Raw genomic sequence first — 221,116 nt, forward strand, 5'->3', positions numbered from 1 at the left:
GGAGTGCAAGGGGTGCCTGCCCCAAAAGCCAGGAGCGAGACCCAGCACAGCAGGGGCCCAGCAAAGGTTAGGCTGAAAGGAAGGGATATCAACACCCCACAGCACCATCACAGGGTGCTCAGCACCCTTCCAGCCTCACAGACCCCCTGTGACTCACCTCCACAGCTCACCCCCATTCCTCACACCCCCCTCCAGCACCCAGGCCCCCCTGCTGCCCTCCTCTTTTAAGGCCCTTCCCTCCCTGCTCGCCCAGCGGTTCAGGTGTGCTGGGGCAGGGCTGGTTAACCCCTCCCCCCTGTGGCCCGGTGGGGCCCCAGGGAGCCCTGCTCAGCGCCAGGTTGGCTCCTTGCTTGGCTCACTCTGACCCTTCTGGATGAATCCGTTCAGATGTCCTGGCTCACACCCATCCCTTGGATATCATGCTGGGCCCATGGACACATTAACCTGGAAATTAATACACTGGGGACCCCAGTTGCTATTGCTAGTGCAGTGCTGTGATTTGTGGCTGGCTGACGGCCGGGAGGGGGTGGGAAAGCAGTGAAGGGGGTGGGACATGCTCTGCTGACCTTCTTCCACGGCCAGCTGCTCCGCAGGGACCAGCCCTGCCCAGGCTGTCACCTCCCTTTGGTTTCCCAGCCGCCGGCGCCGAGCGGCACCGAGTTTGTGGGTTCTGCGGGCTCCCAGCACTCGGCACCGCCGGCGGGAAGCTGGGGACCTGCCGCACCCCAAGGGCCCCCGGGGCGTCTCGTCGGCCCCTGAGGAGCCCCGGGGGTCAGCGGGCAGCGATCGTGCCTGCTATCAGCGCCTCAACCTTTCTCCTGGAAAGGGGAGCGATTGCGCTGTAGCTGCTTGGCAGGCTGAAGGTTACACCTGGTTTTACAGCCGGGCAAAAGGAGAAGAAAGAAGCAGTCGTGTTTACTTACAGGGTAATTAATATACATGCTCCCAGCCCGTACAAAGCAGCAAAGCCTCCCCCGCAGCGCAGGGCGCCGAGCGCAGCTCCGCAGCCCTTTATTATTCCATTATCGGCCAGGCGGGATTAGGAGGGTGGGTCGGGGAGCAGCGCTGGCTCTAAGCAGGTTTAGCTCCTTCGGAAAGGCTGTTCCGGGCTTAGCCCCACGCACTGCCCCGGATGTGGAGTTTTTTTGCTGATCAGAGGGGTTCAAGTTGTGTTGCAGGGGCTGGTTTTTGTAATGCGGGGCAGAGCCCGGAGGCAAAAACCCGGGTTACTTAATTGCAGCGAGCTGGGAGGACAGCTTTTCAGCTCCGCCAAATCCTGCATTGCTCGGTTGCTCGTCCACGTTACTCCCTGGAGAAAGCCAGGGCAGGGGCCGCGGTCCGGCTCGGCGCGCACCGGGCTGCCTCGGCAGGGCAGGCGAGGAGCCGGGCCTTCGGCACTGCCCCGCACGGGCAGGCGAGGGGCCGGACCGGCGTCCCGGGCTGCTTCCTGCAAGGCCGGGCAAAGTTTTGCCCTTTCTCCTTTTACAGGATTTTCCCCCATGGCAGGGTGGGGGTGGCTGAAGCGTGCGATTCCCGGCCCAGCAAAGAAAAAGAGCCGTGAGAATTGCAGCAGCAAGTCCCGCTTTATCTCATCCAGGCCAGAAATCGCGTGCTGCGGTGGGACGCTGCGTCCCTCGCCGGCAGCGCTGCCCGCACACGCCGAGCCTCACGGCCGGGATCCCACCCGCCCCGGGAAGGCTCCTCCAGCCCAGCCAGCAACAGCACGGCCAGGTGGTTCTTATTGCAGGACGCTGACTCAGCTCCCAAATATGCGTGTGTTCATACCATTGCAGGAAATTGCTATCAGGAAGTGGTGAGAACCCTGCAACAGCCTGAAATTTGGCTTCCCTGGAGAAAATAGCAAGATCAAATGGCAGCATGCATTGGCCCCCCCATCTCGCTGACGCCAGGGTTAGTCATCAGGGTGACTTTTAGGCTGAGTGAGTGGAGCATGTGGTTACTCCAGATGCAGCAGCTTCTCGCTGGGCATTCAGGAGCATTTTTCTGGTGGAGAACTGACCTCAGAAACATTTTTGAGTAAATCATCAGCTAGGAAAAATGAGCTCAGCTTGCTGGATTTGCTAAGAGTTTTGCGGCGAGCCCTGTGGTCCTGGCACGCACCGTCGAGGCCGGGAAGGCTGTGCCGGGAACATGCCGAGAGGCCGGCAGAGGTCCTGGTGGGGTCACAGAGCCCTTCTGAAATTCAGGACCTGCCCGTAGTCGCCAGCTCCTCAGAGACTCTTGGGTCAAGCCCGGTCCCCCTGTAAAGCCAGGATGGTCTTGCTGATTTATATACTGCCCGGGGGTCGCTTGGGCTTGGAGATGCTGTCGCTGTAAAGAGGCAGAGACTGGAGATGAAGAGACTTGCCAGAGCCCTGCAGCAAATCGGGGGCAGACCCAAACTCAGCAGCCCCCTGCCCTGGCTTTGTGCCTCGGGCAGCAGGCGATGCCCATCGCACCCCTCCAGGAGAGACCTCTGTCACTGCCGTGCCCTGGCTGCTCCGCGCTGCTCCCCTGCGTCACAGCAGCATCTCGCTGGGGCTGCGATGGGGGCTGCTCCCACGTCAGCCCCACGGCCAGGGGCCCGAGCGGGGCCGAGCGGCCGCCCCAGGACCGGGCCTGCCCCGAGAAGGCTTCGTCTCCGCGTCGGCCGCTCCTGCAGGCGCTGGCTGGAAAGTTCCCATTGCTGCAGTTGGCGCCTGTCCCCCTGCCAAGCCCTGCAGCCCTCCCAGCCCCAGCGCAGCGCAGCGCAGCGCTATTTCTGGCTCCACCTTGAGACATGTACCCTGAGCAATGAGAGCGAAGCTAGGAGAGCCTGATCCGGGGCGAATCGTCCCCTCCTTCCCCCGGCCCGGGCTGGCTCGCATTCGGAGCATGCGGGGCTGGGGCTGGGGAGGAGCTGCGTGCCCCAGGGGCGAAACGCTGTGGTTCGGCTTGCAGCAGAGCCGTGTCCCCGGCGCAGCGCCCGCGGAGCGCCGCAGGCCCGGCTCCCCGGCGCCGCTGCGTAAGTAGGTGGCGGCAGCCTGAAAGCTGGGTCTCCCCTGGCGCGGAGCCTCAGGCCAGAGCTGGAGCCGGGATTCATCAGCAGGGTTATGGCAGGCTCAGCAGCTGTGCAGAGCCCCCGGGGAAGCCGGGCCCCCCCTCTGCTTTCTTCTGGCAGAGAGCAGCCGGTGAGAGCCCATGTGTAACCCCGAGCCCCGGACACACTCCCTCGGGGAGGACCAGCTCGCTCTAGCAGCTGGACCCGGGGCAGGGAGGGGAGGAGGGGGCATTTAATTGCTGCATTTAACCCTTGGCTTCTTGCACGGCTCAGGGCAAGTGCTGCCTGCCGGTCCTGCCTTGGTTTCCCCATAGGCAGAGCATCTTTTCCTTTCTCCAGAGCCTGCAGCATGGAGGTTGCTGCACCGGGTCCGAGAGCAGAGCTGCGGACGTACAAGCCTTCTCCCAAATACACCCTCTCCGCTCCCTCTCCCTCCGTCTGCATCGCGGCCACATCCAGTCTCACAGGCCCCAGGGCCGTCATGGCCTGGGCCAAGGAGCTCGGCAGCGGGGATAAAACCACCCTCCTCGTGCGGCCACCTCGGCCTGGGCCGAGACCCCCGCTGTGCTCCCCCGCCCTGGGCACCGCACCGCTCATGTGACGGAGCAGGCGCTGGGCCGAGAGCCCCGGGCGAGGGCCCGAGCCCCTTCCCGAGGGTACTGGCCAGCATCCTTCCCGCTGCGGCTCGCTGAAGGAAATCCCACCAAACACTCAGCTGTGCCGGGCGCGATCCCACTTCTGCGTTAGACATTTGCCCCTCAGCGCCGACGAGCGGCGTCCGCGCGGGGCCGGGTTCAGCCAGCCCAGCGGCTGCGGAGCGCCGAGGGGCCAAGCGGTGGCCGGCAGATCCACTGCTTCACGGCGCTCGGATGCAACACGGACGGCGGCAGCGGCAGGGGCTTTGCAGAAGCCAAGGGAGCTGCGCAGAGCTGGCGGTGAGCCCGGGGCTGCTCGGGGGCCCACAGCGGGCACCCGCCAAGGGCGGCCCGGCATCGGGACGGGGGACGCAGCCAGCGCAGACCCCGTTTACGGCATTGCTGCCATGCCAGGCAGGCCAAAGGGGATCCCTGCGGCACGGGGACGGGGACGGATGTAGCAGCATCGAGGATGGAGACCAAAACAACCTGCCCCGTCCCTCCGCGGCACCTGCCGCGCGCGGTTTGACAGGTGATATCATTTCCTCGCCCCACGCCTCGTGCCTTCCTGAGCGGAAATAGAGAGCTGCTTCGTCACTTGGAAGGGGCAGGTCCGTGGAGCCGCGCTCCCAAGCCTGCAGCTATTTCCGCCCGTGGATACCTAGCTGAGGAGCTCGGGGCTGTTTGCAAATGCTGGGCCGTGTCACGGCAGCACTGGTCCTTCCTCAGCAGCCGGCCGGGGAAGCGGCGTACCCAAATCTCGCCAAAAATCAGCCACGGGGGTGGGGGTGGAGGGGAACGGACCAGAACCGGCTCCCCACTGCCGGTGCTTTGGCTCCCCAGCAGACAGCGGCAGGCAGCAAGTCGCTTTCCGTGGGTTTTCCCCCACCTCCAGCCTTAACCATCCCTTTCAAGCGACAGCACCCAGGAAGCCTTGTTGGGAAGTGAATCGCTGCAAACCGTGACACCATTTTTAGCCCGGTCATCCTAGGGAAAGAAGACTTCCACTCCAGCAGCATCTATCCAGCTGGTAGTCCCATTCCCTCCTGGAAACTCGCGGCCAATTTCCCTCGGATTACAGACGGACAGAGAGCTTAAAGATAATTAAGCTCCTCTAAGTGTGAAAACTGATGTCTTCCCCGAGGCGTGAGCTCAAGGTTATCGTCAGCAGCCTGCCAGCTGGCCCATCGTCGTGTGACACCAGCACAACAAGCATTGCAAAGAAGGGTCATGTGAGGGAGCTCAGGGGGGGAGGAAGGCTCAGGTGAGGCGAAGGGAGGGACTGGGGCACAGGCATTGCAACAGTGGGGCTGGAGAGGCCCCCACAGTAATGCAGGGCAGAGATTTAAGGATCTGGGGTCACGTTTATAGGAAACTCAACTTCTGCCATTCGTAGGTCCTCCGTGGCAGGACTGGTCCGGGAGGCCTTTAACCCTCCGGCTTTCCCAGGGAAACCATTCCTGAGCATTGCTCGGTGCTGGGCAGCCGTGTGGATGCCCCGTGGAGGCCCACAGATGGGTACGGGGCACAGGAGCAGGTCCCATGGAGAGTCACTCACGCTCTCCGGGGATTGTCTCGAGCAGGGTGCCCTGTGGCCACAGCAGGGCTGTGGGGTTGAGCAAGATCATTCCTGGGCCAGAGCCCTTGCAGACCAGCAGCCCCTCAGGAGTGTAACATCCATCCTGCCGCAGTTAAAAAAAAGTGTCAGCGATGAGCACCTGCGGCACGGGCAGCTGCAGAGCAACGCCGGCATCGGCAGGCAAGGACCCTCAGCATTTCCAGCCACGCTGGTGACCTCCTGCTGTCCAGGCAGGAGACCCCGGGCTCCACCTCCAGCGTGCTGTACCCAGGGTTGAGTCCACAACAACTCCCATCCCCTCCTTGGAGCTGACTCCATGCCCGGCACCCTCAAACCCTCTCTGACCCTCATGCATATGTGATGAAGAACCACCAAAGATGGCATGGACACAGATCCCGTGCCTGGAAGTCTTCCTGCCTGGCTGTACAAGTAGGGTGAGCTCTGCTGCATACCACAGGTGCCATCCAGGACACACCAAGGTCAGACTTGGGGCAGGTCTCCCCTCTCCTCTGGGGCTAATGACCGACCTGGATGAGGGTGATCCATTGGGAAGAGCTGGTCGCTGCTCCCCGCCTGGGGCAGGCTGTGACACAGCCGCACATTCCTCGTGTGCTCGGCCTTCTCCTCTGTCCACAGTCTTCCTCAGCTCCTGCTCTGTCTTGATTTCTCCAGGCAACCGCTCCGCTTCTCTCATCTTGTCTGGCTTGGAGAGGTGCTGAAGTGATGCAGAAGTGATGCTAAACGCTGTTCAGACCCCCCTGCCAGTTTGGATCTGTGCGTTACTGGGTGGGATGCACAAGAGCTGGGCCAGGCATGGCTGCGCAGCGCTTTGCTGCTGCCTTCGCAGCGCGAGTAAGGGTTTCGGTGCTGTGCCAGCCCCAGGACCGCAGCCAGCGCCTCGGCCAGCATAAAACCGCCCGGCCAGACAGCCCGCACGCCAGGGCAGCCCTGCCAGGCACAGCCAGAGCGCCTCAGGCAAGCGCAGGGTATTTCTCCGACCTCCTCAAGCGTCTGCAGAGCCTCTGGTCCAGCAGGCAAGTTCAGATGTCTCCCAGGTGTCAGCGCTTGGACCCTTCTCACCCCCCGGTGCAGGGTGCCGGCCGTGTTTCCCCAGGAGGGTCCATGCCATGCGGGCCGCACCGTGACGCCCGCGCGCCTGCCGGCGGCCTGAGCCCCGTCCCCGCTTCCCCCGTGCCCCGCGGCGGGGCGGCGCTGGGCGGCCGGGCGCTGCCGCAGCCCCGGGGGGGACCCTGGCCGCGGGCGGCCGCTGCGCGGGGAAACTGAGGCAGGCGGGAGCCGCCTCCCCGCCGCGCTCTCGCCGCTGCCCGCGGGGGCTGAGGCAGGCCCCGAGGGCGCGGGCGGGCCGGGAGGGGAGGGAAGGGGAGGGGAAGAGGGGGGTTAAATTTTTATGAATGGGGCAGCCCCGCCTGTCATTGCCGGGCGGCGCGGCGGGTGTCAGCAGCGAGCAGCGGCCGCAGCGCGGCGGCGGGCGGCGCTCCCCGGCGCGTCCCGTCCCCGGCGCCCGCTCCGCCGCCGCCGCCCATGTCCGCCCGGCGTCGCGGGGCCCCCGGCGCCGGCTCCGGCTCCGGCTCCGGCGCCGGCCCAGGCCCCGGCGCTGGCGCCGGCCCGGTGCTGCTGCGCGGCGACTTCACGGCGGGGCCGGGGCCCGGCGGCGCCGCCTGCGCCCTGGCCCTGACGCCGCGGGAGCTGCAGGTGCGCGGCCCCGGCGGCCCCGACGCCGCGCTGCGCCTGGCCGACTGCGTGGGCTGCGCCGCCGCGCCCGCCGCCGCCGCCGCCGCCGCCTTCTCCCTCGTCTGCTACCCGCTCCGCGGCGGCCGCTGGGGCTCGCCGCCCGCCCGCCACCGCCTCGAGAGGACCTTCCGCGTCGCCCTGGCCGCCGACGCCGAGAGCAACCTCCGCATCGCCCAGGCGTGGAGCGACAAGATCCGCGAGCTCGCGGCGCCCGCCGTGCCGCGGCAGCACGGTGAGTCCCGGCCCCGGCCCCGGCCCCGGCCCCGGCCGCCCCCCCCGCGCCGGCCGCTCGCTGCCCCCGGGGCAGAAGTCGCTCCCCCTCGGCCGCAGCGGGGCCCCCGCCGGGAGGCTCCGCCGAAGCCGCAGTGGGCCGAGCCGGGCCGAGCCGAGCCGAGCCGGGCCGCGCCCGCCCCGCCGCCCGGTGCCGCCGTCGGGGCCCGGCGCGGGCGGCGCGGGCAGGGCTGCCGGCGCGGCGCGGCGAGCTGGCGGCGAGGCACTTTCGGGGCCGATCCTGCCTCCCGCAGCCGCGCTCGGGACCTGCCTGGGCCCGGCTGCGGCCACCGCGCTGCCGCCCCCTCCCGGCGCTGCCGCCCCCTGCCCCGGCGCTGCCGCCGCCGTTAACCCCTGCGCTCTCGGCAGGGAGCTGCGTGGGGCCCCGGCTGCTCGCCCGTCCGCGGTGCCCCGCGGTGGGACGGCTCCGTGCGCGCCCGGCCGAAGCCTGCGGGGCGCTGGGGGAGGGCAGGGGGCGTCCGGCTTGGCGCCGTCCCCCGCTGCGGCCGCTCTGAGCTTCCTGGGAGCCTGGTGGGACATGGGGCACCGTGTCTGGGGGCTCGGGCTGCTTTGGCTTGGGGACGCGCCGGCCCCAGCGACCCGAACGACCAGGGCCCGAGGGCCAGCGGGCCTGGGCTGCCCCAAAACCCCAGCAGGCCCCACCGAGGGGGCTGCACGGGGGCGATTCGGCCCCCCAAGCAACAGAGCGAGGGCGGGTGACCGGCCATCCCGGAGGGGCCGCACGGCCGCCCCAGGCCTGGGTGCCGGGAGGATGTGTCCGCTCGCAGACGCTGAGCCCGGGTCCGGTTCCTCGCCGCCTTCGCCCTTAAATCAAAGCAGCAGCCGCAGGGCCGTTGTCCCGCCAGCCAGCTGGGGCCCTTTGCCTGGTTCCTCCCTCCCCTTCAATCACTGCAGTTTAATAAGTAGCAAAGCTTTAAAAAACAGCATGAGCAGCAAAAAAAAAAAATATTTCCTTGCTGACAAAAGGAGGACCAGGAACCAGGCACCGTCCCCAGCAGGTCGCATCCAGCACCTGGGGAGCAGGGAATCCCCTGGGCCTGGGGCCACCAGGAGCCTCCGGGGCCGGGCACGGGGACAGACGGGAAGGCCACGGCTTTGCCCCACGGCTTGGGGCTTCGGCTCCCTCCCGTAGCCCCGAGCTGCCTGCCAGAGGGGCTCCGGGTCGCAGCTGATGAGCGGGCGAAGCTGGTGCTGTGGACGCGTTCCCCTGTCATCCGCTGTGAGGGCAGGGCGGGCTGGCAGATATTTGAACATCTGAGCAGAGATTCAGTTATATGCACTACTTCATTTATTTAGCTGTCCAGTCACACTGATCAGACTTGGAAATTAAGAGGCATGAGGTTAGAGGGATCCTGTCAGATCATATTTAGCCCAGCTCTTGCTGCTTGGATTTTAAAATGCAGCTTTTTTACATGACCTGCAGCTACAAAACAACTTTCTTCTATTCTTAGTAAATAAATAAATTAAAAAAAAAAAAGGTAATCTGGCAAAAATGGGTGAGAGCAAAACCAGTTCCCCAGCTGTATTTCCACTATGAACTGTGCAGCTGTATGGCTCCCAGCGTTTTAAAATCCTCGTCCTTTTACCGGGTGTTCGGGCCTGCCGAGCTCATTGCATGATGGGGGCCTCCGGGGAGCCCGAGCAAGGAGGACGGCAGAAGGCAGCGAGGATTTTGCAGTTCTTTCGTAGATGCCGGCCAGCAGGATTTGCAAACCTCCTCCCCTGGTTTGGGACAGATAAAACCGCCTCCAGCCGCACCCCGCGCTCCCATCCACCGCCGCGTGCCGGCGCGGATGCCTATCGCGGCGCGCGCGCCTCCGTGCGCAGGGCAGATAAGGCCCCCTTATTCCCCCCCCTTATTTCTCTTTAAGGGAAAAAAAAAATAAATAAAGATTCCTGAGCAGTTAGTAAGAACCAGCCCTGCGGGCAGGAGGGAGAAGTGAAACAGGGAAGCGAACTTCGTCCCACCCCGCGGCGGCTGCCCGGGCGAGCAGCGAACCCGCCGCGCGCCCCGGCCACGCTGGTGCGGCGCCGCGTGGAAATCCGGCCCGCGGCCGCAGGAAGCCGCTCGCTGGCCTCCGGCCCGGCCCGGCCGCGGCGCCCTGCCGCCAGCCCCCGCGGCGGGGCACCCCGCGGGCGGCCCCCGGGTGCTCCCCGCCGCGGCGGGGGCTGCCCGCGGCCCGCTCTGCCGCCTCCTCCGCCGTCCTCGGCCGGCGGAGCGCGGGGGGAAGCGTGGGGCGAGCCGGCCCGGCCGGCGGCTCGGGGGCCCTCTCGGCCGCTGGCCGAAGACGCGGCCCGGCTACGCGCCGGGGGCTCGTTCTCCGCTCGCCCGGCTTTGCCGCGGCGCCCCGGCGTTCGATTGCAGCCCGGGCCGAGGCCTTTGCCTTAGCTCGTGCCGGGCGGCCGCGGGCAGGGCGCCGGGAGCGCCCGGGGAGCCGCGTGCGGCGACCCCGTCCGCTGGCGATCCTGGAAAACCCAGCGCGCCCGGCGGTGGCTCCGGGCACCGCGGCCGTGTCGGGGAGGGCGACGAGCGCGGGGCCGCAGTGGATGCGCGGTAGCTCGCCGGGCCCAGCGCCGTTAACGAGCGGGGAAGGCTCCCGGGCGGCTCGAGCGGCGCCTTGGCGAGCGACGCGGGGCCGGTGGCGGCGGCGGTCGCGCCAGCGCCGCCCCGGCCGAGTCCTCCCCTTTCCGCTGGGATTCGCTCAAAACCTTATCGCCGGCAGCCACGGGGCCCCGAGAGGCGCCGCGGGTCGGGATGAGCGCGGGGCCGGCGCTGCTCGCGGCGCGTCCGTGACCGCCGGGCCCGGGGGCGGGGGGAGGGAGGGGATTTGCCTGGAAAAACAACGTTTGTTTGTTCAAATCCAACGCGGCCAAAACGAGCCTGAGCGGGCGGCTGGGGCGCGGGCGGGCCGCGCTGAGCGAAGCCCTCTCGCCCCCGCGCCAGGCCTCAGCTACGGGCTCCTGCCCCGGCCCTGCCGCGCGCTGGTGCTGCTGAACCCGCTGAGCGGCCCCGGCCTGGCGCTCAAGGACTTCCAGGCGCTGGTGCAGCCCATGCTGGCCGAGGCCGATGTGGCGCCCACCGTCTTCGTCACCGGTAAGTGCCCGGAGAGGTCCCGCCGGCCTCCTGCCACCCCTCCCTCCCCTCCCCGGGGACCCGCGCGGCCCCGGCCCGGCCACGCTCGGCTCTCGGCGCTCTCCTCCCCAGAGAGACCCCACCACGCTCACGAGAAGGTGCGGGACGAGGACCTGTCGCAGTGGGACACCTTGGTGGTCATGTCTGGAGACGGCCTCCTCCACGAGGTGAGCGGGGCACTCGGATGCCCCCCGGCCACGGCCGGCACCGCGCCGGGGGCCGAGAGGAGGAGAAAAGTGCCGGAGGGGCGAACTGCCCCCCGAGGCGAGCCGAGCCGAGCCGTGCCGCGCCGTGCCGAGCCGAGCCGCGCCAGCTGCCTCCCTGCCTCCCTCGCGCAGGTAGTGAACGGGCTCATGGAGCGGCAGGACTGGGAGGCCGCCGTGAAGACGCCGCTGTGCATCCTGCCGGGAGGCTCCGGCAACGCCCTGGCCGCCTCCATCAACCACTACGCGGGGTGAGCGTGGCCGAAGGCGGCCTCCCCGCCGAAGGGCGCCGGCGTGGGGCCGCCCCCCCGCCCCTCGCCGCGTGCTCCCCCCGGTCCGGGTGTCCCCCCCCCCCCCCCCCCCCCCCCCCCCCCGGATTCGGCACGGTTTCACCCCGAAGCAGCTGAGCCGCCCGGGCAGCCCCGCTCCAGCAGCACCCAGCGGGATCCCTCTTTTTTTGGGGTGGTTCATCCCTCCCGCCCCCCCCCCGCCAAACCCGCCCCCCGCAGCAGGCCGGGCAGCGGTCCCCGAGGGAGGCTGCCGCCCTGCCGGGACGTCACCGCGGGCAGTTCTGGGGCGCGCGATGCCCGGGGGAGGGGGGCCCCCGCGGCGGCCGGCCGCGGCCCGGACTCACCCTCGCGCGTCCTTCGCAGCAACGACCACGCCGGCAAGCGGGAGCTGCTGACCAACTGCGCCTTCATCCTCTGCAAGGGGCTGCACACGCAGATGGACCTCGTCTCGCTGAGCACGGCCTCCGGCACGCGCCTCTTCTCCTTCCTCAGCTTCGGCTGGGGCTTCATCTCCGACGTGGACATCGCCAGCGAGAAGTACCGCAAGCTGGGCAATGCCCGCTTCACCCTGGGCACCCTGCAGCACCTGGTGCGGCTGCAGGTGTACCAGGGCCGCCTGTCCTACCTGCCCGCCGACGCCGCCCCCGGCGCCCGCGACGACCCGCCGGCGCCCGTCCCCAACGGCCACGCGGGCCGCATCCTGCCGCCGGCCGAGACGGGGGCGCCGGGCGCCCGGGCCGAGGCGGCTCTGCCCGAGGACTCGCTCCTGGTGCCGCTGCAGCAGCCGGTGCCCGCGCACTGGACCGTGGTCCCCGAGGAGGAGTTCGTCTTCGTCTACGCCATCTACCAGTCCCACCTGGGCTCCGACCTGCTCATGGCGCCGGCGGCGCGGCTCCACGACGGCCGCATCCACCTCTTCTTCCTGAAGGCCGGCGTGAGCCGCGTGACGATGCTGAAGCTCTTCCTGGCCATGGAGAAGGGGACGCACCTGGACCTGAACTGCCCCCACCTGCGCTACGTGCCCGTGCGCGCTTTCCGCCTGGAGCCGCGGGCCAGCGCGGGCGTCATGACGGTGGACGGCGAGGCGCTGGCCTGCGAGCCCGTGCAGGGCCAGATCCACGGCCGCCTCTGCCGCGTCCTCTGCGGCTCCTGAGCGCCGCGGGCCCGCCGCAGCCTTCCTCCCACTCAGGAACATCCTCCTCGTCCTCCTCCTCCTCCCCTAGGATAGACCTCAGGGGCCGCCGCGGCCGGCCGCTGCGCCGCTCTCTGCACTTTACGGAGACCAGGATAGCTTTACCCCGTGGGGCGGGAGCCGCGGCCGGGCCAGCGCCGCCCCGGGAACGAGCCGCAGGCCCCCCACCCCGTCAGGTACTCGGTGCCGGCGAGTCTCCGGCACGCTCTGTTTGTTGGTTTTTCTTTTTTGTTGTATTTTTTTTTTTTTTAATCCCAGTCAGCGGTACGATGTCCTGTCCCCCGGCCGGCTGCGCGCGGCCCCGGCGCCCTCCCCATCTCCGACGCACACGGTGGCACCGGCGGGTCCCCCCGCCGCAGAGCCCGGCTGCTCGCCGGGGATGCTCAGGACCAACATCTATGCCAGGAAAGCAAATTTTCTTTCTTTCTTTCTTTTCTTCTTTCTTTCTTTCTTTCTTTTTTTTTCTTTTTTTTTTTTTAAAGAAAAGAGAACATTTCTACCCAAAGCTTCCCCTAGAAGCAGAGTTTATTCTTGTGAGAAATCCAATAAAGATCTAGTGTTTGCAAAAAAAAAAAGAAAAAGGGGGGGGGTTCAATCCAGCCTTGACCCTCGCTGCGCGCCGGGGGCTCCCGGCCGTCCGCACGGGCTCGGCTCAGCGCCGCGGCCGCCTCCCGCCCGCGCGAGCGGCGTTTCCCACCGCCGGGGCCCGGGCGCCGCGGTCCCCTGCAGCCGCCGAAGGGCCGCCTGGAGCCCTGCAGCAGGTGGCTGCTGTGAGGGTTACTCAGCCTCTTTTGGTATAAAATTGCAGTAATTAAAGCTCATTTGCAGCGCTCAAGTACAAAGTAGAAGGGTAAACAGCAGCCGCTGTTTGCATTTATTCATCTACAAACTATGCAATTAGGCTGGCGAAGCCGGGGAAGAAGAGCCCGTTTGTTCTCCCCAAGCCCTGCTGGCAGGCGAGGCGACGGGTCCAGGCCAGCAAGGCGGGCGGCCGGCGGGAACCACGGCCCCAAATAAAGTTATTCCCCCAATAGCACCGAGTCAAGCGTAGGAACAGACTCTGCTGTGCTTTGCTAAGCTCCCCAAGTGCCTAACGCTGGCCTCCGTCCGAGGGGATTAGTCTGCTGGGGAAGAACCAGGAGCAGGGGACGCGCCCCGACCTTTCACACCGCCCGGGGAAGCCAAGCGCCTCCGGGTCGCAGCGGCCAGAAGGCTCCGAGGGCTCCTCCCCGCTCCTCTCTCGGGACTGCTGTGCCGTCCAAGGCTGGACACTGATTTCCCAGGCTTTGCTGCGCAAATATCTTCCTGTACCAGATTGCCTCCAAAAACACGCCTGGCACCGAGCTCCCCAAGAGCCGCGGGCTCTTCCGGAGGAGCCGCCCCACCGGTTTGCGAGGCAGCGGCTCCTCCCGTGCAGCCTCTCGCTCCCGGTACCCAAAGGAAGCGGCAGCGGCTGCTGCACAACCCCCCGAAAGGCAGAGGGAGGCTCGGTGGTTTTAGACCGATCCTCCAGCAAAGCCACAAGTCTCAACCCATTAACATGGCTGTACGTGCTCCTCGCTCCCCTGCCTCCGGTGCCCGCTGAGCCGCTCCGGAGGGCGGGCAGGGAAGGGCTGCCGTGGCCACGGGCTCGCACTGCAGCGAGTTTAAGGCACAGGAGCGCGGGGGGAAGCTCCGGGCCCTCCGCCTCGGGGCCCTGGGGGGAAGACGCCCACGTGGATGTTGGGGGCATCTCCGTGAGCACACTTACCTCTGCACGGCAGCCCGGGCTGGAACTGCAGCTGCTGGGCTTCCCGGGGCTGGAAGGGCTTCGCTGTGCCGACGGGGCAGCCCCCGTGCCGAGGCCGTGCCGCGATGCACGCCGAGCCGCGGGGCCTCGAGGGCGCTGGGCGCGGGCTAGCGAAGGGCTGGCTCCAGTCGCTGCACACTGCGGACTCCGGCAAAGCCGCTGTGCAAAACCAGAACAGCTCCTCCAGGGACAAACCACCCCCCCAAGCAGCAGCAGGCGAGCACTCGGCTCCAGCCGGGTCATCCGGCTGGGTACCAGGCCGTACCACCGAACTGGGTAAAAAGGCCGATGTTCATGCCATGTTGCATGAAGAGGTTTTTGGGGGCCCACTTCTAGCAGCATAAGTGAGGGGAAAAAGAAAAAAAGAAAAAAAAAAAAAGACAACAGTCAGAACTACTCACAGAGGCAAAATTTAATGGCAAGTCATCTTCCCTCCTTTATTACACCTTGGTTAGCCAAACAAAAAAAAAAATTCTGCAGGTAAAAAAAGTTTTAATCGTCACACAGCACTTTATACATATATTGTAAGCAACCAAGCATCCACATCTGCACGTGAACAACACACCTCTAAGCATGGCCTCAATAGTCAGGTCTTTTTTTTTTTTTCATTTAAATACTGTACAGAATCAAGGCTACAAACTGATTTTGTTATGCTTCTTCCCCAACCCCAGCACTTAAAACAGTTACAGGCTGTTCTTATTTATACATCACACAGTCATGTAGCCAGTTTTAAGGCTAACAATATGCATCATGCTTTGGCTTTTTTTTTTGTGTGTTTTTAATTTTTTTTTTTAAGGTTTTAGCCTTTTAAATTTTGTTATCCTTAAATATTACATACATACACAAAAAATTACATAGCTGCAGTGTGCTCACCACCAACCTCATCACCCAGGAGCTTCACATTATCAAAAGCTTAGAAAATTTGTAAACCTCTGTGCACGCTTCGGTTTGGGACAGCCAGCTACGGAGAGCGAGCGATGCTATAGGTAGCGGCAGCCAGGGAACAGCACGTCCCCTTCCAGAAGGCCAATAAACATCTCCTCAGTAGGAAGCCCCAGGAACCTGTGCAAAAGCTCTTGGTTACGATCAGAGGAAACAAAAACTTCACGGGTGAAGGGGAGGAACTGCCGGGCACAGCCGGCACGAGGGGCTCCCGGCGGCAGCAGCGCCGGGTCCCTGCCCTCCTCCCCGGCGGGTTGGCAGCCTGACCTTCCCCTGCTGCCTTGCTGCCAGCGCCAGCCCTTGCCCACCGCTTTCCTGTGAGATGAGAGAACTGCAGAGAGTAACGGGTGGGGGAAGCAGGAAACAGCACCACCTCCATCTCCCCACCCAGCCACGCACTGGCCCTAGCGGGATTTCTCCCCCCTCACGCCAAGAGCGGCCCGCGCCGTCTCCCTCCCCGCGCTTGGAGGGGGCGGAAGGACACGGCAGCCCGTCGGGGGAAACCCAGCGGGCAGAGGAATTCAGCGCCTACAGGTCACCCGCTGTGATGATGTCCAGTAAGAGGTTTAATCATTCGTGGAACAAGCCTCTCCGACTGCCTTTCCCTTCCCTTGCCCTGAAACAGCCACCACACACTCCTGCCCGCTCAGTCCTTTTTTTTTGGAGCCCCTTTCTCGCTCACAAAGCGATTCATTCACTGAGCATCAGCGACAGCCAGGGAGAAGCCATGAGCTACATGTTCAATTCATGCTGCCCGCGGCTCCAAGCATCTCTCAGCACCCCAGATTGGGGCTTGCCACGCGGCCCAGACCGCCTGCTTGCCAGACACAGAGGGCTCCCGGGGCGCTGGAGCAGGGCCCGAGCTGCTGTGCAGGCGATCCACCCGCAGGCCAACGCTTCAAGAGCTCTGCGGGCCCGGTCTTCGTTCACAGCCAAGTCCTGCTTCCTCCAGAGTGCTGGGAGCGGCATGAACCCTGTGAAATCCTGGCAGCAGTTGGTCACGCACTAGGGCTTGTGTGCAGGCAGGCTGGCTCTAGAGCACGGTAGGGGCAGCTGAAGATACCAGGCGCAGAGACCTGGGTGGAGGAGGAGGGATTTAGGCCAGTGAGTTCAGATCCTGGCCCTTCAAGTAGCAGAAAACACTTTGTAAACACAGTGGGATTAGACTGCTGCTGCTCTCAGTTTCATAATGAGGAGACCTGGGTGAAGGGAGGGGAACACAGGCACTGCTGAGCTAGAGTAAAGAGGAGTTTTGTCTCCATCCTTACTTCTGGTAGAGCTGAATTATCAGCCTGATTCCTCTCCAGCAAAGCCTGGCATCACCAGCTTCCCTGTGCCGGCTGGAAGGACAAACCAACTCTCCCTGTGACACAGACTGTGCTCCACATGGGTGCCGAGTGGGTGCTTCTCCAACGCCTAAGCACTGGGCAAATGCAGCAGTGCTGGAGTATGATCTCTCAGCTCCAGAAGTGACAGTAAGTGCATGCACACACAGAAAAAGAGGCTTCAGCAAGGTGTCCTGACTAGGAGACACTGGCTCTGATAAGTCACTGCTTCAAAGTGCTCAAGGTCACCAGCTCAGACAGCTTCCTTGCTGCTGAAACATGGGCTGATCTTGCCAGCCATTTCCTATAGTGGCATCACAGCACTGCAGTCGAGATTAAGGATGTTATGTGCTGTATCCACAGCGCTACCTGTCACAGGGGATTCGAGCCATCATAGGAAACGGCATGCAAGGGAAGGAATTGATAACAGTCCACACCAGCGTCTGATGTGCTCCAGTTACTAGCTGAGTAACAGCACAGAAATGGTCACAAAATGTTGCTGCTACAATAGGACTTAGTCACAACACAACAGATCCTTTCCCTTCAGCAACCCTGGCTCAAACAGCTCCAGAATATCCATCTACAGCCAAATCGTGGAGAAGCAGCAGCCATACCAAGTTCACCATCCAGACTAGCTGCTAGATCTATAACACACGCAAGATCACCCAGGTGAGACTGAGATCCAGGGGTACCTGCAGTGCTGTGTGACAGCCAGGATGGCTGGGAATGAAAGATTCAGATACCTAAGCAAATACCAAGGGCAGAACCCTGAATCCCATGTATTTCTAGAAGACAGGCATGCATGGCAAGGAAAGGGAAATTTGCCTTACTTTGGAGAATAAGAAGTGGGGATGCCTAGAATTGCTTCCAGAAGAAAGACCAGAAGACACAGAACTAGATGGAAACCCTGCAGCACTACCAGGGCTGAACAAGTACCAGCACAGAGCTCTGGTTCTGTGCATCAAATCCTGATCAAAGAACCTTGTAGCTATCGGTGAACAACTAAGACTACGGCAACTCTGTATGGTGAAGACAACTTCAATGCAAACACAATCCCATGTCTAAGTACATATTAGCTGGGGTAGACTTTATAAAACCCATGGTAATGCAGAAAAAAAAAAAAAAAAGAAATATCAGGAGGGCATTGCCCTTCATCTGCAGATACTACACCAATCACTTCTCCTGGCCTGAACCCCAACATAGCAAACTGTTGGGTGTAGCGCTGGGTGGGAAGAGTCTGTGTGTGGAAAGGTACCCCAAGATGAAAGTGCAGAGGGAATGTGGCTGCAAGACTGTTTCTGTGCAGGTCTCAAATCTTACCATTGCAGAATCAAACTCGCAAGAGGAGCACGTACATAGGACGGGGGGAGGGAAGAAGGGCTGGGGGCAAAGAGTTATTCATGCTTAGACAACCTTTCCTTGGAGGAGCAATCAGGCCTACCAACTTCTTTGGAACAAACCAAGCTGAGGAAGAAAAGCTGGAAGGAGAAGCCAGTTTACTGGTAACAGCATTTGCCAATTCCTTTCTGCTGCTTTCCCTTCTCCCCTGCACCTGCCTGTCCCTAATCTGATGGTTTATTTGTCCTCTGTCCACTCTGGGATATTGGCCCCTACTAAGGCAGCCCGGTACTGCTGCAAGACACCACGGATGCTTTTAATGAACCCCTTGGACAAAGGGAAGAGGGGGAACCCAATGTCAGGGTAACCACTCTTCTCTGGAAGGAAACTCCTGTAGCTCTTCCTCCTTTTCTTTGGTTTCACACTAGGCTGCAAGGCAGAGTCCTGGGCAGCCTTCCCCTCGTCCGTTCGGTCTCTGGCCAGGTCTACCTCCCTGGCTTGGCCTGTGCTCTCCGAGTCTGAGTACTGGTGGAGATCACTGGCGCCGGGTGTCGAGGTTGTGAACTCTGACTCATCCAGCTCCTCCTTCCCATCGAGCGCTGAGTCGGAAAACTCGGCTGCCGCCCCTTGCTCCGAAGAGCTGCCGTACTCCCCCAGTAACTCCGCATTGTCTCCTGGGCTCTCAGACAGGGTGCCGCAAGCTGAAAGGAGGGAGGTGGAATCTGCCCCGTTTGCCTGTTCGTGGCTCCGCTCTACCAGCTCGTTCGTCTCCAGCCAGGACTCAATGCGGGACACCAGGCGCCAACCGTTGCAGCGAAAATGCTCGCGGATTTCGTGCTCAAAGACTTCCACTGGCCTGCGCAGCAGCTGCATCATTGACTGCACCACCCGGATCAGGGTCATTTCATTGTAGCAGCGGCTGTTCTCATAGCCCTCCTGAAGGCCACGGTCACTGTCAAACCCCGCCTCGTTGTAATAAGGCTCGTTCACTAGGATAAGACCTGCCAGAAGAAAAGGAAAGCAACAGGTTAGAGGAGGAACTTTGCTGTGAATCACCATTCACAGTGGGAACTGCTGGGCCTTGATTTTTGCCAACATGTTTGAGGTTCAAAGGTCGTGGCACTGTCTCTGAGAGATCACACCAGCTTCACCTTCAACTATGTTGATGCAAATAGCCCAAGGCTGGCAGGAAGCAGCACAGGCAAGGCACTGCAGGAGATCATGTTGCAGGGAAGCTGTGCTTTGACTTCAAGCAGTTAGTAGAGGCCAGGCTGGACAAACGGGAATCTGTAAGATGCTCTAGACTGATATCACATGGAGAGCGCTTGTGTGAATGGGTCTGCTAGGGGCTGGGTTTCTTTTAAGCCCTGCTAAGGGCACTGGCATTCATGATCCTTGGCTGGCAAGCACAGGCTTCCACCAGCATGATGCAGAGCGCACACAGAGCACAGGAAGCTAAGAGGGAGGGAAGCAGAAAGGTTTTGTAGCAAGAGAAGTTTTGCAGCTTTCTTCCCTCCCCTTCTGGCAAAACAGCCATCAGAAAATGACAAATAGATATAAACTAAACATATCCAAAGCTTTCTCCTCCTTAAACATAACTTTTTTCCCCTCCCCTCTTAATCAGAAGGCCAAACACAAGGTAACTGGTTTGGATCTGATCCTACTGCTTTTCCCAGCACATACCCACAGACAGAGCAGTAACAAGACACAGTGAATCTGGTGACAAGTCACCCCTATCAAGCTTTCTCCTGCCAGCTTCTAGCTTCATGTAGTTACATGTATGTTGCAACAGCACCAATGCTGCTAGGCTGCTGGCAGCCTGCCATAAACTGCATTAGTGTTGGCAGAGATGAGATCATGAGTCTCAGGGGCCAGGCAGCAGGAGGGGGAGAGATTTGTCACTACCACCAAGGTGCTCCAGTAAAGCACTCAGTATTTCACCTTCTAAATTTGGATACTCAGCTTTGAAAATGAGAAAAGGCATTTATCATGGCTCTCAAAAGAACGATACAGGTAGGCTGTGAGACTTCAGAGCGCCAGGAGTGGTCTGATGACACCAGGCAGAAGCCCTTGGTCTGTGTCAAAAGTTTCCCAAGTCACATTCCCGGCCTGTCTGGATAGAAAGGTGGCCTTGGGGAAAATACTTAATTTAACTTGCCTGCTCTCAAACTAGATTGTGGCAGAACAAAACCCTGAGGTTTGAAGCCCTGGGGCAGGTCTAGACACACTCCTAATTATTCAGCTTTGGAAGCAGTGTAAGCACCAGCATTGGGTGCAAAAATTATACCCAATGTCAAATAGGGAGCTGACTCAGGATAAAAACAGCCCCATGAAGGAAGCCTGGTTTAGCAGCAACTTCAACTCCCTAACTCTGGAAACTGGCTGAGGATACAGTGGTTCACCTTTGTCAGCTCAGAATAACAAGCAAAACAGCTCTGTGGTTAACTGCTGCAGTGAGAAGAAGGGAAAGTATTGTGTCAGAGACCTGGGATGAAGCCAAGAATCAGGGCATGAGAAAAGCTTACACCTGCTTGGACTATTGACTTGGAGAGATAAGGAAAGGATGCTGCCTTATCCAGCAAGGTGAGAGCACCACCTTGTGCACAGGGGCTTGTAGATCCCAAACACCCCTGCCCCCCACCACACATTTAGGCCTGCATCCCCTCTTCTTTCCCCCAGCTCTTCCTGTCCTGCAGGCTCTGCAGGAGCATTTACCTTGGATGGAGATGAGTACTTGAAGGAGACTGGATTTACTAGTCCACCTTTCTGTCCCCTGAAACACATATACAAATGAGTCACAAAAGGCTGCAGCAGCACCAGTTTGCTCTGGGTGGGTCGGTGGCTGGGTGTGTTGAGTGCCGGACAAAGGCAGGCCCCGATCTCTAGGCTGAGCAGACACAGATGGGAGTCAGGTCCCTCTCTGCACCCCTATCACTAAGGTCTTGCAGTTCACAGAAGGAATATGACATGCTAGTGTACCTGTTGCACCAATCCAACTCTGTTGCCTTCTGCTAGTCCAGCCCAGTGCTCATCACCCGACTTGAGCCTTCAACACTGTAAACCTATTGCAGCAACACTGTAAACCTATTGCATCAGACATCAGCTCCAATTCCCCCAGAGCTACCCTAATCCGTCTACCTAAGACGGACACCATTTCACCAGCCACTGGGCTTTTTGCCACAATACAGGCCTCATCCAAAAGTCTGGGTGATGGGGACCTAAACTATGGCAGAACATCCCATATTTGTGTTGGCATCTCTGCTCCCTCTCAGCTCTGTCCAATCATGACACAGCCTGGCTGGTCTAACTACAGGCTTCTTCATCACGATAGGACAGGCAATGGCCAAACACAATCCCACAGGGAGCCAAAATATGCTAGTTATCTACTCCAGATATCTGAAACAGAGCCCAAAACCAAGGCCTCCTCCCAGTTCAAGCACAATCCGACACCAGAAGTCACCCTGGACTTTTGGCCTGGCAGCAAGTGCCTTGTTCTGAAAGCTGGCCAGGCATGACAACCATTTCCTGCAGAGGAATGAAGACAGCATTACCTTGCCTATCCACGTCCCCAGGAGGCTGACGCACACTTTGCCATTGTCGTATAGGTTGGGATTCAGTCTCCCACTGCACTGGGAGAGGTAGCGGAAGAGAGGTGGGACAGCAGGGTAGATGTTGGGGAGCTGGATATCGAAGAGAAAGAGGCCATCTTCATAGGGTGTGCGTGTGGGCCCTTTTATAAGTGCTGAGAAGAGATCCTGTAGAGAGAAGCAATATAAACTCCTAGGCACTATGAATGCCCTCTTATCACGGCAGAGTTGAATTTGCAGAGAAAGGACGGCGTGGGGGGTACGATTAACTCGGCCCTCACTGCAGACCTGCAACGAGTCAGCTCAGGCAACAAATCTTAAGACATTTTTGCTTAGAAGTTGCATTTCTACTGTGGCCCCATAGCAGACCCAGCCAGTGGGTCTGAAGGAAGGCTTCACAGGATGGTCAACCCCCACCACTCTGCCTCTTAGTTACACCGTATCTTGCTGGTTGCCCACCTGCCTTTTCTGCTCAGCAGGACATGCAGCCCAATGGGCCAAACCCCTGAAAGAGGCTCCTTGCCATGAGGAGATCTGTGTTGTTTGCTGCCCCAGTCTGAGGAATGCGAGAGCAGTCATTTATGATAATTAGAGCCTTATTTAACAGGCTGCACATGTTCATGCCGCTCCAGTGCGAGGGATACAGGCTAAGCAGGGAAATCTACAGCAAGCCACTAGTCTGCAGAGTCCAGCACCAGCACACAAGCACTTGAATACAGACACTTACCATTCGGTCCTCAAAGGTTTTGACCATGATGCCATCAGGCAGTGAGGTGGCCAAGAGAGCCATCTCTTTCCGCACAGTGCTAAAGAACTTCTTTGCTTCTGGGGGCTGGAACTCCATTTTCTTGAAGGCATGGGTATCTGCAAGGCAAGGAGCAGAAAGGGATTGAAGCCTGCCCTTGGCAACTGCCACAAGCTTTCAAAATGCAAATTTTTCCACAAGTTATTAAATGCATAATTGGGAAGAAAAGAAATGGGGAATACCAGCAAGAGAAGCTTCAGAAGTATCTTGAAGACCCCTGACTCTTGTAGCAACAGAAAGCACCACAGCTCCTCAAGCGATCCCAGCTCCTGCGTCAACCCACACCAATTAAACTTGCTCTGGTGCTAAGCCGGGAGACAGCCTAGGGACTGCTTTTCCTCCATGTTGTACAGCAGCCACAACCTGCATCTTCTGTTCTCATGGCTCCACACTACATTGCACCCTGTACCACACAAGGCGCTCTGTCCCACACCTGAGACAATGACGCATCACAGAGCGATGACCCTTTCTCTACAAAACCTGAGTGCAGCTCCTATTTCTATTTATACACACCTGCAGGTTCAGAACAGTTTGGCCACCTTTCCCTCTTGGGTCTGGCCTGGATGGCTGGCTTGCAAGCACCTTGGGCTCTGCTGTCACCAATGTTCCACACAAGCAGATGCTCCTTTTTTATTTTTGGCTGATTAACATTGGCACAAGTGAACAAGGACACTCACCTACCAAGGACATGCAGCACAAGAACGCCAGCTGTTCCTGTTTAGCTTCTCAACCAACTCATCCCTGCAGAAAAGCCTGAGCAAACCCTGTAGCTTTAAAGAAAGTATCTGCAATGGAGAGTGACTGATCTCAGAAGCCCTTCAAAGCTGTTTACAAAGTAGACAAAAGGGAAACCTGCTTCTATGGCTTGAGAAATAGTAGCTGTGTTTAGAAATGCCTCCTAAAAAGCCAGGTTTAGGTCCCAGAACAAACTATGCTATAGAAAAGTTGTCTTGAATTTCTTCTCCCCAGCTAATGACTGAGATAAGGACTGGAAAGATGACTGGACACCCAGTCCAAAAGGCTTACAAGTAAAGGCTTTGGAGAAGGAGAAACACTGCAGGACAGCTATGAAGGAGACAGTTTACCAGACTGGCCTGACCCAGACACTCACCTGGAGCATACTCCAGCACAGAGAAGACCTCTCCCTTGGCACTGGTAAAGGTGACCCCAGGCTTGCCCCCACTCTGCTGACAGAGCACTGGTGTCTCACTGGGCCACTCCGACCTCACTGGTGTCTGGGCCTCTGCTTTTTCTTCCTTCTTCTCCGTCTCCACCATGGCTTCCATCTTTTCCTCCTCTGCAATAGCCACATTATCCAATGTTTTCTTTAGATTTTCCTGTAGCTTTTTAATGTCATCCAAGAACTTCTTTTCCCGAGTGGGTTTTTCCAGCTCCACAGTTGGGGAGGTGGGAGAGCCAGTCAGCAGCTGCTCCACAGTCATATTTTTTAGGCTTTCCAGGATCTTGATGGCCTCTTTTAGCTCCCGGAAGCTCTTTGGGGCTCCGTCCTTACCAGCTTTCTCTGCAGCAAGATCTGCAACTGCCATAGCCACAGCTCCCTGGACTTGTTCTTCTACTTTTTTCACCTCTTCTGCTGCTGGCTCCTCTGGCTCCAAATCCTCAATTTTTGGGTGGTCATCTTCCATGAGGCCATTGTCTGTCTCCCAGCTGTCGCTTTCATCCTCCCACTCAGAGGATGCCCCACTGGTACTGCCATCGACAGAATCATAGTCTGACTCCTCAATCTCCGATTCAATGTTGTATAAGTGCTAAAGGAGACCAAAGACAGAAAAGACACCAATCTATTTATGACTGAAGCACAGACTTTTTATTGTTTGTAAATGCAGGCAAGTCAGTCCTTCCCATGAAAAGGGAGCTACCAGCTAAAATTTGTTGGGCTGTTTCAGTTCCCTTCTATCTCTACCCAATAGATTGTGTCTGATCCAAATAATGCACTTATGAAGCCCCATCCTCCACCTTTCAAAGTAGGGCACTGTGGGATAACTAGGGCAGTTCTAGGTGGGCTGTAGCATTCCCAGTGGCTGGAATCCAGCTGACCAAGGAAAGTATGCATGTGCCCTCAGCTACACAGATATCAGAGGGTTTTCTGAATGCAGAGCTAATTCAGAAGATATTACGTGTTATGTGTTGAGTTAGTATTTCTAGTCTCACTTCTGCACCAGCATTGGTGTGGAACCCCGATTTGGCTGTGTCCATGCTCTCCAATTCCATAGAAACAATGCTGGAGCAGAAAAACATTTATACACCAGCTCTCTTCATGTGGCACAGTAATTGCCAGAGCTCTGCTATGCTTTTTTAGCTGTTCTACATCACTGTTGCTTAAAATTCAGCTGGGACAATGAAACCTAACTCAAGCTGCTAAGCACACACTTACATAAAATGTTCTCCTCCCTTTCACTTCCTGAAAGTTGAACCTGCCCACATTCCATCTAGTCCCATCTTTTATAATCACACTCTTGCACATGGCATCATCTCTCCTGAGGTCCCCTTGCAGAGGTATACGAACGTACTCACTGCAACTATAAGCTCCATCACAGGAGCAGGGGAGCAAAAACAACTTCGCAAGGCTGCATTAGGAAAGTTACAAGATGGAGCATTTTATCCACAGGCTTCTAATGCTTGAATGATGACCCAAGAATCCTCATAATCTTGCAAGATATGATATTGACCCCAGAGGCTAAAGTACATGGGCACTCGGTTCTGTTGTCAAAGCCTTGAATTGAACCAGCACTGTTTAGCCAGTCCTGTGCCACCCAGAGACAGTCAGCCAGCAGGGGTTAGCTGGGTTCAACACAAGTGACTGCAGGCAGGAAAAGCCATCAAAACTCACTGTCCTCAAAGCTAATCCAAATCTGAATTGGAAAGTTAATTAGCCAGTTATACCATCTTTATTTTTAGAGCTGAGAAAAAGCACCCAGACAGCTCATCTCTGGGCACATGAGCAGGCATTGATAAATCACAGTTTTACCAACCGATAATTCGTGCTCCTGACATTTCCCCAACTCCCATAATTACGCAAACAAGCACAATCGAAGGGACTGGCGTGACACAGCAGGAGCTGCTGCAGAGCCCCAGCGCCGCAGTGTGAGAACAGCCCTTTGTGGAGCGCACATCAGACCTCTGATTGTGCCCGTGATCCAAGCACATGTGACAACAGGGGGAAGGGAGACAGCAGCCTGCTTTGTAACACCCCAGCCCATTGCCATAGTGCAAGCATTGACTATTCTACTGTAATTAATGCAGAGCTGCTTGGTTTAAAAAGAAATCTTGATCAAATACTTCCACACACAAATGCATTTCTGTAGCAGAGGCGATAGTGTTCTCTGCCACACTGATGGAGACGGGACCCTAGAGAAGGTTTTCTTTTGTCTTTGGGCCGTCTGCCTTAATTTGAGGCAACAGGGAGAAGAGACACAGGATTAAAGCATATGCAGAGCAGTGAGGAACATTAAAAGACAGTACAACAGACCCCCCTAAAAACTGAACAATACAGAAAGCAAAAGAATGGGACTAAGTGGACTAGCAGTGTGACTACACCTAAATTTTTAAGCTTATATTCAACTTCTTTCCCTCCCCACTTCAGCAAGAGATTATGGTCTGACTCCTAGGTTTGCCAAGGTCACATTTTGTGTCTCTGGTCCAGCTTTTGGGGGAGTTTCTTTAGCCAGGTAAAACATTGCAGTGTCATTTCGTAAGCGAGACTGAACAATCTGCTTTTTTTAGTGGTGACTTAGTTGTGCAATGCAGTGAGCCTGGGCTCAAGTCAGGATTGAGGATCACCGAGCTTTGCAAACCCTTCTGCAAAGCAGCAGGCTCTGGAGGCCAGGAACAGAGTTGTGATCTGAGCTGTATGCAACGCAGTAAGCAAAGGGAGCAATAGTCTGCCCATACCTTCCTGGCAGCAGTTATTTTTATTTATTTTTATTTTTTAAAAATTCAACAGCAGTGAAGACCAATTAGTTCCTCCTTACAAAAGCAAGGATTTTAATGTGCTAACAGAAGTGGAAGTCACCCTATCACATGGAAAGGCAGCTGTAAATACAGCAAGACTCCCTTACACAGTGAATCTCTATGCACTCAGGATTTAAAAACATGACTTGTCACTCAGAAATGAGAGACAGGGATACCATAAGCTAGAAACAGGACCTCACCTGAGGCAGAATGATGGTCTTGGAATTATCAGCCCACACCACTTCCACTTTACTGCTGACATCCACACGAGCCACCTGTCCAACTGAGGGCTGTAAAAACAACAACAACTTGTCAGGCCCCTTTCTTTTGCAGGCACTTGCAGAGCTGGAAGGTTTTGAGACACGTATCTTCCCCAAATTGGAGGCCTTCATACCTGGATTCTCCTTAATAATATTCTCATGCTTGCAATTTGGCCAGAGAGCCAGCTGCAGCAGAAATAACAGGAGTCCTGGGATCCCATGGGAGGGAAGACAACTCCTATACGTAGGGTTTTGCTGTTAATCTGAGCTCACAAAGGCAGACCACTGCTTCCTCAGCCAGTTAACCCAAGTTAGAGAGATGAAACTGCTGTCAAACTTCCTTTGCAGGACTGTTCTATCCCCACCGAGTCACTGCCATGGAGACAGGGAAAACTTACCCCCCACTCCCTCCACCAGGAGAGGACTGGGGGGGGGGGGGGGGGGGAGCATTCAACGGCTGTGGCCTCTCTGGTGACAGCTCCACCAGGGACTCTGCCAGAAGGGGGACAGAGACCTTCCTCGGAATCGGGCTGCCCTCTAGTGGGATGCCAGGAACAGGGCCTTGGCGCTCGGCCACCCAGCAGCAAGGGCTCTCGCCGCAGCTCTTCCCAGCAGAGAGCAAGCGCAGACGTGAACAAACATGCCACAGTTGGCACACAGCACGCAGGGTAAGAAGTGTCTTACACTGGAAGATGGTTATTTGGGTCAGCTGACCAAGCACAGATTCATTTCACACTGCTGCAACTAGAATCGCAACAAGAGCCACCCTAAACTTTTTTTTTTTTTTTTTTTTTTTTTTTTTTAGGGCAGCCGTCTCAAAAGCTGGAGGTCTTACAGACACAGCAGGGAAGCTTGTTTCCAAGCAGAGTGTATATTCTCTCCAAAATGAATTGTTCCCTCTTCCTCCCCCAGAAGATCAAGTCAATGATCCAAACTAAACATGTATATGGTATGTCAGATGAAAACAAGTGAAGACTGGGCTTCCAGTTAAGTAAAACAGGTTTCTCTAGCTCCAGACAAATCAACCTTTACTCTTGGCTCAGGAATCCATAGGAAAGCCTCACATTAGAATATACTCTGAAGTCTGAAGCAGGATTTAATTAAAAACATCAACCTTGTGTTTGATTCTTGTCTCAATTTTGTTTTTACTCTGTTATAGCCTCAGTCACCATAGTCAAAGGACTTCCACGTTGCACCTCCACTAAACTTCAAGATTTTGTGCGTTACTCAGGAGAACAGGGCACACTACAGTATAAAATCAGCAAGCTAGGGACTCCACGTGGGGCACAGGGCCATGCCTCCCATTGACTCTTTCATGTCCCAACACCAATTCCTAGTGACAACATGGTCACATAAGCATGCCCAGGACTCACCTCATCTTCCTTAGCTGCGGCTCCCTCCGAGTTGCCAATGCGAATCACAATGTCAGTAGTGCGGAAGCGGAAGTCTGGGTGATCAGCAATATCATACACACTCACGTCCTCCTCCTCCCCGATCAGCTACATCGGAGAGGGATGCAAACACGTCAATCCCAGGATGCTGCACTGATCTTCAAAGTCTGCCTTCAACACTTAAAAGTGCTTTTCGTGTTACATTTTGCCAATTTCCCTACACAGCAGGGCCAGGCATTAGGCACATCAAACAAGGAACAATAATGAAAGGGAAAAAGGCTATCCTGTCTCTTGTCTGTTTACCGTTACCTTTTGCTTCAGATTTTATGCTGCTACGATCACAAGACAGAAGTGGCTTTTACACCCTTCTGAACATCCAGATTTGTCAAAGAGTTCAGTAGGGCTAAAGGGTAGCATTTACTTTGGAAACAATCCAAGATAACAGGAAGCTTGACAAAAAGCTTGCCTATCGATAGGAAACATCTTCCATTTTATTTCTTTTGGAGGAAAAGCAGTAGGAGGACACAAATGTTAGAAATAACCAGTAAAGAGGAACATAATCGTAGGCCAGACTGGTATTCTGTTTCTAGGTGCAACGGGCCGTGCTCAGTTAAGATAATCTGATCTCTCGTGCTAAGGCAGAGGGCTGCGCACCAGATTTGACCACTCCAGTAAAACCCTTCATGCATACCAGAGCCTACTGCTGATCATTTGATGTGAACTCTACTTGCACCGGTCTTCAGTGTCTTGAGGGCAGCTACAAGCCTGAAGTTACACCACTTCTAGTCAGTCTCCGGGGCACACAGAACATTACTGTTTCCTTTCTCAAGCAAGAGGAGCTAACACTCTCAGGTTTAGCCATGTGAAGTTTGTGCAGTTTTGCAGCTGCTTCTCCTAGCTGGTCCCAGAGTATGAGGTACTGGCTGCTGCACTTACCTCCACATCATCTCCAGTGGGTTTCAACTTGAACCACTTCACCATGCAGGTTCGGCCAATATGATCACCAGACTGCACTACCCCATACACGCCAGGATCCTGGGAACTCTGAGCTTTTGGTCACAATAGTAGAAAAAAACAAGACAGGTTAAGTGGAGGAGCACAGACTTCACACAGCAACCGAGACTGCCAGTCCCAAGCTTCAGCTGAAACCCTCCCTTTGTGAATGCCATGAGTAAGAACAGTTCTTCCTACAAGTTTTGATTCTTCCTGAGTCAAAACTGTGCTCAGATGAGAAGTCACGTGATTAAATGAAGACATGGAGTGATGATAAAACAAACTGACTGGACAAGGTGATCACATTCACTTTGGGACCACTTTTGAGCACCATTATCAAGAGAAAATGAGGTGTCACTCATGCTTGCTCTCTAAACCAGCTCCACAGTGATTCAGAATGCAGAGTTTGTGGGCAGGATGGCAAGGAGCTCCCTGGGAGCTGCTGTGGCTGCCAAACTCTTCCTCTAGGACTGTGCCTCCCACAATAACTATGTTCCCCCGGAAGAATGCACTGGACAGACACAGAAGGCAGACAGGATGCAGGCATATGCACGCATATGTATGCACAGGAGATCCAGGAGCTCCATGGCTGGACCTGGATCACCTCTCTGGTTCTGCACTGTTGTGCAGCACAGCAGATCCACCTCCTGGCATCCTTAACTGAGGGACACAAGGAACTGTAGGCATCACAGACGAAGAAAGGAAAACAGATTTTTCAAAGGCCAAACTAGAGCCGACAGATGACTTTAGCTTCCGTAAACCACGTCCAAGCCTCAATACCACTAAGACTACAAGTCTCATTAGAAATGGTCAAACTAAACAACAGGTGCTATTTTTATTGTCAAGTCAGCTTTCTGTCTTCCCAATCTCTGACTCTAGCACGCTGTTCCCCACTGTTGAGGGTCTAGACCTGTTACAAGACACAGAGCTAAGAATCAGATGGTGTGCCATCAATATTTCATATCCCCAAACTCTAAATCTGCCTTTTCCTTCCTGGAACTAGTAGAGATTCACTAGCATCTCCAGTTAGTATGCTAAAGAAAACAGACGCAAGAAGGTGCTTTTTGATACCCATACCAATCCATGGAAAATAAAGGACTATGCTGGGCAACTCATACAGAAGAAACAGCTTGGGACAAGTTGTTAATTTCTTCTCCCATTCTAGGGCAGAGCTCAGACCTGTTTGCACTTCCAAGGAGAAGACAGGCTGCCTCTAGTTACAGAAAGGCTGAGAAACCTAGTTTTGCTCCTCAGTACTTACTCCTTTCACATTGTCTGTTACAATTCAACCTCAGTATTTACATGGATGTCAGCAAAGAACTATTATTTAAAGGCACCTGAATCACTGTCTGTCCCTTCTTAGGCTCTTGTACCTACCTTAAGTGAGTACTATTAACTGTAAAAAGAGCTACAAAGTACACCACAGATTCAAACTGAATACACCACATTTAAGTAATATTTGTTCCCTGAGGAAAACATGTTTTTCACACCCAATACCTCTTTTGTCCACCACAAAATCCCCAGGGCAGAACTCATTGTTGTCCAGATGATGTACTGGAATCAGCTCGTTGGAGCGAATGTTTGTCTCCACGGTGCCATCCTGCCACATCACATCAGCTGAAGTCATAGTGGTCACCACTTCAACAGCAACCCTGAGAACACAGAAAGGCAACAAGTTACCAGAGGAAAAACACACAAGCACAACCAGAACACAAAGCTGCCAACACCAGGAGTTGAGATGGATCTTAACATTTTACAACACCACACAGGTTAAGTCATCGGGCTGGGGAACAAGTCAGGAAACCCCACGTAGTCCCAGTGGAAAAAGCTACATAGCAGGCTCCATTTTTACAGGTTCTCAATCATCGTAGATGTTACACGGCTCCAAATGTTTATTGCAAGAGGATTTGCTTTCCAGTGAGCCAATGCTGTGATCACTTTACTCTCAGTGAAGCAAATTAACATGACCGCTAGCACCCACTTTCTACATCTGATGGACAGACATGATAGGAGCTTCAAATCTTTTTGAATCTTCTTCACTGAAGTACTCTCTAGCCTGGCAGTTCTAAGGAGTCTTTGAAGCTAGGAGCATGGCACTGGAAAGGAAAAACAAAGCAGCATTTTCTATCTCAGCCTTTCTCAGAAGAAAATGGAATAATCTGTTTAAAAAGGAATAATCTCCTTCCCAGCTGTTCATACACACACAGGTGTCTCTCTGCTGCTCAAAGATGAATCTTAAGTACACAACAATGGACCACACGCTGGTACTTTACCACGGAGCTCAGAGCTGTTTGAAGAGACTAGTTGCTTGGGGGCCAGACGGAACAGAGCTGTAGGCTAGCCGGACAGGCTGTTCTAATGAACCCTTAACATCTTCTACGCCTCCTGCAGCACAGAAGATATTCAGTTCCATGCTGACTTTAATACTGACTTTATTTTGCTGGCTAGGCATTCCAGACAAAATGCAAATGCCGCATTTATACTGTTTAAGTTAAATAAAGAGAATAGGCAAATTAACAGTTTTCCCCAGCTGTCTTTTTATGAATACCAACAGGGAAATGTTTTTACATGAAATTTATGTGAAGTTTTTAGTAGTGTCAGCAGTTAACGGAATAACTTATCAGAAAGTGAAATCTTCAACAGTTCATGGTGGCCAACACATCGAGAGATGGATTCCTTGGTGGGAAACAGTCAGCTGAGGATGACTGTGTGGAAAGGCAGGCTATCCAAGAAAGTGATGTGGCTCTGTCTGCGGAGCAGTTTATGCTGCTTTACCAACAGAACAAAAAAAGAATTCACAGCTTGGTATTAACAGAAATCACTACCTATCCTCATTAAAAAAAATAACCAAAGGTCCACATGCTGCCCAGAGAGCTGCAGCCAGTCACTAAATGAAGCTCAAGCCACATGCTGAGCTGGCTCCCTGCAGCTAGAGATGCCCATGAGCTGACACATCAGATCTGGTGACTAACTAGCAAGCCCATCCACTGCACTTCTCAGCAGTGTTTGTCAGCCTACCTACTGAAGGTCTCACTACCGGTTCCACCTGAATATTCAAACAGTGAAAGCCCTTCCATACTGAGCTGTGACCAGCTGCCACATAGGCCCTTTGAAGTGTCAGCTGCTTTGCATATTCTGCTTCTAAAAAAACTAGGTTTCTTACATCCTGTGACACAGTCATCTCTAAAGTGTCTCAAGAACAGAACTTTCTTCATTTTACTGGCTGCCCAGATGCAGCACAGGAATCGGTCTTCCTCCCACCTCTTTGGTGCTGAAAGCTTCAAGCTCTGTTAGCAAGGCTTTCCTTAACAAAACCTTTACTAAAAAGTACAGGTACTCAGCAGGACGATGCGAAGTGAAAAGTGATCTGAGAATCAATTCAACACACTTGAATACTGTTCTGCTGAGGTTTGTGACCTTCAAACCCAACTTCTCCAAAACTCACAAGGACTAAAGAACAGCTCTCTTGGTACATAGGCAAAACTGAAATTCCCAAGCAGACAGTGAAATAAGGTCACAGCATTCTCAAAATACTGGACTCCTCAAATCCTGATAATGTCACTTTTCTGGGAGGATTCTCATGTATTCTCTGCATTAGTGGCTTCTGAGGCTGGATCTATATACAACTAAGTAGTCCAAGGATGCCAGCAAGACAGGCTAGCCAGCTGCCAGGTATCTGTGCTTCTCCTGGAAACAGTTCAAACTTTCCCAAACTTGGAAAAAGGTAAAAGTTGCTGAGATCCAGTTATTTCCAGAATATTCTGCTATATCCAAAGCAGAGATGCGGAAAGCTCTGCACACCAAGCTACTGAAAGGACTTCCTCCAAAGCTCTCAAGGAGCGCATATTGTTCATTAATCAAAACACGCACGCCACCAAAAAGTCTACTGCTGGCAAAAGCTGCCCAAGATACCTCTACAGAGACAGGTAAGAATAGAGCATGGACCACTGCAGTAAAACTCTTGCCAGCATAGACCTCCATGCTGCTCTGGAGACAACCCTCTGAGAATAAACTGTCCATTCATGCTATCACGGTCTGTTCTGAGCCTCTCTGCAGAAGCTGCCAAACAAAGTAGCCAATTAGTGTCACGTTTAAGCTACATAGTCTTTATCCACCTGTCCCCTCCTGTGCATGCAGAGCCTAGCACAACATAGATATTCTGTTGCTGCCCTGAGGCGCAGCAGGGATGGAATAGCACCAGTGTCACATCACACAGCCCCACTTGCATCAGAAGCTGGACTGAGACCAAGCTTACTTCACACAGGCCACTTACTGCACAGTCATCACAACATAATCGCTGCTGGTTACTACCAAGCAGTGTCCATTCCCCACTCAAGCTGGGGAGGTGGGTTTTCACATTAGGAGGCTCTGGCAAGTACACCAGTGTTTGGAAATCCAGCTCACCTGTCTCCTGGCTTAAACTCTCGTGAAATCTTGGTCTTCTTCTTCTTGTGCTTCCGCTTCAAGTTTTTGATGGAAAGAGGAATGCTCTTCTTGCGCCCCGTGCCACTGCCGCTCTGGGATGAGGCAGTGGAGCTAGCAGAAGAGGTGACAGAGCTAGTGTCATCTGTGTCATCGGCTGCCTCGTCATCGGCATCTTGCTCCATGGACTGAAGTCGGTAGTCAGACGACCCATCATCTTTCAGCAGGAAGGGCGGCTGCTGTTGTCGCACTGCTGCTCCCCCCTTATCCTTCCCTGTTTCTTCAGGTTGCTCTTCCTTTTTCTCCCCGACACTCGCTGCACTGGTGGAAGTGTCCTCCTGCTCAGTCTTTGATCCAGGCTTAAGTTCCTCTGATTTTTGGTCAGCAGCTACAGCAGACTCTTTGTCAGGGGCTTCACTGGTAGCTTGAGACTCTGGAGAGCATGACATGATCTTCACTATCTGTTTCTTCAGCAGCCTCCTCACCTACAGAAAGCAGGCCTGGGTCAGAAAATAGGCCCCCACACTCAAACAGGCAGCCCACCTGGAAAATGGCTAGCTAGGTACATTGGGTACATGGTTCCCCATGGGCTTCTGCATGCTTAATCCACACAAGGGTATTCTGCAAACCAGTGAACGAGTCATGCTGGTAATGGTGGCATATTAGAGCCACCTCACTATTGCTCTGCCCAGGAGCAAATACCAGTCGGTTCTTGAGCACTGCTATACCGGTCAAAAAAAAGTTTTTGCTCTTCAAGGCTATTTTAAGCATGCTTTAAACCTTTTGTTATGGAGGGTCACAAGGAGCTTCTCAGGTTAATCTATAAAACAAACAGAGCTATGCAGGGAGGTCACCATCCACACTGCTAATTCCTGCTATTCTAGGAACATGGCTATGGTTTCTACACACTCATTTGGACCAGGAAGCAAAAATCTTTTCTTGTCTCATTGCAGAAAGGACTTAACAGAACAGAAATTCAACTCCACAAGGAATACGAGGTCACACTAATGGAAACGTCATCCATCTACTGGCCCTGACTATCAGGGCAGAGCTTCATCCCTGCAAAGCAACACGTCTGTGTTCAAGGGTCCTGTTCATGTTCCCTTGTGGCATTACCTGCATGCTTCACCCCGTACAATGAGATCACTGCACAAGGTGACTTGGTTGCTGGCAACAAGCCGCCACTACTCTCTACAACTACCACTTCAGGAGTCGCATTTCAGAGCCACGTGACTGCCAGCAAGACCTCTGCTTTAAAAGCCACAGCAACTAGAAATGCTTAGACAAGTCATATCTCCCTCTGCCCCCTCAACGTACCTTTTTGGCGACTGATCCCTCACCCAGGACACAGTTCCTCTCCGGGCATTCACAGGTGATTTTTGCAGGTTCCACTTTGTCAGGGAACACATAGAGGCACCTTTCCCCAAGCTGTCTTTGTGCATGGTCAAAGCACCCCAGCCGCTTTACCCTAGTAGAATGGGAGGACAGCTGTGAGTAAAGTACAAAAGCAGTAACAACTTGGCAGTGACCAGAGCCTTCACAAGACTGGCATGTCCTTACGTCAACTGTGCTTCTTCTGGGATGGCAAAAAACTAGCACAAAATACCAAATCTTCTCCATACAGACAGTGCTAAAGGAGAAACAGGGAAGCTCCCCAGGGACTGGGTGGGAATACAAAGGGTTTGGGTGGGACACTAAGCAGTCCTCTCCTAGTCCCCCCTCCCAGCAAGGGCTGCCAAGAGGCATTTGAAGTTAGCTTTTTTTTTTTTTTTTTTTTTGGTTTGTTTATTTTTCAACATCCGAGTGCTCTTCTCCAGCTTCCTTACGAGCTCCAGATAGGACTATGCTGCATTGTGCTATTGCTCATCTCGCTCCTTACTTTCTGAATTTTGTCCAGTTCATATTTGTAGCAGCAGCCTGCAGAGGGCACCAGATGCTCCCTCAGTACCAGCCTAGGTCCAGTGCAGCACACCTTGATTACCTCTTGTACACACACAGAGGGAGCAAGCCTCCTCCAGGCACATTCGGAAGGACACAAAGGGAGCTGTCTCCAGACACCACTCTCCTCCATATCAGCTGGAGAGCACTTGAAGAGAATAATGGAATGACAACTCTATAACAGTAACTCAAGTGTCTGCTAAGCTATTTTGGAAGCTATCCCTTCATGTTTTTTGGAAGCTCTGGAATATACAGGCACACAGGTAGGAGGAAAATCACTGCAGGCAGCAGCTTTGACCTAATCAGCTGGTAGGCATGTCACCCATAGTCCGTGCAGGCTCTGGAAGCCAGGCGTCAAGAAAAGGGTTTTTGAATCATCTCACCTGGACAGGTTCTCCTGACTGATTACTGAGGGTGGAGGGCTCACACTGTCAGTACCTCCAGGACAGAAACTTTTGGTGATCCAAGTAACCTTTAGCTCTACCACCTGTACCTACAATACAAAGAGAGAGAGAGAGAGCAGTTAAATTTTTCAGAAGCTTTCTTAGATCAGTGTTTAAGATCTACAGGTTTAATCATAGGAAAGAAACAAAACCACTTTTGTTTTTAAGATGGCAAAAAGCAGTTTTACCACTGCAACACTCTCATAGCATGGCACTGGGCAACACAGAGCTTCCACAGTTGCTTCTTCAAGAAAGAAGACATCTGACCCAGGAGGGAGGCTACAGTACATACACATAAGCAGCCCAATGTCACAAAGAGATATGTTAATGGACTTGGAGCTGCTCCCTCTTTTAGCAAAGAGTCAGCAAGATTTCTCCCTTTTTGGATAGTACGCAACATTAAGTTTCAGCAGAAGAGGTGCTTCTGCTACCCTAATGATCAGCAGTACAATATTCTAAGTGTATCTGCGTCTTCTCATATGGTGCCAGCAGGGACCCTTGGGAGGAAAAGCCAAACCACGCTCCAGAGTTCTGTCAGTCCACAATGAGAAATTTGTCACATCAGAAGAACAGAGCCACAGTGCATTTGCTCTTGGAAGGTTACCATGATAAGCTGACTTGGCTCCAAAACGCTAGGGAACCATTCTGGGCGGAAAGCAGCCATGTGTCAGCCTGTCAATCCTTACCTCTTCTACCACCACTCTGAACTTGCTTTTTGTGCTCAGAACAGGCTTCACACCCGAGAGCCACTGCACACTGGAAAAGACTTTAGAAGGCCCGATGAGGACTTGTCCAGGATAAAAGCCATATGAATCATCAAAGAAAAGACCCTGTGAGGGAGAGGGAGGGGGGGAAAAAAAAAGCAGTGTTAAAGGCTTTTGCTCTTAAAATCTGAGATTCCAGCATTTCTCTTCCCCATTCGCGATCAGTAAGATTAACTGTAAATGAGAAGTCTTGCCTGCCAGTTGCCCTTCTCTTAAGGCTCATTCCTTTCCTGAAGTCAACCTAACAGTTTCTATGGCAACCTACGCTGTCACACATTCATACAGGATTATGACTCGGTGGGGGAGAAGCAAAGGTATCCGCAAGAAACAAAGATAGGGATTTCATACAAATGTTCTCAGTAACAAGGTAGTCAAGGTGGGCTGAGTCCTGGGAAAACACACCCAGTTTTTTCCCTGCTCTAATTCAAGCACCTACAGCTCCCCAAACCAGAGAATTCCTGCCTTCTTTTCTCGTCCTGCCAAATTAAGTTTGAAAGTATTATTCTCATCTTAGGTAGGTTAGTTGATATGACAGTCCTTTGAAAATAAAGCAGGACTGTAAACAGAACAATTACTCTCCTAGAATTCTTTTCCATTAATATTTAGAGTGATTTGACGAGTCAAAGATTTAGAATGTGGGGGCAGACAGAGCAGTTTACGGTAGATAAAACAGAGTGCAAAAATACAAGTCTTGTAATTTGTCAGAAGGATAAGTGTGACAAAAATCCAAATCAGGTAAGCATCTAACACATACACAGCAATTCTGAGCAAAGGATCAAGAGTATCCAAGGAGACAACTCATGTTTAAAATCAAGTGCAAGCCTCTAGATTACTACACATGCTTTAAAAATGGCCTCTCTCTCAAAATTAGGTACACCCAAAAGCTGGATGCTGCTACAACCTGGATTTAGGATGGGGAAAACATGTTGCAAAACTCACAGTAGCAGAGACTAAAATACTGGAGAACACCTAGCAACAGACCACACCTTTTCTGTACAGAACAAGGGAAAAAAACAGCAGCACATCATATTAAACTGATATTCCATCTACTCCTCAAGCAATGGGCAAGTTTTAACAAAAATGCATTTTGAGATTGGAAGAACATTTGCTCTGAAGGTTGAGAAGGATGACGACTGACTGCATAGTTAGTTAAAGAATCGTATGCCATTCTCTCAGTCAACTCCCAGTAAAGCTGCTAAAAAAAAAAAAAAAAAAAAAAAAAAAAAAAACACACCATGCAGTGAGGCCCTGCTGATGCCATTTGGAAGAAGCAAGCAAGCTGTGGTCAGCTTTTAAAGGTGAGAAAGTTCACATCCCATCATTATACAGCAAACTCCAGTCTCGGGCCAAAGGCTATCAAAACTTGCCCTGCCACATGATTTGGAAAATGACAGTAAGGAGACAGCTCTCCATTCAGAGAATGCAATTGTCTAGAATAGCAAGAGTCACAGTCTATTTCACACGATCTAGAAATATGCTCCTAGCAGAACTTTTTAAACAATAAGTCCTTTTCCAAAAGGGGAGCCTGTTTGAAAGTGTTAAATTAAGTAAGAGCCTTTTCAAGCACTTACAGATGTACTGAGAAGGCAGTGAACTACCTTGACATCAGCCATCTGATCCGACTGCATGTTATGCAAGCTGTTTGCAAGGGAAGCAGCTGGATTATACTAATTGTAACATCTCCTCAAAACCTGCTCATTACTAACATTACCTTTAAGCTACATCCTGTTACACTACTGGATTTTCTTCTCTTGAAAGAAGTGTTTTTCAGCTGTGATGTATTATTTAATTTTTAGGATTAATAAAAGATAGTAGTTTTTGTCTTCCCCTTCCCTCCTGCACAAAAAGCCTACAAAATAAAGCTGATCAAAAAGACACTCAGGAGAACCAGAAGCTCACCGAGTCGCTGACATGAGGGCAAACATCATAGAGCTTGGATCCATCTTCTGTGCTCATAGAACACCTGGAAAACAGACAAGAGACACAGACACATTGCCAGAGCCATCCACCTCAAGAGCAAACAGCACTAGAATTACTGCCACTGCCTGAGCAGGTCTGTATATATATGCCCAGCAGTACATTGCTGGATCTTAACACACCAGAGTAGAACATAACTAGTTATAGACACAAGCTAGATAAACCCTGGCTCCATTAAAAGGCTCTATTCAGCATGCAAAAAGAAAAAAAAAATAATCCAAGTAATACGTGAGGCATTAAGCAAGATTTGTCTGCTGCAGAGCTTCCATTTGTGATTCATACCAACACTGTAACCTAAAGGCAACTTAGGTATACTTGCTTCAGCAAAAGCTTTATTTCCAGAGTGAGTTCTGGGGGGATCTGAAGTGATTTATTAGAAAGAGGTTTTGAAACAGTAACATCATTTTACATAACTATACATGGGTTGATAACAGAAACCAACCAAAGTTTGACATTGCACCAGTAACTGCAAGCAATACAGACAGAAGCGTAGTTATTTTTCACTTCCAATTTAACACATGCTTAAGAGTCTTCCAGCCCAAGTTAACCAGAAGTTAAAACAATCAGAATCAGATGCACCCACCAATCATCTGTTATAGCTCTGGCATTACTCAGTTCTCTCAGGAAGAGACTCAGAGCTGGCTGCAGGGTTCTTTTCTTTCTCTTTTCTTTCTTCCCCCTCCCGCCCCCCCCCCTTTTTTTTTTTTTTAAATCATCACTGTCAACACTCGCTTTACAAGACAGACAGATTATTCCCCAGCTGCCAGACCTAAGCTTCTTGGCCCTCCAGTGGTTCCTTCCTTCCCTTGCATCAATAATAGTTTGTTGGACAGAACAGGCCTCAGTAACAGAGTGAACTTACTGAGTTCAGAGAGTTTTTAGCTTTCCAAGCAACTGTTTGACCTGCACAAGGAACAGACCAGCTTTGTAGAAGATAAATTAATCAGATATTTCTTTAAATATCTCTGCTTAAATCTCTCTCTCTAGAAATATGACTTAGGATTATGTCTCCACTGAAAAAAAACATTCCTAATACAGTTACAAACAGTGAAAATAAAGCAATGCTGACCAACCCTGAGCAATGCTCAGGATCAACCCTGAGCTGCTTTTTGCTCTCCAAAAAACTGCTAGCCTGCTGAGTTTCCATGCTTCCACAGCTGTTTCAAGGTAAGAATCCTCCCTTCTTGCATCTCAGTGAAGGTATACTCTCCTACTGAGAAAATGCCTGGAGCAGACGTGATCCATCTTAAGCAGTCACTTTTCCAGAGTATTTTTAAAAATTGAAGTATCTTATCTCTGCAAAACTGATCTGCTGGTATTACATAAAAACAAAAAATATTGCCTTTCAAACACCTTTCCTAGGAAGAGAACAATGAACCCTGACGGTCTCAGAGAAAGATATGCATTCTTATTCCTCTACATTGAAAAAATAATATAAGCAGATGATTTGCCAGTATGTGAATGAGAAGCCAAGCTGGTTTTCAGCTCTCCTAAAATAGAACAGGATGATGAAACCCAAGAAAAAGGGGGACAGTCTTCAACAGAAAGGAGAGAAGTACCTGGCTCCATTGGAAAGCTTGAGGATAACCTGGTTCTTCAAGTCATAGACCTTGCCCAGCCAGCAGTCATAGGCTATGTAGTCACCATACATGAACGGCTACAAAAAAAAAAAAAAACCCAGAAAATAAGCCTTGTAAACAGCAACTCTTATCCTTTGTGTCATCAAATAGGTCTCCACACAATACAGCCTCGATAGCAGTCTCAGAAGCATTCAGTACAAACCGCAAGGCTGTGCTGCAAGCTGGAATTAAGTACATGGAAGTTCACAGTCAGAACATAGCCTGGATTCTCCAAACAGCTCTGGCTTTCTAAATTTTTGCACAGATCTGAAACTTTCCAGGTCAAGTGTCTTGTTCTGTTCAAAAGGTACTCTGCAAAGCAGGGGTGTGCTTGCACATGCCTTCAGTCAACACTGAAAAAATCTTTCAAAAAATTACTGAGCCTAGGTACAGGCCTATTTTTGGTGAAGGGTTTGCAGCATTCCACTCGCCCAGATCTTTTTCTCAGAGGAAGAATGACAGAAATCCTATCCCACTTGATGTCTGAAAAATCACACACTTGAGGGGGAGAATCAGGTATGTCTCAGACTGCTCCAGCTGGATAGAAATATGCTCAACTTTTATCAAATTTTTATAATCTGTTGCTACATTAACAATATTGCAGCTCAAAAGCACTGTGCTGTTACTACGGGGCTGCAACAGTCAAGTCAATAAGCTAGTCTCAGTGCAGAAGCTTTCTCACAAGATTTGATGTCAACCTAGCCCCCCAAGTCTAATTGGTTTCAGTGCAATCAGAAACATGGAACAGATGGGGAAAAGGTGAGATGTTGCATAGTCCTCTTCCAGCGAGAGGCTTTTGCTACGTTTAGAATAAAAACAAGTTCCAGATGCACCCTGCACAACCTGGATGTTTCCTTTGTACATGGTGCTTGGAATACAGCATCATCCCTCCAAATAACCAAGCCTTGGCTCCCACATGTATTTTGGCTCCATTCTCACCCATATGTGTTGCAGGTCTTTGCTGTTGACAGGGTAGAGGATACAGTTGGTTCCTACCAGCTTCACAGCACACTCTATGTTGACATCAATTACAGTCCCACATTGGCTGTCCTGGAAACAAACAAAAAGAGAGAACAAGGATTTATCAATTAGGGAAGCTTCTGCATACAAATACATGTTCTGGGTACAAAGGAGAGGCACAGGCACAAGCCTCAAGAGTAACACCCCCTCCTTATCATTTAGGGAAGTCTTACACAAGTAGACAACATTACAAAATTTTCCTAATCTCCTTGCACTGAAGGGCCATTTCACATAATGTAACACAGCTCAAAGCCTAAGATCACTATTAAAGGCCTGGAGTACTTTCTTTCCACCTAACCTTGCAATGGTTGTTGATGCTGCAGTCCAGAGACTCCTGCATTTGTTCAAGTAAGATGATGCTGTATCAGATGATTAGCATGAGCAAATCTCTGCAGCTCCATAGAACTGTCTTGCAGGTACTGCCATGAATTGGCAAGGGCAGGGAGAGATCATTAGCTCCAGAACACAAAGGAAATCCATGAAAGCTACCTGGGGCTTTTCATTTAAAACTTGATTCTGTAGGACATTATACATGGTCTTCATTTGCTGCCAGGCTAAGAATAAAAATCTGGCACTTTCCATCAGATTTCAAGGTTTCAAGCCAGATAATTTATAGTCGATCCAATTAAAATATGGTTGTTATTATCTTCTTCACTTTTTAGCACAGTTTTATCTTTTTTTGCCCCTGAGAAAATAACGCATGCTGTCAAGAGCCTTCTGGGGCTGCTTTGGCAGGGAGCACACCGTATGCATGTTACCTAGGCATATGGCAGAGGCCTGCAAGGACTGCAAACCCAAATGCTCTCAAAGGCGGTGGCTGCCCTGACCTTCTTGCAGCTGGGACGATCGATATTTTTATTTATTAAAGACCACAGTCCATTAGAAAAATGGACTGAGGGACAGCATGGCAAATGCCCTAATATCAGTAGCTTCTGAAGTCACCCTTCTTGAACATCAAGGTCTCTGCCCAGCAGAACTCAGGCATGCGTACTCGAAGGGCTGACACACCGAACAGTCGATTTGTTTGCTCAGTCCACTTAAAAACATGCTGGGTTTTTTTCCCCAACTACGTTAAATATTTATTCAAGTCTTTCACTGATAGCCCTGGGCAGCTCTTTAGTTTGGGAGTTTGAGTTTGCTGGTGCTCAGCTCATCCTGTCTTGTCATGGAGAGAGGTAGTTAGAGCAAAGACATCCTACGGAGACAGAGACAGTCTGACATAATTCCTGGACAGATTGCTTAGCGCATTTGTCTGGTTTGCCTTCCATCTGCTTGCTGCAAGTCCCCTCCCGAGCACTGCACAGATGCCCCCCGTTGCCCAGCCCCACTGGCTCCCGAGGGGTGAACACAATACAGAGAAGCTCACTTGCACAGTCCCTGCAGACACAGCAGAGCACGGGCCTGCCCAGCATACCAGCACCTTTGTGTCCTTGAGCGCTGCCCACGGGCAGCCGTGCCAGCGTTACCCAGCAACGCAGCCAAGAGGGCTGAGAGCTGGGCTGGCAGAGCCCAAGGCCGGAGCAGTTACTCTCTCCAGCTGCTTCACAGATTGCTGCCATTGCTTTCTGCAAAGGCTGGGAACCAAAGGGAGCCTTTCCCAGATAAAGCTGCTGCCCATCACAACGCAGCTAAGCCTAGCTTAGCCGGCAGCCAAGCATGGACCTCCATGAAAGAGCTGCAACAGAGCTGGAGTATCAGCTCTCAGCTTGAGACCTGAAAGTGGTTTGTTAGGACTATGTCTCAGCCTCCAGCCAGCTGCTGCTACCATAGTCCAAGCCCTGCCCAGAAGTTGCACCTGCTGAACTGAAACCCTCATTTTCTGAAGGCCAAGGCTCAGTCATTTACCCTGCTCTTCCTCCAGGTGAAGCTAGATTAAATATATCCAACTCATCTCCTGCCCATGCTTTTTAGTTTCAGCTCTGGATTCTGCTTAGTAGTTGGAGACCAAAAAATCCCCACAAGAAAAAATAAAAAAAACCAAAAAACACCTTTTGCCCTGCACTAAGCATTTCAGAGCTTATTCTTCCCTCGGCAGCAGCCACCACAACTGCAGTTCTGGGACATAATGCATTCCAATACATGCAGTTTCTGTGGCTCGTCCGGTCTCTGGGTCTACCATCTCTTTCACCAACAGTAAAGCTACAAGCAATACCACCAGAACCGGCGAGACTGCTGTACAAATACCATTTCTGCATTCTCTAATAGAAAGTTTCCCCAATGTGTGTCAAAGCTACCCAAACTCAGCTACCAGCAGCACAGGGAGCTCTCCATTGACTGCTCTATCAAACAGGGGCATTTTTTCACGAACAGATCAGAGTTTCCCAAGATACTACATCACATTAAAAATGCTGGAGAGGGAAATATGTCCCTGTGGAGTACAACAGAAGGTGTCTTGCATCACCCTATAAGCCTATCTGCATACTGCAAGTCCAGACTCCCTGTCCGCTCATCCCCAGGGATCTCATGGCCACAGGACTATGGAAATAGCTTGGTGAGGACAACTAAATGCACAGTTACTTTGCAAGAATCTCGAGAGGCATCAGCATTAACAGCAGAACAGTCTAGCCAAATCCTTTGCAAAAGCTGTATTGTCATCAAGAGATTATGGAAATTGGTGGTAAAGATCACACTGTACAGTCTAAGGATGGATTAAGGAGGGCCTCCATGCTCCTAACCTAACAAAACTCTCCCTGGGTACAGACCCCCTGCAAACTGAGTCTGAAGGAAGCCCTGCTGCTCTGGGATTCAAGGTCTCTCATCCTGCTAAAGTCAGTTTAAGTTACAAAGCACCAGACTTCCCACAGTAAAAACCCTCTCACCATCAGCACAGGAGACACTAAACCAGGACCATGTCAGCACCTCAGTGTCTGGTACCCACAGATCCTATTTTATCCAGCTGGGCCTTATCTAGTCACAGGCAAGAGTGTTGGGTTTAGTTCAGCATGCATCTCCTTCCACTTATCAAAATCTTGAGACATAACTGTGCTGTATGAGATCGTTAAGCAAAGAAAGTAGAGACCAACACTGTGAGCAGCCTTAGAAGGCTACAAGGCTGCTGAATCACAGCTCTTCTCTTACCTGCCACTGAACCTTTGGTTATTACAAGGTTATTTTACTGTCATACGAAACAGCCTGTGACAGGGAAGGTAGATTTGCAGGCTGAGACATTCTGCTGAATCACACCACAAGATTATAGCAAGGCTCAGCAATGTAGTCCCAGAGTAACCAGCCTCTTGTGTTCCAGTTAGGGTCTATGGCCAGAGCCCTGCTTTCCCCTAGCCAGCTCAGACAGAACTGTCCTGTGCTACTTTAGATGCTCCAAATGAAAGAGGACCAAACGAAACAAGTTGACGTTTCACAGTTCAATTATAAAAATCCACTCTTCTGGTTTGTAGTGTCACTGGTGGCATTCAGAGGTGACTGATCTTTGTGCGGACTGCACGCTCATTAGAAGGGCTGACTCATCCAAGCCCCATTCACACCAAAATTAAGTGTACTCCTTAGATATTCTCCCTCCTCCTGGCATCCACCACACTGGGTATGGCAAGTATTTAAGTAACAAATAGATGAAGCAGCGATTAATTTCCTTTCCCACCCCAGACAAGGTTTTAAGGCAGGCCAGCAAACTCCCATCTGAGAGAACAGCAACTCAGCAAGTGTAGGCTTCAACTCAATGCCTTCTACCTCCTGCCCTTTTATTCTTTCCTCAGTGCTCTCTTTTCTAAGAGGGGAATCTTCATGCTACCCTCCTATTCCTTTATTTAAAAGGGGCAATGCTGCCCAGGATCCTTTGAAGTAGCAGAAGGCAGGTGCCTGACAGATTACAGACCTACTTCTAATCTGCTCTGCAAACTAGGACTACCTGCAAAAATAAAGCCTGCTACCTCCACCATTTCTCATCCAACTGATCAGACTTCTGGGTCCAACAGCATTCAGAGAAAAAGGATCTTGTTTCATTCACTGCCCACTGAAGCACTAACTTCAATATCTCCCCCCCCCCAACCCGTGCTAGATAAGAAATACAAATTTGAGTCAGTTCTCTCTTGAGAAACAGGATTTCACATCCTTCCCTCTCAAGGTTAAAAACAAGCCCTAAGAGAGTATGGTGAATAAGTTCCACATTGTGCATTTGCCAGGCCAACTGGTACAGGGCAACCATCCCACATTCTGAATCTGGCAGACAGTCACTTGCAGATTTTCTATTTTAAACGCTTTTGTCATTTTTGACCACATCTACTTAACGAGTGTGTTTTCTTTGGGATAGGAGTTTAGTGTCTTATTTATCACTGACATTTAAAGTATACTTGCAGGTAAGGTGAACTGTAAGTAATCTTCACATTTCCTGTATTTTTGAACAGAAGGGAAAGAAGAAATCAAGTTATAAGTCCATCTCTCCATCAATAAAAAATTGTCAGTCACCAGTACTACGGTCAAGCAAATGCCAGTGCTTGTACAAGCATTTGGACAATAAAGGAGTGTGTAAAACAGCTTTACACACTTTAGTGTCTCCTGATATGCATGTAGCAAGCCAGAGAAGACAATTTCTGCTCAGACAAGTATGAAAATTGCAAACAAAAGCGGCACATCCATGTCTGCCAAGAGGAGAATAACTTAAAGTCATCTTAAACTTTCAGAACAATAAAAAGCATCGGTGAACAAACAATTAAGAGGCAGGACTCATCAGAAAGCATCCATCTAAGCAAGAAGGTTATGCTGCTACGCAGCTGTGCCAGGTACAACTGTGTGACCAGCTGATATTTCACTTTGCTAGCACCTCTTTGTTTTGGATTGAAATACATTTATAGAACTGCAGTTTTAGTAAAAAGCGTTGACTCAAAATTTCCATTTCAAACACACGAATTAAGTTTCTTAAAGAAATGCTTTGTTTCAGCATTTTTTGAATTACCCTTCTGGTTTTTCTCCCTTTTCTTTTGTTTGGGAGATTCTGTGCAAAAAGGATGGGCTGACTTTTTTTTTTTCCCCCTCTTTTGGCAAAAACGGTTTTATTTGAAAAACCACCCGGGTCGGAGAATGGCCTTCCCCATCTCTGCACCAGGCTGCACACCATGTGGTGCAACTGCATCAGTTAGCAGCCAGCTGCCTACTTCACCACCACCTCAGTAGCTACACTGCTGGAAGCTAGTCAAGGGAAGATACAAGTGTACACACGGCAGGCCATATGGCTCAGGGTTATAGGTAAGGTGTTAGCAACAGCAAGACATTGCCAACCTAGCTAAGCTCCTAAAGAGATCGTGTCTCATTTGATAATCAATACCAAATAATGTTCTTTGTAATCCCTTAACAAAAATCAAACCCACACGTCTCCAATAAGCACATATGCTGTGAAACTAGAATGGAACGACTAAGACTTAAAATAGTAACCAGGAAGAGCAACGGGAACAATTATAGGCTGCTGGTTAAGACTCAGCTTGCTTTCTGCTGACCTAGCTGTGTCAGATGCTTTAGCGTGTCTTGCTTCAGCAACACTGGGATTTGCTGCATCTCTTCTGAGAGAAGCTGGACAAGATGGTGCTTGCTGGAGATTGAGAGGTCTCCCTGAAAATACTTCTTCCAAACAACACTGCCCACAGCACACCAAAAGGCACACAGTAACACTCAAGTGATCTGTCTCCACACCAGCCTCTCCTTTGGGGCAGAGAGAGCAGGTCCACATTCCCTGCAGCTTGGATTGGCTTAAAACTTCAGAGATGGCAGGATGGGCAAGCTTGTCTTATTACCTGACATCATCATACTCGTTTGCTCAGGAGATCTTTATATCTTGCCGATATGCACCAGCAGCAGGGCAACCTTATTGGCATTTCATTTTCAAAGGATGCAGCTAGATCTACTAAACATGCTAAAAATAGAGTGTGCTCAAAGCATTACTCTCCAAACTCCATTCCGGGCAATTTGGCAGGTTTTAGAAATCCATACAGCAGTATCATAACCAAAAAGGGACACAGAAAAAAGCACTTACAATGGAGCTCATGTGTCTGACCACATCTCGAGGGACTACAGAGCGATCTTCAAGCTTCAGCTGGAATAAGAGAGAAAGATATTAGATTTAGTGACCCCAGATTATACTTAGTTAGAAATAACAACACGACAAATAGAAACGCACAGTATTCCACCCCTCAGGGCTGAAGAGATTTTTTAGCAGAGGATGCTGAAGTACTTCCTTATACAGAGTTAACCCTCTTGACACATTTGTAAAATCCAATTTACAGATCTGAAACACAGCAATTAAGCAACCTATTCATGACTGTGCTATAAGTAAGGAGATACATCAGAAAAGATACAGATGTTCCGATTTGTACATGACTTTCTTATTAAGTCTCCCTTTTATCTTTCTCCCTCTGCACCATACATCACTGCCCACTCACACCCAGTCCATGTACTGGAGAACATAGAAGGCACAGTAAGAAGTGCATCACACCACTGCTCTGTGTTTTAGCCTGCACGTTTAGCCTGCAGAAAATTCTCCAAAAACCTGTGGAAATCCTGTTTGCTCTGGAAGATTTTAAGCAAGATACTGCACAGTAAAAGATCTTAGTTGGCCAAGGAGTCGGTTTTGGCATCAAATTCACTGCAGGAAGCTCTTGCCATAAAGAAAGCAAGGAAAGAAATCCTTAGCTGTAAATCAGAAACAGCACAGGGGCCTCATCAGTCACACAGACACCAAGAATCTGATTATGGCTCTTGCTGCACCCAGTAGCCCCCAGGTCCATACAGGTAGCAAAAACCATCAATAAGAGCATGGCTAAAGTCACAGCACTGCTCATGCTCCAGCTTCTGCAAAAGCACTTGCCGGCAAAGAGCTGGCACTGGCAACAAAAGGTACAGCTCAGCCATCATTACATATTCTCCATTAGCTTACAAAGAGCTGTGGGGACACTAAGACTCATAACTAATAAGGGGAGGTACTGCTTGATGCATCTCCAGTGATTATCGGCCAGTTAAGCAAGCAATATCCTTCCAGAAGTAGTCTTTCATCAAGCTATTTTAGTGATCTGAAGATCACTTGCAGACTATTTTATTAAGTGTTATCAATAAGCTCAAAACTGCAGATGCATTTCACATCTAATGCATTACCCAGATGCTGTACAAGGCATAATGCTCTAAGCATGCTAATACGGAGGCCGCAACACTGAACTCTAGGTTCAGGCTTGCTCAGTCTTACTGTAAACGCTGTTAAGATTTCCACTTCTGCTGCACAGGAACAAATCTGATCTACATTTCAGTGGTCAAGCATTTATTTGCATTGGTACCACACTGAGCCCTGCAAATACACCAACTGCATACCACACGTTTGAAGAAGCATCATGTGAGCTGAGTATCAGGGACAGAGCCACTCTTTCACATCTTACTTTCAAAATGAAGCTGTTACTTCTGTACCCCACCAGGTTTCCCTGTTGACTCCCCAGTCCAAAATTGATGGTGCTTTGTCAGCGTTTCACACTAATCCATGCCTTGGCTTACAGCCTGCATTACTAATTTAGTCATAAATCTATAATCTAAGGACAGGATCCAGAATCAAACCAATATACCTGAGTATTTATTGTCATCTTGATTGAGTGTTTCAGTAAGAGGAAGACAGACAGACAGAGACAGGCTCTTGAAGCGTAGCTTCTGGAGTCAGAATTCCACCAGAGTGGAAAACCTGAGGCCTCCTTCAGCCCACTTCCAGAGCATCAAAGTGTTTTACTGCCTCCCACGTGGATACAGAGATCAATTTTTATCAAGCTTTCTAAAGTTATTTGTTAAAATAAGCACTATGTGTGATAACCTCCTGATATCCAAAAAACAAGCAGTAACATCCACGTTGCAGTAAGTACTCAAGCAGCATTTCAGGTGTTTTAACTAAAGAGCTCTCCTCCTCCAACACTCAGTGTGTAACACTACTCTCATTTCAACACGCGTTCGAGTAATGTAAGCTCTGACACTTGATGTTTAAATCGATGCATTATGTTTCAACATATCGCTAAGCCACACTGCTCTGGTCCCTTCTAAACATAGTACCTGAAAAACCTAAACTGACACGACTATCTCATGCTACCTAGCAGTGGCAATATTTGAGTAGTATTTAATTCTGGCAAATTGTAGAAGTAGTAAATGAGTATTCCTGGCCAGTCACATCTGAAGAATATGATCACACAGAAATTCTTCCAAAAGCAAGGTATAAGACTTCGTCTGCAGCTGAACTGCATTCAGTCTATTTTCATATCTCTCGATTTTTAAAGGCAGCGCGACTATTTTCAGCTTCACGTGCCAGACCCACCTGCCTTGGTTGCTATGATAAGCAAGCCCAAGTAGTAGGCAGAATATCAGCCCCAACAATAAATACTTAGTAGTCTGTCATCACACAAAAGACAGTCAAAACCCAGAACTAACCTAACCAGAGGAAACCAGAATGCCTGTTTCTGAATACATGACAGCTGAGTCATTCTTCCTCTCATATATTACACCTAGAGTAACATGATCATCAGCCGAAGGTTAGCTCCCTCACTCGGTGGTGATGGAACTCAATAGTGCAAAAGCACTTTTAAAGCAGGTATGTATAGCTCAGTTGCTGTATTTATTTCTATGAAAATCAATATTAACATGACTAGAGTTCTATGCTCTAGAGTAACATGCCTTGATACAGCCCCAAGAATCAGGAATGTGAGCTCTCTAGGGAGGTTCTTAGCTAGTCCTGCACTCCTACATGCCAGCTGTACACAACACCTTTCCAAATATCTCATATAAAAGGCAGGTTCTGTGTTGCTTTGTCTTCTAAAAATTTGTGTTTATCTATATCAAATAATGCAAACCAGAGACACTCTTCACTGCAGAGGCATCTTACCTGGGCAAGAAGGGATGACCAGACACAGATCAGTCACACTGGTTAATGCACCAACTACAAAAAGGAGCAGGACAAAGATGCAGAATAGTTCTGGCATCTCTGTCTCTTCCCTCTGCTATTCAGATGCTTTGTCTTGGTGTTCAGCACTGAATCAGTGTCCGAGCTCCACAGCAGACCTACTAGTCAAAAGGCATCAGCTTCAACTAAAAGAACACCTGTGATATTTTACTAGGTCTGACAATGCTCTCATATCGCACAACAGGAAAAAACACGATTTTCATTTTTGCTTAGGAAACAAGCACCAACATGATCATGTTCCCCTTTCTCAGTTGAGTCACCTTACCTCAAATGAGAAATAAAGTAACCATCATGGCTTTCACCTGAAATTGGGTAGACAGAGAGAGGATCATGATTCCTGCTTAGCTGATGAACATCAGCTCATTAAGCCTCAGTAGCTTGATTGCTTCCAATCATTTGTCTAATTTCCTCTAGCAAACAGACTTGTGATTTCCTGAAACACTTTTTTTAAACTGCAAAGGTTGGGAAGTATACCTGAGGCTTTAAATCAGATCCCAGCTTTAGCAAACAATTCAGTAGCTAGGTGCAGAAATCTCCTTCAGTAGGGGGTGAGTTAAATATGCCTTATAACTCTTAGGATATAATCCTTCAACTCCATAAAGCCAACGGGAGATACATGGCCAGTTTTCCTTTAAGAGCCACCTTCTGATAACAGATCAAAAAGAGAACAATTTTGACGACTCAGTGCAGCCACCAGTGCCAAGTACTGTGGCAGGTAAGTAAGCAGCAATCAGTTCCAAAGCAGTTTGTGACGAATAACAGAGCGGCTGAGGCTGCTACATGAACTGCTACCTCTGATTGTTGCATATAAAACCCCAAAACACTATTGAAAGTGCTCAGTAGCAGCATAAACCCCTGGTCACTATCTGCATACTTAAAAGCAGAGTTTAAATTCACAGATTAGCAGCTCACATTTATCCACCAGCTGACAAAAGCTCCTCTGTGCAGGCTCCAGTGACCAGCTCCCCCCATGCAAACATGTTGTCCAAAGAGGAAAAGCACACATTTATGCTTACTCCCAGCACATTATCTCCTCTCCTATTCCCATACGGTTTCTGCTCTGCATGGGGCAGCAGTCTTGGTATTTTAGGAGTAACAAAAGGAGAATGCATTTCTGCCTGCAGAGAGTAACAAATAGTTTGTTCTGCTACCGTCATGGTTCACTGCAAGTCAGCAATGTTGTCACGTGAGGCAATTATGAAAAAAAAAATTGTCCTTTGCTCAGAACAAACCAAGAACACAAGCTGGAGAACAAGCTGAAATGCAGAAGCGCACAGCAGTTTTAAATACTGAATGTGTCCCAGACGAAGTCACCAGTCGTTCCGTTTCAAAAATGCCAGCGTGCAGCTCACAACGCACTTCGTACAGGCTCCCTTACCAGCTTGCAGAAGAGCTGACTACTCAGTGGCTCCTGCAGATTCAACCCCTGTTAGAGAATTCGGCGGTGGAAGGACACAAGTTCCCTTATCACTGTTATTTGCCACTCCCAAGGCAAAACTTCAACAATTCCATGATCTTCAATATTCAATGACACACAGACTTGGGAGCACAGGTTTCATCTGCATCAGCCACGGCTATACAGCTATATTTCTGCTCAATTACTCTGAGATACAGAGTTCACACTGGCTATGGAAGATGACACCTGATCCAGCATAAAGCTGGCCAATACTACGTAAAACTACTGAAGTTCACACCGGGTCAGCACCATCTGGTATAGCTGTGATATTTGACCTAAGAGCAAAACACGCTCGGGGGTGCTAGTTTGATCCCACAGCCTCTATCTTCAACACAACAATTACGAAGAACCATCGGTTTCTGTTCCAGCCACTTTCCACTTATCCTCAAAAACAAGAGCTCTAGGAGTAAGCTCATGGGGATGGAGGAGAAAAAATAAGCAGCCAAGAGAAACCCTCCTTCAGTAACTGCTTATGAAGAAGGGAATAAGAGACCACAAAAGCAGAGAAAAGTACAATTGCTGAAGAGTAAGTGTTACACATTCACCTGAACTGCTCTAACACTGAGTGGGATGTTTACTCAGCCAACCGCGGGGCAGAAGGAAACTACTTGAATCAAATAGCAGAAGTAACTTCAATAAGAAAGTGGGACTTGACTAGCAGTAGTCACCAAGAAGAAATCAGAGAAGCCAGGCTTTGACCTGCACAAACCCACCACCACTATTCACTCTCAGCTCTTTCTCCATCTCACATGTCCCAGCACTTTCCCCACACAGCTTGCGTAACTGATCTCATTTAAACCATTTCCAGGTTCTTCTAAGTTAAAAAACAAAAAAACAAACAAAAAAACACCAAAAAACAAACAAAAAAAAACTTGTGATTTTACAAAGCCTGTCTCACACTATGGATGGTGGTAAATTCTGTCAGTAGGACTAAGAGAAAGAAAGGTTGAGGAGAAAAATAAAGCGTTTGAGATCTATTATTTTCTACGGTCTCCTTTCCTAGTTGAGCTATGGAAAACACGTCATCATTCTCTTTAGTCTTTTTTTCTTTTAACATGCCAATGGACAATGTCCTGACAGAGAAGAGATGAACTAGATATTTTACTTCCTTCCAAGTGTAAGGGTTATGATTTTATTCTTACATACACCTAAGGTTTTTAAATTATACTGGAGAGAGGTCTTGGCAAGTCAACTGACTGAATCTGTTCCAGAGTTAAAATTTAATGATCCTCCCTGGGACATCTCTGCAGGTCACCGATTCCAACTGCAAGTGTCCAGCAATCCCCACATTAATATTTTTATTTTGAAGTATTATCACCTACTTGTTAGCTTGGAAGTTGTCATGGAAACTTGTAGTACCAATGCTCAAAGAAAAAATAGGTTTGTAACAAACCTTTGGGAAAGCAGTCTACTGCAGCAACAGGTAACGAGCTACTGCAGAGGTCTCCAAACACCACAGCACATTCAAAAATGATATTCCATAGTCAAAGCTAAATCTAAGTACCTGATGTCATGAAAATACATAACCTTGTTTCATTCAACTGACAGACAGGCTCTTCATCGGTCTTTCAACTGACCTGATCTCCTGGGACCAGTAAGTCAGTGTGAAGCAGAACATGGGGTATCACCAGCTTCCCAGGTCTGGCTTCTGAATGTGAAAGGAGTCAGGGCCTTTCCTCTGTAGGCAAGGCCTGGCAGGCTGTGACTCAACCCAGTGCCAGGCAGCTCTGGTTTGTGACTGGGACCACCACAGGCCCCTTGCTGAAGTTAGCAGGAACCCTTCTTGCTATATGGAACAGCTCCTGGACTGCCACCAGTTCTAGTCCTGAGCATGAAGAGAAAACAAAAGTTGTGCTGTTCACGCTATACCTAGCTGTAAACAGGAGTAGCTCAACAGCTACTTCAGAGATGGCTGAGGTGTCCCTGAAGGTGGGAAAGGAGAGGGCACCACTGGGAACAGGCTTGGTAGTAGCCATTCCAAGGTAATGCATCCTCACTCAAATCACTACTCCAATATTTTGGGGGACTACAAGGTCTTATTACACACCAACTCACTTCGGGTAAAACAGTAGCCTAACAATCATCTCAAAGCTGTTTTTATTTAAATCCCAACGAGGCGTCTAAAATAGCAAGTCAGCCGTCCAAATATAGCGTGGCTGCACAGAGTTAGACGACAAAGGTTGAATTTCAAAGAATTTCAGTATCAACATGTTACTAGTGGCATCACATTCTTAGGGAAACATGTTCTACAAATGAAGTTCACTTCCCTTGAAAGACATTTGTGTTACATTGATCATACTCATCGCACGAGCCATTTGTAATACAAAAAAGTGTGTGCGTCAGGGGAGCAAGACTAGAGAACCCTGTGGAAGGTAGAATTTGGTCTCTTCTGAAGATCAAATGGTTCATGTCACCTCCCTTCTAACAACTGGAGGCTCCCGGCCAGACGGGATGTATGGAGGGGGAAGAGAATAAGGCAGAAGAAAGATTACTAGAAATTGACTCTTGAAAACCAAAGTCTCACAACCCAGAACAACTGATCAAGAAGTAGATATTAGAGTTGTGTACAGCTCCCAACACCCTACTAGAGAGCAGAGAACAGCCTGTCATCACTCTGCCACAGAATTAATCCTTTTAGATAAGTTCCTATGCTTCAGGTTTTTAGTCATTTTACATTTTATCATCATTCTGCATTTTCATAATATCATGATATCACCTGTCATCTCAAAGCACTCAGAATTATAAAGTAGAAAATATTTGGAGGCATACAGCAATTGCATCAAGCTTAAAAAACCTGTCGAATATGGCCTGCATTAAATAAATTCCCCAAAACCTTGACTGTACCATTCAGGAACAAAAAATTCCAAAAAATCCAATTTGGATCGGTCAAAGTGGAGAAAGGACTGAGCAGGATATTTATTTTCTAGATTCAGTTTGAAAGAGTCTAAATACTTGACCACAAGGCTGTTTTGGGCAGTGTAAAATACCATTCTGTAAAGGTCAAGTTGATGATTAACTTCTGCTGCAGAAAGAAAAGAACAGGGGTACAGCCAACATGCTCCTCAAAACTGAAATAAGTGCTTTAATGGACTTCACAGAAGCTGACACCAGCACAGCTTTACAACACTAAGCACCACCTGCGAGCAGTTGACTGATAACATACTATTCTTCATGAAACTAGCAGATTGAATCTATCAATATCTGACATTCAACACACACTCAACTAGCAGTAGGAACTAGAATTTGTCCACAAGCCCACCTGAAGTAATGCCAGTTACGAGCAAACAACTCTGGGTTTAATTTTACCATTTGGATACCATATGCATTCAGACAGCAGGTAAAAGGCATGACCTGAAGTAGGATTTCCTACATTAGCGCACTATCGTCCCATTGCTAGTAGGGATAAACACAGCTGCTTCCAGCCCCAGGCAGCCACACACTGCTCTGAAATAGCTTGCCTATCACCAGATGAATGTCTGCAACAGTTTTAGAGCCCTTGTCCTAAAGGGACATGAATTTTTATCAAATTACACACCAATTATTTATCGGATTGCTACAGACAGGCAGCATCTGCTGTCTTCCAAAGAGTCATTTATGGAACAGTCAGCAGGTGACTACACATCGAAGGCCACAGAGCAGGGAAACCCTCTGCAACACCCACAGGAGACCAGGTAGTCTGAAAAAGGAGAATTGAATCGCTAGTTCTGTGTTACTGTTCCCTTCCAACACTGCTTGTGGAGCAGGAAGGTTTTTACACAGACGTTTTCAAAATATGGGTTTGCCATTAGTCCTTATAATCTCATAACATAGTTTTTCCTTATGAGAATTGTAGGTCCCCTGAGAGGCATGCTAACAGCTGCAATCTGTCGTTATGGAGAGGCACAGAAAACCAAATTTGTGCCATTCAGTCAAGTTCCTTCCAGCTTCAGACTGAACTTCTTCCAAGTCTCTCCTAACACCACACCTACCTGCAATGGACTTTTAACTACTTTTGTCCCTGTCTACCTTTCTAATCGCTACCTGTGCTTTTTCCATTATTTTTGGACAGTAAGCATCTTAGCAGGGAAGAGTATCTTTCAGGTCTCTGTAGGTATGAACGCCTCCTGCAGCGTAGTTCTGGTCCTTCACTTGCGGTGAGAACGCTGCACTATCTCTCCATCTCCCAAAAGGCAGCTTTGAGCCTTCTGGCAAGTTACAGGGCGCTTGGACACCAAATGTGTCCAAGAAGTAGAGTCTGGCTATGAAAAAAGTGAACAAATGCTACAAAGTTCACAGTTTTGGTCATAACATGGGTAAATGCTGTGCTTTGGAGCAGAGGAATTTGGCAATAACATAAATCTTTTGCTTAGCAAAAGTAAGTCTTTTACTTAAGACTTCCCTTGTCCAAGGCTATCAAGCATTATGTTTGTGACAAATCACTGCTATAGCTCTGCAAATTTACATGATATTTTTGAAAACAGTACAAGATAGATTCCCTTGTCTGATGAGCCCACCAACCTAAAAAGGAAGACAAAGTACAGAACAGTACTAATTCAAGGAAAGGAAGGCAAGACAGAAAGGTTAGTGGGTTTTCATTTAAGGTGAAAGAAGTTGGCCTGGGAGAATTTCCCAGCAGAGGGAGCAATGAACTGAAAGGAGGAGTTGAGAGGACAGGAGGAGTGCGGTGGGTAACCAGCAGAGATAGATGTTTGAAAAAGAAGGCGAGCCTGTGCAAATATCACAAATCTACTCTACCCCCCATTTTGCTTGGAAGATTAATTACAATTACAGTTGACAATAGCAACTCTCAGCTTTTTAAACAGCCTTAGCCTCATATTTCTATCCCATAAGTGCAAGAGTTGAACATCAGTGCTCATCGCAAAAGGATACAGCAACAGGGAATCTACTCTTGTGTGAGGAGGAAGCAATGAAGCAGCAAAAACAAACCTGGCACCTAAACTGCCAGCTCTGGTCCTATAAAAGCCTATTGATTTTCCTAGACTCAACAGGCAAGAATGATCTTCAGTGCAATTGAGAAAAAAAAAAACAGAAATAAGTTTGACTTTGTCCAATCTTGTCATTAAGCACTGCTGAATTATTTGTTCAAACAGTCTTACAATCCATATACTCACATCAATCAGCAACTAGGTCATTCCATCTGGGAAAGCACAGCAATACCTATGTGTGCGTAAAAAGGTTTACAAAGCCTTAGAAGAGAGCTGAAAAATAATCCAGAAAGAACATAACACTCAGCACGAAGACGTAGAAGGCTGGAGCTCAGAAACACAGGGGCTAGAAAAAGAAGGAAAGGTCTCACGAGAGAAGGCTTACTGAACATGGTCACCTACAGTGCTACGGGGCCTCTTTCAAAGATGTTCCCAAACAGAGGGCTTGATTTAATCATAGATTTTTCTTGTTAGCAGCAGTTTATGATAAAAGATATTCCCCTTCTCAGTATTTCTACTTCTGCTTCATACATCCAATTTCCTCAGTGTATCAGTTCTAGGAAAATCAGTTGCCTAGCAGAAAAGACGAGACAGGCCTAAAGAATCTCCTCTCCGGGTGCAAAGTGCCAGCAGCACAAAGCGCTACAGACAGCACCGGTTTTCTTATAGGAAGATGGCTGAATAAAAGCAATGACTCTCTCCTGCTGCCTCCAAGAATTTGAGAAAAGCTTGATAAAGACTTTTCAGCTAGCACCAGATGGCACTGTTACCTGAAAAAAATCCACAGGAGACTCCAGTTAAAGACACAGGAGCAGCCGGTCAGAAGCACTAAGCAGAGATGCAGACAACATTTTGCGTGAACATCTAGTGCTTCTCATAGACAGGCTGCCTCAACACCGACACAGTAAAGCCGCATGTAAAACAGGTCAGAGCTAGCAATTCCCAACAAGAGAAGAGCCACGAGGCAGCACAGCAACCACAGGAGCACAGCACCTATTCCGAAACCCAGACCAGCTTGTTTAGAGATGTCTAGCTCAAACGGGACCTAAAGAGATGGCTGTGGACACCCTGGTAATACCTAACCACCTGGGGTGAAAGCAGTGATTGTGCTGATGTTGTTGGCAGCATCCAACAAGGCCTAAGTGAGTCCAACAAGGTCTAAAGAACAAGATACATTTGGTTACTAGGACAAACTCCCCTAAGGAAATACTCACTTGGACGATTTCTTATACTAGCTGTGTGATAAGGAGAGAGCAGGCCATCTCAGCCACCAGCCTTGATTCCTGGTATTCCCTGCTACCCTAGCTTGCTGATTAAGCAGTGTTTCTCCTTATGCGTGAAAAGACCAGTCTAGCAGCTCTTTTTGCAGCAAAAGGATCCCTCGAATTGTTGGCCTCAAAAGGAGACATCAGTTACGCAATAAATTTTCCGCCTTCTTGTTGGACTGCACTGGGGTTGACATTTGGACAGCAGAGCTGTAGGGATTAGTCACCCGTCACTCCAGCAGCACATGAGGCACGCGGCCAGGCCTGGGGCCTCCATCTTCCTTCCACGCATATGCCACCAGGAAAACTGTGCAACCTGACTACCAACAGATTTGCTGGTGAGGTACAATGTGTCCAAGGGCACTGTACCTTTCTACGTCTTTGGGAGTAGGACTGAAAAGTAGTATTTTTATCTGTGTAAAAATATTCCTTAAGCATTGACCTGTTCCCACACTTCTCATTTCAAACCGTATTTGCTGTTCTGTCTACTCTCTCCACCCCATCCCCATCCCAGGGGGGAACAGAGGGGACTTTTTTGCTGAGCCAAAACTTGGCTTTGCAGGGTCAGTGGTAACTCTGCACTGGGAAACAAAGCGTAACTTTATCCGTCTCAATCAGGTCAGCAGTGTGCAGGGGGATTCATTATTAGCTCGCAGCGAGAATCCACCTTGCAAAAACTGCCAGGGAACAACAAGAGGGAGACATATCAACAGAAAATCACCGTGTCTGCTTTCCAGCTGGTTAGCTCATATGCTGCTGCTGTGAATACAAACCAGCCATTTAAATTAGCTTCTAATTGTTCACAATCATTCAGAGACAGCATAACCTGCAAGCAGCTTTAGGAGAGGCAAGAAAAAAAATGATTTAAGATGCCTTGGTAAGATTTTTAATAAGATTTATACATTCATGCTTTACAAGCCTGAAAAAGCTTGCAACCTCCAGCAATGCTGTTTCTCTAACAGAACCTGCTGTTCAGATGTGTGCATTGCATGCATTAGAGAGATCAAATAAAGCTGTTCCGAAGAAAACCCATGGATGTTTGCCCCACTAAGTTTCCACTTTCTCACTGAACTGGATTTTTGGACTTGATTGGTGCAAAAAATAAACCACTAATGTTTTGGTTTACTCCAATCTTTCATAGTCTCTGCACATAGAGGCAGTTTGAGCAATGCTATTTATAAAACTGCTTAAAATTCTGGACACAGCCAAAGCTCTTTGATAGGATGTCAGCCATGCGACACCCAAACGTAGGAGGCTGACACAGGATGGTTAGTGTAATACAGCCCACGGTTCTTTCCCTTTCTTTCACCCAGAGCTTCCACTAACACCCTCACAAGAGTCCCTTCCCCCAAACACAGACATTAATGTTTCACAATTGCAGCAATTTTCTCTCCTAGGAGAGAGGAAGGATATTACAGTTTATTATCTTTAAATCCACAACAAGCAGGTTTTAGTTCACACCTAAGACCCAGTGAGTCCAGTCTGCAGACTGCATCTGGGCATATCTTAGTAATGAGCTTCCCTCTCATTCAGTGATGCTTGGATCTAGAGGTACAGCGCTGCTGTAAAGCCAAAGCGTTCATCTAGACCTTGGGAACACTAGCAGGTATAATGAACTTAAGCAGGATTATTTCATCAAGTACAGAACCTCCTCGAGGAGACAAAGCATCTCTGGAAAGCAAGGTATAAACAGCTCTAGTTGAGAGCACGAATGCTGTGTCATGCTTCACTCTCAAGTCAGTACCGGGCAGCAAGTGCACAGCACTGACCGGCTCCTCCTGCAGCTTCTCAGAGTTTCACGTCTGCTCTGAAACGAGAGCATCTCTCTAGAGAAACACTCTTGGTTGATCTCACATACAGAACATACTCCCAAAACACCCTCTAAAGCCTTACTGCTCTGCTACGCATGAGGACTGCTGCAAGGACAGACAAGCTCTCTGAAGTCTGAGGAGAAAAGGCAGAGCGTGTAATAAGGCAGATAAGGACCAAATTATATTTGCTAGTTCAGCGTAAAAATGTAAGACTCTCAGGCTGGCAGTGGGGGAATTTTCCCCTGCTAATGATTAAGAGTAGTCTAGGGAACCTGTGAAACTTAGCTCTCAAGGGAAGCTGGTATCACTACCTCCTACAGGTAGGAAGGATGCAAGTCTGGGGTCCTCTCTCCAGTTTTTGCCTTTGCACTAGGATAGGAGACACTGTTTTAACAGGTGCAACGGCTAATGCTAGCTGCAAGACAGCTCTGATGTTCTGCAAAGGCTTTCTGTTAAACAACATATCTTTTGGAGTTAAGTCAGATGTTGCCTAATAAATAAAAGTCTGTGTGTTTATGACCAGCTCAAGCAAACTGTGGAATCCTGGGGACAGAAGCTATCTGAAAATCCAGTGAGAGGATGGGTACCTAGCGCATGCATTTATTTCTGATAAACAGCACGGCCACTCCCCTAGCTCATACTGCAGACGAGAGCGTGCAAATGCTATTGGGACAATGCAGCACAATTGCATCATTGCCCAAAAAACCTCAGCTGCATTTTCTATTCATTGAAAGAGTTTCAATTATCCCCCCTGTTATACATAAATGCTGTACTTGCCATTACAGAAAGAAGGAACAACCCCTACTGAATCCATAGGCCAGGCTACAGGAGATCAGTTATTTGGGTTTCTGCAATCCCTACGTTATCACATGCCTTTTTATTCAAGAGGTGAGTTCACCACGCAGGGATTGGCTGGTGGAAAAATTAAAACATCCTTCAGTCAGAGTGGTTTTAATTCATTGCCTCCTTCCCATGCAGGCTGTTTGTGCATCCTGTAACACAAAAGCAAACAACCCTACATTCTCTTCAATAACTTCGATGAAATCTCACAAGGACTGGTGACGGCAACGATGCATAAAGGACCTAAGTGTAAAAGCCTTTCAGACCGTGACTTAATTCTCCTACAACAAGGTATTATCTTATCCCCTTCACACCAGTAAGTCTAGTGGACTGACTTTTTTTTTCCCTTCCCCTCTTAGCCACAGCTCAAAGCTTTCAAGTTCATATTTAAAACCCAGTGATATAACCATATGGCGTGACTATATCATTTTGCCTTCAGGTATTTTCTATGCTGACTAAACCATTTATCACAAGCTTTCCCATCTTGTGCCAGCAATCCAAGACAACACAGCATTTTAGCCAGCAGAACATCCAGCAGCTACATGAAACATCTCTCTCCTTTCCTTCATTACTTCTGTGGATATCCTTTCAGTTATTCAGCAGTATACTTGATACAACGCTAATTTGAGACTATAGCTCAAGGCATCTCCCCCATCCCTTCCCTAGCAACTGAAAAGCATAGCCATATCTAGCTCACAAAAGCAAGACATTGAGCCACCAGCATAAGTGCACATTTAGAGCAACGGACAGAGAGGCCAGAAAAGCAGTAAATCAGATGTCCTCTGATCTTATATAAAGTGCACACAGTTCCCATTCTAAACCCGCTGAAGTTAAATTACTAAGTACCTTACTGTACACAGGACTTACAGCCAAAATTCTCCATACATGCATTAATCCTTGCCTGTCCTTCCTCTGGGCATACTACACAGGCAATAGCTAACATCATGCAGAAATACAACTTCATTGTAAAAATCTAGTAGGCCCCAACTCCTATAACACAATGCAGCCCAAGAACTGTACAGCATTGCAAATTACAGGGAAAAAAAAAAAGAAAAAACATTTCCCAAGATGCTCAAATCCATTTTTCAAGGATTGCATAGGTATTTAGGAGCCCAAACATCAGAAGAGTTCCTGAGCTCCCTCAGGAGCAGTGCACTTCTAGGCCAATGAAGAAACTGAAGTCTTCCATTTTTAACAGGGGACACGCAGAAGAGGAGGATGAGGTCTCAGAGAAACCTGAAAGTGCCCCTTCACAAGAAGCATTTGTAAAAGGTCATCTCTTACAGGGAAGCAAGGGAAAATTGACTGTTAAAAGAACTCACTGGGAAGTTGACTGTTTTCCTATAAATGTCAAAGACTAAAGTCACAGAATTTCCTAAACAGGCTTTAGCAAGGAATAAACCCCCACCCCCAAAGCCCACAGCTGCTGCATACCTAACCTCTGCCTACAGATCAGCAGTTTTTAAAAAGCCTTCTCTAAATTGGTGAGCCCTCAGTAGGAATAGGGGAACCTGTCTCTACTGCCTTCCTCGGCTAATGCCACCAGCATCACAACTTTCAGTATATCATCACTACCACCTATAAGATGCTTTAACACAGGTCTAGTTAGAAAAGATGCTAAAATGGCACTGGGAGATGACACGTTTGACTTGAGAGCTCTGTTAAATATTGTGCATTTATTAAGTGCGTTGTTCACTTCCAGGTTCCCCTTCCCCCCCCCCCCCCCACTTCAGACCTGCAAATTCAACCTAACATCTGAGTTAAGCTGAGGTCTTTCATCTTAAGCATCTTCACTGCCTCCACAGATTTTCTCAGGTGTAACTTGACTGGAGTATGTAGTTCTGTTGACAATGTCCTTAGAGGAAACAGGGCTCGTTCCAGACAGCACGAGTAAAAAGCAGTAAAAGCCCGTTTGCCTGAAGTCAGCAGATCTGCCTCCAAATAAACGCAGATCTAGTCAGTGAGAGGAGTTCTTAAAAAAAACATTCACCCTGTAGAGTCGAAAGGCACTGGATTCCTAGGACAGCCATGATGCTTAGACTCGTACTGTCCCTGTGCTAATAGCTTTTTGGGAGTAACTTAACTCCAGAAAAAAAAAAAACAATGCTAAAGGCAAATGATGCAGCTAATCAATCACAAAGCCACTGATCCCTGTCCCCACAGCAGCATGAATCCAAATGTATATTTTGTGTATCGAGACATCTTTGCATCCATACATTGAAGAACAAAAGCAGACTAGAGAACAACCAATCAATAGCTACTGTCTGCAAAATACATTTTACCTTCTTAAACCAAGTCCGTTATCATCAACAGAGAGCCCCATATTTCCTGGGATTGTAATTCACTCGATGTCTACCTCTTACAATGACTTTTTCTGTGAGGATATATTATTATGTACATACACAGTAGGAATGTGTGCATTTTGTTTTAATACCAGACTCTGATGTGCCATACACATACTACACTTTGTTTTAATGACTTCAGTTATAGTAGAGGGATTTCAGCCCATCACAGCACCAAGGAAACACTGAGCCATAAGCTCAGAGTATGTTTGCAAACAATACTAAAAAATCTTACAAGATGATCTAGAAAGCTCTGCTCCTCTGATAGCTGGAGAAGGGCTTTGTCTGCTCCTCTTCATACTTTCTGCTTGCAGCAAAACAGAGGTTACCTGAACTCTGGCTCTCAGGAGCATTGCAAAGATGCCACGGTGTGGATTGCACTAGAAACCCTTGAAAGGTGGGCAAAGCTGCAGAGCCCCTGACTGTGGAAGGTAATGGTCAAATAACTGATTTCAGAGCAGCTGCAGAGCCAAATGTCAGGAACTGAACTACATCAGCACAGGTGTAAACAGACCTATTCCAAGGTGCTGAGCTGCAGCTGTATCCGGGAAAGGCTGTGTATGTTCTTAAGTTTTAGCTGCATTATATGGGCCATCATTCCTAATCAGACACAAAAACTAGGTTCTCCCTTGCAACTGCTTGTCCTCATTAAGTCCCACTGAATATTCAGCGGATTTGTCAGGTTCTGAATTTGATGTGTAACTTACAGCAGCAACTCCAATCAAGTCAGACCAACCACTACCAGGACACTCCTATGGTGACAGTTGTGATTTTTTTTTTACTTGAAAAGATTCCTCAGCTTTGCAAGCCACACATCTGGGAAGGCACTGTTTCACCAGCCACTGAAATGCAGTCATCAAAAATGGGTGCACTGCTAAATAGTGGGTAATAGGAAGCCAAGCACACAGCACCCTCTTCACCTGAAAGAATGTACTCTGCAAATAAAACTGAAGACACCGTCAGGATTAAAAAGTATATAGAACCTGCGGAAAAGACAATAAAAAGCACTTGTGTCCTGCAAATATGAAACATACTTGTTCTCTTACTACAAACTAAACACCCCCAAAGCACCTGATGCAGCAGAATCCTATAGTTAAAGGTCCTCAACTATGAACATCTGCAGAATATAACTATCTGCAATTATCAGCCTTACACTCACTGCCAATAGGCATTTGTTGTCTGTCTTCTGTCAGATTTTCTGATGCACTTCCTTTCTGATACCCCTGGTTGTGCGTCAGCAATCTTCTGTGCATCGCAACATGCACCTTGATAACAGCCCCATTCAGAACATGCAAAGCATTTCCTTCTCCACACAGAAATAGCTTCTATCCCACTTTATTCATCTGTCCAGATTCATTTCTCACTACCCTGAAGCTACATGCCTAGCTTAGACAGCCATATATGCAACATTAAGTTTATTCTATCAGGTACTTAATGGTGCCTCACACCTCACTGCTTTCCTTCTTTACCCTTGCCTTCAGCTCTGAAGGCTGAGAATACAGATTTGGACTGAGGAAAAAACAGCAGACAGGAAGATGCACTAGTCGAGGTGCCAACCCTGTTGCCTTAAGAATCACATGTGGCATGGTTTTTAGTAGGGCTAAAGCTGCGATTTAATAGTATATTAAATAGTATATAGCACATTAAATAGTATATATGTAAGAACAGGTTTTCCATTAGCGTGGGGATCTCACTGGATTATCTAGGTGAAATGCTGCCATTACAATGAAGACTTTTTTTTTTTTATTTTATATACTTAACCATAACCTACATTCTTTGGCTCAAAGGAGGTCCATCTCTAGAGGGAACATGTCCATTTAGTCAGCTCCAATATTTTTCCAGGGTTCTGTAGGGATGGATGGATGGAGTAACCTCGTGTCAGTTCAAACAAAAGGCACCTCACAGAAGCTCCAGGAGAAAGGAGGATAGTAGCCATCAAGTTCATGTAAGCACAGACAGTAGTTGCAGCTTAACCTGCACCTTTTTTTCCAGAAACTGTTTGGATCAGTTAGCACCAGGGTTTTCACATGCCCGAGTCTGGCCAGCTGCTTTGCTGTGCAGGGAGTTGTTTCCTGGTGTACCTCCAACCAAGATCAAGTTCGAGGAAGAGATAAAACCAGGAGAAGCCATTGGGGGACTCAGCAACCTTAATTCTCGTCGCTACAGGAAATGAGTCCACGAGCTCTTGGGAAACTGAATGTACACGCAGACTCACCAGACACCACTAAAATACAAGAGCAGCAACTCCTGTTTAAGGATTGCACCTTACTTTGTTTCTCCCACACCGGCATCAGTCATTTCACACAGCTTCCAAGATACAGCCCCCCATCTCTGCTAAGGCAAGAGCCAGCAAATTCCTCCTCTTCCTCTGCCCCCCCCCCCCCCCCCCAAAAAAAAAAGCAGAACAAAACCATAGCAAGCTCAAGAGAGAAGGAATCTGTGCAAAAGTGTTCACAGGAATGTGTCTAGGGAGACAGCCCCACTTCCTCAGGCCTCCACCCTGCACTTTCACCAAAGCTCCCAGCTGCTTCCAGCAGCCACCTTGGACACAGCCTGCCTGTAAGGCATTAGGCTACAGGGACAGTAACTCACTGACTCATTCCCATGTGTCAGTGCCATGCTACAAACTGAGAAGAGCTAGAAAGAGCAACTACAGAAGAACAACATGTTAAACTCATGAGCTTCTGGGGAAGAAGGAAAAAAGCTAATTTGGTCTATGTATTCTCCTCATCAGAAATCGTTTTCGGGTTTAGACTTTTTCAATCCCATGTCAACTTCACAGATTAGCTTGTAAAATCTGTTGTTTTTTTAAACTACATCATTTTTTCTGCCTTCTCCATCACCAAAAGCAATAAAGATCCCAGACATTTCAGAATACCATGAGCAGTTTTGTTGGTGCATGAAGCAGAACAGAATACGCCCAACACTGCAAAGTCTGGACTCAACAGTACTGGCAGCAATAAAAATAACTCCTGTTTTAGAAAACCAAGTAGTTAAGATCAGGAGGTACACAGAGAACATGCAAACAATAAGCTGCCACAAAACAGGGGTCATGTTGCAAGAAATAGATCTGAGATTTAAACAGATATGAGATCACCAAGGGTGTGTAACAAAGCCACAAATTAAGAAAATCCATAGTTTTTCCTTTTGTTCACACCCTCCCAAACAGAATTACCAAAGAGATCAGGTTTAAAGTTCCCTCCAACTGGAAGGAAACAAGCAGGTCCATCTCTTTTCTAACAATACAAAGTCCTTTCCTTCAGAAACGCAACTCTGCTACCGAAACACAAGGTTGGGGGACACTGTGAAAAAGGCCTTGCCTCTTCTTTTGCCCTCATCAAGTCTGGAATCAGAAAGGCAGTTCTGGCAGCACTGGGCACCTGGAAACTAAACTGCATCCAGACTCAGGCTATCTAGTGCAGGATAGACTGAAGCCTGAACCTCACACAGGGGCAGGACCTACCAGCTGAGGTACTGCACCTAGGCCCAGACCTACCACCGAGCCACGCTGATTTACTGGTGCGGGCCTCCATTAAGACATGCCTCTGGGAGACAAATCTTCCTCAGCTATATCTGAAGTTCAAAATCAGACTCCAAAATAAGTAAACAGGTTTAGTTCTGAAATTAGTCGTCTTCATTTTCTGGCTCCAAAACAGTTGAGGGTCACCAACTGGTCAAGCAGGCTTAACAGTTATCAGTCAGGTATCCATACCATTTGGGTGGTAAATGGCTATATTTTGCAAGTCCTTTTGGCTCCTTTCTGAGGTTGCTAACCAAGACACACACTCTTGCCTGCTGGGGCACAGAGACGAACAACTGCCCACCAGGAACCACAGCGAGAATTGGATTGGGAATTTCACTCTGCTTATTTCAAGCTGAGCAGCAAGTACAGGCAAGTTGCTGTCACCCCGAACATGCTGTCAGGGAAGGAGAAATTCCCACCACCACCACTCACTCCTGCTCCAAAAAGTTCTCAAACAGGCAGCTCTCAGACCAAACCAAGTGAAAGCCAGTAACACCAAACCCAAGTCTAAAACCAGCTGAACTATTTCACTCAAATCAGAACAAGTGAAAACTGATTACCTGCTGCTCGAGACAGGAATTATTTGCACCCACTGCAACTGCAGCATAGTCAATCCAGCCTCTTATACCACAAGTCACTAGTATGCACAGCATAAACCCTTCTAACCAGCTTTACCTAAACTGGTCTTAGCAAGGAGCAGGCTGTATTTGCATTCCTCTTCTCCTGCAGCAGAGGACACCATGGTACCACACCAGCAGCTCCTGTAAATACATCTACTGATGCTCTCAGCCTGAGCTATCACCAGAAACCCCATGGGTCTATGCCACGGCACATGCATCTCTCCACTTACAGGCTGTCTGTGTATAAGCACAAGGCAGTACAACGAGGAGGCAGGTTAAGAACACCCAGCTCCTGTTCCTACCGCCTGCTAACCCCTTCCTATACCACTGGCAGCACTCAAGGCCCTGGTGCAATTCAGCATTATATTTTCCCTCAAGATTTTCTATCCTGTGTGACAGACTTAAGGAAATGAAGATACCAAACTGAGTTGCATTCAAACATGTACTAGATCATGACGAGCCTTGGCAAGGAAGCTAGGGATGAAAAGGTGAAGTCTGCTTGTCTTCCTGCCTCTCCCCGAAAGCCCTTTGCAGAATGGCTGCTTCCTTTGCCATTTTAAGTGTGGCGTTCAAGCCTCAAGTAGGCAAATGTAACCTAGGACTACAAAGCCACTAACTAACTGCTACTGGCCTGAACTGGAATCTAATCAACTAGGAGACTGTCGAACAAGTGGATTTTCCAAGGCTTCAACCCATTATGGGCTGCCTGCTCACAGAACTATCCAAATTGAAAGAACAGAAATTCTCAATGCAAATCCATACAGAGAAGTCTGTGGAGCAATGTCCCTGCTGGTATATGACATCCTCAAAGGCCGCTGAATATACTAACTGTGAACTGATCTAATTTCTTTACTTCTGTCACCACTTCTACATTAGGACAAGAAGAAAAGGTTACTTTCACATTACAGAAGTATCAAGAGCCCAGAATGGAATGCTTAGATCTATTCAGAAGCAAAAATCTAACTGCAAAATTTGCAAAAATTTAATCCAACATTTACATTTAATCTGAGATGAAACAAAAAAGGTCTTCCCCATCTCTCCAACTGATTAGCAGTAACAAACTGTTTATGGTAGATCTTGGGGAGAAATACAAGTCACAGTTGAAACCATCCCCTGTCTGCAAGGGTTGAACTAACAGATGGATTTTATCTAAGTGCTGCAAGAAATAACAAATTATGAATTGAAGAGCAGGCTTCCATTTCACAGTTCTGCTATGAGAAATCCGCATCGTCCACCTGAGAGCGGCAAACACCATGTCCCTGGGCGAGATGACTGTTAGGAAGCTTCCAACTCTTACAGGCCTGATTTCTTTACCAATCAGAAAGGAGCCTCCAATATATTCTTACCACTTCTATGTCCTCCATGCAAAAATTTGCATGTTGTTTCAGCCCCAGAGTCAGTTCTCTCTAAGCTTCAGTTCAGTCAGCAAGCTATACTGAGATGTTAACTGGAAAACAGGAATTAGTAAAAGTCATCTGCACAAGGGAGCAAGTGGTGTGGTACATGCTTATCCATCAGTGCTTGAATCTTCTGCAACAGCCATATTCCAGAATCTCTTCAAGATTATGTTGTCACTGTATGTGCGCAGATGTCAGGACTAAGCCTCCTTGACAGTCACAAGCAGGACAAAGTAAAGATAATTTCTAATCATTTTCAAAAATTCCCAAAGCTTAGGGTGTTAGAGATTTAACAGTACCTTATTAGCTTACTTAATAAAGCCACATCATTTACAACAATGATAATGGAAAAAAAAAGACACTTTGCAGTCAAGTTCTCCATGCAGCTACCTGAAACCCGAAAACACTTCAGCGTTAAAACATTTAAGTGTTGTGCACCTTTGGAACAGGAGCAACGCAAAGATCAAAAGTTGACTTAAATGTCAATCATCTAAAAGTCCCAGATCTATTTCATTTAGCGAAGATGATTTTGATGTGGTAGCTTTAAATAAGATGCTAATCAATTTTAAAAAGAAGCTGCTCTTATCTCAAGGATTAGTAAGGATAGCTAGAGTTCATTATTTCAGAAAGTGATCAGGATAAAGCTAAATACACTTTACAGTTGAATCCTATTTTTCTTCTTTCATATTCACCAATCACAGACTTCTCCACAAACTGCAAGTAATGCTCCAGAGTTGAACGGATCAAGATAAACCAAGATTTTCCTTTTGTAAAATACCTCAGTTTTAAAAGCCTAGTCCCACAATGATATTGCAGAGCAGGCGCATGATGGCTAAATATTTCAGTGAGAGAGCCTCCATAGTTTACTCTTTCAGAGGAAAATTATAAAAAGAGAATTGTGAATAATACTCGAGTACTGCACTGAAAAGCATACTGCTAGATGTTACAGTCTGGGCACTCAAACAACACTGCTTTTCATAACCACTGAACCCCTTGCAACATACACAAAAGAAGGGAACCGAAAAAGTTTAGAATTTCCTGAAAACAAGACACTTACAGCAGGGAAGTGGGACAGGGATTAAAAAGAGTCAATACATACCTATCAATGTGACATTTTAACAACAGCTTTGGAGAGAATGAAGCACTGAGATGATTCAAGAAAATACTACAGTTTCAAAACACTGCAAAAAAAGTCTGATAACCAGCTATCTCACCACTGCAGTATCTCTCAGCAGAGAAATGCTCGGCTTTTGATACACCAGACAAAGCAAGACAATACCTCACTCTGCTAGAAGACATTGCTCAGATCTCACCCAAGTGGCATTTCAATAGCACCTGCCCCTAGTTAAAACACCTATTTATAGGAAGACAGGTGTACAGAAGGGTAATTTCACCCATCACTAGAGGCCTGGGTTCAAATCAGAGTACATACTGCCACTTGTGATTAAAAGCTCCTGGTCTCTAACAGAGATTAGCCACCTTGCTAAAGCACTGTGTAACTGAATGTGACAGATACCTTATTTTCCAGAGAGCCTAAGATAAAGTCAAAGACAACGCTGAGAGGAGGCTAAGCCAGAAGTAGCAGCACCAGCTGCACACACAGCACTCACTAACCTTGTGATGTTCCTGCTGGGGCCCAACTTTCACATGAGACCATAATAAACATCCTTTGCTCTTCTTCCAAATGCAGATAATCCAAACCTCTGCAAATATCCTAAAGCAGTTTAGTGAAAAAGATGCCCTTCTAGCACACATCTGTCATTCATTAGCAGAAAACCCTGAAAACCCCACCTCACCATCCCTCCTCTGTTCAGATGCAACACTGAGTCGAGTAGGTAATACCTAATCAATTAAGAATTTCAAGAACATCTTGTGATTTTTTCCTGATGAAACTGGAGAAAAAAAAATGAGAGGGCAAACAGATGCCCTGAGGGCAATCAGACATTTCTGCCAGTGTCCACACCAGAGCAACAACTACCGTCTCAACAGCAGTGAGTGTGCTATCATCCTGAACAACTTAACTGCTAGAGGAAAACAGCAATGATGAAGGTTGTGAGGAGGAATGGGTGGGGGAAAGGGCCTCTGAGGTTCCAGAGATCCAGGTGTGGGGAGAAAACCTAATCATGGGGCATGGGCACTTAAGGGCCTCTGAAGCATCAGAATGGCATACAAGCTGTTTAGGGAGAAGAGAAGGGGAAAAAGGCTAGTGGACAAAACAGAGCTATGAAAAAAAGACCTGCTACCACAAAAAAACTGTCTCTAGCAGCAGTTAACACACCGATCTTCTAATGCCACAGAAGGAATCAGCTGAGCTAAGATTCAAGCTAGCAAATATCCAAGAATTGTAATTTGAAGTCTTTTCTGCCACGCTCAATAGTACATGTAGGTGGACAATGATGCTATGAGTGTCACTCTGTGTCTACTCCTTGATCTTTTGTTTCAAGTCTTCATTTAAGCACTGCCAGCACTACAAATCACAGGCAGGCAACCTAAACTGAACTGCAGCTGAACTAAATTAGCAGCACTAATAAGAATTGGAGTTTCACAAAGATTTCTTAGGCTGCTCTCCAAAACAAGTGGAACCAACTCTTCACTCTCTGGGTTATTACAGTTCACTGTCATCATCACATTGATATGATTCTTTCAGCACCAAGGAGATTCAGATACGAGCTGCGCAAGAGACTCGGAAGATTGCTCATAAATGCTTCTACAAAAGGGTTTGCTAGACCAATGGTATTAAGTAGTTTTAAAGATCCAAGTTCTGGAAGATAAGCACTCTCCACATTGAGTTTGTTACCTCCCTCTACACACACACCCTTAGCAGCCTCAGGGAGCAACACTCATTTAAAGCAGGTACAACAGCACAGAGACAGGAATCAGCCCTACAAATATCACCCTTAAAAGCCAACCTTTTCAATCACTAGATGTTTTCTCATCACAACTCTCCTAACAACAAACACTTATTAATGTCATATTAGAAAAGATTAAGATAAATGCAAATTAAGTTATCACAAAAAAAAAAAAAAAAAGACAAGGTTCATTTCCCCATCACCAAGGAAAGTAAAGGATTTAACACAAAAATTATCAGGAGTAGAGTGGGTGATAAGACCAGTTTACTCCACTGACTGTGGCCAAAAATGTCAAATACGGTTTGCCAAGCCAAACAGGTAGAGCTCATCATCAGCTCTCCACACACACTACAAAAAAATGGCTGGTGCTTTGCAGTGCGTATGCCAGCTATGGGAGTTCTCAGATAAGAGTATTTTCTCTGTAAAACTGCCTCACTGGCATAGTTCTACATGTACTAATCAAAAGACTGCTGTAATCTGAAGAGAAAGCAATGTTGTGGGGCAAAAACAAAGCAGCCAAAGCACCACTGTGGAAGAGACAAAATTAGGTCTAAATACACACTGTGTTTTTCCACCTGAATGCCAATTAAATAGTAGAATACACAGAATTAATGCAATACTGACACTCATATCACATTTGCTAGGCTAGTATAAGATAACTATCAATTATTTTAATCATTGCACAAGATCAAGTAGATTGCCATCCATAGATATTGGCCACCATTTCCAATCTGGCACTAAATCATATTACTGAGAACAGAAAAAAAAACGAAAAAAAAAAAAAAAAAAACCCAAAACAAAAAAAACCCATAGCCATAGCATGATTAAGAAGTCAGGATCTTAGCTTGGATTTTTTTCCAAAACTAAGTGTCAAAGCTAGGGGAGAAAAGGGGGGCAGGCACTGGGAGGAAGGGACAGAAACTCACCCAATTAAAGATTTTACATATGCATTACAGTAACCACATTAATTACCCTATTTGAAATATTTCCTATAAATTATTAATCTTTCCCTAAAATGACAAGAATTCTGAGAGCTGATCACATAATAACGACTGTAAAATACCGAGTGCTTGATATGGAAGGTGTTGAGTTTTAAACTAGCACTTGGGCTCAGATAAAAGCAACCTCAGGAAACAAACATTAATTTCATTCAACAAGGTACTCGAGGCTGATCAAGGCAACCAGAGATGACACTGATCAAGAAAGCACTGTTCTCACTGGAGCAGGTGCAGAGAAGAGCTGCAAGATTATCGAGGAAAGAGCCTATCTTGCGAGAAAGTTGGCGATACATAGTCTGAGTGTGAAAAGGGAGAAAATGGTTGCGCTTCACCCACAGGAGCACGTTTATAGATACAAGAAGCTAGTTAGGAGCCAGGTTTGCTTTTTACTTGAAGAGATGGATGTAAACTGCCTGTGCATTTATGCTGGAAATGACAAGTTTTCCCATCAAGATCGGAACAGCTTTTTAATCCAAGAAATCAAAGCGAACAGCTACCTCATTTTCTGGGGGACTGACTCAGGAGGTTCCTCCTAGCACAGCACTGCCCCAACAGCACGGGCTGCCTCAAGAGATCCAGGTTCTGAGCTCCAGATCTAGTCTATCCTCGCTTGCACCTTGCTTTCATTTCCCTCCTCCCATCCTGCCAAACACACTGAGAAACAGTCCAAGCAGACTGTGCCAGCACAGCACTACCTGCCTGCAGGCCGCTGGGCTGGTGTGCAAGCCCAGCTCCTTCGACCAGCTATGAACGCGCGACACGGTATAAAACATCGGCCTGGGGAGTACTCGTGAGTAACCACAGGGAGGGGTTCTTTTTTGGCACATGTTTTATTATAGTCAAGTCACTCTGTACTTAGCACTTTGCTTTATCATTACAGGGCAGATTTAGTCTGTGAACCAAATCTTTCATTGTCGTGTACCAGCACAATCCACAAAACACACAAAACTAAACAGAGGAAGTTTCCAGCCTCAGAGTCAAAAGGGCAAACAAGCAAATTCAGCTATGCAAGTCAGGAGATGTTCTCGGTGAAAAGAACCAATATTTCACTCCAAATCTTATTATCTAATTTTTAGATGTACGGCAAGACCTCAAAACATCGACAAGTTAGACTAGTAAAAGTACCAGCTAATGCAATGTGGAGGAATGATAGGATTTCTTTTTAAATCTAAGTATTCATGCACTCATATTTCCTGTGCAGTGTTACCTTTGCAGCTGTGTAATTCCTTAAGGCGCTCTCTTCTCCTCTTATATAAATTTCAGGAACATACAGAGAGGCATAGTCTGGGAAGCAACTTGCTTTACCCTGTGAAGTTTGTTCCAGTACAGAAAGCTTCCAAAGCTAGGATAATTCAGGTCCACATTCATCAACCACATGCTGCATTAAATACACTTCAAGGAGGAAGCATTATATACCACTCCAGCTTATTAGGAATAACCTCCCAGATTCTTCAGAGCACACCCGAAATGCCGGCAGGCCTGCCTCTTAAAGGAAGCAAGTGAATCATCCACATCCGCAGGCTTTAAAAAAAGCAAAACCAAAAGTTTTCCAGTAAGGACAGACAGACTTTTTTCCCTCCTTTTTCTGCTATAAACTGAAGTCCACAGACAATTCACTATGATGAGATTATGCTTCAGCATAGGAAGCCAAAAAAAAAAACATTTTACCATCTGGACCCTGCAGTTTCCTGTGGCACAAGGACATAGGAGAGATTTCTGGCAAACACTGCATGCATTAAGCATGAAACAAAATATATGAAGAGTCGGTTAAATATGCACTATGCACAACCAGTCACACAGTTACTTACTAGCTCTAAATTTAGAAAATGTGACTTTTGTCTCAAGACCAACACTGTTTCAAGGAACTGGACTCAAATGCTGAACAGCAGCATGAATACTTTGTACAACAGTCATGAGAATTATTCATTTGGATTAGATGTGTAATGCATCTTCAAAGAAAAAAAGCTTTCACCCTCAAAAGCAGTTAGAAAAGCAAAACCAAAGGACAACACCCTGTAGGGCCTTGCTGGAATGGGGATCAATTCTGAACAAAAATATTTTAAGCGATATTTCATGTGCACTCACCTCAAATACTAAAAAGCAAAGTTCTGAGGGGAACAGTCCAGCTGCACCATCTGCCACTAGAGACAGACAGAAACAGTGGGAAGCAATTGAGAAGGGCAGCGTAGTCCAACACTGCCAGTTACCGACACATCCAGCTCTTCTCTCAAGTGGCAGATAAGAAAAAAGCAGCCATTTTAGTGCAATTACAAAGTAAAAGCTGAATGAAGAAAAATACTAAGATCCTTTGGTGATCAGAGCGCTAAGCAAATTCTGATCATGTTAAGTGTAACTGTAGCCAACAATTTTACTGAGGACCAGTACTCTAGTTACTCTAGGACTAGTTATTTAATCAGAACACCTTGAGCCAGGAGAGCTGACAGCCATTTGAATAAGAACCCTCAAAGTTAATGACCTACAGCTAAGTTATACTTCACCGACTGCATTTCTAATCCAGTCTTACAAAATTGTCACAGTTTACTAGATTTACAGTTTAACTAACTTCCAAAAACGCTAGGTTACTCAGCAGTTTAACTGCTCACGTGAGGAAACACATAAATCTGAATCTCTCAATAGCAGGAGATGGAAACTAGATCGCATATTTATAAGCGTGACATTTCACACACACGCAGCACAGCCAATATATTATCGTTTGCAGGTCAAGCGACTCAGGACGGGTCAAGCAAAGAAGATAGCGAGCATACCATCCAGTGAACTACGTCAGGGCTCAACAAAGCTAGCGTAGGCTGACTGACCCCGATAGAGTCGCCCACAAGAGAAGTTTTTGTTACCTTTCCAACCCACATGGCCAAAGAGGCACCGCAACATCAGAGCCCTGAAGGTGCTTTGAAGATGAAAAGTGCTGTTCCTAAAAACACTATTGTTTCTTAACTGTTTCTTAAAACAATATTGATTCACATAAAACATTCTTCTTTTTTTTTTTATTCTCAAAGAAATTAAATCCTTTCAAAAGCAGGTAAAAAAAAAAAATCAGTTGCGATGGAACTATTTCCATCTCTCCCAGTATTAGTGTATTTTATCTTAATCATAAGGCTCATCTTCCACTGAGGGATTCAAATACTACCTAGGCATTTTAACAGGAATGATGCACAAGAAAGTCCCAGCTTTGGTCTAAAAAACCTGGTTAAAAGTCTTAAGCACCTTATCTTTTCAGCTGGTGATTAAATAGCGCTCTTTACTAGTCAGTCTTCAACCTCTTCCTCACAACCAAAAAAGCTAATAGCTTTACAAGCAACTGTAAGAACATAGCACCCAGACTGTGTTTGACGTGTGTGAATACAGAACCACATGGTATCACTGTTGTAATTTTATGGTATGAAATGAATGCTGCTTAAAGGAGCAAGGGCATAGCTACCTACTTTCTCTTCAGCTCAAGGGACTGTAACCAGAGGCTGTGAAGTGACACTACTACAAATGTAAGCTGGGCAGTTTCTCTGTTTCAAACTTGCTCCTGAAAATTACATTTTTTCCAGGCCTGGAAGCTACATAGGATAACGAGTGCTCCAGGCCTCTCCCAGGCAGCTTTCCTGCAAATCCTCGGCCTCACCTCTTACCAACAGCCCTCATGCTGTCCAGTTATTCCATAACAAGCTACAGCACCAGCTGTTGAGGAAAATAAACATATTTTAAAGACAATGTAAAAAACAGGTAATAAACTCACTTTTTGCAGTTATAAACAAGCTTAACTTTCTAGTGCATCCCATGTATTTCCAGAGCAGGGAAGTAGTTGTTCCAGACTGCTGAAAAAAGGGATGACTACTTAAGATGCAGCTTTGTGCATCTGACTTTGGAAATCTTGGCTAGGTGCTGAAACAGCTACAAGATAAAAATATTTTGGAGATGCTTGCTCCCTCAGCTTCTAGCCTGAGGTACAAGACTGTATGGGTATATAAAGGGGCTGAGTGAATGCCGAGATTCAAAATATTTCCAGGACCCTATCAAGATAGTGCTCTGGACACCATTTCTATACATTTTCAGCTATGAATTTGTTAAGATTTAGACAAGCAGGTCAGTAGATCCATGACGCATGGTCTGAGCTCACAAGATACGTGCGTCAATGCTATTTAGCTTAAACATCTTCCATGCAAGCTGAGCTAAACTGCACTGCAACTGCTGCTGTGTGCTTCTACGGTACAACACACACCTGAACAACGGAGAAGGCTGAATAAAGCCTCGAGGGGAGACCGCTTCTAAAACCAAACCAAAAAAGCCACACCCCAAACACCCACGGTCTAGTGTTCAGAGATACAGACTTTAATAGTCTTAGAGGCTGACCACTCTCATTCAATGTTTTTGGCCTTGACTTTACAGAACAGATATTCTGTAAAAGGGAGGAATTCCAACTGCAGATGTCTACTCGTTCTCTCTCACCATTAAGTTATTTTAAAATCTACACAATTAAGGCCTTAAGACGGAAATTTAATACTACCCATCCCTTCCCCTTACCTGACCTGCACAACTACACCCTCCTCAAAGTATAGTTATGAAAGTCCAAATCTCCAGAGGCTGGAACAGAGAACGCTGAAGATTTCTACCTTGTTTAGTACCATGTGCACGCAGCCAAACGCAAGAGGTAAGAATAAACCTGAAATGCACCGTTAGAAATTCTTCCTATCCACAAATGAAGCCAGGCCCACAATGAACCTAACGTAGCCCACTTTCACACACAGAGTGCAGCCCGGGATGTGTGCGTTCTGGATTACACCCTAAGGTAGACCAAAGGCCTTTCAGTCACCCTGAACACCCCAACAACCTCAGTACGTGAACAAGTTTTCACTTGCATCTCTGGATCTTACTCTGATCCTGTCCCATACATTCTTGCCAGATGCTGACCAAGGTAATCACCTTTTGGCTACCAGAGAATTACACTCAGCCTTTAAAGCCTCATTTAAGATAGGTATAACCTTTCTCTTGAAGCGTTACTGCTAACCAGCTGATGTGTTATACAAGATTGAATGTGAAGTTTTCCTCTATGCCATTCATTCATCACAGCTTGAAGATAGCAATAAAACTAAAAGGACACCAGTCAACTTGAAACTCATGCACATCTGAAAATACATAGCTACTACAGTTATCAGTAATCCTCATTCTCTCTTCTGCCAAAAACATGTATTTTCAGTGTTTGATGTTTCTAGACACTTTATAACCTGTACCCTCTACCCCCTCCAGTCCACTTCTCCCTTCACAGAAATAGTTAACATTCAAAAATAAAAAAGTTTTCCAGTATTTGTTGAAGATAAATCCTTCACTCATCCCAAAGATCTTATTAGTTATAGAAATGATTTTTTGCTTAAGTTTGCCAACTTTGCAAACTCAGGTTAGCAGAGCATTTAAGTTCAAGACACAAACACATACACATCTACTTAGCAGCATAACATCCCATGGCAAACAGAAAATAAAATCCATTACCCATTGATTTTTATTGTTTCAGAAATTACAGTTAGTATTTACCTACCTTGTAACAGTTCTAAAGACCACAAAAGGAGAAGAAATACCAACCATGCAAGGTAGAACTAGAACTGAGTTACATATCAAATACCCCAAAGCTTTGGGCAACGTCAAAAGAAAAGAAAAAAAATCCAAGCTATCATCTCATATCTTTCAGTTCCAGGAACCTTAGAAGCGACAATCTAAAAAGCAAGTGCAAAAATTTCAGATGAAAGTATCAGTTTCTAAACTGATAATGACCAGGGGGTGGGGGGGTACATGGTGGGAGGTAACAGTAGAGTGGAACAATGAGACAAGTTTTTCCTAACTAACATTTAGGAAGGTATCATCACCTTCTGAGCCTTCGAAATCCCACAAGTAATTAAACAGTCAAAGAGTCAAATGAGAGGAGGCTTTTAGTTTCACAAATGCCAATTACTTCCCAGTACCAACACAGATGCTGAACATTAAAAATAGCATCTTTTCTCTGAAGAGAGGAGAAGAACTGAGGATGGCTGGCATAAGTAAGCAAGACCTAGCCCCAAAAAGCATCTGTTACAGATTCTGTCTTTTAAGTTCAATAAAGAGTCTATCATGGAAAAAGTAACTACAAAATTGCTTAAAGCTGACGAGTGCTTCCACTCATCTGTGGAAGCCTGTGTTTGAGCTGCATAAACACAAGCAAAGGAGAAGACTTTGAGAAAAAAGTTACTGCAAAAGGCCTCATTTGTGCAGGTATTTCAAGGTCTATCATGGGCTTTGATTCATTCCTCCTAAAGCTTTTAGCGTATATTAGTTAACTAGTAACTCATCGGACGAGTAAACAAACTGTTAGCTATATCAACACATTGAAAGCAAGCAAACCTTAGAAGAGATGACCCACCACAGAGCAACTGCTTGCTTGGGGCGAGATTCTCTTCATTCTAAAAATAACTATTCAAAATTTAGTCAGGAATGTTATGGTTAATTGCCTAGTCCAAGTGGCCACTTCTACTCTTGAGCCATCAGTCCAGTCTGTACACTACAAACACAGAACAGCTCTCTATACAATAATATTGTATATTACTTAGTAGCCAGGAGACTTCCATACTGCATGCTGTACAGGATGTCATTTTTGCAATTGAATACAAGCAATGATCCCCAAGTCAATATTGCAGGAGTCAAACAAATCAAAGCTCTTAACCTGCAAAGCAAAATGGCAAATCAAGGCAACGTAGCCTTGCAATGACCAGCTACAGGACTGAATAGTTACCCTTTGAAGTGAAGTGATTGTCTTGCACAGAACTGCAAAAATTCCAGTAAGCCTTTTCTCTCCTATCTTTAACAGCTATAAAAGTCAGGTGGTTTCAAAGAAACCTCTTGGGAGACTAACTGAAATGTCAGAAGCAAAAAGAGGGTTAGATATAGCTTCCCCGTGCAATAAAAAACAGTATTAATAGTTTATGGGCACTGAATTTGTGTGTTACACTACAGCTCTGCACTGTGTTCAGCAAGCGTTCCTGACTCCTGAAAAGGACTCCTACTTACACAAACTAAAACCATTCATCTTTACCTGTTGGAATTTCAATACTCAACATCACTGCCTTTCTAGACAGAGAACATACAAAATCTTTCATCTTCAGACTGGTAAGGCTCTCAGTGTCTCCCTCTCTCAATCACAAATAGGTACCACACAGTCTGTAGCTATGATTAACACCTGAACAGCCCACACTGATGTCCTAACTAGAAAAGCAAGAAAAAGCTACTGACACTAACAAAAATAGCAGCACCTCACAGGATCTGACCACCTGTGTCAGTTAGCTCCTAGCTGGGATCCCAGAAGTGAGGGTTGACAGTGGCTGCCAAGGGACAGAGAGGAGAAAACGCTGATCTTCATTAAATAGAAAGTATTTCTTTCTCCCATCATATAGGCACAGAAAAAAAATCACAACTTAGAAGTTTACGTCAAAACATTAACTAATGACAAAACTCAGAAAAAATAAAACACACACAGAAGTCTTGAAATTATGTGGGAATAATGTCTTCAGAAAGTTCTCCTGCAACCTTATATTCATGACTCAATATTTGAGGTCAAGAAATTATAGCAATGAACAGCAGGAAGGAACAGAAGGGTTGTGTGGGATGAAGCAGAACTGAATTCATAGAGATTTGTAGAGATAACATCAGATAATTTCCAGCTAATAAGCTGATCAGCTACTGGATTATATCTCAAGTGCCCTGATAGTTTGAATTTGTCTCCAGAGCAAACCTGAATGAAGCAGAGAGCCATCCAAATCAAGCTGTATTCTGAACTGCACAGAAACAAAGCAAAAGGCTGCTAAAAACTTCCAGAAACTTGGACCTTGACTCTTAAGGCAATCCTGGGTCTATACATGCTCCCTACCAGTAAATCAATCAACTCTACTCCTGACACATAACAGCATTATATTAAGATACTAGCCTACGTATTTCATTCCCAAAGACACACACAAGAGCACAAGATAGGGAATTCAGCAGTCTGGCCTGTTACAGGCCTTTAGATAAGGTGCTGAAATATAACACCTGCACTTTTGTTTTCTCCATCTGCATATGCCTTACACAGGTTTTGTGAACATTTAAGATGGCAGAGAGCAATGAGGCAGAGAGAGGAAGACCAGCTGCATTTTAAGGCATTCTATGAGCCTTACTCATATTTAACATGGTAAAGTATGTTTATTAGTTTCCCAAAGGCAGCACAAGTGTGTAGGGAGAGTATTAACTTACAGCTGAGAAAACTGGAAATTAAGATTCAGCTAAGTCTCAAATATTACTGCTACTTTATTAGAAAAGCATCGCATGTTCACACCAGTTATCAATACTTTCACAACTTCAGAGTGAAAATTATATCCAGTATACAAACAGTAATACAAAGACAAGAGAGAGGGTTTTAGCCAGAGGGATTGCTCTTTGGATTTGATTGCCTGACAGGATGGGAGTTAGATAGGACATAGACTGCAAACATATTTGGATAGGAAAGGCTTCTTCTTCCACAACTTCTTGGGCTTTGCATTATTTAGCAACAATGACTTTCCAGTGTTTTGAAAAAGGTCATGGAAGGCAGGAAAGAAGCACACAGAGCCAGAGGATAAGATATCCAAGCTCTTTCTTCATTCATGTCATTCTCATGATACTGCTAATGACTATCAACATGGGAATCAAAGGCAGGAATGTATCTGGATAAACTACTTATTCAGTTGGAAGAGTTGGTGGGCCTTTGTACCAAATGCTAGCCCTATTTCAAGAGAAAGCTTCTATTACTTATTAACATCAGTAATTGTGTACTCCAGTTTAAGTGGCAGTCTGCCTACTATTTCCAACAGGAAAGAACAAAGATAAGCATAGAACATCTAGAAGCAATAGTAAAAAGGATTAGCCTATATAGGCCTAGGAGAAAAAAAAGTTAACCCACACAATTTAAGCAAAACACAGGAAATCGCTAGGGTTATAATCCAGTTTGTCTGATTATCAACAACTGCATTTGACCTTTGCATGGGAAGCTGAAGGTACTCTCACTATCCTCAAAATCTGCAACAACTTTCTCCTCTTCCTCAGTTACAACACATGCTCTTCCCATAAATGCACCAGGGTTCATAAATGTTAAAGTACTTGACAAAGAGAAATTCACACAAGACAGAGACACACAAGCGTTTTACACGATAACAAAATCTACCATACATACAATGGAGCTAGATGAGGCCAGCAGGAGCCTTGGCCCCAGGATTACCTTTATCCTCTGACCACCGCAGAATTAAGAGCTCAGAGAAATAAAGGGTACCTTCAAAGAACTGGAACAAATACTCTCATGTGACCAAGACAGTCAGGTTAACATAGTAAAAACACTAAATAAAATTCCATGGAGAAAGAAGCTGGAGATTTAGAGCAAAATAACTTCATCTGGCAATGACATTCTAAAACAACAAACTTCAGGCCCAGGACAACCACGTGGCGCTTCTGGTTTGTACCCCTCCCAGCTTAGACAATGACAAGTAGGTCAGCTTACGCATCTGGTTTGCACCCATTAGTATGATGTGAAAGGCCTGGATCAGAGGGCAGCTAAAAAAACTTGACTTCAACCATGAAATGAGAAGTTCTGCGCCACCTTTCCAATGGCACCAGATTTGTTTTTAGTAATCCCTAACTGCAGTGCAGATTGTACACGATGCCTATCAATTTTGCTAGTGGGCAGCTTTTCAAATGGAAAAAAAAAATCAATACAATAAGCACACCTAAATTCCTCAGGCACTTAGGGAACTCTTCCCCGGGGTCTATTACCTGAACAGTAAAGATGCCTCCATCAGAGGGATGCGACCATGAAAAGGAAAGAAACAGGACCGTTTATTTACATAATTGCCTTTGACTTCTGATCCTCTGCAGTCTCGCTTTTTCTAATGCTGTACATGGTACAGTTACCAAGTGCCTAAAGTCAGAGCTAACGCTTTCGAATTTGAGAATCCGATAACAACTCCTAAGTCCAGGTTTACTCACTCATGTTGAGGCGGCCTCATTTAGATGCTGAAAACTCTCAGCTGTGGGTATATTTTGATGCAACAGCACATGAAGATTTTATTTGAAGGTTACAGTGATTGGATTGTGGCTCTAAGGAAAGAAGGTTTTTCTTAGTATGTAAATATCTTTTCTTGATACCTTGTTTTCATTTTTCTTATCTCCTTACGGGTCACATGTCTAATGACACTATCACCTAAATTTAGCTCATTCTGGCAGTGTGTGCAATCCTACCGATTTCTGTAGGAGCAAAACACACCTTTCTCTCTCAGCTCCCCCCCCTCTTCAGCATTCTGCTTCATTTTTGAAGCAGCAAAGCAGATGGCATACCAGGAGACTCCTGCTTTTAGTTGCCACCCCAGAACAGCACTCCGACTCGCTCTACTGCAAGGACAGCGCAGGCCTTCTGTTTTGTTCAGTGCAACGCCCATTCCTCGCAGGCCCCTTTGTGTTATATTACAGTGCCCCTGCTCTCTCTTTTGTCTCCTCTGTACTGTCAGTCACCCTGTGCAAAATCTGGCATCAGAATAACTTTGGGAAGTGGGAATATTCTAACCCAGACCTCAGAAGTGCCCTTCGCTCTATGGCTCTCTGGATATAATTAAGAGGTCACAGATTTACTTATGTCTCATTAAGACATAAACAAGGGCAAATCCAAATCATGGTTGCCTACCACTGAAATTTTAGCTAGTCGAGATTACTTTATTTAGCTGCTGGCTCTCCTACCACCGCGATACTGCCCACCAAAGAGAGACATACTGGACCACATTCCCATGGAGTGAGAGGGATGGAAAGCTTGCCACTATTAGGAACTAGCTCAAATCCCCTACCGCACTTCCTTCAGTGCCATTAAAATCCAGTGCCGGGGAGAAACGGCTACGTCCAGAGAGCAGCGAAGCGTGGGAGCGGTGCGCGCTCCAGGCGGGAGGCGAGAAGGATTCACTCCAGCATGACGAAAGACGGGAAACGCGTTTCAACCTCTGGAGGACACGGTCCGCCTCCTGCGCAGCCGCGGGCAGCGCTGCTGGCGGGCGACACCGGGGCTGGAGGGGGGCGGGGGGAGCGGGGAAGAGGTGCAGGAGCCCGGCTCCGCGGCCGCGGCTCCCCCCGCCCCCGCCCGGCCGGCCCGCAGGCCGCGCAGGCCGCAGCAGGCCCCGCGCAAGGCCCCGCGCTCCGCGGCGCGGAGGCCGCGAAGGCGGCAGCCGGGGGCGGCGCCCCCGGGGCAGGGCGGGCCGCGGCCGCGCCGTTACCTTGGTCTCCTTGACGTGCTGCTTGATGCCCTCCGGGTACCACTGCACCCGCACGTAGCCCCGCCGCAGCGGGCTGGCGCGGCCCTCCTCGGTGCCGCCGCCCCCGGGGCCGCCCGACTCGGAGCCGCCCGAGCTGGCGGCGCCGCCGGTGCCGCGGCCGCCGCCCTCCTCCTCCTCCGAGTCGGAGTCCTCGCCGTGGATGAGGCGCACCAGGCCGAAGCGCACCGAGCCGCGGTAGCGGCCCGACACCAGGTCGTGCGAGAAGAGGAGGCGCTGCGAGCCGCCCGGCGGGGCCGGCGCGGGCAGCGGCAGCGCGGCGGGGGCCGCGGCCGGGGCGGCGGGGGCCGGGGCCGCCTCAGCGGGCTGGTCCGCCATGGCGCCGGGCAGAGCGGGGAGAGCGCGCGGCCGCCGGCGCAGGCTGGGGGAGGGGCGGGCGGGGAGGTGGCGAGGGGAGGGGCGGGCGGCGCGCAAGTAACGGCCGGGGGGCGGGGCCAGGCCGCCGCCCCGCCCCGCCGCCAGGCCCCGCCCACCGCGGCGCCGGGCCCGCACGGGCGGGGGGAGGGGAGAGCTGAGGAGAGGAGCTGAGGGGAGAGAGCTGAGGAGAGGGAGGGCTGAGAGGGGCTGAGGGGAGGGGCTGAGGGGAGAGGGAGGGAGGAGAGGGGCTGAGGGGAGGGAGGGCTGAGGGGAGAGGGAGGGAGGAGAGGGGCTGAGGGGAGGGAGAGCTGAGGGGAGAGGGAGGGAAGAGAGGGGCTGAGGGGAGGGAGGGCTGAGGGGAGAGGGAGGGAGGAGAGGGGCTGAGGGGAGGGGCTGAGGGGAGAGGGAGGGAGGAGAGGGGCTGAGGGGAGGGAGGGCTGAGGGGAGAGGGAGGGAGGAGAGGGGCTGAGGGGAGGGAGGGCTGAGGGGAGGGAGAGCTGAGGGGAGAGGGAGGAAGGAGAGGGGCTGAGGGGAGGGAGGGCTGAGGGGATAGGGAGGGAAGAGAGGGGCTGAGGGGAGGGGCTGAGGGGAGAGGGAGGGAGGAGAGGGGCTGAGGGGAGGGAGGGCTGAGGGGAGAGGGAGGGAGGAGAGGGGCTGAGGGGAGGGAGGGCTGAGGGGAGGGAGAGCTGAGGGGAGAGGGAGGGAGGAGAGGGGCTGAGGGGAGGGAGGGCTGAGGGGAGAGGGAGGGAGGAGAGGGGCTGAGGGGAGGGAGAGCTGAGGGGAGAGGGAGGGAGGAGAGGGGCTGAGGAGGGCAGAGCAGAGGGAGGGATGAAGCGAGGAAGGAGAGGACTGAGGAAAGAGGACTGAGGGGAGGGGAGGGGAGCGAGGAAAGGCCGAGGGGAGACAAGGCTGAGGGAAGGAAGGAGGGAGGGCAGAGGAGAGCCAGGGATGAGGAGAGAAGAGAGAGGGACTGAGGGAAGAGGGAGGGATTGGGAGGAAGGAAAGATGGAGAGGGGAGGCAGAGGAGGAGGAGCGGGGGCAAAGCCTTCTGCTTGAGGGGGAAAAACCGACAGACGTTCAAAGGAAAAACTGTCAGACCGTGCGGAGGGGCAGGCGTCCGCCCCGGGCGGCCGGCTCTGCGCGCTGGCCCCTTCCGTGCGCCCTTCCAGGCGGCGAGGTGCGCTCCGCGTGGCAGGAAAGCACAGTTTTGCTTTTTACGACTCCTAGAAGTCCTCGTTATGGTGTGCAAATGAGCCAAATGTTTGGCTTTGTGGACTGTTGTGGATATTTTTCCTGCTCTCTGCAGGGATTTTTGAAATAAAGATCATTTCTTGAGAGGGTCTCACTACGCCGGCAGGGGAAGGGCAAAGTGAATCCCAAACAACCTTAGGTGCCTGTTCTTTATTCAAATATATCCTGTCTCTTCGCTCCATAGATCTCCCCATCTGTGCAGTGCTGGCTGGAATATCAGGAAAATGCTTGAAATCCTCAGTCTGACACATTTTATTACCAAAAGAAAACAAAAGCAGCACAGCAGTAATCTCCTTTCACTCTGCCTCCCACAAGCCCAGGCCCAGGGCTGGCCTGGCTCTGTCCACCAGCTGGCTGTAGTTTCTCCTTCCAGGGTTTCTTCTTTCATGAAAAGGGACCGGAAACATAGCTTTTATGTTTAAAGCAGTTCCTGGATTTTTCCATCAGGTTTCTAGTTCCTCTTTTGCCGTGAAACAGCACCCACTAGCTGTGTGAATCCAGAGCCTGGCTGTGCACCGAGGCCTTGCTGCAGTGGGCATCTCCCCTGAGGGAGATGTACTGGGAGCAGGACCATGGTTCAGGAGAACCATCCTCCTGCAGGTGTGGGTGCAGGGTGCACTTTACGGCCGCTTTTGGGATGCTCTCATCGATGGTAGAGTGCAAACTATTGCTGGCCTGTCTCTAGATCAGGGAGCTGCAAGTGTTGCAACAGCTCCCGGTGTCTTCCTGGGTCCTAGGTCCTGACCCCCACATCAGGATTTAATCACTCTACAGCCTACATCAGTTTAAACAGAGGGGTGTTTTGCTGAAGTGGTTCCCTACTGGAGCATTTCTCAGCGTTGGCCCCAAGGATAAAGAACAGAATAGAGCTAAAAGAGAATGTTCTCCGTGTGGGAAAATTGCAACATATCCTTGGGGAAAGACGCTATAAATATCTGTTCAGTGCAATGCAGTTATACAGCTGTTGATGTGGGCAAGGTGTGGTACAGATCCCCATTAACTGGCAAATGCAGGCAGGGACCTCTGTGAGGTGAGTGAGACGAGGAGTGTAAAATCAGTCTCAAAAGTGTGTGTGCCACCAGCACGATTTCACCCCTCTGGGTCACAGCTGAGCTGAAGAAGGGAGTGAGGCACATTTCCCAAGGCCCGGATAGACAGCCCTGGCACGTCCTGGTGCTGTGGGTCAGGTGCCAGCCTTCCTCCCTGGGAAGTCAGGGAGAATTGTGCCTTTCCCCATGGGAACAGGATCGGGCCTTGTGGAGGGGTACAAGGTGCCCTCTCCTTCCATGCGGATTAGCGTTACGTCCTTCTCATCGGTCCACAAAAGGTCTGAAGTGTGCTGATGTTTCCCATCATCTTCTTAATGTACATAGTAACAGCTGCTTATGAAATATAGATATAGGTAATGGGCATAAACTTGTGTGTAGATGGAAACTGTCCCTCTTCAGAGCAATTACACGCTGCAGAGCAGCAGTGGGTAGCCGCAAAGAGCCATGGAGACAAGCACCTTATCCAACCAGCCAGGCTCGTGGCAGGGGAGGCTTAAGGGGGCCGAGTCAGGGCTGTCAACAGGAGTTGAGCCGGGGGTGTTTTTACACTCTGAGCTCGAATGGGGCTCTGATGTGCTTTCGTCAGGAAGTGGCACTGAAGAAAGTCTCATTTTTTTTCCTGAGGACCCAGCAGCCCCTGCCTTGGACTGCTACGCCAGTGACACGCTGCAGGCATGGTATAGTCCCTAGTTATTGAGCATCTCCCACTCAAGAAGCCAGGCAGTATTAGCTTTCTAGGGCTTGAGCCTAGATCTCTGCTGACGGACCTCAGCAATCAGACCACCCTGCAAAATACTAAGGCGAAACCAAGAAGCATCCTGTGATTTTGTGTGTGGGTTTGTGGGGTTTTTGTTTGTTTGTTTGTTTGTTTGTTTGTTTTGGAGAATCAGCTTGACTTAGCAGTGTTCTGAACAGCCAGCACTTGTGCAAGCGACATATGTCAAGCAGACACCCTCCCCCCCTTTAGGGACAGTTTTAGGTGTTAAACTATTTTAGGAAGTGCTGGCACTCACCCTCTTTGCAGCATGATATCTTCCTTGCAAAGAAGCTGCCTGTGTATTGTAACTGGCTTACCTGCCTCCGTGTAGAGATGTTGGTGAAGAGCAAGCCCCATCCTTCCTCCTCAGGACCCAGCCAGTGCTGAGTGCAGTGAGATGCACCTCTCATGGGGCATCTTTGGAAGGTTCTTGCAGGGCCGGAGGGCTGCCCGGCACCCAGGGGTGCTTTCAGAGTGCCCAGGGCTGCCAGCGCTGCAGCAAGGCACCGGTTCTCCTCGGCTGAGGAAAAGCTCTGGTGCCATCTCGTGGGCTGCAGCTCCTCCGCCACGGGGCTGCAAACGGGCTGAAGGGAGCAAACCTGATGGCTTCCCTGAGCTTTGGGAGAAAGAGGACGACACGGATTTTTATGTACACAAGGAGAACAGCCGTTTACATTGCAGCCCCTTCATCTGCAGACAGGGTCTTCTCCACTGGTTTGGGATACACAGTGGAGCTCTTCACACAAAAGGCAGGGAAGGTGCTTTCTGCAAATATCTTTACTGTGCAGGAGTAGATATCTTGAGCTTCTTTTGCTGCTTTCTCAGAGGCAGACATGTTCCTATGCAACCCATATCCTCTGCTTGAAAGAGCTGGGATGCAGAATGTCAGGACAACCCACAGTGCCCATCCTTTTGCTATTGCCTGTTTAGTTTCAGGTTAAGTTTAGAGCTCATTTTGCCCATTGAAGTATGTGGTCTCACTTTCATTGTTTTCAGAAGACCAGGTCAACGGATGCTCCTTGCTATAGGAACTCCATTGCGCACAGCCAAGGGTGAAGACGATTTGTCCATGCTCAGTCTGATCAGCTGGGTTGGGCATGGGGATGGCCTCAGCAAGAAGGAGGGAATGAACCTTCTTTTTTTGGCTGCGGGTCGGGTCCAGGCTGGCTGGCAACCTTGGGGCATCTGGTTGCTTAGAGGAGTCCTCAGTGTCCCAGTGCTTTGGCAGGCTTGGCAAAGCTACTGAGGCTGAGGGGCAAGGGACGCCTTTCCCCCACGAGAGGGGGCCCGTGGGGCTGGTCCCTTCCAACCTTACAGATTCTATGAATGCAGAAGTACCTGGTGCCCCATGGCCACGTAGCACAATATTATCTGGCCCTTATCTCACTGCCCATGCTGTCTTGGTCAGACACGTCTGTCCCTCCCCATCACTTACAGCGAACGGCCTCAGAGTGGCTTCACCTTGCTTATATATATATATGACTTCATGCAAGCAGGCGCACAAGCTAGCGCAGTCCTCCTCTTCCATTCATGCCTCTCATCCTCTCTGCTGAGCCCAAGACCTTGCAAATTGCCTGACTAGGCTTGTCCAGGCCAAATCTTGCTCTGGGGTTTAGAGTCTGGCTTCTCTGCAGATGCACTCAGTTCTCTTTGGTCTCCATGGGTCACCCTAGTTCGCACCAGTGCTGTGCAGGGGCTGAAGCTGGGAGCCAGGGCAGGAGAGCTCCTACAGAGACAACAAAAAAGCAGGATCACCCAGTAAAGTGTCGCTGAACTGCTGTGTCCCAAAGTCACAACTGGATCTAAAGGCAAGGGGCCAGCTGTGCTGGGCCCTTTCCAACCATCCTGCCCTCTCCTCCTGGGGAGCCTGTGCACCCTGTGTGAACCCCGTCCTCCTTCTTTATGGGGATTGTGTCATGAGTGTCCATGACCTAGTTATAAATTACTGCAGGCCGGCACAGAGAAGGAAATTAGGCTAATCACCGCCGAGTGCCTGTGCTCCAGGGAGGGGATAAAAGAGGTCCCGTCTGGTTCCCGGGTCCCTGCCTCTTGGGGTTGGGCACTGCTTCTGGCTGAGCCTCTGTAGCTGGGTACTCGAGCAGGCGTGGGTGAAGTTGTGCCCCTTTCTGCTTGCACTCCTCCCTCGCAGGCCCACAGAGACTAGTAACAGCCTGGTCTACCAACCCAGCAAGGACACGCATTGATCTAGTGCAGGTCTAAGCCAGAGCTCAAAGCCTGCTTCCTTGGCGGTTGCTGGGACCTCAAATAACCTGCAAAGTAGCAATCCCCTACCTAGCTTTTTATGTTGGGGGGAATCAGCCCCGCACCCTCAGAAGAGAGGCATGAGCTGCACTGATGGGCTGAAGGGAACGTGCCAGAGGAAATCCGTATACACGTGGATTTGCAGATTAATGTTTCAGAGCACAGGGCAGAGCTGGCTCTTTCGGGGTTAGCTCAGAAGCTGGGGCTGGCCACTGGCCAGAGGAGCCCTGTGCTGCTGTTTTGACGTGGCAGCCTGCGGGCTCCCAAGCAGCAGTGAATACCCGGCTTGAGCAAGTAGGCCAGAGGCATTCTGGCTTTGCAGCACGTGCTGGAGATTTTGCACTGCTCTTGGCAACAGAGGGGAGCCCTGAGGGGTAAAAGCAGCAGGTAACCAGCCTGGCAAGTGCTGCGAATATTAAGTCAAAAGAGCCACATCCTGCTGCAAAGTTGCAGCAACGTCAAGCGCTCACATGCTGCGAATGCATGCTGCTCTCCGGGGCAACGCTGGTGAAAAGGCCAAGCCAAGTGAGAATAAAATAAGAGCCCGTGGCTGACCTTGCAGTGAGGCAAAATTGCAGAGCCCGGCTCCCACCCATCTGCGGTTATGCCATCTGCGGAGGCCAGGCGAAAAGCCTGGTCCTCTTTGGGTACGTCAGGTCGCTTTGGCTATGCTACCATTCAGGGACGTGAGCAGCCTGTCAAAAAAGGCTGCGTAACTCTGCAAGTTTGGGGGAACAACTCCAGTGCTACATGGGAAGACGTCACTCATCCCCTTTGATGGCAAACCCTGCCCCAAGAGGGCAAGAGATCGGGCAGGCTGCTGCAAAAAGCTGCTTAATGCCCTGGAGCACCAGGATAAGGCGGCACCGCGGCGGCGATGGAGGCAGAGTGCAGCGCAGATGAAAACGGCTGAAAAGCCCCCGCGGAGCCTGCGGGCTGCGTTTGTGCCGCTTCCCTCCCGAGTCCTGGTGGAGGGGGGGAGACGTAATGATTCATCTGCCTCCCACGTGTCGTCCCAACTGCAAATCTTGCCTGGAGATAATTGCCATCTTCCTGAGAGGGCACCTAGATGGACATAACAACTTGGCATTGCAGACATAGTGGCAGCTCTGGGCTCTTTGAAGTGCCTGAGAGAGCTGCTAAATACGTAAATCTCAGCACACTGTTGTGGCTCTCATTTATGGGAGTTTTTGACCCTCTGCAGCAGTGTAGGAGGAGGGAGAGAGGGACGGAGCTGAACGCATCTGCAGTGGCACCAAAATCAGACTCCCGGCTTGAGCGCTCCAGCCACAGGCCAACCTCTGCCCACTGGGGCTCAGTTTTAATGGTCAGGGGTTGCTTTTGAAATGCCTTTTCTAAAGAACAGCAGTCTGCTGGGTTGTATTTCTGCTCAAATGCCATGAAAAAAGACTTAAAGGAAGGGTTTAGCCCCAGGTCACTTCTCCAGTGTCTGGAAACTAAAGCGGGTCCTGAGCTCTCCTGGAAACATCCCAGGTGGGGTCAGCAGCTGGTGCTGCCTGGCTGCTCCGTGTTTCTTTCAGGGCTGCATCTGGTTCATGTTGATAATGGTGTTGCTGATGGTTTTTAATTATTATTTTTGCTGATCTCGCCAGTAATTTCCTTTCTAGAAGCTCGTGCCTAGGCTAATCCCCCTTTTATTACACTTGTCCTGGTGGGACAAACATCACTGGCTTTGCCTATCCAGTTTCTTATGTAGAAATTCCCAAGGACTGAAGGCTGCCTGCAGGAGAGGTGCTTGGTCTTTGGAGCAAGCTCCTTGGAGGAAAAACTTCAAATCTGGCTCTGATTCTGCAAGAAGCCAACTGAGACGCTTCCTGCTGTCCAAGCATGAGGGACACTTGCATCTGGCCCTGGGTATCTGTGATTTCACAGCACGTTGCAGCCAAATGTTGTGGCTCAGCAACCACGGCTAACGCAGCCAGCGGCCTTTTTGTTCTCACCACAACCTCTCAGCACATCGTGGTCTGGTTTCTATTTACCAGGCCCAATTCTGTCCCTTTCCAGCCTAATTCTTAATGCTGGAGGAGCTGCACTGATTTCACCAGGGGAGGATCGGACGTGGGCTCTCTGTGATAAATGCCCTGGCTGCTCTTTTGGCTTTGCGAGGGCTTTTCCACGGCCCCTCGGCCTGCTGGAAGGGAGTGATTTACAGCCGAACCCAGGGAGCAAACACCACATTTATTAAACACATGTGCTCAGATGCAGACAGTCTATCATGCAAGTGGGGACACATTTTTTGGAAGCAAAGGAAGGGCATCCTTGCTCAGCAGAGCTGCATTCAGCTTAGGGTGGGCTCCCATTACCTTCAGAGAGGTCTGGAGCAGGCCAGTGAGTTGCTCTCTTTCCTAGCTAAGTCATCTGCGCTCCCTGCCTGGCGGCTGCTGCTTGCACTAAGGACTCAGCATCAAGCAATCAGCTAAATGCTTTATCCCTCTACAGGCAGTCACGCCAGGGAAGAAAAGCCTGATGGGATCCTTTTGCTGGCCTGTCACCTTAAAGCCTCTCACCTCTCCCTGTCTTTCATCGGGGTTATAAACTCCTTAGAATGTCATCACGTGCTCCATAAAAAACAAATATATAAGCAAGGGCTACTTAAGTTGCGGCAGACAAGAGCAGGAGGCAAGTCAAAATTCACTACAGCCTGTTTTCTGCTTCCTTCACCAGCTGCCAGACAGCACAACCGGACCAGACTGGGCAGAGGAGCAGCTCCAGGTCCCCGTCCCACGCCGCCTCCGGTAAGCGCCAGCATTTCTGTCGCATCTCAGTGGTACTAACAGTGTCGGAGACAGCGCGTGGTCCAGCACCAGGATGTAGGGAGTTGCCCAGCGGGGAGGGAGTATGGTAAATCAACCTTAGCTCGCCTGCAGGATGGTGACTCTTATCACAACCTGTGTCCCATCCCTACCCTTTCAATACATGCAATTAAAATCTGGGGCTGGGGGGTCCTCGCGAGGGATCTCGCGAGAAGAGTTTGGTCTCTATTGCAAAGAACGTTTGGATTCCAGCCTAGGTGAATAAATCCATACTACTTCTAACTCACTTTTAAAAATTCAGGTTCCCAGTGCAGGCAGAGATTTGTAATAGAATAAAAAGATGCCATTAGGTGGCTGTTGTGGCCTTGTCAGTCGGTTTACCCCTGAGCATCTCCAGGAACCACGCACACGCTTAGGTCTCTCTCGTGCGCAAACTGATGTGTCAGTGATCGGAACACCATAGGCGAGACTGTGCTGGAGCATGAAAGGCTGCTGTCTCCGGAGCCGAGGAGAAAGGATTTTTCTCTCAACTCTGGTTCTGATTTACTCTGTAACTCGGGGCAAGCTTCTTCCTTCGCCGCTGCAGGTCAGACGTGTCCAACATGCAAACGTGCTCGTGGCACTCGCTGCTGCTGCTGCAGGGTCCCAGGTGCTCTGCAGCAAAGGGCTGCCAAGGGGCAGCTGCTTTGCAGTTGTCTCCGCCTTGCACAGACTATTCAGTTTTTCTCTGTATATGCATCTCCCCATGCACAGAAGCCCTTTGCATCTGCAGAAACCCGAAAGCTATGTGCAAAGAAATAGATCGTTCCCAGAAAACAAACACATATATATCACCCCTACAGCCATATGACCTGGGTTACTGGGAGTAAAATGCCAGAAAGCAAAAAATTCAAGGAAAACAAGCTAAAGAGCAGCCTTTACCCCACGTCACGGACTTCTGCTCTCAAATGTTGCTGTTGGGGTCTCAAGAAATTTCTAGAGACATCTGCAGCAATCTGATTCCCCTATGCCCCTTTCCCATTCCCTTCTAAAGTGAACTGAGCACTGACTTGCGCACGAGGTCTGGAAAAATCCCAGCTTTACAGCTGAACGTCTCTGTCAGAGACGGTCCCAGTTCTTTACAGTCATTACGTGATCTGCGATAAAGAGCAGCTCTTCAATAGCGAACGACTGTTTAACAGGGGCTAACAGCAAACAAATACCCCCCTCCGTGACTCCCGTGCTGCTGAGAAGTTGGCCCTGCCGATGGCACATCTCGCCGCGGTCCCGTAGCTGCTCTCCTGTTGCCTAATCCCACTTCTGCACAGCGTGCCGCTAAGCCACGGAGAGGGGCTGCCCCGGGCACCCGCAGCACGTCCCCGCAGAGAGCCCTCCGCGCCGGATCCAGCAGCGCCCTCGGAACCGGCTGCAGGTGCTCAGGACCACCCAGGATCAAACCATGCTTGTGTTTTCTCAGTTTACGGAGATGGCCTGCTTGCCTGCTCTGGGGTTTATCTGAGCAGATGAGCCCCTAATCCAATTAGCAGGATGAGGAGTTGCAGAAGATTTGATAATAAGCTCTACAAATGCTACGAAAAACACAGGCACCCTCGTCTCGCCTCTGATCTGGCCACCGCTTTATTTCCCTCTTATACACGTTTCACGGGAACACGAAATACCCCTTTCCAGGAGCCACTCCAGGTAGTCTAGCACTTCCCCCTTGATGACCAGCGCTGGCATTTGGAGTGCTGAACACTTCCCCTACCAAAGAAAAGGTCTCTTCCTGCTCGACCCGACCGCTTAGCCCACGCAGCCGCTGCTCGGTCAGCGGTTCGTCGGTACGAGGCACAGCGACAGCCCACCTGGACGGAAGGGGCATCTCCAGTACCCTCAGCGCTTCCGCATGGAAAATTCCCCGTGTGTTCTGGTTTCACCCTGTGCAGTGTTTGCGCTGGCAACGCTGTGGTTTCTGCAAATCCTATTAGCTACAGGCAACCTATAATTAGCAAGGGAAGCCGGCACCTCTCAAATAATAAAAGATGACCAGGTCTCACGCTAGCTTTGTAGCAATTTGCTTGAATATTCAACGGACCGGTGATTCCCGGTCGGCTTTTGGGAGCGATTTCCACTATTGCTGCCCGCAGGCCAAGCGCACTTAGCAGAGTTATTGGGTCAGTTTGCAGATCTCTTTGGATTGATTAATTTGGGTTCGGTTACGTATGAAACGAGAAGCTCGGATGCGGCATCCGATCCAAGTCCGGGGCTGCTCGGCTGGAGGGATGTGGCCGGACGGCGGGAGGATCGCGGTGGGGGGGAGGGGGGGAGGCCTCCGGGCAGGGCCCCCGGGGGATCCCTCCGCCCGAGGGGCGCCCGCCGCCCCCACGCTGTCCCCTGCCCGTGGCCCAGCGCTCGGACCCCGGCGGCACCAGCTGCTCCTGCCCGCGGCCGGTTTGACCCGTTGCAGCTACATTTGCTAGCGAGGACCCACCTAAGAGCTATAAATACACGTATATATTTATATATGTGAATACACGTATAGCCAGAGGGTGGCAAGCAGCCTAATCCCGCCCGCGGTCGGCAGGTATTTTCGGCCGCCGGCTGAGAGCGCCGGAGGGGATCGGCTGAAGGAAGGGGCGCCGCGCCGGGCCGGATCGCCGCCGCCGCCGCGCCAGGGCCGGCGAGCGGCGGGAGATGTCGGCGCTGGGTGCGCTGCCCTTCCTGACGGCCGCCCGCCCGCGCCCGGCCCGGAGCTCGCCCGGGCGCCGGCGCCGCCACACGCTGCCCGCCAGCGAGTTCCGCTGCCTCAGCCCCGAGGACGCCGTCAGCGTGTTCGAGATCGAGAGGGAAGGTAAGGGGCCGCCCGCCGTGCGCGTCGTGCCCCCCGCCGGCTCTGCCCGCTCCTCGCTCCCCCCTCCAGCCTTCCTCCCCGCTCGCCGCTCTCCCCTCCAGCCTTCCTCTCCCTCCTCACTCCTCACTCTCCCCTCCAGCCTTCATCTCCGTCTCCGGAGACTGCCCGCTCCACCTCGACGAGATCCGCCACTTCCTGAGCCTGTGCCCGGAGCTGTCTCTCGGCTGGTTCGAGGAAGGGCGCCTCGTGGCCTTCGTCATCGGCTCCCGCTGGGACCAGGACCGGCTCAGCCAGGTGAGAGCCGGGCGGGCGCCGGCGGGGGCTCCGGGCTGCCCGGCGGCGGGGGCAAAGTTGCTCGCCCGAAAGCCCAGGTTTCCTCGAGGCCGGAGCCCCCGCGGGGGTGCGGCGCCCGGTCCTTCCCCTGCCCAGCTCTCCGGAGGGGCTTGGCGCCTTTCTGCGCCCAGTTTCCTCGGCTTTTGCGGAGGTGACGGACCTGCCCCCCCCCATGGGGAAAACTCCCCCCCGACGCTGCCCCTGCGCAGCCCCGGGGCAGAGCAGAGCCTCTTGCCCCCCCCCCCGGCCCTTCCTCGGAAAAGCCGAGCGTGGCCGGAGCCTCTCCGGGCCGCGGCGCTTCTCGGCTCCGGAGCGCTTCACGAGCTGATCGCTTTCTCCGGGCAATTTGGAGCTCGTTCGATACCGGAGAGCGATTTCTTGTAAGACTAATTGCTACAGGGCCGCTCCCGCGGAAACAAACTTTCTCATTGCTTATTTTCACTGACGCCGTTATTAAAACGTGCTCCCCCCCCCTTCCCTCCCTGCAAAAGCATTAATTTTAAAATTGAAAAGCCGCCAGCGATTGAAGGGGGGGGGGGGAGCACAGGGGCTGGCACCGAAATCCCCTTCCGTCCGGGGCAGGACGCGTGCCCCGGCGGCCCCGCGCCTCCCCACGCCTTAACGAAATCGTTTGCGAGTAGATGGGGCCACATCAGCTGGGGGTGGGGGGGGGGGGTGGAATTAAACTCAGGCCTTTGCTCCTATCTGCCTCGGTTTCCCGGCTCTCCTGCCCGGGCGCTGCGTGGCGGCGGCGGCGGCGGGGGCCTCGCTAAGGCGCCTCCTCCCTCGCAGGCGGCGCTGGCGCTGCACCGGCCGCGGGGCGCCGCGGTGCACATCCACGTGCTCGCCGTGCACCGCACCTTCCGCCAGCAGGGCAAGGGCTCCATCCTGCTGTGGCGCTACCTGCAGCACCTGCGCTGCCTGCCGCGCGTGCGGCGCGCCGTGCTCATGTGCGAAGACTTCCTGGTGCCCTTCTACGCCAAGTGCGGCTTCGAGGCGCTGGGCCCCTGCCAGGTGACCGTGGGCGCCCTGGCCTTCACCGAGATGCAGTGCGCCGTGCGCGGTCACGCCTTCATGCGCCGCAACAGCGGCTGCTGAGCCGGCCCCGGCCCTCCCTGGCCGCAGGGTGCCCGGACGGACGGCGCGGGCAGAGGCGGAGGGGGGCGAAGGGCTGCGGCCCCGCTCCGTCCCGCCGCGCGGCTCTCCCTTCCCCGCGCTCCGGGCCAGAGCTGCTCCCTGCCGACGCGTCTGCGCCTTCTGCCCCGCGGATTAGCCCAGTCCCACCTCACCGCCTTCGGGGCTGGACACCGAGACGCCCAGCCCGGCCCCACGGGAAGCAGCAATCCCGAGGAACCTGCTGGGTCGCCTCCGGCGCCAGAGCCCGCCGCGAGCGCAGCCCGCCGCGAGCAGGCGGCTCCCGCGCTCCACGCTCGCCCTCTCCGCCCCAAATCACCCGTTAAGGAGCCTCTCCGCGCGGCCGGCTCCGGGTCAGCACCAGCACGGACCTTCCCAGGAAAAGCCCTCCGCGAATGCCTCGGCCCGCGGCTCTTGCTAAGCAGCAAATAAAGGTGGCTGTCGCGTTTTCTAATCGGACTCCATGTTTCTCCGCGGCTCCGAGCGCAACATCACCACGACAGCCGGGACGGCGCTTCCCCCGCCGATCCGGGGCCCCGGCTTTAGGCAGCCCCACCGCCACGTCGCTCCCTCCACTGCCCTTCCCGAGCCCCCCGGGAGCCCTCTCCCCCTCCCCATGCCCACGAAGGGACAAGGGGCCTCGTGCATCTCCTTAAATACAGGTAGAAATTTATTAAGGGAAAAACACAGCTTTTTAAAAAAGTATCAAAAAAGAGACAAATGAGGTGAAGTGTCTTTGGCTGCAGCAGCACCAGAGGAACGGGGCTCGGGGAGAAAACTGGCCAGCGGCCACGACGGATGCCCGCGCCGCGGAGCCGCGGCCGGGCTCGGGGCGCTCCTCGGCCAGCCCGGAGAGCCCCACGGCCAAGGACGCCCCAGCGACCCTTCAACGCTTCTCCGAGCCCCGCCGGGGCCTCGCGGCCGGGCGATCCACGCCGTCCCCCACCCAACCCTGCCGAGACCCACCGCTGACCGAGACACGCGCCAGGCAGGCGCGGCTTGGCCCCAGCGCGGGCCTGAACCAGCCCAGAGGAGTCACCTGGACTCCAGGAAGGACCCGTCCTCGTGCGGAGGCCTGTCCGAGGAGGGAGGAGGAGATGCTTTGGGAATATTGGGAGAGAAAGGAGAGCCTGGAGGCTCCCGGCATGCGAGGGCACCCGGGGCTCAGCCCGAGCCGCGAGTGCCCGCCGGCAGGTGCTCCTTGGTCCATCCAGGATCATTTGACACAGGAAAGGTTACCCACATCTCTGCCCCACTTTCCGAAGGGAGGAAAGAGGTAATACTCAAGGCAGCAGTGAAAGGCGGGAACGCCAAAGGCTTCCCGAGGGGTCTGAGGGCAGGCGGCGTTGGGCCGCATCCTGCCTCTCCTTGGGCTTCAGAAGGAGCCCAACAAAACCATTGGCACGTTTTTCCCAGCAACCATCTCCCAGCACCTTGCTGCGAAGCTGGCACGTGCTGCTTCTCCACTTAAAAAAAAAAGAAAAAGGGGAGAGGGAACTCCACGGAAATAAGGGAAAAAGAAGCCCCCCTGTTCCTGACTCTATATCCAGTGAAGAACCTGTTTCAAAAACAACAGCAACAAAAGCCTATTTGGAGGCCTCATGGGAACATCGGAGGGGAACGTGGGACTGAAAAAGAAAAACCATCGAACCTCAGCTCCGAGCAGAGGCTCCAGGGAGCCCGAGCCAGGGAGGCCGTCGGGGGTCCTCGCGGCAGCCCAGAGCTTGTGTTTGGGAAGCCACCGCGGCTCCCTCGCAGAAATCCCAGGGCTGCCGCGGACCCACGTCCGCCCCCCAGGGCAGCTCGGGGAAGAGCCACGCTGAGCCCAAGCCTGGCAGCAAGGGCCGGGGCCCCCCGCGAGCCGGGTGTAGGAAAAGCAGCGCCCCTGCGAGCAGGGGGTTGTGTTCACAGTATGAGAGAGGGGCAGGCCCGCGGCGCAGCGGGGGCCCGACGCGAGAGCCGGGGCAGCTCCGGCGTCGAGGCACCGAAGCGCTTTTGAGGCCGGAGCGAAACGCCTCTCGCCCCAGCTCGGCCGCGGACACCCCGAAGCTGGGTGGTCCCCCCCCCCCCAGCCCGCCGTCCGGGCAGGAGCTGGGATCCCGGGCTGGTCTCCAAACCTGGCGGTTATGGCGTTTCGGTGCCGCGGGGCGGCCGCCCGGCCCTCGCGGCCCCGAAGGAGTGCAAGCCAGGTCGGGTCCAGCCGCGCTCCCCCCCCCTCCCCGGGGCGACACGGGTGAGCCGGGGCACACCCCGTCCCAGAGCACCCGCCTCGCCGCGGTGCGGCTTCCCTGCTGCGAAAACCACGACCCGCTCCGCCGCCGCCTCCGGGCCGGCTAAAAACCCACCCCGTGCCCGATCGCCCCGCTTGGAAAAGCGGCGCCGCTCCCTCTCCCCGCGCCGCCGCGGCCTCGTCTGCTCCGCCAGGCTCAGTGCAAGACCTGCTCCAGCTCGTACTTCTCGCAGAACTTGCTGGTGAAGGGCAGGCACGTGAGATACTCTATCCAGCGCCAGTTCACGGGGTAGACGTACAGCCAGATCACCAGTGAGGCAAAGAGCCCCACGAAGACCAGCAGCGACACGATGATCATGGCCCGCTTGCGGTACTTGTCCATGGTGCCGAAGGTGATGTAGGGCAGGAAGGCGAAGGAGAGCAGGAGGCCGCTGAGGAAGCCGAAGAGGTGGGCGATGTTGTCGATCCACGGCAAGAGCCCGCAGACGAAGAGGAAGAGGACGATCCCGAAGAGGTTGAGGAAGGCTTTCCAAGGCTTCTCCAGGATTTGCCAGCTCTGGAAGAGCTCGACGAAGAGGCAGGCCAGCAAGCCGAACTGGGACCCGGCCGGGCCCACCTGCAGGGCCGGGGCCGGCGGGGAGAGGGGAGTTACGGCAGGAAGGGTCGTGGTGCAGGGACCGTCTCTTCCCCTTGCAAAAGGCGTTTGGCTCTCGCAAGCCCGCGAGCCCCGGGAGGCGGGTGAAGCTCGCGGAGGAGCACCCCGCCGCAGCCCCCCCCGCCCCGGCCCCGTGCACCCCTGGGCGGATTAGGGCGCTCCGCGTGATCTCATTTAAAGCCCGGCAGGACTTCGCTGCCAGCAGATTAACCATCTGCCTGCCCCGAGGCACCCGCACGCACACCGACACGGGGGCACACGTGAGCCCCGCGGCAGGTGCGCAGCCTGCACGTGGGGCGGACGCCTCGCTCCTGCCCCGCGGAGCGGACTAAGGGCGCGCCGGCCTCCCCCCGCCCCGGGAGAAGCGTGCCGAGGGGCGAGACCTCCGCGCTGCATGCGGCAACCCCCTCCCCAAGCCCCTGTCCGGCCCGGACTGGGGAGCGCAGCCCCAAGCTGTTTACTTAAAAATGACTTTTGGACCATCCTGGGGAACACACCGGGCTCCCGAGCATATTTCATACCCCGAAACATCTTGCCATAAGCAAGTTTACTCAGTGTCCAGCACAAGGCCCCATAATTGGCCCGAGCAGGAGAGCTAAGAGACATCAGGGCTTCCTACGGTTGGTTCATGGGGTCATGAGCCATCCTCGCCCAGCAAGGTGCCCTCACCTCTGCTCTGTAGGGCAGGAAGATGGCGCTGGCCAGATTGCCCGTAATGCCACTGAGGATGAAAATGATGGAGATGCGGTGCCAGCCTGCCAGCTTCTCCAGGTCCCTCAGCACTGTCATCTGGAAAGTCACCGACACCAGGCAGTGGATGACCCTGGAGAAAAATGCCCCAGGTTAGATCCCCCTGCCCTGCCAGCCCCCTTCCCCAGTGCTCCCACCCACTGCCCCAGGGCACAAGACCAGTTATCTTTCAAGATATTCTGCACAGAACAGCACATTATGGAGTATTCCTGTAGTTAGGGGGTGTTTTGCCCCTCTCGTCTTCCAATTCATGGAGGATCATGGCTTAAGAGATGATACACAGCCCACTGGACACCAAGTTGCCACCAGTACCCGCAGCCCAGGGTGCTGGATCATGTAGGAGAGAGGTTGGAGCACGATGCTGCCGCTCACCCTGCGTGCAGGAACAGGGACAGCCAGAGGCGGTAGAACTGGTCGGGGACCTCCGGGTTGAGGAAGGGCAGCAGGCCGCAGACTTCATCCAGGCAGTGCACCTGCGAAGGCAGAGGCAGTTTGGGGGCTACAGGAGCTCGGCCCGCACGCGGAGATGCCGGGGAGCAAAGGACGGGTTACGTCAACGCCCGGAGAGCACTGCCACGTGCTGGGTCAGAGAGGGGACCCAGGCCGTCCGGGACACCTCCACCGCCCGGCGCTGGGGAGGGAACAACCAACTGTCCCCAGCAGCCACTGGAAGGTCATTTTCCTGCCCATGATGCGCTTGATACCACGGCACGGTCCTGCTTTTCCCGAGGGCACCAGCGTGCTCTGGGCTAGGTGGGCTCAGGCCCCATGTTTCGTCTTAACGCGCGCGAGCCGGGTGGGCACGCGGCAGCACCGGGAGCCCGGCCGCCAGCCGGGGAAGCTTCGGGCTTTGGATCGCCCCCGCTGGCACCAACCCCGGCGTCCGCCCCAGGCGGGATGGGATCCCAGGCTGGACGGCCCTCCGGCCCAAGCGCCGAGCCCCCGAACCGCGGGCCGGGCTCGCCGCGACGCCCCCCCGGCCCCGCTCACCTGCGAGCAGAGCGTCGCCTCCTCGTGGAAGTAGCCGTGCACGAACTCGCAGTACTCCCGCGTCGTGATCTCGCAGCTGGCGGCGGCAGGCAGCGGGCTCGCTCCGGGCAGCGCTCTCCGCTCCCACCCGCGTCCCCTCCCACGCGGCCGCCCCGCTCGCCCGGAGCGGCCGGGAGAGGGTCCCTGCCGTCACAGTCCTTCCCACCCTCCTCCTCGTCCCAGCGCTCGCCCGAGGCTCTCTGACCTCCCTCTCTCCCTGGCGCAACGTCAGGACGCAGAGCGCGGAGCCGGCTCGGCCGGCCAGACCCCGAGCCGGGTTCGGAGCCCGCGCGCTTGCGGCTCACCTGCCCTTGGTGCCGATGCAGCAGGGCCTGCCCTTGATCTGGCAGTCCAGGTGCGCAAAGCCCGTGTGGTTCGTTTTGGTCTCGTAGGTACAAATCTGCAAGCAGGAGGGAGAAGGGCCACGGTGAGGGACGGTTCCCCGGCAGCCCCCGCGCCCGGCTCCTCACCCATCACCTGGTGGGCCACCCTCCTGCCACCACCAGTGCTGCTGCCAAGGTGCCACCACATGGGGACCTTGCAACGCATCCCACGAGCCCCAGGGGCAAAGAGGGGCTGCAGCCACTGCGGGCTCTTACCGGCCACCTGGTGATATCGTCCGGCCACACGTGGGGCGGGTTTGATGCTGGCTCCTCGCACGTCCTGGGAGAGCAAGGTGGACTTGGGGTGTCAGAAAGGGCTTCCCCCAACACATCCTTCCCTCCAGCCTAATCCCTCCCCTCCAGGGCACAGAGGGCTCTCAGGACCTGCCAGCTTCCCCTGCAAGCTTCCTTTGCTTTGGGGGGATTTCTGCACTTTCAACTCCTAGAGCACCCTACAGCAACATGCTCTGCAGGTTAACGTCACTGCAGTCAAAACATGTGCCAGGTAATGCCACTTGCTGCCTCCTTGCCTCCCGTGACATCTCCCACACGCGCTCTGCACACAGCCTGGTGACCGTGCCATCTCCTCCCAGACCTCACTCGTACCGGGGGTCCTGATGGCACACGGCCCCTGAGGTCCGCTTCTTGCCGGAGCCCATCGTTGGTGCATTGGTGCCGGGCCACTTAATGAATGTTGCCAGCGTCTCCTGCGGGGATGGAGAGACTCAAGGGGTGAGCAGCGAACGCGCTGCTCCGACTCCTCCACGCACCTCGCACTCGTCTGCGCTCTGAGGATGCGCTGGCCTGAGACAGTTTCTCCCAAACACTTCTCCACTGCCCCGTGCCCGCAGCAGAGGGGCACGCGCAGCCCGCCGCACGCACCGAGCAGTCCTGCGGCAGCGTCTGGATGCAGCCCGAGTTGTCGTTCTGGACGCAGCAGCCGGAGTTGCGCTCCCGGTCCCTCTCGCGCTGAATAAGCCGATCCACCTGCCGGTCCTTCCGGATGCAGGGGGAGAACTTGGCCCCCAGGTGGATCAGGTCGATCTGGGAAGGTGGCACAGGTCCAGGGGATGATCCCCAGGCATTGAGGAGGCCTGTTGCCCACCCTCGTTCCTCAACATCTCCCTTCCCAACAGCTGCCACCCAGCCTCACTTGGGACCAAGCAGCAAGCGCCCAGAGGGACTGGGGTGCCAAAGTCCCAGGGCAGCAGGTTGGGACGAGGGTTACTGCGGAGTAACCGGAGCCAGAGCTCTCCTCTGGGAGGAGAGGAGGAAGGAGCACCCCAAGGAGACCGCGGTGACCTCCCACTAGCTCAGGGAAGGCCAGAGGACAGAGCCTCGGCCTGGCGGAGGCAAGGGTCGGCAGCCTGGCAAACGCCTTACCGAGCTGGGCCCAATCCAGAAGTTCTCCTGCTGGATGTACTTGACGCTTTCGTAGACGCCTTTGTTCCTCAGCACCTGCCGAGCAAAGCCGGAGTCGCACGGCCGGCTTCCACGGAGCAGAGCCGGAGACGCGGGGCGCACAGGGGGAGCAAGCACAGCCTGGGACGCGAGCCCCCAGCCCTGGCTGCCCTCGGCTCGCCGGGGTCGGAGCAGCCCTCCTCGTCTCCCCAGGATGACCGATTTCCGGGCAGCATCCCAGCGGGATGATCCCTCCTTTGGGGTGTCTAACGCATCCCACCGCGGGCGCCAGGCTTGCTTTCCTCAGCAGCTGGCTGCCACTGCGGAGCTGGGCACGTCGCTGGGCAGCCCGTGGGGGACGGCCCCGGCCGGTAGCTCTTAAACTTACTAACTGCGTTGTCACGTGCTGGGCGAAGCCGATGGGGGCGATGCCATACGTGCCGATGACCAGCAAGGTGATGAGGATGTGGACAAAGGTGATCCAGTAGGTGAAATATGGCCTGCAGAGGAAGGAGGCTGGCGTCACGGACCAAGGGCGGAGCAGTTCAAGGATGGCTGGATGCGGGCAGGAAGAGGCCAGGCCCAGGGACACCCAAGTGGTCACCCAAGCAGAGCAGCCATGAGAACATGCAGTGAGCGACCATGGAGCTGTGCATTCAACCCTGGCAGGGAAGAAGCTCTGCAGCCCGAGCCTTGACCTCCAAGCATCAAAGGGGAGATGCATCTGTCTTACCCAGGGGGGAGCCCCGAGGAATAGGGCTGGCTCCTGGGCTGGTCACCCCCGCTCCACACCCCCTATCCCTGTCCTGCTGGTCCTGCTTACCGGTGGCTGTCGGTGTTCTCCAGCTGGGACTGCACTATGCTGCTCAGGCTCCGGCGGTACGTCCTGTTCAGCCACTTCCCCACCACTCCCAGCCCGTAGTAGCGCTTCTTGCGGTCGAAGGCGAAGTGTTTCACTTTGGAAGCGATGCGCCTGCCTCTCCTGGGAGCGGGGCCGGCAGAGGCTGGGGCGAGCCGGGCACCCTCCCTTCTGCAGGGAGAGGAGAAACCCATCGAGCCTGCCGAAAGAAGCCAGCCAAGAAATACCCCGTGCGCAACCCCACAGCCTCACCCCCAGGGCTGGAGCAGCCCAGATGATACCCTGGGATAAGGGCTAGGGGTATCTCTTGGAGTCATCTTCACAGGAGTGTGCTAGAAGATGCTGAAGAGCCCCAGAGCAGGGCGAGATGGGGACATGGCAGTGAGCGTGATGGCGGGGAACTGTGCGGACAGCATCGGGGACAGCATACAACCAAGAGATCTTGGTTGCATGGAGCGAGACCACAGATACTCACGGAGTGGGCTGCTCCACCTCCGGGGACACCCTGACATCCTCCCCCACCGGGTGCATGCGCAAATACGTGGCCGATAGAGGTGGTGACTCAAAGACATCATCCGGCATGGAGTACGTCTCGTCATGCATGTCCATCTGAAAGGAGCGCAGGAACTCCTAGGTGATGGCTGAGAAACCTCCTTCTGGCTGAGGAAGCGCACAGCCAGGCCAGCCAGCCCTGACCTGGCCGTGGAGCCCAGGGGGAGGATAATCTCCATTTATATCCCACTAACTCCTCATCGCAGGGTCTGAAACACCCACGACCACAGAATTGCTTCCTCTCTCCCAGAGGAGCATCACTGAGATCAGGGCTCCGCAGTGCGCAGCAGGCACTGGTCCTCTCTGCTCCCAGGGCAGGGCTGGGCACGGCACGGACACACAGGTCCCTTGGCACACACACAGCCCTGAACGCAGCTAAAACCTCTCTCACTGCTATTTCGGGTAAGCGATTGACTGTTCTGTGCTGAGCCATGCAGGTGTGGACATCACATCCCCCTAGCTCTGGTGGGCTCCATGCGTTTGTTACAGCCTTGGACCATCTCCAATGGGACAGAAAGGCCCCAGATCGGAAAACTGCTTTCTCCTGATGACTGCCCTTAGAGCAAAGAGAGGAGAAGACCATGGGATGGCAAAGCTCTGCACCAATGGTCTACACACCATCATCCCTCTGAAAGCTCTGCTCTGCCCTCAACCCCCTCACAGACCTGCATGGGCTCAGCATGGAGGAGCCCCCAGGGCCTGATCCCACCAGCCAGGCTGGCTCTGAGCACAGCACCCTCCTCCCCTCTCCGGTGGCCAGCAGGGAACTGCGCTTGCCTTACTGAAGAAGGATGAGTCCAGGGTATCGGCAGTGTCCACCATGTCCTCGTCCATGAAGCTGGGGTACACAAAGCTCCTCTTGTTGCTCTTCTGCTTCTGAGCCAGCGGCTCCAGCACAGAGCGTCCCTTTTGCAGGGGAAGTAAATAAGGATAAGAAACAAGAAGCCCCCAGTTTTGGCAGTGCTGAGAGTTTCTCAAGGCCTTAGAGCATTCCTCCCCAAAGCCAAAGCAGTGTTAGCAAGCATTAAATACCAACCAGCTATCATATCCGCCGGCACAGGGTAGCCTAGCCAGCAGGAGGGCAGACAGATACCACCTCCAGCTCCCAAGAGCCAGCAGCATTGGATTACGACCAAGTTAATCAGCACGTAAGCAAACTCAGGATCCCCTTTCCAGTCCCTGCCCTTCAAACCCATTCCCAAGGCTTGCCCAGGGCTCTCCAGGGACTAGAAAGCCTCCAGAGAAATTTCCCCTGCAGCAAAAGCTCACCAGACCTGTCTGCAGTAAAACCCAGAAGTTGTGGGTTTTTTTAGAGATGTCATGCAAGATATGACCACCAAAGTGGAACTGTTTCTACCAAAACTTCTCCTTCTAAGCTAAGCTCAGGTTAAAAAACATCCTCTCCCCTTGAACCTGCACTGGGGAGAGTCAGTCGTCTTTGTGCAAAGCAGAAAGCCAAGCAACAAAGATGTCGGGGGAGAGGCAGAACTGAAAAATGCATCAAGAAGGGGAGAAGAAAACCCCACTCCCATGACTCACACGGAGAAGCGCCGTGGCCGCCTTGTAGCTCATGTGCGCGACGGATTCCCTCTTCCGGCGGGGCACGCGGCTGTAGCCGGAGCGGATGCTGTTGAAGGAGGCCAAGGAGGCGACGCCGGGAGTCAGCGGGGGCAGGGTGTGGTGGGGCGTGCGGGGGCGATCGGTCTCCTCGGGGCGGCGGAAGGGACGGCCCCTGGCCAGCGGATCTACGATCTGAGAAGAGGGAGAGGCCTCTTGGTGCTCTGAGAGAAAAGCCCTGGACCAAAGCCCCGATCCAGCGCCCCCAAACTCTACCTTGGGCATCTTGGCCGGCTTTGGCGACTCGGTGCCCTGGAAGGAGGGCACCTCCTGGCTGGGGAGCTCCAGGTCGCGGTAGGCAGCCTTGAGCTTGCCGTATCTCATGCTGCAGTGCTGCAAGCTCTTGCGCTGCCAGTGCTGCCGCTTTCCTTCCCAGTCGCTGCTGACGCCAAACCATTGCGCTGTGCCCCTGCACGAGGGAAGGCGACGGATACGCTTGTTGCCCGGCTGATCTCTCCACCAGATAACCACGCAACCCACATCCCGAGCCTGGCATTGCTATCCCTAGCCAGAGTCCACGTGCTCGCACCCTCTTCCCAAAGAGGTGATCTGAGTTAGGGTGTCTCAGACGAGCCCACAGCTGGGCACAATTTTGACCTGACTATGGGTCTCCGGAGGGAGAAAGGGAGTTGTAGAGGGATTGATGGTGCTCAGGTCTCTCTGGAGAGTTAACACCACTGAGACTCGCATGGTGCGTGAGATAGCATATCAGCTGGGTGCTGCCGCAGGAGTACAGCTCAAGGCGTTTGTGAAGGTCCTACACAAACAGCAGTGAGAAACTCTCTGGATCTATAAAACAACCGTTTGAGACAGTACTAAACAATTCCTCTGCTGTGGGATGATGTCTGCTGTGGCAGACAACAGCGAGTCAAAACAAGCCAGGCTAAACCCTCCACGGCTTTTCCTTTCACACTCGGACTCTCCCCATCCTCATCCTGAGGCCTCCGGCTGGTACTTGCAGCTCTAACACGTAGACTGGAGCACGGGGAACCCTCCAGTCAGCCCACCGCTGTCAGAGCCCAGGCCGGTGGTGGCCAGCCCTCCCGAGTCCTCACTTGCGGATGCTCTGGGACAGGGAGGTCTGTCGGCGGAAGCCAGGATGTTTCTCTGAAGAGCTGTCGTCTCTCTTCGACCTGGACTCCTGCAGGCTCTTGCTCTTTCGGTAGATGGGGACCTTTGAGGGCTGGAAGACAGGACATGTAATTGAGGAGTCCATGTTCCTGCTGCTCTCCAGGAGCTCCCAGGCCCAGCACGGGATGGAAGGAAACAGGAAGGATCAGCTGCCCTGCAGAAGCAACCAGCTCCTTCCTCTCACTTTGCCAGCATCACTGTGCTAAACCCAGCCTGGATTCAACTACGGCTACATCCAGGAGAGCATCACGGCCCCTAGCTGGACACGCATGTCCCAAGAAACGGGAGCTGCCACTTCCCACCCCGTGCCCCGGAGGAGGCTCCGGAGAGGCTCCCAGAACCACCACGAACAGACAGGTCCAACCCAGTGCCAGCCGCTGGAGACCCCCACTCACCTCCTTGCGGCTGCCGTCCCCCTCTGCCTCGCGGGGGGGGATGACGATGGAGAGGTTGGGGGGCTTCTTGCTCTGCAGGCGGCTGCTGCTGGAGCGGCCGCCCCCGTTCTTATCGCCGGACGACATTTCGGGCGGGCGGCGTCAGGCAGGCTGCGAGGGAGGCGGGGGGACAAGCAGTCAGCGCGCACGGCCGTAACGCCGTGCCACGGCTTCGCTGCACGCCCTCCCTCCCTCCCCACCGTCTGCAGGGTAAGCGGATCCGCGCTGGAAGACGTCGGCAGAAGCATTAACCGTTAATGGGGCTTTGTGCAGGGGGGACCCCAGGAGGCAGGGAAATGCTTTAAGCGCTTCCTCTGTTGCTGGGAAAGATGCACAGATTTCTCTCCTCTAATCGCTCCCTGGGGGACCAAGGCCACCACCAGTTTGCACCATGTCTGGCAGTATTTCACTGCTCAGCTCCCTTTTCTTCCCAGGCACAAGTCCTGGATGTCTCATCTAAACATCCCAGGAGTCAGCACATGCTTTTTAAGCACGGACAAGAGATGGAGCAACACGCAGGCCAAGAGGAGAGGCAGTCCTGGTTTGAGTTCAAGGCTGCTCACATGCCCTCACACTCGCAGAGCTGACGGTTTGCTCCTTGCAAGCTGCTGGCCCGTGGCAAACCCCAAGCAGTGCAGATAGCCCCAAGCTAGCCTACGAGATGCAAGCTTGCACACGGGGAGAGGCTGTGCCTCAGCCGGAGACGGGAGAGCTCCCTTACTCAGCCATGTAAGATCACACGATCAATCAGACGGCCGTGTCTTGCCTGCTTTCTGCATCGCCAGCCCCAAGGAATAGGAGGATGTTTTTCAGACCCAACATGCGTCTCCACCATTCATTTCCCACAGGGAGTTGCCAGGCAGGTGCCACCAGCGAGAGTCCCCAGGGAGCCACGTGGCCGGGGGGATGCTGCCTAGAGCACTGCAGCCATGGGAGCTTCACCGCAATGGTGCCCTCAGACGTATGGGCTGGAGAAAAGGTCTAGATCCACCCAGCATCGTGGCAGCCCCAAAGGCCCCCGGTCAAGACAGCGGCCTGTGCTGAGGTGTCCCCCTGACACCCACACCATCTCCCCAATGCGGATGGGTTGCAAAGGAAACACGGGTTCCTGATGCAGGCGCCTCATCTCTGAGGGTTCAGATCCATCCAGCTCTCCAAGTGAGAAGCCCATCCAGATGTATACCAAGCACCCTGGCACAGTGCCCACCAGAGCCTTGGAGCCGAGTGGGGCATCACATTGCCTATATTCAAACATGCTCTGAGCATCCCCAGGGGAAACATCAAACCCATGGGGCAAGGAAGGCACCAGAGCCGACGAGCCCAGCGCCAGGTTCCCCTCCTGCGTGGAAAGCCTGGGGCTGCAGCCAGCCTTGGTGGAGAAAAGGAGGCTTCTCTCCAACTAGCTGACACAGAAAGAGCCCATACCCCCCGGAAGCACTATCTCTCCTAGCCATCTCCACGCCGGGATGCACCTTGCGGTGGGTTTGGTTGCCCCCATCTCTCCCAGCCCACTACGGGGCTCAAGGCGCAGCGACCTAGAAGGTTATCCCAGCTCTGTTCGACTGCCCCGGGGGCACGGGGCTGAGCGGGCTGCGTGCGTAATCCTGCCCGACACCCGCAGGGACGGCTGGCGAGAGCCCCGAGGTCGGGGGCCGCGGGCGGATTTTGGTGCTGACGCTCCGCGTCTCGAGGCGGCTGGGCTGGGCTGGGCTGGGGGGCGCGTGAGCGGATCCGGCACGGCCGAGACGCCGGAGGTGCTGCGGGTGCGGGCGGGCAGACCAGCAGCCGAGGCCGCGGGAGCAGGTCAGCCGCGCTCCCTTCGCACCGCTGAAGCGGCGCGGCGGCCTTCATCGGGCCGAGAAAAAACAAAAAAGCCAGACGAGCAGGTCTCAGGCGAGGAAGCAGCGATAGGAGCAGAGCAAGGGGCAGCAGCAAGGGCAGGGCTGGAGCTCCCCGTGCCCCCGCCGGGGCCGTATCCTGCCCCTGAGCTTGCAGGGAGGCCCCGGGCAGGGAGGTCTGGGGCTGCGGCCCTGGACGGCCCCTCGGCGCCGGGGAGCTCAGCCCCGACGTACCCCCAAGGGCACCCGAGCGCCCGGCTCCGGGAGCGCGGTGGCGCCCGGGGGACGGGCTGGGGCGGGCGCCGGAGGGCGGCCGCGGCCCTCCGCCGGCTCTTGGGCCTGGCAGCCGCCGGGGCGGGAAGCTACGACGCAGCGCGACCGCGCCGCTGCCGCCCAGGAGCACGAGCGGCTCCGCCGCCGGCGGAGCGGGGCTCCCGCCCCGAGACCACCCCTGCTCCCCTCCGGCCTTGGCAAGGGCATTTAGGCCCAGCGGCCAACGGAGGAGATCTGGACAGGAGGACGCGAGGCAGCCGCGGCCACAAACGCGAGGCTGCTCCCGGTACAGCAACGAGTCGCTCCCGGCCGCCGGGATCCAGGTCGAATCGCAAAGCGACTGAGGGAGTCGATCCCACCTCCCCGCGCCCCTACCTCATAGGGGTGGCAGGGATCCCACGCGGCCCGTCTCGGCGGCCAACGCTGGCGGCGGCCTTCCCCTTCCTCCTCCTCCTCCGTCCTTCACGCACGGCAGCGCCGGAGCATGGCCGAACTCCTCCTGCTTCGCCTGGTGGGGGGGAAACACCACGCTTCAAACCAGGCGTGAAAAAGCAGGTCAGGGCGGCGGGAACCTTCCGCAGCGGGAGAGGGAGAGCCAAGGGGTTCGGCTGCGAACCTGCCGCTCCCGGGCTCGGAGCCGGGCCGCTCGGCGCCGGCCGTCCCGGGGCATCGCCGCAGCCCGGCCGGCGACCGCCAGGCCGGCGCGCAGGAGCCGGAGGGGAAAGCGGAGCCAAACCGCGCCGAAACGCGGACCCCGAGCGCTCGGCGAGGGCCTCGGTGCCTCCCGGCGCGCGTGCCGGGCCGCTCTCCCGTTCGGGGACGCGCGCGGGCCGGAGGACGCTCTCGGTGCCGGAGCAGCGCCGCAAAGTCCCCGAGGGGCGACGGGGCCATCGGGCGCCCCCGGGGCTGGCACAAGCGCCCAGGGGCCGGTTTTCCATTAGGCGAAGAGCGCTGCTCGCTAACGGCCCTCTCATAAACGATTATCGGGCACCCCCGAGGCACCCGTCAGCGCCAGGAGCCTCGTTAAAAGCCGCTCCGGGCTCTCCCGAGCCCCGCGCGCGGAAGGCGGCCGAGCCGCTCCGCTGCGGCGACTGATTAACCGCGGGCCGAACCCTCGCGGGCGCCTCCTCCGGGAACGCCCCAGGGAACGGGGTCGGAGCCGGCGCGGCTCGGCACGGCACGGCACGGCCCCGTCCCCCTCCCCGGCCCGGCCGCTCCTCGCGCTCGGAGAGCTCCGCGCCCTCCCGGCCCGAGCTGCGGATCCGACCACGGCGGCCCACGGCAGGCCAACAGCTCGCGAAACGAGAAGATACCGAGGGGGAAAAAAAAGAAAAAAAAAAAATAGGAAATAACTTGTGGAGGAAAAGGGGAGGAAAGAAGTTAAACACAACTATTGCGAGCGACCTCGAGGAAGCGCCAGTCGGGCGCGGGGAGCCGAGGCGCGGCGGCGCGCGCCGGCCCCGGGGCCGCCGCGGTCAATCATTAACGCCCAATCTGGAGCCGGGATCGGGGCTCGGCCGCCGTCACGGAGGAACGGATAAACCCCCCGCGTGAACCCGGAGAGCGGCAGCCCGGGCGCCGCGGCGAGACGCGAACCTCCGGGACGTCAGGCAAGCGCGGGGCGGTGTGCTCAGCCGGGCGAGGTTCGAGCGCTCGGCACGCCCTGGAAGGAAGCAGGAACTCCCGAGCGGAGCCGGAGCGCGCCGCGGTGCCGCGGCCGAGCTGCGCCCGGCCGGCAGAGCGGCCGCGGGCCGGCGCGCGGCGGCGAGGGCTCGTCCCGGCGTCGCCGTCGCGAGGGCTCGCGCTCGGACACGGGGCCCACGCGCAGGCCGCTCCCAGCGCGGGCGGCGGGGGAAGCGCGCGGCCGCCGCCGGCACCGCCGCTCTCGCCTCCGCCCGCGGCGTTTCGCAAACGGGGAAACCGAGGCACGGCGGCGGCGGCGCCTGCGTGGCGGGGCGAAGCGTGGGAGGAGCCGGGTCCGGGTGGGAAAAAGCCGACGCTGCTCCGCGCGCGGCCTCCGGCCCCGCTCCCGGGAGCGCGGAGGGGAAGCGCGCTCCGGCCCCGGCGGCCGCTGCCCTGCTCCGCCAGCAAAGCCCCAGCTCCCGCGCGGAGGCGGCGGCGATTCTCTGATGTCTAATAGCCGGCGTCACCCTCCCTCCCCCAGTTTTCCCCGCGCGCCCTCGGCGGCTCCTGCATCTCCCGCGGGCTGGGGAAGCGCCGCGGCACTCCCCCCCCCCCGGAGAAGGGCCGCAGAGGGCTGCTCCCTTCCCCAGGCAGCTTCCAAGAACTTTATCTGAGGCTCACAACTCCCCCAGGGCTCGGTTATCGGAAGAGAAAGCAGAAAGGGGAAGGCCCTCCGCACCAACGCCGGGAAAGCTTGGCTTCCTCGGAACAGGCCGAGGCTGCCGGCTGCGTCGTCCCCTCCCCATCCCCGCCGCGGCCGGAGGGGCTGCCCGCGCCCCATGTCCCCCCCCAGGCGCCAGCCCCGCGCCGCGGCGGAGGTCGGGTCTCGGAGAGTCAAAGCCGCTTTGACCTGGATGCAGGGAAAAATCCTCCGCGCCCCGGCACGCGAGCGAGCGGCAGGAAGGAAGAGGCTAACGGGCCGCTAACGCGAAAGCCCTGAGCAGAAAACCCAGCGGAGGCGGGATCGGCACCTCGCTCCACCTCGGCGCCGAGGTTTCACCCGGAGACCGCCGAAGGCTCGGAGCAGCGAGGGCTCCCAACGCCGCGACGCCCCGGCGGGAGGTGCCACAGGCACGACCCGGTCCCGGAGCACCGGCCGGGCGCACCCCTCCGCCAAACGGCGGGGGACGGGCGAGCGGAGCCCCCCGGGGCCGGAGGGGCCCCCCGGGGCCGGAGGGTGCCGTGGGGCAGCTGGACCGTCCCGGTGACTGGGTCAATCACTGCTCCGCAAAGCCCCCACCCAAGTGCCTCATCAAGAGCGAGCAGCAGTCAGCAGCCTTTAAAAAACAACAGCCAAGAGCCACTAAGTGAGAAAAAGGAGGAGAAAGCCCAGATTTTCTTCTATGCTTCGCAATAAAAAGCACAGCTTTCAACACTCAAAGGCTGGGGAAACGACCATAACCCAAAGCGCTGTAAACATTCCCGAAAGACCAGACTCCCGGATCCACCTAATTAAAAGGGGCTGCTCGGGAGTCACCCTGGCCTGGCAGGGCAGCAGGGACCAGCGTTCATTAGATAAAAAGCTTTTCAATAAGGGAAGAGTTGACGGCTTGCGGGCTCATAGAGATCTATCAGGAGTAATTACATTTTTCCGTAATTCGCTCCCGTGTCATGCAGAACCCCTTGGAGCACAAAGCTGACGCTCCCTCCCCGGTTCCTGGGGTGCAGGTTCCTGCTGGGCTCCCAGGCGCTGGGAAAGAAAAAGCAAAACCCAAAACCCAGCAGCTCCCCGGCTGCAGGGACGTCCCTGCTGCCAACGGGGAATAAATGAATAAATAAATAAATAAAATCAGGCAGCCCCAGAAGCATTTTGCAGGATGAAAAGGAACAGTTTTGGGAAAAAAAGAAAAGGAATAAACCATTTCCAGGTGTGGAGGAGATCAGGGATCAGCGCCGGGGCGGACACCGGCCGGGAGGAGGATGCTCCCGCCTCGCAGGGCCGGCGCCGGGCGCCGTGCCAGGGCGCAGGACCGGGGCTCCTCCTGGCCCCGGCGGCCGCTTCCCGCGAAACCCCCGCCAACCCCGTGCCCGTGGCTTCGGCTCGCCGAAGCACCGCCGCGCAGAGAGCCAAACCGACCGAGGGCCGGGATGTTTTCACAGCAAACAAACCCATCCCGCGACCACCTTCCTCCCCGGGGAGGCAGCGGGCTGGCAGCGAGGGCGCCCGCGGGACCGCGCCGCGCCGCCCCGCGCCCTCCGCAGCGCCTTTGCTCCCCGCGCCGCTCAGGGACAGCTATATACAAGATTTATTCGGGGTGTTTCAAGAGCGCTAAGTGTCAGCGCTATCGCAGAGAGGCCGACTCCAGGAGAAGGCCACGTGCTTGCCTTTCAGCTGGACAACAGGACAAATTCAACCCGAATTTCCCAGCTCCTCCAGCTCACCCCAAAGAGTACTTTTTATCCCTGAAAAGCGAAGGTCCAGCCAGCCCCACGGCACATCAGGAGACCCAGCTGCTCCGCGTCTCTGGCCTCTGAGCCACGTTACCGGCACACGCTGGCGTCCGTCGCTCCTTCGAGCCACCGGGCTCTGCGGAGGCCGCCCTTCGGTGTGCCGAAAACGCGCCGAGCACGCGTTTCGGAGAGCCGCCCGGGGCTCGGCCCCACCTCGCCGCGGCCGTGCCGGCGTCCGGCCTCGTCCCCGCGGGGCGCGCCGAGGCACGGGAGGTTATTTCCCACCCGGGAAGCGCGCGGGAGCTTCTCCGGAGGACGGAAAGGCGCGAGGCGAACGGCTGTGAGCCGGGCGCCCCTTCCCCGTGTGGGATTGCTGGGAGCCTCCGGCCGTGCCAGCGGCACCAGGAATCCCCGGGAGCCACGGTGCCGGGCTCGGGCTCGCGGCAGGAAGGGTGACGCCGCGCTGGGGAAGTGGCCGGCACTTCCTCCTGCTACCGTGCACCCTTTCGGGTCCCCTCTCCCTCGCAAAGCTCGGGCGCCAGGAGCTCCGCCGCCGGCCGGGCCGCGCTCCGCACGGGCCCGGGGGAACCGAAACGCAGCAGCGGACGGCTGCGGCAGCAGAGCCTTCGCCGGGCACGTCGCGGGCGGGCGGCCGGGCACATCGCGGCCGGGCAGGGCTCGGCACGGCACGGCAGGGCGGGTTTAATCCCGGCCTCACCCACCCGCCCCAAACCTGCCGGACTGCTAAGGGCCGAAACCTCCCCGTCAGCCTCCCTCCGCTCGCCGGGGCTCTCAGCGGACCCTTCTCCTCGAGGAGGATTTTATTTGCTCGCAAAGGGCTCCCTGCAGCAGCAGCCACTGTAAGGGACGGGGACGGGGGGTTGCTGCTTTTTCTGTTTTTTTCTTTTTCTTTTTCTTTTTTTTTTTTAACCAAAAAATAAAAAAGAAAAGAAAGCAGGCAGCATTGCTGCCGGGAGGGGAGGAAGCCGCTCCGAAGCGGCCCCTGGGAGAGGGGGGAGCTGCCCTGGCGCGCAGCGGGCCGCCGAGCGCCGCCGTCGAGGCGGGCAGGGGCGCGGGGCGCTGGCGGCCCGGCAGCCCGCGGGCCGCCGCCGGGGGCCCTCCAGGGGCTGCGCAGCCCGGGCCCCGCGGCCCCCCGAGGGGCGCTGCCCACCCCCCGCCCCCAGCAGGGCCGCAGCCGGGCGAAGCGCCGCACGAGGAGGAGCAGGAGGAGGAGGAGGAGGAGGAGGAGGAGGAGGAGGAGGAGGAGCGGGGCGGGGGGGGCAGCGCGGAAGGCCGCCGCCGCCGCCGCCGCACCGCTGCCGGCCCCGGGGCGGCCGGGCAGGGCGGCAGGAGCCCGGAGCGGGGCGCGGAGCCCGCCCGCCCGCCCGCCGCGCCGGGAAGGGGCTGGACGGCGACCCCGGGGGCGGCGGGATCCCCCCTTCTCTCCCTCCCGCCCGAGGCCCCGCTCACCTCGGCGCGGCCCGGAGCGCGACCCGCTCCCGCCGGGGCCCGCCGCCGCCACCTGGGCCCGGGCGGGCCAGCGCCGGGGGGCGGGGCCAGCGCCGGGGGCGGGGCCAGCGCCGGGGGCGGGGCCAGCGCCGGGGGCGGGGCCAGCGCCGGGGGGCGGGGCCAGCGCCGGGGGGCGGGGCCGCCGCTCCTGCCCCCGCAGCCTCCCCCGAGGGCGCTGGGGGTCCGCGGCCGCCCCCTCGGGTGCCACCGGCCCGTGCTGGGACCTGAGACGCCCCCGACGCCTCCAGCGCCCCCCCCGGCCCGGCCGCGGCACGGGGTGCGGGGCGCGGGGTTGGGGCGCTGCCAGGAGCGAGCCGGTGGCGGCCGGGCGCTGCCAGCCGTGGGCACGCGTGGGGCCGGACGCTGCCAGTCCCGGGCACGCGTGGGGCCGGACGCTGCCAGCCGCGGGCACGCGTGGGGCCAGGCGCTGCCAGTCCCGGGCACGCCTGGGGCCGGACGCTGCCAGCCGCGGGCACGCCTGGGGCCGGACGCTGCCAGCCGCGGTCACACGTGGGGCCGGGCGCTGCCAGTCCCGGGCATGCGTGGGGCTGGACGCTGCCAGCCGCGGGCATGCGTGGGGCCGGGCGCTGCCAGTCCCGGGCACGCGTGGGGCCGGGCGCTACCAGCCGTGGGCACGCGTGGGGCTGGGCGCTGCCAGCCACGGGCACGCATGGGGCTGGGCGCTGCCAGCCGCGGGCACGCGTGGGGCCGGGCGCTGCCAGCCACGGGCACGCGTGGGGCCGGGCGCTGCCAGCCACGGGCACGCGTGGGGCTGGGCGCTGCCAGCCACGGGCACGCATGGGGCTGGGCGCTGCCAGCCGCGGGCACGCGTGGGGCCGGGCGCTGCCAGCCACGGGCACGCATGGGGCTGGGCGCTGCCAGCCGCGGGCACGCGTGGGGCCGGGCGCTGCCAGTCCCGGGCACGCGTGGGGCCGGGCGCTGCCAGCCACGGGCACGCGCGGGGCCGGACGCTGCCAGCCGCGGGCACGCGTGGGGCCGGACGCTGCCAGTCCCGGGCACGCGTGGGGCCGGGCGCTGCCAGCCACGGGCACGCGCGGGGCCGAGCGCTGCCAGTCCCGGGCACGCGTGGGGCTGGGCGCTGCCAGTCCCAGGCACGTGTAGGGCTGGGCGCTGCCAGGCATGGGCACGCGTGGGGGTTGAGGCCGGGCGGAGGGGAGACCTCCGGAGACTGCGTTTGTTATGACTGTGTCGCTACGGCCTTCGCTTGGAGAAACGCGGCCCGTTTTCTCGCCGCGCAGCGCGCGGTCGATTCGCAGCTCGCTGCTGCTCGCCGGCCGGGCCGGACCGACCTCGGAGGCAGCGCCGCGCCAGGCTGTGCGTTCCCTGCCCGCTTATCTCACCCGCCCAGGGACACCTTCACCGGCGGGTCACTCTGCCGGCGCTGGCCCTGAAACCGCCCCCGGGTCTGGCGGTTCCGTCCCGGCCTGGGGTCGCCGGCGTCTGCTAAGGGGTTGAGCTCGTGCGTATGGTTGCACCACGCGTTAACGAGATCCTGCTCTTTTCCGGGAGGTTGTTTTCCTGCATCGTGTCCTGCTTGGGGTCTCTCAGACTTTGTTTTCTTCGGCAAAGCGGGACTTTCTCCCTGCCTCTGCCCCGCGGGGCGCCCGCCAGCGGACCCCCAAAGGCGGCGGTGCCGGCCCGCGGCCGCTCCGTCTCCCTCCCCTGCCCGCTCCCTGCGCAATCTTGCAGCACCAGCCGGCGAATTTGCACTCAGTTCCTGGTAGGAAAAGGGGTGGCCGAAGCTTTCGGTTCCTCCCAGCTCCTTTGAAGTTGTGTTTCGATGCGGGTGGAGGTGGGGAGAGCCCGGCTGGCGCTGGGCCCCGCAGCGCTGACGCTGCCGGCTGTGCCGCTCGGGTGGCTTCGCCCCGCTCCTGACTCAAGGGGTGAGAGAGGGGTAAGGCCGGGGCATCCCCACCGCCGCCCTGGAAACGTGCGCCGTGCGGAGCGGCGAGCCGGCGCGGGCGGAGGGCGGGCAGCTGGGCCGAGCTGCCAGGCGCGGACGCGTCCCCGGCCTTGGGAGGGGACGGGACCGCGGGCAGCCGCCGGCGCTTCTGCCCCGGTCGATGCCCTTCCTGCCCCCTGTGGTACGAGGGGTCCGGGCTCGGATCCGTGGGGCCACGGCCTGCCCCGAAGGTCCCGGCGAGCCTCGCGCGAGCTGGCGAGGGGGGGACGGTGCCTCTCGCCTGTACAAATGCCTGGCGTGTTGGGCAATAAGGAAGCGTGATAAATGACCGAAAAACCCCCAAGGGAGCGACGTCACCGTGTTGCATCAGCGCGCCCGGGAGATGCTCTGCAGCACGCATCCTCCCTCCGCAGAGCAACTGCCCCACGGCCCGGTGGCCCGGCCGGAGGTGCCCCAGCCGGAGGTGGCCCGGCCCCCCGGAGAGCAGAACGGCGCACGGCGCTGCACCCGCCGGCGGGGAGCACCCTGGCGCCCTGCTGGGAGCCGCCCCGTGTAATGCGTGGGGCTGGGGCGGTCTCAGCATGGACCATCCCTCCTGGGACACGGGAAAATCCCCCAGGGTAGGAGCCACCCCGGGCAGCCTGGCTGCTTCCCGGGCAGCTCCAGCCTCGTGGCTCCGTGGCTCCTTACAGCAGTGCCTCTGATCCTGGAGATGGAGGCGCGTCGTGCCACCTCGCTGCCGGGAGAGCTGAACAGCGTTGGGCTTCACGAGAAAGCAAAGCCGGGATTTCAGGGCCTTTTTTAGAGCGGATTTGGGGAGGCAAGCTTGCACCCCTCTTCCCTGGCTGTGGCATCCCTGTAGCAGGGCGTTTTCTTAGATAGCACAGATATTCTGGGAAGAGGGTGTTTGCTTTCCTCTCAAAGGCGATGATACACAAAGCTGGGTGCTGGGTGGCCCTGCCCGGTGGCACGGGTCCAGCGATGGCATCCCGTCCGGCTGCAGGAGAGCTGACGGAGCAGGGAGGCTGCTGCTGGCAGGGGAGCTGCAGAGAAAGCAGAGGAGGCCAGGCCAGACACAAGCACGGGGGAGCCCGTCTGGCTGTCCCACCAGACCTCCGGGTGAGGTGCAACGTCCCTTGCAGCAGTAGATCCTTCGCATGGCGCCGTGCTGCTGTTCCTCTTGCCCGTGCCCGTGAATTCGGCATGGAGATCTCACCGGGCTGCCTCGAGTTCAGCAGAGGCAGCTGGGCTTCCTCAAACATCCCAGCCCAAGTTCTCCGGGAGATTTCCCCCCATTGCCTGTTTTTTTCATGACCCCTCCACGTGGCTGTGGGACCCCCCAGGCTTTTCCCGGGTTGCAGCCGGGTTTGTCTCCCTGCAGCCCTGCTGCTGGGAGCTGCCCGCTCTCCCCGCTCGGATGCAGCGCTGTGCAGCGGATGCAGCTCGCGGCCCCCCCGCCGCCGCTGCCGTTCCCGGCCTGAACGGCAGAGGACAGGCCGAGCCCACGCTAGGCACGGGAAGGAGAAGGGTAAAGGCTGCTTTCAGCATCAGGAGAGGACGCCCGGCCTCGCCGACCAGCAATATTTTGCTTGGTACCCACATCCGCCCAGCCGGCCCGTGTTGCGGCACCCGCTGCGGGTTCCCTGGTGCCGTCGGTGCCGAGCGGGGTGCTGCGGGTGCCGCCCTGATGGACAAGGAGCACCCGGAGAGGACCGGGCTCTTACTGCTTCGTACAAAGACGGGGAAAGCTCTTCAAATGGTTTCCAGAAACTGGGCTCCCTGGCGGGGTTTCGCCTTACCCCGCACGGGGACAGCCGCATGTCCGGCTGTTTGATGGGAGACGTTTCCAGCAGCGGCATCGCCCATGGGTCCTTCCCAAGCACCCAGCGACCCTCAGACCCTCCGGGCCCGGATGCGGCTGGGGAAGTTGTATTTTTACCCTCCACCGCTGCTTCCTCCCGCCCTCGCTGCTCAGCAGTCCTGCGGTGGGAAAGCACGAGGAAATAAAACCAAATCAGATGAAATCAAAGACGGGCTGGTGGGAGTCCGTCTTCTGGGGCTTCCCTCTCTTCGGCTTGCTTTCCCAAGGAACGAAGGTTCGGGAGGGCGCTGGGCTGCTTTGGCGAAACAGGAAAGGGCAGGCGGCCGGGAGCCGCCGACTCCGGCCGGCGAGTCTCGCGGGATCGCCGCCCGGCCTTGGGGATTTTCCTTCCCACACAGAGCCCTGCCCAGCGAGACGACGAGGCTGGGAAAAGCCGGGCTCGGAGCGGGAGGCTGCAGGGGCGGCGCGGCGAGCTGCGCCGGGGCTCAGCGGGACTCTGCGCCTCGCTGGGGGCTACGGGGACGCGGTGTCCGTGCGCCCCCCCATGCCTGTAGACCCCCGGCGTTGAGAGGCAGCCCAGCACTATGGGTACCACAGTCTCTGGGGTGGCATTCGGGGTGTTTTCGGGTGCCAAACGTCAGTGCGTGTCGCCGGGGAGTGATTTCTGCAGCTGCCGTTGCCTAGCCGAACATCTGGAGAACGTTGCTCCTCGAGGCCCCTCCAGACCGAGCGCGGTCAATGCGGACGCGCCACGAGGGAGGCTCGAGAGGGAGCCACGTCTATCCATCGGGAACGATACCGTTACCTGTCTGCAAAACTGGCCCAAGAGCACCCGAAGCTATTTTGGCACCCCAAAATCTGTAAATACCACTCACCTGCAGGCACCCCATTCCTAGAGGCACCCCACTTTCTGTAGGGACACCAACGCTGGAGATACCCCACATCTGTAGGCACCAGAGCCCTGGGCCAGGCCCCCGCAGCCCACCCGCCGGTGCCAGAGGGTGTCCACGGATGGGGGGCAGATTCGCACCAGGGCTGCCTTCCCGATACCCCCAGCCCCCATCACCGGGATCGTTGTTAAAATCAGGCTCTTTAACCCAAAGGTGCAGTCTGGGGGCCTCGTTCCTGCCTTCTTCACCTGCTCGTCACTGGCTGAGCTGGAGGGGGTGTCACCTGGAGGGGGCATCACCTGGAGGGGGCATTACCTGGAGGGGATGTCACCTGGAGGGGACAGCACCTGGGTGCCGGGGTCACGCGCCACCAAGACTTTACGTGGATGTGCATCCACATTATGTATAGCTAGGTACAAAGTCCGTTGTTAAGCTGTGAGTATAACATAATTTATTATTAATACAACCCCGAGGGCTCTGCTGGCCTTCGTGCCTGGACAGTTCTTCCCTCTCCCAAGGAAACAACACAGAAGAGAGGCAGGATTTGTATTTATTCTTTGAAGCGCGTAAAGATGGAAAGTTAACGATTTTACACTATTGCTTAGAAAAGTACCCCAGAACGGATCACTGCTCTATCCTGCTTAAACCAGAGGGAGCAGAAGCGCAGCAGAGCCGGACGGCTGTCTCGTTTCAGAAGCCGCTTGGACCACCGGCCTCGGAGCTGGTCGGACGCCTCCACGACAGCGCCTGGGAGGTGGCTATCTAAACCGTTCCTTAAAGCGAAGATACCGGTCAATTTGAAGACCAAAGGGGTTAGTAATACGTATCAAGAGCTCCCGGGGCGTTTTGTGGCTGGCGAAACCCGCCGGAAGCTCAGCGGGCGACGAGCGGGTACCAGGCGGCGAAAGCCCGGGAGAAACCTCCGCGCGCCCCGAGCAGCCCCGAGCAGCGGCGGCCGGGCGCCGGCGGGCCCGGGCCGAGGGCCCTCGGTCGAAACGGCAGGTGAGTCGCTGAGCGGCGAGTAGGGGGCCGCTCGGCCGCTCTCGCCCCGTGCCGGGGGGGGGGGGCCGTCGCGGCACCGCGGTTCCCGCGGCCCGGCCCGTCCCGCGGGATGCGGGGGCCGGAGGATTCGTCCCCGGCCTGGAGAGGGAAGGGGGGGGCAGGCAGCGGAGCAGGCGAGGAAGAGGAGGCCGAAGCCGCCGGCTCCCCCGGGAGCCCGCCGCCCCCTCGCGCTGCCCTCGGCTCTGCCAGCCTTCAAAGCGCCTGTGAGAAGAGAAACGCGACTGTAAATTAGCCCAGAGGCTTTTTCAATTTCAGATGTGCACTTTCCTCCCCCTCAGCGCCGTTATTTAATCTCCCGGCTGCCAAACCCCGGGGAATTAATCTCGGGCCGCGCTGACAGCGTTTACATTCAGCGCAGCTCAGCTAAACCATATCAGCCAGCGCAGACGAAGAGGAGACGGGGACGAGGAAGGAAGGGACACGCTCCTGGTTAGTGTCAGCCCAGCCGGCGTGTTATTTTTCCCTGCTTCCTGAGCGGCTTTGCTCCGAGCGAGGAGCTGCGAGGGGATTACAGAGGAGAAAAGAGCTCCCAGCTCTGCGGCAGGTAAAACCGAGCTCAGCCGAGCCCGGGGCTGGCTCACAAACCCGGAGGGTCGTGCAGCGCCCGGCACCACGCGCCGCAGGGCGAAGCCGGGGGCCCCGCGTGTCAGCTCGATGCGGATGGGACAGGAGAAAAAGAAGGGAAACGTCCTTCGAGTTGGCCGGAGCCTACAGGCTTGGTCTGCGCCGGCTTCTCGCCCCGCGTCGCCCGGGGCGCGGGAGGACGCCGGGCTGGCAGCGAGGAGCGCGCCGGAGCTGCTCGCTGCTCTCCGAGCCCCTCCGGGACGAGCACAGCTCTTTCCCAACGCGCTCGTGAGGAGCGAGCGGCGCTTTGCACGCCCAGCGCTCCCGGCTTGCCGGCACCGCGGGGAGAGCATCACACAGCTTGGTCGCGGTGCCCGCGGGTGCCCGCGGTTCAGCCCCGCCGCCCAACAGCGCGTCCCTCCGCGGCTGGAAGGGCTGCTCTGGACTCCCTTAACCAAGCCAACGGGGTGATTTTTAGGCCATTTTGGGCAAACGTGGAGCCGTTCTCGAGTTTGCTCCTGAGACCCCACGGTCTCAGCTGCTCGCAGCCCCTCGCCGGGCTCCCGGGGCGGTTTGGAAGCAGGGCGAGCCAAGGGGGCCGGTTGTCCCCAGCAGCCCGTGCTGGCCCCGGGAGCCAGCCAGGGACGCGCCGGGCGCAGGCCGCGAACCGGCCGCCCTGGACGCGTGAAACGCGGGGAAAGCCTCGGCGGACTAAATCCCAGCAGCTCCGCGGCCAGCTTTGCTGTGCGGGCCCGATCCCGGCCCGACCCGCACGGCCACCCCGAGTAATAAAAAGACCAAAGGGCTGAGTAAATATTTTCCCTCTGCAAGGTGATGCTGAAATTCCCAGCTGCATCTCAACAAGCCATTGGGAAAAACAACCCCATGCGAATAATTTCCAGTCAGCACTGGTTCTGGCTAGGCTCAGGCCAGTGCGCTAAGGTCTAATAGCTTCATGTCCCCACCACAAACTCCCCTGGGCTTCCCAGTCCTTTTGCTCATGGTTTCCAGGCCAATGTTTCACATCTGGAGCAGAGCAGTGTGCGGGCTTTGCTGACCATCCGCTTCCGCCTGGAAGTATATACAGGATGTGGTGGAGACTCCAAGGACGGTTTATTAGTTGCGTTAATGGCACCAAAAGATTTTTCCCAAAAAGGCAGAGCAGAAAAAGACAGATTAAACCAGGCCTTCTCCAGATGGGTTGGCTTTTGGTTCCCTTCCCCAAGCGGTGCTTTGGCCGTGGCCGCCTTGGCTTGCTTTGGCTGTGCAACCTCACGGCTTTCTATCTCTTGCCACCTACATTGCAACCTCAGACTGGGGCCCTAAGCCTGGATTGCTCCCATTAAAACTGGTTTCTATCACCCCAGTGGGATGAGCTTTCCCTTCCCTGACTGCCCAGTCCAAGCTGTGCTGATGCACTTTTACTGGCACTGTCAGAGAGGAGCACAACAAAAAATGATCACTTAGATTTCTTTTCCACTTCATGTATCCCAAGGAAATGAGGCTTGTGGGACCATAACAAGCATCTGGCTCGTTCTGTCCACCAATCCTCTGCCAGTAATTTCTGAAAAGGTTGGCCAGTGTCAACCAAATTTGACCGAGGTCTTAAATCCACCCCTATTTTGTAAAGCAGGGAGCTGGAAAGACCCACTGAGAGAAACTGCGACATGACCCGGCCATGCTGGGACCCAACCCGCTGCAACGTGATTCACCCGGAGCGTCAGGCGCAAGAGGAGTCGCATGGGACAGAGCCACAGAAAACTTGGCTTCTGCTGCTCAGGGAACTATTTGTTATTTTTAAAGGCTGCAATCTATCTCACAGGCTGTGGAGCTCGTGGGTGATGTATCTTGTGGGGGTTTCCATTTGCAGCCGTGCCCTGCCGGTCCCCGAGGCAGGCGGGAGCCTCCGTTTCCGTGCCTGCCCGGCTGGGAGGCATCGCTCCCGGAGGCGCCCGGCACGGCCGTGCACCAGCCTCACCACTGCCGTTACAGCCAGGTCCCGTTAGTCCCGTACGGCTAATCCTATCGGAGCACCCCGGGCCACCCAGGGGGTGACGCCACGCATCTCCTGATACAGGGAGATTTGCACAAGGTACCTGGAAGCCAAGCAGAGAGCACGGAAAAGGGAAGGGCCCCCAGCCAGCAGGCACAGCCGGGCTCGGTCCGAGCCCTCCGGCCGCTAGCGAGCGCCTGCCCGCTGACCCCCCACCCCGAGGTGCCCCCCGGCAGGAGGGACGCGGCCCGCCGGCCGCTGCGCGGGGCAGCCCGGCACGGAAGAAACCAGGGAGAGATCCAGCGGTTTGAGCGATTTATCCACCGAAGATACAAGTTTCAGTTTAATAACACCATTCTGTCCGGTTACAAACATACTAAAAACCTACAAAAAGAAAAACAGTTACATCCATGGTACACGAAACGGCATGTATAAAACCAGCACGGAAGCGCCGAGGAACACGTACATGAACAGCATCCGCAGCAGCATCGCTAACAGTAAAGACACAGAGTTACATCGGACCACGCTGGCTCACGTCCGCGGGTCGCTGTGGGACCGGCTGGAGACGTACTAACGATCAGAGACAACTTCGGCTATGGAAAATAGTTAGCGGCACAGTCTGTTAAACAGGTCAGGCCCACGCGGGTAATTTTATCCCTCTCTCTCTGCTAAGTCGGCCCGAGCTTAGTTAATATTTTTCCTCCCCCTTCCTCACCAGCATCTGCCTTCCTTTCCGCTGCCGCCGGCGACGGTCCTCGCGCCGACGCCAGCACGACGGGGCGATTTCCAACGGCGGCGGGCAGGGAAGGCCGAGCCCCGGTGCCCCCCGAAGCCACTGAGGGCGTCCCCGGGGAGCGGAGGGACGCCGAGAGCCCCCCGACCGGCTCGCGGGGAGCCAACGCGGCAGAAACGCGGCAGCGCTTCCCCGCCGGCCCGCGAGTTCGGCTAGCCCGGCCGCGGGATCCGGGACCACCGTGAGCGAAGGCGGCGGAGGTGGCGCAAGGTCCTTAAGGGCTCCTTGTCCAAACGTCTCTGGTGGCTTCAGAATATTTCTCTAGATTTATACGTATATATGGAGATATATATATTTTACGTGCTAGCTGTAAGTCTAGGCGGAGAGGGGTCAGGTCTTTGCCTCAGCCTGCGCCTAACGCTTCGCTCTCCCTGCAGCGCTGAGCTCCACCGGACCACGCGCGGCGTTGACCTTCGGATGGGCCAACGCGAGCCGATCCGAGCCGGGGTCCCTAGGGAGAGCTGGGTCTAGACTCTACCCCGAGGATACCTGTGCTCAGCCCAATCCCACCCCGTTGACTCAGCGTCCACCCTGGGACTGGCCAGGAGCTTCAGAGATGTTCCTACCCCGGACACTGGTCCCCGCCTGGCCCTTCCACTGCTGCAGGGCACCAAACCTCCCTGGAGCAGAGAGGCCAGATCCCTCCTTGGTGACAGCGTGGCCTCCCGGGGCGCGTGCGAGGGCGAGCAGAGCTAAGAGCAGCGTTGCAGTCGCTCCGGCTGAGCCGCCACAGTGCCTCGAGCTGCTGCTCGCCCGGGAGTTTGGGGAGGGATCGTTCTGCAAGTTGGTTCCTACCCGCCGCCACCGCGGACGGCAAAGCCGAGCCGCGGGCACGCGCGGGCAGCGGCCCCATCGCGGCGCGGCCGCACCAGGGCCCGGAGGGGCTGCTCGGGGAGGCGAAACGCCGTGCTCCGGTGAGCGGGGCCCAGTGGGAAGAGCTGATAAATGAATCCCCAGTTGGCTGCGACCAGCCTGGATGCAAACCAGATGCCTGTGCCGTAACAGGGAGCAGCTGCGCACGCATGTGCACGGGCGTGCGAGAGAGCCACGCTCGGAGCCAAGACCTGTCCGAGACCTTTCTGCTCATGCACACTGCATTTTTCATCCCTCTGTCACTTTGGAATGATAGTTTTTCCTTTTTCTGTACGTTTTCATCTCTCAGATGAGGTTTCTCAGTTTAAGCAATGCCTGCTCCGTGCTGAGGGCAGCTAAGAGGGGGCGTTTGCTTTCTCTCTCTCTCTCTCTCTATTCCCTTAGCAAACTCGCCCCTGGCTGCCCTCCCCGCTTCATTTTACTTCCTACAGAGCCGGTAAAAATAAACATGTTTTTGTTTGCATATATTTGAATGGTCTGCAATTTGGCTGATGGAGGGGATCCTCGAGGGACAGCAGCTGTACACATCTGGATTTGATTTAGAAAACTATGCTTGGAAAAAAAAAAAAAAAAAAACAAGCCCAGCATACACGGGTGTGCACGCAGACACACACGGTCATGGAACATGGTTGTCTGGGGGTTTGGGAGGGCCGGTTTGTCTAGAGATGAAAAAAAATAAAAAAATAAAAATAATAAAAAAAAGAAAGAAACTAAGAAGAAACTAAGCCACATTCAAACATGCTCCGACTCTGGGGCTTCCCTCGGCCGCTGCGATGCCCTCGAGCCGACGGAGGCAGCCCCGATTCCCTTGCTGGGGGCAGTAGCTCTGTCCCCAAGCCCAGCCATGGGAAGCGGCCCTCATTTCTTTAAAGCCAGCGGGATTGCTGCTAACCTCTGCCGGGCTCCATCTGAGCCCAGCGTGGAGGGAGAGGAGAGGAAGGATTTCCACTGAAAACCAAAATTTCCTCCTAGAGCACGTTCACCTCCAAGGTTAATGCATGCACTTTGCCTAAATATGAAATGCCCCAGTTCTGACCTGGCCCCATGCGTGCACAGCCTGCAGAGCGCAGGAACTCCTCAGAAAAACCAAGCTGCCACCATCGAGGTTTGGGCAGGAATCGGGGAAGCTACCCAGCGAGCGGGCAGAAACCCCGACTTCTGCGCTCCCAACGCTCACGCTCTGCTCTCACGCCGGCACAAGCTCAATGATTTCGCAGGTCCTTGCCCATCTGCATGGGTCTAGCCCTGACACCAGCCAGCTGGCATTTGAAAGACATCTCTGCAGAGGGTGCGAGCGATGAGCAGCCACGGGCCAGAGGTGCCAGCTGCCGGCACCCTCATGCGTGCAGGTGGGTGGGCTGGATCTGGGGTGAAGCTGATGCTCTGAGTTATAGCCTTGCCCCAGCAAAGTCACCGTGCACCCATCCCTTCCTCATTCGCAGCCCTTTCACCAGGCAGCAGTCGCGTGCTGCCACGGCAAGGGAAGCTGGACAGCTGTACCCCAAGCCGCTATTCCCGTTAGTTATGCCCAGGCCACTCCGGGAGGGCAGCTCCCAGCTGGACCTCCTCTATCAGCTCGTTCCTAGCTACGGGACACGAGGAGGAAAGAGCCACAAGGCAAAAGCACAACTGCAACGGGGCTAGTTTTCCTACCAGTCCCGGGCCCAGATCACAAGGAACCTGGGAGGATCCAGTCCCTGGAAGAGGCAGGAGGAGTTTGTGATCCTGCTCACTGTTCGATTTGGAAAACCTCCTCCTTTCCTTGGCAGAGCTGTTATTCCTTGCTCCACAAGGGAGGCCGTTTCCAAGAGGCCTGAAGACTCTTACTCTGGGGGTTTCCTTGCAGCCCTGCAGCCAGGTTCTGCGCAGCAAAAACGGGTGCGAGCAGAGGAAGGCAACAGAGCGCCGTGGTGACGCCTGGGGAACACGGCCAAGTAGCTTAGGTTATGCTACAAATTCCCCGTTGCCCACAGCCAGGCGATGGGACAAACTCCAGCCATGTAAAGCAGGGCGCAGAGGAACGGAGAGATGGGCACAAAAGGGAAAGATGCCCTCTCCCAAGCACCCTGCTCTAGGGCAAGGCTAGTTGTGGAGAGGAGGAAGAGCTGCTGGGCTGCACGGCTGGAGGAAGAAGGGGGAGAGGTGGCTCTCTGGCAAAACTCACCGTATGTAATACTGCCTCCAAGCAGCAGCTCACCCTGGGTCTAGGACAGAGGCACGCAGTGACCATACTAGTTTTGAAGGCAAAAAAAAAAAAAAAAAAAAAAAAAGGAAGAAAAAAAAGAAAAAAAAAACAAGGACAAGAACGATGGGAAACAACCGTTCAGCAGGCAAATGAGGTAAGAAACAGTAAGAATTAGATCCTTGGAGTGCTTGAGATAAAGGATTTGATCCTTCTCCCTGCTCAAAGGAGCTTCTTGACTGAAGAAGCCCAGTGCTCTCCCTTGCTCACTGAAGGGCTGGTACAAATGGGAGAGGGTCAAGAGGCTTTTGGGGCCACCCAAGTGGCAGAGAGGCCGCATCCTGCCAGGGCATGGAAAGGAGAGTCTCAGGTGGGTGTTACTCTGGCAGGTAACATTGCTGGAAATTAAATGGCAAAATAGCAAGCAAAAGAAGAAAGAGTTGGGCCAAAGGGGTGCAGCTGGAAGAACGAGTCAAAAATGAGAGGGAGTCACTGTCCCTGCCTTGCCTTCATCTGGGAGATGGACATTGGGCTGTCTGCAACTTCAGATCACATCATTTCACTCGATTTTTCCCAGAGGACTCCAACACACCAAAGGCATCCTGTCCCAGGCCCCCACCGAGTGTGATTTAGCTCCACTCATCATGGGAGGACTCCTGAATACAGGATGGGGACTTGCACGAGACCAGTCCCTGCAGCCTCTCAAGACCCACACATGGCCAGTGGCAGCTTTCTGCATCCTACTACAAGAAAATTTCAGCTTTGCAGGGAACAGCAACATTATCTCAGGCAAGGAGCAGAACCAGACACTGAGTCAACATCCAGGAGAGGAGCCGCTCTCCCCCAGAAGGCAGCTGCTTTCAAGAGCGGTAGTGGTTGGAGGCCAGAAGAAATCTCAGAAGAATGGAGCTCTCCCACTCACTTTGAATAAGTAACATTACTTTTAACATTTGAGCTAGAAGATGTAGCTGAGGCATTTTAGGGTGCCACTGAGGAATACCCGATGGCAAGGATACCAAAGCATCCTAGCAGGCTTCATGTTTTGTCCCCAGACTTTCACCCATCACTCCCCAGAGCATCCTATAAAATAGAGTCTGTGTGTGAGAGCCCAGATGTGGCTATCCCCTCCTCTCTTTCAATAACTAAAGGGGAAACTGAGGCAGCGAAAATAAGCAGACTTGCCCAAAGCTTCAGGAAGAGCCAGTGCTGGAGGCAGGGAGAGCGCTGTGACCGCACTGCTCCCGCTGCAGCTGCAGCTCACTGGGGTCACAGAGCCCTTTGCCAGGACCGGGCAGGAGGATTGATGTTCCATGAGGATGCGAGCAGCATCCTGCATGGAAAGATTTCTACCAGGCACTTTATTTGAAGGAACCCAGTTTCATCAAGGCAGGAATATGTTCTGCATAACAAGGGATTTATTTATTTTAACAGAGCGGAGACCTTTCATCACACCCAGGAATCTGTCCTAGTACACTCGCTTCATCTTTGCCTCTCCCGAGGCCAGCCTGAATTTCCCTCCTTGCAAGGCAAGGAGGGGCACCCTGGCTTTACATCCCTCCATCTCCCTTCTCCTGGCTGCCAGACAGAGGGACCAACACACACGAGCTCCTGGAGCAGCGGGCAGCGGCCAAAGCGTAATGCACGCTGCCCAAGCTGATTTGCACACGGGTCCCTGCCTCTGAGGCAAACCCAGAGGAGCTAAGGGGAGACAGACGAGGGGCAGCTGCCCCAGACGGGTCCCCTCCTTCCCTGCTCTCGCACTGGAGATGAGCAGCACATCTCTCCTGTCCCCAGGACAGCTTGCAACAGATAGCCAAGAAGCTGGACTTTGGATGAAGAGAAATGAGTGCTGCTGCTGGACCAGTGATGTACAGTGATGGGCTGCTCCGGCTGCAGCCCTGGCGAATCCAGGTTTGCCATCCTGGGAGGCGAGCGGAGGAAGTGCAGGCAAAGCAAAGCATTTTCACTGCCGGCTGGGCAGGAGAGCAAACTGCGGTCCCGATAAGCCTCGCAGCCCCAAAAAGCAAGGAGCGAGGTTTACCCGGGGGCTTTGCGCAGAAAACAAGGGTCATTTCATTCATCGGTAAACGGGGCCCATCACTGCCTTGCAGCAGGATTTGTGCAAGTGAGTTTCTCAGAGATGGTATAAGCGAGGCACAAGGTTTGGGAAGGCGGTGACTGACAGGCCAGGGCTGTAAGACGGAGCCAACGATCAGCTCTTTCCCCTCTTCCAACATTCCCTGCTACTGCTTCACCCTGACCCGCCTACACTCTCTTTGGGGGTTTGTTTTGTTTTGTTTTGGGGGGGGGGGCTTATTTTGTTTTTCAACCCCTCGGAGATCAAATTTTGATTTGGCAGCTAACAGAGCTGGCCCCATCGGGCTCCCCAGACTTGAGTGAAGATCTTGAAGAGACCAGAGTGAAGTCCTGGTGCGAGCAAATCCCTCCCTGCCCCTTGCCCTTCCCCAGTGTCCGCTCATAGGGTGGCGTTCGGGTACTGCGCCCAGCCCACCTCCTTGTACGCCGCCGTCACGTGGGTGTAGATGAGGGTTTTCATCTTGGTCCAAGCACTGTGCACCTCCGGGGTGAAGTCATCGGCGTATTCTTCAGCAATTACCTCCAGCATGACACCAGTGAGTTTCTGGAGGGAGGGGTATAGCATGAGGTTAGTGAACTCTCCAAGAAGCAAGTAATAAAGAATTTAGCTCTTTATCCTACCAAAAAAAAAAATAAAAAAAAAATCCCCAAACAAAAACTAACAAAACCAACAACAACAACAAAGATGATCAATCCTGTTACTGAATCCTGGGAACTGCAACTCTCTGACCAGCCCTCTCCAGGACTGACAGAGGTCTCAGCTCCCCCAGGAGACAGGCAGCCACTAATCAGCCCGCCTGGGAAGACGGTGGGAGGCTGAGACACAGACAGGACCCTGTTTGCATTTTCAAGCATTTCCCCAGTTTTGGCATTTCAAATTTTTTTAGTCCCTTCCGTCACGTTTGATTTTGAAAAGACCTCAAGAGGGGACTTAGGGCCACCAGCATGCCTGAAATGGTGGCTGAGGGCACCGTGAGACAGGTTTCCCTAGGCAGGGGGAATCGCTGATGCCTGGTGTCCCAGCGATGGCTGCATTTGGAAACGGTGGCCTGCACGGGAGGACACTGCAGTGGGAAATCACAGCCACACGAGGAACAATCCCTGCAACCAGCCAGCCTCCTCGGGGTGAGGACAACCAGGCCTAGCATGCCACAGCTCCCTGTCTCCTGCCCTCTTCCTATATTCTAAAGCATCCCAGAGATTTTTGCTCCCATCCTTTACCTTAAAGTAGACAGGCTCCACTTTGTGCTTGAGGGCATGGGCCTTGCCCACCAGGGCCAGGATGGAGGAGACCTTCTCTGGGTCACTGAGATTCTCCACCACAGTGTTAATGGCACCCATGACCCGCTGAGCATGCTTACGCAGTTGCAAGCTCCTTTCCATCTCCAGCGGGTCCTCCATATGCTTGAACTGGCTGAAGTACTGCTTGGCTGATGGGAAGTTGACAAAAAACCTTCAGGGAAAGAAAAGACATTGAGTACAACCAGGAGTATGGAAACAGGATGAAAGGTTAAAGCAAAGCATGAAGTGGTCAGGAAGCTGGAAACTACCCCTCTGCAATCTAACACAGCCACAGTTAGTTTTCTCATTAAATTTCCTGAAATTGCAGTGTTCAGCCGCCCTAAAAAATCAGTAGGTTATTGCCTTTCTTCTACACCTCCCCTATCTGCTAAAAGGGCCTCTCAGCTGGATTTTTATCTGCCAAGTAGAAGCAAGACCAAATTCTTTATCATTATATTCAGCAACACATCCAGTGACTGGTGTGCCAGATGCTGGATACATTCACACATACCAAAACATCAGCTCTTGCTGCAGAGAGCTGGGAACAAGCACGCGAGTCTCTTCCTTCACCTGAGCCAGCCTCCCCCTGCCCCTCTCACCCAGATCCACCGTATCTTCTTAGCATGGTGCACTTTATACCTGTACCACCACCCCAGAGGACTCGCTCCCCAATTCTGCTATCCCTGGCCTCTCCCAGATCTGGCCCATCAGAGAGTTTCCAGCAAGATTTCAGCCCACAGCACAGGGGTCAGGGTGCAAGGCCCCCACAGCTGCTGGGTAGTTGGGCTTACGCTGCTGCTACTCCGTGCCAGGAGTCATTTCCCTCAGCTGCAGCAAGAGGACATGCTTAACATTCAACCTGCCTGCCAAAGCTCCTGAGGACTCTCTTTTTCTGTGGAAAAAAATGAGTCCCAACAAAATACGGCCAAGCCAAGGAGAGCTGTGGCTGCTTTCCAGCTGCTGACCCTTGTTCAGGAGTGCCCTGAGGTGCCCAGTGGTTGTGTCTGCTCAAACTCCCTGCTACACCTCCTTGCTGGAGAAGGATGGTCAGGCCCTGCTCCTGCAGCACGTGCTGCTTTCCCAGGGGCACAGGGCAGAAATGCAGCCAGGAGCTGAGAGCCCCTGCAGAGCGAGCGGAGCAAGGCCCCAGCTCTGCCCCCCCAGCAGGAAAACGCTGTGTCCAAGGGGCTCGAGGGTGATGGAGCAGGAGCAGAGGGACCAGGCCCCAGTCTGGCTGTCCACAGCCAGGCCTGTAGCGTGAGTTGCTTTAACCACTCCTTTCCCCTGAATTTACACCAGAGAGAACAGCAGCAGGATTTGCTCCCTCCTTTCACCCATCTCCCTCCCTCCAACTTCAGACATCAGCAGGTTGGAGCAGCTGCGCTCCCCCTGCCTCCGTCTGTGCCTACGTTCAACTGGAGGGGAGCCAGCGGTGGGCGCTCGGGAGGTGGCAGACAGCTCCCAGGGCCGTCCCTAGACATCTGCTCTGTCCTCAGCCCCAGACAAACGCCTCCCATCACCCACCCGCCCCCTCCCCCCTCTCAGGCTGCCAAAAATCCCTCCCCGAGCACGATCCCAAACCACACCAGTATTTTCCAGGCTGCTCCAGACCATTGCTCCCTCCCTCCAGCACCGAATGGCATCATCTTCCCTTGTCCAGGGCGATCGCAATTTAAGGATTGGACTCATTTACCACTTCATTATCCTCTTTCTTGCCCCCCCTCGTTTCCTTCCCCCACTTGGTTGGCTGCAAAAGATTCAGGGCATTGCCAAGAGCGACATGAAGCAGCAAGTGGAAGATACCAGCACTTCTGTTACTTCCTCAAGACATCTGGGATTCATCAGATGGCCCAAAATAGGTTTTGGAGGTGTGAAGGGTATGCAGCGGAAAGGATGGAGGAGGCAGGAAGGTAGAAAGGGGAGGGGGGGACAACAAGGTGTTGCTTTTAAAACTCAAGGCAGGAGCCATGACAAAACTCCTCCTGTTATTGCACAACCTCCCCCAGGCAGAGCTCAGAGAAGCTCCTCCTGCCACATCTGTTCCCTGTCAGGAGCGATTTCCCCAGCCCGGATCCCCTCCAGCTCCTGTCATCACAGAGATTTTCAGTTCGTCTCCCTCAGTTCAGAGCTGTTGGAGATGGGGAGAGGCCATCAGAGCGCGAGGCAGTCACGGTTGGGACGCTGGCCCCCACGGTCCCACGCAGAGCCGGCAGCTCTGTGAGCCACGCTTGGGGCAGCAGGCATCGGCCAGGCCCCCAGTGATCGCACCCTGCTCCCGGGATGCAGGGCTTCCGCCTGGACCGTTTCCCAACAGAAGGACAGATGTTCTTCTCCATTTTAATGGGATCATTTTTCCTGCATCCTGCCTCCCCCCAGGAGCTCGAGCTCCTTCCTCCGTCCCGCTCTCTCCCATCCTCCCTCTCTCCTGCGCAATCTGTTGCCATCCCCGAGCCGGCAGCTCGAGCCAGCCGGTGCAGATCAATGCCTCTCAGCTATCGACAGCTAGCGGCCCCTCCAAGGTCACATCTAAGCTCCGTGCTGCTCCTTTTGGCAGATCTTCTCCTCCCCGATGCTCAGCTCTGGCAGCTGTCCTCCCTGGCACGTCAGCCCACTCTCTCCAAATTTGGGGTAAAAGTAGGACCAGTTGCCTAAAGAATACCCTGATGCCGGTATATTTGCCTATGTGCCAAAGCCTCTAGTCGCTGTTTGCCACCAAAAGATCTCTGAATAGCCCAGTTTGCTCAAGGGCATGTTGTGAAGACCAAAGGGAACGGGCTAAGAAAAGTTCAGTCTGACTCGCACTGTCCTTCAGCAGAAGACACATAGCCAGGGAGGGAAACAGATTCCTCCATCATCAGAAATCCCACCATCCCTCCCCACAAAGGGAAGGGCAGCAGAGGTGCTGCCAGGGTGGGCGCCCCTCACGAACACAAGCCAGGGGTGAGCGGGGTTGCCTCTCTCCCATGGTATCACCTCTATCTCCTCTGCCACATTAGGCACACAGTGCCCGGACCAAAGACTGAGCGAAACCAAGGAGCCCCCGACAGGGCCACATCAAGCTAGCAAAGGACCCAAACGACTGCTTTCCAACCCTTCTCACTCTGCAGACCCCAAAGGTGACACCTTCCCATGAGTACTGAACCTGGCGACCACGCTCTTCTAAGGGACCTGCAAGAGGAGGCTGAGAGAGGTCCCCAGGGCTGAGGGAGGAGGCACAAGACCTCACCATGCCCTCACTGGGGCTGGACAAACTGGGCCAGGAGTACATGAAAGCAGCAAAACCCAGGCTTGCTTCTTCACACCCCATCCTGAGAACACACAGGAGAAGGCAACACATGCTTGATGAGGAGCAAGGGTGCAATGTTGTCCTATGTTGCATTGAGTAAATTTTTTTTTTTTTAGCCTTATGCAAATGTGTTTTTTTTTTTTTTTTTTTTTTTTTTTTAAATAGCTTTTCAGCCCTCAGCATAAGGGCTGGAGCTGTCCCTTGTGCAGCTCACTTCCCCATGCAGAAGGGCATAGGTGTTTGCCCTGGTTCACAGATGGTGAACTGAAAACAAGAGGAGCCAAAACCAACTCACTGAAGTCAAAAAGGCTGGCTAGAGGCCTGGAGCCAATTCTTCTTGGTTAGTGCTTCCTCCTTTCTCTCCACTGGTGGATAAAGTTAAGCACTTGCAGCAAAAACTCCTGGCCTAGGCCTGGAGGAAATGTTTGAACTGTCAAAAAAGGAACGAGCCCAGCTCAGTGGTAGCTGCAAATAAACACAGAAGATTAATTTAACACAAAGGTTAAATATAATCAGAGGAAAGGGGAAAAAAAAAGGAGGAAGAAAAAAATAATTCAAATGATGGTGAATTAGGTGTTTGTTGTTGGAATTTTTCCCTTTCATCTAGAGAAGATTTTTCTATAGCTCAGACATCTCAGGCTCTGGAATTTTGTTGGGGGTGTAGAGGGGGTGTATATACACGCACTGGGCTTTTTTCCTTCATTCAAGTCATTAAAAATATGATAGTTACCATTGCATATTACAAAATCATGATTGATAGAAAACAGATGCCTGAATACCAATCTCATTAAATTTCTTTTTAAGTGATTCCATTCTGCACCCGCTAATTTGTATTCTGTGAGCGACATCTGGACCAAATGGACAGGATGTCGGAATTTTTTTCCCCTCTTTCTTCTGCCCTTCTAACAACTTTAAGGACACAACCTTTACCAATAGCAGAGCCAAAGGAAATAATTAAGGTGCAAACCACTGCGGTCACTGGGAACCTGTTTTCTGTCCAGTAGAAGAAACACCACTTATCTCATTCTGCCCTTCGTCCTCCCTCTGCCCTGAACCCTGCAGAAAACCAGGAGGAAATCTTCAAGCCCAGACATTTCCTTCCTTCCCTGCACCCAGGACCGGGGCCAGCTAGAGACAGGACACCTGCACATGGCTCACTTTGTCATCTGGCAGCACTTCAACCCTCCATGCCTCACTTACCCTATCTGCAAACAGTGGAATAAAGATTGCTACCAACCCCATACGTTGCTGGGAGACCTTTAGATGAGCAGACCAGGGCATGCAGTTATCATTTACAGACTTTCTGTTAGGTTCCCCTACAAACGCTTCCAGGTTTTCTTTCTCCTAATCCCTTTACATGGGCAAAACCTCTACCTGAAGCAGCCCGCAAGCTCTGTGAGCCCCTTTCGAAACCTCTCCTTCAAGCTCCTTTCTGCTCTTATGCCTACAAGCAGCTGATGATGGGTAGGCAGGTGGTGTGTGGCAACTGCTATTTATTATGCTCAGGACTATCTCACTGCTCTGCCTGTGTGTTCCCATGCTTCTCCCAGCCACCTGTAGTCTATCAGCTTATTTTTTAAGACTGCAGGCTCACTGGGGCAGGGGCTGCTGGTGGCAGCAAGGGTTTACAGCTCCCAGGCCAAGGGGAGAAAGCTCTCAACCATGCCATCACCACCAGCCAGCAAGACAGAGAAATATAATTAAAGCCAAAAAAGAGAGTCTCTCCATGTCCCCATAGGGTCCTCCTTTCTCTGAGGGTTCAAATGCTGGTGGAGATGGCGGTGAGCAGCACGTTGCACAGGCGTGGAAAGGCTGGAGGGAAAAGGGCCAACCCCCCACCAACAGACAAAGGCTAAATCTGATTTCTTATGTAGCTCACCAAAAAAGAAAAAAGCATAACTAACCTTCCTCAAGGAAAAGCCCCCCCCATCCCACCACAGTGCCTCAGGAACTGGCTCCAGACACCTCTTTGAGCAAGGCTGAGACCTCCTCAGGGCCATTTGGGGAGCCTTGCATGGGCCACACAACAGCTGACAGGAGATGAGGAGGCCCATCTGCTCCAGGGATGGGTCCCATGGATGAAGGTGGGTTTGTCTGTCCAGTTTTGACTGTAAAGAATGTCATCTCCTCCAATTCCTCCCACTCCTCACCAGAAGTTTCCTGTCCCACTCAGGAGTGCCAGGGCCACAAGGCTCTGGGTGCCTCCAGCCAGAAGGCTTCCAAAAGGCCTTTAGTTACCTATAATCCTTGTAAACCTCTGCTCTCAGGACCTTCCTCCCTGACATCCTCACCTGGACCACCACTGCCAAGCCTGCTGTCCCTGCCTGCATGTTGTGTGACCACTGACCATCACCAAGCCTTGCACCCACCATCAGAGCTCCTTTCTGGGTGCCATAGCAGGAACAAATATCACAAATACACTGCTCCATGGTTAACATGGTCCAGCAGGGTCAGAAATTATTAGCAAACAAGACTGAAAAAAAATGACTCAGAGAAACACACCTCAAAGGAAGGGGTGGGTGGTCCTCTGAGAGGCCAGCAAGGAGCTCACCAGAGCCCAGCTGCACATCCCAGCCCCCCAGGAAGAACAGAAGAGGAATGGGAAAAAAAAGGCTTGGAGAGCACTCAAAACAACCTGTGGGATAGTAGTGAACAGGCTACACTAGGACACAGCCCCAGGGCCAAGAACCAACCCCCCATGCCCTGCTCCAATATCCAGCAGGTCCAAACACAGACCTGGCACAGGCCTCCTTGAAAGTCCAGTTCCTCCACCAGCAGGTTGCTTCCATCTCCCCTCCTGCACAAGGCAAATCCCTCCCTGTCTCCCACCTTGCCTGCTCACCTTTAGGAGCAGCACACTCTACAGCATCCCCCACCACCATTAGATCTGGAAGAACCACCAGCAGCCCCAGTGCTATGAGCCCTTTATCCCAACACTCCCTGTTTTCATTTTTCAGGATGCAGAAAACCTGGGTTTTTCTGTGGCTCCTGTGGCACGTCCTGGTGAGGGTTGTTACACCAATTACGCTCGTTTGGGATGAAGAGATTGGGTCCTGCTGCTCAGCTGCCTGCATCCCGCTTTCCAAATGGCCTGCGGGGGCTTCACCTTCAGCTTGCACAATTGGGGCTTTAAAAAATTTTAATTTTTAGCAGCGTGATTCCCAAAGCTGGGTGCCATGAGCAGCCCGCAGCCAGCTCCGTGCACACCAGGGCTGTCCAGCCCCCTCCTCGCCCGGGATCTCCAGCCCCTCCACGGGCTCAGCCTCAGAACTGAGTCCTTTCCCCAGACTTTGCATTTCCATCGCCTGGCCGGGGGGTGCCGGTGCGGTGCCAGGCGTGCCCTGCCACCGTGTTCGTGAGCACGCGGCACCCCGCTTGCTGCCCCAGCGCTGCGCCTCCAGCCCCACGCGGCTCACGAGCGTGTCCGGGGTTGCACCAGCACCGGGGTGGTCACCGGGATCCCCCCGGCCCCTCCTTGGGCCCCTGCACAAAACACTTCTCCTAGGGCAAGCGGGTTGGGAAAAGGTGGTTTTCTGCTCCTAGCACATGCCAGCATCCTTTGGACGCAACGCATCCTTGTGACCCAACGGATTGCTCGTTGGTAATGGAGCAACGTTGCCCTGCTGCCTGCGCGGCTGAACTGCTCGGGCCCGCAGGCCCTGCGGCCGGGAGGCAGGGGAATTGTTCAGAAGGGCTTTGCTCTAAAATGTATCTTTTTGCAGCCAAAAACGGACCTCCTCTCCCTCGAGGAAAACCTGAACGAAATGCATGTTTGCGCTGGGTGGTAGCTGGAGGGATCACTTGTTTAAATGCCATTTCGGGAGCAGTCGACACATTTTTATTTGATTCAGCCAGCTTGAAAAAAAATAGGTTTTCTGTGTAGCCAGGCTCTTCAGCATTTTAACCTAATATTTCGAGTAACGTCTGGTATCCAGTAAACACTTCTGCATGTCAAAGCCCTTTGCAAACCGCCAGTGTCCGGGTGCAGCAGCTCAGACCAAGCAGCTATCGACACCGCAGGGCGCCGAGCCTGCGCTCGCGCTCCCGCCTCTCCCCCGGTGCCTTCCCAGCTCTGCGCGAGGAGGGACGAGCACGTCGGGGGGCTGCCCGTGCTGGAGGGAAGGGATCTGCGGGGGCTTTGGGCCACGACCTCGGCCCCGCGTGCCTCAGTTTCCCCGCCGCAGGGAGGAGAAGCACCGCCGAAGCTGGGGGCAGAGCGGAGCGGGAGGCCCGTAGGCAGGGGCGCAAGGAGCAGCAGCGGGAGCTGGATCCATACGGTGATGCACGGCAGGTTTCCTTCGGGAACGGCCTGCCTCGGCGCCTGCATCGCCCGCCGCCCTCCCACGTCCGCCCTGCCTTGGCTGGGCCCCCCCGCCCCAGCGCAGCCTCCGGCCCAGGCAGGTTTCGACCCTTTTTCTCTAGAGGTGGCTGTGAACCCCTGGCCCTTCCTACGGAGAAGAAGCCCTTCCCTGCCCTGGGCAGCTCCTGGGATGCTGCTGGCGGAGCGGGCACCCCCCCCCCCGACCTTCGGAGCTGCTGAATCATTTCTTGGGAAGCGGCAACGCGGGGCGCCGCCGCTCGCCCCGGCTGGGCCTCCCCGCTGCCTCCTCACCTGACCCAGTTCTCCCGCGGCCGATGCCAGCCACGAAGCCGCCGGCGGGCGGCAGCTGCGGCCCCCACCGTCCCCGGCGGTGCCAGCCCCGCCGCGGTCCCCGGCAGGCGTGCGCGGCGTCTCGGCGCCTTGCGCTACGCATCGCGGGGATGTCCCGTCCCTCTCCCTTTCCTAACCCCCCCCCCCACTCCAGCTCACGGGGAGGGAGCAGGTGCTGGTTTTAACTGGGATACACTGGTGTAGGGCCATACCCAACCTTAGAATGGCTCCAGGCTGCCGGGTTCATCCCAGGTGCCGAGGCAATCCGTCCCTGCCGGTGGGGAAACCACGCTCCCCGGACAAACAGGAAAAAGAAACGGAGCTAAACCAGAAACTTACGCCGGGAAAGTTTCGGCGGGGGCCGGGGCTCGGCCGCGGCTGGCCCCCGGCCGCCCCGGCCCGCGCAGCCCTGGCTCTCCCGCGGGGCGCTCCCGCACGCCGCGGCCGGGCCCCAGCCAGCCCTCCCGGGCGATCCCCGTCGGCGCGGGCGGCTGCTCGGGCGCCCGCGGGCCGGGCCTGCCCGGCCGCCTCGTCCCGTCCGCGCCGGGGCTGGGGAAAAGGGGAACCCGGCAGTGCCCCCCCCGCCCGGCAGGGCCCTGGCCGGGTTGCAGCCCCGTCTGCGGGGAGAGCGGCGGCTGCGGCTGGGGCTGGGGCCGGGGCCCGAACTCGCGAAACGCCGGGCGGAAACCCCGTCCTGCCGCGGGGGCCGGGGCTGCGTCCCCCCCCCCCCCGCCCGCGCTCCGGAGGCGGCTCCGCGGGGCGCGAAGCCGTGGGGGGGGGGGGGGGGGAACGGGCTCAGACATGATCTGGCTCCGGGGAGGAAGGAAATGTTTGGAGGAGGCGGCGGGAGGGGGACTAAAATGTCAGTTTGGCTTCTCCTCTTGGGGGGGGGGGGGAGGAAAATCCTGTCGCAACGCTGGCAGCCGGCCGGGAGGAGAAGCAGCTCCGCTCGCCGGCACGTCCCGGGGGGAGCGATCCCCGCTTTGCCGGCGCCGGGACGGAGGCAGGGCCGCGGCGGCTCGTCGCCCCCGCCAGCGGCCGAGCCCCAGGCGCCGCGGCCGAGCCCCTCGCCCTGCCGCTGCCCCCCGCCGCGCTCGGGGGCTGCCCCGGGGGGAGGCTCGCCGCCGCCGCCGCCGCCGCCGCGAGCGGGAGCCCGGCCGAGGCTCGGAGCAAGGTGACGCCGACCCCGCCGCGGCCCTTTCTCCAGCTCCAAAGCCGCCGCCGGCTCTGCCCGCCGCCTTCGCGCCGGCGCCCCCCGCGCCCCCCGCGGCCCCTCTGCCGCCGCCGCTCCGGCCCGAGGGGCAGCCGGCGCCCCGGGACGCCCACACCTGCTGGGCCCGGCTCCCCGCCGGCCTTATTCCGCCCGCGAGCCGGCTCCGGGCTAATTCCCGGCTCCGAGAATTCCCGGGAGGAGGAGGGGGGGGCGCCGCCGAGCCCCCCTGCACCGCTCAGCCCCCCGCCGCTGCCCGCCCCGGGGGGCACCGGCGGCGAGGCCGCGGCGAGGCTCCCCGCGCCCGGCCGGCTCCCCGCCGCCTCGCGGCTACGCGTGTGCGGCTCTGCCCCTTTCCTACAGCTAAAGAGAGGGATTTTAGGTGCATTCGCTCCTTCTCTCCCCCCCCTTTTTTTTCCCTAAATACCTGATGAGTATGGAGACCCCGATGTCCTCGCAGTTTGCGTATACTCTGCTCCACGTCTCCTGAATAACCTTTTTCTCCGCATCTGAGATCTCCTCACTTCTTTCCCATCTCTCAATCTCCATCTCTCCCTGGACTTTCTCCATGAAAAACAGCCGGCACGATCCTCCGGGAAGCCCGGAGGAGACGAAGAGGGATGTGTGCGAGCGCGTGAGCCCTGCGAGCGGAGACGAGGTGTCGGCTTGGCGGGCGAGCGGGTGGCAGCGGCTCCAGCTACGCGTGTGCGTGCGTGTGTGTGTTTATATATATAATTAAAAATATATCTCTCTCTCCTGGAGGTTTGGTGCGTGCAATCAGATCTGAGATCCCCTGGTGCTGTCCATGGCCATAGTTAGCTTCAGCTCAGCTCGGATGTGTATGACTGACTGATGGGAAACTGCCTAAAAGTAAAATATTCAAAGGCATTGCAAGACCAGCCTCTTTACCAATGTGCGAACGTGAGCTCACTTTCTCTCTCCTCCTCTCCCTCTCACTCCCCCTCCTTTTCTCTTTCCTTTCCTTTCCTTTTTTTTTTTTTTCTCCCCCGAAAGGGAGAGACAGGGAAGAGGTTCTGGGCAACATCAGGACGGTGCACGGAGGAAGGGGGGAGTTCACTGAAAGCTTTTTTGTCTTTCAGCCCTTGTAAACAGCTCGGAGGAAATGCAGGATCCAGAGTGCACGGTTAAACTTGTCCCAGCGGCCGGCTCCGCTGCGCCCCGTCCCCTCGCTTTCTCCTGCGCTACCTTATTTTGCAAGAGGTCGGGCTTCGAACGAAAAATCCTTGCTTGCCTCTGGTTTCCAGGCGGTGCAGCACTGGGGGCAGAGGGGAGTGCGAGGTGGCCCTGGTCGCTGAGTAAATTATTGTCTGTCCTGCAGGGACTCTCTTAATTAGCAGAATTTGCTCCCTGTTCTCGTTTCAGTACCAAACTGCAAAGGGATCTAGAGCCAGGGCGCTCGTGAAATGGATTTATTGTTGTTATCCCGAGACTGCGCTGCTCCTGGTGGCCCCGCGGCAGGGGAGCGGAGCACGGGAGCGCCTCCGCGGCACGCTTTCTGCTGGATTTGCGTGTGCATTTCGGCTGGTTTTAACCGAACCGCAGTCCCAACTCCCTAAAAAATCCGGACGGTAATCTGTAGCCCAGTCCATTTGCACAGCGAGAAGGAAAATACTACCCGGACTTGTAATAACCGACAGTCCCCCAGAGGGGGATCAGAGACAAGAGAACTAGCCTGTGAAAGCGTGCGTGCACACACACGGCGTCTCCCCCTCCGCCGCCGCACGCTCGCCGAGGAGCAAGCGGGCGACGGACGGACAGATGGACCACCAGCAGCTGCACCGCGGGCACACGGACGCCCGTGCTTTGCACGGGGGTGAAGAGCAGAGCCGTCTGGCCCGCGGTTCGCCTCACCGCGAGCCTCTTGGGCGTCGGAGCCCTGACGTTGCAGATCTGTCGAGGCTTTTGCTGTATTTGTCCTCAAAACCAGCCTCAACCATCGCCACGCTAATTCACTGACCGTTGCGTCAGCAAATTTGCTCATGCGGATCTGACTAGAAGGAGTGCGAAGATGTTGCCTGCAGCTTCTCCTTGGGAAATGCTCCCAGCGTGGCCCCAGGAGAGGCTGGGAGCCCTCATACAGCCCACGGTGTCCACAGTCCTGCTTCTGCTCAGCGGAGAGCCGCTGAACGCCGCAGCGGGTGAGCAGAGCCCGCATTGCCAGCCCTACGCGTCCGAGGAATCAGTCAGGTCACCTCCATCACAACAGCGCTGGCTTCAAAACCACCATGTTGTCATCAGCCAGGTTACAGCTTTGATTTGTCTGCTGTTCATTAGCCACCGGGATCAGCACTGGTGAGCCTGAGCTCAGACATGAGATGCAATGGCACAAGGTGGCCACCATGAGAAACCCATGTCAGCTCAGGGTGGTTTACATGTCCAAGCCTCTCATTGTCCCTTAAAAATGCAAGGAAGTACACTCCGCTTTTAAATCCAGTTTAAAACCCGAGCAAAACTGCAATGCAGCATTAGTACATTTGGAAAGGGAAAACTCAAATTATGACAAAGAGGAGAGAGCTCGTGCAATTATCTAGGTAGAGCTTTTATTATTTGCTGCATGTTTAAAGAGAAGGGACTCTTCTCTTCGAAGCTCTCATGCTGTGTATTTTGGACAACACCTGTATCTTGCTCAGTCTTGTGTCAAGTTACATGGTAAACCTGACTGCAGCGGGCATTTTCTCTAATGCTCTGCCTTGAGGAGTCAAGTGGTCTTGACTCAAGAGCCTCCATTTTCATTAAAAACACAAGTGACAGCACTCTGAAAGCTGAGCAAGCAGCAGGAAACGAGAAGTCTCCAAGCGTTTCCATAGGGAGATTGCTTTTTCCGCCTCTGCAGGGATGTTGCCTCTGGATTTGGCATGAGCCCACCTGGACTTACATGTGCGTGACTCCTACTAGCATGAGGAAGCAGTTTGGCAAACAAGCAACTGTGACCAACCTGGTGGCAGAGATGCTCCACATGAACCGGCTGGCTGAAGATCCCAAACAAAACCCGACAGCCCTGAACTTCCCTGTCCTGTCCCAGACCTTGGACGAAAACCAGGGGCACGAGCACAGCTTCACGCTGTCACGTGGCAGTGGCCGGTTTCCATGGTTTCCCAAGACTGTTGCTCTTGGGGGCTCAGGGATAGGACATGACTTGTTCCAGAAGGAAGGAGAAAAGATGCTCTATTGATACCATTGCTGCAAAACCCTGGCTGTACTGCCAGCCAGCTGGCATCATCTTATAATGCCCCAGCCAGTCTATATCACCGGCAGCAACTGCGTTGTAGGGCAGGATCAGTCCCTTCAGTGCAAGGCCCTGCACACAGTGAGCTTCAGCGACGGGCAGAGCTTGCTCCTCTCTCAGCTTCTGCACGGCAGGCGGAGATCGAGGGCATTTTCAAGCCGTTCTCCATTTTCACCACTGCAGGAGGTGACGGTGGGTTTCCAGGCCCTTTCAACCACTGCTTGCACCAGCCCATGTTCATCCTCGCTCTGCAAGCGCCTGCCCGCTCTCTCTCTTCCCTGCCGCCAGCTTCTCCCGCTCCCCCTTTGCCCTCCCACATTGCCTCTCCGCTTCCCCGCGCACGCCGGGTGCAATGAGAAATGTACTTGGCTCCCGATTCTCGAGTGGGAGGTGAAGGCAAAAAAAAACGAGGCTCCAGCTCCAAGGCGTGTGGGATGTGGCTGATGGCAGATCCTCACCCTTGACTTCGCTAACCGGCTCCGAGGCTAAGGCTCGAACACCTGATCCACCCCTTCTTCTGCTGCGGACGGGCAGCCTGGGCCCCCCGGTTGCTGGCCCCGGAGCCTGTGCTGAGCTTGACCCTCGGCCCAGGTGCATCCCAGGCACCGGGCAGCTGGAGGTGCTCCAAGGGGCACAGTGTGGGGAGACACAGGAAGGGTAGCAGGCAGAGCCCACAAGCTTCGAGGAAGCAAAGGAGACCTGCACAGGCTGCACAGGGCTTTACCTCTGGCGAAACCACATGAGGCCGAAGAGGACCACTTGTCCAGACCCTCAGGACACAAGGGAACCCGGGCATAGTGGGAGCAGCCCTGGGATTTTAAATGAATGAAGGCTGAAGGCATCAGCATGGGGAAGCCCAAGGTATCTAGAGGAACAGCTTTGACTCCTGCCCCTTTTCCCTTGGAAGTGCACGGTGACGTGTCTCTTTGCCATTTTTGCTCCCATTGACGTCCCGCGGGGTATTGCAGGAAGGCGCACACATGCACAGCTGGTGTCCTTCCCCTGTGCCCAGCTTCTCATGTCTCCCCCAGGGACACCACCAAGCTGGCCACCCAGGATGGTGGGCTTGTCGTCCTGAAGGCTGCTGAAGCGAAGCCCCCAGCGCCGCACCGGCTCCCTCGGCCTCACGACCTTGCTGCAATGCCGCTCTCCGTCTTGCTCTCTAATACAGCCCTGCTGCCAGCTGGGAAGCCCTGGCTTGAAGAGGAATAACAAGACTTTAGGAAACGGCTTTGCAGTGCCTGCTGCAGCCAGCCGCCCTGGGAGTCAGGGATTTAGCCTAAAGCCCGTATAAATGCTCTGTACTTATTGCAGGTTTTCTTTCCCCGGCTTCTCTGCTCCCAGGAGAGCTGTGTGCAAACCTGATGCTCCAGCTCTGCCCACGCGCCCTGGCTTTCAGCTGGGCTGCGGGGAGGACGACAAGGTGAGCTGTCAGTTATGCCAAAGGAAAACGCAGCGTGAAGGTTAAAAGGAGCTATAAAGCCACCAGGGCGTCCCTGGATCAGACTGGGGTTGCATCGCTGCCCATGGCCTGCCCGGCTGGGTTGTGCTGTGCAGGGGAGGGACAGCTCAGTAGCACCGTGTGGTTGTTTGGTGGCCATGAGGAGGAGGTGGGCCTGCGTGGGACATGGTGGGACTCTGCTTTAATCAGCCAGCTATTGCTTGTGGCCTTGGCACACATCTTCACTCACAAGTGCTAGGAGCAGAAAGAGACCCTCTGCTCCAAGGATTTCCTCCAGCTCTGCATCCTGAACACAGCTGGAGAGAGCTGGGCCAGAGCGGTGACAATGCCAGGAGCTTGTCCCCCCGGGCCTGGCCCTGGCTACCCCTGAGCAAGGAATTGAAACCCAAGCTGTTTGTGTAGCTCAGTGCCTGGGCAGACATTCCTCTTCTGATTGAAACCAGACCTCAGGCGACGCTGCCGAAGCTGGTGGGGAATGAACTTCAACCAAACCAGACAGCCTGTCCTTCTTAAATGGAAGTAGGTTGCATCCACTCTGGGTCAGCTTTCCAAAAGAGCTGAAGGTCAACTGGTACAGCTTTGCAGAAGGACCAAGGTCTGTGATGCCTGCGAAGCAAACCACTGAGCTGAACCCTGCCCCTGAAACCCTGCTGCCCGTCTCTCTCCAGAAGGGACCCCACTCCCATGGGCTGCTCCTGGCTCATCTGGCACCTTCAACCCACCCCTTGCATGATCCCGGACTATGGTGTGGTCTGCCAGGGACACCTGCTTAGGAGACACCTTGTGAGGGGGCCACATGGCAGGTAAGCCACAAGGGGGACCAGTGGCCAGGCAGGGACACAAGGGTGGACGCTGGGGTGGACAACACTGCCGAGACTCCTGCAAAGAGACTGTTGGATGAAGACACCCAGCATCAGGGCTGGACTTTGGTCCCATTGGCCACCGTGGGCACAGGGAGGGACAGCGAGTGAGATCAGAGGGACAGCACAGCCTCCCCGTGGCCTTTTCGAAACCTGTCTCAACTTTCCAGAAAAAGAAAACAACAAAACCCTACCAACCCACACAATGAGAAAAGAAAAGCACGAAGGGTATTAGGAAACGCAGTGGAATAAGAGGAAGCAGAGAGGCCTGCGGGGCTGCGTGCAGAGACCTGCCCCGGGGAGCGGGGCCGCGCCGGGTGCTGCCCGCGCGGCAGCTCGCCCGCGGCCACCCCGCCGCCCGGGTGCTCGCCCCAGCGGGCAGGGCTGGGACGGGGAGAAGCGGCTGCAGCAGCCCCGGGGGGGGGGGGGTGCCACCCACGAAGCTGACCTGGGAACTGTTGCAAAACCTGCGGTCCCGCCCGGAGATTTGGGGGAACTGAAACTCTGTGATGCAACTTGCAGCGACGGAGGGAGCCAAAGCCCTTGCTGGCGGGACGGGGGTGGCCGCGGGAGGGAGAGGAGCTCGCCACCGCGCCGCACAGCCCGGCGCCGGCGCCGCGAACGCAGCCGCTGTCAGAGCCGGACCCTTCAGCGGTAAGCGAGGATGACAGGGTTATTGGGAAACAAGTCGACACTTCCAAACAAATTCTCTTTGCTGCTCTTTTCCTTTCTGAAGCTGGTCTGACTGTGGCAGGGGTTGCTCAGGAAAACCAGCGAGCTAATATATTCATGTCATCTTGCATTTGGTGCCAGGACATGAAGTAAACACTGTCAGGGACCTCGCTCAGGTTCAAAGACAAACCCTGTTTCTTATTCCGATCACATTATCCATGCTCCCCATACAGATTCATTGATTCATATCTTAAAAAGAAAAGCCTTCAAAACCCATTAAGTCTGTCTTGCCATTCCAGCCCTGCTCTCAAGGGCTAGGGCAAGAAGCATTAACTAATCTGCTCACATTACCTTGCCTCTGAAGTATCTCTCCATGTCAATCAAGCGTGTTGGGAACTGATACGCTCCTGCACAGGGCAAGCTTCATCCAGCGAGTTTACTGAATGCCAAATAAGCAGAGGAACAGGCACTTAGAGATTGCTCCCAGGTGGGTGAACTCCCTTCACTGGGCTCCTTCTGGCACCTGGAGAGGGTTCAGGGGTCAGTTATCCCAGACCGCGCATCCATATTGTGGATGGAGAGCAGAGTTGCAGGGACAGGAGACCTCCTTGGCTGTGGAGAGAAGATGAATGTCCCTGCTTGAGGCCAGGAAGTAGGACCTCTCACCCTTCCTTGCGCCCACACCATCTGTGGCTCTGCTGCTGGTGCACAACCTCTACAAGTATCTGGGAGGATGATATGAGGCCAGGAAAGACTCTGTTGAGCTCTGAGCTTATGCCCTTCCACCTCGCAAAGCTAGACAGCCAAGAGCTGCCTACATCCTCCCATCTCGCCTCAAGCCATGCAGTGAGGACAGTCCACGTTATGGTCCTCCATTTGCTTACACAAGTGGGAAAGCTATAAACGAGTCCATGAGGGAGAGACATCCATGACTCTCCAACATGCTGCTCTTTCTCAGGGACTCAGTTGCATCTGGGGTGTGAGAGGCGGCCGTAGCAGGGAGCTTTCTGGCGCCAGGCCTGGCTGGGTCTGAGCAAGGGGAGAAGGGCTTTCCAGCAGCAATGTCCTCGTGGAGATTACAAAAGCCATGCTGCCTATTTCCAGGGAAGAGAAGGTCCTTTTAGCCTCTTGGGCTCCAACTCAGCCAGCAGTTGCTGTTTATTTGGCTTCAGCAACTTCACAGCATACCAAAATGTGCTCCTGGGAGTGCGGAGTGCTGCAGAGCTGCCAAGCGGGGCGCTGGGCTCCAGGCCCATCCGAGTGCCTGCGCCTGCCGGAGGTCTGTGCAGCCAGGCGCCCGGGTGCTCCCCGGGCTGCGTTATGCAAGGCAGCCTCCGCACCCCTCCAGCCTTTCGTTCCGCTCGGGAAGAAATTATTCACTCATGTTTCTGTCTGGAAGAGATGTTTGAGATGTTTCCTCCACTGTGCTTCCAAAAGCTCCCGCTTTCCATCCTGCTGGTGCCAGCACTGAGGGAGCTCCATCAGCCCACGGCTGACCTCCCAGTTCAAGGAACTGGATGGGCTCAGAGGGATTTCGTTTTACTGACGTTTCAAGGGCTGCTCACAGCCATTGTTTATGGGACTCGGTGCACTTGGAGATGCTGTTGCCACCAGGTGGGGATTAGTCACATTGGGCTTGGAGGGTGTCTCCAGCCTGGGCTGGACGTAGATCCAAAGCCAGGCTCTTCTGCAAGTCTGACTAGGCCTCTGGTTCAGATCTGCTCAGTTATTGAATCTGGACTGATGTAGGATGCTTAGATTTGGTCCTGGTTTTGAAATCCTTTTCTGGAGGGCTGCCCCAGGAAGCCAGTGTGTGCTGCTCCCTGCCTGCTCCCAGGGCTCTGCCCGGGGCTGGGACTCTCTTCCTGCAAAATTAACCCCCTAAGCATGTGGGTGCCTGTGCCTGAGCATGTGTGGACACACACAGGTGTCTGTTTTCCCTTCTGCCTCTCTTACAGAGGTTTCTCTCTTGGTTGTTCTTTTTTAACCTAAACCCACAAGTCGCTAGACTCCAGAAGATGTCTAGCATGGGAACAGTCTGAGCTGGGGCACTGGGTGTCAAAGCATTTCCCTGCCCATGGATGGGGAAGAAGTAAGAAGCTTAGGAGGAGACAAGGCTTTCTGGGTGAGACTTTAAAAACCAGCACAGGGGTCTGGGAAGAGACTGTGGGGCTGGAGAGGAGAGCTGTGCCCGCTGCCCTGGGGCCGGGCAGTGGGAGTGGGTGAAGGAGGAATTGAGCAGAGCGCTGGGGAGGGGAGGATGCAGACAAGATCTTGGGATCAGCTGGCTGACACACGTCCATGGGGAATTACATGCAGGCCTGAGCCTGTCAGATTAGCGGAAATGGGGAAGGAGGGAGTGGGTTGAGCAGGCCTGACGGGAGGAGGGAAACAAGAGGCAGCACTGGCCAGAGAAAAAGAGAGCTGAGGAGTAGGGAAATGGAGGTGGGCAGCGAGGGGAGGGAGGCACCCATGGAAGCGGGGGGCAGAGGGCAGCATCCAGCCCTGGGCGTGATGGGAGCCGGGAGGTCTGGCTGGGGCAGGGAGACGGGCTGGGGGAGCCTCGGGTGGACGGGGTGGAAACAGGCTCAGGCCACCGTGAATCACCCCCAGAGCCAGCCTGGCCGTGGCGCGAGTCGGTGGCCAGCCGAGAAGGTCGCACGGGAAGCCAAAACCAATTAAGTGCTCAAGGGGTCACGAGCCAGCCGCTTTGTTCCCTCCCATCCGAAGGTCAGAGGAAAGCGCCCTCATTTGTTGCCTCTTAATTACATCTGATCCTGCTCTAATTCCTCCTAAAACCAGTCCAAGAGCCTTCGAGTGGCTGCTGGGGAGAGCAGCTCCCCAGCTGGGGCTTGCGTGCAGGTCAGGCACAGCTGACAGCCAGGGCCCAGCGAGGAGACCCTGCGTCCGAGCAACCTCCAGGAAGAATGTGAGGAGCTGGCAGTGCTACGTGGTGATGGAGGAAGAGCCATGTGCACCACCATCCTGCTCATCAGCACGCTGGTCGTGATGCTGCGGCGCCGCTTCTTCAACAAAGTCGAACCGTATGTCCTCTTCCTGCCATTCCTGTCTCTTTGGGGGCCCTGTTGGTGCAGATGTGAGGGGTAAGGGAGGCCCAGGGGTGGAGGATCTTGCTATTCAGCCTAGGATCCATGCTTGGAGATGCTTGCTTTCCTCCTAGTTTTGCTCTTCTGGGAGACGCTAGGCAATGCTGCCTTGTATCTGGCAGAAGGAGTCTTATGTGCGATGGGCTGTTGCCTCCTTCCAGTTCCACCAGCGCAAGGAAGGAAAAGTGCGGGCTCAGTCCCCTCCCTTCATGGCATGAAGGGACAGGGTTGAACCCCTGCAGTGGCTGAACCCTTTGCATGTGCCGATTAAGGCAGTGGTGGTTTCCCGAACGAACCAGCCCAGCACTCTGCTAATTTTCCAGATGAACAGCTTAGCTGCATGTACTCGTCCTCATGCGTCAGCTTGGGAGCACACTGCACAGCGCTCTCAGGCGCGGGGACACGTTCAGGCTGCCAGTGACACCCCACCAATGCTCAGTTTCCAAACCTTCACTTGGTGTAAAATAGCCACAGCTCAGGCCCCTTGGGTACGAGGAGTTGTGTGAGGGTCTTGGTATGCAGGATGCTCCTGAGCATCAGCCACGAATTGGCTCTCCTGAGCCCTGTCGACCTCAAATGAGCCTGCAGCCACCACCGTGCAGTCGTGGCCCTGTCGTGCTGTGTGCTGCCTAGGCACACGCACACGTGCACACGTTCACACACACGCACCCCAGCTCCGCGGAGACAGCGGGGAGCAGATGGGAAGGGACTTGCTGCAGTCCCACTGCAAGGCAACGGTGAGCTGCGACCGGAGCGCATGGCTCCTGCCTGCACGGGCTGCTCCACGCTCTCCACCACGGCAGAGCACCGCAGCCCTCTCCAAAGCCAGGTTCCGCTCTGAGAGGTTTCCGCTGTAGACGCACAAATCTATTTACCAGAGGAGACTGGAGACATCTGAAAGTGAGGAGGTCAAATTGGCACTTAATGAGCCAATTAAGGCAGGGGAGGGAGAACAGAGATTCAAAGCAGGGAAGGCATCTCCTGGCTTGCATGTCCTCTGGTCCTTGCCCTGCTACCTGCAGCCAAAGCAGAATTAAAGACTTATTAATTGCCAAAGCAAACATGCTCCTATTGCAGGCTTGGAGGCTGTCTCTGGGGGAGCTGGTTGCACGAAGGATTACAGGGGTGGATGGAGAAGCTGGTAGAACTAATGGCATACAGGTCCGTCCATCCAGGAAGCTGCAGGGGAGCGGGGAGCACTGGCCACACACACAGGCTCGGTACATAGTCAGAGAAGGAGGCATCTTCCGTGTTAGCCACGGGGACAGCGTCCTTGCTGATAGAAGCAAGCAGTGGGAAACCATAAAAAATTAAATGAGGAGGTAGGACGGACCCTAGAGATGGAGAAGCTGGGGCCAGTGGGACACAGGCACCGAGCTGGCTGTGTCTTTGCTCGGGACAGGCCCAGCACCCCTTCCACCACGACTATAAACCAGGGCGCTGGGCCTGCTCCAACCTCACATCTGCCTACCATCCTCATCATCACCGTGTGGCAGGAGCAGCCGGTGTGAGACAGCCCCACGGCGGTGGCAAGGCTGGGCAGCGGGGAGGGGGACATGCCTGGCGCTGGACCAGCAGCTCGAGGATGGACTCAGCAGCGCGGAGGGGGCGCGAGGGCTCTCCGGCATGGCACGGTGCCCAAGGGGAAGGCTCATTGGTGTGATGCCCAGGGGAGCCTTCTCCTGAGGCACGCTGCAGCTTTCAGACAGGCATCTGGCCCTGACTCAAGGACCTCAGCCCGTAGAGAAGCTGTACCTGGCTAGATTTGTTCTTTCAGTGACTAATTGCTCTCACTGTTAAAGACTACTGACTATTGAAAGTGACTGACCAGCAGGCCACATCCTACCTCTTTCTGTAGCCTGTTTGTAACCAAGAGCAGGCCCAGTTATGCAGGAAAGGTAGCAGGTTTTCTAGTTGCTCTATTTTGGACATCCATCTACCCACCTCACTCTGTGCTGACAGAAATCACTGCAGTTTCCCTGACAGGTTTGTACTAGGAGAGGAATTGTCTCCAGCCTTTCATATTTCAGAAAATAAAAGTGACAGGCGCAAAAGAAAGAAGGGCTATCAATCACGGCTTGAGGGGAAGGGCGAGAAGCAACCAGGGAGGAACGAACAGAGGCTTCAGAGGGACGCGGTGGAGGGAAGATAGCCTCTTCAGATCATAAACAGCACTATGGCTGGGATTTCCATCACATCTGCGCTGTTTTGGTGGTGATATCAAGCTAGACCCCTGGATTAGAGATGTCTCTGTTTGAAAACCAGCACAGAGTGAAGAAAAAGAAAGGAGTCCACATATGAGATGGGCTACAGCTGCCTCGGTGGGGGAACGTCCCTCTCGCTCTGACGTTCCCGTGAGGAGAGCAGGGCGCGTGTCCTGGGCAAAGGACATGCTTGGGCACAAATGAACAGCAGAAGCAAGATTAGATTATGTAAAATCCCCTGCTCACTTGACCTCCTTCACGTCCTGTCTTCTATTTATATGCCTTGGGGCTGCCAGGGACAGTTCCCTTCAGCCTGGGATGCCCTTGGCCCATACTCACAGGGCTGCTCAGCCTTGAGCCCGTGGGGCCAGCGTTGGACCCCGGAGCTGGCCGAACACCACCGACTCGGAAGGAGAGGCCTGGAGGGTCCCCTGCTAACAGCCCGGCTGCAGCTCTGCCACCCCCCCTCGCTGGAGGTGAAAAGTAAACCGAAATGCCAACCTGGGCTAACCTCCTCACTGAGGGCAGAGGAGGCCAAGGTGTGACTCCTCGGGCCTCAGAGACTGCGTTTGCTCAACAAGCAGTGATTTATTTTTGGGTTTTTTTTTTTTTTTTTTTTTTTTTGTACTATGGGGTGAGAATGTCCTGGCCGGAGGCCAGGGCTGGCTACGGACGGCTGCTCTGTTTGCCTTTCTCATGTCCTTCCCCTGCCCGGTTCCTGCTAGAGCACGTTGCCTTCTCAGCGATATCTGTTTATGGGCAGCTCCTGAGAGATACGTGGCTCCAGGAAGGTGGAGACGTGACACAGAGCCTGAGGTTTGGTTTTAGTCCCGGTTCAGCGTGGAGGGACGCAGGGCACAGCCTGCCCGAGGGAGTGTGGAGAGGACGATACCCAGACGAGGCAGGTCCACGAGGAGGAGATGTCCTCCGCACAGAGGTCCTTGGAGAGGGAACAAGTCTGGGGCTTCGTGGGGATGGGCCAGACTGTGGCAAAACAGAGACTTTGGGGAAGCGAAATGTGGATTTACCCTTTCTGCTGCTCTCTCAAGACAGGATGGACACAAGCCCCGTGGGACCCCAGCAGGGTTGTTTCCTTGGAGAGGGGTCTGCACCGGGAGGCCGGGCTCCCCCCCAGCCCGTGGGGAGCGGGCACCTTTCCAGCCGCAGGAGGGTGCCTGCGCTGACCTCTTCTCCCGACGAGGACACCCTCGGGGTGCCCCTCACCCCCTGCGGCAAGGCAAGAACAGCCCCTTTTCCACCTCAGGCTGGAGAAAACCGAGCCAGTAGCTTGGTGTGATTTGGAGGTAACCTTCCAGCCCGGGCCCCTGTGGGAAGCAGCACACGATCTCCTCGTTTCCACCGCCCAGGCACGGCTGGCGGCCGGGAGCAGTGGCGCGCGGCTCTGCGTCTCCGGGCTGGAGCAACCAGCCCGCAGCAGGCGTGCACAGACAAGTGTCAGCTGAATTTCCGTCTGACTTTAAATACATTAGCGAGGCCGCAAGTACAGCTCCAAAGTGCCGCAGGCAGAGCCGAGCCGATAAGTAACCCCCAAACCAAGCAGCAAGAAAATAACATCTCCCCCCCCCCAAGTCCTTCTACCGACTACACGGCGAGCCCTGGCTTTAGCCCACTTTCCTCCTTGTAGATCTAGAGCAGGCAAGCGGATCTACTCTCTCCCTCGCTGCGTTTTAATCCAGTATCACAAGGGTCAATTCCGTACCACTTCTGCGGAGTCATTATCCCGCCTGTTATATAAATGTCTGGGCATGCACAAAAGGCAGCGCTGCTACAGCGGCTCCGACACCAACTCCCTCCAACACCTGCTTTTCAGCTGGAGAGAAAAAGCCGAGCGCAAGAACATCTCGAGAGCTGTCACACGGAAAGCTGCCGTCTTTCAGGCTGAATGGGCGGCTGAATAGCTCTCACTTTGCCTTTCGAAGCTCATTTCTAAATGCAATTAATACTGGCACATGCATAATGAGAGACTGACAAGTGAATACAGACTCCGGCAATAAAGAAGCCTGCCCCAAGTGCTATGTAAATATTACAAATCCTCGCTAGGAGCTGACCCGGGGAAGACAGCTTTCCGATGATTAAACCCAAGTGACAATACGACTGGATTCCTACATCTGTCACAATACTACCTGCTGGTGCATAACGAGCGCCGCTAAAAGAGCCAGCTCTCGCTGCTCTTCAATGCAGAGAAAATGTCTATTTGTAGGATGCAATTAATCTCTTCTTCAAAATCAGGAACCTTAGTGTCCTTGGTAACAACACGCCAGTGACTCAGAGCGCGGCTCAGGCTTTTTCGCCTGATTTTGGAGTGAGTTATGGCAAGTGACCCCCAAATTCTAGCACGGAAAAATATACGATACTTTGAAAGAGGAAAAGCCAGCTAGGTGTGCATGGGGGGGGGAACAGGTCTCAGCCGCTGCTTGGATCTCTGCAAGGCTCCTTTGGTAGTTTAAGGAGATTCCTGAACCTATTTCAGCCAAATCCCCTAAACAGAAACCAACTCTGCCCTAGAGCCACCTGCTTCTCCGCTTGCAGCGGCGGAAGGTGCCCGCGGCGTGCTGGGACCGCGGCACCCCGGGGCGGGGGGCTCCCGGTGCCCCGCGGCAGGTTTCTCTAAACTCGCGGCCACGAGCGGCGGCGCGGGAGGAGCGCGCGGCCGGCAGAGCCCCCGGCCCCTCCGCGGGACGCCCTCGCGCCGCGGCCCTGCCTGCCCCGCTGCGGCCGCCCGAACGCCCCCGGGGGCCGTATCTGCTTTCTATGAATTTCAGGGGCAAGCGGCTGCTGCTGGATTTCATTCACTGACCCAGTTGCAAAGCCCAGGGGAAGGACGGGCTGTGATAAAGAGACAGCTGGTTGGAAAGAGTGGGTGATGGAGGACTTGCATGATTTATTTATCTTTTGGCAAAGAGAAAAAAAAAAGAGGGGGGGAGAGAATTGTTGGCTAAAAAGAGCGTTTTTGAGGCTAAACAGTGCTGCAGCAAATCCTCGTGGGGCTTCTGCTCAGGTGCTCGGTCCCTCTGCACAGGCCATCCCTGCCCTTGGCACGCTGCTTTGCACGGCCCGGGGCGGGGACACAGGGGAAAAGAGACTTTCGCTGTGCCGGACAGCGGCTCACCCCAGGCCCCGCTGTTCCTCCAGGCACCCCGAGGGAGACGAAGAGACCAGGAGAGAGGCCGAGTCCGACCCTCGCGCCAGGTAACGCCGCTGCGGGGGGGAAGCTGGGCGGGATGCAGCGGGAGAGATGCAGGTTTGGGGAACCGGCGGAAGAAAGCTCCAGCCTGGGGTAAAACCCGCTCCTTGCCTCTCTGCTCGGCCAGCTGGCTCGCAGCCCGAGCGCCGGGGACCGCAGGCGTTTAACCGATGGCATCTTCCATGTTGCGCCCAGGGTTTACAGGTCCTTGCCCACCTGTGAGGCTGTGAAGGCTCTAGAAAAGTGGCTTTTTCTGGGGAGGAGGAAAGATATATGTATTAGAGAGACATGCTGAGCCCCAAACTGGCAGACCGGAAGGGAAAAGCCCCTTCTCCCGGTGATTTTTTGGGGCTGATGTGACTTTGTCCCCTGCACAGCGACCCCAAGGAATGAGGGCCGGCTCCAGGCTGTCCGTCTGTCCGCGGCTCCCGCCGAAGGTAAGGTAATTCGTGCTGCTGCCTCGGCTCTTTCGGCGTCGAGGGGGAGGGATGCTGGCCGGGGCTGGGGCAGGCGGCACGGGATTCGGAGGGGGGGATCGGGGCCAGGGCTGTCCTTCACCCTCCAGCCGCCCAGCGAAGGGCTAACGCCCCCCCTCGCCCTTTCCTTGCAGCTCTCCTGCGCCCTGGGCGGACGTCCCGCTCCCACCGCTCGCACACCCGCTGCAGCTTTCCCGTCTATAGAAATACGTTAATAAAAGATCAGTTTGCAGACGCAGCTTGCTGTAGATGACAGCATTAAAGGCGCATCTGTTTCTGCTAAGCACCGGTCTCGTGCTGGGTTTATTTGGTCCATTTGCGGCAGGGAAGAGTCGCTTTCGGCATTCAAAGATGTCTCATGTCTGGGAGAAGTGGCGGGGGGAGGTATATTTTTGGCTCCGTTTAGCCACAAAAATTTGGTTTTAGAATAAAGAAAAATATCCCTATTTTCTGTTTGCTGATAAAAAGCCAAACTAAGGCAGACGAGCGCCGTGCGAGCCTTCGTTTGTTTGAGAACCCGGTTTCCTGTTGGAAAAACAAACACTCTGATGGGAAAAGTCTATCAGCAAGTATTGATCAGTCACCAGGACCGCTGGTCTTGCAGACATTGGCTTAATCCTAAAACGAGCCAAAGAATCCGTTCCCAAAGGTTTTGGCAGGATCCGCGAGGCAGAGCGAGACGGGACTGTGGAGTCTGGGGAGCGACGGCGTCGCACGGCAGAGCCCGGCCTGCGGACGCAGCCGCACCGCCCCGACCGGCCGCGTGCAGCCGGCAGAGGAGCTGGCACCTTCGGCGGCGGCGGCAAACGAGGCCGGGCTGTGCCCCGGGCCGGGCGCAGCGCCTTCGCCCGCTCCCCGCGGCCGTGCGGAGGCCAAGCGTGCGGACGAGAGCTCCCGCCAGCTCGGTTTCCCACAGCTGAGCATTTCACAAACGCCTACAGAGTTTCCTAATAGATTCTTTTTTTTCCCCTGAAGCTTTTTAATTAAGCCTTTACAACCTCGACTCACTTTTAACATTTTTTTTTTTTGGTACAGGAATGATTATGTTAAGGAAGAATAAAATTGCTTTTTTACCTGGAGCTGCCTTCATTTTGTAGCAGATTAAAAGTAAGATGGAGAAGCAATAATGGCAGGACTGGGGGGTCAGGTGGAAAATACAACGTGCGTGCACTGGAGAGCGCAGAAGAGACTGGGAGCTGGAAAGGCAAAAGCTGCTCTGGACTGAAGCCTCGAAAGCAGAATCAGCTCCTCAGATGATATAAATCAGCTCGACTCCCCTGACATGCCTGCATTGCTCTAGCGTGGTTTTTATGTATTGATTTAAGGGGAAATAAAAGGTCAGGGGTTTAACTGCACTGCATATATCAGGCTTCAGCTCTAAGAGAGGAAGAGCCTCAACATCCAAACCGTGTCCTCAATGGTGAGCAAGAAGGATGGACGTGACATGACCAAGGGGGTCCAAGGATGCTAGGGAGGAGGAGGGAAGCATAAAGTGAATGTTTTTTCCAGAGGGCCAGATTTAGGCATGCCCTTCCCAGTCCCCAAGTCACAGCCTTTTGCTCCCAGCACACTGGGAAGGCAGGAGACGAGGGACTGCAAAGAGCAACAAGGACGATGATCCACATTCAGGAGAGGTCTGAAATGGGAATGGACAGCAGGCCCAAGAGAGACGGGCAAACGCGGGAGCTAAGGCAGCTCCAGAGGTGAAGGGCAGAGCCCGGCGTAGCCCCACTCAGGTTAGCTGCCTGGAGCCCCCTTTGCAGGGCTGGGCTGGGCACGGCCATCCCAGACTTGGGAGAAGTCCAGATTTCAATGCGGATCTTAACATCAGTAGTTCAGCTCTTTTGCCCCATCTGGGCTAGCATGAAAAAATCCCAAGAAGGACAATCTGGGGCCAGCAAGAGAGAGCAGGAATGGCAGGAAGCAGCCTGAAAACGTCACGGTGTTGCTGGGAACAGGGCCACTGCCCAGCAAAGCCCTATGTGCAAACAACGGTTGCTAAATCAGCTGCATGGGGGAGTTGTAGATTTGGGGGATAAAGGTTTCCTGAGCAGCGGAAAGCCAGCTCCCTGTCTGGGGACTTCCAAGGGGGTGGATTTGATGAGAAATGCTCTTTATTTACTCAATCAGCTTCAGCCAGAGGTTGAGCTAAGAGTGGGTGAGTCTGCTTTGAGTGAGCGGCTGCACAAGGGTTTCTGGCCCAGGACAGGGTGTTTGCTGTCTGCGCTAAGATTTGTGATGGTCCCGGAAGGCCCTTAGTGGGTGGGAGTGGGAATTCACTTAACCTCATTAACTCCGTCATCACTGCTGGCCAAAACCACGGTCCCCTTTACAAGAAAAACAGAATGGGCATAGAGAGCCCTCGCAGGCCAGACGAGGCGTCAGCGGCCGCTCTCCAAGACCTGGAGCGCTAGCAGGCTCCTGGAGCAGGGATGCTGCGGGAAAGCACATGGACGTGATCCCGCTGCCGCAGAGCTGCTGCTCGCCTAGGGAGGAAAGAAGGAACGTGACATCTCTCCTCGTCTTCTTTCCATCTCTATCCCCACTAAAACCATACTTTGGGAAAAAACAAAAGGGAAATGAAAGAGCAAGCAGGCTAAGGTTGAGCTGGGATCGTGGTGGAAGCGGCATGGGAGCTGCTGGAGAGGACGGGAATTGCACGCAGGCTCAGAGAAGGGGGCCAAAGCTTCAGGGCCTTGCTGACCCAGCTCCCCAGGGCTTGTCTGACCCTCTGGTTTTATCATTTTCCTGTGAGGAGGGAAAGGGACCACACAGCAGAAGAAACCCCTGGAAACTGGTGAGGGATGGTGTTCCCAGCACTCTTCCCTCTCCCATCGCCCCTCTGTACAGTTGGCTGTGGAGGACGTATGGCTCCGCAAGGCTCCAATTCCATGAGATAACGCCTTGCAAATCAATTCCTAACTACAGCCAACAAGTGCAGTTTCCCAGCTCTGGGAGCTGGCCCTCCTGCCTCAGCCGCACACACGGTGCCAGGGTCCTTGCTGTGATGGACCAAGCAAACTGGGGCTGGCACTGACCCCTCTCAACTGGCCTGTCTGCTCTGTGCCCTCCATATGAAATCCTGCTGTCTCTCCTCTGCGCCCATTTCTGGAGCACCCTAAAGGTTTCTGGCATCTTAGAACTTGTCTTTTACTCAAAAACAAAACAAAACAAAAAACAAAAACCAAGCTCTACAGCAGAAACAGGGGAGGAAATTGCTACAAGTTTCTTAACTATCTCATGGAACAAAAATGCTTCTTAAGACTGTTCAGGGAAAGAGAGGGTCAAATGTCCCTCATTAATGTTGATTTACTAAGAGGGCCGGGAAGTGGAAGAGGGAAAGAGTCCAGCTGGCTGTCTCCATGCATGAAGAGCCTGGCCTGGGATCTAGGCCTGGAGGTAAGGGTCAGCCCCTGTGGCTTGTGTTCGGGGTTTTCCACCAGAAGGGACAGATGGGTGTGGGTTGCTGTGCACCCACGCTGGGCAGCCCGAGACCAAGGGCAGGTGGGAACCGGGAGGACCTGACGTGTACTAACAAAGCAGTGATGCAGGGCAGACCTCTCTTGGCTTTTAGCAAGCAGTTTGGAAATTTGGCAGCTATCTAAAGAAAGATGTGGAAATGGAGACCTCCCTACAGAGGCTGATGCTGGGTCAGGCCAGTTCATGCTCTTTCACCAGCCACCATCCCCTGGACACCTGGGCTCTAGGAGCATCCTCACTGCCTGGGGACCATCACCTCATAAATACCCAAAGGAAAACCAAAATCCGCCCAAACTCACGATGCCTCCTTGTCTTTGACACCAGCCCTCGTGAGCTCTTCGCAAGGTGAGTTACCAGGCACCATCCTGGAGCACATCACACACCTCACCCAGAGCCTGGTGAAGAGAAAAGGGCAAGCAGCTGGCCCAGATTTCAGGGTGTAAATCAGTAGGGTTCCTCTCCAGAGATAGCTCAATTACATTGATTTACACTTGCTGCAGATTTGGTCCATTCAACCCAATTAAAACTCCAGAGGAAGTGCAGGGAGGCAGGATGTAATTACCCACATTGGAATCCCAGTTCAGAACAGGAGGCAGAGCTCTCCGGATCAAATTAATCCCTGGTGTAACTCTGCTGAAGTTACACCAGGGCTATAATTGGCCTCAACATTTTAACTATCTCATTTAATGTTATTCATGCTCTGCTGGAGATGAGAATGTTTATCCTAAATGAGAGACTCTAATGCTCTGTAGCAATAATAGAGTGCGAGGCTTATGCAGTTTCTCATTTACGAGGATGCTGGGGAGACCAGATTGTCACAGAAGATGCGGCAGATCTGGACTCCCCAAATCTTTAACCATTTCCAGGGCTCGTTTCCCCATCACCCTTCCTCTGGTGCCTTCACCCTCCCTGATTCCAGCCTGTTTTTCCACCCTGCCTGTCTTGGGGGCTCTTGGAAAGGTTGGGAGTTTTGCTCCAGACAGAGACAGAAGTAGGAGGAGGTGGAGAAGAGAGAACAAAAACTGCCAAGACAAGCCCTTCAACCTAAAGCTTCTACAGATCAGCAGCAACGAGATTTCCCAGCAACAGACTTGCCTTCTCGGTGGTCGCGAAAGGGGGGATTTCCTTTCGGACCCATCCTGACGAGAGCTGGCTCCGTGGCCTCTCTGAGTCACCACCAGGACGCAGCCCCACGAGATTCCGGCAGGAGGTCGGGGCTGCGGAAATGCGGTGAGCGCATGGTTGTGCTGCAGGCCCTGCTGTGAACCGGCTGCCCCTGCAGATGAGGATCCCAGCCACCATCCTCACGTTACTGACCCGGTGAAGAGGATGGTTTCAAGGCTGTCTGAGCTGCCACCCAGGAGGTAGCAGGAAACGCAGCTCAGCAACCTGCCTGAACTGTCCTCTGTCCCGTTCCAACAGCGGTGGCCAGTCTAAACACGCATCCTGCAGCTTCGGAAGCAAAGCCTCTGCTTACATTCGGTTACATTCTGCCCTGCCGCAGCTGTGCTCTGGCGGTGGCACCTCGCCAGGGATGCATTTAGCCCTGAAGTTCCTTTGCATGCCCAGCATGGTCCTGGAGCCAGCCGCTCCTGGGCTGGCAGGTACCACTGTCAGTGCAGGCATCAGCATTACTGACCTTTCAGAGGATTGCTATCACCATTCATTAAAACGTGTTTCTGCTCCCCAGGCTGATTTTCAGACAGACCCCTGGTCTTTCCCTCTGCTCCCTTGCCAGGAGAAACCACAAGAAAGGCAGATCTTTGTTCCAAAGCAATTTTTAACGCCCTGTAGCTTAATACAGACTGAAGCGTTACAATTCACTCTGGCTCCTTTGTGTTCCTCAGAGGATATTAAATCCTTTTCTTGATACTTCCTCACTCTTTGTAGATGTTACTCCAGCTTATTTTCTAGGGCTTCCAGACTGTTTTTAACAATGCTGATCTTTCAAATTGCTTCCTTCAAACTTTCTCCAACTATGCTTTCCCAGAGTGTAAATAGCTTCAATTATTCCCAGATGTTTTTAGTTTGTTAACCCTGGAGAAATATTGTGTAACAGTTTGGAAAGAAGACTAGTAGCAGACGTTCTGGGTTCTCTTTCCTGGTTCACCAAATTACTTCCTGAGTAGAATAACCATGGGATTTTTCTTGCAGAAATGCCATTAGCACTAGCTTGTCTCATCATAGGAACGGGACCAAGGATGGCTGAAGTCATCTGGCTAACATGGGCTGTGAAGATTACCCTCCAAGAGCACCAGTCATCCTCTCCACTCAGTTCCTCCTTATCCTCTCTGCAGAGAGTTCTGATTTGGATGACATATTAGAGCTACAGGTCTGCAGAGAAGCCTTTTAGCAGGTATCACCAAAACTGCCAGGCAGCACCTAATGGAAGAGAGCTTGTTTGTGGCCAGTCTGGACTGGACTCAAGCTGTGGTCATGCCACATGGCGAAAGGTAGGTGGTCTTCTCCCTCTCCTAGTGCCTTCCCACCACTCCCCTCAGCCAACAGCACAACAGCTCTGCTCTTCTTGGGCCAAGCTTTCCTTGGCCTGGAAGGATGAAGGTAGAAGTGTGGGGAGCAAGGAGAGTTAAATACAACTGGCTGAACTCTTAACAAACCTCTGCAGTCCCTCTGAATCCAGTGGTCCTGCTCCTCTAATACTTAAAGCTTTGCATTGCTAAACACAGATAAAATACATCCCCATTTGTACTAGTAGAGAGCCAGGGTGTAGCTGAGTTGGCGGGAGATGCAGTTTCTCTCTACTAGCCATCAGCCTTCCCAAGAACACCTCAAATCCAACATATTTGTTGGTCCTCCACCCACTCTGCCTGGATCCTTTCACTTCTGCTTCTCAGCCCAGTGCTCAGCTCTGCAAAGCCTGAGGTTAATTAGAAAGATGGGACTATATCACACAAGGAGATGCTTCTCCTTGTGATGTGGGGAGGTCTGTGCGTGAGCAGGGCAGGGAACAACTGCATATGAGGAAGGAGGAAAACAAAAAGGGGGAAAAAAAAAGAGAAAAGCAAGTGACTACAGAAAAGCATCGGGGAAGAATATTTATTCCTGGAAGACTAAATGAAGGGGAAAACCAATCTCCCTAACAACTTGGTTTGCAGTGAGCATCGTGGAGCAGCAGGGTCATGTCACTTCATGAGACCCAAGTCTCCTCAGAGGCTGGGCTACATCCAAAGGGATACTGAAGCAGATCAAACCCTGGGGCTGGGTTAAGTGGCCCGCCTGACCCTGCAGTGTGTGGCACCCAGCCTTGCAGCTTCTATCTGCCAACAGACCCACCACGCACTGCCAAATAGGGAGCGTAAGTCTCTTGGTCTGATGATGTAACATCTAAGTCAACACAGGTATACAGATACATCTCAGAAAGCAGGTGAGAGGCAATTTAGCACAGAAGAGACTATGAAGAGTCAAGCCCTACTAGAGTCATACTGACCTACTCATAGAAGATCTTGCTCCAAAGCAGACCTCAATAACTCTGCCTGGGACACTAAGCATCCCCAGAATCCGGTCCCATAGCAGTAGCAGATAACACAGTGTTGATCAGACATGCCACAGGCCAGATCTCTCTGAGAAGGACACAGCCAGACAACCACTGCACCCAAGGGTGCCTGGGAGAGCAGGGAGAACTGAGGGAGGAGGACCAGAGAGCAAAGCTGTGAGTGAGAAATGTCAGTGCTTGGAAAGCGCAACCAATTTGCTTTTAGTACAGTTCATGCCTTTCCAACAGTGCCTAGAATAACAAATTCCTTCCACCCTCCAAGCCTGAATGCTGGAGGAAGCTGCTGAGAAACTTAATTGATTAGCTGGATGCGTGCATGGAAAAAAATTGCCCTGCATCAAGGAAGTTACTGTCTTGACAGTTAATGCAGACACTGGTGGGAGATTAGAGAGACCAGCTGCAGTCTTTTTTATCACACAACCTCTTCTTTTTGCCTGGGAACAAGGCAAGGTCTGTTTTGATGGGGGGACCCATTTTGCAACTGCATCGAGAGGCTAGAACGAGAGCCACATCCACATGGCACCTGGTCCCCAGGTGTGTGGTCCCCAGGAGCTCACTGGGCATGCACAGCCTTGTCCTCTGTCCCAGCTCCTTGAGCAGAGGCTTGGAGGGCCCGGATACAAGCTTTGGACTGCTAGCACCCCTCACCCTAGCCCACCAGCCCCACAGTGCCCTGTGTCCTTGCAGGAAGAGACACCCAAGAGGGACATGCAGCGCCCCACACGCAGGGGCCTGAACTGAGCACGTTGAAGGAGCTCGGTTTCCAGATGCTTCGTATCCTCCTCCTCCTCCCAAAACAGGAGGCACCCGGCCTCCTTCGTCCCAGCAGGCTGCCTCCTCCCTTCCCAGCCTGGCCCCTGCCTAGCCTTTCTGTTTTGCTCTCAGCATCTCCAGCTCTGCGCCTTCTGCTACACGGTCAGAGCCTCTGACCCTGTCACCGCACAGGATTGTTTTCTCCGTCTGGCAAACAAAAACAAGAAGCTGGAGGCCTGCAGGGGCTGTGAACTTGCCTGTCATGTTCTCTGACAGTATCAAAACCTTTCTCTGCTTTTGTTTTTCCCAAACCGTCACCACCCATCACACCCCTTGTTTAAACCTCTGATCCTGAAAGCTTTCTGGAGGCCCTCCGCAAAACGCAGGGAGAGAGCACTATCCGTTCTGCGGGGGGACCGGCTGCCGGTGCAAAAGGATCGAGGCTGACAAGCCAGGGGCTCTGCAGCTCGCCAAAGCAGGTAGAGGCAGAGCCCAAGCGCAGCCCACGCTGCAGGGCTGCTCCTGCTAAGCTGCCGCAGGTTGGTAGCTTGCTAGCACCCCCCCCGACACACACTCCCTCCTCTATCTCAAAACTGCCTGGCTCCTGATTTTTGGCTTTGGAGACTGGAGGCCAAGGCAGAGGGCTCAGCACTCCTGTTTGCACCCTGCTGAGCAGAGCTGCTCCCTTGCCCCCCGTTTCCCCTATTGCTATTTGACCTGAGCAGCCCAGAGGAATTTTAGTCACGGTGCATTCCTAGCACAGCATCTGTTTTCTAAAGCAAAATGGGAACAGCTGCCAAGATACAAATCTTCCCCTGACGCCTGGCACTTCTCATGGGTGGAACAAAACTTCTTGAAAACCCAGGGGAAAAACCACCAGTGCTTAGCTCCAGCAAAACCCATCTTGCTCCAGCCCTTCCCCTCCAGGGACTTCTGCAGGGTTAGGGGCTCAGACAGAGACTAATGAATGCTATGATAGCATCCATATGGTACCACCTAGAAGCCTTTGAGAAAAACTAAAGTGAGGTCCCTTCCCTAGCTGCAGAAGGCAGAGCACTGTGTGAAATAGTATATTTTGGCTGAACTCTCCCAGCCCCAGCATTCAAGCCAAATCATGCCCAGCCTCCTGCTACCTGTCCAGGCCTGTTGTACCCATCCAAGCTAGGCTGGAAATGGTAAATGGTGCCTGTAGCTGACACACAGTTAACATGGGGCTTTTCATGAAATAGCTTTTGGGCCTTGCTGAAGATAAGTAAGGTTTGTCCTCCAGAGTTGTGAGGAAGCCGAGTGCTATCAGAGTCTGATTAGCAAGGAGGGATGCAGACAGGGATTGCTGCGTGGGATAAATTGGTTTCTCCCATTGGGGGTGGAGGTACTTGCATTTGTGAGATTGCTGCATGTTGGTTTAACAATGTTGAAAGATGTATATAACCCCCACGAAGGTTAACGTCTCCTGTAGGTATTAACCGAGTACAGGACAGAGCCTGCAGCAGTATCTCTGCTACGGCCACAGGCTTCTTCTCAGATTTTGAATGGAGAGGAAAGATTGATGCATAGAGTCCCTGGTTGCTTGGAGGAGCTAGGAGGAGAGCAGTTCACATAGCTGATGCAGTCAGGCAGAGCTCCAGCTCTGCTTCAAGGAGCAGCATCACTCCTTAGGAGCAGGAAGATGGTCAGAGTGTCAGCACCTTCTCCTTGACTGCCTGGAGCCAAGCTATAGCTATGAGCTCAGAGTGCAGTGTCTTAGCTGAGTGACACTCACTCCATGTCCAGAGCCAGGACCCCTCTGGGAGAGGGATGCCCAAGTGGGATAAACGCAACATGTTTTCTAGCAGCAACACATGAAACACAGGATGGATTTGCTCAAATTTAAATGAGATGGACAGAGCAAGGTCAGAAGTATCAATAACTCAGATTCTTGGAGGATTTATCCCAGCTGAAGCCTAGTTTTCACTGGTAGCCAGGTTTCACCCTTGGTAACAACGTGGAAGGCAGCCCTGAGACAACGTCAAGGCAGCTCATTTTTTCTTTCTCACCCTGACTGAGGCTGAGGTTTCTCTTGAAGTACCCACTGCAGTTAATATTCAGCAGTCTCAGCCTGAGCTGTCTGACAGCAATAGGCCTGATGGAGGTTCAGCTTCACCTTCTCAGTGCATCGTTTTAGCAAGGTGCGCTCAAACAGGCTCAGTCAGCAGCAGGATCGGCCAATAACTCACAGCTTCTCAGCAGTTCACTGCTGAGCTAAGGGCACAGTTCGCCTGACCAAGAAGGTTTTTCAGGCATGAAGTGTGTAGAGCTCACAGCGGGTGTATCACTGACCTAAGCCTAAGGCAATGACACCAGGTTAACCACAATTTAGATGCATTCAAGCTTTTGGCAAAGGTAATGTGAAGTTCACATTGCATCACAGATCACACACATCACATCTTTGGTCACTAAGAGTCCCAGGAGACTGACATGAATACCACACAGTGACTAAGTTATTGGCTACCAGCAAGCCACGACAGCATTTTAGCTTGTCAAGCTGGAGATGTTCGGACAGGGCTGATCCTTGAAGAAGCAAGAGTCCATTTGTAACCCAGGATTTCAGATGAGACTAGAACTAGATGGTCTCAACAAGACTAAACTGTAGCTTCCTTTTCCATTTCTTGCCTAAAGAAGGGTTGTTTTTCTTTTTTAAAAGATAACACAAGCAAAGTCCATTGTCACAAACATCATCTGCTGAAGAGGAGGAAGGTTTCATGCTGTGTCCATCTGGTTTTTATCTTGATGTAGCTTCTGCATAGCAGCCAGTTGAAGTTGAGAAAGCAGAGAAAACCCCAGCAATAACTTTCCCTGATGCTGTCCCAGGCAGCAGTAACTGGTTTACTGGAAGTGGACTTCAGGGAGATGGGACATCATTCCAGCAGGCCAGTCCCTCACATCCCTGTCCAAGCTTTGATTGAAAGTAGGATCAGGGCTCTTCCCTACATTACATGCAGCCCCAGGCATCAGAAGCAGCTGACAGGTAGTAGATCAGCCCTGGTCAGGAGCTAACCAGACCTAGCTGAGCTCACAGTCCTTCTGCCTCAGATCAGGGCACTCCAGCTACCACAGCCAGAACTGGCTACATAAGGAACCACCACATACATCTTCACTCACATATCCACGGAGAGGTACAGCCACAACAAGGCCAGCAGCAACAGGGTCAGCTGCTCAAACCGTCCAGCAAGTATTTGAGCTTTTCTGGAAACAGCATCTTCAAACCATAGTTCATCACTGCAAATAGATGAAGCAGTTGAAGTAGGAACATAATTCTGGAGATTGTAGAGCATATACAGCTGGTCAGAGCAGATTGCTACAGCAATACAGGTTACTCACAGCAGCCAGAACAGCAAGGACCTCTTCCACCAAGGAACAACTGCCTTGTTATGGGTGCTGAGGTGATATATACCCTGCAGCTTGGTGTAGGCTGAGCAGGCTTGGGCCAGCTGGAGAGCATGGCAAACACAAGATTGGGCAGGAGCACAAGTCCTTTCTGTGGGTTGGTCAGGAGCAGAGTGAGGGGGGAACTGAGGAGTAACAAGAGCCCTGACTCTGGGCCAGCAACCGAGACCTCAGGTAGGCAGGCCAGAAGCACAGTACTCTTCTGCTCCCCACAGAGCTCATGCTCATTTGTTCTCCCTCAGGTGTCTTTCTCCTAGACTAAGGTCTCCACCACATTGAGAAGGATCCCTCCCCTGGGATACTCATGCAGACAGCAGCCCTGCCCTGAAGAAAAGGATAGATGCTCTCAGGCCTGTGAAACGGGATCTGGCATGTGAGATCTGTAATGACGCTGAATAGCAGCCACTGGTTCTGCCTCACAGCCAGGGACCAGCAACCCATGACACCCAGGGCTTCAGATCACCAAGCCTCCCTCAGCCTGTAGCCAAACCAGGATACAGTTCCAGGTCTTCACCACCAAAAAGCTGAACTAAGCTGCCAGCTATGTATTTAAGCAGGAGTCACTCAGGGTTTCTGCTGGGGTGATGCAGAAGCCAGGTGTGAGCAAAGCTGCCAAGGCAGCTGGGGAAGGAGGTCAATCAGGCTGGAAAATGGGAGCCCCCTTCTCTTGGGAGAGGTGCTCATGGGAGAAAGTGACTTCTGATTCTCGCCCAAATCACACTCAGGCAAGGTACCAAGTGTGGGGATGCTGCCCCACAGCAGCATCCTCTGTTGAGCCTCCTGGCTCCTGCTGAGTTTGACCACCCTGAGCCTTAGGTCTGGGAAACAAAAATATGATCGGGAGCACCAACAGACACTGAAGCTAGCACAGATGCCCCAGCTGTGAACTAGGATCCTATGGTGAGAAGTGCTGGCCAAACGCAGAGATCAAAGGCAGCGCCCGTGCCAAACTACAGCCTCTTGGAGGAAGATGATAGGGAAGTGATTATTAATTTGAAGCCTCCCAAAGTGTGTTGGCAGCTGGATCCTCCAGATAAATAAAACTCTGCCAAAAAGTAAGATTTGTTTCTATGAAGCTGAAACAGCAAACTTGTTTGTCTTTCCTCCGTCCCCTCCCAACCCTGTTGTGGTTTTAAACATTTACAGAGAACTTCATACTGTTTAAATGATGATTCTTTCAGGGGGAGGAGAAGCAATTGTATTTACTTTTTTGCCAGCTTTTCTAAATCAGTAGCACTTCACATACAAGCTCTGGTAAATCAGGTGCTGTGGCTTTAGACATCACCACCCCCAGCTGTTTGGGTTACTCTTGCCTTAGTTTACCTCTCTCGCAGCTGGGCTAGCAGCACAACCCCCATTCCCGAGGGCCAGCCGTGCCCCTGCCAGCTCCGGTGCTGCTGGGGAGGGCGGTAACGCGGAGATCTGGGCTGCGAGCTGCAGCAGCCTGGCTCTCCTCTGCAGGCTCGGTCGCATGGCTGTGCAGGAGGAGCGCCAGTCGGTGCAAATCCTTGGCTTGCTAGATAAAGAGCGGGTGTCCAGTTGTCCCTGCACAGCCTCCCTCTTACCCACGAGGCAGCACGCCGCAGAGCTCGCGCACCGGCGCTGGCACACTGCACGCGTGCCAGGCGGCAGCAACCGGGGCTTTCTCTCCCGAACGCGCCAAGGAGAGCTGGAGGAGGATGCCGCGGCTGAGTTCTCCCATCTCCAAGCATAAGTGCTATGGGAGATCAGCCATCTCCTGCGGTGCGTGTTCTCCCGCCCACCTCCTTCAGCAGCAAGGCTGCTCGAGATGACAGCTGAGGGGAGAAAGGAGAGCACTTGAAATGTGCAGGAGGAAAGATGGCTGAAGACAGACCAACCTTTATGCAACAGCAGAAGCATTAGGTCAACAGAAAAGCAGCAGTACACGTGTTGACGGTTAAATCAGAAAGAAACGCACACGAATCTCTCTCTTGTGGGCAGGTCTCCAAGAATTTGAGGGTTGTGTTTGGCTGACTGATTTTTATTTGCAACCTGGCAGGTGCTAGAGAGGTTTAGGGAAAGGGAGTGAGAAAGGCTGTCTAGGAGAGCTAGAGGTTTTTCCAGGATGTTTGGACTGGGCTAAAGGACAGAGAAATGAGTATGACACGCATTATGGAAGCAGGATGTGGGATGGAGAAAATGTTTATACAGTCAATTGTGGATTAATCCATGTGAGGCTTTAGAGATCATAAAAGCCATCTGTAAGTGGATACATCACATTCTGTAGGAAACTGGTGGTTTAAAGCAATGCTACATGCATTCTTTGATCCATTCTGAAGAGCTCAGGGTTGGGAGGCTGACATGAAGGGACGGCTAAGTAGATCCATACGTTCTGCATGGCACAGGCAGGATGGGTAGGAAGAACCACTCATTGTCCCTTTCAGTATGAGAACTTGGGACCATCTAACTAAACCAACAGGAACCAGATGCAAAACGAACAGAAGGAAGCTGGTTCCTCTCACAGCATGGGCCGACCTTTGCACGTCCTTGCCACAGGAAGGAATGGGTATAATGGGGTCACAGACTGGGAAAAGAGACCACTGAATCTCCATTCAAGAGAAACCCATTACCATGTTCACAGGACTGACATCTCGCTCTCAGATTCCCATCCTTCAAATGGTTGGAGGCTGGGAGGGTGCTGGGAGAAGGATATACAATCACCCTGTTCTTGCTATCTTTCCTAGGCACCTTTGGGGGCAATTCTTAGAAACAGGACATATGTCTGGGTGGACCTTGGTCTGATCATCTGCAGCACCTTTATGAGGATTTAGGCCACAAATGAGGCATTACAGGAAATCAAAATCCCATAAGAGTGTTCAGATCAAATTTCCCCATCAGGCCAAAACGGAGAAACTCCCTTCCCTCTGTCCCACACCAGCCGCTGCCAGGACCCCCTCAGGGAGATGTGACCTGAAGACTGCTCTCCAGAGACCTGTTTACAGAGAGCACAAGAGGAAAAACAGCAGCCCTTTAACCAACTGTCTTCTGCAACCTAGTCAGACCTCAGTTTACCACTTGAGACTTATGAAAATTAGGCATTTGGCCTGCTTCCCTTGCATAAGGGCAAGAAAAATGACCTAATAGAACCTGAAATAATGTGACTTTTGATAGTTTAAACATGTTCTTTCACAATATGCAATGAAACTAGTTGAGATGCTATTCTTAAAAGTACCTCAAAACAGTTATTTCCCTCCTCTGGTGTAAACGATGGAAAGGAAACACAAGAGATGAGTCAGAGATGGCATTCGCAATTCTCCATTTTCAGTTTTCAGTAAGAAGAAGTGTTGGCAATTTATATTGTTCTCTGATACAACTGTTTGACCTCAGTGCAGCTTTTGCTAATTGCTTGCAAGAATATGCTTGTTTGCTCAGTGCATGCCGAGCATATTTCTTGTATCTCAGCTTGATAGATGAAATATTGCTTATATGACAGTGCAGACTGGGTTGAATGAATCAACGGCTGATTGGCCAAGTAATCCAGGCAAACAGAAATACTGTTTGTGATAAAAGAAGACCTGAGAAGTTCCTCATTAATACTGCCTAGATATTTTTGTATCAGTTCATTCCTTTTCTGCTTAACGTGCCCTTAATCTCTCACGTTGACAATGAAAATGGAGAGGATCCATCTCTCTGCCCAAAGCAAGGTCAGCTCTTCTTTCCTGAGAAGTGCAAATACAGCCTGCCCTAAAGGCCTTTTGCAATGAAAATCTTATTCCTAGCTTCACTAGCTTTCTGGAGTGAAGAAAATATCTCTGAGTGTGTTTGTGTGGCTGTGCACCTATCATGGAATCACAGAATCACAGAATCTGTCAGGTTGGAAGGGACCTCCGGAGATCATCTAGTCCAACCTCCCTGCTCAGCAGGGTCACCTAGAGCATGTTAGACAGGGTTGCATCCAGGCAGGCCTTGAATATCTCCAGAGAAGGAGACTCCACAACCTCTCTGGGCAGCCTCTTCCAGTGCTCCTTCGCTCTCACAGTGAAGAAATTCCCCCTCACGTTCAGGCGGAATTTCCTGTGGTTCAATTTTTGCCCATTGCCTCTTGTCCTGTCACATGGGACAACTGAAAAGAGTTTGTCCCTGTCCCCTTGACCCCTCATCCAGGTCATTGATGAAGAAGCTGAACAGGATGGGACCCAGTTCTGAGCCCTGGGGGATGCTACTAGCCACAGGCCTCCAACTAGACTCCATGCCACCGATGACGACCCTCTGAGCTCTGCTTTTCAGCCAGTTCTCAATCCACCTCACGGTCCACCTGTCTAACCCACACTTCCTGAGCTTATCTAGGAGGATGTTATAGGAGACAGTGTCAAAAGACACTTGCTGAAGTCAAGGTACACAACATCCACTGCTCTCCCTTCATCTACCCAGCCAGTCATTCCATCATAGAAGGCTATCTTCAATCTCTGAGTACGTTCCGAGGATATATATTTTAATTAAACATATTAATCCATGCAGAAGCTGGATTCCTGCTGTTATTGATCAACAAGGACCTATGTCTGGCCCTAGGATTTATCTGTGCATGAGTTGCAACTAGAACAATTTGCTGTGCGCTCTCTTTTTCGATCGGCTCCTCCAAGGACCGAAGCTGTACACAGAATCTGGCTAGCTTTGAAGAGATGGTCACTTTGACTTGCTGGAACATCAGACCAGAAGCTGTGCAGTCAGTCAATGATCTCCATTCCCCTGACATGATCTCCTCAATTCCCCATCACATGAGCTCTACGAACAGTATGTTTTGTTGTCCCGATGCATCCACAATGTGTTGTGCCCAAAGCACATTTGAGGAGAGGATGAAGGAGAGAGAGGAACAGCTGAGGGAAGATGGAGGGAAACAGAGCCAGCTCCTGGGCTGAGCAGCTGAAGTTGCCGTTTCTTCTGCTGTTCAGCAGTGATGAAGAGGAGAAAGGAGAACCTTTTCCTTTCTCCATCTGCAGGAATTCTTAACAGCCCTGGCTGCAAACACCTGAATGCTCCCAGAAAAGTCAGCCCTTGATTTCACAGCTATACGGTAAAGATAAAGCTCTTGTTATTCAGTGAGCAAGTTTCTGCCTTCAAATAAGCAGATTTAGTAGAGTATTTCTGAGCCTATTTAAAGTCCAGTTTCAGCATACAGGATACACTAAAGAGGAATAGGTTTAAATATGTATTTTACATTAAATGGAGGCTTAAGGGCTTTAATATTAGGAGAAGGGAAGGAAGCTTTTTTGCAGTATGCCTTGTTCAATGTAGGATGTCATTTCTGCCCTACTGAGCTCCAAAGGGCCTTTCTTGTATTGCTTGGGATTGATTTGAAGCAACAGACACTGTGATTTGGGACCTCATGACAGGCTTTCTTTAATACTAGAGATCTTTTCTCTTAGAAGTCTGGCACCTAAAACACCAGCAAGCAATCTCCAGCCACACACCAGGAGACTGCTCTTTGTGCACTGCTGTGCATACAGCATATGTAACAGTCAAGCATCAATCCAGCTACCTCCTGCACCTCAGCTTCTCCTTGTGCTTCATATATTCAAGCAATGCAGGGGGCTGGTGCCTGCCAGGCACATTTAGCAATGGGGGACTAACTTTTTAATGAGTTCGAATATGCTGGCTGCTTTCCCCAGCCATATGTCGAAGCTGATGACCACAGTGGGGCATCTCTGATTCAGAGGATGCCTTGTTTCTCCAAGCTTGGTAGAACCCTGTCTGCAGGGTGGGAGTGGGACAGGCTGGAAGCGGGTGGGGGGCAATCAAGTAGCTCTCAGTTGAGCACGTAAAGGTTCTCCGCTGGAGAGACTTACAGGCAACAAAAGGGGGAAGACAGTGGAATACTAGAAGGAGACCTTGTCCTTCCACTGAAGCATGAAATCAGAGCTCCACTGACACTGGTGGGGTTCTGTCATTGACTTCTGTTTATTTTTCTGTCTTCCTTTCCTTTCTCTGTCAGATACTCCATCCATTCTCTTGTAATATGATCGGAGGTTGCCAAATACTCTAGAGCAAAATTCAGATTCCTTTGACAAGGGTAATGATTGCTGTTTCTTTGTAGGATAGATACAGAGCAACTCTGAGAAAACAGAAAGGTGAGGGCTTAATCTAGCATATGGCTAACTGGAAGAAGAAAGTCATTCCTCTGGTGGCCAAAAGTTTGAGAGCAGTCCTAAAATGAACACATGCAGATCACCATTCCTTTTGTTGTGTGAGCTGGGAAAACTATTGTAAAGAAGAAATCCTTTCAAAGATTGGAGAGGGAAAAAAACACACACACACAAAAAAAAAAAAAAAAAAAAAAAAAAAAAAAACACCAAAACTGATGGAGTTTTGCCTTAAGAAATCTATCAAAATTACTTCCAAATTGCCTTTGGGAGCAGCTTTGCACCTGCCTGAGTTCAATCCAGAATAAAATTCTCTTCATATCCCTAGGAAGGTTCCCAGCGTCTTCAGATGAGCCACCATGTTATGCTGACCTCTGGGAGACGTTGCCTTGCACTGCAGCTCCTGGGCAAAGTTTGCGTGCTGAAGATTTGTATGACGCGAATGCCCCCTAAAGGAGAGCAACATCTCAGCAGCAAACCCAGCGCAGAAAAACTAGGAAACACATCTGCTCTAGCATGCAGTGCAGCTGGGAAAACCTCCTTAAGTCCCATTCACTCAGGTAAGGAGGTACAGAGATTTAAGAGAGCGTGGGCATGGGTGAGGCCAGCTTTCCTCACCCAGAGTCTTTGTTCTGCCTCTAAAATATGCTTGGAAACACTCATCTGTGCATTGTGATCATAAATAATTACAGCCAAACTTTGAGCACTTTGCTCATACTGTTCTCCTGAGCTTTTAATTGTTGAGTCGGTTCCTTACTTAGCGTCTGGCAGAGCTCATCCATTTATTGTGGGCAGTTACCTGTCACGCGGAGGCATAAGTAGACAGTCACTCTAATGCCTGATCAGCTTCCACGTCCCAAAAATCAAGATTGTAGCAAAGCCCTCAGTACATCTCTACGCTTTGTCTTCTACCAGGATGCAAACTCTGCACAAGGGGACGTTCCAGTTGTGTTTTACATTAAAACTTCATTTTCCCTGGGGGATTTAAAGGATGGATTCTAGTCGCATGGCATTACACATCTGCTGCTTCAGAAAGCTAAAAGCAGGCAGGTTGCTGGCTGCATCTTCACAGAGCCAAGGCCGCTGCAATGAAGGCTCTGCGTTAATTCCTGCAGGCGTGCATCAGCACAGGCCTGTCGCTCTCCTTTCCCACCAAGCCCAGGGCCCCCGCAACGGGCTCCTCAGGGCGCCCACGGCGGGCAGGGGGACACTGAAGCTCTCAAGTCCCCACACCCTGGGCCTGAGCTGCCACGAGGCAGAGACTCGCTGCTGGCAGCTCCCACGCGGCCCGGGGCGCGTCCTGCCCAGCGCAGCCGGGGGCCGGCACGGAGGGCCGCGGGCCGGCACGGAGGGCCGCGGCGGGCACGGAGGGCCGCGGCGGGCACGGAGGGCCGCGGGCCGGCACGGAGGGCCGCGGGCCGGCACGGAGGGCCGCGGCGGGCACGGAGGGCCGCGGCGGGCACGGAGGGCCGCGGGCCGGCACGGAGGGCCGCGGGCCGGCACGGAGGGCCGCGGCGGGCACGGAGGGCCGCCGCGGCCTTGCGCGCCACCGCTCGCGCTGGAAACGGCCGATGTCCGAGGGCGCCTTGGCCGCCCGCGTTCCCCTGCCGAGGGGATTTCGCAGCGCTTCCAGCTCACGCCGTGAGGGGCGCCGTCTGCTAGCTGCCCTCCGAGGGGCCCCTTCCTACGGTCGGCAGCGCTCGTCCGGCCGGCGGAAGCCTCTAGCAGCCCAGGGAAGGCCCCCGTCACCGCGGCGGCGGCCAGGCCGCGGGACAGCGCCCGCGGGCCGCGCCGCGGCCGGACTACACTTCCCAGGAGCCCCCGCGGCCGGACTGCGCCTCCCAGGAGCCCCCGCGCCGGGACTTGGCGCGCGCAGCCCGCCCGCGCCCTCCTTTCTGCGGCCCCTGCGCGCGCGTCCCGACATGGCGGCGGCGGTGAGTGGGGGCGCCCCGGTATCCGCGGGCATCCGCGGCCGCGGCGGCTCCGAGAGGCGCGGGGACGGTGCGGACGCCTCTGGGGCAGCGGCGAGGCCTCGATGGTGGCCTCCGGGGACGCAGCGGCGCACGCGGAGCGCCCCGGTGCTGCGTGGTCGCCGGTGATGGCGGCCCGCGACGTGCGCTGCGCCTCAGGCGGGCTGGGCCTGCCCACGGCGGCCCTGTCGGGAAGGGGCCTCCGGGGCGCCCCGGCACTGCGGCCCCGGCTCAGCTTGCAGGCCTGGACCGGCCTTCGGCGGCTCTCGGCCCGTGGGGGAGCGGCCTGTCCGCGGGGTCTTGTCCTGCGCGGGGCGAGGAGCGTGCGAAGGCAAGAGCAGACCTGCGTTCGCGGGGTGGGCCTGTGGGGTCCAGGCTTTAACGGCTCTGGAAGCTGAGCTAGTGATGATAAAGTTATCCCTGTCTGAAACTGATCTTCCCTCTGTGGAAACGTGAATCTGAGGCTCAGCGTTAAGGACCCAAAGGTAAAAGAGCAGCCTGTTTCATGAACTAACTCTGTCCCTTTCCTCTATTTCAGAGCACAGCGTGTTGTCAAGCAAGGTTAAAAATACCCTTTTCACTCACCTTTCTGGGAACTTGAACTAAGCTGGTTACTTCACTGGGCTAACATTAAGCCTTCACCAGCTGCACAATGCAGAGAAACACCTGAATCTGTTGGGTAACTATCTTGTATTCTTCCTCTGTTGCTGGGCTGTGGAAGCAAGATTTGTTCTGCTGTGTCAGATGATAGCCTCCTGGTCCCTGGAGCTGCTGGGAGTAGATATAAAACCCAGTGGCTTGATTAATGTAATTAAGCCAATCAAGGCTGTAGCTTTGTTGCAGCTGCCACCTGAGTGTGTATCCCTTTGCTATCATGGAGCACAAATTGAAAGGCAGCATAGAATGAATACGAATTTTAATGTAGCTGGTACCCATTAGAGCAGCTGGTTGTCAGCATGGTCAAAGATGAGTGAAAGCAAAAGGGATTAGAGGTAGGAGGGATTGGATGACACCCCATTATGGAGACACTTGACACAGCTCATTTCAGAAGTGTGCTTGTCGTGGGAATAGGCCTAGTGAAAGCATAATTGGTCTGTGTGCTCATCTAGAGATGCACTGGGACTGTTCTAAACTTGCGTCAGGTTGCTGGAGTTGGGGAGGTGCAGCTCATGTACACCAAATGGTGATCCTAGAAAGGACGTGCACCAAGGAACCCTCCTTTTTGGGATATATGTTTGACTCAAGTCTGCTCAAATGTATTTCTCAAAATAAATTATAGATAGCTTGCATCCCAGATAAGTGAATTGCTCTTGGCTGTAAGGAAGGTTTTGCATTAAGATGCTTCTGTATAATGACACCGAGAGTTGTTTTCTGCTTGAATAACTAAAAGAGGTTTAAACCACAAGCCTCAAAATTGATGCTTTTTTCTTAAGTGAGGATTTAAATAGCAGCCACCTCCCGAAGTTTCTTGTCTTTGAGAGAGACTCGCTGGCAAACTGTTCCTTTGTTTGAGGGATACGGCTCTGTTGTGCTAAGCTTGTGATTTGCTATTATCCTTGTCTGACAGCTCAGCTGTGAGACAGAAATAACTGTATACTGAGGCTTAATAAATTTCTCCTTAATAAGCCTCCTACTAAAATGACTTCAATGGGACCAGAAGGGCAAAAGCTGTGTCCCCTTTCCCCCCTGCAGTTGTGATGTGATTTTATAGCAGAAACAGTCCTATCTGCTCAGGCTATGTTCAGCAGCTTGCCCTCATGAGCCCAGATGTGGCAAGACTTGGTGCAGAGAGTACAAGCACTGACTGGTCCTGTCACAGTGTGGTTTAGTTCTAGATTCTCAAAGAGCTTTTTGTGGTGGTTGTCCAAACAGTATGTGCAGTAACAGCTTGGAGGGCAAGTAGGAAGTGCATTTTTCTCTCACCTGATTTATAGTCACTGAATACACACACTGCACAACAGTACTGTATCTCCAGGTGACTGACAAGTGTATTCCACTGAGCAGCTCAATGCTTCATTTGTTTTACAGGATTTGCAGTTGTTTGCTGAAGGTCAGTGACGAATGCTGACAAGCTGAACCAGCAGATCTGACAACAACGGACATTCTCAGAAATCAAGGCTGGTATGTAAAAGGGGAGGAGATGATGCTAAAGCAGTCATGGTCAGTGCTCTGTCAATATGGATTTGTTCCAAGTAGGACAAGTTACTGGGAACAGTGTGTTAGGGCTCTTGGGTTCCAGGGCACAAGGGAAGGGGCAGAAAAGCAAAGAGATGATCTGGTGGTAAATAAGAAAACTAAAAGCCATCCAGTACTTGGAGAATAAAGATGGACAGAAACAATTCAAACCTGTTGGGAAGTAGTTCTAGCATAGTTTTGTTGCATCTCCTAACTCCAGAAGCACCAAAAGAAAAATTACTCTGGAGTGGGTCTCACGAATAGAGCCTGGCCACTGGTACTTCATTTGAAATGATGTAAATTGCCCACCCTGAATAACTGCAGGCTCCTCCTTGCTCTTCAGTGGCTGCTGCAACTGCATCACGGGGAAGTTCCCACTAAGGCCAAAGAGGATTTGGATACTAGTGCCCTGGGCTTAAGAGGACCAGTTCTTTGAATGCCAGAGTCCTGGCTCTAGTGAGGTGTGATGTGGGGAAGAGCAAACTCTTCATGTTCAATATGAAGTCTCCTGACAGCTGGTCACAGCATCTCTTAAGCTTGCTTTTCAGCTTTCTGAGATCTCTTGATTAAATAATGCAAAGAGCTTTTCAACTGACTGTTGCCTTCGCTCTGATGCTGTCTGTTCCACTAGGGCCTGGTCTACAGCTGCCTGGAAGAAAAGGCTGTTCCCTACTGTCGTCTGTTCCAGAATAAAGTAAATTACTGAAAATCTTGGAAGTCGAAATTTCTTGTTAAGGACATCTACTCAAACAGAAATGATTTTGAGCAGTTGAAAGAACTTCATTTTGAAATAGTTACTGAAATGCAGGCCACTGTAAGCTTACTTTTCATAACAAAGCCTTCCTCTCTGAAATACCAAAAGAGTTTTCAGTGTCTTCAGAGGGGAACAGGCTGAAAGCTAAAGAAATGCAATTGATGGTAGCAGTGTGACAAGGTGAGTTTACATAGGCAAAACATGATATGACTAAGTTTTAGGACAGATAAAAATGTTTCTTATAGGCTATCTGGAAGTTCAGATAAGAGGAAGATGGGAGGCGGTAGTACAACCATCAGTTTCCTTATCTGTTAAGCACCTCTGTTTTTAAATCAACACCAGTGCTAGGCTAGGCCATTAGCTGGAAAACCTTCTATTTGAAATAGGAAAGGTGGGTCTGTGAATGGAATAGCTGCTGGTTCTGTGCAGTCAAACAAACACCTCTGCAGGCGATGAGCTGGACTGGAGTCCTGGCAGGCTGCTCTACAGTGACAGCATTCATTTTAGAAGCAGTTCTCTTTGCTCATATGTCATGGTGCAGCTAACAAAGCCATGCTTACAGGCTGTGCTGCAGTTTGGTCGGAACTGGTTTTGAGGGGTTGTGGTGCTGTCTTTGCCAGGTGCTGTGAGAATCGGGCTAGTTCTTGTCAGGGAAGAGGCTTTACCTGCTGAGTGTGCTTGCGTATGAAAACAGGCCTAACAGGCTGCCTCAATGCCATTGTAAAGTTTCTCTGACGTGAACAGAAGTTAATTTGAGACTCACCTGAGAACACAAGATGGTCTCCACATTAGAGATTACATCTGAAATGGACTTTCTTACTAGCCTTCCCTACTACCCTTTCGAAATAGCTGAATTTAGCCTGCTGCCTTAAAGATAGACTGAGCTTGAGAGGGAGTTTTGAGGTTTCCTGGCCAATTGCCAGGCTCTTATCTGTTACCATCTCTGCAGCTATGTGCTTCTCTTCAGCTGACAACAAATAGCATCCAAAGTGAGAAATACTGTGCTCAAACCAGTTTAGGCAAGTTGTCACAGTGGCCCTCTGACTTGGTACATTAGGCTCATTCATCAGTTGTAGCCAGCAACTGCTGGGTGAGTGAGCCAGGCCTCCCTGCTTCTGGGGGGGGAGGGGGGGGAACGGACTGCAGGCCCCACTCCTCTCCTGCTCCGCATCTCCACATCTGGTTAGCGCCAGGTCTAAGTCTCACTGTTGTGTGCTACAGCCTTTCCATTGTGGGAGGGGGAGGAGGGGTGTCACCCCACTGCATTCACCAAAACAACGGAAGCAGGCATAAAAGAACATGGTCATTCAACATTTATGTAATTATACAAAGTGGGAAAATGTTTCAAATTACACCATCTCCTCCATTGTGTAGTACCATCCCTCTAGCCAGCCACTGGTTGCTGAAGTAGCATTATCCCCGGAGGGTCTTCCTAGTTACGCAGCATTGGCTTACAGCAGGTAGCTGAGGGGGTTCAAGACCTTTTTTCTCCTGAGTAGATATATATTACATATTTTTAAATGAGACTGATGATAGTTCAGACTTGCACCATGAGCTGTTGGTTCCCTAACCCCTCTGGTATTGGGGGGAGGGAGGAATGCCTTCTTAAAGCGTGTGGAGGGCATCACATGATCCCAATGCAAAAAAAAGGGGGGAGGAGAGGGCACTAGGCTAACTCTCCTGGATGATCAAAGGCTAGCCAACTTTCTGATGTTCCAGCTGAGCTGCAGTAATCCTAGTCATACCTGATGGATATTTTTTTTTCTTTTAAGACTCTTTGCTTCCTTGACCAGTATCACAACAGAAAAAGGGGAAAAGAGCTGCAGACACATTACATCCTTATGTTTGTTATAGGAGAGGGCAGCCAAGCCTCTACTATCTTCTGGTGATGGAGGTGAAGAAATCTTTCTGGAAAGACATGCCCATCAATCCAGTTTTGTAGTGGTCAAGCTTTTTGCAGTCTAAGTGAGAGGTGTCCTCCAAACACACCACCGTTCTTGGTTAGTTGAACAATCTAGTCTAAGGATTCATGCCCTTTGCAATCTCACCATGGTGAGGAGCATTTGGGCTGATGGTTCTTGGTCCTGCAGTATGATAGAAAGGTAAAGGACCAGTTGGGTGTTCTCCAGGCAGAGGCTTTACACTCATAGAGAGCAGGTTGTAAACCTCCAGGGAAGACAAAAAACAGAATGGGGCTGTCACACCCACACTTTTCCAGCGTCCTCTTCCTCCATCATCCTGCTCCTACTGGCAGCCAAACACAGTTCTTCCCGGGGGCTGGTGTTGCCCCACAGAGGTGTTTGTGGCACTGGGAGGTCACAGCCACAAGCAGTCGTGCTTGGTACCACAAAGGCCATGTTCGATTGCGCTAAGCTACAAAACAAGTTCCTGCAGATCCCTGAGGAAATGTTGCAGCATTTCCCTAACCCCTTTGGCCTGCCCCTTACCATCTACCCACACTGCTGACCTGCTGCAAGTTGTCAGGCAGCTGCCAGCAACTGAAGTGTAGAGGGCCTGTGCCTCATCAGCTAGCCTAGGAGTCCTGGATGGCCTTAGGAAAGAGAAAGAGGCCTTCAGGAAAGAGGAGAAGAACCACTTCTGTGACATAGTGAGAGTCCGAGGGCCTTGACCCCCATGGGCTGCTGCCCTGCCTCACCGCTGGTAAAGTTTCATGATCCCTGCTTGGTGCAAGCTCTTCCACAGCTCTGCCTCCAGCATCATGTCATGGTTGGCATAAAACAGCAGCGGTTTCTTCTCCAGCTCATAGTAGTGGTCCGAGAACTGCTCATAGTTGTCAGTGATGAACCCGTAGGCACTGACCTGCGGCAGACAGGGTAATGAAACAGATTGGCAAAGCATGGGAATAGATTCAGGTGGAGTCACAGAGTTTGGAGCTGTGACACATATAGAACAGCAACCAGTCAGCTCCACCAGGACACGCTCATCGCCATTGGAAGCCCCAGAAGGACAGATTAGCCCACACTAAGCTCTGCCACATAACTGGCCATTTCCAGGCTCCAGGCAGCAGAGGGTGGCCATGCCCTTCCAGGTGCTGGGGGAAGATGGCCCTGGGGCCATTTACCTGGTCACAGGTATGGAGCGCTGTCAGGAGCATGAGCGCACCAGTACTGGGCATGTAGAGGTAGCCATACTGTGTATTGATGATTTCTGACCTCAAGAACCTGTCAGCAAAAACAGCAGATTAGAAAGACCTCTACCAACTGGCACAGCACCGAGGCCCTCAAACACTACAACGGCAGTCTCTTGTTTTTTCCAGCACGCACCAGGCACTTGGAGTCTGGTGTCTGATAAAGCAGGAGCAGTGACTGAAATGCATCCTTTCGTAGCATTCTTAACTGTCTTGTGGATTCTCTGATGCCTGCTACTAAGGTTCCACTCATTCTCTGCAGGATGCTAAAAGGGCACCTCCCCACTGCTCTCAGTCACCCTGACCTAGCCATCTAGTTTCATGAAACAGAGAAAAAGATAATCCCCTTGGTCCCTACCTTTGCTTCTGTTAGACTAGGTCAGCATTAGCCTACTACTTTGAAGGAAACAAAGGCAAGGTGAAGGTGGTGACGATGTAGAACTCTTATCTTCCTGCTGTGAAACAACATGAATTGTCCTGTGCTAAACGGCCATGGCACAGGTGGAAATCTCTTGGCCTTGGCCACAGAGAATGGGACAGAGGTGGTTCCAGTGGCTAGGGTGGACTGGGACTGTATTGATGGTGGGGAGCAGCTGCAAGATTGTACTTAAGAGAGAGGGGCTGGGAATCAGGTGATCTGGCTATAGCTGGTGACAAAGAGCTGAGCAGATCCATGCAGAGCCAATGCTCAAGAAGACCCCACGGGGGCTAAGTTAACGGTTTGCCTTACGGCCCCTTGGTTTCCTTACCTTGCTGTTAGATAATGTAGGAAATCTGGATGCAGCAGCTTGAACTTCTTTGCAGATGCTTCTGGTCCAAAATACTTCTGTGGCCTGCAGCAGGGAGAAAGAAAAAGCAGAATTCTTGTCATAGAAGTCCTGGGGCCACTTGGGATTTGTCCTGCAAGGCCATCAAAAGCATCAGCTGAAGGAGCCAGACAGCTCGAGGGCACTGAATGCACAACATTCTCCACTCTCTGGACCGAGCCTCCCCATTCAGCTCCCGAGGCAGAAGCTCAGCGAGACACACAGCTTTGGTTTGTATTGCAACAAGTCAGCCACAGCTGGATACCCTGGGCAAGGCTTTTTGGTGCCCAACACAGCCCCAAAAATGAGTCATAGGAACCAGCAGTCTCTGGGAGGGAAGAGGAGGCAGAAAAGTAACTTTGGCCTGTCCTTGCTTCCTGGGTGATAAGTCCTTGCTGTGTCCCAACTTCCTGGGTGATGGCAGGCAAGTCACAATCCTGCAGCGCCCTGAAGGAGCAAGAAGAGGTAGGAGGAGACCTCCATCCCACAGAGCCTGGTGGGCTGGATAATCCCCACGGACCACAGCTCGCACTGGCACATTCACCCACCATGGTGCATTCACCCTTTGCACAAACAGCAGCAGTCTGGTGCCATGCCAGCCTGAAGGCACTGGGGGTGCTTGCGGGGAGGCCAGGGGGTTACTCACTCGTCACCCTTGTCCAAGCCCTCGGGGACCAGGCTGCCCTGGATGGCTGACTTCAGCATGACATAGTCCCGCACATCTGAGGGGATGAAGATGTATCTCAGGTCCTGCAGTGGGGGTACAGGAACAGACACACGGTACTTTGGTAGGGCCAAGGTCTCCCAAGACTTGGAGGAGGTTTGGGGGCAAGATGTAGCCTGGCCTCAGGGAACAGTTTGGGATAAAACCCCTCCCCACCCCGACAGGCCCTGAGAACCCAGGGCATCTCACCTTGGCCTGGGGTATCTGGGTGAAGCCATACTCCTCATAGGCAATAAGGGAGTTCTTCATTGTGTTCACTGTGAAACCATAGAAGGAGATCTTGGTACCAACATCTTCCTCAAAGCCTTTGATCACAGCACCGTTGAGCCTGTAGGAAGATTGCAGTAAATGTGTCTACAGCTGGGTGCTCTCTGGGCCAGTGCCCATGCCACCCAAGTGGATGCTCCTCACCCCACGCCAACTGAGGATGGCTGGAGTTCATCCTGGTTATGCCATCACGAGAGAGCAGGTACGGACCATTGCTGTGAGCACGTCACCACCAGGAATGTTCAGCAACCATTAAATCAACACTGGGCCCCAGCAATGACAGTCATTGCTGCAAGACCATGAGAAAGTTGTCTCTTTGTACTTTCCCCCAGCAACTTCCCAACTGTGCAGGAGCTTTGGGCAGCCCTGATCCACTGCCTGTCCCTGCAGGAGACTTTTGCAGGCTCCCAGACCCATCCTGCCTGGACACCGGCCCCGGGCAGCTGCCAGGCCCCGACAGAGCAATCCTACCTGAACACCAGGTCGTGAGCATCAATCTCCTTGCCCTGCTGTGAGCCGTTGAGGATGCCACCGTTGCCCACCACGGCACAGCGGACGCAGCCCCTGGGGAAGTTGTCTCTGTCGAAGAGGCGCCTGTTGGAGGAGGTGTTGAGGAGCCGGAGCGTGCTGCCGACAGCTGAAATGGATCAAGCCAGAGCCAGTCAGCAGAGACACCGAGAGGGGGGGAGGCGTGTGTCAGCGCGGCCGTGCGTGGACAGCGGGCATGCGGCAGTGCGCGCAGACAGGCTTGCGCAGGATGACATCTACGAGCAGCACATGAGAAAGCCCGTGCCATCCTCATGCAGAGGAGGGGGCCTAACAAGGTAGGATGGATGGATGGACACCAGCTAGTAAGTGCTTCGTAGCCCCCAAAAAGGCTGAATCCTCCCTCCGTGGTGGCAGCCACAGACCAGCCCCTCCCCTATCCTGGGCTTACCCTGGCGTCGGCACCTCGTAGCCCCCCACGTTTCTAGGCCAGCTCTGGACAGCAGCCACAGCAGTGCCGTGCTAGGCACAGGGATGCGTCCGGAGCGCTCCCGGCCCAGCCTTGCAGATGCCGATGCGAGTGCCGGCCGACCTTCTCCTCTTCCAACAATGCTCCCTTGCAGCTGCCGCTGCCCACTGCCGGTCTGCTGCTTCCCCCAGCTTCCTCCCCCTGCTGCCCCCAACACTTCCCTCCACCCTTCACAATCCAGGGATTGAAGCCGGCGGCTGCTGGAGAAGAGCAGAGAGTAGGTTTGGGGTAGGAAGGGAAACAATCTTCATCTGCAACAATGGAGCGGGTTGTCCGAGGTCCTCCGGGCCCCAGTTAATAATCATACAGACACTGAAGCTTTTATTCGGAGAAAATGTCACAAGATGCAGCAAGCGGTGTTTGCAAAGCCTTCCCCTCCATGCCGCTCCCTGGCAGGCCAAGTGGGAGGAGAACAAGGTCCCCAGTTTCTCTCCAGGGTTTCTTCACCCACCCCGCAGCTTCAGTCCTTTCTGCTGGGCTCCTCCATCCCCTTTGAGCGGCCGTGCACTCTCCCGTCACCCTCCTCACCCCACCGCTGCCAGCCATCCCCAGCCCGATCAGGTCCTGTACCTGCATGGGACAAGCCTTGCCAGCCGTACGGGACGTGTCGCGCCTTCAGCCTGTCCCAGGTCTCCGGGCTGAAGTGCTGGTCCCACATCAGCACGGGGGTGTCAAAGTGGAAGAGCTCCCCAAATTTGGGGTCTGCCTTTGCTCTGGCTGTCACAGAGTGGAGGCAAGTGCTGGGCTGGAAGGAAGAAAGGACTACGGTTTAGTTCCCAGGCTGCCCTGGGAACCTGCTCTGCTAACCTCTCCACCACTCGGCAGTCACCAAGGAAAGGACAAACCCAGAGATGGAAATATTCCTCATCCATCCCATTTACTACTGGATCACTCCCTCGTGCTTCAGTTTCCCCAGCTGTTACCGCCTCGCCAGGGCTGGGAGGATCAGGGCTCAAAGGCACTTGGAGAGCACAGCTTTGCAAATCGAGAGACTTAACATCTCCTCCAGGGTCATTTTCTGCTAAGGGGCCTCCAGACATGGTTAATGACTCTGGTACTTTCTTGCCACCTCTACGACTTCCATTTCGCTTTGTTTTGTGCTGGCTCTGTTGTATTTTCCATGAATGGATTTAAAGTGGTGTGGTTCAGCCAGCGTTGTTATTGTAGCAAAAACGTCCCTGAAAAGCCTGAGGGCAGACACCCCCGTTGCCAGCCCAGCGCCGAGCAGAGCTGGGCTTCACCCACGAGAGGACTCAGTGAGGTTCAAACCAGCTCTACCATGCCAACACGGTGCAGGCAAGCAGGCGCACCAGGAGCAGGCACGGCAGTAAAATATCTCCTCAACTTCCCTGCATAGACCTTGAGCCAACAAAACCCAGCAAGGAGAAAGCACCAGAGACGCTAACAGCATTTTGCTAATTATTACCTGGCTTTTGGTGAGTTTGTCCTTCACCAACTCAGAGGAAGATTTAAAGGACTTCCCTCTAGAAAGGGGGGGGGAAAACATAGTGGAGTTAAAAATCTGCTGCGTGGGTGCGGGAGAAGGCGAAGGCGGCAGGGTGGGCTCTCCCTGCCCCGGCAGGGACCATGGACCGTGCCTGCTCACCTCTCCAACCCGCCTTCCTGGGCCCAGCCGTGGCTCCCCGCTCGGCTCAGCGTCTCCGAAGGAGCCAGGACCAGCGGTGCCAGCTGCAGCAGGCTGGAACGAGACGGCGTCAGGGGCTCAGCTGGGGAGGTGACCCCAAACTGCAGCACGCCGCAGTGAGATCCGCCACACAAGCCCAGAGCCACAGGTCAGGACCAAGTCACCTCCATCAAGGCCACCTTCAACCACTGCTGCCTGGGTCCACCACTAACCTGCCTCACATGCCCTGGAGCTGCAGATTGCAGAACACTGGGCTTGCGCAGAAAGCGCAGGATGGAAGAGTTTGCAGTTAACTCCTCTTCCAAACCAGCCATCACCTCCCTGGGGATCTCCCCTTCCAGGATCTCACCAGCCGCTGCATGTTCTGTAACACTGCATCCAGCCCAGCTTGCTGCCTTGGGGAAACCCTGAGAGATGCAGAGGGCCACAAACCTCTCCAGCGCTTTCTATCATCACTGCAGATGCCAAGAAATTCTCACACTATTCCCTAACTCAAGTAGGAAGATGTAGCTGGGGCAAGCTGGGAAGTCCAGGATGCTTTTAGATGCTTTTTTAGGAAAAGCAATTGGAAACCGAGAGCTTCTGGAGGTTCCTCCAAGTGCACAGCCCAAGTCTTTAGGGCTGGAAACCCAGGCTGTGACCAGGCTGCTGATGCTGTCGGTAGGAGCTGGTACAGAGCCTAAACTTCCAGCATACTGGAAAGGCAGGAAGTATTTTGTTCATTAGCGGAATGGGAAAAGAACAACTAGGAGGATTTTTATTCCTTTGCTATGCAGGGTACTTGCTAACTGTGTCCACATCCACTTTTCCAAGCCTGGAAGCGCATCAGGGAAGGGGAACATGCATTCTGCACTTGCAAGGGAAAGAAATCACCTCTGTGCGGGAGAGGAGGGCTGACACCACTCCACTGCGGGCGGCACGAGAGGATGGGAGACAGCTGCTCGCAAGCGGCCACGGGCGAACCGCCGCTGCAGCCCGGATCCTGCAGCAGACCCGGCGCGGCACGGCACGCCGCGCTCCGTGCTGCGGCCGTCGCCGCGGCTTTGCTCGTCCTCCCAGCCCCGCCGGTACGGGGCGGCTCCCTGCAGCATCCCGAGCCCGCAACGCTGCCGATGGACATCCTTGCTGGGCTCTCAGGCTGCAAGGGGCCTCTGCGACGTGCATTTTCTTTCTGACCCCCCCCCCCTTTTTTTTCTTTTGGGTACCCGAGGTGATAAAATATTCCAGAGCTGCAACTTTCCACAAGGCATTTCTGGTGTTATCATTGCAAAAATCTAAATAAACCCAGCCTGACCAAACTTGCCCATTCTCTTGGCTTCTGGATGAAACCCAAACTATCCTGGCAAGGTCTGTGTGCCGTGAGACACTGACCAAAATACAGAAGGACTCCTGAAAGCCCTACAAGACCTCCGGGGCAGGGTCTTGTAGTCATACTGAAAGCTGCTCCTTTAGCCCATTTCCTCCAGTTACAGGCCACTTACGTCAGTCTAAGCAAAGTTCCCCCTTGTAGTGAGCTTTAAGTGTCTCATAGCAGCTACAAGCAGTGTTTTGCAGGTAGCTGCAGCACATCTTTGCTGGAGCTCCCATGCAGCTTAATCCCCAGCAAGCCACCAAAGCCTCATTTGTTTCTTGATCTGACAACATGGGGAGATCCCCAGCTCCAGGGTGACGTCCTGCACCAGCAGGAGCCTGGAGCTGGCTGAGCTGGGAAGCGAATAACCCTCCCCAGTCCAAAACCGGAGCCAGAACCACCTCCTGCAAAGGGACCTCTCCAAAGCACCATGATAGCACGTATCTCCCAAGCACACACACATCAGTCCTCCCCCCCGTTTGGCCACATGCTCTTCTTTTTAAGCCACCAAGGCTCAGCCCACCAGTAAACCTTGAAATCATGTCCCCTTGCTTACCAGGCTGCTGCCTGCATCCCAGCCAGTCTCGCTAGCTTTGCCTCCCTCCAGCCCAGCTCAGCCCAGCCCAGCCCAGCCCAGCCCTTCACCATTAGCCACCTCAGCCCCAGGTGCACACCTTCCACCTCACCACCTTCACCTTCCCCCAGCCCTTTCCTGCCAGCGAAGGTGGGGGTTTCTCCCCTTCTCAATGTCTGAGGCTGGCTCATCCCGAGAGGCGAGTTGCTCCTGACCACAAAGGACGCCTGCGGTAGAAGAAGCTGAATATTGGACCCTGGTAGCTGAACTACTTTCTGGGCTGTTCTCCTTCCTGAGCCCACCTGCGAGGCTCATTTGCTGTTGATGTTAAGCCACGTTTGCTGCAGCTGTGCAAAGTGAAACTGAGCTGGGAGAGGTGCTAACGCAGCCTGCCGTGGCCTTTCCCCAGCACGTGCAGAGTCCTGTCCTTAACCATGACTGTGCAGAGTCCCAGGGTTTCTGTGGCGCCCTGCTCGCAGCATCACCCTGAGGGCTCTGGCACCCCGCCGCACGCCCGGGTGTCGCACTGCTCGGCCCACCAGCAGGCTTTGCAGCTCTCCTTCCTTGAAACAGAGTACGAAGCACAGCGACCTCAAACCTGCCGGTTCCCCATGCTCAACTCCTGGGATAACTCAGGTTGAAAGGGACCTCAGGAGGGTCTGGTCTGACCTGCTGCTCCAAGTGGGGGCACTGATGAGGTCAGATCAGCTTGCACAGGGCTGTATCCAGCTGTGCTTGGAAAACCTCTGAGGATGGAGACTGCCCAAGGACCCACAAGGTCCAGGGCAAACAAGACTCCCTGCTGGTGGGAGGAAGCTCCACCAAACACCATGGCTTTTGCCATCGCTCGCACCATGCACCTCGAGGCGGGACAGATTGCAGAAGGACTTAGCCCTTCTCCTGGCAAACAGATGGCACAGCCCAGGCAGCGTCCTCCAATGCCTGTGTAGACAAAGTCATGGTTAAGGACAGGACTCACACACCCCAAACAGCAGGCTGAAAGCAAGGGCCTCCTCCATGCACCCCTCTGAACGCTACTGCGAGCAGCCCTGCCTCAGATTCCTTACTAGAGCCTACGTCCATGGAGGTCTTCACTCCCTGTGTCTAATGTGAACCCAAGGTGCTCCCAGCCCCACCAGCTTTTGCCTCCATGAGCCCCAGGACGGCTGAAAGCTGCCCCAGGATGGTGGGGAGCTGCCTGGAGGCCCTACAAGTGCTTGACCCGGAGTGGGTTAAACCCTGGTGCCCGGCAGAGCTGCAGACAGCCGGGGCAGCCCTGGGCAGTCTGTCTGGTTTTGCACACGTATCTCAGAGCCTGCGTGACCCACAGCAAAGGGACAAAGTGCCGAGATCTGCTCCGCTCATGGCAGCCCTTGCAGAGAGCTGCCCCCGCCGGGGCACCAACGCTCTCCTCCGGCTCCCCAGGTGCTGGGAGCGCTGGCCCAGCCACGCAGCCGCTCTGTGCACTGCTCCATCCCCAAAGCCACCAGGAGCAGGACGTGCCTCCAGCCCCGGCGGTGGTGGTCCCCTTGTGCTCATGCTTCACGAGGACTTTGCGAGTCGTCTGTCAGCGGGCAGGGGCTGCCTCCCCCTGGGTCTGCTCCTGCTCCTCACCGCGCTGATGCTGCTTGAGGAGCACAGGCACTGCGCCGGGGAGGACGAGCACCCTTCCCGGGCAGGACAGTCCCCACGCGCTGCCTTTCCTGCCTTCTGCCTGGGCACAGGCTGCCCCAGAGCAGGCACAGCAGCGAGAGGTGAGGGCTGCAGCACTCGGACCCCGGAGCAGAGGGTCGCTCCCGGCTCCCGGGTCTCCTGCTTGGGACAAAGCAGCTCCCAGATCTCCCACTCCTGTTTCTCGGTAAAGATGTCGGCTCTCGCTGACGTCGAACCTACGTCCGACCGAAGGCGATGCGCGGCGCTTGCTCATAGTTTGTTCTGGCACTCGCCTGGGTCCGGGATTTCTGCTAAGCTGATAGAGCCAGCCCGAGCGCCCGCCCGGCCGGGGGCTCGCCTGGCCCGCGGCTCCGCCGCCGCCGCGGCCACCTCGCCGCGGCCACCGGCAGCGCTCGTCCCGGGGGGCCGTGCCGCGCGCCGCCACCCCGCGTCCCGGCACGCCGACGTCCCGGGGAGCGCCGCGGAGCCGCCTTGGCGTCGCCGCCCGGGATGCGGCGGGGCGTTTACGGCCTCACGAGCGCTGCTCGACTCAGACGAGCGTCGCCGGGGCCGGCTCGACGCGCAGCGGGCCCCCCCGGCCCCGGGGGAGGAGCAGCCCGCGGCCTCCCGCGTGCGCGGTCCCCAGCGCGGGCAAGAGCCAAGTCTGGGTGCGTTCCCTCTCCCTGGAGGAACCAACAAATATTACGTCTCCAGCGCACAGCCGCCCCTCGCAATTTCCTGAAGATAGCCGTGTTTGAGAGCGCGCGCTGCAGCGCTGCTATCTTAAACAAACATTCCCCGGGCCCAGCGAGCCCGTGCGAGGGAGCCCGAGCAGCAGAGCAAACACAGCCGCTTGCTCAATCCCGCAAAATGCCCGGGACCCGCTGCGAGGCGCCAAGCTGCAGCGGGCGCCCGCACCCCGGCGCAGGGCGGCGGAGCGGCGGCCGGCCAGCCCGGACGGGCAGAGCTCCTCGCTCATCCTCGCTGCCTTAACGCCACGGCCGCCAGCGTTCCCGGAGACCCTCCGGCGGGGAATTTCCTGGAGTCTGTGGAAGCGGGGGCCGCAGGTGGGTCCCACCCGGCCCCGCGGGCTCCCCAGTACGGCGGGGGAAATGTCCCCAAGGTTTCAGGGTTCAGGCGAGCTCCCTGCTGCCTTGCTCCAGGCCAGGGACAGCCCGTCCTGCCCTGCTGCCCACAGGGATGCGGGGACAGGAGCCCCCCAGGTTCGGGGAGAGCTGTGGGTTCCCGGTGCAGGGCCAGAGGTAGGAGCGGGCTTAGGCTGAGATGGGGCAGGAGCTGAAGCTGCTCCGGGTTTGCGCCTCTGCAGACTGCCCCCGGGAAGAGCCGGGGACCGTGCGCCAGGGGCTCTGCCGACCGCTCCGCCGTGGTCCTGGGGCAGAGCAGGCCGCTCTCGGGGGCCTCGGTTTCCCACCCCAGCACCATGTCACCACCAAGCATCACACCATGCGGCTACCGGCACAGAAATAGACCCAAAGTGCCAAGCAGGGCTGTGAGAGGGAAGCGCTCTGGCTCGCGCCATCCCAGCAGGAGCGTGCGGGGTCTCCGCACCAGATGCATGTGGCAGGACAGGACGGGTCAGGCAGAGAGTTGGCACCTCCCAGCTGGGCAAAAGGGAGCCCACGCCGGCCCCTCCACCCGCATCCCCAGCATGGTGCTCGCTGCACGTAGCCCAGCACCGCGCAGGACCGGCTCCAGTCCCAGCAGCGCCCTGCAGCCCCTCTCCCAGGAGCACCGGGCTCCACCGCGCCGGCTGCCAGGATCTGCTGCTCCCCCAGCAGCACTGGGACGCGGCAGCACAGCGTGGAGGCAAGGGGCACTCGCAGCCCTCTCCGGGCACGGTGCTGCCAGTTGCCTGGTGCTTGCAGAAGAGGAGGAGGATGGTCCTGCAGACCGGGCACCCTGCAGGCTCGCTCAGTCCCCGCCTGCTCAGCCCTGCTCCCCAGCACCCTCGCCCGGCCTCGCGCCCAGCAAGGGGCCCGGGGAGGGTGGAGGACGCGGGGGCAGACCTGGGGAATGCAGAGGAGGAGATGCCAACTGCTGGAGCCCAGGAAATGCTGGAGCCCTTGGGAATTTGCAAGCGCTGGTGGAGGAAAAGCGGGGCTCAGCGGAAAGGACTGTGGGCCAGCCCTGCCCCGCCACGAGGCTGGCGTAAAGCAGCACTGGGGGCACGGGGAGTCACCGGGCCAACCCCCCCCCCCTCGGGCAAATCAGCCACCTCGCACCCAGGATCAGCCAAGCAGGGACACGTTGCTCTTGCAGAGCGTCCGAGCTACTGCTGGAAGCTGCTTTGATCCTGCTGGGTGCTGAGCACCCTCAGCAGTGCCCCGGCGATGGCTTCTTTGTGTGTGGGGGTGGGGCTGAAGCCACACGAGGACCCCTGCACCCCTCCTCCTCCCCTGCAGCCTGGGGGGGGGGTCCCTCCGGGGGCACCCAGGGTGCCGTGGGGAGGCAGAGCCCGCTGCTGCGGTCCCACCCGCGAGCAAGCAAACAGCCCGGCTCGCCGCCGCGATAACCCGCACCGAGCAAGCGGCCGCGGGAGCCCGCTGCCCCCGGCGGCCCCCGCTGCCCCCGGCGGCCCCCCTACCTGGCTAGGAGCCGCGGGCTGGCGGGCGCCTCCACCGTGGCGTAGTAGTGACCGTACAGGATGACGGAGGATGTTAAACCGGCCAGGAGCAAGAGGCAGAGCCGTCTCCAGCGAGGGGCCCCCATGGCCCCCCCCGGCGCTCGTGCCGCCCGCTCGCCGCCGGGAGCGAGCGCCGCGCCGGCCTGGCTCCCCGCCGCCCCTGGGTGCCCAGCTGCACCTTGGAGCGGGCTGGGATATTCCTCCGGAGGGGTGGGAGGGAGGGTGTGAGCCAGAGGGAGGAGGCACCAGGCTGACTGGTTCAGACTTGCGGAGAGAAAAAAGCACTTTTGAGCTGCTTTTTTGCCGAGCCGACGATTAAACATTTACTCAGACGAGCAGGGAAATGCACTTTTCTCCCCCCTCCCTTTCGTGCCACCCGCCTGCCGCTCGCAAGCTGCATGCGGTTTCCCCCTTCTCACAACTTTCTTGTTTAAAAAACGCACTTTAAGGACCTAGCCAGCACCGGGGAGACGCCGCTGAGCTCCGCCGCAGCCCGGGCAGTTTATCGTAACTTATCAGAAAGTCAAGGCAGCGGAGGGAAACCCGGCTGGAGAGCGGCGCTCCGGCGTGCTCCCGCGCGCTGCTCCGCGCCCCTGCACGCCCGCGGGAAAATCTGCCCGAGCCAAAGGGAAAATACGCAAAAAAAGCTGCAAAAGGAGGAGAGACGCCGCTGGGTACCGGCCGAGTTTGTACACTAGCAGTCTACCCCCCCCCCCCCGCCCGCCATGCAGTTTCGCAGCAACCAAAACTATTCACAGATCTGTGCCGAATTCAGCGGGTAGTTTGGGCTAGCTGGAAGAAAAGCGGGTTTGCGGGGCGCTGGGGCAAGTCCGAGCGAGCCCTTCTGATGTTTGCTAAATGGAAGCGTTTCAATTTAGCCGAAACAGCATTTTGAGATTAATTTAGTTACATCTTATCTAAAGAACAAGGCAAGCCTGCGCGCTGAAGGAAACACGCACCAAAACGATTTTTTTTAACTGCGAGGGTGAAGGGAGGAGAGGCTCAGCGAGGAGACCCAGAAACCCAGCTCCAAGCACGTCCTCCCCCAGCGCCCGGCGCCGAGGGCTGCCCCGAGCAGCGGTTACGTCTGCTCTTCCAGGAGAGAAGCCCCGCGCTCTCGCACGCGGGGGTGTCTGTGCACCCCCGGGCTGCTGTGCTCCCAAATGCACTTCCCTCTTACGCCCCAAGACCCAAATGTCACTTCCAACACTTGGATTCCTGCCTGCCCGGATGAGTTTCCAATGATACTGATAGTTCAAAGAAAGAAAAATGGGGGGAAAAAATCATTTCATACAAGTTTGGTGTCCATTTGGCAATTTTTTTCCCCCAAATTTCCTCCCAGCCAAAAGTCAACAATTTCAATTTCAGAATTAATATCAGACCAGCAAATGAGAAGGCGATGGGGTGGCCGAGGTTTCCTACAAAGGCACCTGAAGTCCCCCAGATGCCAGACCCAGTCATCGGGGGCGGTTAAGGACGCGGATGCCCGTAGGTCTGGCCAACGCAGCACGGGGCTCGCACCGAAGCAGCGTGCGGGCCGCGCGGGGGACGATGTCCCGGCGCAGCAGCAGCCGGGCTGCGGCGAGCCCCGCTGCAGAGGCGAGCCGCAGCGCTGGACCGCTCCGCACGGATTTGATCGGGTCTTGGCCAGCGCGAGGGGAAGGCGGCCGGGGTGATTTTAGAGAAAACTTCCAGGGAACAAATCCTCCCATTGTGCAGGGAGACGGGGAATCGGGCTTGGCCGAGCACCGACCGTCTCAGGTAACTAAAACGCAAAAAGAGAGCAGGCGAGAAGCGGAGGGAAGGAGAGGCAGCGGGGGGGGGGGGGGATACAAAGCGTCGCTCAGACACGCAGGGATGAAATCAGGAGCTCTAAAGCCCCGCTGGAGCTAAACGGGGGGAAAGAAGGAGGGGGAGCAGGAGGGGCTCAGCAAGCCAGCGGCAGCGACGGCCGGCTCCGCGCCGAGGCCCCCGCGCCTGGACCCCGCCTTGGGCGGCTGGGCACCGCTCGCGCCGGCGCGCCGGCGTCTTGGCCGGGCGCTCTCAGGCTCGCCCCAGCCCACGGGGCACTCAGCGAGCCCGGCCCCGGCGCTGCAGGAGGGAAGCTCGGCAGCAAGCGGCCTGCGGGAAGCCGCAGGCTGACCATCTAGGAGACTTTCATGGTCTGATTGTGCAAACTCTGGTTGGCGGCAGCTTCGGTACGTTCGCCCAGAGGGATGGAGGAGCTGGTTTCTTGAAGTTCTTCCCATCTCTCTCTTTACACAACGTAACTCCTTTTTCACTCATGTTTTACAAGTAAAAAAAGAGATGCACAGCTCTTCATCTGCATTACTTATTTTATGCTAGGATGCATTTTGGCCTGCATCTCCAAATTAAACGGTACTTATTTAGGAGTTAAATAAGTGTGAAAATCTTTTAAAACAATAGTTGCCAAATAAAGATCAGAAAAACAACACAAAGAAACTACAATGAAAACCACCGAGTATCATTTTTAGCCTGAGCTTTTTATTCCAGTAATTACTTCTTGGAAACCTAACCCAAGCCATCCACAATGCGAGAGACAGTGAGAGGAAAATAAGAACATTTTGCACCAGTTGGCTGTCGGCCACAGGCTGGTGGAGGAAAGCCTCGTGGTCTTTACCACGATCAACTGTCCTGCTGGGAGAAAACAGTTTCCAAAGATCTCCCAGAGGATTTATGTACCCTAATTTGTTCAGCGTAGGTCAGAGGTGTATTTAAGGAAGTGCCAAAAACTTGGTCAAAGGAAACTTTCCTGAAAAATCGAAGTCTAGACTTGAAACGCGTTGCTCCGTGGGCCCCGCTGGAGCACGTGGGGCCATACGGCTGCCTACGGAGGCAAGGCCACCACGTGATGAAAATTTCCTTAGCAGATGTCTCGGGAGGCTGGCGCGCAGCCCCTTCCCGCCGGCGGGCTGCGAGGGCAGCGAGGAGAGCGGCTCAGCCAGCGCGCCTCCCGCCACGTCCGCCCGACGAGACAGGATCGTGCAAAGCGCCTGCCTGCGCCGAGCACTGCCCGCGCCGTCCGGCCGATGCTCCCGGGCGGCGCTGCTCGGGATTTCTAGTTGTTCCTGCAACCAAAGTCAGGAGGTGAGCAGGAGAACCAGCGCTCGGGCAGGACAGGCAGCTGCGTTTCTGCCACGGGGCTCTTTTCTCCGGGCCGGAGGCTCTTGCACAGCTGGAGGCACTGGCGTTGACGGCCCCAGGGGCGCGAGCGCTGCCACGTGGTGCCTGCTGCCCGAGCGAGGTCGGGGTTTGCTTTAGCTGGTGCGGGGGCACCAGTCACCCACCCAAGCACAAGCTGGGAGCTGACAGCCAGGGTCCCCTGCGTTGCCCCGGTGGCCTCTAACGGGCACAGAGGGATGCTTGGGCGAGGGGATCACCACGCCGGTATGACAGCAGCCTGGTGGCAGCACTCAGCCGCAAGGCTGGAGATGTTCTGGGCAGCACTGCTCCATGGCGACCACGGCTCCGAGCGCTGGGCTCTGCCTTCCCACTTTTACCTCAAAGGCTGTCCAAGGAAACGGGGTGTCCCATCCCATGGTACAATCCTGCACTGCAGGTAGAGACAGAAGCTCGGAGATGCAACTTCTCAACGAAATGGAGCTGACAGCGCCCATCTTTATGACCAAACCAGCAGGATCCAGCCCATCAGGCAAATATACCCTTTAACCCCCTCCTCAGGCCCTTGTCTGCTTCTCACGAAAGCAAGAACATTCCTAGGATGAGACACAGGCCGGGCTGGCAGGTTGGAGCTGTGCACGCAGTGCCCAGTCTGCGTTGGCTTGGGTCTCCCCTGCATGCCGACAGCCGTCCCCGGGGCTGCAGGGCCTGTCTGGAGCCTCATCTCCAAGCGCCTGCGCATGGCAGAGCCTGTGGTCAGCCCGGCACCCTTGACCACAGCTGAGATAAGCTGAACATACAGTTTGAAGGTCATCCCCTCTCTGACAGGCATAAGGCAACAGATGAGCCCTGGATTATCTCTTGCAGGGACAAAGGGCTGAAAACACCTCCAGTGAACTGGGGTGACACAACCCAAACTGCTGTCTTCCTCTCTCTTGCCTACTCCGGTCCAGCCAGGGCAGGTGTGGGCTGATCCTGGCAGGCAGAACGTCCTTGAGATCTGCTGAAAAGAGACCCTCAAAGTCATCTGGCCAAGGGGTCCATCTCTGAGGGACATAGCTGGGGAAGGGGACAGGGTTGAACAGAGAAGACACCGTCTCCAAGCACGGGTTGGAGTTGCATCCTTGTCTTCACTGTGGGTGGCGTATCAGGGCTGTGCCTTCCCTTCCTGATGCCCTGGAGCTCATCTGTCCCTGGGAGCCTTAGGATCTTCCCAGGACTCAGCTTGCAGACATCTCTCCAGGATTCATCTCCCTGAGGGTCAGGCTGGGCTGGGAAAGCCCTACAGCATCAAGGTCCCTGCTGCCCAGGTCCTGCAAGGAGGACACAAGAACCCAGCCACTGCTGTACCCCCAGGAGCTGTTTGCCTGGGGGGACCTGCTCCAGCAGCCAGAGATCAGGGCTCCTTGTACTCATCTGCTGTTTTGTGTAATGCAAAGTCTTGGGCTGCTCCTTTATCGTGCTCTCCCTTCCCTGTTATCTATAGCTTTTCTGGTCTGACTGGATTTCCCTGCTGCCACATCTCTCGACACAGGGAGAAAGGAGTTTAGATCCACACAATAGAGGCAAGAGGGTGTATTTCTTCAGTTTCCTGTGCACAGAGGGCCCAGTACAAACCTCTCTCGGCTCTGGGAATGTAAATAGCACCTGGCAAATCACCAGCATGGGGGTGTTTGTGCCGGCCTGGAGTAGGCACACACCTCTGCTGCTCTCCTGCGACACCCGTGAAGCTTGCGTTTGGCTACACACCAGCCATGGCTCTAGAGAAAGCATGAGTGCTGGGAAGGTGCGTGGTGATTTTCAGCTCTGTCTTGGTCACCTTGTTACTCTGCGCCTTGGTTTCCTCTTGCCTAAGAAAAAGGAGCAGGAGAGCCAAGCTGGATCTGCTGTCCCTATCATGCCATATGCCATGCCTGGAGCTGGGCATGCACTGTGCACAGCAACCCTCTCCCAGCACTCCACAGCATCCAGGCTCTGCAGCCGAGTTTGGCTTTTGCCACTGCTAACAGGTACCCAGAGCCCCAGAACATGGCCCCAGGAGGCCTGCAGGGGCTTTGCAGGCTCTAGAGAGCAGGGTGAGATGACCAGGACTGGCAACAAGATGGGTCAGAAGTGCTCGTACTGCTGCTTGCACTGTCTCCGAGGCACTATCCCTGTCCCTTGGCCCAGCAACACCCCAAGATGCTTTCTTTTGCTCCTGAGCTGGCTGCAGGACCCAGCTGAGCAGCTACGTGCCTGCAAGCGCACAGCTGGACACGGTCCCTGCTTCTGCTATAGGCAAGTGAACAATCAAAAAGTAAGAAACAGAAACCAAACAAAAGATTCAAAGCTCTGCCAGGAACGTGGCATCTACAAGACCTCCTGAGCAAATGGTGGATTTCCGTCTCCCAGGTCAGCGGGGAATGTCTGAAGGCAGTTAATTCCTGGGGAATTCAGGAAAGAACTGGGCAGAGCTGCAGTAATGGATAATGGGTACTCACCAACAGCTTCCCCCAAAAAGGTAGAAATCTCACTACAGTAGAGATCAGCAGCTTCTGTGGATGCTGAAGCACAGCTGTGCATTTCTTCTCCAAGTCAGAGGTTCAATATCCTGGTTTAAATCCAGCAGGAACCTGGAGCTCCCGGCTGCCAGCGGAGTAAGACACCAATGGTCGATAGCACAGGGGTACCTTGTTTCCACGCGAGTGTGAGCCGTTGTGTCTCTCCGAGATGTCTCTCGGGATGCCCAGCCCTGATCCTGCGGTGAGCCCCTTCGCTCATGCGGTCCCAGGCACTGTGCTGTGTTGTACGAGATGAGGCTACCCCTTGGCACGCACTCTACACTGCACTACTCCATTTGGTCACTGCTATCCTTGATTTGTCATGAAACCGTGCAAGGTGTAGCAATCTGTGCTGTGCTTCTCCTACACAGAGTGCTACATCCTGTGCTTCTCCATCCAGGTGGCAGTTCTCGGGGGCACCCAGCAGCAAGGGTGGCTCTCCAAGGACCAAATCTCTTCTCCTGTGCGAGTCCCCGTGCACTCCAAATAGTTCCTGGTCCACAAACCCTTCAGGCAGGCAGGTGTTACAAAAGGCACTGGGATGATAGCACAGCACCAGCCTACAGCACTTGGCCACTCAGCGTGGGCCGCCCTGGAGCTGTGAACGACCCACTGGCATGGCCAGTGCCAGGCACGGACAGCCAGATACAGCACAAGGCTGACAGGTGCCTGGACAAGAGCTGCCATCTGGTGGCACTGGGACAATGTTGCTGGCCTGCCAACTACAGGGGCCTGGTTGAGGATGCTTGGAGTGGCCAGGCACCGCGGCACCGTCCACAGTCCTCAGTTTGGCTCTGTTCAGCTGCGCTGGGGAGGCCGAGGCTGGTCTGGCGCTGCCTGGCACTGCCGCTTCCACCCAGTGACACACACAGGTGGGGGGTTCTCCCAAGACTTGCATCCCAGCTCTTGCCAAGGATGCTGTTCGCAACTGTCCTCCATGAGCTTTGCTACATTGAGTTGTGCCAAGGATTGGCTGGGAAACTTTCTCTCCAAACCCTCTTGACTTATTGCTGATGACTGAACAGCACCAAACCCTCTGCTGTGCTGACTCCATCACGAGAGGAGAGCTTGGAGGGGAATGGGCTCGGCCAGCGAGGAAAGCACCAGGGAAGGTTTTTTTCCTCTTGACTCTGGGAAGCTACAGCCATACAGAAGAGCTGGGTGCCAGAGGAAACCACGGGCTCAGGGCCACTATCCTGTCCACAACGCCTGGTCTTCTCGCTCACTACACTTGCCTTGCACAGTGGGGCTCAGCCCCTGCCCTATCCCATTTCCCAGAGGAGAAGGAAACAAAAGAGGAAGAGGGGGAAGGGAAGGATTTAAGAGAAACTTCTTCCAACTTCTCAGGAACAGAAAAGCCCTATTCAGATGGGAAGAATACCCATGCGGGGCTGGTCACCTAGCAACCCGTAGCAATTTGGCACGGCCCAGCCTGCACGGGCAAGGAACAAAACCTCCTCGCTACCCCACTGAGAGCCCAGAGCCCCACGGCCAGCCCAGCCAAGCACTGGGGCTGGGGAAGGCAGGCAGGGCCTGGGGGACGCAGGGCATCCGCAACACTCAGCAGGGCCTACAGCTCCAGGGGGCACCGGGGGGTTGTCCTCGGTTGGCTCTGGAGGGTGAAGCATCTCTATCAGGCTCCCCGCTTCCAGGGGGCCGGCCGCTGCTTGGGAATGGTATTTCTGGCCTGGTCCGAAGCCTGTCAGCGGCTCTGGCCGAGCGCGCGCAGCCAGGGGAAGCCTCCGCGCCGAGCCGAGGGTGACAGCGTCACCGTGCTGCACACAGGTCCAGTGCTGCACCCGTTCTTGCCAAGGGAGGCATGCAGTATTTCAGATAGCTCTCTGCTCCTACCAACACCCCGGGCAGAGCAGCCAGCGCAGGCTACAGCCTCTCCCAGATAAGCTGAATTCATTGTTTAGATTATCAGCAGGGGTTTCTACATTGCAAACAAGCTTCCTGAGACATGAGAAACTGTTCAGACTCTCTGCAGCACAAGCAATAAAAGGACAAAGGAAATCACCTAACAAACCCTGCCGGCAATTCGAGCCGAAACGCCTCCCTCAGAGGCCGGGGGTCCTTGGAAACGCTACTGCCACCACGCAGAAGCGTTGAGCGAAAGCAAAACCACTTGCAGCCAAAGCAGGTCCACTGGGACTAGACAGTCAATGTGCAGCTGGGCCTCAGTTCAGAGCCTCCCAAACCCAGGGTGAGGCTCTGGCCTTGCCTGGACACTGGAAGTGGCTTTTGGCTGCATAGTGTCATGAGAAGATCATCCAGCCTTTCAGGTAGTCATCTCCAGCATCTGATACACCCAAAGAGCAGTCACTGGGACAAGGACAGACTCACCAGGTATTTATTAATTTTCTCAGCTAGTTCTGATCCCTGTCCTGCCATAGCAAGGTGGATAACTGCAGACTGTTGAGGTGTATCCACACAAGCTGCAGAGCATTAGCAGATGGAGACAGTCTCATAAACCCCTGGTCCTCCTCGTTCTTCTCCCTCCCTTTCTTGGCTTCATTCCTTGACACAGCAGCACTTGAGTAACCGTTTGGGGCACAAATTAAATAACCACATCCCACAGGGCTGCAATGAAAATCAGCTTGGCCAAAGTAGTGATGTTTATTTTGCTTGCAAAACCCCATTCATAAGGCAGTACATTGCAGGCTCGCTGGCTGCAACCAGGCCTCTCCCCCTCAGCATGGTTGGAGACAGGTGCTCCAGTCAGCAGCAGGGACAGATAGCATCCATTCCTGGATTTGGAGAGCTCATATCTCTCCTGGCCAGAGGGCAAACAATGTGCTCCTGGAACTGGTGGGAGCCAATCCTGGCAAGGTCCAGATAAGCACTGACTTGGCACACCAGGACTGCAATACAGTGCTAACATGTCCTGCAGCCAGAGAGCCCACAGAGCCAGGAGTACTGAGTAAGTCTAGTGAGCCTTGTGCACCACAGAGAGCATTTACCTTCCTTTTTACTGATGGTGAGCTGGACTCAGGGCAGCAGATCAGACAGCAGCCATCAGGACGCTCATTCTGAAGTGTCATGAGTAGGCTATGGTAGGAAGCAGATGTGAGATTCACCCTGTCCTATCAGCCATCTGCAAGCCAAGTGTCCAGATCCTTTTTTATCAAAAGGCAGCAGGGTCAGAGCAGCACCTCACCCAAGTCATCAACCTAAGACAGAATCTGTGCATCCATCTCTGTCCACTGGCTGCAGAAGTGGACAGTGCTTAGAAAAGACAGCCAGCTCATAGATGGGCATTGCTAAGGAAGAGGAACCACCTAGAACACCTCCAGCCTGAGAAGAGGAAAACCTCATTCCAAAGAGAATAAACTTGGATGAAGACGCAGGACACTGGACCAGCTGCTGCTGGGATCCATCCTGGATTCCTCCCTCCCAAAACCAAAGCCTACAACTATCCACAATGGGTCTTGCAATATAGTCAGATCGGGGATGTCTTTGTCGGCCTGCTGCATTTGCTGGCTGTTCGTCTCCTGACCTGCAGCACTTGCACTTTTGCAAAAATGTTCAAAGTAGGGAGGTATCCATGCCTGGAAGTCCAGAGCTAACTCTGGCTCTAGAAGTACTCCTCCTTTCCCTGTGAAGCATTGTTGAGAGTACCATCCCAATAAATGGTACTTGCCACACAGTCAGGGTCTCTGGTAGAGTTTCATGATATTCTCATCGTGGAGCTTTTTCCACACTTTCTTCTCCAGGTTAAAGTCATGGTTAGTGTAGAAGATCAGGGGTTTCCACTCCTTGTCATAATAGTGATCTGAGTACTTCTGGTGACCCTCTGTGATGTAGCCATAGGCACTCACCTGGGAAAGACAGAGGGCTCAGTCTGGAGAGGTATAAAGGATGAAAGGTGCTGAGTATATTACAGAACACAGCTCCCAAATGGGGAGAGAGTATACGACAGGGATGCCAGTAAGGGCAGCCTCCCAGTGACCCTACATGGGGGTCCAGATAGATCAGATTGCAAATGCTGGCTCCAGATGGGTTGATCTCCTCTCAAACTACCTCCCCTTGGGAGCGAGGACAGCCCTCAGGCCCTGAAGCCACAGGAAGTTTCACAACCTGTATGTGATCTATTCTGGGGTAATTTCTCTTGTCCTCAATCCACTCCCCACAGCTTGCAAGAACCCCTCTACCCTCAAAACAGATGGTGGTTGAGGTTGGAGTCACCCATGCTCTACCTATTATCCTATTCCCTTTTCTGAACAGTGCTGTGCACAAGAGTCATTGCACCCTTACCTGGTCACAGAGATGGAGGGCAGTCAGCAGCAGGAAGGCCCCTGTTGTTGGTCTGTAGAGCCGCCAGTAGGGCTTATTCAGAGTTTCGGATTTTAAAAACCTGCAGCAGAAGAGAAGAAAGCAGGGAGCAACTGATTGGTGTGATGGTTCAAACTGGTTGTAGCTTGCCCTCTTGTGGCTTGTGTGCAACAGTATGTGGTCACGCTGGGCATTTCAGATAAGCTATCAGGGCAGCAAGCCTGCAACAGAAGCTGGTCCAGATACAGAGCTAGAAGGTCAGGACATCTCCCTCTCTCTCATCCTTCTTCCCTTCTCTGATGCTGCACTCTTGAACTCTGAATCACCAAAAGTTCCAGGTGTGCTCACAACAACAGTGTCAGGCCACGCTCCCCAGAGAATATATGCACTGTGCAGGTCCATGCTGATCCATCAAGCCTCAGACACCTGCAGCATGCAGCCAACTGGGTGCTGCAGTATCACTGCAGTCTGTGAAGAGCTGCATAGCAGCACTGGAGCTGGATCTGCTGGCACTGAGGACAGTGTGACAAGCACCCGAGTATGCGTGAGTGCATTTGTATGCAGGGGTCCTGCTGCACGCTCAGTAAAGCACGAGGCCATAAGCCACACCATAACCTGCAAATCTGCACTGAGCACAGCGCAGCCCAAGCTTTATGAAAGTGGTAGCTCATCCAGCAGTGGGCATAAAGAGGTGGTGGATTAAAGGATCTATTGCATTAAAACCTGTTCTTACATCTGTCCTTTGCCTTACAGTATAAGAGAGGCTTTGAAGCCACTTGGTATAACCTTATCTCCATCCATTTAGGAAGAAAACAAAAAATGTAGAAAAGGCATAGAGTAGGAGCACAAAAACTGTTACGAGCTGTGGTATTTTGCACCAGTGGTTGTTAGAAAGGTAGGATTCCACATCAGAAAAATAAAATAAAATAGAAATTGAGCCCTCTTGGCCTTGCAAAGGACCTAAGCCAGAGGGGAGATGGTGGAATAAGCAGGTAAGTGCAAGCCATCTGTCACTACATTTGTCTTCTCTCAGAGAAAAGCATAACTCAGCCCTCAAGGGGACTGAAGAGTAAATGCAGCCAAAGCACGGCACAACAGGAGTTCTTACTGTAGCTCATAATCACATGTGGCTCACGCCTGGCAAATCTTACAGTGACAGAGTCTAGAAAGCTTGTTAAAAGCATCAGAGCTGCAAAGAAGAGCAGCCAGGACAAGGGAACGGGATACCGAAGAAGTGCCTATTCTCATGCTTGAGGGCACAACTTACTTAGTCAGGGATGTGAGGAGAGCTGTTATAGAATCTTCCTCCAAGGTACTGAACTATAGAAACCACAAAAGGTTGGTCCTGAACTAGATCATCTCTTCTGGCGCTTTAGCAACACTGCCCATGCAGAAATATCACGCGTCCAGAACGTCTTTTGTGTGCAGAAAACCAAACTTACAGCAGTTGCTCCTCCAGCTCACAGATGCCAGAGGGTAACATCCCGCTCCAGGCAGAGGTCTACACATTGCTAAAATCCAACCTCAGAACCACAGAGCATTTTAGTTGACTGCACACTGGTGATTCTCACCCTCAAACTGTTGGTGTGGCTAAACTGCAGTTGTGAGGGAGCAAGCTGGGAGGATAGAGCCCAGAGACAGAGAGAGAAGGTGCTAGCCAGAAAAAGAAATAAGCTTCTTAGAGCAGCTCACCTGTTTTTCACATATCTGAGAAAATCAGGATGAACCACCAGGTATTTGTCCAGCTTGAAATCTTCATCAAATCTGTCTCGAGGCCTTTTCCTAAGGACAGGAATGGAGAGACTTAGGACAAGCTCCCATATCTCATCATGGCTGGAAAGCATCAGCCATGATTCACTTGGTGACAAGTAAAGAAACACAGATGGTGTTAAGTGATTCTGCAGCATTTCCCAGATGACCAAAACCTGTGTGCACTGCAGGGGAAGAGATGAGGGAAAAGGGGAAACAACAGGACACAGGAGTATCAGTGTGTGCGTGTGTGTGTGTGTGTGTGTGTGTGTGTGTGTGTGCGTGTGTAGGAAAGACTTGGTAAAGTTGGACCTTCATCCATGAGTAGGCCATCAGGTACAGACACCAGACTAGACAATTAGAAGTGTTCATCCCAGAGGTCCACAAAGCTTTCTCCAAGCACAGACAACTACTCACTACATATGTGTACACACCACTGAAACCAGTTACTTCTGGGAAGGAAGTTTATTGGTCAAGGCCAGGGAGGAAATGAGGCATAAAAATAAATCTGCAAGGGAAGGAGGTTTTAACCTCACTTTATCTTGTCCCTCATCTCAGCAGGGCTGGACACAGCATTGAGGCTGGAAGAAGGCACAGTGGAGTGCTCTACATTTAAGGTCACAGAGGAAGGCCCCATTTGTTTTACCCATATTGATTCAAGAATCCGTTCCTGGTTTCTCTGTTCAGCAGAAGAGCCTTCAACCACTCATAGTCTCTAGCACCCTCCAGGAAGTGAATGTATCTGACATCCTAAGAAAACAAGTAAGTGTTAACAAACAGCATGAGAGAGAAACGCACTTTAAAAACAAAAAGCAAGCAGGTATCTAGGCTCACCTAGATGTCACGGGCACATATCTAGAGTTCACAGCTTTTAACTATTCTCTAGAAGCAGAGTGGAGGTAACATTTGGTGTGCAGCTATTTTATATAGCAAGGGGCTGGGGTAGGACTCAAGCCCAGCCTGCCATTGTGAATGCTTACTCTCAAGCTACGGTGATGCAGGTTCCCCTGCACAGGGCAATACCAAGGTGCTATCTCAGCCCTTCTGCTCTTCATCAAGGGAAAGTTCAGAACTGAACACCACAAACAGTATCCTGTCAAAGCTGTGCACATGTACAACATGGACCTGACTTACTTTCCCCCTTGGAATCTTGCTGAACCCCCTTTGACTCAAGATCAGAAGAGAGGACACCAGGGAGTAGGCTGTGAATCCATAAAACGAGGTTTTTGTTCCCACATCTTTTTCGTAACCTTTGACGACAGCCCCGCTCACCCTGAGAAAGGAAAGCAAACAGAGGAACAGAGTTAGCAGGTGATCAGGGTAAACCATGGTGTCTACATTTATAAAAGGACAAGAGAGCATTAGTCTGGAGGAAGAGCAGATTAGGCCCATTTTGAGCTACACCTCTTCAGCTGAGGAAAAGCTACTTCCCCTTGCTTTGGGGATGGCTTTTCATGGCTTATCTCCAAACCCAGACAGACTCTTCCCTTGGCGTTCAGGAATTTTCCAATACCTTTTTGGTTTGGCTTCTCCTTCTACCACCTGTCATTTTGGCACTTGGGAGGCAGTGCAATACTAGGAGAGGCAAAGTTATTCAGCCGCAATTATCCTACCAGCCAGAACAGGATAGCTGGGTATTTTGTAAGAAGGAAAGAAATAAAGGGTCTGTCTTACCGGAAGACATAGTCGTGGGAGTCAATCTCTTTGCCCATCCTGGAGTTATTTAGTATTCCCCCGTTCCCCACAACGGCACAGCTGATGCATCTTGGCATGCTGCTGCTGCTATTGGCCAGGAGAATCTGCTGGCGGGGGTTTGGAGGCAGCAGGGACATGACCTCTTTCACCACTGTGAAGCACACAGAGGGGAGAGTCAGCATCAAGAGCCTTGGGAACAGACACAGGGGGAACTGTACAGTTTCCACCATGGGATCCATCTAGCCTGTGACAGGGAGATTCTGCAAACCTCAAGCTACTTGCCACAAGGTTGATGCCAGGAGTTTGGTGGTCCCACCTGAATATGTCCTGAGGCACTCACATGAGTAATTCAGCTCCATGAAGCCATATGGTGGTGCAAAATGCTCCATGCGGTTCCACTCGCTATCGCTGAAGTATCTCCTGTCTGTGAAGATTGTGATGTTGGGCAAGAAAAGATCTTGCAGCCAGTCAGACTTGGCAGCTTTGGCCTTCACTGAGTCAGAGCAGGTCTTGAAGAACAAAAAGAAAATGATAAGGCCTGATTAGCTGGGAGCTGATGAACCTAACCGTCAGTGTGTGCATCTGTGTCTGAGGATACAGAACAGAGAAACTCCAGTCATACATCACATCCTCCTCTGTGTTCCCATCATCATGAATGTGAGGCACAATTTCAGTATTACAAGAACCAGCTGATGGAAATCACCCACAAGGAAGTCGGGCTGACTCCAGGTCTCTAAGAATTTTTTCTTCCGCAAACAGGCCTGCGACACTCACATCTTTTACCAGAAGCAAAATCACTTTTACAGGTTTTCGGCATCAATATTTGACAAAACTCAACACCTGCGTCAGGCCTAACCTAAACATACCAAATGAGGCCAGCATCTCCTGTTGGTAATGCACTTCGCAGGGTCCTGGCCTCAGAGAACCGAGCACATGAAGAAATACAATGAGAAATGTGTGGGATCAGATGACCATTATCATCACCTTTAAAGATAAGAAAAAGCATTCAAACAATTTGCTCAAGGTTAAAGAGGAAACAGGGAGACATACAGCTGGGATGGGAATCCAAGCCTGTTTACCCTTGGTAATAAGAGTGGCTTTACTACAGCCAGCAACTATTAGCCTGTGTGTGCAGAGAGCAGACAACTCCACTGTGGTAGACCTTCAGTTAGTCAGTTTGGGCCTTCTTTCTTAGGCATCTTCCCCAAATATTTACTACAATATCCACTGAAAGACAAAATAGAGGACCAAATGGATGTGCAGGCTCAGCTCAAATCCTTAGCAGTAACAGCACTGCATGGCCAAAGCCTTTTGAGCCTGTCATGCAAAAGCATGACATGCAAAAGCATAACAGAGGAGGTTCCTCATCTCCTGCTTGCTGTTGCTTGTGGTGTGCTCTGCAGTTAAGCTGAGCTAACTGCTATGAGTAATGGTGACAATTTTATTGCAGTCTGAGAAGACAGACCTAATTCTGCCTGCTCACAACTCGAGGGTAATGAGAACATTGTGGTGGGTTCAACATTGGCATCATTTCACTTGGAGCACTTTTCATGTCCAAAACAAGGGACATTCCCTTCCTGCTCAAGCTGTACTTTATACTGTCCAAGGTCTGGGATTTCTTGTGCCTCTGCAGCTAGACTGGATGAATATCAAAGTGGGAGAGTTCTAGGGGAAAGTCTGATCATGCAGGAAATGAAGGAGGTGTCTTCAAGCTACGGAGTTGCTTCTGAGTCACTCTCTCCTTGCAGAACTAGGAATCAGGTTTTAGAGTGAGACCTAACACATGCTATTTGGAGCCACATCTTCATTAAAGACACTCTGTGTACATTTTCTCCTCTTTCCTACGCTGAGAAAGGGTCTTCCACACTGTTCCAGCTGTTCTGCACACCTAGATACTCTGTAACTCCAGCTGCACTGGAGTAGCTACAATACTACAACTACTCTAACCTTCCCCTGTAAGTGCCAGGTCCTGCTCTGCATTACTGGGATGGGTATGTGGGCAAGGGGGAGCACACACTCTTGCAGTTCATTGGATGAGAAGACAAGACCCCCGGGAGTCACCACCCCCATCAATGAGCAGGACCCCCAGTGACTTAACCCCAGTACACCTACAAGCAGGCACTAACTCTGGGCAGGAGGAGTGAGGGACAGCCCTACATGGCATGTGCGCTCTCAGCCACGTAGTTCTCCCAGTTTCACTTGTAATCTGAGTGCTTCTAGCCAAGCAGAGCCCAGTAAGGGGGATGCAAGCTCTGCTCCACCAACAGGCACAGCTAGCAGGCACTTCTGCTGTGACTCAGTAAGTCTAGGTCAGTATATGAGCTCAAGCATCTGACAGCCAAGTTCTGCATTTAACAGAGTGGCAAATCTTTGGATAACAGAAACATCCTTTGGGCTAGCTGCTCCTCTCCTAAGTGGCTCAATACCACACTGAAGTGTGCACCCCATCAGCAACATAATGGCTGATATGGCCAAATGGAGTGAAGGGGAATAACACCAAAATACCACAGGGAGGGGAGAGAAAATATCACAATGATGAAACATCCCCAGATCTTTCATCAGTCCAGTTCATTTACCTCTGCTCTCTGTACATATCTCCCAGGGCACCCTGGGCACCCTGAGTTTGGGGAGCAGGGTCAACATTTTCAAGAGCAGCCCCTGCTCCAGTGGTAGAGGTCCAGGCAGAACAAGATGATGCCTGCAGCCCTGGCATGCCCCTGGAGTCACAGCTACATTCCCCTTAATACCACCAAAATAGCACATGGCTGTAGTGGAGGGTTGTGGCATTGAGACTTCAAATGGGCATATGGCTCTTTAAGACCATCAGGTTGAAGCAGGAGCTTCCATGCTCTGCTGAGCTGCTTATGCCTTCCCTCCTCTCTGAGCACATTAGCATCATATAAAGGACATTTACACCCGTATGTAAAGACATTCCTCACTCTAGTGAGAGCCACCTGCCTGCCCAAGGCTCCCAGTGACAGAGGTGCCAGGGAAAATGGCTGGAACTGCTCTGGGTATGCTTTAAAGGAGTTACCACCATGAGATGGAGGACAGTGTTATGCACCACAGCCTGCTCTTATCTGCTTTGTCACACAAGATACTGTGTGACACCTGGGAGAATCTCTCATCTTTTTGTTTATTATAAACCATAAGAATAGAATAAATATACTCTTTCTGCAGCTTTAGCCGTACCTTTCCCTCGTGGGGTACACCCACATGTAGCAGAATTTTAGCCAATACTGACAGAAATCCTTACAGAAGAGAACAGTTTCTAACATACTGTCTCCAAAGCAGGCAGGCACAGATTTATTGATCAGCATCTAACCTTTTTCTTTAATCTTATTTTCACCTTAATACAAACAACTAATACAGCTTCTGCCCCTGTGCACTGAGCCCCTCTTCATCATTGCTGCCAGCATCATAACTTACTGCCTAACACAGCACAAGCGTGACAAATTTCTCTCTGCTGCCAAAGCTTTTGATTTACTTTGGTATGTATATGTTTGGATGAACAGACATACACACAGGCATTTCTACTTCTGTTCTCCCACCAGGCGCCTGGCTGTTTGTTTAGCTAGGTTGTATGAAACCAAGATCAAGGCAAATCTGGGGGCTGGAAAGCTGAATCTTCATAGGAATACAGATGTTCAGTTTCCAGAGAGACCAGGTAATGGATGGGACACCTGTATAAGGACCACTATGTTAGTGACAGACACCTAACGCCTGCCAGTAGGCGTTGCACGTGTAGGTGCTACAGCACGTACCTTGGGATGCTCTGTCACAGGGAGTGTATAGCCTACACTGCGTGCCTAAGTCTCCGGTGCAACAGAGCAAGGCGCCTTAGTGCAGGACCCACTTCATAGCACATCTAACAGGAGTGGTATTTTCCCCAGCTCCTTGTGCATTTAAGCTCCAGAAAGAGCAGGTCCTGTTGACATTCAAAGAAAGTAACCCATGGAAACGGGCACAATTACAACAACTGCTCATACTACAGCATGACAGAATTGGCGAGGCCAAACGAGCCGTACTCGTACAACTCTCCCTCTCTGGGTCCTGGCAGCATCTGCTTAGAGTAGCGGAGATCATCCACAATAGCAAGGGGCACACTTGTGCTGCAGACAGCGGATAAGGAAGTCAACAGGAGGTGTCATTCTTGGACAAATACACACGGCCAGCACACCTACCGATGGTGGAGATGAGCTGTCCAGAACGTACTGGTCCTCAAAATCCCACCGTGGCTCAGATTTGAAATCAGCAGCTTTCAGTTTTTTCTTTTCTGTCACTGCAGCAGCCTGAGTCACAGGTCTTAAGCCATCAGCTTTTGCTGATGCAAGAGTTTCTTTTGGCTTTGCTTTTTCTTTGGATATGCTGCTTTCACGAGCTTTCTCCACCCCAGAGGCTGGGCTCACCATCGTCTTTTCCATGGCCGCCTCCACCCCAGAGGCTGGTCTTGCCACTGTCTTGATCTTGGCCACCTCCATCCCAGCGGCTGGTCTCACCATTGTCTTGTCCTTGGCTCCCTCAGCCCCAAGGGCTGGTTTTGCAGTCATCTCTTTCTTGGCTCTCTCTGTCCCTCCAGGGACTAGTTTCACTGTCTTCTGCTTCTCTTCCGCTTCCCAACTTGATGTGCTCTTAGTCATATTTTGTTCAGGCCGTGCGGCATCCTTTCCCAAGGTCATCTTTAAGAACATCAAGTTCCTATCAGCAGAATGGTCTGAAACCTTTTGCTCATGGGTGTCCACTTGTACAACATTTGGGGCATGTTGGAAAAACCTGAATTGCCTGAATGCAATCAAAGGAAAAGCAGACACATCACACACACTTTCCACTTAGCACTAAACACCCTCCATCCTATTCTGAGTGCTCTTGATTCTGAGCCCCTTTCTGTGCTTCAGAGCACAGCTGCATACAGCAATCACACTCAGAAGATTTGCTTTGATAACTGCTACTGAGTTTCTACAGGAAAGTAACCTAATGCCATGTTTGAAGGACTCTGCCTGAACCGGATTTTGTTTACAACTTTACCATCAAAGGGCTATTCAGCTTCCCGTACCCTTCTGTAGGAAATCTTAGATATCTCACACTCACCTTTGCATTTGGCTCTTGAAATATCCACACCGGCAGTAACTGCGAAGCAGCACAGACCAGTTTCCTCCCACCCCAAGTAGGCAGGACCCACGACAACAGCCCCAGAGAACCGCAGGAAGGTGTTCTGGAGAGCCTGCCTTCAGGACATGGGACACGCCAGGAAGGCAGCCGCTTGGTTCCCTACCTTCTCTCTACCCGAGAGAGCTTCAGAGACAGAGATGCAGCACGAGGAAACCTAATAAGTGAAACTCATTCCTTTATCTTTTACACAGCTTGAGCTTCAGAGATTTGAAATTACAGACAGAAAAAAATACGTATCTTACTGCTACTGTGCTCTTTGTGAACTGGCCCTGCCTGAAAACATCAGTTCACAAGCTGAAAAATGTAAAATCTCTGCATTTCATCAGTCGCCTATAATATGACAACTGCCTGATTCAGAGGTGCAGCCAGGTACATGAACCTCATAAGGGGATACAGCTGCAAACACCAGAAAAGCCACCTGCAACAAGAAGACTGGGCTGAAACCCAGCAAAGGGTCAGGACAAAAGCGCTGAGTTTTTCTCCCAAACATTCATGCTTATCTGCAAATAGTTGAAGGGTGAACCAGAAAAGGAAGTTGCAAAATTTCTGCAGCTGAGCCTTTATGTACAGGAGAGCTTTTCAGGACATACCAACATAGTTGTGGCAGTCTAATTTCACACTCTCATTCGCCCTTTTTATGATCCATTTGTTTTAGAGAGCTGTGGATTGCTTCCAACATGACAAATGGGTGAAAAAGCACCTCTGTAGATAGCAGGCTGTAGATAACTCTCCGAAGCTTCAGTAGCACTTGAGCTGCTTTCTCATTCATTAAACTGATTAGAAGCTTATCACCATAGAGAGGCTTTTAAAAATCATTTTGTTTCAGATAAATACTGGACCTTCCCAACCTTATAAGAAAAGGAGTTTTTGGTGAACAGCCTATCAGCTCTTCCTCTACTTCCCCTCACGATCGTTAGCCACTTTCAACCAAACATGCAGGAGCTGCTTTCTATCACAGTGCTTCATGTATAAGCCTGGGTTACTGCAAATAAAGGGAAAATTTTATACTACTCTAAGTAAAGAGAAGTTTGGTAAGGTAACACAGGCAGATCTTAAATACCTGGATGATTTCCTGTTGTGTTGTTAAAAGGTCTTTAAGGATTAAAGGGCAGAGAACAGCAGAAATAGGACAGTATGACAAACCATACACCACAATTTTTCCCCGTGTATTGCCTCTGCGGGAATAGATTCTACCCCACACCTATTACATTTTAATTTCAAACACTGAGCCAAACATACAGCTACTAAGATGTAAAACAGAGAGCCCTTCACATCCAAATGATACATCCCAAACCTTCCTGCAGCCAGACCCATACGGCAAGCGAGGCACTTGTGCCTACACAGGGTCCTGCTCTCCTGCCCAGCTTTTTAAATGCAGCCAAAGGGTCAATCCAGCTCATCAGATTTCAGGCTCTAGAGCCCACGCTGGCAAACAACTGCAGACACACAATGACATTTACTGCTATTTTTGCTCTCCAAATCACAGACCCATTGGAGAAAGACAGGATAAAGCCATGACAAAAATGGCGCTTTCTGTATTTGAGCTTGCACATGAAGGTACAGAACCAAAACACAGATAAATAACCACACACAGCCTGTTCCTGGGTGCTTCGCTACAGATTGCAATGCTAGGGACATCTGCAGCACGTGAGCCTATGGCAGAAAGAAATGGCTTCAAGCAGCTGGGCATGGAGAGCAAGTTCTCCTCCCCGCTCTGCCACTGATGGGTTCTGTGACAAGAGCAACTCACCTTCCTAAACCGCCTTCCCTTTCTTTCCCTCCAAGTTGCATGCCTTGTTCAGGCTCTGACCTCTCCAAATCGATGGGTCCCCTCCAGGTGTGGTTTCACAGTGGTTCAAGCTGATCTAACCTCACACCTTATAATCATACCCAGAAGAGGCATTCCCAGCCTGGTCCCACAGCACTGGCCCTTGCTGAGTCCAGGTGAAAGCTAACCCTACCAAGATGAGCTCACCAGCATGGCTGGGACCACGTCAGGGTTGGGGGGGATGCTGGGGACCAGTGCTTCCTAAGCACAACACAGGGTGCCACCACCAGCACGAGCAAGCTGAGCTTCCAGCAGGAAAGGCTTTAATACCAGCTGTGTTCATACATCCAATACTCCTGCCAATGATACTGGAGACATTTTACCCCAGCCTACATTGTAAATCCCTCCACACTCATTTTTGTAGGATTTAATCATTTTTATCAAAAATAGTACGCATATTGATCACCTCTGCATGACATCAGTGACTAAGGACACTGCGTACTAGTGTTAGGAATCAAATGCTGAACTCTCTAAATACAAAGGTATCCCACCAAATTCAGTTTCCAGCAGTGCAATCCAGACTAAGGCTGGATGAGGTCCTTCAGCAAGCCACCAGGTAAAAGCAAATCCTTTGTAGTGCCAAAATATGAAAACATGTACTGTTAGAAAAGGGAAAGCTGGTGTTGCTGTAAACAGCTACACAACACAGAAACAAGGAAACAGTGGAGGACAGCGGTCCAGTAGAAGCAAGTCTTTGACTACAATCTTCCAGCACTGCGCTCTGGTTGTACACAGTATGACCTGCTAAAGCACAGGGGTCATCTAACTCAAATCAGAAGTACAAGTCTGAGGGTAAAAAGAGAGAGACAGAAAGAGAGCATGAGCACTCCGTCTAGCTAGTGTGTCTTACAAGGAAGTGGGTCTCTTACCTGGAAGATACTCTCTTCGACAAGCCAAACAAGGAGCCAAAATTAGCAATGGAGATGAGAAAGAGTGTTAAAACAAGGAGCCAAGAGAGGACCCTGGGAATTTTAGGAAGCCTTCTCCTAAAAAAACACATGGTGAGGAGCTAGGGAGAGACAGCGGCTCTGCTCCTGCTGCCCAGAGGCACTCACTATGCAGTGCTTCCCAAAGGTGTGTCCAAAGAGTGGGCTGGTCTTCTCTCTGGATTTCCCTATGAGGACGTGCACACCCGCTCTCTTAACGCTCACAGATGCTCTGCATACGGATTCAGTTTCTGAGACAAGACAGGAGCTTTGCACTGTTCCTCTCTCTCGGCCTAAGCTTACTGTAACACAGTGGGGAAAGAAACACCTTTTTCAGCAAATAAAGGAGGTTTCCTATACTGTCTTCAATGAGGTTAGTCTGGTATAAGAGGGAAAAAAACGTTTACCTCTAATCTGGTGGAGGCATCACTGGGAACATCCATGTGAGTTATGTGAACAGCTGTCATTATAGTCAAAGCCATTAGTTTTCAGATTACGATCTACCCTAAAATATATTTTTATTTTCTTCTTCTTGTAGAAATTGCTTGTAGTTCGAATCCAAAAACAATCCCTGCCCTCAAAAGCTGATGGCTGGATAGGCATCTATGTTTCCTAGTGATTGCTTTGGGACAAGTCAAAGTCAGACTCCTTGCAAATACACCTAGGACTAGAGCAATTTGTAAAAGCAAATTAGGGTTTAGGTAGAGCATTACAGGATGAGGTTTGGAATCAGACATTCCCTTCCCTCTGTAACAAAGCAGATCTGCCTTTGGGACAGCTGGAAAAACTTCAACACAGCATCTCACTTGTTTGAAAGGTGCTGGTCCATCACAGTCTAACCCTGTCATTGCTGATCAACTTGTTACCAGCCTGCAACTTGAGTTCCCAAGACAGCTCAAGACCTCGCCACTTGAACGCAGAGAGCAGCAGTGTGCGCTCTCCAACTGCTCTTCTTTCTGAGCTTTCAGTCAAGTTTTCCCAAGTATTGAGCTGGAACTGGTCTTTCAGTTTTGGTTTTGAACTCTTGCCCCATCTCTTCACAGTGATCACTGAGTGGTCAGAAAACAACAGTGATGTTAATTTACTACTGAAACGGAGCACAGATGGATTTCAGCTTGTGGCTAGTAGCAGAATTTAAAAGAGCAATATCATCTTGGTGACCTCCCCAGTACTGCCACTTTGAAATTCAGTTTGTTTCATGGGAGCATTTAATATATCTAAATTTTTATTCTATATAACATTAAAATATATTTATATATATAAAAATATATATATAAAAATATATATTATTTTTATATATTTAAGTTTCTCACATGTGCGAATTATCACCACGAACAGACAGATGCCTTCTGTGCTGCTGCCCTTAGGAAGACCCTGGCCATTCAGCTACTGCCCAGTACAGCCAGGCTTTGCTTATTAATACTGCCAGCCAAAGTAAAGCTTTACTGATGAAATGTGCACATGGATTGCTCCAGGTGTAACGAATCCCTGCTGCAACCCCCGTAGGTTTGCATGCATTTGCATGGAGCCCATCAGCACATTCAGACTTGGACCATGTTGCCTTCTCCTTGCTATGCAGCACATGACAATCTCTCTCTCTCTCTCTGTTCCTAGTTCCAAAATATGCACCTCATCCTCTCTGTGGTAATTACACAATCAAATTTATCCTTTTCAAAAACTAGCAGTCTGCCCAGAGATTGATCTTCACCCGTCCACAATGTATCTCCCTACCAGCAGAGGGAAAGATTAGAAGAAATGAACACTATGGTTAGGGAAAGGCCGATCAGTACCAGAGATGCAGTGTCACAAGCTACAGCAAGGGGCTGCTTTAACCCATGGAGAACAATTAAATATTAATCCCAACAGTTCAAGCGGAGATGGCCATACTGCCTCTTACTAAAAAGGTTGGTTTTGCACAGCTCTTAACAATTAAGTTCAGATACAAAAAGCCCTTTGTGGTCAGTAGCACAAGTCTCAGAAGCTAATACACAGTTACTGAATACACAGAGAGCTTAAGCTGTTTGCTTTGCCGCAGGAAATGCGGTCAACGGGTTTCACAGCTACCTTGAACTAATCCACGCATCACAGCCAAGCCAAGCTGCAGGGATTCCTTGCATCAGGCTCAGTGGTGGCTGTATTCCTGCATTGCCCAGGCTTCCTGACAAGTTACTGCCTCTGGATTTAAGGTAAGACACTAGGCATCACTAGGAACCACAAGAGAAAAGCAAATCAATGCCACAGATTTGAAAAGTCCTTGAAGAAACACAGGGGAAGACTGTTAGCCAGGAAATAACTCCGCCTCCATCTACAGCAGAACATTTTACTCTTCTGCAGACTGAACCTAGGATCAAAGATCTGTTTAATAATTACAAGTACTTAGAAAGGGACCGGTCAAGGTACTGCTAAGCTCCCGCGCAGCCCTGTGGAGTTCCAGGCAATTTTGCAGACACTGACTACAGATTCGGGCATGCAGCAGAAAAGCAGCAATGTTTTGCCCCAAAGTTCCCCAGCTTTATGTTCCCTTACACAGAGGAGTATCAGTCCTAAAGTACTAATAAGCAGCATGCATGGCAATCACCTCATTTTAGTCTTCCTCTTCCAAGCCCTCCGCACCTTCAGGCAAACTGCCTGGAAGGAGCTGCTTGTGTGCAACTATAAGGCTTTTATTGTTAACAGGCTCCCAAAGGATATTCTCGAGGCAGCAAACATTTTCTTTCAACATCCTCCGCACAACATTGCTGCAAAATCAAGAGCCACAAGGGACAGAAAGATCCTATAACCAGAAAAAAAAGACAGCTTTCTTTGCTTTTAAGGAACTATTCTGGCAATAGGAGAGACCATGTCTGTAGTACTCTATGTCCAGGGAAGACTGGGCTTGGAGGGAATTATCCAAATCTCTAGCAAGCAATACTAGCTGAAAGCAGGCTTATTATGCAAAACACACAGCTTCTCACCTTCTTGCATTGGTGTAAGAAAACAAAAACCAAGAACTAAACGTTGTCTTTCATTTCCTTGCAATATTTGCTCACAATCTCTCTATGATCCCACTGCTGAAGACAGTCAATCAGAAAGCTCAGGCAGCTGGGCTGGTTCGCTCAGAAACACGGTCAGATCTGGAGGTGACTCTCATGGGAAACAGGCCTATACCGTAACATTCTCATCCCAGGCTAGGGATGACCTTGGTGAAAACTGAGGAAGATCAGTCCAAGAATAGCACTGCTCCCTTATAAAGCTCTGTAAGAAGCTGACCCCTGGGATACAGAAGCCTCCCAGCCCACAGAACATTATTTTCCAATCACCTCCACAGCCAGTGAGATAACAAGCAAAGACTGAACCTACCACAGGGGTTGGTAACCTCTGAAGACCCACAGGCCGGAGTCCGGCTTCCTGCTCCAAATGAGAGGTTTTGCATGCTTCTCTGGCAATCCTACTGGCATTCCCAGGAGATGCCGCTTCTTTCATGGTGCCGAGGCTCTTTGCTCAGCACGCTGCTGCACATGCAGCATGCGCAACTACCTGCATTAGCACTCACACCAGAAATTCCTTGATTCTTTAATACTGTGAAAACAAGATGCTTGTAGCAAATTCTACCTGGGAGTATCCAGTGAAGATGGTTATTTGTTAGCACTTTTCCATCTCCAATATTCCATTTGATTCCAGAATCCACATAAGTAGATCCTTAGTTATATCCTGGACAGATAACATGCAAATTTGCCACACTGTTTTTCAAATAAACAAACCATATCACCATTAGGTCTTAAATTACGTGTGCTGTGGGTGCTGTTTAAGCTATGGCAACAATTTATCAGTGTCCACCTTCTTCAAAGGATCATGTACCAAATGCTGTTTACTCACATATGCTCTGCGCTTTCCATTTCCCTAGCATGGCTCTGGGCGATGGAAGGAGGCACCCCAAGATGTACTGTAAGAGCAGATCTGTTCTAGGAACCGATCAAGGTTCACAGTAGGACAAACTTGTCTTTCAGTAATGTCCACAGCAGACCAAACCCAGTAATTGATTGGAAGCCTGTGTAATAAGGAACTGCTAAGGAAATGGGGAGGGTCTGGACCTCCCCAGTTGATAGCTTTGCTTGATGACACAAAAACTAAGTTAAAACTGGGAGAGAGAAAAAGAACAACACTGCCTGCACATGCTCAGCGGCCACACCGTGGACTAGCAAAGGTTGGGCAGCACGACAAGGAAACATTATTGAAAGACTCAGGGCTTGGTCTGGGCATGCTAAATTCTTGTTTCCCCTCCCCGTTCAGGCTGACCATACGGTGGAAGAAATAACAAGACCAGGCCTCTGCACAGGTATTTGTCTTGCTTTAACCATCAGACAAAACTGAGGACAGCCCAGAAACTTCCAAGCCCACACTGCTTCCAGGCTCATTGGCCATTTTTCAGCAAGTCCCTTTCCTTCCACACCAAACCATCTCTCCAAAAACACTGAACAAAAACCCAGAGGAAACAGCATTTACTGGACAAACCCTCCCACAACCTCTCCTAGTGCTGCACTTGCAAGTGTTCTCCTATGGTCATCTGACATGGGCAGGGTCCTCCAGCCAACTCACACACACCACAGCGAGTCCTTTCCAAAAGCAATCACTGCAGAAAGGGGCAGGGAGGAACGCTCTGATTTCTGGTCTGAATTTGGCCATATTACAGCATCCATCCACTGAAACTTGCTCTAGCTGTCTGTTAGCACAGTGGCTACTCAGCTACTGAGTGCGTGCCCTATGGCCATTGCAGTTATAGCTATAGGCATTAACTGCTCTGTATTAAGCCAAGTGGATCAAGTTTTCCACCATGCTGCTTTCCTCCTCCTTGAGCTGCTCTTGGGGCTCTTCTCTCCATTGGCCCCATTCTGCTTAAACTGCACACACTCACAAGGCTCTGCTCCCTCGCTCAGTTACACAAAACCAAAAAGCCTGATGAGCCACTTCATTTGAGAGAATTCAAAATCCAGAAAAACACGTTCCCAGCAACAACGGCTGGACACGTCAGCTGGAGTTACACATGCTGGAACAACCAGGCTTCCTTTATCCAAATCACTCCCTCAACAGCCTTTTGTCTGTGCCACCCCAGCAGGAAGCCCAGCATATCACTGCAAAGCTGACAGACAGACAAAACTGACAACACTTCAATGCTCATTTGTGGATTTTTTTTTTTTTTTTCAATGTTGATTTGTGGGTTATTCTTTTCTTTTTCCTCTCTAAACCTACTTGATGAAAGGGTGGAATATATTCTATTCCTTGACTAGGCATCGCTGAGAGCTCTTCCCCAGGTGCATGGCATTACTGCAGGTAGGTGAGCAGGTAATTTATTAACCTTATGACCAGCTGGCTCTCTATCAGAAAAGCAATCTCCCCAGCTCCTGCTCCTGACAGCTGCTAGGAGCAGGAGCTTTCTGAAAGTCAACTCCACCACTCTTGGGAGAGAATCACAAGGACCACAAAGCCCAAATCTCTCTCCATAGCTCAGTGGGAAATGCAGACACACATCACAGCATTTCACATCTGGCTGTGAAAACCGAGCCCTGGAAAGATGTGAATGTCTTCTTGCTGCTAAAGGTCTTTCTCATACCTTTCCCACTGAGTAAGTATCATTTCTCCCAACATTTGGCAGGACACCTACGCCATCTGGCATCTTTTCAGGTGAAAAGTGCAGGAATGCAAGATGTAAGCCTGTTTCTTCAGTGGTGTAAATCAGTGCCTCTCCACTGCGTCTCTGCCTTACACTCGGAAAAGATCCAGCCTCACAGTGCCCTCCTCTCTGTCCTCAACTGACAGGTTCATGGGAGAACTGCAGTCACACTTTCAGCTGCAAGACTAGCACAGCCACAGGGTCCTGCAAGTAGTAAGATGGATCAAGTGCTGGAAATCATGTGCTTCTCTCCTGTTTTCCCTCTTTTGCCTGCCTCTTCTCCTTAACAGTTCTTCTCCTGTTTTATTTAGGCACCTAGAGGCTCCTGTGTGATTAGTTATCTCCATCCTCTTCCTGTTAGCTTGGCAGAGGCTTTTGCCAGCCATGGAGAGACAGTGCCTGTTTATCACCCTGCTTATACAACACCTATCTGTCTCACACAGGGAAAATCTCAAGCAAAGTAATTGCTGGGCAGGAGAGCAGCATGCTGTGCTATTGTAGTGGAAATCCAAGATCCTTATGGTCAGGAATCACATGCCATCCTCTCCCGGTTCCCTGGGAGCTTCTTAGCATCTGTTCAATTGGGGATTGTCTCAGAGGCCTTAGATCTCTGGGAAGGACACTAGTCTTATACAGTTTCAATGAGGGCCAAGAAGACCAGCCAGCCTGTTTCTAATAATAATGCTGTGCAATGACACCATGCATCTCCTGTGAGCTGCACTTCCTACGACAGGCAATATTCCAGTGAGACTGTGGCACACAGAAGTCAAGCAGGACACATACCGAGTGCGTTTGTTCCCAGCTCTGCATCTCGAGCCTTGTGTGTCTTTTTTTTAGGTATCAAATGAGACTGACCAGGCCTGTACCAGAGAGAGTCTAAGCCGTGTTGTCAACAAAATGATGCCAAATTAAAGTGATACCCAGTCCCTGTGATAATCCCTGCTGGCTGTGCTAGCTGGCTCTTACAGCTCTTTCCTCTCTCTAGCAGGCAGTTCTCATGCACTGTGTCACTACATGCTCACTCACCTAGACTGAGTAACTCACCAAAGGGCCACACCAATGAAAGCTGGAAGAAAGAGCTCAAGAGGTTATTTCATCCAGCTTCAATGTTATCTAACCATCCTTGTGGCTCCAAGAAGATGTCTGTCTGGGCCTGTTTATCTTTCTGTGCTGGAAGTTTCCTTCTCTTCCTAAGCAATCCATCCCACTGCTTCCTATTTCACTGGCTCACATCAACGATACCCTCCTTGTTCCACCCAACCTTTCTGCTTGGACAGTGTTTGAATTCATATTTACGTCATGACACTGTAACTGTAGGGTAAACACCAGCCCAGTTAACTTCAGAAATTAAAACCCAGCAAGTAAATACACAAAATAATCAAGACCAAGAGGACACAAACTCCTTAGGAAAACAAGGTCTTAGGAAAATAACACTTATGTCCTTTTAACTAGCTGTGCTATTCTCTAACTGTATGATAAAGCAGTCTGAAAATCCAAGTGTACATAATGAGCACCAGGATTCCCCACCTTTATGTAATTTACCCTAAAGCACTTGCAAATTGCCTTATTGCATTTCCTTCACTTAATACCAAAAGGCAACCATGGGAGGAACACTATTAGCCATGCTACAGCACCAGATAGCCCGTTCCAGACAGAAGATCTCTGAAACAAATAGAAAGGAGACAGAACAGTAAAATTTAGTTAATCACATGAGAATTTGACCAGAGTGGCACCAACAGTCCTGCTTCTGCCCAAAGCTGACATGGATTATCTTTTTGTTTTCAGGTTCACGTGGATGCAAGTGTCTCTACCACAATGTCCTATTCATGCCCTCCACTCAGGTTCCTGCTAGCTGAAGCTGTAATGCTCCAGCAGCTTTCACGTCTCAGCTGGGTTGTTTCACCACTGCCAAAGTGTTTCACCAATGTTCAGGAGGTCAGTCTATTAAAATTACTTGGGTATGACAAGTGTTCCATAAACACGTTAAGTACACAGTCGCCACACAGTTTCTTGGACTTCAGAATTAGCTTTTCTCAATGGTAACTCGCATCTGAGAAAATACATACTGTCTTTTAGTCAAACTCTTCTTTCTCTTCAAAGACAAAGCAAATCACGTGATCTGCTATCTAATCAATCCAGGAAAAAGTATTCCCTGCCTTGTCACGGGGTTACTCTTTGGACTCTCTATTATCCTGTAAATCTATTTCTGGCCTAGGCATTTCTGTTCAATTGCAAGATAGATTTTCTTAAAGGCCAGTTCCTTCAACTGTTCACTGTTCTCTGACAAATGCTGTATTCAGCCAGCCTCTCACTCATCCCGGTATCAGCATTTGACAAGGTCTGACCTTATGACTTTAAGTAAACCAGAGGACGGCAGCTCCATTTACTCATAAAGAAACAGGGCATGCTTTATTTAAAAGGCCTTCCACTGTATATACTTGAGGTGCAAGTTCATCTGCTACAAACTTTCAAGTGCACCAGAGGTCTGCAGTCAACAAAAATGGTATCTCAAGGCTGCTTGATTTTGTGTCGTGGACTCTGGCTCAGATCCATTCAGTCCCATTTATTGTATCTGCCAGCTCTGCTAACCTCACCTGACATCCCAGAATCAAGCCAGGCTTAGTCATCACCAATATTAACAGGCTTTTCCTCCTGGCCAAATTGAGTCACATTGATGCCAGCAATCACCATTTGCAACAGCAACTTGGTCATCAACTCTATTAACCTAGTTTGACTTGGAGCATATTCTTGGGGAAGAAGCAAACAGATCTAAAAGGTGGTCAGCATTTCCTTTTAGCACTGCAATTAGCAAGTGGAACCGATGCACAGAGAAAACCAGAATTGGTGAACAACAGACCGCTGTTACACCACTCCCTCCTATGTTTGCTGGAATCACTTTAAGTAACTTATCTGCCAATACTGCAAGGCAAGTGATCTTGGGAGCACATTTTCAGTTCCACGCTGTGCCTCCTCTTTCTGTAAACCTAGATGTACAAAGGCCTGTAGGATCACACATGGGTATTTTGCAATTCTCACGGAGACAGAACCACTACAACGACATGAGAGACAGTTAATCCACAGCATCCCCCTTTCTGGTAGATTTGTTTGGAGAGGCAAAGCTTGCACAAAAGCATCTCAGTTCTCAGCTCTGCCATCCTACCACGTGCTGAGGTACAGCATGCTGCCACTAAGAGTCCCACTCACTCGCTCACCTTAGGAGAGCACAGTGAATCAGTCTTGGGCCCATCTGTTGTTGAAGGAAGGTAAGCAAGGACGTCAGCACCACCTCCACAGGCTTTTCATTACAAAACTTACCAAACTGTCATGCACAATATAGATCATTCCTGGGTACAGGATATCACTGGGCAAACAAGGACTCACCCTTTGCTAAGAAATCATTTGCCACAAAAGGCTGTAGAAAAAGGGTGGCTGGAGCACTAGAGAGCAGGTGACACTCCCACTGCTCCACGGGAACCCACGCAGACAGGCAGTATTGCTCAGCTGTCACGGAGCCCGGGGCCAGGTGGGCCTCCCAAGGGAGCACTTTTGCTGGAAACCATTAATAAAGTGCTGGATGTAGATGTATCATCTTCTCTGCCTGCTCACCCAGCTAAAGTTGTGACAGTGATGAAGACCATCACTCCTCACCCTTACTGTCACTGGAGCAGCTCTTTTAGCAGACTAGCACAGAAAAGGGTGCACCTCCCAGGCCTCCAGCACCTCTGCTGAGATGATTACTGAGCAGCACATGAAACAGCAAAGTGCAAGATGCTACAGACCATCCTGAATTTTGTCCATACAAGTACCTAGCCTTCAGAACAGAAAGT

The 221,116-nt window shown here is 53.2% G+C and overlaps 7 protein-coding genes, 2 long non-coding RNA genes and 1 other non-coding gene across 18 annotated transcripts; 5 read left to right on the forward strand and 5 right to left on the reverse strand.

The window, feature by feature from the left end:
• Nucleotides 1–7,030: 7,030 nt before the first annotated feature.
• On the forward strand, nucleotides 7,031–12,591 carry SPHK1 (sphingosine kinase 1). Of its 5 annotated transcripts, XM_062591758.1 has the most exons (4): nucleotides 9,650–10,391; nucleotides 10,503–10,597; nucleotides 10,769–10,884; nucleotides 11,287–12,591. In XM_062591758.1, exons 1-4 carry the CDS (start codon nucleotides 9,845–9,847, stop codon nucleotides 12,074–12,076), a joined length of 1,548 nt encoding a protein of 515 aa, XP_062447742.1. In that variant the 5' UTR covers nucleotides 9,650–9,844; the 3' UTR covers nucleotides 12,077–12,591. The 5 variants fall into 5 exon arrangements, with proteins under 5 accessions (XP_062447743.1, XP_062447739.1, XP_062447740.1 ...); XM_062591759.1 differs by adding an exon at nucleotides 7,031–7,238 and having other exon boundaries at nucleotides 10,242–10,884; XM_062591756.1 differs by having other exon boundaries at nucleotides 9,643–10,391; nucleotides 10,503–10,884.
• Nucleotides 12,592–14,298: 1,707 nt separating this feature from the next.
• Nucleotides 14,299–83,300, reverse strand: UBE2O (ubiquitin conjugating enzyme E2 O). 2 transcript variants are annotated; one of them, XM_062591560.1, is made up of 18 exons: nucleotides 82,926–83,300; nucleotides 46,678–46,737; nucleotides 40,620–40,730; nucleotides 39,621–39,718; nucleotides 37,984–38,047; nucleotides 36,007–36,150; nucleotides 35,261–35,370; nucleotides 34,257–34,407; nucleotides 32,922–33,424; nucleotides 30,015–30,169; nucleotides 28,461–28,573; nucleotides 27,507–27,632; nucleotides 26,074–26,163; nucleotides 23,013–23,670; nucleotides 21,824–21,960; nucleotides 21,061–21,264; nucleotides 20,225–20,282; nucleotides 14,299–18,510 (listed from the first exon to the last, which is right to left on the reverse strand). In XM_062591560.1, the coding sequence occupies exons 1-18, from the start codon at nucleotides 83,298–83,300 to the stop codon at nucleotides 17,747–17,749; spliced, it is 3,921 nt and encodes a 1,306-aa protein (XP_062447544.1). In that variant the 3' UTR covers nucleotides 14,299–17,746. The 2 variants fall into 2 exon arrangements, with proteins under 2 accessions (XP_062447544.1, XP_062447545.1); XM_062591561.1 differs by lacking the exon at nucleotides 82,926–83,300 and adding an exon at nucleotides 81,658–81,679.
• LOC134148912 (uncharacterized) lies at nucleotides 83,085–92,919 on the forward strand. The gene is made up of 3 exons (XR_009960303.1): nucleotides 83,085–83,177; nucleotides 91,344–91,414; nucleotides 92,614–92,919. It is a non-coding gene; the product is annotated as an uncharacterized LOC134148912 (long non-coding RNA).
• Nucleotides 92,920–94,102: 1,183 nt separating this feature from the next.
• AANAT (aralkylamine N-acetyltransferase) lies at nucleotides 94,103–96,040 on the forward strand. Its single transcript, XM_062591765.1, has 3 exons — nucleotides 94,103–94,259; nucleotides 94,399–94,553; nucleotides 95,385–96,040. Exons 1-3 carry the CDS (start codon nucleotides 94,103–94,105, stop codon nucleotides 95,688–95,690), a joined length of 618 nt encoding a protein of 205 aa, XP_062447749.1. The 3' UTR covers nucleotides 95,691–96,040.
• A 333-nt stretch (nucleotides 96,041–96,373) lies between these two features.
• On the reverse strand, nucleotides 96,374–114,482 carry RHBDF2 (rhomboid 5 homolog 2). 3 transcript variants are annotated; one of them, XM_062591706.1, is made up of 19 exons: nucleotides 114,423–114,482; nucleotides 109,254–109,386; nucleotides 106,729–106,878; nucleotides 106,258–106,385; nucleotides 105,419–105,611; nucleotides 105,125–105,337; nucleotides 104,363–104,491; nucleotides 103,509–103,642; nucleotides 102,998–103,201; nucleotides 102,563–102,674; nucleotides 102,157–102,231; nucleotides 101,656–101,817; nucleotides 101,380–101,480; nucleotides 100,990–101,053; nucleotides 100,696–100,790; nucleotides 100,352–100,427; nucleotides 99,734–99,834; nucleotides 99,281–99,434; nucleotides 96,374–98,572 (listed from the first exon to the last, which is right to left on the reverse strand). In XM_062591706.1, the coding sequence occupies exons 3-19, from the start codon at nucleotides 106,852–106,854 to the stop codon at nucleotides 98,153–98,155; spliced, it is 2,487 nt and encodes an 828-aa protein (XP_062447690.1). In that variant the 5' UTR covers nucleotides 106,855–106,878; nucleotides 109,254–109,386; nucleotides 114,423–114,482; the 3' UTR covers nucleotides 96,374–98,152. The 3 variants fall into 3 exon arrangements, with proteins under 3 accessions (XP_062447690.1, XP_062447688.1, XP_062447689.1); XM_062591704.1 differs by having other exon boundaries at nucleotides 102,998–103,204; XM_062591705.1 differs by lacking the exons at nucleotides 109,254–109,386; nucleotides 114,423–114,482 and adding an exon at nucleotides 107,489–107,864 and having other exon boundaries at nucleotides 102,998–103,204.
• Nucleotides 114,483–119,556: 5,074 nt separating this feature from the next.
• Nucleotides 119,557–139,969, reverse strand: CYGB (cytoglobin). 2 transcript variants are annotated; one of them, XM_062591559.1, is made up of 4 exons: nucleotides 139,517–139,969; nucleotides 129,883–130,114; nucleotides 129,077–129,205; nucleotides 119,557–120,360 (listed from the first exon to the last, which is right to left on the reverse strand). In XM_062591559.1, exons 1-4 carry the CDS (start codon nucleotides 139,657–139,659, stop codon nucleotides 120,352–120,354), a joined length of 513 nt encoding a protein of 170 aa, XP_062447543.1. In that variant the 5' UTR covers nucleotides 139,660–139,969; the 3' UTR covers nucleotides 119,557–120,351. The 2 variants fall into 2 exon arrangements, with proteins under 2 accessions (XP_062447543.1, XP_062447542.1); XM_062591558.1 differs by lacking the exon at nucleotides 119,557–120,360 and having other exon boundaries at nucleotides 123,018–129,205.
• Nucleotides 139,970–173,442: 33,473 nt separating this feature from the next.
• LOC134149148 (uncharacterized) lies at nucleotides 173,443–176,447 on the forward strand. The gene is made up of 4 exons (XR_009960365.1): nucleotides 173,443–173,527; nucleotides 174,102–174,242; nucleotides 175,592–175,684; nucleotides 176,370–176,447. It is a non-coding gene; the product is annotated as an uncharacterized LOC134149148 (long non-coding RNA).
• LOC134149222 (small nucleolar RNA R38) lies at nucleotides 173,958–174,032 on the forward strand. Its single transcript, XR_009960380.1, has one exon. It is a non-coding gene; the product is annotated as a small nucleolar RNA R38 (small nucleolar RNA).
• Nucleotides 176,448–177,765: 1,318 nt separating the features above from the next.
• Nucleotides 177,766–190,465, reverse strand: ST6GALNAC2 (ST6 N-acetylgalactosaminide alpha-2,6-sialyltransferase 2). The gene is made up of 10 exons (XM_062591619.1): nucleotides 190,281–190,465; nucleotides 184,059–184,151; nucleotides 183,879–183,936; nucleotides 183,023–183,197; nucleotides 181,909–182,074; nucleotides 181,360–181,498; nucleotides 181,093–181,196; nucleotides 180,390–180,473; nucleotides 179,575–179,674; nucleotides 177,766–179,312 (listed from the first exon to the last, which is right to left on the reverse strand). Exons 1-10 carry the CDS (start codon nucleotides 190,403–190,405, stop codon nucleotides 179,145–179,147), a joined length of 1,212 nt encoding a protein of 403 aa, XP_062447603.1. The 5' UTR covers nucleotides 190,406–190,465; the 3' UTR covers nucleotides 177,766–179,144.
• Nucleotides 190,466–198,287: 7,822 nt separating this feature from the next.
• ST6GALNAC1 (ST6 N-acetylgalactosaminide alpha-2,6-sialyltransferase 1) lies at nucleotides 198,288–209,693 on the reverse strand. The gene is made up of 9 exons (XM_062591863.1): nucleotides 208,808–209,693; nucleotides 207,904–208,501; nucleotides 204,060–204,228; nucleotides 203,699–203,870; nucleotides 203,159–203,297; nucleotides 202,671–202,774; nucleotides 201,968–202,057; nucleotides 200,258–200,357; nucleotides 198,288–199,821 (listed from the first exon to the last, which is right to left on the reverse strand). Exons 1-9 carry the CDS (start codon nucleotides 208,813–208,815, stop codon nucleotides 199,651–199,653), a joined length of 1,551 nt encoding a protein of 516 aa, XP_062447847.1. The 5' UTR covers nucleotides 208,816–209,693; the 3' UTR covers nucleotides 198,288–199,650.
• Between the last annotated feature and the right edge of the window lie 11,423 nt (nucleotides 209,694–221,116).

Source organism: Rhea pennata, chromosome 19 (assembly GCF_028389875.1).
Source record: "Rhea pennata isolate bPtePen1 chromosome 19, bPtePen1.pri, whole genome shotgun sequence".
Taxonomy (NCBI): Eukaryota; Metazoa; Chordata; class Aves; order Rheiformes; family Rheidae; genus Rhea; species Rhea pennata.

Excerpts from the sequence above, each read along its gene's own strand:
- SPHK1 (XM_062591755.1), top strand. The coding sequence starts at position 9,845 with ATGCGCGGTAGCTCGCCGGGCCCAGCGCCGTTAACGAGCGGGGAAGGC. Across the intron at positions 10,885-11,286 it reads TCCATCAACCACTACGCGGG|CAACGACCACGCCGGCAAGC; the intron begins GTGAGCGTGGCC and ends CGTCCTTCGCAG.
- UBE2O (XM_062591560.1), bottom strand. The coding sequence starts at position 83,300 with ATGGCGGACCAGCCCGCTGAGGCGGCCCCGGCCCCCGCCGCCCCGGCC. Across the intron at positions 28,574-30,014 it reads TTTTGTGGTGGACAAAAGAG|CTCAGAGTTCCCAGGATCCT; the intron begins GTATTGGGTGTG and ends TGTGACCAAAAG. Across the intron at positions 18,511-20,224 it reads AGTACTCATCTCCATCCAAG|GTCTTATCCTAGTGAACGAG; the intron begins GTAAATGCTCCT and ends TTCTTCTGGCAG.
- AANAT (XM_062591765.1), top strand. The coding sequence starts at position 94,103 with ATGTCGGCGCTGGGTGCGCTGCCCTTCCTGACGGCCGCCCGCCCGCGC. Across the intron at positions 94,260-94,398 it reads GTTCGAGATCGAGAGGGAAG|CCTTCATCTCCGTCTCCGGA; the intron begins GTAAGGGGCCGC and ends TCTCCCCTCCAG. Across the intron at positions 94,554-95,384 it reads ACCAGGACCGGCTCAGCCAG|GCGGCGCTGGCGCTGCACCG; the intron begins GTGAGAGCCGGG and ends CCTCCCTCGCAG.
- RHBDF2 (XM_062591704.1), bottom strand. The coding sequence starts at position 106,854 with ATGTCGTCCGGCGATAAGAACGGGGGCGGCCGCTCCAGCAGCAGCCGC. Across the intron at positions 103,643-104,362 it reads ACTCATCCTTCTTCAGTAAG|ATGGACATGCATGACGAGAC; the intron begins GCAAGCGCAGTT and ends CGCTCCTTTCAG. Across the intron at positions 100,428-100,695 it reads TGCATCGGCACCAAGGGCAG|CTGCGAGATCACGACGCGGG; the intron begins GTGAGCCGCAAG and ends TGCCGCCGCCAG.
- CYGB (XM_062591558.1), bottom strand. The coding sequence starts at position 139,659 with ATGGAGAAAGTCCAGGGAGAGATGGAGATTGAGAGATGGGAAAGAAGT. Across the intron at positions 130,115-139,516 it reads GGGGTCTCCATACTCATCAG|GTTTTTTGTCAACTTCCCAT; the intron begins GTATTTAGGGAA and ends CTTTCCCTGAAG. Across the intron at positions 129,206-129,882 it reads TGGAGCCTGTCTACTTTAAG|AAACTCACTGGTGTCATGCT; the intron begins GTAAAGGATGGG and ends CCCTCCCTCCAG.
- ST6GALNAC2 (XM_062591619.1), bottom strand. The coding sequence starts at position 190,405 with ATGGGGGCCCCTCGCTGGAGACGGCTCTGCCTCTTGCTCCTGGCCGGT. Across the intron at positions 183,198-183,878 it reads ACAAACTCACCAAAAGCCAG|CCCAGCACTTGCCTCCACTC; the intron begins GTAATAATTAGC and ends TCTTCCTTCCAG. Across the intron at positions 182,075-183,022 it reads GCAAGGCTTGTCCCATGCAG|CTGTCGGCAGCACGCTCCGG; the intron begins GTACAGGACCTG and ends GATCCATTTCAG.
- ST6GALNAC1 (XM_062591863.1), bottom strand. Across the intron at positions 203,871-204,059 it reads CATGGAGCTGAATTACTCAT|TGGTGAAAGAGGTCATGTCC; the intron begins GTGAGTGCCTCA and ends TGTGCTTCACAG. Across the intron at positions 202,058-202,670 it reads GGATTCTTGAATCAATATGG|GAAAAGGCCTCGAGACAGAT; the intron begins GTAAAACAAATG and ends TCCTGTCCTTAG.